The 288,358-nt window shown below is 42.4% G+C and overlaps 8 protein-coding genes across 15 annotated transcripts; 5 read left to right on the forward strand and 3 right to left on the reverse strand.

The window, feature by feature from the left end:
* Positions 1-36,313: 36,313 nt before the first annotated feature.
* On the forward strand, positions 36,314-42,150 carry RGS16 (regulator of G protein signaling 16). 2 transcript variants are annotated; one of them, XM_031002792.3, is made up of 5 exons: positions 36,314-36,548; positions 37,428-37,538; positions 38,290-38,351; positions 38,639-38,805; positions 40,258-42,150. In XM_031002792.3, exons 1-5 carry the CDS (start codon positions 36,505-36,507, stop codon positions 40,477-40,479), a joined length of 606 nt encoding a protein of 201 aa, XP_030858652.1. In that variant the 5' UTR covers positions 36,314-36,504; the 3' UTR covers positions 40,480-42,150. The 2 variants fall into 2 exon arrangements, with proteins under 2 accessions (XP_030858652.1, XP_055234012.1); XM_055378037.2 differs by having other exon boundaries at positions 36,320-36,548; positions 38,287-38,351.
* A 9,309-nt stretch (positions 42,151-51,459) lies between these two features.
* Positions 51,460-67,197, forward strand: RNASEL (ribonuclease L). 4 transcript variants are annotated; one of them, XM_019027577.3, is made up of 8 exons: positions 51,486-51,571; positions 53,127-53,143; positions 53,768-55,411; positions 56,571-56,656; positions 58,475-58,680; positions 59,382-59,514; positions 64,442-64,575; positions 65,253-67,197. In XM_019027577.3, the coding sequence occupies exons 3-8, from the start codon at positions 53,932-53,934 to the stop codon at positions 65,437-65,439; spliced, it is 2,226 nt and encodes a 741-aa protein (XP_018883122.2). In that variant the 5' UTR covers positions 51,486-51,571; positions 53,127-53,143; positions 53,768-53,931; the 3' UTR covers positions 65,440-67,197. The 4 variants fall into 4 exon arrangements, with proteins under 4 accessions (XP_004028062.2, XP_063566394.1, XP_018883122.2 ...); XM_004028013.2 differs by lacking the exon at positions 53,127-53,143 and having other exon boundaries at positions 51,460-51,571; XM_063710322.1 differs by lacking the exons at positions 64,442-64,575; positions 65,253-67,197 and adding an exon at positions 60,732-63,743.
* Positions 67,198-79,838: 12,641 nt separating this feature from the next.
* RGSL1 (regulator of G protein signaling like 1) lies at positions 79,839-197,845 on the reverse strand. Of its 2 annotated transcripts, XM_031015564.3 has the most exons (24): positions 197,797-197,845; positions 193,920-194,002; positions 189,581-189,655; positions 187,819-187,948; positions 175,656-175,760; positions 174,485-174,646; positions 172,500-173,467; positions 158,708-158,770; positions 158,051-158,273; positions 153,990-154,097; positions 124,797-124,902; positions 119,142-119,335; positions 116,557-116,674; positions 116,006-116,126; positions 114,118-114,247; positions 106,477-106,651; positions 92,412-92,550; positions 92,043-92,167; positions 89,657-89,766; positions 87,333-87,419; positions 86,182-86,248; positions 84,650-84,851; positions 83,715-83,860; positions 79,839-80,570 (listed from the first exon to the last, which is right to left on the reverse strand). In XM_031015564.3, coding segments are annotated over exons 1-22 (3,303 nt in total). In that variant the 5' UTR covers positions 197,810-197,845; the 3' UTR covers positions 79,839-80,570; positions 83,715-83,860; positions 84,650-84,850. The 2 variants fall into 2 exon arrangements, with proteins under 2 accessions (XP_030871424.3, XP_055233998.2); XM_055378023.2 differs by lacking the exon at positions 175,656-175,760.
* On the reverse strand, positions 181,186-186,053 carry LOC134758573 (ubiquitin carboxyl-terminal hydrolase MINDY-2-like). The gene is made up of 3 exons (XM_063706676.1): positions 185,985-186,053; positions 183,040-183,594; positions 181,186-181,266 (listed from the first exon to the last, which is right to left on the reverse strand). The coding sequence occupies exons 1-3, from the start codon at positions 186,051-186,053 to the stop codon at positions 181,186-181,188; spliced, it is 705 nt and encodes a 234-aa protein (XP_063562746.1).
* Positions 197,846-205,237: 7,392 nt separating the features above from the next.
* On the reverse strand, positions 205,238-219,755 carry LOC109028698 (transmembrane epididymal protein 1A-like). Its single transcript, XM_063705730.1, has 5 exons — positions 219,592-219,755; positions 218,864-218,965; positions 213,647-213,780; positions 210,673-210,772; positions 205,238-206,009 (listed from the first exon to the last, which is right to left on the reverse strand). The coding sequence occupies exons 1-5, from the start codon at positions 219,753-219,755 to the stop codon at positions 205,238-205,240; spliced, it is 1,272 nt and encodes a 423-aa protein (XP_063561800.1).
* A 25,911-nt stretch (positions 219,756-245,666) lies between these two features.
* On the forward strand, positions 245,667-246,487 carry LOC101130064 (transmembrane epididymal protein 1). Its single transcript, XM_004065360.5, is given in 2 exon segments — positions 245,667-245,796; positions 245,799-246,487. Coding segments are annotated over 2 exon segments (819 nt in total).
* A 16,750-nt stretch (positions 246,488-263,237) lies between these two features.
* LOC115930307 (transmembrane epididymal protein 1-like) lies at positions 263,238-264,263 on the forward strand. Its single transcript, XM_031001184.2, has one exon. It carries the CDS (start codon positions 263,238-263,240, stop codon positions 264,261-264,263), a length of 1,026 nt encoding a protein of 341 aa, XP_030857044.2.
* Positions 264,264-271,547: 7,284 nt separating this feature from the next.
* GLUL (glutamate-ammonia ligase) lies at positions 271,548-280,993 on the forward strand. Of its 3 annotated transcripts, none has more exons than XM_004028010.5 (7): positions 271,548-272,704; positions 275,128-275,306; positions 276,586-276,747; positions 277,488-277,634; positions 278,003-278,130; positions 278,334-278,533; positions 279,160-280,993. In XM_004028010.5, the coding sequence occupies exons 2-7, from the start codon at positions 275,141-275,143 to the stop codon at positions 279,476-279,478; spliced, it is 1,122 nt and encodes a 373-aa protein (XP_004028059.1). In that variant the 5' UTR covers positions 271,548-272,704; positions 275,128-275,140; the 3' UTR covers positions 279,479-280,993. The 3 variants fall into 3 exon arrangements, with proteins under 3 accessions (XP_004028059.1, XP_004028058.1, XP_055233980.1); XM_004028009.4 differs by having other exon boundaries at positions 271,569-272,203; XM_055378005.2 differs by lacking the exon at positions 271,548-272,704 and adding an exon at positions 272,966-273,382.
* Positions 280,994-288,358: the final 7,365 nt, after the last annotated feature.

A 288,358-nucleotide genomic window follows, 5' to 3' on the forward strand; every position in this document is an offset into this window, starting at 1 on the left:
GGATCTTATTTTTCCCTAGAATTAGAAGAAAGCAGCTGCTCTTCTTGCTCTGTAGCCAGAGCCACCAGCCAGCCCGCTGCTAACATTTTTTATTTTCCAGGCTGGAATAGACACCCATCTCCTGGGTCCTCAAGCATCAGGGGGCACATGTCAGGCTCCAAGGACCCACAGAACCCACACTCCCTTGGAGTGAGGTGAGACGTAGGCCCCCTGCCCGTCCTTCCAGGGGGCTGGGGCTCACAGCACACAAATAGTTCTCTCCAAAAATGTTCACAAGTTCTCTCCAGCCCCTGACCTTTTGCTGAGGGATGGATTCTCAGTGCCACTCACTTGTTCTCCACTCCCTCCCTGGAGTGTTGGCTTGGTCTGGAACCCGCTTTGGTATCTGAGATCACTCTCCTAGACATTGACAGAGGCTCTTACACGTGTAAGACACTTAGCACTATGCCTGGCATCTCACTAACATGCAGCACATGTAGAGAAACAAAAGCCAAGTCCCTTCTGGTCCTAGGATCTACAAACAAAGCCATGGAGAGACAGAGAGACAGAAGAGATCACTGAGATAACTTCCTCTGGAGGATGTGCTTCTTAGTTGGGGCCTGTCTTAATCTGTTTGGACTGCTGTAACAAAGTGCCACAGACTGGTGGTTTATAAACAACAGATATTGTTCTTCACAGTTCTGGAGCCTGGAAGTCTGAGATCAGAGTGCCAGCACGGTCGGGCTCTGGGGAGGGCTCTCTTCCAGGTTGTGGACCGTCAACTTCTTGTTATATCCCCACATGGTGGAAGGAACGCTACCCAGCTCTCTGGTTTCTTATAAAAGTCACTAATCCCATTCACAAGGGCTCCACCCTCATGGCCTAATGACCTCCCACAGGCTCCACTTTTTAATACCATCCCATTGGGCTCATGGTTTCAGTATATAAGTGTTGGGGTCTGGGCACAAATATTCAGTCCATTTTAGAGTCTGTCCTGGTCCCCTATCCAGAAAGGGTAGTAAAGCTGGAGGGAAAGGGTGGGGACATGCTATGTGTGCTGCCTCCCATGTTCATGTCTCATTCCACAGCACAGAGGGACATCCCAGTCCACACCCTGGGTCACTGGCTGGATGCTCAGCCATGGAAACAGAAAAGCCACAAGCCTGAGAGCCTTTGACTAGGGTTACGTGAGCACGCTGTTCCTGGTAGTTTGGGCTGTGATGCCAGATTAGGTTTCAATCTCAGCTTTAACTCTTACAAGTTGTGTGATCCTGGGGAATTTACTTCCCTGTGCTTCAGTTTTCCCATCTGTAAAACTAAAATAATAACAGAGTCAACTGCTTGGGGTCATTATGAACATTAAGCTAGGAAGAACGTGGCACCTAGTAGGCACACAGTGTGTGCTAAGTGGCATCATTCTCTCATATTGGAATCACTAGGGAGTCAAGCCAGCACCTTATTCATAGCTCACTTGCTTCTCAGATAAATGCAAAAGAAGAACACTCAAAGCAAATGATATTACAGAATCAACATCACATCCCTTCCCTACTAAACTCTAAAATCCCTGAAGGTAGAGAGAGATTGTAATTCCAGACCCAGACTCCCTGGGTCTCTTTTGTTTACTGCCCTAGTTCCTAAATATTTATTGGAAGAACATTACATCTACAAATGTTTTTTGAGCACCTTTTTCTTTTCTTTTCTTTTCTTTTCTTTTCTTTTTTTTTTTTTTTGAGATGGCGTCTTGCTCTGTCGCCCAGGCTGGAGTGCAGTGGCATGATCTCGGCTCACTGCAAGCTCTGCCTCCGAGGTTCACGCCATTCTCCTGCCTCAGCCTCCCAAGTAGCTGGGACTACAGGTGCCCGCCACCATGCCCGGCTATTTTTTGTATTTTTAGTAGAGACAGGGTTTCACCGTGTTAGCCAGGATGGTCTCGATCTCCTGACCTTGTGATCCACCTGCCTTAGCCTCCCAAAGAGCTGGGATTACAGACATGAACCACCGCGCCCAGCTGAGCACCTCTTATAGATTAGTCACTTGGGTAGATTGGGGATGGAGGCGAGAAATCTAAAACCTGGACTCTCATAGAACTTACTTGATTCTTAGAAAGACTTAATGCTTTATAAGCCTTGGCACTTACCAAATGAGTGGTATAGAAAGTAAATGGCTGCATGATGAGAAGCTGCTATGCTAATAGGAAACACTTAGGGGCCAGGTACTTTACCAGCAATTTAGATGGTTCATCTAGTTGGGTCCCTGCAACAGTTTATTATTACTGTTATTATTATTTTAGAGATGGGTCTTATCTATCACCTAGGCTGGAGTACAGTGGTGCTATCATAGCTCGCTGCAGCCTCAAACTCCTGGACACAACAATCCTTCCACCTCTGCCTCCTAAGTAGCTGGGATTGCAGGTGTGCACCACTATACCCAGCTAATTTAAAAAATTGTTTTGTAGAGACAATGTCTCACTATGTTGCCCAGGCTGGCCTTGAACTGGGCTCAAGCATTCCTTCCACCTCAGACACCTGAGTAGCTGGAATTACAGGGACGAGCCACCAAGCCCAGCCCCTGCAACAATTATATGAAGCAATGTATGAGTTTGCTCGAGCTACGAAAACAAAATATCACACACAGAGTGGCTTAAACAAGAGTTTTATTGTCTCACAGTTCTGGAAGCTAGAAGTGCAAGATTAAGGCGCTGGCAGGGTTGGTTTCTTCTGAGGTCTCTCCTTTTGGCTTGCAGATGGCTGCCTTCTTGCTGCGTCCTCACAATCTTTCTTCTGTACTCTAACCCTTGGTGTCTCTTCCTCTTCTTATAAGAACACCAGTCATATTAAAGCCCCATCCTAATGGCCTCATTTAACTTAATCGCCTCGTACAAGCCCTATCCCCAAATACAGACATATTTTGAGGTACTAGGGTTAGGCTTCATCATAGGAATTTGGGGGACTCAGTTCAGCCTATCACAGATAAACACTATTATTAATCCCCATGTACAGGTGAGGAAACTGAAGCACAGAGAGGTACTTCAGTGATCTACCCAAGGCTGTACAGTGTGTACGTGGCAGAATTGGGATTTAAAGCCCTGGATTTAGAAATCCAGAGCTGGTGCTCTGAACCTCTACTGTGCTGTGGACTAGATGGAAATATGGGGAAGAGATGGGAGTGGGGCAGGTGCATAGGTGCCGGGGGGCAAGGAAATGGGGGTGGCGGGGTGTTGTCAGGGGTGCTGGAGCTAAATTGCTCATAGGATGTCATGGATGAGTCCACACCAATGCTGGTCTGCTACAGATGAAGGTAGGAGGAGAAATGGGAGGGTCAGTTCTCTCTGTCTTTTGCTCGCTCAGAAATCTGAGCTCCTGGAGAAGCTGGAGGCCTGGTGGGAAATGGCTAAAAGACATGCTGCAAAGCCCACTGGAAATTGGACTAGCCAATTATCCGCCCAAGCTGTTTGTTTCCAGGCAGCAGGTACAGGCGCAGCCATGCGAGTTTGTCCCACATCCTCGGAGCATGTCATCCTTCCTGGGGAGGCGGAGTCCTGGTCCTGCCCACAACTCCGAAGACAAGTGTTGCTCCATCCCCTGAATCTGCCGAAAGGAGAACACACCAGTGGGGCACAGGCTGCAGGCATGCCCTTCTCAAGGAGAAAGAAGTAGCCCCCATCTCCTCTCACACTAATACCAGCTCACAGGCACCACGAGTGGCAGGGGGCTCTCCCCAGAGCCATGTGATGAGGGAATAGAGGTGAGATTTGGATGCAGACAGGCCTGAGTTCAAATCCTGATGCTGTTGCTTACTCAGTGTGTGTGAGATGCCGGGGATGGTACTTGGCCACTCATAGCCTCAGTTTTCTTACTAGAAAAAGGGGGATTACAAAACCCACATTTCCAGGCAGGTTGCTGCAAGGATGAGAGATGATGTGCAAAGCATCTGGAGCAGGACCTGGTATTCAGTAGGTGCTCAAAAATTAGAAGCTGTGAGTAATGGAGATATCCTGGCTTATAGACATCTCAGCACTAGGTCTCTAAATCTTTATTTTATTTATTTATTTTTTTATGAGATGGAGTCTCACTCTGTCGCCAGGCTGGAGTGCAGTAGCACGATCTCGGCTCACTGCAACCTCTGCCTCCCAGGTTGAAGCAATTCTCCTGCCTCTGCCCCCCTGAGTAGCTGGGACTACAGGAGCGCACCACCACACCCAGCTGATTTTTGTATTTTTAGTAGAGACAGGGTTTCACCATTTTGGCCAGGATTGTCTCAATCTCTTGACCTCATGATCCGCCTGCCTCTGCCTCCCAAAGTGCTGGGATTACAGGCATGAGCCACCACACCTGGCTAGTCTCTAAATCTTGTCTGGGGGACAGAGCATGTTGTGGAGCAGTTAGCAGCAGAGAGTCAATGGAGTTGGGTTGAATGTAAGTGTACTTGCAGAAAAGGAGGCCCTCTGTCAGCTAGAAACAAAACAAAATGCCTTTCATTCAGAATTGTGCTCTGCCCCAACTAGGGTATTAGCAGCCCTCCTTAGGTGCTCTATGAGCTAAATATAACAGGGATGATGCACTGGTCACATAGGCCTTTCACTGCAACCTCCAAAACGCAAGCAGATTAACTGGATATTTGAGGTGGCAGAGTTAAAAAAAAAAAAACACAAAATCCCTGAGCCAAATCAACTGATCACGTACTTTCGACATGCTCTTATCTCATTTATCCTGAGATGACCAGAATTGTACTTTTGACTTAACTTTGGGGAAACACTGGAAACATAACTGATGTGGATGTTCTCATTCAAGGTATAGAGTTTGTAAGTGGCTCTGGAATAGATTAAAATGGAACTCATCTTGATGACAGAATAGCTGTGTGTAGGTTTGCTGGGGGGTTTTTGTATTTATTTATTTATTTATTTATTTATTTTTGAGACAGAGTCTCGCTCTGTCGCCCAGGCTGGAGTGCAGTGGCACGATCTTGGCTCACTGCAACCTCCGCCTCCCAGGTTCAAGCAATTCTCCTGCCTCAGCCTCCTGAGTAGCTGGGATTACAGGCATGCGCTACCACGTCTCAAACTCCTGAACTTGTGATCCACCTGCCTCGGCCTTCCAAAGTGCTGGGATTACAGGAGTGAGCCAACGTGCCCAGCCGGTTTGCTGGATATTAAGGGAAATGGTTTTAATTGTATGTTCTAAAAATGAAATTGTCAGGATTTTCCAGTAAGTGCTTTATTAGGTCAGTTTTTACCAATAAGCAAGATTGATTGAAACCTGCAACTCCTCAGAGCCTAGATCGGCAGCATCTCCCAGGAAATAGTGAGGAGGGGGTGAGGAGCTGGGAAGGGGTTGTGGGACCGTGTGTATCATAATCACATGCAAATCACAGCAGCCTAGGAGACAGTGGCATGCTGGGTCAGGGCAATCTTCCTCTCCCGCCTCCCTGCAACATGGGGAGAAGGAGAGTTGGCTTCTGGGGGATGAATATAGAGCAAGTGCTCATAAGCAGTCTTGGCCCTCATTTTGGCCATGGCATGGTTGAAATGGGGCAGGCCCAGTGAGGACTGATCCAAGACCAGAGGGAAAATAGGCTTGCATTCCGGACTCAGAGGCTGCAGTTGCTGTGATAAAGTGACTTGCAGAAGAGAAGGGGAGCTATGGGACCCTCGCTCATCCCGCTGGCTAACGGCCCTTTGCAGGTGACTCTGTGGAGAGACTTGTTTCAGCCAAGAGGACACATCCTCATGCAGAGGGGCAGCATCTGGGCCTGCTCTGCAGCCATGGAGACAAACTTGCTCTGTCAAGGGAGCAGCTGCTGGCCACCTGCTCACCAGTCCAGGCTAAGCCCTTTTCTGAGCAGGAGTGTAGGAGCCTGATCCCTAGAATACAGGGCTGGAGGTACAGTAGTGAGCGAGCATGGTGTGTTTTTGCTAGCCTGGGCCATTAGTTTTCCAAGGTGGCCCGGGTGCCCACCCCACCTAAGGTCCCCTACACAGGGAACTCTCAGCATGCTGAGGTTCCATGCATAGGGACCCCTTAGCTGTCCTTGCCTGCTGACCTTTTTGTCTCAGTAACACCTAGACCTGCTCCCACTTCCTTGCACCAGAAGCAGCATCTGTTGCAGAGCTGGACCAGCTAGCAGGAGGCTGGGCAGAGATTAGTAAGGCCAGGCCACTTTGGAGGAATTCTGGGGCTTCAGCCTACTCTCCTTTGTCCTCCACAAGGACACATGCGGCCTACCCTGCGGGCCCGATCAGAGCCAACAGTTGCCACACTGCCTCTCTAATGTTCATTCTCTCCCTTTTTACCCAGACTATAAACTCTCAGAGGGCAAGACTCAAATCTGATACCTCCTGGCCGGGACACTTATAGGATACATGATTAACACCTACATGCTGTGCGATGCATCAAGGTAACACGGGGCTGTCCTTCTGTGCAAAGATGATATCCTGACCCTCTATATGTAGGGCTTCAATATTAGGTCATTTTTCCAGCTATGATCCACACTCTCCCCTTATCTCCCTTAAAATCTTTAGTAAATTCCACCAGAAGAAGGCCAGGCTGAAGGAAGATCTGTGGCCTTGGGAAAGAGTGAGACTCCTGTCCCTGAGCCTGAAGGGACTCCGAAGAGGGGTTTTATAGGCCCTACCACGACGTAAATAGACACAGATCGGTGAACCCTGTAAGCCTGAGGGCAGCGAACAGCTGGTGTGCCAAGGGCATATTTGCCTGGTAATTTTAATTTTTATTTGAATGCCCATCTGCCCCATCGCTGACATCATAGTGCAGCTGCAGGTCTTGTTTTTCCTTCCTGTTTCATGCGCCTGCGGCATGGCCTTGCGCTCAGGGATAATTAAATGGCTCTGTGGGTGGCCTCACCCTGGTTAGTGGATGTATGGGTTGGGTTTGGGGGCAGCCCAGGCCAGAAGGCCAGAAGTCTCCAACAAGGGAGCCTCAGGCTTTGTGTCAGTGTACCATGGGGGAGGGTGGGGCCCGACTAGGGCAGAGCCTGGGAATACCTTATTTGATGGGAGGGAGTAAGTGTCTTGGGAACAGCCTTGTCCTGAAGCCTGGAAAGATTTGCCCCTTCCATAACAAAGCCCTCAGTCCTGGAGGTTAAAGGGTTCTTGTTCTGAACCAGGGCCAGAGTTTTCCTAACCTCTGGGGCTCACCCAGCATAGGCCCAGGCACATGAAAACAGGTATACAAGTGCCCAGAACCTTCAGTAAATAGAAACTCTTGTCTCAAGCTTGTAGTTTCCTCATTACTCTGATTTCCCCCTATATCCCCCATCTCCAAGTTTTTCCTCAACTTCTGTTCTTTAGAGCAGTCCTGGATTCAAATCCTGATTCTGGTTATTTACTAGCTGTATGATTTTGAACAGTCTCATTAACTTCTCTCAGCCTCAGTTTCCTTATCTGTAAAATGGACCCAGCAACTCCACTCCTAAATATGTTAATCTCAGAAACATTTTTTATGTGAACACCAGAAAACATGTACAAGAATGCTCTTAGCAGAACTGTTAGCAATAGCAAAAGACTGGAGACCATACAAAGGGCTCTCACGAGAAGAATGAGAAGGATAAACTGTGGTACATGTGCACAGTGGAATATCATAAAGCTGTGAAATGAATGAACTCTAGGGACACTATAGTAACCATATAGATGAATATTAGCAAAATAATATTGGAAAAAGGCAAGTTATTTTATTACAATTTAAATATAATCAAAATAAACAACATATTTTAAGATTTCCATATACATGGAATAAATCTAAAAGAGAGCAAAGAAATGATTGGGGATGGGGTTGGCTTGGGTAAGAGAAGGTGTAGCAGGATGAGCCGCAGACAAAACTTCTCAGACACTGAGTTAAAGAAGGAAGTGGTTTATTTGGCCGGGGGCATCAGGCAAGACTCCTGTCTCAAGAGCCGAGCTCCCCGAGTGAACAATTCCTGTCCCTTTTAAGGGCTCACAACTCTAAGGGGGTCCACGTGAGAGGGTCATGATCGATTGAGCAAGCAGATGGTACGTGACAGGGGCTGCATGCACCGGTGGTCAGAGTGAAACAGAACAGACCAGGAAGTTTCACAATGTCTTTTCTATACAATATCTGGAATCTATAGATAACATAACCGGTTAGGTCAGGGGTCAATCTTTAACTACCAAGCTTAGGTCAGGCAGGCCCAGGCCTGGTTTCGGGTCTGGTTCCTAGGCTTCGGGCTACCTGCCTTTAGTTTCGCTTTTCTTTTTTTTTTTCTGAGTATAAAACAATATAAAACAATATGAGAAGGTCTGTCTCTTCTCTCATTTCCTCCCTAGTAAATAGAAATTCTTTTCTCAAGCTTGTATAGTTTCCTCGTCGCTCTAACTTCCCCCTACATCCCCCATCTCCAATTTTTTCCTCAACTTCTATTCTTTAGAGCAGTCCTGGATTCAAATCCTGATTCTGGTTATTTACTAGCTGTGTGATTTTGAACAGTCTCATTAACTTCTTTCAGCCTCAGTTTCCTCATCTGTAAAATGGACCCAGCAACTCCACTCCTAAATATGTAAATCTCAGAAACATTTTTTATGTGAACACCAGGAAACATGTACAAGAATGCTCTTAGCAGCACTGTTAGCAATAGCAAAAGACTGGAGACCATACAAAGGGCTCTCATGAGAAGAATGAGAAGGATAAACTGTGGTACAAGTGCACAGTGGAATATCATAAAGCTGTGAAAATGAATGAACTCTAGGGACACTATAGTAACCATATAGATGAATATTAGCAAAATAATATTGGAAAAAGGCAAGTTATTTTATTACAATTTAAAGATAATCAAAATAAGCAATGTATTTTATGGTTTCCATATACATGGAATAAATCTAAAAGAGAGCAAGGAAATGACTGGGGATGGGGTTGGCTTGGGTAAGGGAAGAGAGGGGAACAAGCAGATGAATACATGTAAGTTACCATCAGTGTAATTCCTGGGTTGGGTATAGGTTCAAGGGTATTCACCAAATCAATAAAATAAATGATCGAAAGAGAGAACAAATAAATATTTAAGACCCAAGCATGCACTAATAAGTACAGCATGAAACGAATCAAGGATTATAAAGATTAATTCAATTTTGTGCACTGAAGTCTATTAACAAATATGATTGCAGGGATTGTGAGATCGCATTAAATGAGATAATGTACATCATGACCTACTAATGCACTAGCTGTGATCCAGTAGGTGTTCAAAAAGAAAGTTAATCTCTCTATTCTCCTAGCCAAGCAGGGACCTTATCATGCTTCCCATAATTCAGGATTCTTAGTGCTTTGATCCTTTAGGGCTGAATCCTAAATTGCCCACTAACTTCCTTCCATTTCTTCCCTCCCTTCCTCTACCCTCCTGCTCCACCCCAGAGCAAATAAATCTTCTCTATGTTACAGAGTTGTGGGGACAGGATACATGAGAAGGCTTTGAGACTATTCAGTGCCCCCAGTACACTCTTGTTTTCCTGTGTGCCCTGCATTCCATCAGTGGATGAAAGAAGGCACAACTCTTGAGCCTAGGTAGCTTCCAGTCCTTTGTGAGGCTCACTCACAGGTGGAAAGGACACATGGCCATGCTCTTGATGTTCAGAGGGGAGAGAGACTGTGTGATCTGTAATATTCTAGGAGGATACTGGAGAAGGTGGTCTGAGGTTGCACCTGAAATGACATCCATGGGCTTAATGGAAAGTATCTTGGATTGGAACTCGGAGCTATAAAATCTTGTAAAATCTTGAGATTCTCATTCGCTGGCTGTAGGTGGGCAAGGTAATTAGCCTTACTGAGCCCTGCTTTTCTCATCTGTGTGATGCAACTTGGAATGCTTGGAATGTAAACTAAGCACACACACTCACAACCAACACAATGCTGGGCACAGAATGGACATTCCAAAAACATTTGCTGAATCTGAACCCCATATCCTCTCCAGAACCCTAGTTTCCCTCTGGGAGATTGGCTGGTACACTCACTCCGACTGGAGTGGAAATGGCTTTATCTAGATTTGGCAGGAAAGTGTCACTTTGAGTTTCAATGCTGACAAATTGGTAGGACAGATAGGTGACATTTGTCATGGGGTTGGAAGCAGTTTCCTCATTCCCATCCATGCCTCCTGAGCCCCATATCTGTGGGAGCAGAACACTGGGAAAAGATGTGACAAGTCACACGCACAGGTGCCTCTTTTCTCAACCGTGTGCCACATGGAACCAAGGAAATGGGACAATCAGAGCAGTCCCAGGAGGGAAAAGAGATCACTGAACAGCAATTCTGGAGAGCCCTGATGGTGAGGGAAACTGGGGGAGAGGGCTGATTAGGGGCACTGGTGATTTTATAAACCATAGGCCTTTTAAAGCTTGTTAGGCTTGGCTGGAGAAAGTTACCTCTTTTTATCAAAAATGTGACTTAGCCCAGTCCAGCAGCATGATTCGGTCTGTGAGACAGACAGGAAGCCTGGAGTGAACTCTGCCAATTATTTTCAAAACAGAGATATACTGAACACCCATTATGTGCTGGCCAGGGTGCTAAGCTTTTTATATACTTAAAAAAAAAAAATCTTCACAGTATCTAACCATTGAATGTCTCCAAATATTCATTTTCTAGGTAAGAAACAGACTTGCCACAGTTTCTTAGGTCAGATGGGGTTACCCAGAGATAAACAGTGAAAATGTGGGTGCAGAAACCAGGAGTGGGGGTGGAGGTGACTGATGGTGGTGGGTGTTGCCCGCTGCCACAGACAGGAAGTGAGGGCATCCTGTATCTTAGGTCACCCCTGCCTGTCTAACTCAGAGGCGGGGACGGTGTCTGCGGATTTTGACCAGGGCACAGTTATGAGACTTCAGGGGGGAAGGTGGCTCTGGAGGTCCCCAGCTCAGTTAGAAATATCCCTGCCATTCATTACTGACCTTTCCACAGAGCCAATCCTGCCACACTGTGTGGTAAATGGAGGGTGACTAATGTGTGCCCATCACAACAGCCACATTTGCATTTAGCTGAGACAAAAGCCTCAGTTACACCAAGTTGGGGATAACAGTTGGTGAGATTTTAAGCATCAGTCAGAATTTGGGAGAGAAGGAAGAGTTTAATCACAAGGCCCTTTGGGTGCCCTGCTCACCATGCAAGAGGAGCTGAATTTTGTCCTGGTTGAAAATGCGGCCTGTCTTCTCTCCCCTACCCTCCTTATGTTTGAAACTCTGGGATATTTGCTTGTCTTTGTGTCTTTGTGAGTAGGAAAGATATTTGGGAGCTCTTTTTTGAGATAAGGTATATGAAAGTGTTTTATAAATAGTAAAAGGTTACATAAGAGCCAGGCGATGCTTTTATTACTGCTTCCTATGGAGCCAGCTGCAGGAGAAGGCCTCTGATCTCACTCCCAATAGGAGCCTTTCTCCATTCACTGGAGCCTGACCCAGATTGGACACTCAGGAATATATCTTATGTAAGATTTGGCTAAATTGAACAGAGCCCATCTTTCCAGTCCACGTTTGGGTTGATTTATTTCAATTAAAAGTTTCTATTGAGTGTTCACAATGTACGCAGGCACTGTATATAGCTAAAGATATAAAGGAGAATAATATATACATGATTCCTATCTTCAAGGAATTTACAGTTCAGTGGAGAGATTTTTAAAAAGGTGGAAATTCTTTTGTTAAAGAAAATTTTAGTTAAAACTCCAATACCTAAAATGAAAAGGGAGCTGCTTTGATTAAGGTGGAGGTAGAAGAAAGGAGAGGCAGAGAAGGTAGGGGAGGAGGAGGGAGGCCAGGGTGCTGTCGGCTGGACCTCACCATTGCCCCCAGAGGCCCTTCAAGGGTTTCTCAGAGGCCAGTTCAAGCAGCCACAATTTCCATAAAGCTTCTAGAAGAAAACAGGAGAATATTGTAATGGCTTGAGGAGAGGCAAAAATTTCTTAGGACATAAAAAGCTCTAAGCATAAAGGGAAAAAAACTGATAAATTGGTCGGGTGCAGTGGCTCACGCCTGTAATCCCAGCACTTTGGGAGGCTGAGGCAGGTAGATCACCTGAGGTCAGGAGTTCAAGACTAGCCTGGCCAACATGGTGAAACCCCATCTCTATTAAAAATACAAAAACTAGGCCGGGCGCGGTGGCTCACGCCTGTAATCCCAGCACTTTGGGAGGCCGAGGTGGGCGGATCACGAGGTCAGGAGATCGAGACCACGGTGAAACCCCATCTCTACTAAAAATACAAAAAATTAGCCGGGCGCAGTGGCGGGCGCCTGTAGTCCCAGCTACTCGGGAGGCTGAGGCAGGAGAATGGCGTGAACCCGGGAGGCGGAGCTTGCAGTGAGCCGAGATTGCACCACTGCACTCCAGCCTGGGCGACAGAGCGAGACTCCGTCTCAAAAAAAAAAAAAAAAAATACAAAAACTAGCCGGGTGTGGTGGTGAGCTCTTGTAATCCCAGCTACTTGGGAGGCTGAGGCAGGAGAATTGCTTGAACCTGGGAGGCGGAGGTTGCAGTGAGCCAAGATCGCGCCACTGTACTCCAGCCTGGGTGACAGAGCGAACTCCATCAAAAGCAAAAACAAACAAACAGACAAAAACTGATAAATTATACTACCTCAAAAATGAAAATTTCCACTTATCATGTAATACTGTTAAAATAAATAGGGAAGCCAGATTGGGAGAAGATATTTGCAATATATGTATCTGACAATAGACGTGTGTCAAGAATACGTAAAGAATTCCTACAACTCAATATAAAACAAACAAAATACAATTTTCAAATTAATCAAAAGACTTAAACAGACACTTCACAAAATAATATACATGAACGCCAATAAACCAAGTCAAAACCTGATGAACACCATCACTTGTTAGGAGAATGCAAATCAGATAATTTGCCAAAAGTTTGCTTTGTAAACAGTGGTGCCAGAATTGGAAACAGGCTGTGCCCTTCTCTGTTCCATGGATCTCCAAGTACATTTTCCTATTTTAGTTATACAATGTTTTTCATATCCCTTCTCTGCCTCCAAATTATTTTTATCTACAGTACTAAAGCCATGAGGAGACAGCTAGATTTCCATAGATGTCAATGGTTATGTAATTCTTCACTTACGGCCCTGGAGGCCTCTTTTCTAAGTTCACAAATGACATATTAATATTTCTCTTTGCTAGGGAGTAATCTCCCAGTGAGCTGCAGTTACTGCCCTCTGTAAATATGAAACACACATTACTATTAGTGTATTACCATAATGGTTCTCTCCTGCCCATAAACAGCCGCACATGTGAAATATAAATGACAACCAAAAAGAGTGCTAAGAGGCCCCTGCTCAGAGCTGTAAGAGGGTCTTCCAGGGACTAGGGACCATTAGGAAAAATAATGCCAAAACCCACAGTGAAGTTCCACTATGTATCCACTAGAATATGTAAAATGAAAATCCAGATAACAAAAGGGGGTTGGTAAGGCTACAGCATGACTGCAATTCTTATATAGTGCTGGTGTAAATGTAAAATGGTACAAAGCACTTTAGAAGGCAGCTTGATAGTTTCTTATAAATCTAAATATATACCTTCCGTATGGCCCAGCTACTCCACTCACAGGTCTAAAAACATATGTCCACAAAAAGACATATCTGCAAATGTTCATCACAGCTTTATTCACAATAGGCAAAAACTTGAAACAACCCAAACAAGCAAGACAATGAATAAGAAATTGTGGAATTCTACTCAGCAATGGGAAAAGACGCACTACTGATAAATGCACCAACTCAGATGAATCTCAAAAACATGCAGCGTGCAAGAAGCCAGATGCAGAAAGACTACATTCTGTATCAAAGTCTAGAACAGGCAAACTAATCTATGTTTTAAAAACATCAGGAAAGTAGATGCCTGGTTGGGGACAGGGTGGCAGTGGGAAATTGGAAGAGGGTACAAGGGAACTATCTGGGATGATGGGAATGTTCCATGTATCAATATTGAGGTGGGTTACATGAATGAATGCACTTGTCAGAACTTCCTGAATTAAAACTGTTAAGATCCCAGCATTTTGCTTTCTGTAAATTACATCTCAATATGAAATGTTAGGCAATGACATTCTGGAAAATAAAACTGTAGATGGTAAAAAGATCAGTGATTGCCAGAGGCTTTGGAGGGCGGAATAGGCAGAGCACAGAGGATTTTTAGGGCAGAGAGATGACTCTGTGTGATACTGTGATGTGGATGCATGTCATTATACATTGTCCAAACTTGTAGAACACAGGGCACCAAGAGTGAACTCTAACATAAACTATGGACTCTGGGTGATAAGGATGTGCTAATGCAGCTTCCTCCGCTGTAACAAATGTACCCCTCTGCTGGGGGATACTGATAGTGAGGGAGGCTGTGCATGTATAGAGGCTAGGAATCTATGGGAATCTCTGTACCTTCTCCTCAATTTTGCTGTGAACCTAAAACTGCTCTAAAAAATAAAGCCTAACTTTAAAACATATTAGGCAAATAAATCACTAGTTTCCTATTTCAAGAAGGCAGAGTTGAGTCCTTTCTGTACCCTTCTTTCTTAAAAACAATGGGCAAACAATTAGAATAAGAAACAGCAAAATAAACTTTAGCTCATGAAACTAGAATAACATCTGTAACCCACATGAAGGCAGACAGCAGAGGGAGGAATGACAAATGACTCACCAGAGAGGATGGAAGCCAAACCTGATCCCAGAGGGTGAGCAGGGAAGGGTGGGGTGGGGGTTAACTGACAAGGGGCAAGTTCTTCGCCTCAAGAGTCCCTGAAAGGCTCAGGTACTAGAGGAATCAGCAGGAAGGTGGGCAAGAGGGATGCTGATGGAAGCAGGACTGTTTCAGAGCCTGCTGAGAAGGGTTCACTTTACCCTTCCCTCCACTTCCCTAAGATACCATCTGTATAAACCCACAGATTCCTTCTCCTTTTCCTTTTCTGTAAACCTGAACCCTTCTAAAGTCTTTAGGTCTGGGAAATCCAAAGCCAGGAAGATCTGCAGGCTACTTTTGTTTTTCTACTCTGTACAATACTTGCCTGACAAAATAAGGTGCAGAGTCAGCTATTTGCTTGAATGAAGGGAAATAGGAAATTTTAGGTAGAAAACACACACAGACACAGACAGACACACACATACATTAATATTGCCAAATATCATCTAGCTACTTACACAGAAATATTTTATGGCTTGTTTATTATCCATTTTTTAGTATTATACCTTATGCAGTATTTCCAGCTTAAATAAATCTGGGGGGTAGAGCAGACACAATTATTCCCTACCATAGTGCAGATAAGGGGAATTGAGGCACACAAAGGTTATATGACTTGTCTAAGGTCAAACAACGTGTTGCTGTCTAACCAGAACAACAGTCCTGGACTCTGGGCTCCAAGATCAGTATTTCAGCATTCAATGATGAGTGCTTATTGCTCTTCAAAAATATGGGCAGACAGACAAAAAAAAGGGAGAGAATATACTATATGATTCCATTTATATACAACTCTAAAAAATGCAAACTAATCCATAGTGACAGAAAGCAGATCAGTGGTTGCCTGGGGCTAGGAGGGTGGGGAGGAGGGGAGCAGGGATTACACAGAGGCATGAGAGACTTTTGGGATAGTGGATGTGCCCACTCTTTTGATTGTGATGATTTCACTAGGTGTTTGCCTATGTCAAAACTCGTCAAGTTGTCCACTTCAACCATGTTAACTGTATGTTGATTATCCCTCACTAAAGCTATTTTTAAAAATATGGGCATAAATGAGTCACTTGCTGGGCCTTCCTGCAACAATCATTTCCACCTTTTTAACATTTACAGAACATCCAAATACATGCTAGACATATAGAGGGGATATATGCAGAGGGGTACAATATCCCCCCGCCTTCGTGGGGAAAATGCTTAAAAGAGAGGGTTTCAAACAGGGCAGTAAAGAGAACAAACATTTACCGAACATCAAACATATTATCTTTTTCGATCTTCACTGAACTCTACATGACGGATATTATCATCATATCCATTTTCCTGGTAAGGAAATTCTCAAGCCAGTAATAGCTGGGGTTTGAGGGAGCCAATAACTAACACCTCTGCTTTTCACTCACTTCCTGAGTTCAGAACCCTTTGACACAGGAGTCAGATACCTGATGATGAAAACGTCAGGTTTATTACAGAAAAAGCTGGTTTTGAGGGCTTGGCTAAGAGCCACATGCTGCCAAATGGGTGTGCTAACAGATTCTCCTGAATTGAACTTAATTCTCAAATTGCAGACTTCCTCTCAGGCTCCACTAAACTTACCATAGAGTAGGAATTGCGGGTCTCCTGGGGACAGGCCACTCCTGAAGAGAAATGGGTATGTCTGGTTCCTTTTTCTAAACTCACCAAGCAATGAGTTGCTACTTCTATGGGTAGGGCTTACTAGATTTAGGGGGAAAGTTGGGGAGAGAGGTCACAATTATAACTTTAGGGCAACCCCTTCTCATGAAAACACAGGAATCAAAAAGAAGCGTTGCCCTGAAAGGTTAAGTGGGATTCAGACCCAGATTCATGTTCCAAAGCATTTATTACATCCATGGTTTTCATTCTAAAAATTTTGTGCAAACTAATTTATGTGCACCGAGTCCTAAATTAAATGGACTATAGGACATTGGATTTGAAGGAACACAGTGGTGAACTTTTTGCTAATGGGTAACTTTTTATATTCTTTCATTCATTTAAATAGTTTTTGTGCACCTATCCTGCAATAGGCCCTGAGCCCATCACTAGGCAGGCCAGGATAAATGTCCTGGCCTCTCCCTGTCCTCAGGGAGCTGGAGGACTCATCAGCTATCTCCAAGTTTCAGCTCTGGCCTCAGCTTTCTTTTTCAGCATATCTTCTGTTGACTGATTCCTTTTGTGCCTGCTATAACCAACAAACAGGATTTCTCCTTGAGGCCTCAACACATAACACCCCACTCCCTTTCTCATCCCTTGACTTTACTTATACTGTTTCCTATACCTGGAATCCAATTCAGTTAAGCAAACATTTTTGAGCATGTGCTGTGTTAGAGCTGTGAGAGGTAGAGCTACAAAAAGGAATAATATCTAGCTACAGTATCCTGTAAAGCTTGGCCTTTAAATGTCTAAATCCTATCCATCCTTCAAGGTCCACTTCCTCCATGAAGTCTTCTTAGGTTCCTCAATCAGCTGTAATCACTGGTATTTGCCTCAATTGTAGCTTTGAATGATGCTTTCACCTGCTGACCGACGACTCCTCAGCCACCTGTACCTAAGGGAGCACAATGGGAATACCCCATAGTTCCATGACTCACCTCTATAGCCGCGTCCCTGAAAAATCGAGTCTTTCATTCCCATGCCTAAAATGTTGCTGCCCAGCATACAATGGGCAGGAAAGGACACAATCAATGGATGGCAAAGACCACCACTTACTTGGCCTCTCCCTATACCTTGCTTGGCTACCTCCCCCTGAGTTCACCTTTGCCTCAGTGGCAAAGGAAGACCCTCCTGTTGCCATGGCTATTGGTCCTCTCCCCATACCACTCTCCTGACCTCCCACCACAGCCCCTGCACTTCAAGCTTGAATGCGCCTCAGCTGCAGATGCTCTCACCTCCCCCTCCAGTCCAGGACCTCAGCCTTTCTGGTCCTTCCTTTCATCCCTTCCCACAGTCCTAACCCTTCGCTAGGAAGCCAGAGCTGCTCTGTCCTGGGCCCAGAGCCAGGTTATATTTTGATGCAACCCTAGGGACTCTTTGGGGATTTTTTCTAGGTTTAGACTTGTCGAACATCTTGCCAGACCAGGGAATATAGTCAGATTTCTTTTTCTGCTGCCTATACAGGAGGGAGAAGTGGGGGAGTCCCCTTCTATTATTAGAGAAATTTTGGTTTGCAACAGAAATTCAACTCAAACCAGCATGAATAAAAGGGAGTTTTGGTGAGAAGACTGGAACACCCCATGGAATCTGTGAGCAGAAACAGTGAGCAGAACCCTAAGGAATGCAGAAGCCCTGAATTTCCTCCTCTTTTCAGTTTCTCTCTGTGCGCTACCTTTCTCTTTTCTTGCTGACTGTTGTCTGTTTACCAGTTCACATGGCAAAAAATGGTCAACAGTTCCCACATTTACATCATCAGTCTTAACACAAAGACATGGCCAGGTGTGGTGGCTCACGCCTGTAATCCCAGCACTTTGGGAGGCCGAGGCGGGCGGATCACGAGGTCAGGAGTTCGAGACCAGCCTGGTCAACATGATGAAACCCCGTCTCTACTAAAAATACAAAAAAATTAGCCAGGCATGGTGGCGGACGCCTGTAGTCCCAGCTACTTGGGAGGCTGAGGCAGGAGAATCGCTTGAACCCAGGAGGTGGAGGTTGCAGTGAGCCGAGATCGCACCATTGCACTCCAGCCTGGGGGGCAAGAGCCAGACTCTGTCTCAAAAAAAAAAAAAAAGACACTGAGAGGGAAACCAATCTATCCTTCAGCCTGGGGTCCAAAATTCCCAGGTAAGAGACGGATTGGCCCAGGTTAATTTGAATGTGCTCACTCTGGTCAAGGAGGCAAGATCACATTATCAGAGCACAGCATTTCTGCTGCAACCACGTGGACGCAAGAAGGGAAGGGAAACTTTCTACAGAGGGGTACTGGGGCCAAAATCCAAAAGGTGTCTCCCAGACCCTCTCATGGAGCAAATTTTAACAGCCACCTCTCTAGGAAACTGGTCCCCCTCATTCTACATCTAGCCACCTAGACAATATTGCTGATAATATGCTATTTACAGTTGTATCTTTTGCACCACTCCCCACCCCTCCTTAATCTCCTGGAGGACAGGGGCATGCTTAGGGTTGTTTGTGCCCTCCAGTGCTTATCCAGTGCCTGCACTCAGCAGGTTCATCTCATGTCTGCTGAGAGAACATGATGTTTACATGTACCAAGAATTGTTCTGGGCCCTTGACACATTAACTCATCTAATCCTTGAAATAACCCTATGAGGTAGGAACATGTGAGGAGGGTGAGGAGGGTATGTAACTTGTCCAAAATCACACAGTTAGTCAGTGTCATAGCCAGGATTCAAACCCAGGTGGTCTGGCACTCTGCTCTTAGTTCCTGGCCAGTAGACTTCACCACCTCTCCATCTGTGTTTGGTGAGTTTCTAGCTTAATCCTCAGGTTTTCTCAAGAGAGCCAAATCCGTAGATGCACACAGGCAGCGGTGTTTCTGGATAAGAAGGGAAAGTAGGAGTCAGGAGGTACTTGGCCCTTCAAGATGGAACTGGCTACTCTCTCTTTCATGCCCATACCTTACCTGTGCACAGGTAGCACCTGGAAGTTTTTCCTTCACCAATTTGTTTATGTGTCTGTTTTACATACATGGCCAGTAGTGTTTGTTTTTAAAATTTATTTTATATAGTTTTATTTTAAATAAAAGTGTTGCTGGGCAACTGGTTTTAAGTTGTATATGTAGAAGAAAATAATAAAATTAACTATCTCTTATTCATCTCCCCTCTGCTCCACCTCCCTTTCTCCAGTGAAAACCACTTTCAATGTTAAGGTATTCATCTGGTACTTCCCCTATATTTCTAACTCACAGAGTATGTGGCTGTCTCTTGAGTCATTAATTTCAGACATTAGTTATAGACTTCCTATTATGGTAATGAAGATATTAAAATCATGTACATTTTCCTCTTTTCTGCTAGCTCCCTAGTCCCCCAATTTCTGGTTAACAAAGCTTTTGTTATTGTGATTGTATAAATATTGTTTACTATTAAGCCAAGTAATATATCTTATTTACCTGTACATTCTTGCATATTGTTTTTCTTTTTTCCTGGAGTTAGTAATTGCCTCTAATTTTTATTTGTTTAGTTTTCTATCAGCACCTGACTAAGCCCTCCCATGTGCTCCCACACCTCTGTGAAACATGGCTCAATAACATTTCCACATTGTCAAGTCTATCAGATTTTTTTTTTTTTTTTTTCCTCTGAGACATCTTTCCTGGAGCTCTTTGACGTCTTATTCAGGGTTGGCTTCTCTCATGGCCCGCTGTTGTCCTACCCTTCCTTCCTTTGCCTACTTCCTGAGAACTCCTTTACCTTCCTCTTATCACTCGAGTTCTGTTTTCCACTCCATCCTTTCTTGTTTTATGGACTTACATATTTTCTAGTGTAGCTTTCTGAGGGTACATGGGAGATAATGTTTTTGAGACTTTTCTGACTGAAAATCTTCATTCTCTGCTCACTCTTGAGGTGGGTGACATAGAATTCCAGGTTGAAAATAATTTTCACCAGGCGTGGTGGCATTCACCTGTAATCCCAGCTACTCAGGAGGCTGAGGCAGGAGAACCACTTGAACCTGAGAGGCAAGGGTTGCAGTGAGCTGAGATCGCGCCACTGCACTCCAGCTTGGGTGACAGAGCAAGACTCTGTCTCAAAAAAAAATTATTATATTATTTAAAATACAATTATTATTATTTTCACTTAGAACCTTGGAAGTGTTCAATGTTATTATTGAGAAGACTGATGTTATTTCAATTCCTGTGGTCTGTTCCCCAATCCCCCTCAATCCCCCGGTCTCTAGGTTCTTAGGACCACCTTTGTATCCTAGGGTTCTGAATTTATAATGATGTCTGGGTTTTTGTATTCAATATGAGCCGAGCGCTTGGTAGCCCGGTCAGTGTGGAGACTGACACTTTGGGGATGGTTTGCTTATAGGATTTCTTTGATAATTTCCTCCCCACTGTTTTTTCTGGCATTCCTATTAGTTATAAATGAAACGTCTTGGCTTTATCCTTTAATTTTCTTTCTTTCTTTTTTGTTTTTTTTTTTTGAGACGGAGTTTCACTCGTTACCCAGGCTGGAGTGCAATGGCGTGATCTCGGCTCACTGCAACCTCCACCTCCCAGGTTCAAGTGATACTCCTGCCTCAGCCTCCTGAGTAGCTGGGATTAGAGGCATGCGCCACTGTGCCTGGCTAATTTTATATTTTTTAGTAGAAATGGGGTTTCTCCATGTTGGTCAGGCTGGTCTCGAACTCCTGACCTCAAGTGATCCACCCGCCTCGGCCTCCCAAAGTGCTGGGATTACAGGCGTGAGCCACCGCGCCCAGCTTTATCCTTTAATTTTCTGATTTATTATTTCCAATGTCCCTTTTTTTCTGACTTTCTGAAAGATTTCCTCAACATTGTTTTTGAACACTTCTGTTGATTTTTTTGGTGTCACATTTTTAATTCCCAAGAGGTTATAATTTTTCTCTGTTTCTTAGAAAACAAAATTCTGTTCTTGTTTTATAGTTGCAATATTTTCTCTTATTTCCCTGAAGCTATGAATGATGGGTTTTGTTTTGTTTTAATTTGTTTCCTTTCTATTCTGTTTCCTGAATTGTTTCTGTTTCTCTTGGGTTCCCTTTTATTGTTTACTTTAGTCTCTTTCTTTCAAGTTGAGGGCTTTGCTCTAAGGTCTGGTGATCCTTGATTGTTCACTCATATTTAAAACCAAGGCAATAACAGTGTGACTGAGAGCTCTGTGTGTATGAACAGGACTTTTACAGCAACTCACTGTTTTTTTCCATAGGGAAGCCCAAATGTCAGCATCTGGTCTCTTCTCTGGAGTGGTTTGATCTCTCCATTGGAAAGAGATTCTCCTGGGGCTGGGACATGAAGGAATAAATAGCTTCTGGATTATTAAAGCAGAAGTGGCCTGGGTCTGTTTTCCAGGGCATCCCTGCAGACTCAGCGAGAAGCTAGAGAGGATTGGCTGAGAGGGCAAGGGGTCCATAGACAGCACTGCAAGAGGTTCATACAGACCAAGAGAAATAACCGAGCAGCAGAGAGTCATCAGACTCCAGCAACATGTAGACAGGGATTGGCTATCTCAGCAGAAACCTGAGTGGACACAAGACCAAACACCAGAGGATCACTCACACCCACTATTTGGTACCTTGGCATTGTATAAAGCCTCATAATCTTGGTATCACTCATGGAGAGGTACCTTGGGAAGGTCTGATTTCTTATTTGTTTGTTTTGTTGCCTAACAGTCTGCACAAGGAAAACTCTGAGAAATCAAGTTAAGCTATAGGAAATAGAAAAAATAGTTTGTGGACTGAGATTCATAACTGGTATGCACTATTTGCATATAAACAAATGCCAAGTGTATAAAATAACAATGACATTAAATAAATTCCTAGGCTCCAAATGCAGGAGTTCTGAATAGGCTTCTTAGGCTCCCTGGCTGCCCTCAGCCTCTACATTCTGGGTCTAGGTTGTATCTCTCATTGGAGGAGGCTGAAGAATGCTTCTACCTGCATCTCTGTAGTCATATATCATCTGGGAATCACCAACTCTACAATGGGAAAGCTAAACAAATGCAGCTGAAACTGTTGACATCTCTGGAGAGAATTTCAATCTTTTAGTTTAGGAATCACACATGTGATATACATAGGCATGCACATGTGAACTGGGTTCTTAACTCTAGCCATCACGGGAAAGATGGGGGAATCAAGCTCACTTTCTTCCCAATCCCTGCCCAGCGGTCTCTAGGCAGGGCCCCACTGCCTCTGGAGATGCAACCACAGTTCTAAACAGGAATCCAGGGCAGGAGTCTGACAGTTCCAGAAAGGCAGGGTGAAAAAGAGAGATGAATTCAGAGCAGTGAGGCACACAGGAAGATGCTGAAAGGGACTGGACTCTCTCCTGAGTGCTGGTGAGAAGCAGCCCTCGCTCCCCTCCTCCATCTCCCTGAAAGCCCCAGCGCTGAGACAGTGTGTCACCATTATTTTCAGCAATTCTGCTAAGTTGTGTCTCAGAGAAGGGAAAGAAAAATCTCCAGAGGTTTGCATGTTTGATTCACACCTAACACAGCAGCTGTCTGCTGCCAGGAGAAACACTTCTGTGTAGATTTCCAGCAGCAGCCGGAGGCAATCCTAAACCTTATTGCCAGTTTGCCTGTCGTGGTTTCTCAGGTCTTGGGGAAAAGTGTGAATGATGTAATGCCACTCCCCACTACTTGCTAGAAATGACTCAGGCACTGGCACTTGGGGAAAAATAGAAACCTGACCCAGGGGAGGGCACATAGCAAGAGGGGGCAGCAACCTCTCCAACACAACCAGAGGCGATATGTTTCTCTCTTCATAGGTGCACACAGATTGCAGTTCAATAATACTTTATGCTTATCTCAAAGGGGCTTAAACAGTGCCTCATTAAAATCTCATGGCAGCCTCATGATGTATACTAAAGACTCTGCTCCATATTGCAATGAGAGAAACCTAGTCCTGAAAGGTTGGCTGGGGTAGCCCGCATTTAACCAGTAATAGAAAGGCCCAGAAATCCATATTTGTTTTTACTGCCTCTATCTCTCCTCTTTTTCCTCATTCTTTTTGACCAGATTACCCCTTTTAAAAGACTGATTTATTACTACACCATTAAGTATATGCATGCAACCTGATTAATAAAAGCCAAGAAAAAAAATCATATTCACAATACAAATGTCTTAGGGGATGATCTTTTTTATCAAGCAGTAATTTTTTCACTTTATAAGATGATTCACCTGGGAATCCATTAATGGTGAACTTCCTTGGTATATTTAAATATTGATTTATAGATTGCTGCTTGCCAAGAAAAGTAAGGAAGTGGGGGCAATAAAACTTTAAGCTAAAGTGCCTGATTGTCAATGAGAGCTGAAGAGCAGGTGGAGATTAACAATGGTTTTTGAAATGATGATGTAATCCAATCAGTATAGAATCAATTCACAAACATTCAGCTCACATATGTGTTTGTGTAAAGTGAGCCCTACCTGTAGCAGTGTAAACCCATAGGTGTAGAACCTCAGAAGACCTTTATGGAAGCTATGAGGGCTAAAGGTCAGCGGGGTGGAGGAGTCTGCCTTGACACGGGAGGAACCAAGTGGCCTCACAGAGCTCATCTACCTGGGAGGTTGGGACGGCTGCAGTGGTCAGGGTATCAGGAGGGTCTGTAGGTGGTGGGCAGGGTCAGGGGCTGTAGAGACCGTGGTCATAAATTCAGATGGAGTGTCCCCTCTCCCCACATGTCATGGCTGGGATTTTGGAGCAGGGATCACTTCTGTGCTGATAACTTTTTGCCTTTCCCCTTAGGAGGCAGTGTGTGCTCCCCAGAGCATTACAAACCTGGTTCAAATTTGGGCTCCACCCATTCTTACACCGGAGAACCTGGACAAGATTCCTTACCTCTCTAAGCCTTTAGATTATGCATTTGAAAATGGGGAGAGTAATTAACTACCTTGCAAGGGCTAGCCTCAGAAATGAAGGCTTATTTCTGTGGTAGATTTGCATATAAACAGGCACTTAAAATTAGTAGCTACTATTTTTTATTGGAAGAGAGGCTGAAATGCTATCAAGAGGGGAGAGAAAAGGCTGCACCAGCCAAACTGGGTCGTGTGTGTTTGATGGGATTTCAATAGAGTGGATGAATCGTAAGTCCCCCTCCCCACCAAGCCCTCCCCCTCCGCTGTGCTCAGGTCTGTACGCTCAGCAGCACTGGGAATGGTGCCAGAGGCTGCGCGTTTGCCCAGTACAGCTTGGAATTTTGCATCAGAAGCAGCGGGGTGCCGATTAGGCACACTCTGGAGGTGGTGATGCAATGCATAGAAATGGGGTGGTGGAGAATCCGCTGTGGGGTCAGCGGTGGCTGCCGCATCCGGTTTAGGGGCGGCAGAGCCAGCGGGGTGTCTGGGGAGTTCCAGCGTTGGTTGTGGAGTAGGATGTGGTGTCTAGCTTTCAGCAGTAGCACCTGTTTGGTCCTCATCAAAGCGGTTTAGAGGAGGGACTTTTGGCTGCCGAGCCTCCCTTTGTTCTTGTCTGTATTCTGAGACATCCTGATAATTCTGTGGGTTACCCCAAACTCTTAACGAAGTTTTTTCTCCTTAAGTCAGAGAGAGTCCATTTCTGCCCTTATGAACAGAAACTCCAACCCAAACCATCTTACTGAAAGTAGTTCTTCCTTTTACTCAATTCCTTTATGGGATGAATCTCCACTGACAATTATTTTACCAATTTGAAACTTGTTCATGATCTTTCTTCGCTTCCAGAATGCAAGCTACTTGAGGGACCTCGTCTGCTGTCCTCACCATGCCTTTCCCTGCCAGGCTTCTAGGAGCTGCTTGGCGGCGGGTAGTGGTTAAGCCCACAGAGGCTGGAGCCAGACTGCCTGGCTTTGAATGGTGGCTCTGCAATTGTGAGATTAACAGCCCCTACTTACGGTTGTGGGAATTAAACCAGTTAATACACGTAAAGAGCGCCAGGCACGTAGTGTTTATGAATGAATGCACTTAGCAGAAATTCAGTTGAGAATAACGGTTGTTTTTCAGGATTTTAAGATCTTTGTCCCATCACCTCCACCCCCAGACTCTGGGAGCGATCCTTTCCCAAGGGTCAGGCTGAAAGTTTGCCAGATTGGAATTTCGGGTCTGCTGGGTCACACAGCCAAGGGCCCAGTCTTCAAGGTGATCTCCACTTCGGAGCACTTTATGCCGCCCACGTTTTGTTCTATAACAATCCCAAACTGGCCCTCCGAGCCTGGGAAGTCGAGTTTCTCCGAAACCACTGAGTCCTGGAGAGCCCCGCGGCCTCCCGCCCTTTCTCCGCAGCCTGAGAGGGCCAGTGGGGCCGCCGCTGCTTCCTGGAAGAGCTTCGCCTTCCGGAGCCGCAGGCCGCGGAGCTCACAAGAGCTTCGGAGCAGGGCATCTCGCGCGGACAGGGCTGGCGATGGGCAGCCGACCAAAACGCCGCGTTCCTGGTGACTGCTTTTCCCTGGCAGGCACGCGTTCGCTGCTCTGCGGCCGCGGCTCTTCCGGGGCCGAGGGCCTGCGGCGCGTGAGCCGCCGTCTGTGTCCTGCGCAAGCTGCTGATGGCGCCACAGAGCCCGGGGCGGCGAGCCGCGGATATTTGCTGCTCTATTTTAAGATTCTCTGTCCTGTCTGTTTCCGAGCAGTTGTCACTTGGTCAGAGGAAAGGGAAAGCGGGGGTGGAGACAGTGAGGCCCGAGCCTCGGGCGCTTATTACTTCCAGCTGGGTGGAAATTCCCATCCCTCGGAGAAGACAAGCGTGGCCCCTCTCCTCCCGCTCCTCCCACTCCTCCGCCCCCTCCCCCAAAACTGAGTGAGTCAATTCGTCGCTGGTCAGGGCAAGTCTCGCTCATTTTAACAACAAAAATAAGGATAATGCCGCACTATTTGCACAGCATCTCAGACTTTTCAGAGCACTTAAGCACTTTTCAAACACTTTCCTTTTTTTTTTTTTTGGAGACGGAGCCTCCGCTCTGTCGCCCAGGCTGGAGTGCGGTGGCGCGATCTCGGCTCACTGCAACCTCCGCCTCCCGGGTTCAAGCGATTCTCCTGCCTCAGCTTCCGAGTAGCTGGGATTACAGGCGCACGCCACCACGCCTGGCCATTTTTTTTTTTTTTTTTTGTATTTTAGTAGAGAGGGGGTTTCACCGTGTTGCCCAGGCTGGTGTTGAACTCTGGAGCTCAGGCAGTCCGCTCGCCTCGGCCTCCCAAAGTGCTAAGGTTACAGGCGTGAGCCACCGCGCCCGGCCTCAAAACACTTTTCTCCACTTATTGGCCAAGACACATTATTACTCCCTGTTTGCAAGTGAGAAAACAGAGGCACAGAGAGGTTAGTGTTTGGACATGGTCACACAGCCAGTTAATCATATGACCACAGAGGCTGGATCTCCTGAGTTTTAAACTGAGCTGTCATTCAGTCCATAGCCATTTATTGTCTTTCCTCCCAGCCACGGCGCCTTTCCTGTGCTCATGAGCTTCTGTGTTATGAAGAATGAAGCATCAAAGGGTAGTGTATGGTTAACTCTGGCGTCTTCCCACTCCGGTGGCTTATTAATTTTCAAGGACAGCCTCATAGGAGAGGATATTCAGGCATGCAAGCAGTTATTGAGTGCCTACTGTGTGCAGCTACTGTAGTTTTACACAGCCTATGGGAGAAAGTTTCTTAGCACATAATTACAATGAAATGTGATTAAGTTGTTGATAAATGCACAATATTAGGGAAATAGAGAAAGGGGTAATCCATGTTGTCACGGGGCAGCCTTTAAAGCTTTTCCCCCAACTTTTTATTATACAGATTTTCAGGCATGCAGAATAGTTGAAAGATTGTTATAATGACTACCACTTCGATTCAACCAGTATAGATATGTAGATAGATAGAGAGATAGATATAGATACTGCCCCAGAAGCAAAAGTTTTTCTCTGATCTTCTCTTGCCCCCCTGTCTCAGTCTCATTCTCCCACAAGGCAAGCCATAGGAACTAGGAACTAGAATTCCCCTTCTCCAAGGCAGCCATATAAACCAGAACCCCTTTTTCCCAAAGTCAGCCATGAAACCTAAAATCATTACTCTAATTTTCGCTTCATCTTTCTGTGTAAAAACTGACCATAAAGAAATGATCTGTTCTACGTTGTTCCAGAGAGGGTCCTGCCCCACATCCAGAAGGAAGGTGTGAAAAGAAAATATCTTGGGCCCCTTCAAGCTGGGAACCGCTCAGGGCCTCCCATTCTATTCAGAGTCATCCCTCTGCTCACAGAGATAACAAAGATAGATGCATATTCTGATTGTCTCCTTTGGAAAGACTTATCAGAAACTCAAAAGAATGCAGCCATCTGTCTGTCAGCTACCTGTGACCTGGAAGGTAGGGGGCTTGGTTTGAGTTGTCTCCATCTTTCTGGATAGAGCTAATGTACTTCTTACATATATTGATTGGTGTCTCATGTCTCCCTAAAATGTATAAAACCAAGCTGTGCCCCGGCCACCTTGGGCACATGTCATCAGGACTTCCTGAGGTTGTGTCACAGGCTGGCCCTCAAACTTGGCAAAATAAACTTTCTGGACTGAGAGCTGTCTCAGATTTTCTGGGTTCACAGAGGAATGCATGCTCAGAGAGGCCAAGAAGAATCCAGACAGGCAGGCCTTGCGTGGCTTCCCCACTCAGTCTATTAGCATTAGATCATACCCTTTTTGTTCAATCATATTTCTACATGGCTGTCCATACTTTGTTGTACCCAAGCATAAAAATGGACAATTTCCCCTGTGTCTTTGGGTCTTCATTTTGAAGGCTCATGTGTACTCACATTAAATAAATTTGTGTGACTTTTATCCTATTAATCAATCTGCCTCATGTCGGTGATTTTCAGTGAACCTCCAGGGAACCAAAGGCCTTGTCCTCCATAAGATGAAGAGAGTGGCCCCAGGGTCAAAGGCTGCTGAGAGCCACAGTACCTAGACCCTCTTTAAACTGCACCTAGGCAGCTAAAGTTCCTTTCCTCTGCCCCCTCTAACCCCTCCCAAGATGTGAAGACCAGACTGAACTGTAAGAGAAGGTAAACATTCATTTTGGGAATCCTCTTGGAGCTGGGAATGTGAGTATTTCAGAACTCAGAGCAGGAAAGAACTTTTTGTAACTGTGGGAGCTGGGGATGGAGGAAGTCTGCAGAACGCGTAGCTAACTGCATGGACAGTCAGATGACCCAGTACCAAATCATGGCACGATCCTTCTATCTCTTCCTCCATTAACCTCTCTATGCTTCAGTTTCCCCATCTGTAAAACAATGGTCAGAGGACCTTCTTCAGAGGTTAGTGTGAGGATTAAATGAGACGAGGACTGTAAGAGCCATAAATGTAGAGCACAGTGGAAGTGTGCACACCAGTTGTTAGTGACTGTCATTGTGTTTACTGCAGCCAGGGTGTTTGGGACTCCTGGGGACTTGGATCCAGAAAGTTCCCCTGTGGTCACATTTGGAGCAGCACTACAGCTAGATGGCTGGCGGAGGAGGTGTGGCTCACCCAGGCTCAGTCACACAGCTCACCGCGTGTGCCCCCCTGCTCAAATGTGTGGGGCCTATTAGGGAGAGCTCATTTCTATCTCTGCAAAAACATCATGCACCCCCTGCTGTGCTCTTCTCTCTGTCCACCTGGGCCTGTTTGTAGGACAGCTGCTGTGTCAGGGGCTGAGGGCCTGGGAGCTTGTGAAAGGACCACCTGTTCCCATTGCTTTCTCCGGCCCTCCTCCCCCGCCGCCACTCTGCCGGCCCAGCCTCCCAGCTGCCCACACATCACACCACGTTTCTCCCTCTGCTCAGGTGTTGTGAGCACATTGTGAGAGGCATGATCCCTTCCAACTTGTCGCCACATTACAGCTAGTGTTGGTGCTTTTGTTGAGCCTCCCCTGCTTTCCTATAAAATGGTTTTTCTTCTGTGCCCCTGCACCAGACTGCCCCACCCCCACCCCCTACTCTCCCTGTTGACATGGGGACTCCTGGAAGGTGACTCAAAGGAGGAGGAGGTACCCCACAGAAAGTAGGTCCTTAACTCCCAAGAGATGACAAAGCCCCTCCCATGCCTCTGACCTGACATCTCTGCATGTGTGTGTGGTATTCACATGTTGGGGCTTGCTGTTCCTGGGGTCCTTATGTCTCATCTGTGGCCTAGGTAAGCACCTAGAAATTTCTGACTAGAACAAGGAGGAGAAATGGCCTGAAGTAGCAGCCAAGATCCAGGGGGAGAGATGCTCAGAGGCTAGGGAACATGGGGACAAGGCATTGAATAGCCCTGGGGTTGGACCTTGTGGATAGAACTGGGTTTCCAGCCTGGCACTCCCATTTACTAGGTGTGTCACTGTGGGGAGATTACTTACGCACCGATGTCTGTTTCCCCTTCTGTACAGGTGGCATCTGTAAGGCCCTGAGTCCAGTGTTGGATCATGGAGGGCCCTAAAAACAGTAGTTTCCTTTTCTCTAAGACAGGGCCTGGAGGAAGACCAGACATCAACCTCCCAAGCTGGCTGAAATCGTCCTACTGTCTGACACAGAGCCGGGTTCTCCCTAGTACATGCTGCTCTGGAATACCTAGGAGAGGAAGAGGAAGGAGGCAAGGTAAGCTGGGGGCTTTTCACACTAAAGGCCTACAGAGGGGTAGGTGGAGTCAGCATAGGTGCCATGTGTGTTTGGTGTCTTGCTTCCGACTCTAGCTGGGCTCTGGAGCCACTGATGTCTGCTTGACCCTTCCCTGATTTTGCTCCAGTTTGCTCTGCACTGGGAGACTGCAAGCCACAGGGGGAGGGGAGTGTAAGAGGGCTGCAGAGTAATAAGTTTCACTGCATAATTCAGCCCTCCTGGGACCCATTTCCAGAAAGTTGACTGGCTGAAGTTTAGCTGAGAATGCCTGCAATCTGGAGGATCTGGGGCAGGCAGGGTTGACAGTTAATCTCCAAGGATATTCACCATGTTTGGAGTGGGATTCATTCACTCATTATTTAATGAGTGTCTCTATTGTGTTAGACACTGCACTAGGCACCGAGATTTGGGCTCCAGACCTCCCTGAGGCCATTTTAGACCTGTCCAAGTAAGCATCCACATCTCAAAGGCAGCTTTGGAATGGAGGAGAGAACACTGAATGTCTCTGGAAACACAGGTAGTCTGATATGTTGAGTTTTCCAAGAAATGAGTGTGGTTGGCCACTCATAGAGGTTCTCCTCTGCGAAGGTCTTTCAGTTCCCTGCTCCTACACACACACACACACACACACACACACACACACACACACACAATATTTGAGAGTAAAACAATGTTTTCTCCTCACCTATTCTATATCCCCGTTCTCTTGACACAACAGTTAGGCCAAAGAGCAGAATGCTTTCCTCTTGCCCACAATGTTACACATCAGCACTGGCTGTTGCCTTGGTTAGAGAATATGGTGTGGGGAGCAATGGTCAGAATCCCTCCTCTACTCCCAGATTAGGGGTGGCACCTGTTAGATTTCTTCTGGTGCTTATTTCCTTCTAGAGATAGAGGCACCATCTGGGGTGCTGTGCCTGTCTGACTTTCCAGTTCTGAAATAAAAATGTGCTCCATCCTCAGTCTGCAAAGGACTAGGGGACAGGAAATATAAACATCACCTTTCAGTCATTTGCAAATCCCAGGCCTCATGTTTCCACCCTCTAATCTTTCATTCTGACTGGCTTCTCAGGGTCTTGGAAAATCATTAGAGTAAAATGCAGATTCTAATAAGCCTTATTTCTAAGTCTTAGTGAATGGAAATTAGATACTCTCAGAAAAATGACTTTTGTGACAAAGGTGAAGAAGGCAAGGAGGAGGTATGGTGGGAAAGAGGAAGACATTTAGAAACTCAGGCTTCTTAGGTAACTCTCTTACTTCGGAAATGGAAGTGTTAAGGTGAGATGGGCCCATTTATTACTGATGACTTACTTGGTACTTTAGGGAATGCAGCAAGGTGATGGCAGGGGTGGGCAGGGGTTTGCAGAGTGGAGACAGCATGGGCTGGTGAGCACAGGGAGAGGTGGAAGAAGCTGGGCGCTGGCAGGCAGGGAGAGGTCGGGAGCCTGGAGGGAGGTAGACTATCGGGTTATAGGGTGGGGTGAAGTGGACCTTACAGTCAGGCAGATAAGCTCACAGGTTTCAGACCACAAAACACTAAGATCTGGGCCTGGGAAGGGCCAAGCCGGCATGTGAGAACCAAGAAAGCATAAACCTCAGAGGGCCAGGCGCCATCCCCCAGCTCTCAGGTTCCCAGGAGGATGGGGAGGAACAAAGGTCTTGGGTTCTGACACATCCCAAAGACTTTGGGAGCTGCCCCTGGTCTCCCTCCCAGGTGGGAACCAGGCTTTTCCATGAGCAAAGGAAGATGGGACAGCATGGGCTGGAAAGTGTGGCAGGGGAACACAGAGCTGAATTCTGAGTTTTCCTGAAAAAGAGATATAAAAACCCACATGCTAACAGAGGGACTTGAGCAGAGAAAGGGACTCTCCACAGCCATACTCGGAAACTGTATACGCAAGGGACTGGGAAGTGAAGCAGCAGAAAAATCCAGAGCCTGTGACGACATCACAGCTAAGGGCAAAGACAGGAAGTGGAAAATGTGAATGGGGAGGGAGGAATGGAGTGAGCAAGAAAGAGAGGATACAAGGAAACAAAACTGCAGAAGACAGAAGGATGGCCTGGAACATTGTGCCGTGATTCCCCAAGGATGTGCTTCATTCTTCTCATAGCAAGCCATTTCTGAGTTCTAGAAAATACCACACGGCAAGCCGACGTAGTGTTTGCTTAGGAACCCAGGTCCTGGAGTTGGACTATCTGAAATCAAAACCCAACTCGACCACTTAATAGCTTTGTGGCCATAGGCAAGTTACTTAACCAATCTCTGTTTACTCAACGTAAACAGAGTTTACTCAAATGTAAAATGGGGAAAATATATTACTCATCTTATGAGTGTAATTGTGAGCATTGAAAGAGATACTTCAAGTCAAAGCATACAGAACAGAGCCTGGCACATAGTAAGTGTTCGATAAATGTTAGCTTTTATTATTTGTGTTGAAACAGAAGCCATCTACCCAGCCAACATTTATGGAACATATGCAGAACTGAGCATGGTGATAGGGGCTGAAGATAAAAAAAGATGACCAAGGCAATAGTCCCTGCCCTCCAGGAGTGCACAGAGGAAACAGACTGTACATTGATTCTATCAGTACAGGGCAACAGGGATGGCTCAAAGGAGGCCTGGCCAACTCTGCTTGCAGATGGGGGGAGGGAGGAGGAATTAGGGATGGTATGAGAGAATAGAAGGCAGTTGAGCTAGGTCTCAAAAATAGGTAGAAAAGTCAAGAAAAGTCAATACCAATGTATGGTTCTAGGACTTAGACTAGTGGTCACCTCTGTTTAGGGGAGAAATTTGCTGGAGCAGGCATGAGGAGTGATGGAAGCCACAGCTTGATTACATATTGGTTACATGGGTGTATACATTTGTCAAAACTCATTGAATTGTACTCTTAAGATTTGTGCATTTTACTATATGTAAATTGTATCTCAATATATAAGTAAAATCAGTTTATTGAAAAATATTTTTTTAACTGAGTAGTACAGGAAGGGGAAGGACCTTCAGGCCAAGAGAATTTTATGCTCAAGGGTTTGTGGGTATAAGGCAGCATGATGCCCAGGATAATGTGCCAACTGCTGAGTTTGGCTGGAATTTAGGGTGTATAAAGGATGTGAGACCAAGTGGTTAGAGCCTTAGATGCCTTACAGAGGAGTCTAGACATCATCCTCCAAGTCTAGGTTTGGGAGAAGTGGGGAGGGAGGGAAAAGAAGAAACCAGAGAGGACTAATATAGCAGCAAAGCAAGCTGCATGCAATACCCTAAACAGTAATCATTAATCATAGTAAAAGTCATTTCCTACAACCAGGCTGAATTTGGTCAACTTCTCCTACCCAGGAGGAGAGGGTGCCCAAAATTTTTGTCATGAACCAGCTGGGAAATGTCCCCAGTGATTGCCTATTTCACTTCTGCTGGAGATGATCACTGCCTCCTCATTCAGCTGCTTCAGGATACGCTCTTAAATCTAAAAGTGGCATCCAATTGTGTCCCACAACCCTAAGTGCTTCTGCAGCATTTAATAAATTCCTTAGTCTTTCTGCACCTTTGCTGCACCTGCAAATGATAAGAGCTTTTCCTGTTTCTTTCACTTTCATGCCTCCTCCTACTTCTTCTGCTTCTCACTGGCTACCATTGCTCCATCACTTCTTTTTCAATACTGTCAACCGTTTCCAATCAGCCTCTTCCCTTGACATCTGTTTCTGTGACAAACAATAGTTTCCTTTCACTTTCCCTGCTCCCCACCATGCAGTTCTATTTCCTTAGCTAAATTATAAGGTCCTTGAATTCAGGGAAGAGCCTTAAAAGCTATTGTTTTCCCACCAACTTGGGAATATAGTAAATTCATAAGAAATATGTATTTGTAGATTGATGATTGAATTTGGAGGACCTAAATCACTTCTGCCTCCATGCAAAGGGTAGTGCTGGGGGCTGGGAGCTGAAGGAGATGAAAGGCAATATGGCTGGGATGCTGTGGGACATTTAATCTTGACTACGGCTTTGCCCAGACTGCTGACCCCAGATGACCCAGGGTGCAGAGCGTGCCCCCATGCTGCCATCCATTAAAGAGGTCACATCTGCTCTGGGAGTGCTGGGCAAAAATGAGGTCAGGTTTTGTCCAAGCCAGTGCAATTCATAAGCGAGCTCAACTTGCTGGATTTACAGCAACTGTCGAGTCATCCTGCATTACCGAAACTGCAGATATGAACCGACCTGCTGGGAAGAGAATTTGGGATAAATTGTGAACTTCAAAAAGTTTCTGCCTGGAAACTGAAGAGGTAACCATGGCAACAAAGAGGCAGGTTGAACTCGGAGAGGGCCGTTCATCTAGAGTAGGGAGCTTTGTGCTCTCAGATTTGCTGGTCTGTGCACTGTGCATCAATGCCTTTGTTTTTTTTGCAATGGCGTGATCTCGGCTTACTGCAACCTCTACCTCCTGGGTTCAAGAGATTCTCCTGCCTCAGCCTCCCAAGTAGCTGGGATTACAGGCACCCACCACCATGCCTGGGTATGTTTTTGTATTTTTAGTAGCGACTGGGTTTCGCCATGTTGGCCAGGCTGGTCTCGAACTCCTGACCTCAGGTGATCTGCCCGCCTCAGCCTCCCAAAGTTCTGGGATTACAGGCGTGAGCCACTGCTCCTGGCACCGTTTATTTTGCTTTCTTTATCAGAGCAGGAGAAAGTACTAGTTCAGGAATTGGGAGATAGGGTCCAATTTCCAGCTATTTCCTGTTCCAGTACACTTAACTAAGAGTGCCTCAGGTATACTTAACTAAGAGTGCCTCAGTATACACTGCCTATACTGTATTCCAAGAGGCACAAAAAACTCACTATTTTTCCTTATTGCTAGCAATCCTAGTATCCCTATTAAGTAAAACTGAAAGCTATTATAACATTTATTGAGTGCTGACTACATGTTGAGCACTGTCATATAAGCACCTTATATGTTGTCACGGATGCTGTGCGGTGCCACCCAGATCCTGTCTTGGGGACTGTGATCATCATTTCCCAGGGTGTTAGTCTCTCTCCGGGAATTGCTCTTGACAAAGGGCACTGCCTTAAGATTAGGCTGTCTTCTTGGGCAGCTGTATGCAATGAATGGTCTTTATGGGGTTACCAGGGCCTTGTCCTCTTGCTTCAGTGGACAGTTCCAAAGGGCCAGCTGAGCTTCCGGGCATTCCTTGGAACCAGCTGGGGTCTCTGTTGAAATGGCATGGCCTTCAACTCCTCCCTCTGCCCAGACCTGCTTCCTTTACTCCCTCTTAATTCTGATAACTCTCCCCAGTAAACCTCCTGCATGCAAGTGTCTACCTGAGTCTAGTTCCTAGGAACTCAGACTAAGAATTAATTTATTTAGTTCTCACAACCACCTTATGAAATCAGTTGTTCTCTTCGTAGAGACAAGGAAATGGAGGCATAGAAAGGTTAAGCAGTTTGCCTAGTCTCCCATCAGTAGCCAGTTAACAGTGAACGTGGCCTTCCTGCAGCTGGGTCTTCAGCAGGTCACCTGGCAGAGCCATGACTTGAAACCTGAAAATCTAACTCCAGACCCTGTACTTTTAACCTCACATACGGCCTCTTAATAGCAATCCCAATGCCTTTATGGGAAGATGAGGCAAGAGGCAGGGCATTTATTACCTTTACGTCAGAGATGGAGACAATAAGGTATTAACTGCTTAAACCCAGGATCGTCCACAGGTATAGCCGTGACCGGGTACTAACCTTTGTGTGTGTGTGTGTGTGTGTGTAGGGTGTGTGTGTGTGTGTGCAATGGAAAAAGAATGGTAAATTCACATTTGAATTTTGGAGCCAACATCTACTAGCTGCACATCTTTGAGCAAGTTATTTAATAACTAAGACTTTGAGCAAGTCTTACTTATGTGCCTAGCACATAGTAGGTGTTCAATAAACTACTCATCCCTATTCCACTTGTCTGTCATCTCCAACTGTGATCTTGGGCAAGTTTATTTAGCTTTCTGATTCTCGGTTTCTTCATCTATAAAATGGAGATGATGATGAAGAAGAGCTTACTTAGCCCCGTGTCCATCAGGGTAAGAGCCTCGTAAAGGGTACTTATCAGTATAATCAGATGCTGTTTTGCCCAGGTTTGCACCCTGTGCGCCTGTCCTTCAGGACCCAGCAGGCTCAGACTTGCCTGCGATCAAAGAAAGCCCTGTGTGCCTCCCAGACCCACCACCCCCGTGCAAACTCTCTCAACACGACACCGCTGCGTGACTTTCCTGCTGTTACTAGAGGTCGGCAGGTACTTTTCCCTAGGAAACTGGGTGTGCACGTCTCATCCCCGTGCCAATTCTCTTGCCGCTTTTCCTTCCACACGCGGCGTCCTCTGGGCGGAGGGTGCAGCTCCGCGTGCTCCAGCTGCGGCGAAAGTTGCACCCGGCCCAGTCTGGCTGCGGGCCCCGCCTCCGCCTTCTCAGCGCCCAGCCCCACCCTCCGATTGGTCAGCAGTGCCCAGCCCCGCCCCGCTCCTCCGAGGGGATTAAAGCAGCGGCGGCTCAGTCTGGGCGCTTGCAGCCTGCTAAACCCAACCGCAGTTGACTAGCACCTGCTACCGCGCCTTTGCTTCCTGGCGCTCGCGGAGCCTCCTGGAGCCTGCCACCATCCTGCCCACTACGTGCTGCCCTGCGCCTGCAGCCATGTGCCGCACCCTGGCCGCCTTCCCCACCACCTGCCTGGAGAGGTAAGAGGAGGTTGTCCAACTGCTTGGGGGAAGTCCCACCAACTCTTAGGGAGTGGAGCGGCAGGCCTGGGGACCTGGGTGGGCGCGGGGATGGGGCGCTAGAGGCTTGAGTAGAGAGGTAGAGGCGCACTTCATGCCACGTGCTCAGATTCCAGGAGCAGGGAGAAAGCAAGGGGAAGGGAAGCAAGGGCCCGCGGCTTGCTGCCATCACCATCCTCTGACAAACTGCAGTCGTGCTCAGGTGACCTGCTGACGACCCGGCTGCGGGAAGGCCACGTTGACATTTCCAGGCAGCACTGAGCCTGCCCATTTCTTAAGCATTTGTTTTTCATTCCTCAGACCAGAGCTAGGGGCATTGCCTCCTCTGCCCCTGGAAGACAGGGAGATCTTTTTTTTTTTTTTTGTGGGGTGTGTGGGGGTGGGGGCTCCCACTGTTGAGGGTGTGTCCGTATTCCAGAGAGCTACTCAACAGCTTCCAATCGTTACTGGCTGGGAAGGAAAAAGTAAAGATGAAGGCAGGAATCAGTTTCCCACACAGTTCAGAAATACTTCTGAAAAGAATGCTGAGTTCTTTTCTGAATCAACAGGCACGAAGAGAGATCAATGTGACTTTAGGGAAAAGCCCATATATGCAGCGTGTGTATTACCCAGAAAGTGTAAGACCTACCACAGCATAGCTCAAACATTGCTTTTGTTGCTTTGGGGTTGATGATGCTGATAAGAGAAGCACTCTTGGCCTGGGGACAGCCAAGAGTTTCCAGGAACTCTTGAGGCTAAAGTTTGGGTGGCGCCACCCAGAGCTCTTCTGGGACCCATAAACCTCTCCACACTGGCTGAGCAAATGAGAGAATGCTTTCATGTTCCTGATTTGTTTTTCAGAGCCAAAGAGTTCAAGACACGTCTGGGGATCTTTCTTCACAAATCAGAGCTGGGCTGCGATACTGGGAGTACTGGCAAGTTCGAGTGGGGCAGTAAACACAGCAAAGAGAAGTAAGTGTTGCTGACCAGCTCAGGGCTCCGAGAGGGAAGGGAGTGGGAAGGGAGTCATGAGGAGGGAAATACAAGGAGAAGCCAGGACACGCTAAGTGGACCTTGGCAACACCTCCCTAGAGATTTTAGTGGGACTTGTTGCTGGTCTGTTACGACTGCTTGGCTCATGGGTGAGTGGGTAGGTGGCTCCAGGGCTCCAAGTCCGTCCACGGATGAGGGCACACAGGGCATGAATGCCTAGTTCCCAGACTCTCCCACCTCGGGATTCATTGCACATGCATCCAGGGCTAGGACAGAATCCAAGACCACTTGAAGTTTTCTAGCATGCACCTTTGCCTAGAAACTCTTTCATATTGGCTATCAACTGTACCAAACTCTGGAATTATGTGTAGATGTAATCTGTATTTATGAGGACCTTATTTCCTTGGGAAGGTGTACAAAACAAATCTTTGAGAGTCAGGGGAATTGAAATAATTTTTGGACAGAGACGAGACAGGCTTAGAGATATTGACTGAGGACTAAAGAGTCCCTGGCTTTGATTTCTGGTTGCTGAATTGTGCTCTAGAAAGCGCTACTGCTTACCCTAAGTCCAACTAAGAGTTTGAGGTGTCAGCTTCAGCAATCACCAAGCAAGCCTTTCTATGAATTTTATGCAGTTTTCCATCAGAGTTCTGGCTAGAATTTGTACTATGCTTTGGTTTGTTGATTTTTTTTTCTTAACTCTTTTTTTTTTCTTTTTGTCTTTTAGTAGAAACTTCTCAGAAGATGTGCTGGGGTGGAGAGAGTCGTTCGACCTGCTGCTGAGCAGTAAAAGTGAGTAGGAGCCTTTTGTGTCTGTCTCTGGGTGGCACGTGTGTACTCATGTGCTTTGGAGCCAGCCCCAGGACTGCTGAGAGCCTGGGCAGAATAATAGTAGTAGTAATAATAATAATAATGATCCCCTAGTGTGCCAGCCGCTATTCAACATATAAAGGCAGGTCATTGTTCAAGAAAATTATGTTCTAAAAATAGAGCCATTAAGTGCAATTGCTTTCCTTTCTTCTTGTATTCCCTGCTGTCCCTCCGGCTGACCTATTTCCTCTTCTTTCCCGCAACCCCAGATGGAGTGGCTGCCTTCCACGCTTTCCTGAAGACAGAGTTCAGTGAGGAGAACCTGGAGTTCTGGCTGGCCTGTGAGGAGTTCAAGAAGATCCGATCAGCTACCAAGCTGGCCTCCAGGGCACACCAGATCTTTGAGGAGTTCATTTGCAGTGAGGCACCTAAAGAGGTTAGAGCCCCCATATGCCCAGTGAATCCTCACGACCCTGCCTGCTCCTTCCCCTCTGAGAATCAGGGCTAGTGGGGAGGAAGGGCTAGGTGTAGAGGTAGAAGGGCCTTACTTGGCACAGGGGTGAGTGGGCTTCTGTGACCAGAGACTAGGAAAGCCAGGCCCAGTGCCACACCTGGGTGCTTAACCCTAAGACTCATGATGGGGCAGGATGTGTTGGCAGGTTTCTTGGCTTCTGTCCATACCCACCTTTATAAACCCATCCGTTTTTAGAGGCTCAAAACACTTACCAACTGGGGAGACAAGGTCAGCACAGGGACCTTATGTAACCTGGCTCAGTCCCCAGGCTGACCTGCCTGAGGCCTGCTGGTCTGTGGTCTGTGATTTTTTTGTCTACCTTCTCTCCTGGCCGCTAAACGCATGGCAGCTACATTTGCTAAAGAACACAGCGCCACCTGGTGGAGAGATAAGAGTAATGCCTTACTTTTGTACCTTATTTTTGTTTTCTGACCGCTGATTGATTCCACATAATTCTGTAAAGGTGTATTGAGCCCCAATTATATTCAAGACACTGTTACAGTCACTGCGTATGTCACAGTGAACCACACAAAGTCCCTTACCTAATGAAACTTATAATTTGAATGGGGGAAGATGCCAATAACCAACTAGACAAATATATGCCAGGTGATGAGCTATGCACTCATAAAAATACGGCAGGAAATGAGAGACAGGGAGTACCAGAGGTAGGGCCTGGGAAGACGTAAGGTTTTCCATTCTGTAAAGGGAAGTGAGGACATATGAACAGAGATAAGAAAGAATTCAGGGAGGGAAGAACATTCCAACACAGGAAGCAGCAAATGCAATGGCCAGAGCCTGCCTGTCACAGTCACGGATGAGCAAGTGGACCTGTGTAGAGCAGGGCAAGAGCAGGAGATGAGGTCAGGCATGAGGAGGATGGCCAGGTGTGGGCTTGGGGAGCCTTGTGGGCCCAGCAAGCCCTTTGGCTCTTCCTCTGAAAGACATGAGGAGACAACAGAGGTGCTACCAAACTGAGTTGGGTTTTTAAAGGCTCACTGTAGCGACTGGGTAGAGAACAAACCACAGGGGTGGGGGGTAAGGTAGCAGAGAGACCAGGTAGGAGGCCTTGGTGCAAATCCCAGGAGAGCTGATAGCGACTTGAAGCAGGGTTGCTGTAGAAGAAAGGGTGAAAGGGGATTGCGTTTGTATACATTCTTGAAAGATCCTCATGTTAATTCTGAGAGATTGGAGGACAGACACTGGATCAGATGTGGGTACAAGCCCAGAGCTGAAAAGCTAGTGATCAACTCAGGGGCCCCTACTTCCTGATGCAGCATCTGGTGCTCTTTCCAATGCCCAGCCTGCCGTTGGCCCTCCCTCAGCCATGCCCACCCTCTTCCTCAACTCACCCTGTGTGTGTCCTCCTTCCCGCAGGTCAACATTGACCATGAGACCCGCGAGCTGACGAGGATGAACCTGCAGACCGCCACAGCCACATGCTTTGATGCGGCTCAGGGGAAGACACGTACCCTGATGGAGAAGGACTCCTACCCACGCTTCCTGAAGTCGCCCGCTTACCGGGACCTGGCTGCCCAAGCCTCAGCCGCCTCTGCCACTCTGTCCAGCTGCAGCCTGGCCGAGCCCTCACACACCTGATTCTCCACGGCAGTGAGGAAGCCAGCCGGGAAGAGAGGTTGAGTCACCCATCCCCGAGGTGGCTGCCCCTGTGTGGGAGGCAGGTTCTGCAAAGCAAGTGCAAGAGGACAAAAAAAAAAAAAAAAAAAAAAAAAAAAAGCGCTCCAGCAGCCTGTTTGGGAAGCAGCAGTCTCTCCTTCAGATACTGTGGGACTCATGCTGGAGAGGAGCCGCCCACTTCCAGGACCTGTGAATAAGGGCTAATGATGAGGGTTGGTGGGGCTCTCTGTGGGGCAAAAAGGTGGTATGGGGGTTAGCACTGGCTCTCGTTCTCACCGGAGAAGGAAGTGTTCTAGTGTGGTTTAGGAAACATGTGGATAAAGGGAACCATGAAAATGAGAGGAGGAAAGACATCCAGATCAGCTGTTTTGCCTGTTGCTCAGTTGACTCTGATCGCATCCTGTTTTCCTAATTCCCAGACTGTTCTGGGCACGGAAGGGACCCTGGATGTGGAGTCTTCCCCTTTGGCCCTCCTCACTGGCCTCTGGGCTAGCCCAGAGTCCCTTAGCTTGTACCTCGTAACACTCCTGTGTGTCTGTCCAGCCTTGCAGTCATGTCAAGGCCAGCAAGCTGATGTGACTCTTGCCCCATGCGAGATATTTATACCTCAAACACCGGCCTGTGAGCCCTTTCCAAGTCAGTGGAGAGCCCTGAAAGGAGGCTCACTTGAATCCAGCTCAGTGCTCTGGGTGGCCCCCTGCAGGTGGCCCCTGACCCTGTGTTGCAGCAGTGTCCACCTGTGAGCAGGCCCGCCCTGGGGCCTCTTCCTGGATGTGCCCTCTCTGAGTTCCGTGCTGTCTCTTGGAGGCAGGGCCCAGGAGAACAAAGTGTGGAGGCCTCGGGGAGTGGCTTTTCTAGCTCTCATGCCCCGCAGTGTGGAACGAGGCAGAAAAGGATCCTAGGAAATAAGTCTCTTGGCGGTCCCTGAGAGTCCTGCTGAAATCCAGCCAGTGTTTTTTGTGGTATGAGAACAGGCAAAAAGAGATGCCCCGAGATAGAAGGGGAGCCTTGTGTTTCTTTCCTGCAGACGTGAGATGAACACTGGAGTGGGCAGAGGTGGCCCAGGACCATGGCACCCTTAGTGTGCAGAAGCTGGGGGCAGAGGCTGCTTCGAAGGGCAGGACTGGGGATAATCAGAACCTGCCTGTCACCTCAGGGCATCACCGAACAAACATTTCCTGATGGGAACTCCTGCGGCAGAGCCCAGGCTGGGGAAGTGAACTACCCAGGGCAGCCCCTTTGTGGCCCAGGATAATCAACACTGTTCTCTCTGTACCACGAGCTCCTCCAGGAGATTATTTAAGTGTATTGTATCATTGGTTTTCTGTGATTGTCATAACATTGTTTTTGTTATTGTTGGTGCTGTTGTTATTTATTATTGTAATTTCAGTTTGCCTCTACTGGAGAGTCTCAGCAGGGGTTTCAGCCTGACTGTCTCCCTTTCTCTACCAGACTGTACCTCTGAATGTGCTGGGAACCTCTTGGAGCCTGTCAGGAACTCCTCACTGTTTAAATATTTATTTATTGTGACAAATGGAGCTGGTTTCCTAGATATGAATGATGTTTGCAATCCCCATTTTCCTGTTTCAGCATGTTATATTCTTATAAAATAAAAGCAAAAGTCAAATATGACATCCTGTCTTCAAGTGCTGTGTGGGTCAGGGGAAAAGGGGAAGTGTTGTGGAGGGCTCTGGGGAGGAGCTGGCTTTTGGGAATTCCACAGGACAGGCGAGTAAGCTTCCATGGCACAGGCAGAAGTACAGGGAGAGCTCGATGTTCACCTGGTACATGCCAGAGTCAAGAGAAGTGATAGGTTCTAACGAGGCTGCTATGATCAGTGACTTTTTAAGCTCGTGACAGCCCCACTTGTATTGGGCTGTTGTGTGGATTGGACTGGGCTCAGCCCACTGTCATTTCAGAGCCCATATCTTTTGCCCACCTGGCTGGGACTCGGCATGAGCCATTCCCAATTCTGCCTGTAACAGTGCAGGGGTCAGTACCCCTTGGTCAAGAAGCAAGACATCATCAGTTAGGTGGTGACTTTTGTAGGATTTTTACTTTTAAAAGTAATTTGTAATTAAATTCAATTACAAATCTTTTGTAATTTATATTCAAGAAATTATTATTCTTTTTATAATTTCATAGAAGTATCTGAGATGAGGTATATGAAGCCACTCTGTACATGAGGCTGCTCCATTCCGTGGGCCAAGGGAATAAGGGTTGAGCTGTGCTTGAAAGAATTTGGGGGTACGGAGACAGGCGCGGTGGCTCATGCCTGTGAGCACTGAGGGAGGGAGGCTGAGGAGGGTGGATCACTTAAGCCCAGGAGCTCAAGACCAGCCTGGGCAACATGGCAAAACCCAGTTTCTACAAAAAGTCAAACATTAGCAGAGTGTGGTGGCACATGCCTGTAGTCCCAGCTACTTGGGAGACTGAGGTGGGAGGATGGCTTATGCTGGGGAGGTCAAGGCTGCCATGAGCTGAGATCACTCTACCGCACTCCAGCCTGGGGGACACAGTGAGACCCTGGGGGTAGGTTTGCAAGGATCAAAATCTGTTCTTCCTCTGCTAATTGCCTGCTTGTTCTCCTTTTTCATCCTACTGAATCCCTCTCATTTTTTTCTGATTACCACTACTTAAAAAAATGTTTTCTTCTCTGTTGAATGATCTGTTTATACACAGATCTGGACCTTAAATGAACCTTTATTTCTTCCCTATTGATAGTCTGAGTAAAGTGATCAGACTTCAGGAACATGGGGTAGAAAGCCCCATGAAATCACATCTTAAGCACAGATCTAAGGAGGGATTCTGTGGGTGACACCAGGGAGGATCCTGAAATTAACGGCCTGGGAAGGAAGACAGGGACCAACACCGTGGCAGGCCCTGAGCTCTGTTAGTCCTTACAACAGCTCTGTGGAGTGGGTCTGAACACTTTACCATCCAGAGAAGGAAACAAGCTCTGAGAGGGAGGGACATGCTTGGGGCAGCCAGCCAGTGAGTGGCAGAGTGGGGATCTGAACTCAGTTATGCCATGGGGTAGTCCAGTCTGTGAAAGATGGGTGGAGGAATGTGACTGATAAGGGAAGGAAGAGCAGAGGACCCAGGAAGACAGGGAGGTACTAACACTCGCCCTTTCCTACTGCTCTCCTTCCATCTTTATGCCTTTAACATGCATGTATTGAGTGCATCGAAATCCCTCAGACCCAAATGCGTTGGGTCCAGCTTCTGCACAGGCTCACCAAGGCTTCCTTAGAGGACTCTCTCATCCTCTCCAATCAGATACCACAATTTCCCGGCGGGTCTCCCTACCCCAGCCTCTCCCTGTGCTGGTTCATTTTCCACACTGTGCCAGTCTTCAGCTCTAAAGCACAGATCTGAGCACTTTGTGGCTGCGTTAAAACCCCTCAGCGGTTCACTTTTGACTCTAAAATAAAGTCCAGCTTTAATGCTGACACACAAGGGGGTCTCTGACCTGACCCAAGTCCCTCTCCAGATGTATCTCCTGCCTGGACAGCCTTCATTCTCAGACTTTTCCCTTCTCTCTCTTTCTTTTTTTTTTTTGTGGCTACACATGCTGTTCTCTCTGCCTAGAACACCTCTTTCTCCTCTTTTTTAGAAAAAATTGGGGGTTGAGGTGCGAGGAGGAGAATGCCAACTTTCAAAATCCAGCAAAAACATCACCTCCTCAGTGAAGCCTTCCCAGATGTCCCCGTACAGAGTTAATTGCTCTCAACTTGCATGATTCTAAGACAGTGTTCTTACTTTGATTGTAGCACATATGGTATTCCTCCATAACTTCTTTCTTCATGGCTTTTGCTCTCCTATTAAACTGAGCTCTTCAAAGTCAGGGTCATATTATTCACCTTGGTGAGATGGGGCAGAACAGACTACAGCAAAGCAGTTCTCCAGTCCCAGCTGTGGAGCCGGAATGTTGGGTTGGAATCCTGGCCATTCACCTTGGAAAGCTGCTTAAGCCTCAGCTGTAAAATGAGGTTAATAAGAGTAAGCGCACAGGGAACACTGAATGAAATAAAAGTGTGCGGCACAATGTTAATGCCTCATGACTATTGGCTATTATTATCTGATTCTCAGTACTTAGCACAGTGACTTGTATACAGTAGGCATTAGTCAAGTCAAAAAGTCTTTTGACTTCTTGAATAAAATGGCAGGATCAGAATTTCAACTCAGGATTCTAAATCTACTTTTTTTTTTAGCTGCTTCAATACCATATTTTGTCTGATGTTTACAGCATTCCAGAATTTCAGATAAAGAAATGGAAGGCTGGAGGCATTAAGTAAGCCAGGTATTAGAGGGACCATGGGATTCCTGGAAACCAGGTCAGCCAACGCTGTTTTCAAATATGTGCCCTGTGACTGTGCAAGGCTGCTTGTCTCTCACCCTCTACTGCCTCACTGTGGCCATGCCAGGCAATGCAAGCTTTTAAAGTTTGGCTTCTTCCTTTGGAATTATACATCCAATGGCTTTAATTTGTTTCACTGTAGTTTTATTTATTAATGTATTTTAATAAACATGTGAAATTTTAATAGAAATGAGAATTATTAATATCACTACTGAGACAGCACAGCAGGTATAGGAGTTAAACCAAGATTCTTTAGTTTATAGGGATGAAATTACTTTTAAAAATGGAAGCTGTAAGGTAGAGAGAAAAAAGGTGTCAGGGGGCCGGGCGCAGTGGCTCAGGCCTGTAATCCCAGCACTTTGGGATGCTGAGGTGGGCAGATCACCTGAGGTCAGGAGTTCAAGACCAGCCTGGCTAACATGGTGAAACCCCGTTTCTACTAAAAATACAAAAAATTAGCCGGGCATGGTGGCACGCACCTGTAATTCCAGCTACTCAGGAGGCTGAGGCAGGAGAATCGCTTGAACTCAGGAGGCGGAGGTTGCAGTGAGCCGAGATCGCGCCATTGCACTCCAGCTTGGGCAACAAGAGCAAAACTTCCAATTAAAAAAAAAAAAGTGTCAGGGCCTATTGCCTTGCTGACTGCAAAGTAATTTACTGTCACGAATCTTTTAAATTGGTCCAGTTATTCAAATTGCTTTAAGGAAGAAAAGAAAGATTTGAAATTTACATAACTGAGGTGTGCTCCTAAGGGTAAGAGATATACGGCGGTTAGGTGCCGGATAATGGAGTTGGAGTCCCCATCATTTAGAAAAGATGTTTCTTGATTTACAGTGTTGGTGATTTTCAAGCTTTGATCTGTAACCTGGAGAATGATTTAATTTAATCTTTGAGAAAAGCAACAATGTGTGGATTAATCTTATGATTGTAATGGGATGCCACTTAAGGGACAGTTCCGTGCTGGGGAGGAGAATTGCCTTAGCTCAGTTAATCTCACAGTTCCAAGGGGCAGCCTCACAGGCAGCGTGGTATAACCTAATCATGGAGTCAGCAGGCTCGGAAGTTAGGCAACTGAATTAAGTTCCACATCTGCTATTTATCAGCTGAGTAAACTGCAGCACCTTACTCAGTTTCTCAGAGCCTCACTTTTTCCTGTAAAATGTGAATAACAATAATATTGTCTTCATAGGACTTTTGTGATGACAATGAGAACATTTAGGAAAAATATTTATCATAGCACTTAAAAGTAAGTGTTCAAAAATGGTAGCTGCTTGTATGTGGCAGGCAATGTTCTAAGTCCTTCGCATATGTTAATTTCTGTAATCCTTATGATACTCCTATGAGTTAGCTACTATTATTATCATCCTCATTATATAGACACAGAAATCAAGGCCTAGAAAGTTTAAGTAAATTGCCCAAATTCAAAGAGCTAGCAAGTAGCTATATCAGTTAGCCATTGCTACATAACATCAAACCATTCCAAACCATTCTCATATTACTGATGTGAGAACATCAGTGTAATCTTTCTTTCTTTCTCTTTCTTTCTTTTTCTTTCTTTCTTTCTTTCTTTCTTTCTTTCTTCTTTCTTTTTTCTTTTCTTTCTTTTCCTTTCTTTCTTTCTTTCTTTTCTTTCTTTCTTCTTTTCTTTTCTTTCTTTTCTTTTCTCTCTTTCTTTCTTCTTTTTCTTTTTGAGACAGGGTCTCATTCTGTCACCCAGGCTGGAGTGCAGTGATCAATTCGACCCCATTGTCTTCTCACCAAGATCCAAGAAGGGATTTTGGCAAGTAAAATGCAATTTATTCCTAAGCTTAGAGAAAATCTCTGCAGTCCCAGAGATCTTTCTTGTCAAAGGAAGGAAAGGTTAAGAACATTGCTTAATTCTAACATCTTGACTGTGGGAAGGAGGGAGCCAGAGGGAAGGAGGAAGCTATCCTTACATTTCACCTTGGCCTTGGTTTCTCTCTCCATGTTCCCAGCCTGGAATTCGCATCCACTGCTGGGAGGTGTCTCTTCTGCTCTTGGTGATTCTGTCTTCAGAGTCTGGACCTCTGAACCAGCAGCGACTGGGGTCTCTTTGTGGACAGACTGATCTCTCCTTCTGCCAGGACTGTTGTCAGACTCCACCTGTCTCTTGGGGCACCCCCCTCCCTGATACTCCTGGCTCCCATGGAACAAAACAACTCTGCAGAATGCCAACAATAATTGATGATGTTGTCCTATGACTACAGTGGAACAAGACAGAAATAAGGCCACTTCTTAATGAGGACTGAACACGAGGCGAAGAAAAGATGCCATACCACCATAAAAGTAACCAACACCCCCTCTCCTGGGTAACATGAGCCACCTGTTTCTTGAGCAGTGACAGTGCTAGCTACACTTTGTTCCTCCTGATTCCTAGATGATCATAATGAAGGCACCAAAGTGCCTCTGCTTCCTGACACCACCCAATTGAGAACAAACCTCTATTTCCTTAAACCCTTCCCCAAATCACCTGACAAAAAGCTCAAACCCTAAAATAAGTATCCTGATTCTCTTTTAGAAGATATCCTGGGGCTGGGTGGAATGGCTCACATCTATAATCTCAGTGCTTTGGGAGCACAAAGCTGGAGGATTGCTTGAAGCCAGGAGTTCAAAATCAGCCTGGGCAACACAGTGAGAACCCATCTCTACAAAAAATTTAAAAAGTAGCCGGGCATGGTGGTGCATGCCTCACAATGGGTCCTAGTTATTTGGGAGGCTGAGGCAGGAGGTTCACTTGAGCCCAGGAAGTTGAGGTTGCAATGAGCTATATGATCTATATGATTGTGCCACTGCACTCCAGCCTGGGTGGCACAGCAAGATCATGTCTCTTAAAAAAAAAAAAAAAAAAGTAGGGTGCAGTGGCTCATGCCCATAATCCCAGCACTTTGGGAGGCTGAGGTGGGCGAATCGCAAGGTCAGGAGTTCGAGACCAGCCTGGCCAACATGATGAAACCCTGTCTCTACTAAAAATACAGAAAAATTAGCTAGGCGTGGTGGCAGGCACCTGTAATCCTAGCTATTCGGGAGGCTGAGGCAGGAGAATCGCTTGAACCCAGGAGGCAGCAGTTGCAGTGAACCGAGATCACACCACTGCACTCCAGCCCAGGTGACAGTCCAAGACTCCATCTCAAAAAAAAAAAAAAAAAAAATACTCTCTAGTTCCTGGGATGAGTCCTCCCTCGCTGTAGTTGGTAATACACTTGCCTTGGTTTCACTGCAGGTATGATTCTGCTCACTAGACTTTAACATATGTCATTATGACCAGAAAGGTCAGCATTCTCCAAGAGTTTTTTACCAAATCATCTGTTCAGGACAAACTAACATCCACCGTTAGCTCTGTGCTACCACCCTGGTCTGGGCCACCGTTGACTCTCAGCTGGATTATTGCAATAGCCTTCTAACGGATTTTCCAACTTCTTCCTTTGTTTTCAATCCCCAGATTCTTCTCAGCACAGGACTGACAATGATCCTCTAAAAAAAAAAGCAATGGAGATCATGTTACTCCTCTGCTCCAATACTCCAATGGCTACCATGTTGTTTAGTGTGGAAGCCAAAAGCCTTACAACGGGCCCTAAGGTCGCGCCTGACCTGAACCTCTGCTTATCAACTCCCCTCCCTCACTCTGCTCCAGCCTCACTGGCCTCCTTGCTGCTGCTTGTTCCCACCAGGCATGCTCCCACCTCAGGACCTGTGTGCTTGCTATTTCCTCTGTCTGCTGTGTTCTTGGTGCAGACATCTGCATAGCCTGTTGCTGCATCTTCCGCAAGTCTTTGCTCAAACGTCACCTTCTGAACAAGACCCTTCCCGACTACTTTGTTTAAAATCACCATCCCCATCCTGGCACTTTTAACCCTCCTTATTCTATCTTATTATTTTCTGTAGATGTATAGATTTGTCGCCTACAATACACTACATGATTTACTTATTTTGTTCATTATCTTGCTTCAGTAAGAATGGGGGCAGGGGCTGGGCATGGTGGGTCACACCTGTAATCCCAGAACTTTGGGAGGCCGAGGTGGGTGGATCACTTGAGGTCAGGAGTTCGAGACCAGCCTGGCCAACATGGTGAAACCCTGTTTCTACTAAAAATACAAAAATTAGCCAGGCATGGTGGCTCATACTTGTAATTCCAGCTACTTGGGAGGCTGGGGCACGAGAATCACTTGAACTTGGGAGGTGGAGGTTGTGGTGAGCCGAGATCACACCACTGCACTCCAGCCTGGGTGACAGAGCAAGACTCCATCTCAAAAAACTCACACCTGTAATCCCAGCACTTTGGGAGGCTGAGGCGGGTGGATAACGAGGTCGGGAGTTCAAGACCAGCCTGACCAACGTGGCGAAACCCCATCTCTACTAAAAATACAAAAATTAGCTGGATGTGGTGGTGTGTGCCTGTAATCCCAGCTCCTCAGGAGGCTAAGGCAAGAGAATCACTTGAACCCAGGAGACAGAGGTTTCAGTGAGCCAAGATCGCACCACTGCACTCCAGCCTGGGTGACAGAGTGAGACTCCATCTCGAAAAGAAAAAAAAAAAGAAAAGAATGGGGACAAGCTGTTTCTCTGTGATGTTCAGTGATATAGATCAAATCCTTAGAGCAAGTTACTTAACCACTTTATGCTTCAGTTTTCTTATCTGCAAAACGGAGACAAAAATAGTACCTACATCATAAGGATAAGATTAAATAATTTAATACACATATAAAGTGTTCAGAACAGTTCCTGGACCATATTAAAGAGCTATGTAAATGTTTGTCATTATTAACAGAATCATCCACATTTTCATCACTCTTACTAATATCATTAGTTCTGGTAGCAAGGCAGCATAGGTCAAGATATAGAGGTAGAAGCATATGACATAATGTGATGAGGAACTGGAGGCTAGCACTGATGATGCCCATGAGGAGTAGGGACAGGCAGGGACTGTATTATAACCTGAAATCATGATATGTTGGGTTTTTCAACTGTTTATGATCTATTTCTGCCTATTAAGATGCAAGCTCCAAGAAGAACTCCGTGAGGAACTGGTATGGTAAATCACTCTATGCCAGACATGCAGAATAGTCACTGGTAACATAGTCAGTGCTCAATAAGTTTTTTTTTTTTTTTGAGACGGAGTCTTGCTCTGTCATCCAGGCTGGAGTGTAGTGGTACTATGTTGGCTCACTTCAACCTCCACCTCCTGGGTTCGAGCAATTCTCCTGCCTCAGCCTCCCGAGTAGCTGGGATTACTGCACGACACCACACCTGGCTACTTTTTGTATTTTTAGTAGAGACGCGGTTTCACCATGTTGGCCAGGCTGGTCTTGAACTCCTGAACTCAGGTGATCTGCCTGCCTTGGCCTCCCAAAGTGCTGGGATTACAGGTGTGAGCCACCGCACCTGTCCAACAAGTATTAATTAAATGAATAATGGGTTAAGGATTTTTGAACTTTGTCCTGAAAATGATGGTGGGTCAATGATGCAGGGTGGAACAATGGATGAAGGGCTAGGAAGCAAGTCATCAGTTTCTTGCTATAAATGATGACAAGGACTTGACTGGTCATCCCTTTGCAGATGAAAGCAAGAGACTTGGTGTTGGGATGAGGATGAGGGGTGGCCCCCGGGTGATGGTGCCATCTGTGGAGATGGAATAAATGGGAGGAGGGGCAGATTTAGGAAAAGATGAGTATTTCCATTTGACACATATTCAAGATTTGTAGCTCTAAAGCTCAGCAGAGAGGCTGGGGTTAGAGAGCGAGGCCTGGGAATCCCTGGTGTATAAGGGGTGGTAGAGGCCCCGGGTCTGGATGGTGTGACACAGGTGGTCGTCAAGTGACCATGCACTACTTGTTGTTCACAAGTCCCAGGGCTTTGTCTCCCCAGCAAGACTGGGTATTCTTTGGGGATGGAAATACTTTCCACTACAGCACTAAGTACACAGTACACAGCTCATTGCTAGGAAGATAGTCAAGAACAGAACTTGTAGAGCAGAAAGGAACCTTCAAAACCAAGTTATAGGAGAGAACTGAGGCCCTACATGGTTAAATCGCATGCCTGAGGTCACTCAGCTAAGCAGCCACAGAGCTGGCTGTAGGATCAGGTCTCCAGACTGCCAGTCCGGTACCCTTCTGAGAAGGTCGCACTGCCTCAGAGCTGTGAGTTGAGTGAGCTGAGACAGGTGACAGGGCTTGGGCTTTGGGCTTACTTGGCTTCTATGAGCCTGCGTTTCATAATCAACAAGATTGTCATGGGTTAACTGGGACCATGCTGCATGTAAAGCATTGTGTCTGGAACACAATAGGTGCTCAATATGTGTTTACTTTCCATTCCTTTCTTCCAAGAAGACCAGAATTCGCAATGACAAAGAAAGGATGCAAGAGTGATGGATGCAGTTGGCTGCTGCCACCTGAAAGGCTGCAAGACTGAGAGGTGAGTGACATGACCCCGGGCATCACATTCCTCATCAGCAGACAGAAAGTGGCCATTGCTTTCCTCCAGAAGGTGTGCAAGTAGAAGCTTTGCTCCTGGTGCCAGAGTGAGCCTGTGGCTGCTTTCCCTCCCACACTCCTCACTCCTTTCTTGGCTCCGCCCTGCTGGCTCAGTGACGCAGCAGGAGGAAACTGCTCGGGCTGCAAGCAGTCTTCCAGGCTTAGCGGCTGCCAAAGGAATAATTGAGACGTCTGAGTTGAGCAGGTAAGGCAGGCAGAAGGAGGAAAGCTAGAAAACCTCGATAAGTCGATCCTGAAGAATTCTTGGGCTTTGGAGACTGGAGAGGCCAGGGGCTGGAGGACTTGGGAAGTGGGAGGGGAGCTCCCAGCCCTCGGCTGCCCGGAAGGATCTTCCTCCAGTGCCCTTCCAGAGTTCTGTCAGAGTCCGCACGTCATTTATCCATGTCCTCAGTTTCTCAGGCATCTCTTTGCGACTTACTCAGGTCGCACAGAGAAAGTGAAATTGAAAGCAGGATTGTCTGTTGGAGTACTTCCGCAGGCTCGTCTCTTCTCGACTCTGATGCGTCACTCAGGGCTTCCTTGATATTTCCTCTCCTTCCCGGCTCCTTTGTTTATACCAGCCCACCTCACATCTGATTGTAATGGGGACGGTCTACACAAACACTTTGGTTCAAAGATTTCATTGCCTGGTGATCGTGTATGTGTTGCACAATTAATTAAACTTCTAAGAGGCTAATCAATTAACCTCTGAGGCTTTGAAACTGTCAGAGTGGTGAGATTGCTGAAAAAGGGTTGCTTCGTGAATTCTATAGCAGATGCAGTTATTTAAATATTCAGGTAACAGTTTCGGGCTGTCTGATGATTGAACTGGATCTGTAATTCTCAGATCTGATTGACAGTTGGACGAAATTGATAGCTGCCAGTTGCCTATTCGTGTAGTAGCTATATGCACATGTGTAGGGAGAATAGAATTCACTAAGCAATTTATTTTTTCATAAAGGGATATAATTAGCTCTAACATTCATTGAGTGGCTAATATTTGCAACACTCCATACTTTAATGTACTTTACACACATGACTGTATTTATTTTTGTCTCCATTTCAGGAAATAGAAAATTGAGATTCAACAATCCAAGGTTACAGGAAGTAATAGTAAAAAATTACACAGCCACAAGCTCAAACTTAGATCTCCCTAAGGTCAGAGTACAAGCTCTTTTCACTACTGCAGATACTCCTTGACTTATGATGGGGTTACATACAGATAAACCCATCCTAAATTGAAAATATTGTAAGTCAAAAGCACATTTAATACACCTAATCTACTGAACGTCAGAGCTTATCCTAGCTTACCTTAAATGTGCTCAGAACACTTACATTAGGCTACAGTTGGGCAAAATCATCTAGCTCAAAGCTTATTTTATAATAAAGTGTTAAATGTCTCATGTATTTATCGAATGCTGTGCTGAAATAAAAAACAGAATGGTTGTATGTGTACTTGAAGTGTGGTTTCTACTGAATGTTTATTGCTTTTCCACCACTGCAAAGTCAAAAAATCATAAATCAAAGTCAGAAAACATAAGTCAGATATTGTCTGTACTTTAAATAGGGGCACAGGGTTGTACAAAGAGGACATGCACAGAGTCAGCAAACACAGTGATCAACCTTCCTGGTGACATAAGAAATGCAAACGGAAAAAAAGCCAAGAAATATGTTTTTCTTATTGAATGAGGGTTCTTCTTTTTTTATTGATAAATAATTGATGTGCATATTTTCATGGTCTTTTTTTTTTTTTTTTTTAGGAAGCCACCTATCTCCGGTAAGAATATATTTATATGACATTGAAAGCAATTTGTTAATATAGGTTAAGAATCCTAAATACAATCATATCTTTTGAATAGTCATTAAATTCTTTGAAGTCTATCTTATGAAATCTATCATAAGATCTATCAAAAGAAAATAAACTAAAATAAGCTGAATTTGCTGCAACATCATTTAGAATTTTTAAATTTTTAATTTTAAAAAACCCTTTAAAACTTATTTTTGAAAACCACTCAGTAATAGAGAAATGAAACAACTGTATGATTTCATATTACATAGTCATGAAAAATGTTTTACAAGACTTTGCAATAACATAGGAAATGACTTATAGTACGGTATTAAATGAAAGGAAGTAGGATACAGTTACTTACAGAGTATAATTCCAAATGTCTTAAAAAATATATAGAAATACACTAAAATATTAACATTGGCTGTTTCTGGGCATTGGGACTAGAGAAATAATTTTCTTATTTTGAATTTACATATATTTATATTCTGTAATTTAAAAGTTTTATAATAAATAAATATATATATTTAGAAAAAATGCTAATATAATTAATTTCTCTGATTCAAGTGTTTTCTCCCTATTGTAAAATTACAAAGCACCTCTCTTCGTTGCCAGGTGGAATGTCAGAAGACTGAGAACATTGTTCCTTCTTCATACTGCTGCTCTGTTGCCAGAGAATCCCAATTTACACTCAAAGCTTCTTTGATTAAGTGCTAGGAGATAAGTTTGCATTTTCTCAAGGAAAAGGCAAAAAGTGGTAGCAGGTGGCATTTACCGTCATGGAGACCAGGGATCATAACAACCCCCAGGAGGGACCCACGTCCTCCAGCGGTAGAAGGGCTGCAGTGGAAGACAATCACTTGCTGATTAAAGCTGTTCAAAACGGAGATGTTGACCTGGTCCAGCAATTGCTGGAAGGTGGAGCCAATGTTAATTTCCAGGAAGAGGAAGGGGGCTGGACACCTCTGCATAACGCAGTACAAATGAGCAGGGAGGACATTGTGGAACTTCTGCTTCGTCATGGTGCTGACCCTGTTCTGAGGAAGAAGAATGGGGCCACGCCCTTTATCCTCGCAGCGATTGCGGGGAGCGTGAAGCTGCTGAAACTTTTCCTTTCTAAAGGAGCAGATGTCAATGAGTGTGATTTTTATGGCTTCACAGCCTTCATGGAAGCCGCTGTGTATGGTAAGGTCAAAGCCCTAAAATTCCTTTATAAGAGAGGAGCAAATGTGAATTTGAGGCGAAAGACAAAAGAGGATCAAGAGCGGCTGAGGAAAGGAGGGGCCACAGCTCTCATGGACGCTGCTGAAAAAGGACACGTAGAGGTCTTGAAGATTCTCCTTGATGAGATGGGGGCAGATGTAAACGCCTGCGACAATATGGGCAGAAATGCCTTGATCCATGCTCTCCTGAGCTCTCACGATAGGGATGTGGAGGCTATTACGCATCTGCTGCTGGACCATGGGGCTGATGTCAATGTGAGGGGAGAAAGAGGGAAGACTCCCCTGATCCTGGCAGTGGAGAAGAAGCACTTGGGTTTGGTGCGGAGGCTTCTGGAGCAAGAGCACATAGAGATTAATGACACAGACAGTGATGGCAAAACAGCACTGCTGCTTGCTGTTGAACTCAAACTGAAGAAAATCGCCGAGTTGCTGTGCAAACGTGGAGCCAGTACAGATTGTGGGGATCTTGTTATGACAGCGAGGCGGAATTATGACCATTCCCTTGTGAAGTTTCTTCTCTCTCATGGAGCCAAAGAAGATTTTCACCCTCCTGCTGAAGACTGGAAGCCTCAGAGCTCACACTGGGGGGCAGCCCTGAAGGATCTCCACAGAATATACCGCCCTATGATTGGCAAACTCAAGTTCTTTATTGATGAAAAATACAAAATTGCTGATACTTCAGAAGGAGGCATCTACCTGGGGTTCTATGAGAAGCAAGAAGTAGCTGTGAAGACGTTCTGTGAGGGCAGCCCACGTGCACAGCGGGAAGTCTCTTGTCTGCAAAGCAGCCGAGAGAACAGTCACTTGGTGACATTCTATGGGAGTGAGAGCCACAGGGGCCACTTGTTTGTGTGTGTCACCCTCTGTGAGCAGACTCTGGAAGCGTGTTTGGATGTGCACAGAGGGGAAGATGTGGAAAATGAGGAAGATGAGTTTGCCCGAAATGTCCTGTCATCTATATTTAAGGCTGTTCAAGAACTACACTTGTCCTGTGGATACACCCACCAGGATCTGCAACCACAAAACATCTTAATAGGTGAGTCCCCAATCCCCAGTTCTCTCTTAGAAATTGTGGGATCTTTGTTTATGAAAGGAAAAGTTTTTCATTGCAGAGAGGAAAGGCCTAGAGTAAATGTGGATGATTCAATTTGAGGATCATTATTACGACAAATTCATAATTACAGTGCAGTGTCTCCTGCTACCAATTATAACTGGGTTCTGTTAGTCTACATGAAGGTTGTTAGATGCCAACAGAATACCAGGCTAGCCTTAGATTGCCACTGGCAAAATAAACAGATGAAGGCATGTCATGGATCAAAGTAGCTCCAGAAATTTGAGAATCCTAGAGGTGAGTTCCTTCAGACAAGATGGCAGTAACCAGGAAACTTACTGACAAAATTGAGGTCAAAGTTGAGGATGTCAGGACAAGATGTGACGTAGTGAAGACACAGACTCCAAGGCAGAACAAGTCAGAATCCACTGGTCCAAGCCAAACAAAGGGAAGGAAAATAGCATTTTCTTTTAAATGTTAAAAGAAAAGCAGGGCTGACCGTAAAGTCCCAGGAAGCAATATGGTGCGGGGGAGCAAGCCAGGGCTTCAGCGATGATTAGGGTGGCTTGAAGCCTAGTCTCACTAGTTTGTAGTTTTGTAACCTCAGACAAGTCACTTGATACTGTGAGCCTCAGTTCCTCACTTGAGGCTGATAATGCCTCCTTCGTAAGTTTGTTATGAGGTCTAAGTGCAATGATGAAATAGTAAGTCATTTGGTACATCATAGGTGCTCAGGAAAGGCTGTTCTTGCCTAAAGGGTCTAAGCAGAGTACATACCTTATCCATAGACATGCACTGAGATTTAAGCTCAGTGTAAGGGAACAGCTCCTTTACAAATTTGTGCTTTCGGCCCCTGGAATTGCATGAACGAGGAGCTGGTTAAATTTGTCCTCATCCCTTCCTACCCCCTGGCCTGGAAAAAATAAAATGTAAGTGCTGCTCTTGGCAGATACCTAACAGATCAAATGAAACAGTGCACATGGCAGTGTTTTGAGGGGTGAATGGCAATACAGATATAAGGTTTATTATTGCCGTCCACAGAGATGATGATTTTTATAGCATGTTACATATTTATATAAATCAATTGAGTCTCACTTTATGGAGAATGAGTATTTTCAATGTGCCTCTGCAAACTTTTCCTTAGATTCTAAGAAAGCTGCTCACCTGGCAGATTTTGATAAGAGCATCAAGTGGGCTGGAGATCCACAGGAAGTCAAGAGAGATCTAGAGGTAAATTCTACAATCCAGTTTACCTTTCTTCTTTCTGCTTCCTTATTCTTTCATGTAGTAGTCAGGGTTCTCTAGAGGGACAGAACTAGTAGGACATATGTATATATGAAAGGGAGTTTATTAAGGAGAATTGACTCACACGGTCACAACATAAAGTCCCATAATAAGCCATCTACAAGTTGAGGAACAAGGAAGCCAGTGATGGGTCAGTCTGAGTACCAAAACCTCAAAAGTAGGGAAGCCGACAGTGCAGCCTTCAGTCTGTGGCCAAAGGCCTGAAAGCCCCTGGCAAACCACTGGTGTAAGTCCAAAACTCCATAAGCTGAAGAACTTGGATACTGATGTTTGAGGGCAGGAAGCATCCAGCACAGGAGAAAGATGAAGGCCAGAAGTCTTAGCAAGTCGTCTGCTCTTTCATTTTCTGCCTGCTTTATTTTAGCCATGCTGGCAGCTGATTAGATGGTGCCCACCGAGACTGAATGTGGGTCTGCCTCTCCCAGTCCACTGACTCAAACGTTGCTCTCCTTCGGCAACACCCTCACAGACACACCCAGGCACAATACTTTGCATCCTTCAACTCAAGTTGACACTCAATATTAACCGTCACAGTTCATTACCTTATTTCCTATGGGCAATTGGAGGGCATTCTGTTTTAACCAGGAAAAAAAGAATGTTCAAGGCTTTCCCCATCTTGCTCACTGTCCTGACTCCCCTGTAGGCCGTGGCATTTCCTTGGGCTTCTCCTGCAGCAGAGCTTTCAAGATGACAATGGGAAGGTGCAACAGCTTGGGTCGGTGTGGAGTTGGCTGTCACTGTGGACCCTTACTGTATCTCTTTGAATCTGTCTTCCTCCACTACCTTAATAAGTAAATAAACTGAGCATGCCACATCTTCTCTCCAGGAGAGAATTTCAAATATCTCCAATATTCATTGAGGAGTTATTTTTCTACCTAAGAACAGAGTAAGTGAGGTTTTTTTCACCACAAACTCAAACTCGTGGGCTACACTCTGCAGAAGGCTGGATACTAAGGTTCTCTGAAAACTCCTGGGAGGAGTGAGGTCAATTCCCAGCTTGAAAGAACCTAAGCTTGGCCAAAAAGATGAAGACTCTGAAATAGCTGTTGCTCCTGAGGGGACATGGAGATTGGCCGCTGTAGACCAAAGCCCCCAGGCTGATTCTGACCCTGTCAGGGTAGGTCTTTCCTGGAGAGTTTTACAGGGTGCTGCACTTTCAACCTAATGGGCGAGACTCTCCACCCATATGTCTGGCCTGCTGGTTTGGTGGCATCAGATTTCAGCTCCTTCCTTGACTGGTGGCTAGTGCAGAGAGTTCCTTAGGCAACCTTCTTCTTGGCCTTTCCTCCTGGCCACGGCCTAATCCCTGGGGTCATCACTTTGCCTCTCCTGGCCTGGACTGACTTTTTTATTTGCTGCGTGATATAGCCTCAGACCCAAAGTCCCAGTTCCCAGCCAGGCTGTCAGTTCTCCCTGTGTTTAAAGCATTCTCCCTTTCCTCAATTTATCTATATTCTGTCCATACATTTGAGGCCCAGCTCAAATCTCTCTTCCTCCAAGCAGTCTGCCCTAACAACTGTGACTTATATGTATCTTTTGCTCTTCATAAAACTAAGTGGTATGGGCGATATACTGCCTTGAAGAGGTCTGTATGCACACATCTGTGTCTTCCCTCCCTAACAAGCCTACAGATTCCTTGAGATTCCTCCCATCATCTTGTTTGCTAATAGCGTGCACCACTGCTTCCAGGGTTACCCAAATAATTAGTAAGCATCTTTGGCTTGATTTATGGCTTTTGTGCAGGACCTTGGACGGCTGGTCCTCTATGTGGTAAAGAAGGGAAGCATCTCATTTGAGGAGCTGAAGGCTCAAAGTGATGAAGAGGTGGTTCAACTTTCTCCAGATGAGGAAACTAAGGACCTCACTCATCGTCTCTTCCATCCTGGGGAACATGTGAGGGACTGTCTGAGTGACCTGCTGGGTCATCCCTTCTTTTGGACTTGGGAGAGGTAAGTAAAACTTTGTGCAGATGCCACAGGCCTCCAGGATGGAGAGGGTAAGGTGGTGCAGACAGAAGTCTGGGCTGCAAATCAGGAGACCCAGGCTTTTTTCTTAGCTTGGGATTTACTGGCTGTGTGTCCTTGGAGAGATGACTTAACCTCTCTGGAGTCTGCTTTTCATTTCTGAAGAATAAGGAGGGGAAAAAAAGAGATGCTTGCCTCTCCTATCATGCAGAATTTTTGAAGACACAGTTGTATTACTTTTATTAAAAACCAAAATCTAGCCAGGCGCGGTGGCTCACGCCTGTAATCCCAGCACTTTGGGAGGCCGAGGCGGGTGGATCATGAGGTCAGGAGTTCCAGACCAGCCTGGTCAGCATGGTGAAACCCCGTCTCTACTAAAAATACAAAAGTTAGCCGAGCGTGGTGGCAGGTGCCTGTAATGCCAGCTACTTGGGAAGCTGAGGCAGGAGAATTGCTTGAACCCGGGAGGTGGAGGTTGCAGTGAGCCAAGATTGCGCTACTGCACTCCAGCTTGGGGGACAGAGTGAGACTCCATCTCAAAAAAAAAAAAAAAAAAAAAAAAAAAAGAAAGAAAGAAAAACCAAGAAAGCACAAAAAACACCAAAATCTAATGGTTTTCTTTTTCTGGAAAAGGAAAGGGAGGGATGGGATGATCACGATCATTTAGATCATTTAGTCATCTTCAGCCGCTATAGGACGCTTCGGAATGTGGGAAATGAATCCGACATCAAAACACGAAAATCTGAAAGTGACATCCTCAGACTACTGCAACCTGGGCCTTCTGAACATTCCAAAAGTTTTGACAAGTGGACGACTAAGGTATGAACAATTCCTATAGTGCAGGGGTTAGTCCAGGAATAAGAATTTGTGTAATGTTTTATGTTAGTTTTTCTATCTTATTTTACACCAGTGGCAAACCAGAGGCTCAAAGAGGTGATTTTGCCTCCTGCATTCCCGTCCCTATCCCCCTAGGCTCCCCGCCGGGGTGTCTACTTCTACTTTCAGAAGCTGGCCCTCCCTCTCTCCCGTTCAGACCCATGCCCCTCTGATAGACTGTTATTCAGGCTCCCCCTGGATGGCCTTATCCCAGCCCACGAGCCTTTCCCTTACTTAGCTGATAATCCTCTTGCCATTATGGCACGAGCAGCTGACTAAATAGAGCTTAATCCAAGGGAAGTGCTTCACCGTGAGGTGTTTCAGTCCAGGTACAGCCTGGCTGCCTCCACTGCCTGTAAACAGCCCAGCTCTCAGGATCCACACACAGACCTACATTCTGCCTGAGGAAACAGACTCTGAAGGAAAGATGATCTTTCAAATTGCTCTCTTTAAGAAAAGTTCCACCTAACTTGCATTAATTATAGTGGAACTCTACAAAATTAGTCATCATCTCAATCTAGTCAGTACTGTCAGAACTTTCATTATTAATTAACAAACATCTATACAATACCAATTATGTGCTAGGCCCATGCAAGGCCTTGAGCATACAAAGCAGAATACAATGTGTCCCTGTGGGGCTGAGAAGCCCACGGAAATGATGCTGTGGGATGTGTGCTGGGCATCCCAGGGACATGTGCAAAGCACTGTGGGAGAACCCATAATCTTCAGGTCTTGGAAACCAACAGCTTCCTATCCTAGACCTGACCTGGGACTCTGCTTCTCCTAATTCTTGTTTTGCATTCCTTCCCTCACTGGTCTCTAGACTGCACATCACACTCATAATTACTGGCTTACGGTCCATTTTCCTTGCTAGACTGTAAGTTCCATGAAGGCAGAGACTACCCATTGTCTTGTCAGTTATTGTATCCCTGGCATGGAGTAGATGTGCCATGACTCTTTGCTAAAAGAATGTCTATCAAACTTTGGCTAAAATTTTAACTTGTAGAAACAAAGAAATTTGAAAGCAACTATGATAGTGATAGCTAATGATTATGTAGTATCATTATGATTATGTGGCAGCCGTAGTTCTTGAGACTTTACATGAGTTACCACATTTAATCTTTAGCACAACTTCTGAGACAATCATCTATATTTTGCAGATGAGCAAGCTGAGGCACAGACAAATAATTTTTCCAACTACACAGAACCAGTAAGGGGTGCACCAGGATTTGAAGCTGGGAAGGATGGCTGCAGAGGCCATGTGCTTAAGCCACACCACTACACGAAGCTATGATGGCATCAAGTCTACCAACTCATTTACTCACTGAGGAAATTGAGGCTCAGAGACCACACTCAAATTACTCATGCCTGGACAGTCAGAGATTGGCAGACCTGGAAAGAGGAACTTGTTCTTTTATTTCCCAATTTATTGGTTCTTTTCACTAAATTCCATGGGCTTATATTGAATTTTGATAGTCTTCAGGTTTTAACTTCAAGTTTTACCTTTTAATTCCCATTTTACACTTTGTTTTTCTGTTGACTTGCCCATTTTCATGGTCACACAATTAATTTTGTCAGCATAGGTCTGGAGCCCAAGTTTTCCAGCTTGTATGACTGTATTGGTTCTTGACTTGCCCCATCCTGCCACACATACGTGCTTGGCGTTTCTCACGGGTGTTCTGCACAGAGTGCACCTGGCCAGTCTCAGCAGCATCCTCACTAGTATTGCTCTTTCATCAGTTACTCTTCCTAAGTGACCCACTGGATTCTTGACTGTTGCATCTTGATCTCGTAGCCCAAACTCTTTCTAAATATGAGAGCCATCTATGGCTCTGTATCTATGAGGGTGACAAGCACAGAGAAAGAGGATGACATTACTGTGATATGAAAGGAGTTGCCCTGGGACACCTGCAGGCAAGGAGAAACAAGTAACCTTGTTTAAAATATAAATTTTAGGGGGTACTAGTATAGTTTTGTTACATGGATATATTGTGTAGTGGTAAAGTTGGGCTTTTAGTGTAACCATTACCTGAATAACGCACATTGTACCCATTAAGTAATTTCTCATCCCTCTCACTCCAACCCTCCCACCTTTCCAAGTCTCCAATTCTATTATTCCACTGTCTACATCCATGTGTACACATTATTGAGCTCCCACTTATGAGAGAACATGTGATATTTGACTTCCTGTTTGTAAGTCATTTCACTTAAAATAATGGCCTCCAGCTCCGTCCATGTGGCCACAAAAGACATGATTTCATTCTTCTTTTTTATGGCTGAAATGGCCCAGACACATTTTCTTTATCCAATCATCTGTTGATGGACACTTAGGTGGATTCCATATCTTTGCTATTATGAATAGTGCTGTAGTAAACATATGAGTGCAGGTATCTTTTTGATATAAGATTTCTTGGGCCGAGTGCAGTGGCTCACACCTGTAATCCCAGCACTTTGGGAGGCCGAGATGGGTGGATCATTTGAGGTCAGGAGTTTGAGACCAGCCTGGCCAACATGGCAAAACCCAGTCTCTACTAAATTACAAAACTTAGCCAAGCATTGTGGCACACGTCTGTAATCCCAGCTACTTGGGCGGCTGAGGCATGAGAATTGCTTCAGCCTGTGAAGCAGAGGTTACAGTGAGCTGAGATGGTGCCACTGCACTCCAGCCTGGGCGATAGAGTGAGACTCTGTCTCAAAAAAAAAAAAAAAAAAAAAAAAAAAGATTATTTTGGCAGATACTCAGTACATTCTCTTTTCTCTGCATCCTCATCAACATCTGTTACTTTTTGACTTTTTAATAGTAGCCCCTAGTATAAGATGATATCTCATTGGTTTTAATTTGCGTTTCTCTGATGATTGGTGATGTTAAGCATTTTTTCATATGCTTTTTGGCAATTTGTACGTCTTCTTTTGAGAAATGTCTGTTCTTGTCATTTGCCCACTTTTTAATGGGGTTATTATTTTTTATTGTTAAGTTGTTTGAGTTCCTCGTAAATTCTGGATATCAGTCCTCTGTTGGATGCATAGTTTGCAAATATTTTTTTTCCCATGCTGCAGGTTGTTTGTTCACTCTGTTTATTTCTTTTGCTGTGCAGAAGTTTTTAGTTTAATTAAACCCCATCTGTTTCTTTATTTTCATTGCTTGTGCTTTTGGGGTCTTAGTCATGAATTCTTTGCCTAGACCAATGTCCAGAAGAGTTTTTCCTAGGTTTTCTTTTAGTATTTTTATAGTTTCAGGTCTTACATTTAAGTCTTTAATCCATCTTGAGTTGATTTTTGTATACACTGAGAGAGAGAGGTCTAGTTTTAATCTTCTACATATGGCAGTCTAATTTTCCCAGCACCACTTGCTGAATAGGGTGTCTTTTTCCCAGTGTATGTTTTTGCCGACTTTGTCAAAGATCAGTTGGTTGTAGATATGTGGCTTTATTTGTGGCTTCTCTATTCTGTTCCATTGATCTATGTGTCTATTTTTATACCAGTACTGTGCTGTTTTGGTTATCTTAGCCTTGCACAATAATTGGAGGTATATCATAATGTGATGCCTCCAACTTTGTTTTTTTTTTCCTTAAGATGCCTGTGGCTATTTGGGCTCTTTTTTGGTTTCATGTGAATTTTAGGATTTTTTCTCTAATTCTGTGAAAAATGATGTTGGTATTTTGATAGGGATTGTGTTGAATCTGTAGATTGCTTTGGGCGGGGTGATCACTTTAACAATATTAGTTATTCCTTTTGGAAATATACCTAAAAAAACAAAAACAAACAAACAAACAAAACCGTTCACTTTGGCCATGGTTGCCAGGCCCAGTTTCAGTCTGAATAGCCCTTTTAAAGAAAGAAATGTAATCAAGTACGAATTTGAAAGGGTGGCCACAGGATAAAAATATTGTATAGTATAATGAACGAGTTTCCTAGTATAGTAGTCAAAGATTTTTTAACCATATTTTAATATATTTAATTTCTTATGAAAACAATTTACTTGGAAAATACAGACACACATTTGAACATACTTATAATCTCACATCCAGACACAATTATGTATATAGTTTTAATTTTAAAAATTTTTTAATTTTTTTGCCAGGCGTGGTGGCCCACACCTGTAATCCCAGCACTTTGGGGGCCAAGGTGGGTGAATCACAAGGTCAGGAGTTTGAGACCAGCCTGGCCAACATGGTGAAACCCTGTCTCTACTAAAAATACAAAAAAAAAAAATTAGCTGGGCATAGTGGCAGGTGCCTGTAATCCCAGCTACTCGGGAGGCTGAGGCAGGAGAATTGCTTGAACCCGGGAGGCAGAGGTTGCAGTGAGCCAAGATTGCGCCACTGCACTCCAGCCCTGGCGACAGAGTGAGACTCCGTCTCGAAAAAAAAAAAAAAATTTATTTTTTTGAGATGGAGTCTTGCTCTGTTACTGAGACCGGAGTGCAGTGGTGCGATCTCAGCTCACTGCAACCTCCACCTCCCAGGTTCAAGTGACTCTCCTGCCTCAGTCTCCCAAGTAGCTGGGATTACAGTCAGCGCCACCACGTCCGGCTAATTTTTTAGCAGAAATTTTTAGTAGAAATGAGATTTCACTATGTTGGCCAGGCTGGTCTCAAACTCCTGACCTCAGGTGATCTGCCCATTTCGGCCTCTGAAAGTGCTGGGACTACAGATGTGAGCCACCGCACCCAGCCCAGACACAATTATAGTTAGCATTTTGGTATACAGCATTTACTTCCATTTTTAAATTATTTTGCTTTATTAATTAGTTGGTAATTATAGAATATATGAATATATTCAAATTTATATTTTGCCTTTTGGTATGATTATTTCATCAGGATTTATTTTGTGTTGCTACCACATTTTTGTGTTATTTTTTATTTCTTTAGATTAATGAATGTGTTATGAAAAAAATGAATAAGTTTTATGAAAAAAGAGGCAATTTCTACCAGAACACTGTGGGTGACCTGCTAAAGTTCATCCGGAATTTGGGGGAACACATCGATGAAGAAAAGCATAAAAAGTAAGTATTGTTTTCATTCCTACAAATTATATGTGAAATGAGAACAATTTAAAAAATCCAATTCTAAGTTCATATCTACGATGGAAAAAAGAAAATTTATCTTGATGAAAGAAAAGTAATTCCTTCCCTCTGTGTGTAAAAGGGCTATCACTGTGGCCTTACAATTAATGAGGGACATGTCCAGCAGGCTTTCGTCTTCCTTGTCATTTTTTTGTTGGATAAACGGTAAAACAAATTGAACAGGAGCTAGTGACTCCCTTCTGTGAAGTAACACAGGAGACTGGACAGCTAGATAAAGTGAAGGTAGAGTTATATACGTCTAAAAATAGCCCACATTAGTTAGATCAGCTTTTGCTGACAAAAATGTTAGTTGCAAACTCACAAAAAAGCCTTGCAGTTCAGGGCTCTTCTGGATTTTGGAATTGTAGGTAGAGGATTGTGGCATTGCACTATTTCCATTTTATGAAAGAACAATCTAAAGTTCAGAAAGATTGTGGCCAAAGGTTGCACAATTAGTTGAAGAGTCAAGGGAGGATTCTTGCTCTGTCAGATTCCAAAGTCCTTATTTATTCTGCAATAGAAATCGAGTGAGCAAAGAGATCTTCAGGGCCATATGCTGTGAAGTGGGGAAGAATAATTTGGGGCAAGCATGCTGAACAATTTGTGTTTTATTTCAGGATGAAATTAAAAATTGGAGACCCTTCCCGGTATTTTCAGAAGACATTTCCAGATCTGGTGATCTATGTCTATACAAAACTACAGAACACAGAATATAGAAAGCATTTCCCCCAAACCCACAGTCCAAACAAGCCTCAGTGTGATGGAGCTGGTGGGGCCTGTGGGTTGGCCAGCCCTGGGTGCTGATGGACTGATTTGCTGGAGTTCAGGGAACTACTTATTAGCTGTAGAGTCCTTGGCAAATCACAACATTCTGGGCCTTTTAACTCACCAGGTTACTTGTGAGGGATGAGTTGCATAGCTGATATGTCAATCCCTGGCATCATGTATTCCATATGTCTATAACAAAAGCAATACATACCCAGACTACACTAGTCCATAAGCTTTACCCACTAACTGGGAGGACATTCTGCTAAGATTCCTTTTGTCAATTGCACCAAAAGAATGAGTGCCTTGACCCCTAATGCTGCATATGTTACAATTCTCTCACTTAATTTTCCCAATGATCTTGCAAAACAGGGATTATCATCCCCATTTAAGAACTGAGGAACCTGAGACTCAGAGAGTGTAAGCTACTGGCCCAAGATTATTCAATTTATACCTAGCACTTTATAAATTTATGTGGTGTTATTGGTACCTCTCATTTGGGCACCTTGAAACTTAACTATCCTTCCAGGGCTCTTCCAGATGAGGCCCAAAACATATATGGGGGCTCCAGGAATCTCATTCATTCATTCAGTATTTATTGAGCATCTAGTATAAGTCTGGGCACTGGGTGCATGAATTCCACTCCTTCCAGAACCAACTGCATTGGTTTTCCATGACCTTAAGGCAGTAGTTCTCAACTGGGGGGCAATTTTGCACTGAAGAGAGCATTTGGCAGAGTCTGAAGAAGTTTTTGGTGTCACAGCTTTGTGGGGAGCATGCTATGGCATTTAGTGGGTAAAGACAAGGGATGCTGCCAAACCTACCTTGCACAGGACAGCCCCTGCAACAAAGAATTATCCAGACAAAAATATCAATGGTGCTGAGGTTGAGAAAACCTGCCTTAAGGGGCTGGGATGCTTTTGAACTAGCTTAGGGCCCAGGACTGTGGAGTGTGTGGACCACCCCACAGAGGAGGAACTCAGATTTATTTACTCTTGCTGGATCTGTAGTGATGGAGTTTCTTCTGGTGTCAGCCCCACAGGAGGCTCCCAGGCCTCCCTCACTTCCCATACCCAGTCTGGGAGCTCTTTCTGGCTCCCAAGCACCCAGAGCTGTCCTCCGCCTTTTAGTTTTGGTTCCTCCACTGGAATGTAGGCTCCTCATGGGTGATGGCTATCTTTTCTTGACTTTGTATCTTCACTGCCAAGCAAAAAGTCTGCCAAGTGGCAATGTTCAATAAATATTCATTGAATAATGAATGAACCATCTTCGTACATGAATAATAATACTGTCTTACATTTTTCTGGTGCTTTATAATGTATACATTACATCTGCGTATTTTATTTTATTTAATTTTCAAAACAATCCTTTAAGGTCAACATTGTTATCCTTATTTTGCTGATGGGGAAACTAAGGTTAGAAACATTTTGATTTCCTCTAGGACGTATAGCTAGGAAGTGTTACTATCTTGATTTGAACAAATTTTCTGGTGCTAAGTCTGATGTTCTTTCCATGAATCATTGTGGTGGTTGAGATGGAGCTTTGTAATGGGAATAAAACAGTACCTGAGGTTCTTTCTGAAAAGGAGGTATCTAGCAATGGATAAATAGATATCACTGAATGAAATTAAATGTTGATTAGGAACAAATTTAAGGCTTAAAAAATACTTTATGAGCAGCAAGATTGCTTTAACTTTTAAAATGAAGCTTTGGTTGTCTGATTTGTAATGAGCACCTGGATATGTCAATTAAAATGCCCATTTGTGAAGCTTACTCAATAAAACTTTAAATTGTCTTATTTAGTCTGATTTTCTTTAAGTGACATTTCCACTTTAGGGAGTGGGTGATATCTACAATAGAAAATATTCACTAAGTAATTCCTGGGTAAGTTTTAAGAAAGGTCATCCTGCTGTCTGAAAATGGGAAAAGGAGCTATTTTTGACTTCCTAGTAATTCTGGAACAAAGTGGGCCTAGCATGTAGTGAGAGAAGGGAGGAAATGATCATTTTTCCCTCTGCTTGAATTCTCTGAGAGTTTCTGTTGACATTCTGCAAACATTTCTCGTTCTGTTGTCATCGTCACAAACATTTCATTGAGCATGTGGTTCATATCAGGTCCTGTGTTAGGCAGGCTGATTCTGTACTCTTGCTCAGGGGTAAAAGCTCTATCCCCGTGTGCTTTACTCAGCAGTTGGTGGCATTTACCTGTCTCTCCAATAAGCCTGGGAGGGCAGAGGTCATATCCCATTTCCTCACATGGTGCCTGGTGTGTTATAAGTGTGTAGTGTGTTTAAGTTATAAGATACTCCTTGAATTCACTGGTTGAGAAGAACCTTTAACATTTGATTTTTGGTGGGTCTTTGCTGGAGCTGCAGCCTGGGAGAGAGGTAAGTCTTGGAGCCGACCCCTGGGGCAGCTCTTCCGTTCTCTACCCCATCAGCTTTAGGACACAGTGGGCTTTCAAGATGATTTGGGTAAAGAACAGCACAACCTTCCTCTGGAGGAGACCCTGGGAAATTCAGCTTTCCTTTTTCCTTTCTGTGGAGATTTTCTCTCAGGCTTGCCTAAGTGCCTAGTACAGTGCCTGGCATATACTATGCACCCAGTTTTACTTGTTGCTGTTCTTAATTACTGCTATATAGTGAATTGTGTCCCTCCCAAGTTCATACATTGAAGCCCTAACCCCCCAATGTGTTAGTATTTGAAGATGGGGGTCTTTGAGAGGTAATTAGTGTTGGATGAGGTCATGAGGATAGGGCCCTCATGTTGGGATTAATGACCTCATAAGAAGACAGAAAGAGCTCTCCTTTCTCACTGCCTTATGAACACACAGAAAGAAAGTGTCCATCTGCAAGCCACAATGAGAGTCTTCACCAGGACCCCAAGGGACAAAAGTGACTAAGACAATCACCATAGGCTTGCAGCAAATGTTTATTCTCCTCCGGTTTTCTCCTATCACATGAACAGATTTTTTTTTTTTTTTTGAGATGGAGTCTCACTCTGTCGCCCAGGCTGGAGTGCAGTGGTGCAATCTCAGCTTACTGCAAGCTCCACCTCCCAGGTTCACACCGTTCTCCTGCCTCAGCCTCCCCAGCAGCTGGGACTATGGGCACCTGCCACCAAACCTGGCTAATTTTTTTGTATTTTTAGTAGAGACGGGGTTTTACCATGTTAGCCAGGATGGTCTCGATCTCCTGACCTCGTGATCCACCTGCCTTGGCCTCCCAAAGTGCTGGGATTACAGGCATGAGCCACAGCACCCGGCCATATTTTTTTTTTTAAAGGAATGTTTTTTCATCACCTCCACAGTGTTTTTCATTTGTGTAAACTTTTCATTGCTTTATGGCCTATTTGCTTAGACTAAGACCAAAAGATGGGCCAGGCATGGTGGCTTACATCTGTAGTCCCTGCATTTTGGGAGGCTGAGGTAGGCAGACCACTTGAGATCAGGAGTTCAAGAAAAGCCTGGGCAACAAGGTGAAACCCTGTCTCTACAAAAAATGCAAAAAAAAAAAAAAAAAAAAAAAAATTAGCCAGACCTGGCGGCATGTGCCTGTGGTCCCAGCTACTCGGGAGGCTGAGATGAGAGGATAGCTTGAGCCTGGGAGGCAGAGGTTGCAGTGCGCAGAGATCAGGCCATTGCACTCCAGCCAGGGCAACAGAGCCAGACTCTGTCTCAAAAACAAACAAACAAACAAAAGAGCCTGCCAAGACCAGCTCGGTCGGGGAGACCCTAACCCCATGGCGCTAGAGGAATTAAAGACACACACACAGAAATATAGAGGTGTGGAGTGGGAAATCAGGGGTCTCATAGCCTGCAGAGCTGAGAGCCCTGAACAGAGATTTACCCATGTATTTATGAACACAAGCCAGTGATAAGCATTGTTTCTATAGATTATGGATTAACTAAAAGTATTCCTTATGGGAAATAAAGGGATGGGCTGAAATAAAGGGATGGGCTCTGGCTAGTTATCTGCAGCAGGAGCATGTCCTTAAGGCACAGATCGCTCATGATATTGTTTGTGATTTAAGAATGCCTTTAAGTGGTTTTCCACCCTGGGTGGGCCAGGTATTCCTTGCCCTCATTCCGGTAAACCCAAAACCTTCCAGTGCGGGCATCATGGCCACCATGAACATGTCACAGTGCTGCAGAGATTTTGTTTATGGCCAATTTTGGGGCCAGTTTATGGCCAGATTTTGGGTGGCCTGTTCCCAACAAGACCCAAAGATGGTACTAACAAGAGGAGAGAAGTGGGCGGGGAAAAAGCAAAGGAATTGGATTTTTTGAGGCTCTAGAACACCATCAACAGGATTCTATGTTGATAATATTTATATTTAATATTATTTATTAATAATATTTATTCAAAAATAATAACATAACATTACTATGTTAGCCACTAATATTGGCCTATAAAAATTTAACCCATGAATCTTGAAGTGATTTGATGTCCAAAGCAGGAGTGAACCCAAAGCAATGAGAGACAGAAACACAGAGAATTTCACTTTCTGCCCACTGAACATTCTCTCTTCTTGAGAATCAAGTCTTTTAAAAAATACATTTTGTGAAACAATAATCAGCGAAGACTTTGTTTAGCTCTTTTAACAGGGACTAAATGACTGTGACTCAGACAAGGTAGAAGATTATGTGTCTTTCATGTTAATGTCTCAGCTGTTCAGCAGACCAGGAAGTAGGAAGTTACGCTCCATAAGTCAGTGAACAAATAAGATCAAAATCCCTGTCCTCATGAGGTGGGAGCAGGGTGGGGAAGAAAACCAACATCCATAAGGACAGAGTATACTAGAGGGTAATAGTAAGCCGGAAGAAAGTTAAGCAAGGTAAGAGTTGGTAGTTAGGGAAAGTAGATTAAATTTAAAGACGGGGGTCAGGTGGACCGCATCAAGAGGGAGCCTACCAAGTGAAACTGCAAGGAAGCAAAAGAGCAAGCCGTGGAGGTATTTGAGGGAAAGCAAACAGAGGGGACAGATAGTCAGTTCAGAGGCCCTGGGGCCTGTTCATACCTGAGCTGTTTGAGGAGCACAAAAGCATGGTTGCCATACAGAGTGAGCAAAGACCAGCAAGAATAAGGGAAGACAGAGGGGTCAGGGAACCAGGGAGGGAGGGCCCCAAAGCACATGGAAGGATTTGGGTTTTTACTGAGATGGGAAGCCCTTGGTGGACTGTGGGCAGAGGAGTGGCATGATGTAGCTTAACACTTAAAAGAATCACTCTGGGTCCTCTGTGAACAGAAAGCAGAGGGCAAGAATAAAAACAGGAAGATCAGTTAGGAGACTATTAAATAGTTTGTGCAAAGACTTTAGTAGCCGATGCTGGGTGACAGCAGTGAGGTTGACTTCAAGTGGGCAGGCAGACTGGGGATGTATTTTGAAGGTAGAGCCAACAGGATTTACTGACAGAGTGAGATATGGTGTGAGAGAGACGAGTCCAGGACAATTGTCAGCATTTTGGCCTTGAGTGACTGGAGGAGTAGGGCTGCTATTAAACGGAGGTGGAAAGGCTTCCAGAGGAGCAGGTTTAGAGGGAAGACCAAGAGTTTCATTTGGGACATGCCAAAAGTGATATTTCTAATAGACGTTTAAGTGGAGATGTCATATAGGGTTAGATGTGTGGATCAGGAGTTCAGGGAGATTGGCTGGGGAGAAATTCGTGAGTCATCTAATGATAGTATTAACGGCCTTGCAATGAGAAATGATTATTGAGAGAATGAGTGTAGGAAGAAAATAACAGGGAGAAAGAGGAAGAGAGGTCAAATAGTTACTTCCATCACTTCTGCCTACATTCCTTTGGGCGGAATTCAGCTACATGTCTTTATCCAGCTGCAAGGGAGGTTGGGGAATGAAGTTTCTGCTTGGGTAACCAGGGGCGCAGCTAAAATGTAGGGGGTTCTATTACTAAAAATATGAAGAGGAGAAGGGAAATAAGAAGAGGAACAGTTAGCAGTGGCTTCCAACTTGGTGTTTTTATGATGCATCTAATGAAAAAAGAGAACAGAAGGCAGAGAAAAAAGTGACAAGAATAGGAAGAACAAGAAGATGGGATTGGGGAGAGAAAGTTGAGGGAAAGGAGGGAGGGGGGAAATATGAAGGCGGGAATGCAGAGGAGTTTGAGTATATGAGGAAAAGAGAAGAGGTGAAGTAGGATAGAAAGAGGAGAAAAAAGGTTAGGGAGGCGTAGAGGAGGGAGGAAAAAGGGGATGGAGAAGTGTGACAAAAAAATAAAAAGACAAGAGATTAAAGTGGAAGCAAAGAGAAGGGGTAGCAAATACATTCTAGAAAGGGGGCAACATAGTGAAACCCCACCTAAAAAAAATAGCTGTGGTGGTGTGAGCCTGAGACTACAGTGAGCCATGATCATGCCATTGAACTCTGGCCTGGGCAACAGAGTGGGACCCTGTCTCAACAAACAAACAAACAAGCAAACAAATAAAAATCGAAAGGAGAAATTTGCCTTACAGGCATCTGCCAGTTACCCACATCTGAGTGGAAATTGAGGCTTATGTTTTACCAGTTTTTATACTTGAATTAATCTCACTGATATGCAGTAAGTACTGGCTGTGTGCTGGGCCCTGAACACATAGAGATGAGGGAGCTTTTTTTCACTTCCCATAAAGAACAGAACAGCAAAATAGCACCTGTAGGATGTTACTTTTTAAGAAATTTTGGGTAAATGATGTGGGTTGAAAAAGACCAGAAGCAAAAAAAGTTGAACTTTAAGACATAAGCCAATTTAAAAATGAGTAATCAAATGTATTATAAGTTTAATAGTTGTGTCCTGTGAGAAACCCAATTATGTTATAATTCATATTATTTGATAAATAATACAATGAAAGTATCATAAATAAAGACTCACACTCTTTTTACTGTAACAAGCTATTTTAATTTTTTGTATTTTATCTTGAACTCATTTACATGCATATGAGAGTTTCGCATAATTGACACCCTAGTGTATTAGTTCATTCTGATGCTGCATTTTTACTTAGATAAAATTACTTATATTACAAATATAGCATCATATTGATTTATAGTAATTATTTAAATGAATATCTAATACTCTATCAGGTTAAAGTATCCAAGATTGTTTACACATTTTCCTTTGGCTGATTTATAGTTTGCTTCAATTTTTAATATGACTAATACTCCAAAGATCTATGTCACACATATAATTTATTCCTTAAAAAATATATATATAGTTATTTTCTTCCTTCTGAATATTACTGTAAAAATGTATACATAATTATTACTTGAAATATGTGAAATACCTGGGTGGGTATGTTTAATTTTAGTTCATTGTGGGAAAGTTAATTTTAGAAAAGAAGAAAGAATAAAATAAATAGCACTTTGTAATCCTGACACAGAGTAATCAGTGTTAAACTTCTGATATAGATATATATTTTTTTGAGACGGAGTTTCACTCTGTCGCCCAGGCTGGAGTGAGTGCAGTGGCGCAAACTCGGCTCACTGCAACTTCCACCTCCCGGGTTCAAGCAATTCTCCTGCCTCAGTCTCCCAACTTCTGGTATTTTTAATATGCATATACATTATATTATTATGTTCATAACAATATAGATTCATGTATCTGCATACTATTAGTCATAACTTGAGTCATAGCATAATGCAGCTTTTGTATCTGCATTGACTTCCATTCTGGATATTTTCTCATATTATTAAATACTTCTCTGCAACATGCACCATGATTTATCTAACTGCATCCCTCTTACTGGACAGTTAGCATTTTTATTTACTGCAATTAACAACAGTAAAATTAATTTGAGATCAGCCTTTGCACACATCTCTGATTAATTCCTTAGAGTTAAATATCTAGAACTTGAATAACTGGTTTAAAAGTTTTCATATTTTTATGAGTTTGAAATATATTAGCATATTGTATTCTAGAAGGGCTGCATCAACTTACAATTTTCTTTTGTCTATATGAGAATGTCTGTTTTCCCTCACACTTAACAAGAGGCAGTCTCTTTATTTAAAAAACAAATGAACAAAAAATAGCTCTATCAGTTTCATAGGTAAGAAATTAACTCTTCTGCTTTATTTTGGATTTTTTTGACTACTTCTGAAGCCAAATATTTACACCCTCTATTGGTAGATAATGATTTGTGTGACTGCCCATGTTCTTTCTCCATTACAAAAAATTTGAAGTGTTCATTTTTTGTCATTTTTAAAGAGCTCTTTATATATCGAAATTATTCACTTTGTCCAGTATCTTCTATGTAGTCCTCTTTTTAAATTGTACTTTTAATTTTGTTTATGAGAAACTTTGAAGAATAGAAACTTTAGATTATTAAGTAGTACAATACATTAGTATTTTTCTTTCAGCTTTTTGCCTTTGTGTTATGCTTAGAAAGTCATTCCCTTTCCAAGATTATTTGCCTTCACTTTGAATTTTTTAAATTGTTCTGCCTTTTCAATTTAACTGAAATGCTTTTGGCATGTGGCCTTGCATCATTTTAAATTGTATGTATGGGTGGAGGGTGGCCAAGAATTTCTATGAAAATTTATTAATATTAGCTATGAAAAAGTGATTTGATATTAAAAAATGGGTTTTTATTCAACTGTTAGCAAATTAAGCTGTTATCCAAAGGAAGGCTTATCTGTAATGCTGATTTTAGTCTTAAGAATCTATAAGTCTCAATTTTACTATGTTAAATGGAAAGACATCCTATGTTCATGGATTGAAAGACTTAGTACTGTTAAGATGACAATACACTCTAAGTTGAACTCCAGAGTCAATGCAATCTTTATCAAATCCAGCTGACATTTGTTTATTTACCTATTCACTTATTTAGCAGAAATTAAGCTGATCCTAAAATATGGAAATACAACAGCCCCAACTTAGCCAGAACAATCTGGAAAAAGAAAAAAACAGAACAAATTGGAGGACTCTCACTTCCTGATGTCAAAACCTATTACAAAGCCACAATAATTAAATAGTGTGGTACTGGCATAGGAACAGACATGTAGATTAATGAAATAAAACTGAGAGTTCAGATATAAACCTTTACATTGGTCATAAGCTGATTCTTTGCCAGGAGTATGGAAGACAATTTTATGGGGGAAAGAATAGTCTTTTCCACACATGGAGGTGGGATAACTGGATATACACATGCAAAAGAATGAAATCAATACCCCTCCTCACACCATACACAAAAATTAACTCAAAATGAATAATACACTTAAATATAGGAGCTAAAACTATAAAACCTTCAGAAGAAAACATAGGAGTAAATTTTTGTGGTTTTTGGTTAAGCAATGGTTTTTTAGATATAAGACCAAATGTACAACTTACAAAAGAAAAAACAAGAAAATTGCCTATATCAAGGCTTGAAAGTTTATGCTGCAAATAACGCTAAGAAAGTGTAAAAACAACCTACAGAATGGGAGAAAATATTTGCAAATCACATATCTGATAAGAAACTTGTATCTAGAATATATAAAAAGCATTTACAACTTAAAAATGAAAAACTAAAAATAATCCAACTTAGAAATGGGCAAGGGATTTGAACAGACATTTGTCTAAAGAAGATGCACAAACAACCAGTATGCATACATAAAGACGTTCAACATCATTAGCCATTAAGGAAATGCAAATGAAAACTACAATGAGGTTTCACATCGCACTCACTAGGATGGTTAAAATAAAAAAGACAGACAATGACAAGTTTTGGTAAGGTTGTGGAGAAATTGAAACACTTATACATTCCTGGTGGAAATGTGAAACTGTGCTTTGGAAATCATTCTGGTAGTTTCTCAAAGTGTTAAACAGACTTACCATATGACTCATCAGTTCTACCCCTAGATAGACACACAAACTAAATAAAAACATAAATCCTCACAAAAACTTATTCATGAATGTTTACAGCAGCACTATTCATAGTAGGCAAAAAGTGAAAAACAACTCAAATGTTCATAAACTGATAAATGGATGAATAAAGTGTGGTATATCCATATAAGGGAATATTATTCAGTGATAAGAAGGAATGAGTATTTGTTATGACTTAGATGAATCTTGAAAACATTGTGTTAAGTAAAAGAAGCCAGTTAACAAAAGACTAAATGTTGTGTGATTCCATTTATGTGAAATGTCTAGAAAAGGCAAACCTATAGAGACAGAAAGTAGTTTAGTGGTAGCACAGAGCTGGGGAGCATAGTGAGGAGAAATGGGGAGTGATGGCCAGTGGGTATGGGGTTTCATTTGGGGGCAACAAAAATGTTTTAGGATTAGATTGTATTGACTGTAAAAACCTGTGAATACAGTTAAAAACTATAGCGTATACAACATAAAGGAGTGAATTGTATGGTGAATTGTATCGTACTTCAAAAAAGTTGTTAAATTTTTTAAAAATATATTTTTTAATTTTAGAGACAAGATCTCCCTCTGTTGCCCAGGCTGGAGTGCAGTGGTGGGATCAAAGCTCATTGGAGCCTCAAAGTCCTGGGCTGAAGTGATCCTCCCACCTCAGCCTCTTGAGTAGCTATGACTACAGGTGTGTGCCCCGACACCCAGCTAAAAAATCTTTTAAAAGATGCAAATAATGTGAAATTGCTGACATATTTTAGATCATGGAGTACCTACCTGCTACAACATTCTTTCTTTTTCTTTTTTTAAATAAAGGTTGGGGAAAGATGATGTCATAGAAAAACCTTTAAATTTGACAGTCATGCTATAATAATCCAAGTAAAATGCCACAGAGATTGGGCTAAATTGAGAGACTATGTAGTCTCAATTTACAAACATATTTCTTTGGGAGAAAGATATCACTATGTTTATTTTTAAGAAGTTGGTAAAGCACATTTGCTGTCACGTTCCTGGAGATAATCCCAGAGTCACTGCAGACTAAAGAGATTGAGGCAAACTGGCACTGTTCTTGAAGCCACAGAAATGTTGAGTTATCATCAGGAAGACAACTAAAGAAAAGTCTAAAGCTGTCTATGTCACTAATTCCTAGCATAAACACACACAAATCATTAAGAATGGCAGGGCCAGGAGCAGAACAACAAATGCCACATGGATAACACTTTTTTAAATAAGACCTACAGAACTGTAGCCAGTCCAGAGAAGGCTGACTGAACTGACCAAAGACAAAGTCCTCTGTGCCCATTCTGATTGCCTGTCTCTCGTTTTTCAGCAATAAAGCATATGTGATACAAATCAGTAGTTCTGAATTCTGCCTGCAAGTTAGAATCACTTGGGCTCGAGCCTAGACCAATTAAATCAGAACGTTGCGTGGGGCTTAGGCTCCAGCATTAAAAAATCTCGCAGGAACTTCCAGTTTCTCATCTGGTCTGTTAGGAGCTTAGAAGTCATCACTCCGTCTTAACAACAAGTAAATAGTGAAGTTACTGACAGATTTGAAAACAGTTACATACACTGTAGGATAAGAAGACACACAAACGTGTTGCTGTTTGCACAGTAGATTATTTCTGCCAAATTTGTGGTCTTATATATGAATGCATGCAGAATGGATTTATGAATACCCAAAGCAACATAGAAGCATGGCATAGAAGATGAGAAAATTTAATAGGAAGTACTCATGTCCATTTATATCAAATCATAGAAGAATTTCAAAATAAGTAGCGCCATATAGAAAATGAATGTGAACACATTCTCCAAGGAGAGACATACCCTAAAAGAAAAAAAAAACAGCTATTCAAGATGCAAGACTTCAAAATATGATCATAAAAGTCGGTCCACTCTTACGGACTACTTCCGAGCAATTGCCCATAATATGTAATATACCTTTATATATGTTGAATTTTTTTAGTTTTTTTGTTTTGTTTTGTTCCCCTACTATTTTAAATTGTCGCCATTTTTTTGACAATTTGTTATGTATTCCATCTTTGCATCATTTCCAGTACTGGGGGTATAAATTGTGTAAAGACTTTTAGAGAGTTCTAATTTGTTTTATGCATTTTTTGCAAATTTGACTCCTTTGTTGACTTTGTCCATGTATGTAAAAACATTGAAACTTTCTCAGTAAATGAAGAGATGGTCCTTTTTGTACATCTGCTTTTATGACAGATAACATTTCTCAAGATCTCAGCTCTTTGGGCAACTGCGTATGTGGTAGTAGTGGCCTAGTGTGGTTTTTGATTGATCTTGTCAAAATACTTAGGTTGTGTGTCATAATATTTCAGATGACTGCAGTTATAAAGCTGGGTGCACACAATTACCAAGCATAGTGATATGCATTATATATGTTGTTTTTGACTTGCTTCCTTATGACTATGGTTTGTCTGCTCATACTGTTATGTTTGTGTGGCTGTCATTAGCATAGCTGAATATTTACACTTACCAAAATGTTATCATTGTCTATTTTATCATGTCAAGTGGCTTATGAAGAGTTCTGCTGTGTTTTCATGTCTTCCAAATACATCCCCTTTTAAAATGTAAATAAATATTTTTAAAGAATTTTTAAAATTATTTTTTCCAGAATTGTGTTTTCAGGATTTTGATCTTTCAGGCTTGTGATTTGTTGAATTTTAGACTTTAGGGATTGTGAAATCTTTCAGGATTTCAGCCTTCAAGATTATAGCGTTTGGGATTGTGTCTTTCACGATTATGGCCCAACCCCCTGGCAAAGAGGTCTGATTTCCCAATTCTGTCCTTGGGTGCAGCTACCAGGCGCCCTATCCTCAGAGCCCAGGGTTGGTCCTGGAGCCCCTGTGTAACTAGCTCTGGGTACTGCATTTTCCCTCACAACCTCCCTGGAGCCCCTGTGTAACTAGCTCTGGGTACTGCACTTTCCCTCACAACCTCCCTGCACTCTCCCCTGCCTTTGTAAGTTGTCCCTTTACCAAACCACCTCAGATTACCCTAATTAGAGAGTGCCATCTCTCTTCTGCTGGGACCTTTCCTATGTTCTCCTGGGGCCTCTATCCTTCCTCACTATCCATGGCACCACACCGGTCCCTGGTCCCTAGTTCGCAGCATATGAATGGGTTTAATTTCCAAATTTCTTTGACAGATGGTAGCTGGAAGCAGAATCATCACATCTCACAGAAACAATACCATCATTGGCACTGAATTTGTCAGATGAGGCCATCAGTGCCCATTTAGACCAAGTATAATTGATGTTTTACAACCAGCCATCCTCTCCCCTCCTGAAGGTGCCCAGAGAACTTGTGGTTCCCCTTCCTTCCCCGCTTTCTGTAGCCCTCTGGATTCTTCTTGCTCCTCCCTTCACCTGCAGGGACTCAGCACTCATAGCTCACTTTCACCCTCAGAAAGTCCAGGATGGGGCCTCGGGAGGCAGGACTGGAGAAGAGTAATTCCCCCACCAAAGCAGATGCTCCTCTCATCCCTGCTGGGACCCTGCCCCAACCCCAGTCCCAGCCCCAGTGTTGTGTATTCAAATTCCCAGGCCCATCCCATTTTGGTTGGAGGCAGGGAACAGGGGGTGTTGCTAGATCAAACATAGGCTGTTCAGTTAAATTTGAATTTTAAGTAAGCAACAGATAACTATTTTAGTATCAGTTAAATATGTCCCATGCAATATTTGGGCATACTTAAGCTAAAAAAGTACTCATTGCTTATCTGAAATTCATATTTAACCCGGTGCCTGTATTTTTATCTGCTAAGTCTGGCAGTCCTACATCTCTTCAATCTTTTTTTTTTGTTCCACTGTTCCCATTTCCACCTACCCAAACCCATATTTCGGCACAAATACAATTCTTGAAAAAAAATGACTCGTGTAGACTCTCTGATTTTCCTCTGACATTTAAGCAAATTGTTGAGTCTTTGTGTACAGAATCTCCACGGGACACCAGGAAGTGTCACATATTTTGAAGCCACTGACAAGATGTGTAGTGCTGGCATCTTCCTGCCTGCATTACTTTGCCTATAGAATGAGGCTTACAATTCCTAGCCCTGCTGTCACATAGTAAGTGTGCAATAAAGGCTCACTAATATTTTAAAAGTACGTATCTGTCAGGAACTCAGGGTGTGCATGTAGAGGGCATGGAAAGAAGTCTCATTACTCCCTATTAATAATAAACATATAACACACAGATATCTTCCAAAGGACTATGTATGTGTTAGGAATTAAACAGATCTTGTGGGGTTTTGTTGTTTTTTGTTTTGTTTTGTTTTGAGACAGGGTCTCACTCTGTCGCCCAGGCTGGAGGGCAGTGGTGCGATCTTGGTTCATGGCAGCTTCGACCTCCCAGGCTCAGGTGATTCTCCCACCTCAGCCTCCCATGTAGCTGGGACTTGTGATGCCCTTTTCATTCTGCCCCCAAGGACCATGTAACTTTTTGGAGAAAATACATTCAGAGTTTTCCCAGGAATAAATTATTCACTATACCACTCCTGACCAACCACTTCCTTCATGTCCTGGGAAGTTTAGGGAAAAGATAGAAGGAGGGAAAGCAACTAAAGTCCCCCACCCTCCATCTGTTCCTGGCCTAATGCTGTGCTCTTGGGCTACATTATATGCAGTCAGTCCTCAAACAACCCTATGAGGTAGACATCATCAGCTGCATTTCACATATAGTGTTGGGAGTCAGCGAGGGTAAGTAATTTGCTGATGATCACAAAGTTGCTAGGAGCAGAGATGGGATTTAAACAAGACTGTCTCATGGAAAACCACGAGCTCTGACGGAGGGTGCAGGGCCTTCTGGTCTGGACTCTGTTTGCTGGGGGAGGGCCCACGTGTTAAAGTCACTGGGTGGGACTAGCTGGCTTGTGATCTTCATCTGGGAAAAGAAGTATTGTATCCACGAATCATTTGGATTGGAAATGACCTTGGGAGCCCTCTTGGGAGCAACTTATCATTTTTCCTGTGCTCTTTTACTTATGAAGAGGATGGCAGGCCCACAGATTGTGAATGTGGACATCCTTTATTCTGGCTAATGATCTGCAGCCCTGGAGGTGTATGGGTGAGGGCTGGCACCCTGAGGTCCTGCACATACGGGCCACCTCCTCCTCCGGATGACACTTGGATCAGTTGGAGGCTCTCAAAATGAGGGATAGATGTATTTTCATACTTCTGTATAAAGAGGGGAGACTTCATGTCACTCTCTGACATGTATCAGAAAAGGCTTCTATATAGATGACAGCAGGTCTCAGTCACTCTTGCTGTTTCTGCTTTCCTCTGCCTCTTTCCATCACCCTTTAGTCTGAATGGGCTGTATGAGATTCCTAAAAAACAAAGAGTTCTTAAAGCATCAAGATTTATTGGAATACAGAAAAATTCATGAAGACAATAGCATTTGCTATTTCTTCTTTATGGTGGTCGTCACAACTGTAATTGATAGTTGAACTGATTTTCTGTTAATAGCACAGTCTGACTATAAAGTCAGTGAAAGCATGAACTTCACATTCTGTTTTCTCCACTGCATTTCCAGCACCCAGCACAATTCATTTAGTCATGCATTCAATATGTATTTATGAGGCAACTATTATCTGCATGTCACTGTGCTAGGTAAGGTGAAAAATAGTTCTTGGTCTATTCTAGGTACAAATAAAAATAGGACTTGGTCTCTGCCCTACAAAAGCATGTAGTCTAGTAGGTGAGACACATACATGAATAAGTATCTCAAGGAGAGGAAAAAATCTGTCTCAGAAACTAAGAGGAGAGAGTAAGAGGAGAAAGGAGAATCAGGAGGTATCACAGTGTGATGTCTGTGTGATGGAGAAGAAAGGGAAGGGCCCTTTAGACAATCACCAAGTTGCTGGAGAATGGCGTGTATGAGATAGAGAGAGGAAAAAGATAAACCTGGAAACCTGGACTGAGGCCATATTAGCAATGGCCTTGTATGTCCCACAAAGGAGTGAGACTTTTCCAACCAGGTGAAGGAGGGGAATAAAAGCTTTCACGCTGAGGAAATGAGCAGGTCAGATTTGTTCTCAGTGTGTGGGATGAAGCAGAGTGTGTTGGGTGTGTGTGGAGAGGGGAATGTGGTGACTTCACAGGGCCAGTGATGGGGACAAGGGCCCGACAAAAGCAGTGCCAGTGGGATAGAGAGGAAGGTCTGGATAGCAGCGACATGTCCAAGGCAGAGTGGCAGAACTTCCCTTTCCTGCATGTAAAATATGGGAGGGGAGGCAGAGGAATGAGTTGAGGATGATTCTGGGTTTTCTAGCTTGGAAGATGGGGTTGATTGGAGAAAAGAAATAAAGGGGCCAAAACTGATTTGGGATACATTAAATTTGTGCTGTGGATCCTGTTAGAATGGATTAAATTTGCAGTGGATCCTATTAGAGGAGAAGCTAGGGGCTAGGGATCTCAAGCAAATGGGAGAGTGCGTTGTAAGAAGGTAAGTTCAACAGGAGAGCCACAGGGGGCACTGATATTTAAGGAAGAAGCAGAAGAAATGTGAAGAAGAATCAGAAAGAATAGTCAGAGCTATGACAAGAGAAAGAAAAAAATGGTGTTCCCAAGTCTCTAGGAGGCAGTAATTGCATCAGAGGCCCAGATTGTGCGTTCATACATTCTTTTCTAAGGAAGGTGGTCTAGAACTGTGGTAGGTAGAATTTCTGGTGACCACCCTAGGATATCCATGCTCTAATCTCTAGAATCTGTGAATGTGTGACCTTACATAGCAAAAGGAATTTGGTGGGTGGAATTAAGGCTAAGGACCTTAAAACAGAGACATTATCCTGGATTGTCTGGGTGGGCCCTTAAAAGGGAGTTGGGAGGCAGAAGAGGGAACCAGAGAGATGTGATGATAGAAGAAGAGGCAGGAGAAATTCAAAGAACGGGCAGGACTTGACCCACCATTGCTGGATTTAAAGACAGAGGAAGAAGGCCATGAGCCAAGGAATGCAGGTGGCTTCTCAGAAACTGGGAACAGCTCTCAGCTGACAGCCAGGAAGGAAGTGAGACCTCCATCCTGTACCTACAAGGACTGAATTCTGCCAATAACCTGAATGAACCAGGAAACAGATCCTCCCCAACAGCCTCCAGAGGGGAACACAGCCTTCCTGACACCCTGATGTTAGCTTGAGTCTCAGGTCAGATTTCTGACCTACAGACTTGTAAAATAATAATTTGTGTTGTTTTAAGCCACTAAGTTTCTGGTAACTTGTTATGGTAGCAAAGGGAAACTAACACAGGAAGTGAAGTAGGCCAGGTTCCTTACCTGGTCCCTCTTTCTTGGCCTTTTCCTTACAGTGGCCCCTGGATCTAGTGTTGGAATGCCTTTTCCTCCTCTCCCATATTTTTTGTTCAAACTAGACCCAAGACCCAAATCTAATTTCAAGAGCAAAGAAAAATATTAAAGCAAGGAATGCAATTTGTTGGGCTGTGGGTCAGTCTTGTCCCTAACTAAGTTTTGTTTTAACTGTAATGTTACAGACATTTTTAATTTCTCACTTTTTTCCTTCCTTTCTTCCTTCCTTCCTTGCTTCCTTCCTTCCTTCCTTCCTTCCTTCCTTCCTTCCTTCTTTTTTTTCTTAAGTAGAAGCTCTGGCAACACCAGGTTGGCTGGCTTGAGCGGACTGTCTCTGACCCCTTTGGGACATGTTCTCCAGTTCACCACAGTCTCTACCACTCCCTCTTATCTCTCATGGACTGCTTTACTCATTTATACACCCTGCCTGTATTCTACAGGTGACTGACTTAATGACACTAGACTAACTGGCATTAGAACATGTTAGATCTGGGATCTTTGAAGGGAGCATGTAAGAAACCGAAAGAAGCAATCAACAAAACTTAACAAAAGAGAAGATTTTTTTTTCCAACTCAGGGAAGACCTAATAAGTATCATTAATCCTTTTAAATAACATGTTTGTGTGTTTGCATACCTACACATGAGTATAACCATGGTGAATGTGGAGAGAAAGATAATTAAGAAATAGGAAGATGGGGCAGAGATCTAAGTTCAAACAGATCAGGAAAAGTACCTTTCTTTTCCTTAAGTGTGGCCCATCTATTGCCAACAAGCAGGTTCAGCCATGTCCCACTCCAATGTGAGTGTATTTCAGTATGTGACCACGAATTAGTATTTTGCTAGATCCTTGTCAGTCACCTTGTTGCTGGCCTAACATCCTCTCTAGTTTCATGCCTGGGGCTTGCGACTTGTTCCTTTTTGATGAAACGCTTCCCTGTTACCTCAATTCCACTAACTGAGCTCTTCTTTATTCCTTACCTGGGGTCTTGCCTTAGTTTTTTGCCTGATTTTTAGGAACTGGGATTCTGTTTCATGCCCACTCTTCCTTCTATTAATTGCAGTCCTGTTCTAAAGCTCTAGCCCTGATAGGGAAGGGAAGACTCATGCCCTTTTGTCTAGGCCTTCCTGTCTTGCTGGGCCTTCTCCCAGGGGCCCAAGGGGCTCTCCACACCTGGCCTTTTTTCAGCCTCCTCTAGAGTCATGTCTGCCCACAGTCTTCCTGGATCTCCTGCAATCACAGCCCCACCAGGTGACCTCAGAGTCTCAGGTGTTCACGAGTTCTGCTCCAACATCACCTTTTTCATCCTTGTGAAAAGTCTGGGAAATAAAAAACATCAGCACAGCAGGAAGCTTTGTCCAGAAATTTGAAAGGATTCTCCAAAAAGCTTTCCAGTCCTTTTCTATTCTGTAACCCACAGAGATGACAAGCCAACCTGTCCTCAGTTACCTCAGGTGGAGGGCTTGTTCAGGAAATTCTGACTCATTTTACTTCTGATTTTTTTTTCTCAAAGGAGAGAAAATAGGCCTATTCATTTAAAATTATGACAATAGTTTAGGGCTTTAGGTCAAAAACCTTAAAGTTTTTTTATCCACTAGTTGGCAAATGAACAGAACTCTCGGGAAGAACTATTCCTTTTGTGCATGAAAAGTTACATAAAAGGTTGGCATAGAACAAGAACAGGACAAAAAATCAGAAATGGTGTGTTCTAGTCCAGATGCTCCCATTTACTGCCCAGTAATCTTGGGAAAGTCACTTACCTTCTCTGTGAGTCAGATTCTTTAACTGTTTAAAAATCAATGATTTCTGACAAGGTTGCCCACGGGGTTGTTGTGAGGACTTACTGAGACAACGGGTGTGAGTCATTGTCTAAATGAGAGATCCTACCATTAAAAGACACCATCTGTCCCTGCTGATAATTATAGCACCTTGCTCCTGATTGCCTTCAGTGATCTTTACATCCATTTGTCATGGGATTCTTTAACAACCTGAGCCAGGATTTGCACACAGTCATGAAGATGTGGAGCAAGACCTAGAGCCCAGGTCTCCTGATCCAACTCACTGTGGTGGAAAGAAGCGCTTCCTCTCATGCTCTGCCCAAGTCTTACCCATTGCAGTCTGGTCCTGCCATATCTGGGGTGTCAACCCATTGCCCTTCTTGATCGTTTCTGGGGAAGATGGTACCAGGACCTTTCATTTTTGACCAGAAAAGTTTCTGTCAGTGTTAGGAGGCCTCTAAGAGATGATTTGCCTCTGCTGGGGGTCTGGCTTGATTACTTCTTCTCTTTTTTGGTGTAGGATAATTTTTGTCTGAAGGGAGAGAAAACAGCCAGTTATCACAATTATGATGCAGTAATTGAAGTTGCATTCTCTGTTGGTTTGCCGCTGTCATTTCCTTTACGAATGGCAATAGCCAAAACTGAAACCTTCAGGCTTCAGAATAGGGCTTCTCACATTCTTAGTCTCACCTTCTTCCCCAAGGCCTTATAAACTCTGAAGCCATGCATTGCTTTTCCAGTGTAAAGAGCTTCAAAGTATCTGGTTTGTCTTCTGGGCACTGGGACGGGCAAATAATTCCTGGGCAGCTTCAAGTCCCTATTGGAAGGACAAGTCTGGAAACAGGCCTGAGAAGTGACATGGCTGGCAAGGACACCAGGCCTGTCATTCAGAGGCTGCTGTCTACCACCTTGGCCTTCAAATAACTCTTTGGCACTCCTCAGCTATGGTTTTCATGACCCCTGGGGATTCTTCCAGAGCCCTAACTTAGCATCAGTTTCACTTGGAAGCTTGTGCAGAAGTGAGTTAGGCTGAAGCAGATTTCAACAGACTCAAGTCCCTTCTGTTCTTATTGCCAATATCCTGCCAAGCATTAGAACAGATCTTCTTTCTTTCCCACCTTATGCACCCTGCCCTAAGCAGCCTGGAATATTTAGGAAGCTGGCAATAAAAGATCATCTGAATAAAGAGAATGTAGGATACATATACACAATGTAATACTAAACAGTCATAAAAAGATAAAATCATGTCTTTTGCAGCAACATGGATGGAACTGGAGACCATTATCTTAAGTGAAATAACTCAGAAATGGAAAGTCAAGTATTGCATGTTCTCAGTTACAAGTGAGAGCTAAATAATATGTACACCTGGATATTGACCGCGAAATAACAGACACTGGAGACTTGGAAGAGTGCGAGAGTGGGAGGTGGGTAAGGGTGAGAAATTGCCTAATGGGCACAGTGTATACTATTTGGATGATGACTACACTAAAACCCTAGACTTCACTACCTCCCAATATATCCATGTAACAAAACTGCACTTGTACTCCTTAAATCTATAAAAATGAAAAATAAAAATCAAAGATCACCTGGGACACTTCCACAGCAGTAGTGTTCTACTGAAAAGTGAGTCAGAGACTCCAACTTCTTAAAAGTGCCTGTCCTAGTTGGAGGTGAGAAAGGACCCCCACAGAGAAACACCTCCTTAACTTCCCACCAGAGGCAGCAAGCTCAGTTTCTAGGTTCTGCATGCCGAGGAGAGGCAGGGTATGAGGCTAGTCTCTGGAAAGTTTATACCATCTCCCATTGCATGCTTGGACATAGCAGCTCTGAACTGAAGAAGAGGATTTCCAGCTCATGCCTACCACTGGACGGGATGCAGCTGCATGGCAGATACCACGAGTCTTGGCTGAGTAAGGTTGCTTGATGAAGCTGAAGAGAAATACAGAGAAAAACTGCATCAGGACTCATGACACAGACGCAGTCACTGAAAGGCCTCCAGCCTGGAGGACCATGCTGGGTGGGCTTCCACGGACACCTCCAAGGTAGGGGTTTGATAGCGAAGGTAAAGCAGGCCTGTTCCAGGGATATTCAGGAGACCTGGTTTCTATGCTGCAATTTGTGTGTTTGTGTGTGTCCCGGGAAACCTTTCATCTGGACACGAAGGCCATAATGTCAATCACGTAGACCCAGGGAAGTAAAATAGGAGATCAGGACAGATGAACACTAGAATCACAAGACTTTAGGGCTGTTTGGAGCCTATGGATCACAGGCAATGTTCCATAGTGGCCTCCTCCATGAAGCAATGAGGAAACACGTACAAATGGGCGGTCAGGTATGCTGGCATTTCATGCCTGTGAGAAGCAGAAAAGCAGTATTTCCAACTTCTTCCCCTAATAGAAGCTGGCAGTTGGGATAGAAAGGGAAGGTTTGTTAGGAGAGACTATGTGGAAACAAAGGCAGGGTTAGTGTGTGGGAGTGGGGTTGACTCCTTGAGACTGAAGATGGGGAAGAAAAAGAATATAATATGGCCTCAGTATGCGAGGTTAGAACTGCAGGTTTTGTGACAGGGAAGAGACTCATAGCAGGAGCCTCCAGGAAGCAGGAGGTATGAAATGGTGTGTTCAAACCAGCAGTTGGTCTCAGTGTGAGGGGGAAGTAACAGTTAGGACATTGTTATAGTCTCTTAAAAAACATCATACGTCATGCCTGGAAATGAGAAGAGGAGTCAGCAGAGATATAGAGAAGCTTAAGGTACCTGCCTTCCCGGGGTTACAAAAACCAAGAAGACAGGATTATTTAGATGAGAGTCGCTCACAGAGCCATGGAAGGAGGTCAGGAGACTACATTTTCACCTCCTCTCTGCCACTCACAAGCTATGTGATCTTCAGCAAGTTACTTCACATTTTGGGGGTCTCAGTCTCCTTATTGTCAATAAGGGGATTGGCCAAACTGGTTTTAAAGTCCCCCTCTGATTGAGTAGCAAACTATCAGTGGGGATCCAATTCCAACTCACAATTTTGAGCTGAACTTATTGCTTCCCGTTGAGGCTGCAACCACTCAATACCTCTGAGCAAGGTGAACCTTAAGATGGCATTGTCTCCTGGGGAAGGACAAAAACAAGCATTAAAAACACCTGCAACAACTCCTACTGAAATAAATCTCTCTAAGTAAGCAATAAAGCTCTTGTTTAACACACTTAGATTACAAAATGTTAATGATAAAACATTATCTAAATCTAAACCTTTGCATGTGAGATGCTATGGTTTGAATGTTGCCTCCAAAACTCATGTTGAAATTTAATTGCCACAGAGATGGTATTAAGAGGCAAGACCTTTAAAAGGTGATGAGACTGGCCAGGCACAGTGGCTCATGCCTGTAATCCCAGCAGTTTGGGAGGCTGAGGCGAGTGGATCACCTGAGGTCAGGAGTTTGAGACCAGCCTGACCAACGTGGCAAAACCTCATCTCTATTAAAAATATAAAATTAGCTGGGCATGGTGGTGTTCACCTGTAATTCCAGCTACTTGAGAGGCTGAGGCAGGAGAATCACTTGAACCCAGGAGGCGGAGGGTGTGGTGAGCCAAGATCATGCCATTGCACTCCATTGCCAGCCTGGGCAGCAAGAGCAAAACTCCATCTTGAAAAAAAGAAAGGTGATGAAGCCATGAGGGGTCTGCCCTCATGAATGGATTATTGCCATTATCATGGGAGTGGGTTTGTTATAAAGGTGAGTTCAGCTGTCTCTTATTCTCTCTCACACTCTCTTGCCCTTCTGCCTTCCACCATAGGGTGATGCAGCGTAAAGCCCTTTGCCAGATGTTAGTGTCATGCTCTTGGACTTCCCAGTCCCCTGAATCATGAGCCAAATACATTCCTTTCTTTATGAATTACCCAATATGAGGTATTTTGTTTTAGTAACACAAAATGGGCTGAGACATGAGATCAGGGATGTGAGGCTGAGAGAGGGGAGCACCATGCTCAAGGTCTCACAGCTTGTATATTATGACTCTCTGATGCTGTTCCCAGATTCACAGACCTGTTTTCTTTGGTTTTCAGAACTTTCCCCTGAAAGACACCCAGCCTTGTCCTCACCAGCCACTGCCCTGTTCACCAACCTCTTCCTTGTTAAAATTCCCTTTTGCACAGGGTGCGTTGGCTTACACCTGTAATCCCAGCACTTTGGGACGCTGAGGCGGGCGGATCACAAGGTCAGGTATCAAGACCATTCTGGCTAACATGGTGAAACCCCTGTCTCTACTAAAAATACAAAAAATTAGCTGGGCACAGTGGCAGGTGCCTGTAGTCCCAGCTACCCGGGAGGCTGAGGCAGGAGAATGGCGTTAACCCAGGAGGTGGAGCTTGCAGTGAGCCGAGATTGCGCCCCTGCACTCCAGCCTGGGCCACAGAGCGAGACTCCCTCTCAAAAAAAAAAAATTACCTTTTGCTCAAGTACCAATCACAGCTGTATGACAGAGATACATTCTGAGAAATGTGTCATTACGTGATTTTGTGGTTGTGTGAATATCATAGAATGTACTTACACAAACCAAATGGCAGAGCCCACTACACACTCAGGCTTTATGGAAGAACCTATTGCTGCTAGGCTACAAACCTATACAGCATGCTACTGTACTGAATGCTGTTGCAATTGTGACACCATGGTATCTGTGCGTCTAAACATATCTAAACATAGAAAAAGCGCAGTAAAAATACAGTGTTATAATTTTATGAGACTACCATTGTATATATGGTTTATTATTGACTGAAACATCATTATGTGGTGCATGGCTGTGCGTGTGTGTAGATATATATATGTATGCATATTTACTTATTTTTTATGAATTTGTACATAAGTAAATATGTGTATGCTTTTATATATCTGTTTTACATATATATGTCTGCTTTCATAAAAATTATATATGCATAAAACACATTTATCACATTAAAACTATATATATGCAGTTTTTAATGTTGTCATCGCTATAAAATAAATGCTTTCTTAATGGGAGGGTTTAATGGAGATAGAGCAGGGGGCTTCTTAAGCAGCAGAAAAGCAGATCATCCTCTCCATGTACCCTCAACATAGACTGTAACCAGCATGCACAGAGGCGTCCTGGAGTTATTGCTAGGGAGAGGTACCCTCTGCTAGCACTGCTAGTGACAGGTAATTCATGCTTTACCCTGAGTGCTCTGTCTCCCTGAGGGCCAACTAAATGAGCTGTCCCGGCTCCAGCAAACACCCTCAAGGAAGTCTTGAATTTGGCCCCTTGGGCCCTTGCTTTCTCTTCGCAAGTCTTGGTTGCTGGAGAATGGGGCTGTGAGTCGTGGTGGAACTTACCTCCACTCGAGAAAGGATACTTGTCCGTAGATTTAGGAGGGCTTTTTCTGTCCTTGAACTTCTTCCCCCTATACTGTAAGTAAGAGTGGGTCGCCTTCCAGAAACAAAACCTGTGGGAAGAATGGCTTCTGGTCATAGGAGGGAACCCCCAGTGGAGGGGGCTGGAGCACCGAGCACAGGGGAAACAGGGCCGGGCCAGTCCTCAGAGAATGTGGGTGTCCAACAGAGAAGAGGAAAGCATCCTGGCCTCGGGGTTCTACCTGCCAGTGGCCTTTGTTCTGAGGCCTCCACTTTGTCCAGAACTGGCTCCAGCGTGGGCCTGGCATGGGCAGTTTGTTGGGGCTTCTTTCTGGAACCATCAGTGAATGGAGCCTGTAAAGGGCCTGCTATCCTGAGGCCTGGGGTGAGGTTAACCCCTCGGGTGCACCCCAGCATCAGACTCTGACATCCCTATCTAACTCCACCTGGTATGGCCAGAGTGTCCGAAGGGCTTTTGCTCAGGTCCTAATCCTAGTTTCCACCCTGCCACTTACTGAAAGCCTTGACCACCTCACTCTATTCCCAGCGGGCCCTTCCCTGGAATAGACCTGGTTTCTCATGTGAACTCAGATTTATGTACTCTTTATGACCTTTATGTTCTCTAGAAGCCTGTGCAATACTCCTCATCATCTCTTCCTTCCTGACCCCAAGCCCCTTGTTATCCCTACCTTCAACCAGTCCTTGGATTGGATCCCTTGGAGGTCAATCTTGGCTAAGACTGAATTTATTGTCTATGGCACTTTGGATCTGGTGGTTTTGCCTGCTGCCCTCCTCCCCTCTCCTTGAGGGACAGTCTGTTCTATCTCAATAGGCTTTTCCCATTTCACTTGCTGAACTGGGTCTCCTTCCCCAGTGGACCTCCCAGTATGCCGCACATGCATTATTTATGGTGATGAGAGACCAAGAGACCTGGTTTCTAATGCTGGTTTTACCACTTACCAAGTGATTCTAGGCAAGTCCCTCAACAACTCTGAACCTCAGTCTCCTCATCTGTAAAACAGGGATAATAATACTCCTCCCCACCCACTGCGTAGGGTTGTGGAGAGGTTCGTTTAAGATAATATATGTAAACACAGTTTGCATAACATAAATTTCTTTGTAAGTATGTAGGAAAGTAAGTAAAGAAACTGCAGGAGGAACAGGAATCCAAAGCCTCCCTAAAGCATGTCTCATTTTTCTAAGCACATGGGAGACAGCTAAACACTGGCTCATTCAAGAGAAGCATATATTTCCCAGAGGTTCCCAATCCCTCCAAAAGTCTCTGGGTGAATATCTATTTAGTCCCTGCTAGGAGACCTAGAGTTAAGTTCTAGACAACATTTGATGTTCAAAAGGTTAAATTGCTTGTCTTGAACTTAGATTTTTGTACTTCTCTTGGTTCTGTATTAAATAGTTTATTATCTCAAGGATTTTAAAATAAAGGTGAGAGATTGGTAAGCAATTTCACACTTCTATTTTAATAAAGTAACTTTTTTTTTTTTGGTGGAAGATGGGAACTTCTAAGAGTCCAAGTCACATGATAATCTAAGTGTCCTGATTAGCTTTGTCTGGGAACATTTCAGCCAGGTGTCCTCCGGTCACTACCACCCAAGGCACTGCCATTCACCATGTGGAAGATATGAGCTGGAATTCTGGCAGACCACAGGAATAAATAACCAGCTGGGAAGGCTCAGGCCAAATCTCCACAGGACAGGTTAGAAACAAGTGGGCCACAGATTGCGTTTGGCCACAAAATATCTGCATATATTTTGCTTGTTTCATTTTTGGTTTTTGGCCTTCACAGGTTCTTCACCATGTTTTAGTTTTGTTAGTTGCCGTATTTGCCACTTTAACCTTGGGAGAGATGAAATACACATTTCAACGTCTAGCTCCTCTTGATAATTGGAGTATCTAGCAACTGTGCCCCCTCAGTGGTAATTATGGGGATTTGGGCATAACAGAGCAAAACACTTCTGGCTTACTTTCTTCATGTAGCTTCTTAAGCACAAGCAGTTGTGTTAGTCTTGACAGAATTTCTCCCCAAGGGGCTGTGGTTCACTCTTACCTTCTTGTGAGAAACCCAGGCCTAAGAAAACCTCACATTCTTGCTCCAAGCAAGCATAGAAAGAGGAGGGGTGGGAAACCGGGCGTTTGGCTCTCAGTCTTACTCTGCCTTCCATCTGTGGATTCAGTGTTTGGTGTTCTGTGTGAGGGATGGAGTGAGGTGAATAGGATAAGAAAACACCACCTTAGTTCCCCCTAGAAACTGGAAACTACGAAACAGAGTGCTAGAGGAAGGCAGAAAACTCTCTCCAAACTAAGTGTGTTTTCCTGACCTAACAGTCACTGAATAAGGAGAAACAGTTACCTTTTCCAGAAGTACATAATGACGGGGAAGACAGACATGATAGCCCCATGGAAGACGCTCCGATCTAGGTAGCCCTCTGTGATGGCAGCAAGGATGGCATCCTTCTGGAACTCAGGGACATTCACCTACCCACAGAGTGGGAGCCTGTCACTGGCGGAGGCTCCATGGGAAGGCAGAAAACCTCTCCTGGCCCCCAGAACCCCATGACCACCCCCTCTCCAAAAAGCATATGGTTTTCATGGAGTTGCTAGGTAAAGGATATGTAGTTAGCCAGGACTTATGAGGTGCCTGACAATTAGCTTTCTAATTGTCCTTGTGGGGGAAATGCTTCTTGGTGAAAGGCCAGAGTGGAGTGGGAATCTTTCTTACCCTCAGCTTTGGAGGGATGTCAGAATTCAGGAAGAGTTTTTGGATAATGTTCATTTTGGACCGCATTAGGATCACATCATTCTCATTGTATGCCCGGTTGACCTGCAGCATGTGGGCTGAACTGACCAGATCATTAAATCTAAAAAAGAAATGTGAAGTAGGAAATCAGGAGAAGAAGATGAAAACAGTGACTAACAAGGCACCCAGCCTAGACTCATTTCTGGCCCAAAAAAGGCAAGGTCAGTTCTAGGCCAGGTTGTGACTTTATTCATTCAGTCATAATTCATCCACTGGCAAATACTGAGCACTTATCACAGGTCAGATAACATGTTAAGTGCCCCTTCAAGTGAATTTCTTCACCACAAATCCCCTTGTTTATCCCACCTTCCCTTCTTTACCCATTCTGGCCCTGCAGCATTGCATCTCTAATGACTTCAAGGCCTAAGGACTATCTTGCTCTTCCCTCTCCTGTGCTGACCTGAGGCAAGCCCTGAGATGCAGGCAGGTCCCACTCCTGTAGAGCACTTTAGGCAATGAGAGGAGGTTTGGACTTAATTCCAGTGGTAATGGGAAGCCAGTAGAACATTTTTTTTTTTTTTGAGACGGAGTCTCGCTCTGTATCCTAGGCTGGAGTGCGGTGGTGCTATCTCGGCTCACTGCAAACTTGGCCTCCCGGGTTCATGCCATTCTCCTGCCTCAGCCTCCTGAGTAGCTGGGACTACAGGCGTCTGCCACCACACCTGGCTAATTTTTTGTATTTTTAGTAGAGACGGGATTTCACCATGTTACCCAGGATGGTCTCGATCTCTTGACCTCGTATCCACCCACCTCGGCCTCCCCAAGTGCTGGGACTACAGGCATGAGCCACCGCGCCCTGCTGCCAGTGGAACATTTTAGGCAGGAGAATAATCTAGTCTGGTTTATGTTTTTAATAGGCTACGCTGGTTGCTATACAGAGAATAATTTGTAGAGGTCAAGCAAGGAAGAAGACGCAATGTGGTGGGAATCGGAGCAGCAGCAGGTGAGGCTATTCACTCTGACTAGTATCTCCCTTTGCTCCTCCATTACCTTCCCCTACATCCTTTATTATCTGACTAACCTCTACTCTTCCTTCAAAATTTAGCTTAGATTACCCGAGAATTTTGGGTCTCCCAAGAAACCATACCTGAGGACTTACAGTTGTCTAAATACACTTCCTATGCCTGATTCTCCCATAGCACCTATCATCCTGAGACACTTCCTAACTTTTGTTTGTGTCTTTTCTGCCATCCTCATTAGTTTGTGGGATCTTAGAAATAGAGAGCACGTCATAGTTGTTTTTTGTATATCCAATGTCAAACCCAGTGTTCAGTAAAGAGTGAGAAATCAACAAGCATCTGTGGAAATGAGCTAAATCCATCACTGGGGTGAGTAGAAGATCTCTTAACCAAACTCTTGTAACTGATGCATGAATTATCAGGTGTCTACATTTTTGAAAAACACACTGACTGATGCCCATGACATGCTGACTGCATAGATTAATGGGACACCTTTAGTACATTCTCATCTTTCTCAAACTAGTAGAAGTGAATGTGTACCAGGAGGTGTGTTGCTTCCCAAGTATCTTTCCCTATTGTAAAGATAATTAGTAACTATAATTGCTATAATTAGTAACTTGTGAAAACTGATAAAATATGAACATTAAAGAAAAGTTATTATTTCTATGAAAACAAGTTAGAATGTTTTGGAAATTCTAATGAAGGCAAGTAGCTTTTTAAAAAAGTGTTGTTGGCTGGGTGCAGTGGCTCACACCTGTAATTCCAGGACTTTGAGAGGCTGAGGCAGGCGATCATGATGTCAGGAGATTGAGACCATCCTGGCCAACATGGTGAAACCACATCCCTACTAAAAATACAAAAATTAGCTGGGCGTGGTGGCATGTGCCTGCAGTCCCAGCTACTTGGGAGGCTGAGGCAAGAGAATCACTTGAACTCAGGAGGTGGAGGTTTAAGTGAGCCAAGATGGTGCCACACTCCAGCCTGGCGACAGAGTGAGACTCCGTCTCATGAAAACAAAAACAAAATACTGTTGAGTTGTTGTGGCCAGGCAGTTTAAAACATAAAAAAAAAAATGTATAAAAAGCCAGAAGGATTAAATTGCTTCACAGTAATCTTTAAATTCTGTTCCACTTTAAAGAAATAAAAATTCAAATCAGTAGACAGACACTTTAGGTTCCAAAATGTTAGCATAGAAGCAAGTTGGCTTCATTCTCCCATATGGAAACTCAAAACAAACAAATAGTACTGAGATTATTACCAGCACTATCTCAGAACTCAAATATAATGAGACAGAGGAGAAAAAAGTAAAAAGAATGAAAAGTAATCAAGACACCTACAAGATACAGAAAATTACTTCAAAAGAGCAAATCTAAAAATTATTGGTGTTCAAGAGGGAGTTGAGCAAGAGCAAGGAAAAGAAAACTTATTCAAAACAATAACAGAAAACATTCTAAAACTTGACAAAGACATACATGTTTAGGTACAGGAAGGCCAGAGAACATTAAATAAATTCGACCCAAATAAGACTACCCGAAGTATTATAGTAATCAACTCTTAAAGGTCGAGGACAGAGAGAGAATCCTAAAAGCAGAAAAAGAAGAAAATAACATATAAAGAAGCTCCAATTCACCTGGCAACAGACTTCTCAATGGAAACCATAAAGTCCAGGAAAATTTGAGAAAGCATTTTCAAAGTGCAAAAAAAAAAAAAAAACAAAAAAAAAACCCCACCATCCAAGAGTACTGTATCTAGCAAAGCTATCCTTCAACTATGAAGGAGAGAGAGCCTTTCCTAGACAAACAAAAGCTGAGAGAATTCATGACCAACAGACATGTCTTACAAGAAATGCTAAAGAGAGTTCTTTATTCTGAAAGAAAATGACACTAACATGCAAGAAGGAAGCCTTTGAAGGTATAAAACTCATTGGTAAAAGTGAGTGCACAGACCAATCCAGAATACTCTAATATAGTAATTGTGGTGTGCAATTCACTCATAACTCTAGTATGAAGCCTAAAAGACAAATTTGTCAGAAGGAACAATAGCTAAAGCAATCTGATAAGAGATAAGCAATATAAAATATGCAAATTGAGAAAAAATGTCCAAATATTAAGAGGATGGAGTTAAAGTGTAGAGATTCATTTTAGTTTTTTCTTTGTTTCTATTCTTTTCTTTGTGATGTAAGATAAGCTGCCATCTCTTTAAAATAATTTGTTATATCCACAAAATATTTTGGTAAGCCTCATAGTAAACACAATGCAGAAACCTATAATAGTTACACTAAAAATAAAAAGCAATGAATTAAAATACAGTACCAGAGAAAATTACTTAATCACAAAGGAATACAGTAAGAAAGGAAGAGAGGAGTTCAAAAACAACCAGAAAACAAGCAACAAAATAGCATTAGTAAGTTCTTACTTATTAATAAGAATGTTGACTGCAAATAGACTCAATTCTCTAATTAAAAGACATATAGTGGCTGAATGGATAAAGAAACAAGACCCAACTACATGCTACCTACAAGAAACCCACTTCAGCTATAAAAACACACATAGACTAAAAGTGAAGGGATAGAAAAAGATATTCTATGTGAGTAGAAACCAAAAAAAGAGCTGGGATAGCTATAGTTATATCAGATAAAATAGGCTACCAGTTGAAGACTCTAAAAAGAGACATAGTCATTATATAATGACAAAGGGGTCAATTCAGTAAGAGGATATAACAATTATAAATATCGATGCATCCAACATGAGAGCACCCAAGTATATAAAGCAAATATTAAAAGATCTAAAGGGAGAAAAAGGTTGCAATACAATAAAAGCAGGAAATTTCAATACCCCACTCTTAGTAATGGACCGATCATCCAGATAGAAAATCAACAACAACAAAAAATTGCAGTTAAACTACACACCACACCAAATAGGCCTAACTGACATTTACAGAACATTTCACCCAACTGCTACAGAATATACAATCTTTTCATCAGCACATGGAACATTCTTCAAAATAGACCACAAAACAAGTCTCAACAAATTTCCAAAAGTAGAAATAAAATCAAGAATCCTATCTGACCATGATGGAAAAAAACTAGAAATCAATACCAAGCAGAGCCTTGGAAACAGTTTCCTACAGTATATGGAAATTAAACAACATGCTCCTGAATGACCAATGGGTCAGTGAAGAAATAAAGGAGAAAATTTAAAAATTCCTTGAAACAAATGAAGATGGAAATACAACATTCCAAAATCTATGGGCTACAACAAAAGCAGTACTAAGAGGAAAGTTTAGAAAATAAATACTTACATCAAAAAAGTAGAAAGACTTCAAATAAACAACCTAATGTTGCCCTCAAGGAACTAAAAAACAAGAACAAACCAAACCCAAATTAGTAGAAAGAATAAAATATTAATAATACCAGAGCAGAAATAAATGAAATTAAGACTAAAAAATACAGAAGATTAATGAAACAAAAAGTTAGTTTTCTAAAAATATAAACAAAATCATTAAGCCTTTAGCTAGACTGATAAAGGCAGAGAGAAGACCCAAATAAATAAAATCAGAAACAAAAAAGAGACATAGTCATCAGAGATTATGACGTACAACTATACACCAACAAATTGGAAATCCTAGAAGAAATGAATAAATTCTTGGACACATAAAACCTACCAGGTTGAATCATGAGGACATAGAAAACTCAAATGAACAGATAACGAGTAACAAGATTGAAGCCATAATAAGTTTCCTGTCAAAGAAAATGCCAGGACCTGATGGCATTAATTCTACCAAAAATTTAAATAAAAACTAACATTACTTCTGCTAAAACTCTTAAAAAATTCAAAAGGGAGAATACTAAAAACTCATTCTACAAGGCCAACATTGACCCAATACCAAAACCAGAGAAGGATGCAGCAAAAAAAGAAAACTACAGGCCAATATCACTGATGAACACAGATGCAAAAAGCCTCAACAAAATACCAGCAAACCAAATTCAACAACACATTGAAAAGATCATTCACCGTGATCTAATGGGATTCATCCCAGGAATACAAGGATGATTCAACATACGCAAATCAATAAACATGATATATCACATTAACAGAATCAAGAATAAGAGTCATATGATCATTTCAATAGATGATGAAGCATTCAATAAAATTCAACATCTCTTTATGGTAAAAACCATCATCAAATTGGGTATGGAAGAAATATACCTCAAAATAATAAATGCAAATATATGATAAACCCACAGCTAACATCATATAGAATGGGGAAAAATTGAAAGTTTTTCCTCTAAGATCTGGAAGAAGTCAAGGATGCCCACTCTCACTACTCTTATTCAATATAGTAGTGGAAGTTCTAGCCAGAACAATTAGGCAAGAGAAAGAAATAAAGGGCATTCAAACTGGAAAGGAAGAAGTCAAATTAGCCTTGTTCACAGCTGACATAATCTTATCTTTAGAAAAACCTAAAGACTTCACCAACAGCCTATTAGAACTCAGACATTCAGTAAAGTTGCAGAATAAAAAATCAACATGTGAAAATCAGAAGCATTTATAAACACCAACAATGAACAATCTGAAAAAGAAATCAAGAAAGCAATCTCACTGACAATAGCTACAAAAAGCATAAAATACCTAGGAATTAACTTAAACACAGAACTGAAAAATATATACAAGGAAAATACTGATGAAAAAATTGAAGAAGACACACACAATTGAAGTATATTCCATGCTCATGGATTGGAAAACATAATGTTATTAAAATGTCTACACTAACCAAAGAAATTTATAGATTGAGTGCAATCCCTATCAAAATACCAATGGCATTCTTCACAGAAATAGAAAAAAAATCCTAAAATTTACGTGGAACCACAAAAGACCCTGAATAGTCAAAGCAATCCTGACCAAAAAGAACAAAGCTGGAGGCATCACTCTAGCTGACTTCAAAATATACTACAAAGCTATAGTAACTAAATCAGCATGGTGCTGGCATAAAAATAGACACATAGACCTGTGGAACAGAACAGACAATTCAGATATAAATCCATGCCTTTGCAGCCAACACACTTTTGACACAGGTGCCAAGAATGCACAATGGGGGAAAGGACCGTCTCTTCAATAAATGGTGATAGGAAAACTGAATGTCCATATGCAGCAGAATGAAACCAGACACCTATCTCTCACCACATACAAAAATCAAATAAAAATGTACTAAAGGCTTAAATCTAAAACTCTGAAGCTACTGGAAGAAAACATTGGGGAAACATGGCAGGACATTGGTTTGGGCAAAGGTTTTTGTGTAAGAAGCATAGGGAGCCAAAGCAGAAACACACAAATGGATCACATCAAGCTAAAAAGCTTCTGCACAGCAAAGGGAACAATCAACAAAGTAAAGAGACAACCCTCAGAATGGGAGAGAATATTTGCAAACTATCCATCTGACAAGAGATTAATAACCAGAATATATAAGGAGCTCAAACATCTCCATAACAAAAAACCCAAATAATCTGATTTTTTAAAATGCAAAAGATCTGAATAGACATTTCTCAAAGGAAGATATACAAATGCCCAAAAGGTATATGAAAAACTGCTAAGATCACAAATCATGAGAGAAATGCAAGTCAAAACCACAACGAGATATCATCTTACCCTAGTTAAAGTGGCTATTATCAAAAAGACAGGGAATAACAGATGCTGGTGAGCATGTGTAAAAAGGGGAAACCTTGTACCTGGTTGGTGGCAACGTAAATTAGTATAGCCACTGTGGAAAACAGTATGGAGCTTCCTCAAAAAGCTAAAAGTAGAACTACCATGTCATCCAGCAATCCTAATACTGGGTATATATCCAAAGGAAAGAAAATGAGTATGTTGAAGAGATATTTGCACTCCCATGTTTATTGTAGCGCTATTCACAATAGCTGGAATATGGAATCAACCTAAGTGCCCATCAGTGGATGAATGGTTAAAGAAATGTGGTGTAGGGGAGGAGAGCCAAGATGGCCGAATAGGAACAGCTCCGGTCTACAGCTCCCAGCGTGAGCGACGCAGAAGACGGGTGATTTCTGCATTTCCATCTGAGGTACTGGGTTCATCTCACTAGGGAGTGCCAGACAGTGGGCGCAGCCCAGTGGGTGCGCGCACCGTGCGTGAGCCGAAGCAGGGCGAGGCATTGCCTCACCTGGGAAGCGCAAGGGGTCAGGGAGTTCCCTTTCTGAGTCAAAGAAAGGGGTGACGGACGCACCTGGAAAATCGGGTCACTCCCACCCGAATATTGCGCTTTTCAGACCGGCTTAAAAAATGGCGCACCACGAGACTATATCCCACACCTGACTCGGAGGGTCCTACGCCCACGGAATCTCGCTGATTGCTAGCACAGCAGTCTGAGATCAAACTGCAAGGCGGCAGCGAGGCTGGGGGAGGGGCGCCCGCCATTGCCCAGGCTTGATTAGGTAAACAAAGCAGCCGGGAAGCTCGAACTGGGTGAAGCCCACCACAGCTCAAGGAGGCTTGCCTGCCTCTGTAGGCTCCACCTCTGGGGGCAGGGCACAGACAAACAAAAAGACAGCAGTAACCTCTGCAGACTTAAATGTCCCTGTCTGACAGCTTTGAAGAGAGCAGTGGTTCTCCCAGCACGCAGCTGGAGATCTGAGAACGGGCAGACTGCCTCCTCAAGTGGGTCCCTGACCCCTGACCCCCGAGCAGCCTAACTGGGAGGCACCCCCCAGCAGGGGCACACTGACACCTCACACGGCAGGGTATTCCAACAGACCTGCAGCTGAGGGTCCTGTCTGTTAGAAGGAAAACTAACAAACAGAAAGGACATCCACACTGAAAACCCATCTGTACATCACCATCATCAAAGACCAAAAGTAGATAAAACCACAAAGATGGGGAAAAAACAGAACAGAAAAACCGGAAACTCTAAAACGCAGAGCACCTCTCCTCCTCCAAAGGAACGCAGTCCCTCACCAGCAACGGAACAAAGCTGGATGGAGAATGAGTTTGACGAGCTGAGAGAAGAAGGCTTCAGACGATCAAATTACTCTGAGCTACGGGAGGACATTCAAACCAAAGGCAAAGAAGTTGAAAACTTTGAAAAAAATTTAGAAGAATGTATAACTAGAATAACCAATACAGAGAAGTGCTTAAAGGAGCTGATGGAGCTGAAAACCAAGGCTCGAGAACTATGTGAAGAATGCAGAAGCCTCAGGAGCCGATGCGATCAACTGGAAGAAAGGGTATCAGCAATGGAAGATGAAATGAATGAAATGAAGCGAGAAGGGAAGTCTAGAGAAAAAAGAATAAAAAGAAATGAGCAAAGCCTCCAAGAAATATGGGACTATGTGAAAAGACCAAATCTACGTCTGATTGGTGTACCTGAAAGTGATGCGGAGAATGGAACCAAGTTGGAAAACACTCTGCAGGATATTATCCAGGAGAACTTCCCCAATCTAGCAAGGCAGGCCAACATTCAGATTCAGGAAATGCAGAGAACGCCACAAAGATACTCCTCGAGAAGAGCAACTCCAAGACACATAATTGTCAGATTCACCAAAGTTGAAATGAAGGAAAAAATGTTAAGGGCAGCCAGAGAGAAAGGTCGGGTTACCCTCAAAGGGAAGCCCATCAGACTAACAGCGGATTTCTCGGCAGAAACCCTACAAGCCAGAAGAGAGTGGGGGCCAATATTCAACATTCTTAAAGAAAAGAATTTTCAACCCAGAATTTCATATCCAGCCAAACTAAGCTTCATAAGTGAAGGAGGAATAAAATACTTTACAGACAAGCAAATGCTGAGAGATTTTGTCACCACCAGGCCTGCCCTAAAAGAGCTCCTGAAGGAAGCGCTAAACATGGAAAGGAACAACCGGTACCAGCCGCTGCAAAATCATGCCAAAATGTAAAGACCATTGAGACTAGGAAGAAACTGCATCAACTAATGAGCAAAATCACCAGCTAACATCATAATGACAGGATCAAATTCACACATAACAATATTAACTTTAAATGTAAATGGACTAAATTCTCCAATTAAAAGACACAGACTGGCAAGTTGGATAAAGAGTCAAGACCCATCAGTATGCTGTATTCAGGAAACCCATCTCACGTGCAGAGACACACATAGGCTCAAAATAAAAGAATGGAGGAAGATCTACCAAGCAAATGGAAAACAAAAAAAGGCAGGGGTTGCAATCCTAGTCTCTGACAAAACAGACTTTAAACCAACAAAGATCAAAAGAGACAAAGAAGGCCATTACATAATGGTAAAAGGATCAATTCAACAAGAGGAGCTAACTATCCTAAATATATATGCACCCAATACAGGAGCATCCAGATTCATAAAGCAAGTCCTGAGTGACCTACAAAGAGACTTAGACTCCCACACATTAATAATGGGAGACTTTAACACCCCACTGTCAACATTAGACAGATCAACGAGACAGAAAGTCAACAAGGATACCCAGGAATTGAACTCAGCTCTGCACCAAGTGGACCTAATAGACATCTACAGAACTCTCCACCCCAAATCAACAGAATATACATTTTTTTCAGCACCACACCACACCTATTCCAAAATTGACCACATAGTTGGAAATAAAGCTCTCCTCAGCAAATGTAAAAGAACAGAAATTATAACAAACTATCTCTCAGACCACAGTGCAATCAAACTAGAACTCAGGATTAAAAATCTCACTCAAAGCCGCTCAACTACATGGAAACTGAACAACCTGCTCCTGAATGACTACTGGGTACATAACGAAATGAAGGCAGAAATAAAGATGTTCTTTGAAACCAACGAGAACAAAGACACAACATACCAGAATCTCTGGGATGCATTCAAAGCAGTGTGTAGAGGGAAATTTATAGCACTAAATGCCCACAAGAGAAAGCAGGAAAGATCCAAAATTGACACCCTAACATCACAATTAAAAGAACTAGAAAAGCAAGAGCAAACACATTCAAAAGCTAGCAGAAGGCAAGAAATAACTAAAATCAGAGCAGAACTGAAGGAAATAGAGACACAAAAAACCCTTCAAAAAATCAATGAATCCAGGAGCTGGTTTTTTGAAAGGATCAACAAAATTGATAGACCGCTAGCAAGACTAATAAAGAAAAAAAGAGAGAAGAATCAAATAGACACAATAAAAAATGATAATGGGGATATCACCACCGATCCCACAGAAATACAAACTACCATCAGAGAATACTACAAACACCTCTACGCAAATAAACTAGAAAATCTAGAAGAAATGGATACATTCCTTGACACATACACTCTCCCAAGACTAAACCAGGAAGAAGTTGAATCTCTGAATAGACCAATAACAGGAGCTGAAATTGTGGCAATAATCAATAGTTTACCAACCAAAAAGAGTCCAGGACCAGATGGATTCACAGCCGAATTCTACCAGAGGTACAAGGAGGAACTGGTACCATTCCTTCTGAAACTATTCCAATCAATAGAAGAAGAGGGAATCCTCCCTAACTCATTTTATGAGGCCAGCATCATTCTGATACCAAAGCCGGGCAGAGACACAACCAAAAAAGAGAATTTTAGACCAATATCCTTGATGAACATTGATGCAAAAATCCTCAATAAAATACTGGCAAACCGAATCCAGCAGCACATCAAAAAGCTTATCCACCATGATCAAGTGGGCTTCATCCCCGGGATGCAAGGCTGGTTCAATATACGCAAATCAATAAATGTAATCCAGCATATAAACAGAGCCAAAGACAAAAACCACATGATTATCTCAATAGATGCAGAAAAAGCCTTTGACAAAATTCAACAACCCTTCATGCTAAAAACTCTCAATAAATTAGGTATTGATGGGACGTATTTCAAAATAATAAGAGCTATCTATGACAAACCCACAGCAAATATCATACTGAATGGGCAAAAATTGGAAGCATTCCCTTTGAAAACTGGCACAAGACAGGGATGCCCTCTCTCACCGCTCCTATTCAACATAGTGTTGGAAGTTCTGGCCAGGGCAATCAGGCAGGAGAAGGAAATAAAGGGTATTCAATTAGGAAAAGAGGAAGTCAAATTGTCCCTGTTTGCAGACGACATGATTGTTTATCTAGAAAACCCCATTGTCTCAGCCCAAAATCTCCTTAAGCTGATAAGCAACTTCAGCAAAGTCTCAGGATACAAAATCAATGTACAAAAATCACAAGCATTCTTATACACCAACAACAGACAAACAGAGAGCCAAATCATGAGTGAACTCCCATTCACAATTGCTTCAAAGAGAATAAAATACCTAGGAATCCAACTTACAAGGGATGTGAAGGACCTCTTCAAGGAGAACTACAAACCACTGCTCAAGGAAATAAAAGAGGATACAAACAAATGGAAGAACATTCCATGCTCATGGGTAGGAAGAATCAACATCGTGAAAATGGCCATACTGCCCAAGGTAATTTACAGATTCAATGCCATCCCCATCAAGCTACCAATGACTTTCTTCACAGAATTGGAAAAAACTACTTTAAAGTTCATATGGAACCAAAAAAGAGCCCGCATTGCCAAGTCAATCCTAAGCCAAAAGAACAAAGCTGGAGGCATCACACTACCTGACTTCAAACTATACTACAAGGCTACAGTAACAAAAACAGCATGGTACTGGTACCAAAACAGAGATATAGATCAATGGAACAGAACAGAGCCCTCAGAAATAACGCCGCATACCTACAACTATCTGATCTTTGACAAACCTGAGAAAAACAAGCAATGGGGAAAGGATTCCCTATTTAATAAATGGTGCTGGGAAAACTGGCTAGCCATATGTAGAAAGCTGAAACTGGATCCCTTCCTTACACCTTATACAAAAATCAATTCAAGATGGATTAAAGATTTAAACCTTAGACCTAAAACCATAAAAACCCTAGAAGAAAACCTAGGCATTACCATTCAGGACATAGGCGTGGGCAAGGACTTCATGTCCAAAACACCAAAAGCAATGGCAACAAAAGCCAAAATTGACGAATGGGATCTAATTAAACTAAAGAGCTTCTGCACAGCAAAAGAAACTACCATCAGAGTGAACAGGCAACCTACAACATGGGAGAAAATTTTCGCAACCTACTCATCTGACAAAGGGCTAATATCCAGAATCTACAATGAACTCAAACAAATTTACAAGAAAAAAACAAACAACCCCATCAAAAAGTGGGCAAAGGACATGAACAGACACTTCTCAAAAGAAGACATTTATGCAGCCAAAAAACACATGAAAAAATGCTCATCATCACTGGCCATCAGAGAAATGCAAATCAAAACCACTATGAGATATCATCTCACACCAGTTAGAATGGCAATCATTAAAAAGTCAGGAAACAACAGGTGCTGGAGAGGATGTGGAGAAATAGGAACACTTTTACACTGTTGGTGGGACTGTAAACTAGTTCAACCATTGTGGAAGTCAGTGTGGCGATTCCTCAGGGATCTAGAACTAGAAATACCATTTGACCCAGCCATCCCATTACTGGGTATATACCCAAAGGACTATAAATCATGCTGCTATAAAGACACATGCACACGTATGTTTATTGCGGCATTATTCACAATAGCAAAGACTTGGAACCAACCCAAATGTCCAACAATGATAGACTGGATTAAGAAAATGTGGCACATATACACCATGGAATACTATGCAGCCATAAAAAATGATGAGTTCATGTCCTTTGTAGGGACATGGATGAAATTGGAAACCATCATTCTCAGTAAACTATCGCAAGAACAAACAACCAAACACCGCATATTCTCACTCATAGGTGGGAATTGAACAATGAGATCACATGGACACAGGAAGGGGAATATCACACTCTGGGGACTGTTGTGGGGTGGGGGGAGGGGGGAGGGATAGCATTGGGAGATATACCACCAGCATGGCACATGTATACATATGTAACTAACCTGCACAATGTGCACATGTACCCTAAAACTTAAAGTATAATAAAAAAAAAAAAAAAAAAAAAAAAGAAATGTGGTGTATACAGATACACAATAAAATAGTATTAAGCCACAGAAAAGAATGAAATCCTGTCATTTACAGCAACATGGGTGGAGCTGTAGGTGATTATGTTAAGTGAAATAAGTCAAACACAGAAGGACAAATATCACATGTTTTCACTCATATGTGGGAGCTAAAAAAGTGGATCTCAGGTAGTTACCAGAAGCTGGGAAGGGTAGGGGGTGGGGTGATGAAGACAGTTTGATCAAGAGGTACAAATACACAGTTAGATAGAAGAAGTAAGACCTAGTGTTCAATGGCTCAGTAGGGTGTCTACAGTTAATAATCATCTATCGTACATTTCAGAATATCTAGAAGAGAGTAATTTGAATCTGTCTAGCATAAAGAAGAAATAAGGAAGATGATGGATATCCCAATTACTCTGATTGATCTTTACACCTTATATGAGTATATGAAAATATCACATACATCTCCAAAATATGTAAATCTATTATGTATCAATTAAAAAATTAATAGACAGCTTTTGGGGTATAGTCTATACAAGAAAAATTTACAGACCTCCCATTGTGGATTGACTTTGGCTTTACATAAAAAATTTGACAGGTGAAACAAAATTGACAGGTGAATTAATATACACTAATATGTCTTAACTTAAAAATATCTGTTTAATGTCATACAGACACACACACACAATTTGTATTATTATAATTCCTGGCTTTGACTAAACAATATTGGTCTCATGGTGTTATATAATAGGACTTTTTCAAATTTGTAAATAATGGAGAAAAACATGCTCCCTTTTCTGGGACTAAGTAACTGCATTTTAACAGTGGAATTGCTGGAATACTGAAGAGCTTTTAGCACCCAAAGAAAAGAAAGATGGAAATCAATTGAGTGGCAGCATTCAGTAAGATTTTCAGAAGGAGAGACTCTTACTGGACAGGTCTGAAATCACTGTGTCTCTAACAGATCAAGCCAGTTTCTGCTGGGCAGTCCTAAGGATGAAAAGTCATTTTCAGGGCAGAAGAAGGAGAAATGGAAAACTCACTTCTCCATTTCAGAAAAGAAATATAGATCATTGATCGCAAAGTTGACAGTGATAATCCTGTGGCCAAATATACGACGCTTTACAAGTGTTATTTCTCCATTGTCTTGGTCTGCACTCCGGATATTTGTGGAGGGTGGAGCTGAACGTCCCGATGTGTTGTGTGCTGTGGTGAAATCTGAGAGAGAAAGAAGAAGGAATTACAATCTTGTTTGATCAAGTCACTCTTACCCTCAACCTGGGCATAACAAAAAGAAGAAAGGAGACTGTGGATCCATCCTTTTGGCCTATTGAAATAGTCACTTACTGCCATTGGGCTCAACCTTTTACTTGGACTTGAAAAAGTCATCTACTCAGATAGTATGACAACACACATAAAACACAAGTCAACTGAGCACTGAAGGTGCTTATCTAATAGAAATAGAATCACACCACAGTTACGCTAATCCCTAAGGTTTCTGCAGAGACTGAAAATGAAACACAAGATGTGACCTTCCAAATGGAGTGTGTAGCACTGATGATGCTTACTCAAGTTTAATCAGGAAGTAATTTAGGAGCAAATAAGGAAAGAAAGCAGCACAAAAAAAAGTCAAAATATCAAGAGTAAAGAAGTTTACTAAGGAAACCGAGGGTAGAAAGCTAGAGTACAGAAGAGACTAACGAGTAAAGGAGAGCACAAGAGCCACTAGAAGATTTGGATTGTGTGTCAGAAAAATAGAATGCTTCCTTTAGAAAGTTTCTTGACTAGATTATATGCAAAGACATCTATTCATAGGGATTCAGGTCTGAGAAAAGAACAGGTTTGGGCTGGATCTGACAAATGGACCCTAGTTAGTTATCTGGCTGGGTTTCAGAAAAATGTCTAATCTGGCTCTAGAATTTACCATTCTGCCTGCAAATCCTTTATTCTGGAGTGCTGTTCAGGATTTATTGAAGTGGGTGTGGTGCTCCCTATGGTGTAGGTGGGGTTCCTTTTGGTTTAGTGTTGTATATAGAATGGGAGGGTAACTACAAGAGTCCATAAATACCTAGCACTTGTTATGTCTCAGACACTGTGCTTGACCCTAGGGTTACCATACTGAATAAGACATAAGATCCCTTTCCTACTATCTTTCAATCTTTCTCTCTTAGACTTGAGTTTGAAGGGAAAAAAAGTCTAGATAACAGTGGAAATTGATATGATGGTTAGGGATTCTAGGAAAAGAGGGTGATAAATTCACCAAATAAACCTGGAAGCCATGGGATGCTTGTAAACTGGCTCTGGTGGTAGAGGGGGAGACCTAATTTGTATTATTCACTGATTTAGATAGTAAATATTCTCACTGTAATAGATTTTTAGCTACTGACATTTGTTGAGTAGCTCACAAAATTTCAGGATATTTAACAGCTGGCTCTTACCAATCAGTATGAGCAGCTCCAGCTCACTATTACCTGGGAATCATATTTGACTTCTTCCTCTTTCCACATCCAATTAGTCACCAAATGCTGTTGATTCTACTTTCTAAATATATTTCAAATGTATCTACTATTGGTCTTTCTTGCAGTGACATTTGTTTAAAGCATCATCATCTTTTATTTGTTCCAAAAGCCGCTTAAGTGTTCTCAGGGTCAGGACTAGGTCCCCGACCTGCTAAGGTGAGGGAGGTGCCTAGGACACAGTTTAAGGAAGCATTCACTATCAACGTGTTACAAGTACGGGGTTGGCATCTGCATGAGCCTGACAGTCAGTGCCTCCTTAATTTTTGTGTGTTATATGCCTCCCTTGCCTTACCCTAGTTCCAGCCCTGACTGTGCTTCCTACACTTAATTTTGCTTTTGTGTAGTATATTCCCTACATTACAGTCAGGATGATCATTCTAACTTGGCTACAGTTACTAATCTGCTGAAATTTTTTTTTTTTTTGAGAGGGAGTCTCACTCTGTTGTCCAGGCTGGAGTGCAGTGGCGCGATCTCAGCTCATTGCAAGCTCCGCTTCCTGGGTTCAAGCAATTCTCCTTTCTCAGCCTCCTGAGTAGCTGGGATTACAGGCGTGTGCCACCACACCTGGCTAATTTTTGTATTGTTAGTAGAGACGGAGTGTCACCATATTGGTCAGGCTGGTCTCGAACTCCTGACCTCTGGTGATACACCCACCTTGGCCTCCAAAGTACTGGGATTACAGGCTTGAGCCACCAGCCCCAGCCTGCTGAAACTTTTTTATCAGAACGTCCACTTTTGTCCAAGATAGAGTACCAAGAACTGGATTTATCCTCCCTTCCGAAACAATTTTTAAAAATCAGACAAAATATATTGAAACAGTTTTTAAGACACTGACTGTCAGAGAATTAAGGACAGTGATCACTGAGACTTGGGAAAAATGAGTGAGCCCTACTCTTGCCCCACTTTACCACCTTGAGATAGGATCCATTCCACAGTCAGGGAGGGAAAACCCAGGTCAAGTTCAGTGGACTCTCTGAATTAAGGAGATGGACCTGAGAGTCCAGTGAGACCAATGTGGCTAGAGTTTACAAGACAGAGTTCAAAGAGGAGAGGGAGAACCTGGAAATCTGCAGAGGTTCCCTCAAGTACTCAGCAGAGTGCTGACCAGCTCAAGATATGAGCGAAGTACCCAAAGCTTGAGGGCAGGGGATCTGAAAGCATTAAAGAACGGTCCTTGGTGCTCACACAGAAGCAGAAATAGTGCCTGTTTCCACCGAGAGACTAGAAAAACTCATAATTTATGAGGAATCTAGTAGAATACCAAGGAAGGTTTTACCTCAGTAGTGGAGAATAGCCATACAAATAACATGGCTCTGAATTCACTTAACCAATCATAAAAGGAAGATCCAAAAGAATAAAACTATTTTCGAGTAACTTAACTGTATCCCAGAACAAAGTTCAGGCATATTTTATAGGAAGACAAAAATATCCAACACCTAAAAAGATAAAATTTACAACGTCTGGAAACCTATTTTAAGGTTCTTATACTATGGGTTGAATATACTTTATCTGAAATACTTGGGACCAGAAGTGTTTCAGATTTTGGATTTTTGGAATATCTGCATATACACAATGAGACATTTTGGGGATGGGCCCCAAATCTAAACACGAAATTTATTTATGTTTGTATACTCCTTATACATATAGACTTAAGGTAATTTTATTTTTTTCCTTGGGGACACTGAATAAATTTTGTATTGTGCCCCTCCCCGCATTTTGACTGCAACCTGTTATGTGAGGTTAGGTGTGAAATTTTCTATTTGTGGTGTCATATCAGTACTCAGAAAGTTTTGGATTTTGGAGGATTTCAGATTTTGGATCTTCAAAAGACACTACTTAAAAAATCAAAAAGCAAGCCATCAACTGAGAGATATATTTTCAAAATATGTCCATCAAAAATATATCCAGATTATATAAAGAATTCTTATAACCCAATAAAGGCCAAGACAACAAAGTTTTTTAAAAATGGGCAAGAGATACGGACAGACACTTCACTAAAAAACGCACTGTATGTATGGCAAATTATATGGTTTGGCTGTGTCTTCACCCAAATCTCATCTTGAATTCCCACGTGTTGTGGGAGGAACCTGGTGGGAGATAATTGAATCATGGGGGCAGGTCTTCCCCGTGCTGTTCTCATGATAGTGAATAAGCCTCACGAGATCTGATGGTTTTAAAAAGGGGAGTTTCCCTACACAAGCTCCTCTCTGCCTGCCGCCATCCACGTAAGATGTGGCTTGCTCCTCCTAGCCTTCTGCCATGATTGTGAGGCCTCCCCAGCCACATGGGACTGTGAGTCCATTAAAACCTCCTTTTCTTCCCTGTCTTGGGTATGTCTTTATTAGCAGTGTGAAAATGGACTAATATGTCAAGCAAGCACATGAACACATACTCGACATCATCAACATCATTAGTCATCAGACAAAATAAAAATTAAACTAAAACAAGATACTATTACATACCCTCTAGAATGGCTAAAATTAAAAAGACAGATAATACCAAAGGTTGGTGAGGATGGGGAACGGTTGAAACTTTCGTACATCAGTGGTGAAAATGCAAAAATGGTACAATCACTTTGGAAAACAGCTTGGCAATTCCTTATAAAGTTTAACATACACTTACCACATAACCCAGCATTTCTACTTTCAGATATTTACCCAAAAGAAATAACATATGTCCATGCAAATACTTCTGCTTGAATATTCATAGCAGGGTAATTCATAACAGCCCCAAAGTGAAATCAACCCAATATGTAACAATTGGTGAATGAATAAACAAATTGTGCTATGGTATAATGGAATACTACCCAGCAATAAAAAGGAATGAGTTACTGATATATGCAATAGCATAGACGAATCTCAAAAGCATCATGCTATGTAAAAGAAACTGGTCACAAAAGACTATTGCATGCATGCATTAAGACTACTGCTTGATTCCATTTATATTAAATTCTTTAAAAGATAAAACTGTAGTAATAGAAAGCAGGTCAGTTGTTGGCAGACCAGAGAGTAGTAGTGGAGGGGGGAGGGTGTTGATTAAAAATACACATAAAGGAATTTCTTGTGATGAAGCAAGTATTCTATATCATGATGGCAGAGATACTTACATTCATCAAATTGCACAATTAAAATTAGTGAATTTTACTGTATAAAATTGTAGCTTAAAAAGTGATTCTAAAAAGTAATTTAAAAATAAACGGGAAGAAAAGAAAACAAAGCAGCAAGAATGCATAACTCTTGAGGATTTTTGTTCAAAAGGGAAACAGACAAATGTGGCAGATAATTTGAGGGGAATGTAGAATCAGGGAGAAATTATTATTAATTTTTGGTTGAGAGGCACTATGCCATATTTGGTGCCAATTGAGTAATCCAGCAGAGAAAATAAAAATGATGCAGGAGAATAAGCAAAAATGGACGAATGCCCTTGAGTAGATGAGGGCCTGGATGCTTCCTTAGCATCCTTAGAAAAGGACAGGCAGCCTACTCAGTGACCAGAGCCTGTGAATACAGAGGAGGCTGACCAAGTGATTCAGAGGAGGGAAGCTGTAAAACTCCTCTTTTGATTGCTTCTGTTTTCTCAGATACCAAACACACACACACTCTGGCTTAAGAAAATCAGTAAGATTAATGGAGTGGAAGTTCCAATGGGAATCAAAGTTTGTTTGAGGCAGGAAACTATAGAAAGAGTATGAAAACACATGTACATTTTAAAAGGCAATAGTAAAATCAATGCTTGTGTTCAAGATAGGGGTTGCATCTGTGATGGGTAAAGGGGGAGTTCTATTGAAGAGGGGCACCAGGTGTCATCTGAGTTATGCCATTTTCTATTTCTTGGCTTGGATGATGGGTATTCAGCTGGTCATATAGTATGCTATATTTCAAATAAAAGAACTTAGACCAGTGGCAGGCTGAGTGTCACAGGCTCTTCCCTGCATCTAAGGGAAATTGGAAGTCAGGTAGACCTCCTATTAAATCGGATAAGTATAGTTCTTGGGTTCTCACATAATGTTGGGGAAGTGGAAAGTCAAAGAATGATGAAACAGGACTTCCTACCATTCTGGGGCATGAGGGCTTGAGCTGGTTTTATTTAAAAGAAGAAACAAAAGAACTAGAACTTTTTTTTTTTTTTTTTTTTTGAGATGGAGTCTCGCTCTGTCACCCAGACTGGAGTGCAGTGGTGCAATCTCGGATCACTGCAACCTCTGCCTCCTGGGTTCAAGTGATTCTTCTGCCTCAGCCTCCCGAGTAGCTGGGATTACAGGTGCACACCACCACACTCAGCTAATTTTTGTATTTTAGTAGAGATGAAGTTTCACCATGTTGGTTAGGCTGGTCTCGAATTCCTGACCTCAAGTGATCCACCGGCCTCGGCCTACCAAAGTACTGAGATTACAGGCGTAAGCCACCATGCCCAGCCTGCTAGAACTATTATTGAAGCCAAAATATTTTATTGTGAAACAGTTCATAAAAGATAATACAAACTTTTTTCAAATTAAAATAAATGATATTAAAATACCAATAGAAAAATAGACAAAGGGCATAAACATTCAAGAAAGAATACAAATGGCCAATAAATAAAGATGCTCAACTCCTAAAGAAATATAAATAAGAATAGACTATCTGGCACATTATTTTTCATTTACCAGGTTGGCAGTTTTTAAAATGTACAACACACTGTGTTGATGAGAATGCGAGGAACCAGACACTAGTTTATATGGTTGGCAAGAGTTTAAATTAGTGCAATGAATGTTTTTGGAGGGCCAAAATTTAACTGTTTTTAACCATTTACCCATCATTCCCATTTTAAGGAACTTGTTTCATAGAAACACACAATTGCAAAATATGTATCTTTTGCAGCATTGTTTAAGTGAAAGTTGGAACAACCCAAATGTCATCAAGAGAGTCATGATTTGTCACCGCCTATCCTTCCAGTCTCATCTCAAGCATTTGCCCCATCTCATTAATCTCTAGTCCAACTGGCCTGATGGCAGTTTTTGAATTGCACAGCCCTCTTTCTTATTTTATGATTCTGTGCATACCTAGAAATCACTCTCCTCCCATCCCACCTACCTAACTTGGTCATTTCTGAAAACTCAACTTTATGTCATTTTCTAGGAGACATTTTCTTTGGCCCTCCTGCCTTGACTAATAGGATCTCCCTGCAATTATCATTGGGATCACTCATCACAATTATATAATAATAGCAGTAACACTAGCTAACCCTCTTATAGCATGTGCTATTGCCAAGCATAGTTCTAATAACCCTGTGAAATAGAAACAATTCTCATTCCCATTCTATAGATGAGAAAATGGAGATACAAAGTAATTTTCCCAAGGTCCTTCAACTAGGAAGTGACAGATTCAAATCTAGGCACTCCGGCTCCAACATCTGTGGCTTGTATTTTCTGTTTGAAATCTGTAGGTGCCACAGGGCAGATCCTCTGCTGCAGGCTCACTACTGTTCACTACTGTATCTCCATCACCTGGCAAACTGCTTGCCACATAGTAGATTCTCAAAACGTGTGTTAAATGAATGAATGAATGAGTGAAGCTGTTGAATTAATCCATATAATGGACATTTTATGGCAGTCAAAAACAAGGCAGATATATGTGTACTGACATAAAATGATGTCCAAGATACATTGTTGAACAAAAAAAAAAGAAGCAAGTTACAAATCAAATATGTGGCATCAATTTTGTGGGAAAAGTAAATAGTAAGATACATATACAGAAAAATAATTAGGAGGTAGGTTTATAAGCATTAACAATGTTATCTCTTGAGGGACTTTCACTTCTATACTATATATTTCTGTAATTTTTATTACCTGTTTATTAACAGCATGTATTAATTTATAAGCAGAAAAATTTTGAAAATAATTTTTAAAGAGCAAATTCAAAAACATAAGGAAATTATTTTGTAAAACGTGAGATTTTGCAGTACCTTAGGTTAATTATTCCCTACCCTTGCTGGCTCCTTAAGCAGAGGCCTCTGGTCTTGCATCCTCTCTAGGAAGGCCTGGGCCTGGCTTTGCACACAGGACCTGGGTTTTTTTGCTAGACTCCAGGCTGCCACAGGCATGACACAAAGCAATAAACTTCTTATGTGGGCTGACCCTCATGGCTAAAATATCAACAGGGAGTGGGGGTAAATACAGAAATGACTTACTTTCCTTGCTATTTTGCATTTCCTGGTGAAGATAGTCTTCAAATTCCTGGCGCTTACTAGGATTCAACATAAATCTGCGGTACTTGCAAAAACTCCTGATAAAGCTGATCATTCTCATCCAGCCTTTCTTCTGGGGAAAGAAAGAGGAGTATAACATGTTCATTAGTATGGTTGCTGTTCACCGAGAGTCTACTGTGTCCCAAAACTTGGTATTCATTACATTTAGTCCTCACAACACCTCCATAAAGGAATAATTTTTAGCTCCAATTTAAAGGTGAGGAAACTCAGGTTAGAGAGCTTGTACAATCTGCCCGAAATTAAGCAGCTGGTCAGTGAAAGATTCCAGCTTCAACAGACTGGAGCCATTTGCCCATGCTCCTTCTACCAAAGCCTTTCAACAGTGAAGATGTGAGATGCCGTGATTGGGAGAGGGAGCATGAGAGCTAAAAACTGGAAGAAAAGAGGACAGAAATAAAGAACCAAAGGCTCAGGCAAATTTGGAAACATTGAAGGAATAAGGAAATGAGCAAAACCATTTCTAAGCACTTAAAAAAGGAAATATAATTATTCGCACCCACTCATACACCTACACACACACACACATACACACACGAATTTCATAAGTTTCTTCATCTGTTTTTTAATAGGTACCCAGGAACCACTATACATTTTATTTGTCCTTCAAGAAATTGATACTTAGAGCCAGAAAGACTCTTGTTGATTAACTAGTTCAGTTGTCTCAGTCTACAGAGAGGGAAACAACATAAGCATGGCTTTAGACAGAAAGCAGTGAAGTACAAAAAGCACTGAATTTAGGATAAAAAAGTTTGAGTCTGGAGCTTAGCTTCTCAGAACCTAATTGTGTAATTTGGATCAAGTTACTTAACCTATGTCTCAATGTCTCCATGTGTAAGACAGAAACAATAGCCTTCAGGGTTGCAGTGAGACTTAGTGGTTATATATGTAAACCTCAGTGCAATGCTTGGCAAACAGTAGGCATTAAGTACATGTTGATTTCCTTTTATCTTATTTTCTAGGAACAACTGGAAGCTCTGAAATTAAACCAAGTGCACTGGTTCTGGGTACAGTATTCTTTTTAGTAGTCTATATGACCATTCGTGGTGCCCTGACATGGAGTTTATTCATATATGGAGGAAATACAGAGGAGAAAAGGAAGAGTAACACATTTTCATCCCTGAATATTGGATCAATGGACTTAGGTATTATTTTCTGAGATATCTTAGAATGATCTCTGGAGTCAGATCAAGCTGGGCTAAAATTTTTCTGATACTGACCAACTCTAAAACAAGTGAATCTCTAAGGGGGCATGTATTTTTTTGTTGTTGTTCTCAAACCATAGAGACTTTCCTGAGTAACATTCCTGTCTCCTCTTTCTTCCTTTTCTCTGTTCTCCCATAGAAGAAAGAATGAGCTAGATAGTTTGAAAGAAGGAAATGGTGTTCTCAGCACTTTGCATTCTCTCTCTGGTTTGTTTGTCTGCAAGACACTTGTTACAAGCTCACCTTTTGTTATACAGTAAGAGGCTCACCCTGGTAAGTGGAGGTCTAAGTTGTTCCGTTAGACCAGTGACTGGGTTTGTAAGTTTAATTTGGGTGCAGAGGACCAGTAAAACCACTTTGCTTCATTGCCAATCCATGTCCTCTACACTAACTTTCAAGTAGAAGAACTCCATATGTCCAACCCCTGTACCTATTACTCAGTTGATTCTAATCACAGGTAGAGAAGAGAGGGACTTGCTTAAATTCCTAGTATAGTAATTTATCTGAGTCTCAGATTCCTCCTTTGCAAAATGGGGATTTAAAAACCTACCCCCAAGACGATGGTTTTCTTGTCTCTAATGTCTTGTTTCACTTTCTTCTTCACTAACCTGGGATTCCTGTAGGTAAGTTGACACTATCTTTGAGGGCTTCCTAGACGAAATTTGTACTTCACTTTGCACTTCCACCTCCTGACGGCGAGGTGGGAACAGGTCTTGATAATCTTTAAACCTGTCAGAAGGACATCAGGAATATCAAACAGGGCAAAAACCTGGCACATAAAAGATGACAATCCAGGCAAACCTACCTCAGCTTCTGGAGGAAGTCTCAGTGGTAATTGGGGAATAGTAAAATACTAAAAAATTCTCTTCTTACTCTATCAGACCTTTGTTAATGTCAGCCTAACCTTCCTGATCAACACTGTATTGTTTCTTGTTAATGCAAACAAACAGAAATGTGCGTGTGTGTGTGTGTGTGTGTGTGTATGTGTGTGTGTCAGATAGATAGGTAGGAAAGTTCAAGATAAGTTTGAATTTTTATTTTGTAGAGAGGCTCTGGCAATGAGCTATGAAAACGGATTAGGAAACACTTGATGCATATGGCTTTCAGAAGCCAAGGAGCAACTCCAGGAAGAATCCTTTCCTTAATTGAGTATACTCACCACTTTTCTTCTATAGATTTCATAACATGTCCCTGGAGCGTTAACAGTGTGCTTGTGGTGACATGACGCATGGAAGCGATTTCTTTGATAATAGGGGCATCACACTGCAGCATTTCTTCTAGAAAATGCAAGAGAGAAAAGAAGCTGTAATCCTCATCTACCATTTCTGAGATAGCTGGTGGTTTGTTTTTTTTTTTATCTTAGAGTCTCACAGCCCCCATTTTCAATCTGGCTAGACTCTGATCCCGCCATAGTTTGTTTGAAAATCTCCAAAGCATATTTGAAACGCTATGTACAAATGCATTTGTAAACTAAATACTTTCCTCATTTAGTTTCATTCAAATTTGCAGGATGAGTGCTTAAGGGGAAATAAATTTTTAAAGGACTTATTTCTGCAGCTGGTTTGAAAAACTTGGATTTAGAGAGAGAGCAGAAGGGTAAAGGATTATAGTTAAATTGCTGGGCAGACGGGGAATCCAAGATTCCAGATAAGTATTGTGAGGGCAATTTGTTTCTCCAGTTGTTCAGAAACTGCTGTGTTCATTAATGATACTTGAAAATAATCAAAGATAGGATCTGGACACTCTTCCTCTTCTAGCTCATTCAAAATATTGTACAGATCTCAACATCCTGAGATGCAACAAATAAATATTGCTTACAAATAAAGATTCGTTAATTTGACCTATTTTTCTATATTTTCTATATTCATAAAAATTTATTTTCTTATCTTGGTTTACTACAAGCAAAAACCAAACACACAAAAATACCATCTGTGACAAAACAGGAGGCTCTATCTTCATTACTTTGCATTATTTGCAACTTCTGCTTTTGGCCAAGATTTTATTTACCATATTTACCCTCCCACCTTAGGAAACAAAATAAGACACAACTTACGAAACAAAGATTTTCAGGCATACAGTTCTCCTTTCCAGTACAACTCTCTTCACAATTCATGGGTGGTGAATATTCCACCTTTGCAGGCAGCTAACTCTTGGTTTTTGTATCTAACTTCAGGCTAGTTGGTTTAATGGTCAAATGACTTGAATTTGAATTCAAGTTCTACCAAGTGTACAAGCTAGTTAACGTCTCTGTGTTTCCTTTTCATCATTAGTAAAGTGGAGCTGCCTATCCCTATATTACAGGGATTAAATAAAATTCTATTTTTAGAATTAAATAAAATTAAATGAGAGGATACATGTGAAAGTATCTTAGACTTGGCTCCTTTCACTAGTGATATAGTTTGGCTCTGTGTCCCCACCTAAATCTCACCTTGAATTGTAATAATCCCCATGTGTCAAGGGCAGGACCAGGTGGAGATAATTGAATCACGGGAGTGGTTTACCCCATGCTGTTCTTGTGCTAGTGGGAGAGTTCTCATGAGATCTGATGGTTTTACAAGGGCTTCCCCCTTCGCTGGGCACTCATTATCTCTCTTGCCACCCTGTAGACAGGTGCCTTCCACCATGACTGAAAGTTTCCTGAGGCCTCCCCAGTCATGTGGAACTGTGCGTCAATTAAACCTCTTTTCTTCATAAATTACCCAGTCTCAGGTATTTCTTTACAGCAGTGTGAGAATGGACTAATACAGTAAATTGGTACTGGGAGTTGGGCTGTACCCTGTAAAGCCACAAGGGTGGAGCTGACCAAGGCTGTGGGAGCCCACCTGTTGTATCAGTGTGACCTAGATGTAAGACATGAAGTCAAAGGAAATCATTTTGGAACTTTAAGGTTTAATGACTGCCCTACTGGATTCTGGACTTGCATGGGAATTGAGCTCCTTTCTTCGGGCCAATTTCTCCCTTTTGGAATGGGTGTATTAACCCAATGCCTGTATCTCTATTGTATCTAGGAAGTAACTAACTTGCTTTCGATTTTACAGGCTCACAGGCGGAAGGGACTTGCCTTATCTCAGATGAGACTTTGGACTTGGACTTAATGCTGGAATGAGTTAAGACTTTGGGGGAATGTTGGAAGGGCATGATTGTGTTTTGAAATGTGAGAACATGAGATTTGGGAGGGGCCGGAGTGGAATGATGTGGTTTGGCTCTGTGTCCCCACCCAAATCTCACCTTGAATTGTAATAATCCCCATGCGTCACGGGCAGGACCAGGTGGAGATAATTGAATCATGGGGGTGGTTTCCCCCATGCTGTTCTCATGATAGTGAGTGAATTCTCATGAGATCTGATGATTTTACAAGGGGCTTCCCCCTTCATTTGGCACTCATTCTCTCTCTTGCTGCTCCATGAAGAGGTGCCTTCTGCCATGATTATAAGTTTCCTGAGGCCTCCCCAGCCATGTGGAACTGTGAATCAATCAATCCTCTTTTCTTTATAAATTACCCAGTCTCAGGCATTTCTTCACAGCAGTGTGAGAACGGACTAATACAACTCGTATTAAGACTTTGAATTTATTATTACTGTTCTCTGCTTTTGCCTACCCTCTTAATCTGTCTCAATATTGCCCCATGTGGCTGCTGCTCTGTACCGCTCTCTCTGGGGGCTCACATGACGTAGGCTATTTCCCAGGCTATTCTCCTAAGACACTAAAGAGAGAGAGAAAACAGGATCAGAAGAGGATGCATACCAGGAGAGAGTTGGCCTTGGAAGAAAGTCTTGATTACATTTTCTATGAGAGACTTGCAAATCTTTTCATTGGTCTCTATACTGATCTTCTGTACAGCTGTGAGAAATTGCAATGGGCTTTTAGCCTTCCGTTCTTTGAGGAACTCCCTGAAGAACTCCAAGTGCTGTGTATTTAAGAGGACTTCTGTCAAGTTTCTGGAAAACAAGAAAGCATCTTTGGTAGAGAGAAAGGAATGATGATTCTGGATTCTGTTTCAATTAGGAAATGGGGAAGTGCATTGACCAGGCTATAAGGCCTTTAGCCATATGTGAAAAGCATTGTGGATGGATTGGCTAAATCTGTCTATTTCTTTGGTGATTAACTTGAACTTTTATGTACCATTTCTAAGCTTGGTCCAATATCTTCCTTCCTAATGGAAGATGAAGGAAGGAAGATATTTTAATGAGGACAATTTTTTCAAGGGAATTCTCTTTTTACATTATGGGTTCAAAACGACTCATAATTAGCAGTCATTTCTGTGAGGTGGAGCATGATTAGCAGTTTTTGATTAATGTTTCTAAATTTCCTTTGCTGATTTCTTCTTTCACTGCTCCTTGAATAAAGGTGCCCCTAATGTTTTATCTTTAATCCTCTATTCTTTTGCCTTATGGTTTTTCCTGGGTAATCTGTGCCTCCTCTGTGATTTCAATTTTTATTGATATGAGGAAGTGATTTTAAATTTTATTGATATAGCAAAACTATATCTCCAGTTCCCATGAGCTCCACTTCTACATTTCAACTGCCCACGTCAAACCTCATCTTTATGTTATAGTTATTATTTAAACCTCTTTACAAATACCCACATCTTGACCAACTTCTTCTTCCTTTAAACACCTATTTCATTAAGTATAATGTTAGCCATAGATTTTTAATAGATGCCCTTTATCAGAATGAGATAGTTCCCTTCTATTCTAATTTTATTGAGAGTTTTAAAAATCACACATGTGTCTTAGATTTTGTAAAAGCCTTTTTTTCTACATCAATTGAGATAATCATGTGAATTTCTCCCCCCTTATTTTATTAGCATGGTATATTAACTGGTTTTTGCATTCCTTGTATTCCTAGGATAAATTCCACTTTGTAACCCAGGCTGAAGTGCAGTGACACGAACACAGCTCACTGAAGCCTTGACCTCCCAGGCTCAAGTGATCTCCCCGCTTAGCCCCCAAGTAGCTGTAACTACAGGCGTGCACCACCACGCCCTGCTAATAATGTTTGTGTTTTTTTTTTTTTTTAGAGATGGAGTTTCATCATGTTGCCCAGACTTGTGTTAAACTCCTGAGCTCAAGCAATCTGCCTACCTCAGCTTCCCATAGTGCCGAGATTGTAGGCATGAGCCACCATGCCTGGCCACTGATATTTTTTATATATTGCTGGATTTGATTTGCTAATATTGTATTGAAGGTTTTCATATCTAGAAACTAGAGGGAGTATTGGTCTATGGTTTTCTTTTCTTATGATGTCTTCAGTCTGGCTTTGGGATCAGGAAAATACTGGCCTCATAGAATAAGTTGGCAAGTGTTACTTCTTTCTCTGTTTCCTCAAAGAGTTCATGGAATATTGACATTATTTATCCTTTAAATATTTCATAGAATTCTCCAGTGAAGCTGTCTGTGCCTGAGTGTTTCTATGTGAGAAAATTTTAACTACTAATTCAATTTTTTTCTTATTATAGATTTATTCACATTTTCTACTTTTCCTTGAAACATAGCTAGCTTACTTCAATAATTTGGGTATTTCTAGAAATTTATGTATTGCATCTAAGTTGCCTAGTTTGTTTCTTGCATTTCCTTACAGTCTTATTAATTTCTGCAGGGCAGTGATTATATGCCCTCTTTAAATCCAGATTTTGATTATCTGTGTCATCTTTTTTCCTGTGGTCAATATATCTTACAGTTTAACAATTTTATTAATCTCTACAAAAAACTATCTTATTTACCTGGATTTTCTTTGTTTTTCTCTTTATGTATCTACACACTAATAGTTATTATTTATTTTCTTTGAGTTTAGTTTAAATATATAATCTCACTACCTTTGGTATCATTGTTTCTGATGTGAAATAAACTTTAATCTTGCTGTAGTTCCCTTGAATATATGTTCTTTTTCTCCTGCAGCACTCAAGATTTTTCTGTCTTTATATTTCAACAGTTTGATTGTGATGTGTCTATGTGTGGATCTCTATGATTCTTTTGTCAACTTAAATCTGTTATTGATTGCCTCTAGTAAATTTTTCATTTCAGTTATGTACTTTTCAACTCCAGATTTTTTCATTATATTTTATAATTTCTATCTCATTATTGATATTCTATATTTGGTTAATCATTATCATCATACCTTCCTTTAATTCTTTAGACATGATTTTCTTTAGTTTGTTGAACCTATTGCTTGGAAGTCTTTAGTCTAACATCTGAATCCTAGAGAGTTTCTGTTGACTGCCTTTATTCTCCCTGTGGATGGACCATACTTTCCTGGGATTTTTGTTTGTGTGTGTGTCTTATAATTTTTTGTTTAAAGTTGAATTTGGGATAATATATTATCGCAACCCTGGAGTCTGAATTTACACCCCATCCCTCATCCACCAAAGGTTGCTGCTGTTGATGGTTTTGTTTGCTTTTTATGTTTTGTTTTTTGTTAAATGACTTATCGGGCTAGTTCTGTAGAGTATATCTCCCCTAAAGTGTGTGGCTACTAAAGTGTCTGCTCAGTTTTTTCTCTTTTTAATTCTTATTTTTCTTTTTTATACTAGTTTTCAGGGCCTCATGATCACCCAGTGATAAATAGATAACTGGGTTCCTCTTTGGTCTCTCTTGAGCATCTGCACAGCATTTGCACAGTCCCTTGGGAATATCTTGCTCCCAGATTTCCCTTTTTTACTTTTAAATGTTTTACTGCTTGCCCAACTAGTATCACTGCCTTAAGTGGCTGTGATAGTGGCCTCCCAATTTTTTGGCCACAAGGCTTACTATTGGTTTTGACGGTGCTCCTGGTCATTGGCTTTTTTGTGGAGCTTCAAACCATATCAGTGCCCTCTGTTGGCAGCAAGATGGCTGGTACTCATGGCTGTCAAGCTTGGTGATGTGAGTGATTAGAAGTTACAATGCCACAGATTACACTATTCTTACTGAGGTTTGGTAGTTTTCTTGGATAAGCAATTTTTTATTTGTTAAATGCCTTCAGTTAATTTACAGAGTTCTGAAATTCTTTTTGACAGGTTTTCCCAGTTTTACTTTTATGGAGAGACTACTTAGAATGTTCTTGCTCTACCATTCCAGAAGTCTGATTTTCTCCCTTCATTGCTTTGTACATCTGTATTTTCCCTTCCACTTCCACTTCCACTGTTTACCTCAGATCTTTATCATTTGCCTGAACAACTGCAAAGACCTTCCAACTATATTATCTCTGCCTTCAACCTCTGGATGTCTGACTCCTTATACTCTCATTTCTGTCAGACTAATATTTTAAAAATCCATATAGTAGATATTTCTGCCACCTGCTGCTCCAACAAACCCCAAAGAATCCCCTTATTGCCATTTAATCAATGCAAATTCCTTAATAATCTACCCAATACCTTTTTCTAATTATTTGGTCTCAATCTGGCTTTTTATGTTTTATGTCCCTTCACTGCATGCACTCTATACTTCAACATCACTGGACTATTTTTAAGTCTTTGAATATTATGTTTATATTCATGAGTTTATAGCTTTGTGTTGTATCTTTACCTTTGAGTAGGGTTTATCCCTATCTACAAAATACTCTAATTTCTTTGTAATTGAATTTGCATATGCTATTCTGAGCATCTTCTGATATTCTAATTTTCCTGATCCTCACTCAAAATTTCTCTCTCCTTTCACTCCCATAGTAATTAGCTAATATGTTATGATAACATTTTAAGGTCAGCCTTGCATTGTTTTTAGTTACATAATTAGATTAAGGGCAAGGACTATGTCTTAGTTTTTATATCATTAGCACTCACAGAGTGTCTAGAATACAGTATATAATCAATAGCCGTTTACTTATTGAATAAGGGATAGGGAAAAGGTTTAAGAGAATTGCAGCTGTGGTATCCCTGAGCTATTCTGCTTGGTCTTAACTGAAGTCATGAAACTAGACGATATGACCCTGATATGTCTTCTAGGGCTTAATGATCTTACAGATATGTGATTTAAGACTTCTGTGGTATTCATGCTTAAGTAAATTGGAAAATAAGTATTTCTATAGGCATAATGGAGACCAGTGACTAGGACAAATTAGAAAAGCAAAAGTGACAAATGATTGAACCTCAGAGAATAATTTCAGTTGCTGAAAGGGAGGAAGATCTATCTAGAGTGGTTAGAAGAGACAAAAGACTTATCACCCTCAATGAATGTCATCAATAAACGAAAACATTCTTGGCTGGGTACAAATGCCTGTAATCTCAGCACTTTGGAAGGTTAAGGTGGGAGGATCACTTGAGCCCAGGAGTTTGAGACCAACCTGGGCAACAGGGCAAGACCCAGTCTCTAGAAAAAAAAAAAAAAGAAAAAAAGCCAGGCATGGTGGCATGTGCCTGTAGTCCCAGCTACTCGGGAGGCTGAAGCACGTGGATCACTTGAGCCTAGGGAGGTCGAGGCTGCAGTGAGCTGTGATTGAGCCACTGCACTCCAGCTGGGACACAAAAAGTGAGACTCTGTCTCAAGAAAAAAAATTTAATTAAAAAAAAGAAAATGTTTTGTGGGAGTTTTTTCTACTCAAAATATTCTGCCAGAGATTTTGACTGGCAAATGTATATGTTCTACTATATCCTCAACATCTAGAAGAGGACCTTTTACATAGCTAGCCATTATAGATAGATAATAGATAGTAACTGAGTAAAAATGAATACATGAGTAAGTGAATGCCATGGCCTACAAGAAAATTATAGTCAAGTCAAGAAGTTGGAAAACATACCTAAAAAGTAAAGACCAGTAAAAAGTAGTACATATAAATGCTTGATATTGTACTTTAGACCTTTAGGGTTTCAGAAGAGAAGGAAGTTACAGCAAACATAATATATGGAGAAATTTTTATGTATAGGTGGCACTTATGCTAAGGTACATGGAAAGAAAGGTGGGTGGGCACTCGTGAAAGAAAAGGCCACAGAGTATTTGCCTAGCTGTGGGACCTTACCAGAGTTTGATTCTCAGATTGATTATAAGTGGAGAGAGACAAGAAGTAAGGAACCAGTTAGGAGGCTACTACAGCAGTACATAATCCAGAAAACACAAACAGGCAAAGAAACATGTACAAAGATGTTTATTGTGATACTATTTATAGCAATTAAAAAATTAAAGACAACGTAAATGTCTATATAAGTTATACTACACTCATGGAAGGAGGTAGATCTGCACATACTGACATGAGATGTCTATGATAGTTTAAGTTTGAAAAGTTATTGTATAATATATACATATATTGCATAGTGCTAATTTTAGAAAATAAATGATTTAAAATACTAAGAGTGTCTGTACCTGTATGTATTGTATATGGAAAAGGGTCTGAAAACCTACACATAGAAAGATAAGTTTACCATTAGACATGTTGAGATTTTTCAAAAGCATGTACCTGAGGATGTTGCTGTAAACCGATTCTATATCTCACCTGGGTCTCATTGATGGCTTCCTTACAAGAGTTCTTTTGAGCAAGGACATTTTCCTATTTGAGCATGAAACTGTCTTTGTTTCCTTGATAATTTCCATTTTAAAATCTAAAAAAAAAAAATCACTAAGTTGGAGAACACTATATTATAAGCAATGAAAAGGGAAAAAGTAGCAAGGATATTTTTCAGACATAAAGTTCATGTGAAAAAATCCCTGTCCCCACAACTGCTGCCATCTCAGGTTAAGTTCATCTAGTGTTAAGAACAGACTTAGGGATGACTGATACTCCTGACATGAACATCAGTCCAGGTTATGTTATATAAGTATGTTGGCCTTTAGGTCTAGCGCCCACCTTCCTCAGAGAGATTGCCTCTCTCCTCGTTACATTAGTTAATGTCAAATGTCAGGCCTCCTCCAACCAGCTGCTTTTACTAGACCATATTCCACATGACATTCCATCTTCCTTGACACTGCTATTGTCCTATCCTAAATCTTTCCACTTGTCCCCTGGAATCCCTGCTTTGTAATAAGCATACTTTCACAGATGCTTGACTTCTTCTTTTAAGAGTTCCCTCCATCTTCTTGTTTTAATAAAAACCATTTTCTTTCCCACGGACACTGCTTCCCCTGTAAGCTTCTCAAATGATATTCTAGCACACCATGCAAGTTCAGAATTGGTGTCTGGTTCCCTATTGCCATTTAGAAACCATTATTCTCCCAAATATATCAAAACATCATTATTGCCTGGGCACAGTGGCTCATGCCTATAATCCCAGCACTTTGGGAAGCCAAAGTGGGAGGATCACTTGAGGCTGGGAGATTAAAATCAGTCTAGACAACACAGTGAGACTCCATCTCTACAAGAAAATTTAAAAATTAACTGGGTGTGGTATTATGCACCTGTGGTCCTAGCTACTTGGAAGGCTGAGGCAAGAAGATCAGTTGAGCCCAGGAGTTTGAGGCTACAGTGAGCTATGATGACACCACTGCACTCCAGCCTGGTCAACAGAGTAAGACTCTGTTTATAAAAATAATTTTAAGTAATAAAAACAAAACTTTATTATTGAAGAACAATAGATTTCATGGATCTCAGTATTATAAGAGCCCTTTGAGGTTAATATTGCAGAAGAAAACATAGACTATGAACTCATCAAGGGCAGAGATGGTGTATTACTCATCTGACTTACAGAAATTAGAACATGACCTAGTTATATAGTCATTGTTTTAAAATGGTTTTTAAGTAGAATGTACCCACACAGGAAATTTGTGTGTAGTTTGGCAATACTTTCAGAAAGCATACAGAAAGTATTAAAAGCAATAGAAATATGTGTTGGATCTAAATAAATGCAACTAAGTGAAAAAAGAAAATCTAGACTGTGGAAGACCAGATATAAAATAAACAAATAAATAAACAAAACAAAATTAAACAAAAACCCTCCCAATACAAAACACCTAGAAATACTGCATAAAAATAATACACTTTGAAAGTGAAAGTAAATTTATAAAAAATTAAGACAAAATCAATATATAGAGGTTAGAAACAATGAGGATACTAAAAACCAGGAATGTCAGTTTATAACAATACTTTAGCCACCCTAAAGGCATTTGCAGTGTTAAAGTCACAATGGGACACAAGACAAAGCTATAGGTCTTTAGAAAATGGGCAAAACATTGGACATTGCTTTTATTCTTAAGACATTTGACAATTATGTAAACAAATTGCTACTGGGGAATTTAGCAGAGCTTTTGGCAGATTCTCAGGGCAGAAGGGGGCAAAAGGAGAAGAGGCCCTGATAAACACCTCAAACTTTCAGTTGGAACTCCAAAGACTAAAGAAAACAATAAATAGTTCATCATGAAATGAATGAGAACTAGCTTTGAAATAACTTAATCCCTGAGTAAATTAAGGTTATCTGGATGCTACTAGTTTAGTGTATGTCAGAAGTAAAAATCTTCTCTGGAGGAAAATAACTTCATCCGGAGGTTCAAATTGGCTCTACAAATTTTCACCAATGATGTTCATAAATCAAGCAGAAATAACAAGATATTTTAAAAGACTTCACCAAAAACCAAGGGGGGGACAATGGCACTTGAAATAAGCACAGAAAATTCAAATATGAACTTTAAAGTGACTATTATTAATATAGTTCAAGTAATTATAAGACAAAGGAAAATATCAAAATAGACAATATTATAAGAAAATGTAAATTCTAGAAATAAAAAGTTTAATGATTATAAGTAAGAAAAGTAACAACTAGTAGATGAGTCGAATGACAGATTATACACAACTAAAGAGAAAATTGTTGAACTAGGAGTTAGATGCAAAGGACATATCCAGACTGAAACACACAGAGGGGGAAAAATGAAAAATACAGAAAAAAGTATATGAAATATACTTAAAATGTCAAAAATATGTATAATAAAATTATCAGAATAGATAGAATGGAGCAGGAAAAATACTTAAGGAGATAATAACTGAAAATTCCCTAAAACTGACAAAAGATATCTAGTCCGGAAATTCTGAAGCTACAAGTAGCATAAAACCTGAGGCATATTATAGTAAAGTTACACAAAAGCAAAGACAAAGATAAAATGTGAGAGTAAAAAAAATCAAGGGAAAAAAAGAACTATTTTCTTCTACTAAGCAATGTCAATGAAAACTGACAGGTGACTCCTCAAATTGAACTAAGGAAGCCAACAGACAACGGGATAACATTTTCAAAGTGTTAATAGAAAACAACTCCAAGAAGAATTCTCCATCCAGAAACTATATTCTTCAGAAATAAAAGCAAAATAAAGACATTTTTCAGATGAACACTAAAGGAAATATCAAAGGGCATTCTTTAGACATAAAAAAATTTCCAGATGGCAGCTTGGCAGAACAAAAATCAATGAAAAAGAAACAGTTAAATATGTGAGTTAACCTAAATAAATATTGACTCATAAAACAATAATACATATGCAGTAGGAATACTGGTTTACATCAAACTTTAATATGTCAGGGATGCATTTGGAAATCTATATGGTAGTCACTAAAATAAGAAGAAAACACATGACCAGAGAAAAAATATAGAAATTATTTACCTACCCTCCCATTTTAATCTAAAAGAAAACTAAAAGGAAAGAAAAAGAAATATAGAACAGAAGGGACAAATAAAAAGTAGTAACATAGCGTACCAAAATGGCAGCATGGAAGGATGCTGGCTTCACTCCCCACCCACCACACCCCAGAAAAACAAAAACAAATGTACAATGCTGAGATTTTTGCCAGAAATATCCTGGAACTCAAATATAATATGAGACAGTTCCCAGGGATGCAGAGAAGTGAAAAAACTCTGAGCAGATGGTAAGAGAATTGGATTTCCACATCTGAGATACCCCTCCCCGCATTATGCCCAGCAACAGTGCATGGAAAGTTTTCCCCCAACTTGCTGTTTCTACAATGCAAAAAGTGAGATTGAGGTTTAAAGGCAGCTTCTCCACCATCTTGGGTTTTCTGGCAGGGGAAGCATCTTCATGGGAAGAATTCAGAGTGCCTGAAGGGAAATTTGTTCCTGAGGACAGGCAAAGTGGGTAAGTGGGACCACCATCCCCAGTTCTGGAAACTCTGCTCTATAGATCAGCCAAAGGAGACGTCAAATCAGAGTGATTGTTCAGCAACATCACACTGTAGGAGGTTTGTCCCACAGGTCCCACAGGCACAAACCCCTAGCTAGCCTTCCCACACTGCCAGGATATTCCCTTTGGGATCCCCTCCATTTGGGAAAAGCAGTGCTCCAATCCTTTACTACAACTGAGGCAATTCTGAGGTTTAGGTACCTCCTAGAGCTGAAAAGGAGGCTGTGACCTAGTAGACCAGCTTGGGCAACATGGTGAGACATCATCTCTATTAAAAAAAAAAATTAGCTGGGTATAGTGGTGCTTGCCTGTAGTCCCAGCTACTTGGGAGGCAGAGGCAGGAGGATCACTTGAGCCCAGGAAGTTGAGGCTGCAGTGAGCCATGTTTGTACCACTGCACTCCAGTCTGGGTGACAGAGCAAAACTCTGTCTCAAAACAAACAAACAACAAAAAAAACCTCTAAGCAAATATATTCAATATAAAACAAAACAAGCCAGACAGAGAAGACTGGAATAAATAACTCTTTAATGCAAAGACACATATGTAGACCCACAAGAAACAAGAGCAAACAGAGAACCACAATCTTCCCAAATGGATTAAAACAAGGAACCTGAAAATAACACTAAGGAGATGGTGATATGTGAGCTCTCTGACCAAGAATTCAAAATAGTAGTTTTAAGAAAACTCAGTGATCTCCAAGATAACACAGAAAAACAATTCGGAAAGCCATTGAAGAAATTGAACAAACAAGTTGAAATAATGAAAGAAATTAAACAGAAATCTTGGAACTTAGAAATACATTTGCTGAACTTAAAAATTCATTAGAGGCTCTCAACAGCAAAATGGATCAAGGAGAGGAAAGTACCAGTGAGCTTGAAGACAGTCTATTTTAAAATACACAGAGGAGAAAAAAGAAGAAAAAATATAAAAATCAACAGAGGTTGCCTACAAGATATAGAAAGTTATCTCAAAAGAGAAAATCAAATTACTGGTGTTTGAGAGGAAGTCGAGCAAGAGCAAGGGATAGAAGATTTATTAAAAAAAACAATAATAATTGAAAACTTTCCAAAACTTGAGAAAGAGATAAGTATCCAGGTATAGGAAGGTCAGAGAACACCAAACAGATTTGACCCAAATAAGACTACCCCAAGGACTATAATAATCAAACACCCAAAAGTCAAGGACAGAGAGAAAAATACAAAAAAACAGAAATAGAAAAGAGGCTAATAGCATATAAAGGACCTCCAGTTCATCTAGTAACAGACTTCTCAATAGAAATCATACAGACCAGCAGGGAGTTGAGCAACATTTTCAAAGTGCTGAAAGAAAAACACTGCCATGCAAGAATATTGTATCCAGAAAAGTTATCTTTCAAATATAAAGGAGAGGTAAAGTCTTCCCTAGAGAAACAAAAGCTGAGAGAATTCACCAACACTAGACTCATTTTACAAGAAGCACTAAAGGGAATTCTTTGATCTGAAAGAAAAAAACACTAACATGAAAAAATATAACTTAAGCAAACAAATGAAAAAACATTTGAAGGTATGAAACCCACTGATAAAATTAAGTACACAGACAAACCCAGAATACTCTAATACTATAATTATGGTGTTCAACCCACTCATAACTTAGTATGAAGCCTAAAAGACAAAGCTATCAAAAATGATAACAGCTACAGAAACTGTTAAAACATTAGTAATACGTAAATTAAGATAACTGAAGTCAAACTGTGGGGGGGTGGAGTTAAAGTGTAAAAATTTTTTAAAAATATTTTCCTTGTTTTTATTCTTTATGATCTAAGATAGATTAACTTCTTTATAAAATAACATATCTATAAGATGTTTTTTGTAAGGCTTATGGTAACCACAATGCAAAAATCTATAATACATTCACTAAAAATGAAATGCAACAAATTAAAACATACTACAAGAGAAAATCACTTCACCACAAAGAAAGACAGTAGGAAAAAAGAAAGGAGTTATAAAACAACCAGATAATAAGCAACAAAATGGCAGTAGTAAGTCCTTACTTATCGATAACACTGAATGTAAATGAGCTCAATCCTGCAATTAAAAGGTGTAGGGTGGCTAAATGGATAAAGAAGACCCAACTATATGCTACCTGCAAGAAATTCACTTCACCCATACAGATGATATGGACAGGAGATAGAGACGGGAAATACTGGGTAGAAGAGGGCAGTTCCCTGGCAAAGGGCCCGCTCCCAAGCCTGGAAACCCACGACCCTAAATGGGAACAGGCATTTCTGCTTTTGGGCCTGAATGTTGCCTTCTGGCCTGCCACCTCTCTCTTTCCTGTGGGTAAAGGAATATCGGCTGTTTCCCTTCACGGAGGTCTACCCGTCACACAGGACCGGAGTAAAGCCCTGGGGCAACAAAGGCATCATTTGTTGCTGGAAGACCCCAAGACTGAACTCCATCAGCCAAGATACCTGGACTTTGCTGTGCTATCTCTTCTTTCACGGTTTGAAATGGCTCCTATCTCTTCTTTTATAATGTTAAGGATTTTGCTACAGACTGTGGCAATGACATTAAATAGAATGAGCATTTGGCCCAGCCATCAGAGGTGCAATTCAGAACGATGTGGTTTCCCTTTGGTGCGACCCTGAATCCCACCCCATGGCCACAGGGGCTCCTCTCCTTATCCCCTCCCCTTCTGGCTAGGGCACCTGGGCGAGTCTGCAGCACGTACGAGCTGCACCCAATGGCCACGGTGCGGGTGGGAAAAAACCACGGCTGCCGCTGGCACCCTGCGTAGCCAGCTGGCCAGTGCCTCCTGTTTGCCGTGCCGGCGGAGCCATTCCCCCCATGGCTGAAGGATCCTCACTGGTCTAAACTGGCGGAAAGATACAATAATTAAAGGAACCCATTTGCTCAAAGCAAGAAGTTCTTCCCCCTCGCCCTCCCCCCCGCCCTTTTTTTTTTTTTTTTTTTTTTTTACTTTAAACTGTTTTCTTTTCTTTCCTTCCCCCATGCACTCTGCTTATGATAGGGAGGAGCAACCCCTGCTTGCTAGTAACTGCAAATTCGCCAGGGCCCATTTGAGACTTAATCTAAACAGATCCGTGCAGCCTCTGAAATACTTTTTTTGTCCCAAACTGGATTCCAGGCTCCAGGTTGCAGCCCTAGAAAGGAAATCCAGATCTGAAGGATTCGAAGCCAGGCAACAGGCACAATGTAAATGCGCAGGACCAATTCCTGTCGACTAAACCGCTGCTTCATGAAAGGAGGCCATGCTCCATGGCATAGATAAGGCCCACGGAACGCAAAGTTGCCAACAGTAGCGGGATGGAGGCATAGGTGAGTGCGAACAATTCCTATTTTCTAGGCCCTCCCTGCTTCACAGGTGTGGGCTGCAGTGACACCCGTGGGTGGCACCTGCCATGGTTGCTGGGACTCGGGGATGAAAAGATGGAAGAGAAAGGAGGACTGCCTGTTTTCTCTCTCCCTCACACCCTGAGTTTTCACTGAAAGAAGGAAGGGAAATGAGGGACACTTCTACTTTCCTGTCTTTCAAAATGGGCAACCAGCTCTCTTCACCACCCCCAGCTTATACTCCTCTGGAGTGTATCCTGAACCCTTGGGACTGCTTTGACCTCAGAATCTCGAAAAAAAATGCCTCCTATCCCTCTGCACAAAGTTTTCACCAAATTATGAAGGATTGGCTTGGCCTCAGGAAGGAACCATTCATTTCAATACCATCTGGCAGCTGGATCTTTTCTGTAGAAAAGGTCCTATCCAGCTTCAGTCTCATGCTTGCCCTCTCCTAGAAGTCCCCCTGTAGACAAGCCCCAGTCTCACTCTTGCCCTCCAACAGATGCCTGGTAAATTTGGTTTTAGTAAGGTCCAGGTCCCCTTCTCTCTACAGGACTTGAAGCAAATTAAGGGGTATCTTAGCAGGTTTCCAGATGACCCCAACAGATATATAGAGGTTTTCCAGAATTTAACTCAAGTATTTGCACTCTCCTGGAGAGACGTGATGTTACTTTTGAATGGGACCCTGAGGAACGCTGAGAAGCAGTCCACTCTGCAAGCGGCAGAGACATTTGGGGATGAGCTTTGTATCACATATAGCATCAGGGAAGGGGGCAAACTTTATCCAACTGGAAGAGAAGCAGTACCAATGAATGACCCTAAATGGGATCCCAGTGACAAGATGGGAGACTGGAAGAGGGGACACTTTCAGGTATGCATAATGGAAGGCTTATGTAGGATGAGGACCAAGCCTCTCAATTACAGCAAGCTATCCATGATAGACCAGGGATTTAATGAAAATCTCACTGCAGGCTGGGCACGGTAGCTCATGCCTATAATCCCAGCACTTTGAGAGGCCAAGGTTGGTGGATCACCTTAGGTCAGGAGTTCAAGACAAGCCTGGACTCCTGGACTCTCCCTCTCCCTCTCCCTCTCCCCACGGTCTCCCTCTCCTTCTCTTTCCACGGTCTCCCTCTGATGCCGAGCCGAAGCTGGACGGTACTGCTGCCATCTCAGCTCACTGCAACCTCCCTGCCTGATTCTCCTGCCTCAGCCTGCCTAGTGCCTGCGATTGCAGGCGCGCGCCGCCACGCCTGACTGGTTTTCGTATTTTTTTGGTGGAGATGGGGTTTCGCTGTGTTGGCCGGGCTGGTCTCCAGCTCCTAACCGCGAGTGATCTGCCAGCCTCGGCCTCCTGAGGTGCCGGGATTGCAGACGGAGTCGCGTTCACTCAGTGCTCAATGGTGCCCAGGCTGGAGTGCAGTGGTGTGATCTCGGCTTGCTACAACCTCCACCTCCCAGCCGCCTGCCTTGGCCTCCCAAAGTGCCGAGATTGCAGCCTCTGCCCGGCCGCCACCCCGTCTGGGAAGTGAGGAGCGTCTCCGCCTGGCCGCCCATCGTCTGGGATGTGAGGAGCCCCTCTGCCTGGCTGCCCAGTCTGGAAAGTGAGGAGCGTCTCTGCCCGGCCGCCATCCCATCTAGGAAGTGAGGAGCGCCTCTTCCTGGCCGCCATCACATCTGGGAAGTGAGGAGTGTCTCTGCCCGGCCGCCCATCGTCTGAGATGTGGGGAGCACCTTTGCCCTGCCGCCCCATCCGGGATGTGAGGAGCGTCTCTGCCCGGCCACCCTGTCTGAGAAGTGAGGAGCCCCTCCGCCCGGCAGCCGCCCCGTCTGAGAAGTGAGGAGCCCCTCCGCCCAGCAGCCACCCCGTCTGGGAAGTGAGGAGCGACTCCGCCCGGCAGCCACCTCATCCGGGAGGGAGGGGGGGGTCAGCCCCCCGCCCGGCCAGCCGCCCCGTCCGGGAGGGAGGTGGGGGGGTCAGCCCCCCGCCCGGCCAGCCGCCCCGTCTGGGAGGGAGGTGGGGTGATCAGCCCCCCGCCCGGCCAGCCTCCCTGTCCGGGAGGTGAGGGGCGCCTCTGCCCGGCCGCCCCTACTGGGAAGTGAGGAGCCCTTCTGCCCCGCCAGCTGCTCCGTCCGGGAGGGAGGTGGGGGGGTCAGCCCCCTGCCCGGCCAGCCGCCCCGTCCGGGAGGTGAGGGGCGCCTCTGTCGGGCCGCCCCTACTGGGAAGTGAGGAGCCCCTCTGCCCGGCCAGCCGCTCCGTCCGGGAGGGAGGTGGGGTCAGCCCCCCGCCCGGCCAGCCACCCCGTCCGGGAAGGAGGTGGGGGGGGTTAGCCCCCCGCCTGGCCAGCCGCCCCGTCCGGGAGGTGAGGGGCGCCTCTGCCCGGCCGCCGCTACTGGGAAGTGAGGAGCCCCTCTGCCCGGCCAGCCGCTCCGTCCGGAAGGGAGGTGGGGGGGTCAGCCCCCCGCCCGGCCAGCCGCCCCGTCCGGGAGGGAGGTGGGGGGGGTTAGCCCCCCGCCTGGCCAGCCGCCCCGTCCAGGAGGTGAGGGGCGCCTCTGCCCGGCCACCGCTACTGGGAAGTGAGGAGCCTCTCTGCCCGGCCAGCCGCTCCGTCCGGAAGGGAGGTGGGGGGGTCAACCCCCCGCCCGGCCAGCCGCCCCGCCCGGGAGGTGAGGGGCGCCTCTGCCCGGCCAGCCGCCCCGTCCGGGAGGGAGGTGGGGGGGTCAGTCCACCGCCCAGCCAGCCGCCCCGTCCGGGAGGGAGGTGGGGGGGTCAGCCCCCCGCCTGGCCAGCCGCCCCATCCGGGAGGTGAGGGGCGCCTCTGCCCGGCGGCCCCTACTGGGAAGTGAGGAGCCCCTCTCCCCGGCCACCACCCCGTCTGGGAGGTGTACCCAACAGCTATTTGAGAACGGGCCATGATGACAATGGCGGTTTTGTGGAATAGAAAGGGGGGAAAGGTGGGGAAAAGATTGAGAAATCGGATGGTTGCCGTGTCTGTGTAGAAAGAGGTAGACATGGGAGACTTTTCATTTTGTTCTGTACTAAGAAAAATTCTTCTGCCTTGGGATCCTGTTGATCTGTGACCTTACGCCCAACCCTGTGCTCTCTGAAACATGTGCTGTATCCACTCAGGGTTGAATGGATTAAGGGCGGTGCAAGATGTGCTTTGTTAAACAGATGCTTGAAGGCAACATGCTCGTTAAGAGTCATCACCACTCCCTAATCTCAAGTACCCAGGGACACAAACACGGTGGAAGGCCGCAGGGCCCTCTGCCTAGGAAAACCAGAGACCTTTGTTCACTTGTTTATCTGCTGACCTTCCCTCCACTATTGTCCTATGACCCTGCCAAATCCCCCTCTGTGAGAAACACCCAGGAATGATCAATAAAAAAAATAAATAAATAAATAAAAAAAGACAAGCCTGGCTAACATGGTGAAACCCCATCTCTACAAAAATACAAAAATTAGCCAGGCATGATGGCAGGTGCCTGTAATCCCAGTTACTCAGGAGGCTGAGGCAGGAGACTCGCTTGAACCCAGGAGATGGAGGTTGCAGTGAGCCAAGATGAGACCATTGCACTCTCATCTGAGCAACAGAGCGAGACTGCCTCAAAAAAGAAAAAAAGAGAGAGAGAGAGAAAAGAAAACCTCATTGCCTTGTTGGAGAGGCTAAGAGGAGCCTTGATAAAGTACACCTCTCTATCTCCTGATTCTGTCAAGTGACAGCTAACCCCAAAGTATAAATTTATTATTCAGGCAGCCCCTGATATAAGGAAGAAGTTGCAGAAATAGGCCCTGGGACCAGATAGTACTTTGGAGAACCTCCTGAAAGTGGCTGCCTTGGTCTTTTACAATAGAGATAGGGAGACACAAGAAAGAGGCAGAAGCTTAAGAGTCACCAGGCAAGTCCACAAACCCCAGAATTCCCAGAATGCACCTGTTAACTGCTACCGATGTGGCAAAAACAGTTATCTCTCTTCTAAAGTTTAACTGCTCCCATACAAGGTTTAATTTCTTTCACTAGGGCAAAACAGCTTGGGGTGCAAGTTGTTAGTATATTTCACTTCTTATTTCTGTAATATTTAGCACTAGATTCTTTCCTTGTATAATACACATGTTTAACCCATGCATACTTAACCGTATAAAACTTTTTTTTTCTCTCTCACTTAGGCCATCAAACTCCAAACGGTCAGGCAACCAGAGCCTCTGAAGATGGCTTCATTTTGCCAGAGACCCTTAGGTAGATCGGGGAGGAATCTGACTTCTGTTTTCCCCAAAACAATGCCCCCTGTCAGCAGGAAGTAGCTCAGGTTGGTCATCGTCCATATTCTAATGGCAGTTAGATGTGCCTCTTCAGAGGGGGAAAATGATATCAACAGGAGACAGAGAAATACTGGGTAGACGAGGGCAGTTCCCTGGCAAAGGCCCCACCCCTAGGCCTGGAAACCCACAACCCTAAATGGGAATAGGCATTCCTGTTTTCATGCCCAAATGTTGCCCTTTGGCCTGCCATGCCCCACCCCGTCCTGTGCCCATATAAACCCCAAACCCCAGGCTCCATGGACAGACAAACAAAAGAGCAGAGGAGCAGAAGAGTGGCATGGCAGAGAAGGAGAGGAGAGAAGGAGCATCAGAACATTGAGAGGCGTTCAGCTGGGGACAGTCAGAAAGAAGATCAGCCATGGGGTAGCCAAACTCCAGGGGAAGATCATCTCCCCACTCCATCCCTTTTTCAGCTCCGCATCCATTCTGCTGAGAGCCACCTCCATCATCCAATAAAATCTCTGCATTCACCATCCTTCAAATCTGTATGTGACCTGATTCTTGCTGGACACCAGACAAGAACCCAGGTACAAAGAGGGCACTGAGCTGGTTAACACTTATGCTGTCTGTGGATGGTAGAGCTAAAACAGCACTGTGGCACACACACTGGGGCTTTGAGAATCGCAGGCACCCACCTGTAGAAGCTACCGTGGGGCCGGAGCCCAAAAGCACTTGCCCTGGCTCCTGCACCTGCCTGTCTGTGTGCCCTTCCTCCCGTAAGGGGTTTGAGCATGGAGCAGCCAAACAGATGAGCCACACCCCTGTTGCACCTTCTGCAGAGGGGGGGTCAGGGAACTCTCCCATTTCACATATACAGACTGAAAGTGGGGGGATGGAAAAAGATATTCCATACAAGCAGAAATAAAGAGGCAAGAATAGCTATACTTACATCAGATAAAATAGACAACATATCAAAGATGGTAAAAAGAGACAGTCACTATATACTAATAAAGAGGTCAACTTAGCAAGAGGATAAAACAATTATAAATATTTATGTGCCTAACACCAGAGCATCAAAGTACTTAAAACAAACATTAATAGATATAAAAGGAGAGAAAGACCTCAATACAGTAATAGCAGTGTTAGAACTGATAAGCAAATCCAGTAAGGTTTCAGGATACAAAATCAATATACAAAAATTGGTAGCATTTATATACACCAACAGTGAACAATCTGGAAAATAAAAAGGAATCCCATTTATAATAGCTACAAAAATATAAAGTATATAGGAATCAATTTAACCAAAGAAGTGAAAGATCTATACAAGAAAAATTACAAAACGCTGATGAAAGAAACAAAAAAGATATACACAAATGAAAGGTTACTCCATGCTCATGACTGGAAGAATTAATACTGTTGAAATGACAATACTATCCAGAGTAATTTATAGATTCATCCTATCGAAACACCAATGACATTCTTCAGAGAAATTTTTTAAATCCTGCAATTTATATGAAATCACAAAAGACCCCCAAATAGCCAAAGCAATCCTAAGCAAAAAGGACAAAACTAAAAGCATCATACTACCTGGTTTCAAAATTTACTACAAAGCTACAGTAACCAAATCAGCACCATGGAAACAGATACATAGACCAATGGGACGGAACACAGAGCCCAAATATAAATCCATGCCTTTACAGCCAATTCATCTTCAACAAATGTGCAAAGAAGATACAATGGGGAAATAACAGTCTCTTCAATAAATGGTGCTAAGAAAGCTGGATAACTGGACAGGCGCGGTGGCTCACACCTGTAAACCTGTAATCCCAGCTCTTAGGGAAGCCGAGACGGGCAGATCACCTGAGGTTGGGAGTTTGAGACCAGCCTGACCAACATAGAGAAACCCCATCTCTACTAAAAATACAAAATTAGCTGGGCATGGTGGCACATGCTTGTAATCCCAGCTACTTGGGAGGCTGAGGCAGGAGAATCTCTTGAACCCGGGAGGCAGACATTACAGTGAGCTGAGATCACGCCATTGCACTCCAGCCTGGGCAACAAGAGCAAATCTCTATCTCAAAAAAATAAAGAAAGAAAGCTGGATAACTGTATGGAGAAGAATGAAACTAGACCTCTATCTCTCATCATATACAAAAATCAAATAAAAATGTATTAAAGACAAAAATCTAAGACCTGAAACTATAAAACTATTAGATGAAAACATTGGGGAAATGCTCCAGGACATTGGTCTGGGTAAAGACTTTTTGTGTAAGACTTCAAAAGAAAAAAAAGCACCAGCAACCAAAATAAAAATATACAAATAGGATTACATCCTAATATTTATTCACAGTAACAAAAACAATTATCAAAATAAACAGGCAACCCATAGACTGGGAGAAAATATTTTCAGACTATCCACCTGAAAAGGGATTCATAACCAGAATATATAAGAAGCTCAAACAACTCAATAGCAAACCAAATAATCCAATTTAAAAATGGGCAAAAGATCTGAATAGACATTTCTCAAAAGAAAACATACAACGAGTCAACAGGTATATGAAAAAATGCTCAACATCACTAATCATCAGAGAAATGCAAATCAAAATTATGACAGCCGGGCGCAGTGGCTCACACCTGTAATCCCAGCACTTTGGGAGGCAGAGGCAAGTGGATCACCTGAGGTCAGGAGTTCAAGACCAGCCTGACCAACATGGCGAAACCTCATCTCTACTAAAAATACAAAATTAGCTGGGTGTGGTGGCAGGCACCTATAATCCCAGCTACTTAGGAGGCTGAGGCAGGAGAATCACTTGAACCCGGGAGGCGGAGGTTGCAGTGGGCCGAAATCACCCCATTGCTCTCCAGCCTGGGCAACAAGAGTGAAACTCCATCTCAAAAAAAAAAAAAAAAAAAAAACCACCACCACCAACAACGACCACCACCACCACCACCAAAACTACAATGAGATATGATCTCGTCCTAGTTAAAATGGCTTTTTATCAAAAAGACAGAATAACCAATGCTGATGAGGTTGTACAAAAAGGAAAATACCTGCATATTGTCAGTAGGAATGTAAATTAGTACAGCCAGTATGAAAAATAGTATGGAGGTTTCTCAGAAAATTAAAAATAGAACTACCATGTAACACAGCAATTCTATTACTGGGTATATAGTTTAAAGAAAGAAAATCAACATATCAAAAAAACATCTGGGCCGGGCATGGTGGCTCACACTATCAGCACGTTGAGAGGCTGAAGTGGGTGGATTGTGTGAGCCCGGGAGTTCGAGATCAGCCTGGGCAACATGCCAAAACTCCATCTCTAAAACAATAAAATAATTAGCTGGGTGTGGTGGCATGTGCCTGTGGTCCCAACTACTCGAGGAGGCTGAGGTGGAAGGATTGCTTGAGTCCAAGAGGTCAAGGCTGCAGTGAGCCATGATTGCACCACTGCATTCCAGCCTGAGTGACAGAGACAGACCCTGTCCCAAAAAAGAAAAAAAAAATCTGCACTTCCATGTTCATTGTAGTACTATTCACAATAGCCAAGATATGAGATCAACCTAAGTAATCATCAAAAGATGAATGGATAAAGAAAACATGGTACATATACACAATGAAATATTATCCAGCCACAAAAAAGAATGAAATCCTGTCTTTTGCAGCAACATGAATGAAACTGGAGGTCATTATGTTATGTGAAATAAGCCAAGCACAGAAAGACAAATATCACATGTTCTTACTCATATGTGGGAGCTTAAAAAGGGATTTCATGAAGACAAGGAGTATGATTGGTGGTTACGAAAGGCTGCAAAGGTTAGGGGGAAGGAGGAAAGAAAGAAATGGATTAATGAGTATAAATACATGGTTTGATAGAAGAAATAAGACCTAGCGTTAGAAAGATGAGCAGGGTGAGGCCAGGCGCAGTGGCTCATACCTGTAATCCCAGCACTTTGGGAGGCCGAGGCAGTCAGATCACCTGAGGTCGGGAGTTCGAGACCAGCCTGACCAACATGGAGAAACCCCGTCTCTACAAAAATACAAAATTAGCCAGGCATGGTGGCGCATGCCTGTAATCTCAGCTACTTGGGAGGCTGAGGCAGGAGAATTGCTTGAACCCAGGAGGTGGAGTTTGCGGTGAGCCAAAATCATGCCATTGCACTCCAGCCTGGGCAATAAAAGTGAAACTCTGTCACAAAAAAAAAAAAAAAAAAGAAAGGTGAGCAGGGTGAATATAGCAATATAGCTTACAACAATCTATTGTCTATTTCAAGCTAGCTAGAAGAGAAGAATGTTAATGGTTCCAGTGCAAGGAAAAACAAATATTTAGGGTGATGGATATCCCAAGTATACTAATTTTATCTTTACAAATTATGTGAATGTGTTTAATTGTCACATGTACCCTGAAACTATGTATGTCTATTACAGCAGCAGTTAAAAAAAAAACTTAAAATGGTAAGGTAGCATTTTAAACCCAATGTATAAGTAATCATATCAAATGTAAGTGGACTAAACATGCTTACTAAAAGGCAATTGTCAGACTGGATTTAAATGGAAACAAAAATACAAGAAATAAGATTAGGCTTAAAAGGGGCTTAGCTTAAATATAAGAACAAAGGGATATTAAAGAATCAAAAGATGGGCTAAAAGGTAATGACTATCAAGATGGAGACAAAGACTATAAAGCAGGAAGTGTTATTACAGAAAAAGAATTATTCTAGTAGGAATCTATAATTCCAAATTTGCTTGCATCTAACAATGTAGACTCAAATAAAGCAAAAATTGGAAGTACTAAAAAGATAAATGAAAAAATCCAGAGTGGGAGATTAGTAATGTCTCTTCTAACTGATAGCAATGAAAACCAAAACTATCGTAAAAATGCAGAAAATGTGAATGTGCTTAGCCAAATACACCTAACTAACATATACAGAATACTGCACTCAACATTACATGTCTTATAGACATTTAAATATAATGAGAGTATCACAAACAACTTCATGTCAATATATTTGAAATGTCAAATGAAATTGCCAAATTCCTAAAATATACAACATACTAAAATGGCATAAAAAGAAATAGAAAATCTAAGCAGTCCTATATATTTTGAAGAGGTTAAATCTGTGATTAAATTGAGATTGAGACTGAGGCAAGGGTGTCTCAATGTAATGCCACATCTATCTAGGTAATGGAAGACCTAATAAAAGCAATAAGGTAATAAAGGAAAATCAAATATATAAATATCTTAAAAAATGAAACTCTTTATTCACAGAGGACATAATTGTGTGTATCAAAGGAATTTGCCGATGAACTTGTAGAATTAGCTAATTCAGTAAAGTTTTGAAATACTGGTTTATTACATAAAAATCAATTATATTTCTATATACCAGACAAAGTTAAAAATAAAACTTTAAAAATTTACAAGTACATCAGAAAACATTTATAAGTGCATCAGAAAACATCAAAGGTCTAGAAATAAATATAATGGAGATATATAATAATATTAAGTGGAAAACTATAAAAATTATTAGTTTTAAATACAAATTAATGAATACATGAATAAATGGAGGAATATGCCAAATCCATGGATTAAAAGATATAGTAGGAAATGATGTCACAGAAAATGGCAAAGGAGGGAGCTCTCAGACTTCATCCCTCCACAGAAGCAACTAAGGATATGACAAAAATGGTGAGAATCAGAGCTTTGGAGAATTCTTGAATCTAGTTAAGAATTTATGACAACCAGGGAAAGTCTTGGTGAAGAAAGATGAGGATGCATTGTGGTAAAGAAAGTGTGGCATTTTAAATTGTCCACATACCCCCCACCACCAATCTCCACATCAGTGGTGGCCATGATGAGAGCAGCCCATATTGTAATGCAGGTTGCTAGTGCCAGAAGGCGAAATATGAACCTTATTTTCAAAAAATTGTGGTTGTTTGTTTTGACCTAAAGTTATCTGGCTCCCTGAACAACTAAAACAAGGACTAGCCTTTATTTCGCCATACTTGGAGTGTTTCCAAGGCTGGGGAGGCTTCCCAAGTGAAATTACTAAAAGAATTTAAGGACACAAGTATTGACCACCACAGCTTGGGCCTAGGGACAACAGTTGGGATAGCATTTGACAGACCAAAAAGCTGGGAAGAGATGAAGTTGGGGAAGGATACATATGGGGTAATAAGGGTTTTCAAAGCTTGTATGTATACCAGAGAATCAGGAAGTCCATATACATACCTATAACTGGATGTATGCTCAGAAAAGGCATTAGAAGACCCAAAACTTTCACCTCTGGCTAAAATTTAGTTTCCAGGCAAGCGAGGAGTGAAGGCTAAAGAAGAGTTATATAAGTGGTCTAGCTAGCTAAGTGTTGAAAGAGCATCCCAACACAGAGCCAATCTACAAAGACTGGTAATTTATTTTTTTCTTCTTTTGTTTTCTTTTTTGGCTCCAACAATTTAAGGAAACTGTCAAAACACTATATGACCACAGGCTAACAGAACTAAGACTTCAGTGGCCACATATGACGAAGAATACAGACTTTACAAAAATAGTTGAGAAAAGTCACTAAATAAACAAACAACACCAACCCCAAAGGCAGAACAACAAATCCTGGGGAGTTTCTAATTTCCTTGGGAGAATCTAATTTCCATAGTTGCTACATTATAATATTAAAAAGTCCAGTCTTCTACAAAAAAACTATGAGGTATGCAAAAAAAAAAAAAAAAAAGTATGGCCCATTCACAGGAAAAAAGAACCAATGGAAATTGTCCATGAGAAGTCCAGCCATTGTACTTACTAGTCTTTAAATCAATTGTCTCAGATATGCTCAAAGAACTAAAGGAAACCATGAGCAAAGAAAGTTACAAAAACCCGGGAGAATTATGTCTAATCAAAAGAGAGTACCAATAAAGAGAAACTGGCCGGGCATGGTGACTCACACCTGTAATCCCAGCACTTTGGGAGGCTGTAGGTGAGCGGATCACCTGAGGTCAGGAGTTCGAGACCAGTCTGGCCAACATGGTGAAACCCCGTCTCTACTAAAAATACAAAAATTAGCTGCACATGGTGGTGTGTACCTGTAGTCCCAGCTACTCAGGAGGCTGAGGCAGGGGAATCACTTGAACCCGGGAGGCAGAGGTTGCAGTGAGCCAAGATTCCACCACTGCATTCCAGCCTGGGTAACAGAGTGAGACTCTGTCTCAAAAAAAAAGAGAAATTACAAAAGGGACCAAATAAAAATCTGGGGGCTGAAAAGCATGATAACTTTGTTTTTTAAAAAACTTTTAATTTTTGTGGGTACTTAGGTGTGTATATTTATGGGATACATAAGATGTTTTGATACAGGCATGCAATATATAATTATTACATCATGAAAGATGGAGTATCCATCCACTCAAGCATTTATCCTTTGTGTTACAAACAATCCAATTATGTTCTTTTAGTTATTTAAAAATGTATGATTAAATTATTATTGATAATAGCCACTCTGTTGTGCTATCAAATACTAGGCTTTATTCATTCAAATTACTTTTTTGTACCTATTAACTATCCTTAACTCCCCCTCACCACCCTGCACAACCCACCCTCCCCCCACCCCACAATTACCCTTCCTAGCCGCTGGTAACTATCCTTCTACTATCTCCATGGGTTCAATTGTTTTGATTTTTAGATCCCACAAATATGTGAGAACACATGATGTTTGTCTTTCTGTGCCTGGCTTATTTCATTTAACATAATGACCTCCAGTTCCATCCATGTTGTTGCACATGATTGAATCTCATTCTTTTTATGGCTGAATAGTATTCCATTGTGTATAGGAGCACATTTTCTTTATCAACTCATCTGGATCCATTTATTTATCCATGTCCATCTTGATGCTGTTCATGATAGCCAAGATTTAGAAGCAAATCTTGCATCAAGATGGACGTGCAGGTTGCTTCCAAATCTTGGCTATCATGAACAGTGCCGCAACAAACATGGGAGTGCAGATAACTCTTCGATAATTGATTTCCTTTCTTTTGGGTATACCTAGCAGTGGGGTTGCTGGATCATATGATAGCTCTATTTTTAGTTTTTTGAGGAATCTCCAAATTGTTCTCCATAGTGGTTGTACTAATTTACATTCCCACCAACAGTGTGCAAGGGTTTCCTTTTCTCCACATCCTTGCCAGCATTTGTTATTGCCTGTCTTTTTGTTATAAGCCATTTTAACTGGGGTGAGATGACATCACATTGTAGTTTCAATCTGCATTTCTCTGATCAGTGAGGTTGGGCACCTTGAAAAGTACATTAATTTTGAGCTAAAGGAAAATAAAAACATTACATGCCAAAACCTATGGGATGCAGTGAAAACACTGCTCAAAAAGAAACCTACAAATGCGTATATTAAAACATTAATTTCCTTTAGCTCGAAACATTAATTTTCAGCTAAAGGAAAATAAAAACATCACATGCCAAAACCTATGGGATGCAGTGAAAACACTGCTCAAAAAGAAACTTATAAATGCAGATATTAAAAAAGAAGATACCAAGTAAATAATCTATCCTTCCAGATTCAGGAACTAGATAAAGAAGAGCATGCTAAATCTGTTTTTGTTGTTGTTTTTTAGAGATGGGGTCTTACTCTGTTGCCTAGGCTGGAGTACTGTGGCATGATCATAGGTCACTGCAGCCTCAGCTTCCTAGGCTCAAGCAATCCCCCCACCCCAGCCTCACAAGTAGCTGGGACTACAGGCATGTGCCACTATGCCTGGTTAATTTTTTAATTTTTTGTAGAGACAAGGTCTAATTATGTGCTCAGACTGGTCTCAAACTCCTAGGTTCAAGGTATCCTTCTGCCTCGGCCTCCAAAGTGCTGGGATTACAGGTATGAGCCACTGCACCCGGCCAAGCTAAATCTAAAACCAGTAGAAGAAAGGAATAATAAAGACTAGAGTGGAAGTAGACAAAATAGGGAGTAGAAGCATCTACTTTCTGAGAGCAATAGAGACCATCAACAAAAACAACAGCTTTTTCTTTTGAAAAGATAACAAAATTGGCAAACATTTAGCTAGACTTATCAAGAAAAAAAGGGAAAAGAATTAAATTATTAACATCAGAAATAAAAGTGAAGACATTACTACCAAACTTACAGAAATAAAAAGGATTACAAGAGAACTACTATAAACAATTTCATGGCAACAAATTAGGTAATCTAGATAAACAGAGTTCAAAAAATGCACAAACTTCTAAAACTGACTCAAGAAAAAATAACGGTTTGAATGGGAGATTGAACCAATAATCAAGAACCACCCAACAAAGAAAAGCTCAGGACCTGATGACTTCACTGGTAAATTCTACATAACATTTCAAGAATTAACATCAATTCTTCTTAAACTCTGCCAAAATATTGAAGAGGAGGAGATGCTTCCTAACTCATTCTGAGGTCAGCATGATCCTAATAGTAAATCAGACAAAGACAACCCACGAAAGCTATGGACCAACATTCCTTATGGATATAGATGCAAAAATCCTCAATACAACGTGAACATATCAAATCCAGTAGAATATTAAGGAGGTTACACATCAAGGCGGGGCGTAGTGGCTCACGTCTGTAATCCCAGCTCTCTTGGAGGCAGAGGCAGGAGGATCACTTGAGGTCAGGAGTTCAAGACCATCCTAGACAACATGGTGAAACCCCGTCTCTAATAAAAATTCAAAAATTAGCCAGGCGTAATGGTACACACCTGTAATCCCAGCTACTTGGGAAGCTGAGGCAGGAGAATTGCTTGAACCTGGGAGATGGAGGTTGCAGTGAGCCGAGATGCACCACTGCACTCCAGCCTGGGTGACAGAACAAGACTCTGTCTAAAAGAAAAGAAAAAAAAGAAAGAAAGAGAGAAAGAGAGAAAGGAGGGAAGAAAATCATCTCAATTGACAGAGAAAAAGCATTTGACAAAATCCAACATTCTTTCATCATAAAAATCATCCAACAAACTAGAAATAGAAGAGAACATCCTCAACATGATAAAGGGCAAAGTCACAGGAAACATTATAGTCAAATGGTGAAAGACTGAAAGCTTTGCCCCTCAGCTCAGGAAGAAGACAAGCATGCCTTCTTTCATTGTTTTTATTTAGCATTGTACTGGAAGTTCTAGCCAGAGCACTTATGCAAGAAAAGAAAATAAAAATGTCCACATTGGGAAGGAACAAGAAAAGCTATTTTATTCAGAGGTGACACGTGACACGATCTAATGTACAGAAAATTCTAAAGAATCCACAAAATACTATTAAACCTAGTAAACAAATTCAGCAAAGTTTTAGGATACGAATTCAATATGCAATAATCAGTTGTATTTCTATACACTCACAAAGAACAATCTGAAATGAAATAAAAATAGTTCCACTTACAATAGCTTCAGAAAGAATTAAATACTTATACACGTAATTATGAAAATGTAAAACTTGTAAACTAAAAATTACAAAGTATTGCTGAAAGAAATTAAAGAAGACTTAAAGAAAAATATATCCTGTGTTCATAAATTGGAAGATTGAATATGGCAATGCTACCCAAAATGATCTACAGATTCAGTACAATCTCAATTCAAACCCCAATGATTATTTTTTGAAAAAATGGAAAAGTTGGTCCAAAAACTCACATAGAATTGCAAGCTATCCCAAATAGCAAAAACCACCTTGAAAAAATAAAATTGAAGGACTCACATCTCCTGATTTTAAAACTTACTATAAAACACAGTTATCAAAATAGTGTGGCACTAGCATAAAAATAAACTTAGAGATCAATGGAATTGAATTTTGATTCCAAAAATAAAAACATACATGTACAGTCAATTTATTTTTGACTAGCATGTCTACACCATTCAATGGGGGGAAAGAAGAGTCTCTTCAACAAATGGTGCTGGATCAATTGGCTATTCATACACAAAAGAATGAAGTTAAACTCTTTCCTCACACCACACAAAAAAATTAACTCAAAATGAATAACAAACTTAAGTGTAGATGCTAATACTTTAAAGCTCTTGGATAAAACAAAGAGGTAAATCTTCAAGACCACAGATTTGGCAAAAATTTTTAAATATGACACTAAAAGCACAAGCAAAAAATGAAAGAAAACAAATTGGAGTTCACCAAAATTGAAAACTTTTGTGCATCAAAGAACACTGTCAAGATAGTGAAAATACAGCCCACAGAATGGAAGTAAATATTTGCAAGTCATGTATCTGGTAAGAATCTAGTATCTAACTTTTCAGACAAGCAAGTGCTAAGAGAATTTGTTGCCACCAGACCTGCCTTACAAGAGGTCCTTAAGGGAGTGCTAAATATGGAAATGAAAGACTGTTATTGACTACCACAAAAGCACACTTAAGTACATAGACCATTGACACTATAAGGCAACTACAAAATCAAGTCTGCATAATAACCAGCTAATGAGGACAGAATCAAATCCACACCTATCAATATTAACCTTGAATGTAAATGGGCTAAATGTCCCAATTAAAAGGCACAGAGTGGCAGGCTGGATAAACAAGCAAGACCCAACTGTTTACTATCTTCAAGAGAATCATATCACATGCAATGACGCCCACAGGCTCAAAGTAAAGAGATGCAGAAAAATCTACCAGGCAAATGGAAAACAAACAAAAAAGGCAGAGGTTGCTATTCTAATTTCAAACAAAACAGTCTTTAAATCAACAATAACCAAAAAAGACAAATAAAGGCATCACATAATGGTAAAGGTTCAATTAAACAAGACTTAACTATCCTAAATATATATGTATGCACCCAATACAGGAGCTCCCAGGATCATAAAACAAGTTCTTAGAGACCTGCGAAGAGACTTAGACAATCACACAATAACAGTGGGAGACTTCAACACCCCACTGATGGTATTAGAACTTTGAGGCAGAAAACTAACAAAGGTATTCCAGACCTGAACACAACACTTGACCCAAATGGACCTAACCGGCATCTACAGAAATCTTCACCCCAAAACAACAGAACATACATTCTTCTTATCTGCACATGGCGCATACTCTAAAATTGGCCACATAAGAGCCAGGTGCCGGGGCTCGCGCCTGTAATCCCAGCACTTTGGGAGGTTGAAGCAGGAAGATCACCTGAGGTCAGGAGTTCGAGACCAGCCTGGCCAACATGGTGAAACCCCATCTCTACTAAAAATACAAAAATTAGCCAAGTGTGGTGGCGGGTGCCTGTAATCCCTGTTCTTCAGGAGGCTGAGGCAGGAGAATCGCTTGAACCCAGGAGGTGGAGGTTGCAGTGAGCCAAGATGGTGCCATTGCACTCTGGGCTGGGCAACAAGAGCAAGACTCTGTCTCAAAAAAAAAAACAAAAAAAAAAGGAAAAAAAAGTTGGTCACATAATCAGCCATAGAACAACTCAGCAAATTAAAAACAAAAAACAAAAAACTGAATTTAAACCAACCACACTGCTGGCCCATGGCACAATAAAAATAGAAATCACTAAGAAAATCACTAAAAAGATCACTCAAAACCATACAATTACTTGGAAACTAAACAATCTACTCCTGAATGACTTCTGAGTAAACAATAAAATTGAGGCAGAAATCAAGAAATTCTTTGAAACCCAGGAGAACAAAGATACAACATATCAGAATCTCTGGGACACACACATTCTTTAGCTCGAACCACTAATAAGATCTGATTGCAGTGACACTCCAATAGCAATGAGTTAATCTAGTTTCTTGATTTTGGCTTTTAAGCATCATTTTCTAAGAAAAGGAATGAGGCTCTTCAAATAAACGACTGATTCTAGAGCTAGACAGGGAAAGTAGAAGATGCACCTGGGAGGCATATACAAAAAAGCAAGAGCATGCTCAAGAGACATTCCAAAACGAGACATAAGCCAGCTTGAAATGGGTGCCACTTACCAAACTGGGGAATATTTGAGCACCAAAATAATCACAGTAATGAATTATAACCCATTGAATAAAAAAAAAGAGTTCATATAAATTAATGAATTAAGAGTGTAAGAATGAGATATTTACATAATTTTAAAGTACACCCCCCACAATACTTACTAATCATGAAAGGAAAAATAATAAATTTATAACAAAGAATCCTGGCAGGTACCACATTAACCAAATGATCAAAGGGAAGATCAGTGCCTATAATCTCAGTGCTCTGGGAGGTCAAGGCAAGATCTCTTGAGGCCAGGAGTTCAAAAACAGCCTGGAGAACATAGTGAGACCCCATTTCTACAAAAAGAGGGGTGGGAACATCATCAGTAATGGAACAAAGCAAAATCGTGCACCACTTGCTGCAATGAAAAGAACTGCAATGATATTTCTGAATAACCTGAATGCATAACCTGAACCTAATCATGAGAAAACATCAAACAAAAATGAAGGGACCTCTGTAAAAATAGACTTGGAATCTTCAAAAGTGTCAAGGATATAAAAGTCAAAGAAAATCTGAGTAAGATGACATTCAATAAATATTGAATTTGGTCTGAAAATTAAGTGGTAGTAATGTATCAGTGTTAATTTCCTGATTCTGATCATTGTATTGTGGCTTTGTGGGAGAATGTCCTTGTTTGTTGAAATTATACACTGAATTATTTGAGGATGGTGGGGCATTAGGTTGACAGCTACTGTCAAGTGGTTCAATAAAGGATTTTTTTCCTATACTTTTTTTCTATGAGTTAGTTGTTATTTTCAAGAGAAAATAGCAGTTTTTATTTTCAGATATATATCTGTCTCCTGAAAAAAATATATCTCTCCTGACAGATATATATATATATATATTTATATCAGGAGATATAAAATTATATATATATATAATATATATCTCCTGAAAAAGATACACAGACACACACACACATGCACACACACACACATACACACAGTCTATTATCTATCTATCTCTTTTTCATTCCTATCATAAAGAAGGACAAGAAGCAGTTCACATTGATGCAGGATGGACAGCATATATATTTACTGTCTTGCCATTATTATATTAACTTTTCTATCCTCTGACATAATGTAATTCAATGGGCCCCAAATCATCTACTCTGCAGAATATTACATTAGTCCACATTATCAATAGTATCATATACATTGTATCACATGTATCATATACATTGGGCAAGATAAACAATAAAGGCTAAGCATTTTGGGGGCCTTAGTAAGACACATATGCTCCAGAGGTGAATAAATCCTACCAAGACTGAAGGGTCCACTATATCAGTAAAGGTTCTAGAATCCAGTGTGATCTGGTGCATATTTGGACATCCTCTCCAAAATAAAGGACATAGGTTGCATCTTGCATCTTTCACTACTAAGAAGGAAGCATAAAATCTGGTAGACTTCTTTATGTTTTAGAAACAGCATCATTTCACACTTGAAAATACTTTTCTGAAATATAAGGCTGCCAGATGTTATGGGGACCCAGAGTAGGAAAGTATTTTTGCTGCAAGTTAAGGTTCTGGTATAAATAGCCCTAACACTTAGGCCATACAACACAACAGATCCCATGGTTTTAGGAGTATCAGTAGTGGGAAAAGACAATGGAGTTTATGACAGACCTGAAAAGGATAATCTTGAAATAGATCCATAAATTTCTGGAGTAAGGCCATGTTATCTGCAGCAAAAAACTACACTGTTCACAAAATACTTCAATGTGCTATTGAGCTATGGTAAAGTAAGAGAGCCTGTCCATGTGATATCAAGTGAGCATACAGACAGACCTACCCATCTGATATGGTTTGGATCTGTGTCCCCGCCCAAATCTCATGCTGAAATGTAATCTCCAATGTTGGAGGTGGGGCCTGGTGGGAGGTTATTAGCTCATGGGGTGGTTTCTTATGAATGGATTATCACCATCCTCTTGGTACTGTCCTCACCATCATGAGTGAGTTCTCATGATATCTTATTGGTTAAGTGTGTAGCACCTCCCCGTTTCTTCCTTTGGCTCCAACCACGTGAAGTTCTGGCTCCCCCTTCACGTTCTGTCATGACTGTAAATTTTCTGAGGCCTCCCCAGAAGCCAAGCAGATGCCAGCATTATGCTTCCTGTATAGCCTGTGGAACCATGAGCCAAATTAAATATCTTTTCTTTATAAATTACCCAACCTCAGGTATTTCTTTATAGCAGTGTGAGAATAGATTACTATACCATCATAAACTGGGTTACTCAAGATCACCCAGTCATAGGTGGCTCAACAGTAATTCATCATAAAATGTAAATGGTACATGTGGAATCAGGCATGAGGCAGGTCAGAAGGTACAAGAAACTACCTAAGCAGGTGACCCAGACACCCATGTCATTACCACTGTGGCACTGCCACTTCACTGTCGTTACATCTATGGCTGGTCACATTGATGACCAGCTGACAGAAGAGGAAAAAAGCTGAACCTGTTTCATGAATGGACCATCTCAATATCTTGGTGAAAATAAACAGCTGAAGCCCTCTCTCAGTGGTGATCCTGAAAGATGATGGGGAGAGAAAAATCCCCTGCAACGCCATAAGCAGAACTTTGGCAGCGAACCTGTGCATTCGTTTGTGTGGAAAGAGAAGTAGCCCAGGATAAGAATATATACATACTCATGGGCAGTGATGAATGGCTTGGCTGGTAAGCCAGGGGCTTAGAAGGAGAAAGATTAGAATACTGGGGACAAAATGGTCTGAGAATATACACATGCGGATGGATCTGTGAGAAAAAACATGACATGTGGAGATCTTTGTATTGTATCTTAAAGCCCTCCAAAAAACAACTACCATGAAAGAGGCACTAAACAACCAAGCAGACAGAATGACACTTTGCCAGTTGATGCCAGCAAGTCTCTGTCATAAGCCACTCTAGTGCTGGCACAGTGAGCTCATGGACAGAGTTCTAGGTGGCAGGGATGGAGGCTATGTACAGAACAACAGCATGTGCCCCATGTTTGAGTGCCAAACACTCAAGTTGCTGGCAACAGAAACAAATGCAGAGTCCCCAGTACCCAGTATAGTAACATCCCTAATAAAAGCCAGCCACTTAGTGACAAACTGATTACACTGAACACCTTCTATTCTGGAAAGAGCAGCAATTCATTTTGACTGGAACTGATATGTATCTTAGCTGCAAGGTCTCAGACAGCATCACCACCTCGGGGCTTATAAGTGATTGATCCCTCAATGGGATCTCACATAACATTGCCTCTGACCGAGGGATACACTTTATAGCAAAGAAGGTGTGGCAATGGCCACTGGGTCCCACGAAGATGAGATCTACTAGTTCTATTTCCTTTGAGAGCTGCTGGCTTGATGAAGTGATGGAGCCACTTTTTGAAGGCACAGCTGTGAAAGCAGCTTGAAGCTACCAGAATGCTGGGGGAGAATGACGATACCTCAGGAAAATGAGGCATCATCTTCCAGGATAATTCAAAGACCATTATAAGGTGTGTCTTCAGTAGTAGAATAAATGGGCCCAGGTACCAATGAATGAAAGAAGTGTTCCATTTACCATCAGTATCAGAGACTTACTTAGGGAAATTTGTCATCTTTATACCTTTAGGTTCTGTAGGTCTAGACCAGTGCTGTCCAATAAAAATATAATGTGAGCCACGTATATAATTTAAATTTTTCTAGTAGTCACATTGAAAAAGCTAAAAAGAAAAGGGTGAAATTAATTTTAACAATGTGTTTTATTTACCCACACGTACCAGTCACATTTCAAGTGCTCAATGGCCACATGGGGCTAGTGGCTCCTGTAATGGACAGTGCCAGTCTAGAGATCTTAGTTCCTGGAGGCAGAATGCTTCTACTAGAGAAAATAGTAGGTGTTCAATCGCATTAAGCTCCTTATGCCAAGAAGTCAGCAGGCAAGCAAAGGAGTCACTGTACTGATAGGGTAATTGATCCTAATCATTAAGATCATGTTACATAGCAGATACTGGACAATTCACTTGCCACTCTTGGTATTCCCTGGCCCAATTTGTATGATAGCTTGACAAGTGAAGCAGCCACAGCCTGAGAAGTCGTGATGACCGGGGGCTCAGGTATCCCAGAGATGAGAGTCTAGTAAGATCCCAAGACCAGCAGAGGTGCTAGCTGAGCATGAGAGGAATCTAGGATGGGGAGCAGGAGAGGAAGAAGAGGAATATTAGCAATGGTCTTCAGATAAGGTAGAGTAATGTGAGCCTGCCTTTCTCAAATACGTTTCCCAGGACAAGAAACTATCAGATTCCTGGAGGAGCTACTCCAAGATGAGGTGAAATTTCTATACAAAGCAAATGGACAGTAGTGGGTGGTACTGGGTACCACCCAGAACCTCCCTTCAGGGCCAAAGCGCTCATTCCCCGAGATGCCTGAGTGTTGGCTGCTGATGGCCCAGAGAGGAGGCCCCTTCTGGAAGTTGCTTCAGCCAAAGGAAACTGCCTGGCTATAAACCCTAGGTTATGTCCTTCCCAGGGGCATTCACATCTCCCGTGGATCAATGTGGAAGAACTAAAGCCCAAATTACATTTCTTACCTCACTGAGGGACAACTCTGAAGGGCCACCCTGGCATCAGAGTTTCTTATGGCATCTGCTGAGGCCTGTTGTGATTGCTTCACAGTTGAGCATCTGCCTCTCCCCAATCCTGCCTTCCTCGCTCTCTTAGAGGTATTATTCCCAAGAGCACTCCTTAACAAACATCCCTTCACAAATCTCAGCCTCCAAGTAACTTGACAGAAGGAGAATTCACATTAATTAAAACCCCAGAGTGATAACTAGATAAGAAAGTAGAAATGAACAATCTTAACCATCATCACTTCATTCATTTATGATTACATCTTATTTTCATGATGCCCTTCTGTGGTTTCGTAGGAGAAAAAAGACATAGTCATTACCCCCTAACCACCTCTCCATTTCCAACAGAGCATGGTTCCTCTTTTGGCTTATGTTCCTTAAGGAACACAAGATTACAGATTTTCTCTTAGATTTGAAAAAACCTAGTTGCCTCATCTATCCCTGATTTTAAACACTTGCCTATTTTAGGTGCTTTCTCACAGTATATTTTGTAGTCATCACTGATCTTCTGTATGGCCATCTTTGGGTTCTTGTAGCAAAGCTCCTCAAAGGACATTTTAGTTATGTCTGTGAAGTAAGGAAAAACAGAGATAGAGTTTAGTTGTCCAAAGTCTGGATTCAAAGATTCATATACTTTTGTTGAAGGTATTGTCTTTAAAATGCTGGGCGTGGTGGCTCACGTTTGTAATCCCAGCACTTTGGGAGGCTGAGATGGGCGGATCACGAGGTCAGGAGATCAAGACCATCCTGACTAACATGGTGAAACCCTGTCTCTACTAAAAATACAAAAAAATTAGCCGGGTATGGTGGCGGGCGCCTGTGGTCCCCGCTACTTGGGAGGCTGAGAAAGGAGAATGGTGTGAACCTGGGAGGCGGAGCTTGTAGTGAGCCGAGATTGGGCCACTGCACTCCATCCAGCCTGGGCCACAGAGGGAGAATCCATCTCAAAAAAAAAAAAAAAAAAAAAAGGTTATTTAAAGAGGCCAATAGTGTTCTAATGGGATGTTTACAGAAATAATACAAGTTCCCTAAGCTAAATTATAGTCGAGGAAATAAGCCTCTTCTCCCCTCCAGAATTAGAAGATCCTCTCCTTCTTAGGGAAAACTGACCCATGGAGATTATTTGCCTGAGGGATGCTAGGGTAACCAAGATATGACTTGAAAGAGCTACTATTTTTTAATTCATATATGAGAAGTAACTCATACAAATGAATGGCGACTCCTTCAAAGCATCCATCTGTTGACGGATTGAGTAGCAAATGTATTTGTTCTTTTGCAGAGACGGGTTTTCGGCATGTTGCCCAGGCTGGTCTTGAACTCCTAGGTTCTAGCGATACTCCCGCCTTGGCCTCCTGAAGTGCGGGCATGAGATCACAACTACAAATGCATTTCAAACATTCTACTATTGCTTCAAAAAAAATTGAAGCCCCTAAGAATAACAAATGGCAAAGAACATGCTATGCTATGTTTTCCCTTTCTCAGCTCTGACTTTGGGAATTACTTTCAGAATTAACTTACATATCTGAATATTATCAATAGTTGCAAATCATTGTCCTTTGAAGTGGATTTTTTTTCTAGAAAGAGCCATATATCATCTTAAGTTATGCATGATTAATTGAGAGGGAATACCTTTTTGTATCCAAAATGTGGTGAGACAATGAGGCTGAGATAGCAAGAGACGTTTGCTAGATGACGAGTTAGTGGGTGCAGTGCACCAGCATGGCACATGTATACATATGTAACTAACCTGCACAATGTGCACATGTACCCTAAAACTTAAAGTATAATAAAAAAACAAACAAACAAAAAAAAAGAATGATCTGGGTAACAGAAGCAGAATAGTAGCATCTTACTTGCTACCGAGGAGAAGCATTCATTTGGGTTGTGAGTTCTGGGATTTAGAGTATATCTAAATGCACAGAGTTCTCCTGGAACTCTCTAGGCAGTTCAGTACTTTCTGAAGCTATACTATTTGAGTCTATAAAGAGTACTGGGGTGTGGACCCGTGAATGTGAGTCATCATCATCATCATCATCACCATGATGTGTAATCAAGGAGAATCTTGACCGTAAGTGTTAAGAGCAGTGGGTTATTTCTGCAGTGGATCCAGGTTTCTAGTCCTGTATCAATTCCTTCCTTGCTGAGCAACCTTGGGCAAGTCTTTTCACCATTCTGGAAGTCATGTTTCCCTGTATAAAAGATGACAGTGGTCGGGTGTGGTGGCTCACACCTGTAATCCCAGCACTTTGGGAGGCTGAGACAGGCGGATCACTTGAGGTCAGGAGCTCGAGACCAGCCTGGCCAACATAGTGAAACCCTGTCTCTAATAAAATACAAAATTAGCAGGGCATGGTGGCGGGTGCCTGTAATCCCAGCTACTCTGGAGGCTGAGGCAGGAGAATCGCATGAACCTGGGAGGTGGAGGTTGCAGTGAGGCAAGATAGCGCCACTGCACTCCAGCCTGGGAGACAAAGGGAGACTCCATCTCAAATAATAATAATAATAATAATAATAATAATAATAATAATTTTTTAATTGTACCATACATAGGCTAGGCATGGTCACTCACACCTTTAATCCCAGCATTTTGGGAAGCCAAGACAGGAGGATGGCTTCAGCCCGGGAGTTCAAGCCTAGCCTGGGCAACATGGCAAGACCCATCTCTACAAAAAATAAAAAATTAGCTGGGTGTGGTGGTGCATGCCTGTAGTCCCACCAACTCACTTCGCTTGAGTCTGGGAAGTCATGGCTGCAGTGAGCTGTGATTGTTCCACCACACTCCATCTCAAAAAAAAAAAAAAAAAAAAGATAATGTTCTAGCTCTGGTACTCTGTGAGTTTAGGGTACAGCTTGAGACACCAACCTACCTGAGATTCAAGGCTCTGATTTGGCCAAATGCAAAGAAGGCCCTTTATTAGGCCAGACTTGTGCTCCAAAAAAGCAGTGATAGAGGAAGTAATGATATGTGCTTTGGAGAGGGACAAGGAGCTTCCATGGAGAGTGGTTCCCATTCTTACTGGCTATCCCTTGTGTCCCATAGCCACCAAAGTAACGCCTATTGCCCAACATATGTGTGGTGAAACTTACCAGCCATCTTTTCTTCTACTTTGGTCTTGATTCCTGGGAAAGAATCTAAGATCCTCAGGATTTAGAGAGAGAGTGGAATCTCTATGGTTAAAAAAGAGGGCCTGTTCATGCTAGATTTAAATAACTTATGCCCAAGCATGGCTCTGACAGGCAGGCATCCAGGGCATCTTGGTTTGTATATAGAGTGCATATTAAAGTTTTAAAAAAGAGCCGGATGTTACATTCTTTTGGTAATCTAACAAGTACCATTTACTTAGCACCTGCTTACTATGTAAATACATTACCTCTAATCCTGAACAAATTAGGGGCCATTATCTCCACTACATAGATGAAGAAATTAGGTTCAGAGAGATGGAGTAACTTGCCCAAGCTCACAGAGCATATGAATGGTACAACTGAATTTTCAAAGCTTTTGCTTACTCTTTATCCATGTTTTTCAAAGTGTAGGTCATGACTCACTAGTATGCCAAAAAATAAATGGTGACATTGTTAGCTTTTACATGACATGAAACATAATAGAATAAAGAATGTTGGAGTACAGCATCTTATGTAATAAGGGCAAGTATTGCTTTGGAAATTTTTTTTCATATATATGTGCACACATATACACAGGTATATATTTAAGGAATTATGAAGTCAAATGTATTTATTGTGGATCAAAGTTTGAGAAATATGCAGTATTCCAATGGCCTCAACATAAATAATTAAAGCAGTATGCTCAATTTGAATAATAATGACTAACATTTACAGTATTGAACTCTTAAGTGATTGTCAAACATTGTACTAATAGCTTTCATAGATGAACTCAGGTCACCTGCACAAGTTTGTTATTATTCCCATTTTACAGATGAGAAAATTGGGGCTCAAAGAGAAGTTAAATACATTGCTCAAGCATACAAGTGAATAAGAGAGCACGGGTGTAACCCCAGACTTCTGGGACAGCAAAGCCTTTTGCTCCTAACGATGTCTCTCCACTGCCTGGGTGGGCTGGTGTGTTATGTTAGGGAAGCGGGTGACTGTAAAATATGTTCACAGAAATGCGCTTGGACCCTATTCTGGAGGAAATGTGGTGAGGTGGAACATGCTTATCAGATGCATGAAATGAAGTATTCAGCATCAACTGTGATGATGCTTTGGTGGGCCAGAGTCTAGCTACACTTGAGCACTCTGGCTCCCTCAGATCCAGCAGGGAGCTCTACGGTCAGTCTGTCTGGATTCAAATCCTGACTGCAACTTAGTCTGACCCTGGGGAGGTCACATCCTCTCTGTGCCTCAGTTACTTAGTACTTACCTCATAGGCTGTTTTGATGACCAAATTAGGTAATCCCTGCATTGCATAGTGCTGACGCTTAGTAAATAATTAGTAAATGTTAAATATTATTTTCCAGTTGCCCATATGTAAAGGTCAAAAAAATTACAGTGACTGCTCTGACCTGTTAGAAACACTGGAGATGTCAGCTCTACCTGGAGAGAGCCTCCTTGCTTCAGGTCCTCAGTAGCTATCTTTCGCCACTGCATATAGTCCATTTCCTTCATGTCAGCCAAAGCCTGGCTTAACTCTAGAGACTGCTGAATCCTCTTATAAAGAAGAATGTTCTCTTCTTTGCCTATAAATTCTCTTTTATGCTGTCTGGAGCTGATGAACCTGTTCTGTGTCTAAGAGAAGAGGGTGAGGGGAAGATGGCATTTGTTACAGGAACTAGACCAGAAGCAATAATTTTGTAATAACTCAGTGCTCCATGCCTCCCTGTTACATGGTCTTACGCAGGTTGTTTTCAATTGTTAAGAACCATTGCTCCTTTACATGCCAACCCCCACCCTTTTCTAATCAAACTCATTTTCTATAAGGAAGAAATTTTCTGTGGTTGTGACTTTTTCAAAGTCATCTTATGCACTGAGTCCTTTCCCTTGAGAGGTTTAGCTTTAGAACAACAGGGACCATGCCAATCTTTGGTTGACTCTAGGAAAAATAACAATTTCATTTACTTTAACACATAACCCTTTTAAAACAGTAATTACTCTTTCTTCTTCCCTCATCCTCATGATTCCTTCCTAACCCAAAGTCCTTCCTAACCCAAAGTCCTTCCTACCGTAAAAAGGAGAAACCAGTAGTCCTCTTCATCTAGAAACTCATCATACCAGGGACTGAGCATCTGAAAACCAAACACAGCATATGCATTATGAGGTGGATGGTCAGCTTGCTGCATCTTTCCTGCATATGTTCACCTGGGAGCAGAGTAGGCTGAAGATTCTGGGTTCTGTAATTTGGAGATCTAATGGAACAGCAAACATTAGCTATGACCAACCAGGAGGCATTCTTTTATCTCTGAATAGAGCAGCTAACACAGCCTCTCTCTAAGTCTCAGAGGAGAGTACTAAATATTTACTTAAGAAGAGAGATGACAAATAATTTACAGAACCATTACTTAACATCTGCATATTATTTCATTCTGTTCCAAAGTAATATCTCATTTTTTCTCAAAATGGCCCTGAAAACCAAGCATCTTTCTTTGGTGTGTCTACTCATATCTCCCACTTGAAGACCTTACCCTTTTGTGAAGAGCATTTTATTACATTAAAACAAACAAACACACAACAATAAAACCTATGAGTTAGTGCTTAGCTAGATATATTAACCCATACTCTCAGTTTCATTCATTCATTCATTTGACAAATGCTTTATGAATGCCTCCTATGTGTCAGGCACTTTACAAATTGCTGGGAATATAGAGATCAACATGCTGCAAGTGTCGCTACAAGGAGCTCAGCTTCCAGTGTGAACAGCAGCATAACACATGCTCTAACAGAGGTATTAACAAAGCTTCTGATTTAGTCAGGGAAATCCAGGAAGAATTCATAAAGGTAAGGAGGTTTAATCTAACTGTGCACCTTGCAGGATAAGTAGGAGCTCACCACAGGGAAGTTGAGTAAAGATCATGCCAGGCAGTAGAAAGAGCTTAAGCAAAGGCATCGGGATAGGAAAGACTATGTTTGGGAATCATGAGTACTCCAGTGTGGGCTGAAATGTAGCATTCATGTGAAGAGCCCAGGGATGGGGAAGTGGCAAGAGAGGAAGCAGGGATGCGTTGGAATTACATATGAGGGACTTGAATGCCTTGCTGAGTAATCTGGGGATTATTTTGTAGGCAATGAATTGTTGATAGTAAGTTTTAAGAATGTAAGATTATCTCCACCAGCTGCCTCAATCATGCAGTGAAAAGGTGAGTTTAGGGATATAAATTTTAGTAGCTTTAACAAATCTCCTTGGCTCCTGGGAAACTTGAGTGAAGAGTATTCCTGAGACAATTCAGTTCAGTGATTGAATCCGAGCAATATGTAATGTAATATAATGTTACTCATTAATAAACTGTAAATATATATTAAATATGAATAATAAAAAAGCATGTGTGAAATGAGCACCCTATTAACATCCCTTTCGGTTTAAAAGGTTTATGACTAGGCCGGGCATGGTGGCTCACGCCTGTAATCCTAGCACTTTGGAAGGCCGAGGCAGGCGGATCACCTGAGGCTGGGAGTTCAAGACCAGCCTGACCAACATGGAGAAACCCCGTCTCTACTAAAGATACAAAATTAGCTCGTCATGGTGGCACATGCCTGTAATCCCAGCTACTTAGGAGGCTGAGGCAGGAGAATTGCTTGAACCCAGGAGGCGGAGGTTGCAGTGAGCTAAGATCACACTATTGCACTCCAGCCTGGGCGACAAGAATGAAACGCCGTCTCAAAAAGTAAATAAATAAGTAAAAAAGACTTATGACTAAGGCCGGGTACAGTGGCTCATGCCCCACGCCTATAATCCTAGCACTTTTGGAGACTGACGTGGGCAGATCACTTGAGACAAGGAGTTTGAGACCAGCCTGGGCAACATGGTGAAACCCCAGCTCTACCAAAAAATAAAAAATAAAAAAATAACTGGGCATGGTGGCGTGCACCTATGGGAGGCGCATGCCACCCACAGGGAGTACCACAAATTAGCTACTGGGGAGTTCAGATGGAAGAATCACCTGAACCTAGAAGGTGGAGGTTGCAGTGAACCAAGATCATGCTACTGCATTTCAGCCTGGGCAACAGAGGGAGACTTTGTCTTAAAAAAAAAAAAAAAAATTATGACTCTACCTAATAATTAATAGATAAATAAATTTATTTCTTAAGAAACAATGCTTAATAGAGCATTTTCAATTAAAAGAAACAACTAGATATATATTAAAATAATAGTCATAAATAATAAATATGATAAAACAGCATCTAAAAACCCTATAATAGTTTTAATAGTTTTTTGTTAGAATGTATTAGGATTTTCTTTAGAATTGAGCTTGTCCATCACTTGACAAACCCTCCCGGCCCCTTCTCAGAGCAGTGTGTGATGCAATAGATCAAGGTTCTGCAAACATTTTCTATAAAGTGCCAGATGGTAAATATTTTATGATATATGGGCTATATAGTCCATTGCAAGTACTCAACTATGTAGTTGTAGGACATGGTAGTATGTAAACAAACGGGCACAGTTTTGTTGCAATAAAACTTTATTTATGGACACTAAAATTTGAATTTCATGTATTATCCATGTGCCCTAATATGTTCTTCTTTTGATTTTTTTCCCTACTATAAAGAAATGTTAAACCATCCCTAGCTTGCTGGCCATGCAAATACATGTGGGAAGCCGAATTTGGCTCCCAGACTGTAGTTTGCTAACCTTGCAATAGACTGAGCAGGAATCTGGACACTGGCTCTGCACTTGTCAGTAAATAGCAGTGAGACCTGAGAATTTGGCCCATCAGCTGTACAATGAGGGAAGGGATGACAGAATCTCTAATGACCTATTCTAAGGTTATATGTGTCTGATAAAAGGTCAGAAGAGGATGAACATGTATTTACCTACTCACTACCAGGCGCTGCATATAGAGTGTCTTTGAGGCAGCCATTATGATCCCCAAAGTACTGATGAGAAAACCAAGGATCAAGATGAGTGATGTCAGCAAGATGGCTGACTAGAAGCCCCTAGCACTTGCCCCTGCCTCCATAAACACAGCTGAAACAATACATGAATAACTACATTCTAATAAAAGTTAAAATAACAAAAGGAAAGTGTACATTGAAGGAGTAACAGAAACCCTGATGAACACAGAAACTCAGGATAGCCACAGAGAGAATGAAAGGAAACACTGGGCCTCCACCACCCACTCCCCGAGCCTGGATCAGCTGGGGACCAGGAGGAACTTCTTCCTATTGTGAAAAGCTAGGCTAGAAGATCTCAGCAGCCCTCATTAACACATTAGACACCTACAGTCCTCACCACTGGGGTCCCCTGCAGTCCTCACAGTCACTAAGCCCAGCTGAGGGAGCTGCCTAACGGCCACACAGCTATGCTCCCACCAGAGAAGGAGTTGACACTGTGCCCTGCCTCCTGTGGCCTGCAAGACAACCGTGCTATACCATCTTGGAAATGGTATTACTGCTGGAATGTGTCTTGCTCCAGGGGCAAGCAGCCACAGCTTCCCTTCATCCCTGAGGGTAAACTGCTGCCAAACCACCCCCACCTGATGGCCTGACATCCCCAAGCCAAGTTGCAGGCAGCTGTCACACTCTTCCCCTTGGGGCCAACCACAAGTGGAACTGCTCTGCCCACTTCTACCTAACCCCTTCAGGCTGAACATTAAGCTCTACACTCCCTCCTGGGGAAATGGCACTTTGGTAGAATTGCTTCATCTACCACACTCAGCTGCAGCTGCACCCTGCCCCTAGGGGCCTGAACTGAAATGGCACACTGCCTCCTGAGGAAACAGTGCCTTGTTGGAGCTGCCCCATATTTCTCTCCTAGTCACTGCTGAGCCCCGAACCTGTGAACTGAAGCCAAAGCTTCACACACCTTCCTGGGAAATTGATGCATTGGTGGAACTGCTCCATCTATCCCTCCAGTTGCTGCTGTACCCTGGCCCCTGGGAAAACAGAACCTTGGCTGTTCAGAGCAGTCACATATTCTCATGCTTGATTTAAAGCAGTGTCCTGCCTCCCAGAAGAGCGGTCATGTACACCAATACCTAAGCTGAGTGGCATCTTACGTCCCAGGGAAATAGTGCCTGGGCTACCTGGAATAGCCACACCCCTGGGCCTAAGCTGAAGTGGCACTGAGCAGCTGTGCATTCCAGGACTAAGATGACATAGTACCCCAGGTCCCAGGGAAACAGAACAGTGGCTGAGCTGAGGCACCCCACACTACAGGCCAAAAGAATTATAGTACCCTGCTTCCCTGTAGCTGAACTAGCCCTCTAGAGTCCTAGCTGCTAAGACATCCCTTTCCCTGTATCCCAAGTATTCTAGGATACTTGGTGCCACTGCACCTGGCTTCACAGTCTGGGATACTTCTGAGCCCCACCGTCCCAGGGTCTAGAGTCACCACTACACGGTGCCTCATCCCTAGGGACCTGAGTTGCCACTGAGCCCTATTGGCTCAGGTTCCCAAACCCACTCTGTGGGCCCGAACCTCCAGAGTACCCCTTCTTCCCCAAAGCTGGACCAGAGCTGTGCTCTGTCCCTCAGGGTAGAATTACAGGTACAACGGAACCCCGGGGCTTGAGCTCCTAGGGGGTGCTGCAGAGTCACATATCCTGGCTCTGTGGGCAACCTACATCCAACCATTCCACATAAAGTGAACCTGCACCCCAAGACCCAAGTGCTACTAATCTGTACAATAAACTCCTGTGACACAAATTTACCTACATAACAAACCTGCATATGTACCCCCGAACATAAAATGAAAGTTAAAAAAAGAAAATAAGCAAAATAATAGAAATATATGTCTATAAATATTACATATACACATTATGTCTCATCTGAAATATAATACAAGTATATTTTATGTGTATGTCATAGATGTACATTATATGCACATACGTATTCATATACATTATGAGAATTTTACATTTATTTTATATATACACATATATTATGTATGTATTTTAAAAATTATTTTTAAGTCCTTTATTAAGGTATGACTGACATACAAAAACCTGTAGAAATTTAATGTATACAACTTGATGTCTTTGAAGATAAGTATACACCCATTAAACTGTCATCACAATCAATGCCACAAACCTATCCTCCAAAAGTTTCCTCCTGTTCCCTTTGGTTTTGTTTGCTTTTTTTTTTCTTTTGTGGTAAAAACACTTAACACAAGACCTATTCTCTCAGTGAATTTTAAGTATACAATATAGAATTGTTAAATGATATTTCACATGTTGTACGGTAAATTTATCTCTCGTGACTGAAACATGGTACACTTTGATCAACACCTCCCTGAAGCTGCTGGCAACTGCCATTCTATTTTCTGCTTCTATGAGTTTATCTGATTTAGATTCAATACATAAGTGAGATTATGCAGTATTTGTCTTTCTGTGTCTCACTTATTTTAATTAGCATGATGTCCTCCAGGTCTCATCTATGTTGTTGCAAATGGCAGGACTTCCTTCTTTTTAAAGACTGAATAATACTGCATCATATACACCACATTTTCTTTATCCATTCATCTTTTGATGCACATTTCAGTTGTTTTCATATCTTGACTATTGTGAATAATTCTGCAATGAACATGATAGTGCAGATATCTCTTCAAGATCCAGATTTTAATTCCTTTGAATATATCCCCAGAAGTGGGATTGCTGGATCAAAAGGTGATTCTACTTTTCATTTTTTGAGAAACCTGCATACTGTTTTCCATACTGGTCACACCAATTTACACTCCCACAAACAGGAATGTAAATTTGGGCATCCAGTGTGAAAAATAGTATGCAGGTTTAGTGTCAGTGTATAGAATCACAACTGTTTTTGAATATTGATTTTATCCTGCAACTTTACTGAATTCGCTTATTAGTTTTAACAGTTTTTGTGGTAATTTTAGGGTTATCTACATATAAGATCATGTCATCTGCAAACAGAGGCATGATAGTTTTACTTTTTCTATATAGTTTCACTTCTTCCTTTTCTATTTGGATGCCTTTTTTTATTTTTTATTTTTCTTGTCTACTTTCTCTGGCTAGGACTTCCAGTATTTTGTTGACGAGGAGGGGCAAGAATGAGGATCCTTAGCTTGTTCTGGATGTTAGAGGAAATGATTTCAGCTTCTTGCCATTGAGTATGATGTTGCAGCAAGCTTTTCATAAATGGCCTTTATTGTGTGGGAGTACCTTCCTTCTATATGTAATTTTTGAGAGTTTTTGTCATGAAAATATTTTGAACTTTGTCAAGTAATTTTTCTGCATCTATTGAGCTGATCATGTGATTTTTACCTCTAATTCTGTTAATGTGTTGCATCCCAGTGATTGATTTGCATAGGTCAAGCCGTCCTTATAACCCAGGGATAAATCCTACCTGGTAATTGTGTATAATTCTTTTAATAGGCTGTTGTATTTGGTTTGCTAGTATTTTTTTCTTTTCTTTTTAAAGACAATATCTTGCCTGTCACCAGGCTGGCATGCAGTGTCACGAACATGGCTCACTGCAGCTTCGAATTCTTCCAGAAATCCTCCCTTCTCAGCATCCCAAGTAGCTAGGACCACAGGCACACACCACCATGCCCAGATAATATTTTTATCTTTTATAAAGACAGAGTTTTGTCATGTTGCCTAGGCTGGTCTCGAACTCCTGGGCTCAAGCAATCCTCCCACTTCAGCCTCACAAAGTGCTGGGGTTACAGGCATGAACCACTGTACCTGGCCATGCTCGTATTTTCTTGTGAATATTTGCATCTGTTTTCCTCAGGGATATTGACCCGTGGTTTACTTTTCTTCTTGTGTCTTTGTCTGGCTTTGGTGTCAGAATTCTAGCCTCATAAATTACTTTGAAAGTTTTCTCTCTCCTTATACTTTCGGGAAGAGTTTAAGAAGGATTGGTATTAATTATTAAAATATTTGATGGAATTCACCAGTGACGCCATCTTGTCCCTGGTTTTTCTCTTTTGGGAAGTTTATTATCACTTCTTCAGTCTCTTTTACTGTTATTGGTCTGTTCAGGCTTTCAATTTCTTCTCGACTTAGTCATGGTAAGTTGTATGTTTCTAGAAATTTATTTCTTGTAGGTTGTCCAATTTGTTGGTGTATAATTATTAATAATAGTCTCATTATCCTTTTTATTTCTGTGAGAATAAATTGTAACATCTTTTCTTTCATTTATAATTTTATTTATTTGAAACTTCTCTCTCTTTTTTTAAGCCTAGCTAAGGATTTGTTGGTTTCATTTATTGCTTAAGAAAACAAACTTAGTTTTAAGTTTTTAAAAATTGATTTTCTATTCTCCATTTCATTTATTTCTTCTCTAATCTTCATCCTCTTCTTCCTTCTGATAAGTTTAGGTTTAGTTCTTCTTTTTCTGGTTCTGTGAGGTGTAAAGTTAGGTGGTTTATTTGAGATTTTTCTTTGTTAATGTAGGCATTTATTGCTATAAACATCCATCTTAGTACTGCTTTTGCTGCATCCCATAACTTTTGGTATGTTGTTTTTATTTTCATTTGTCTCAAGTATTTTCAAATGCCCTTTTTGATTTTTTTTGAGCTACTAGTTGTTTAAAATTGTGTTGTTTAATTCTGTGTATTTATAAATTTTCCCATTTTCTATTCTTGATTTCTAGTTTTACTCCATTGCACTTAATAAAAAAAACACTTGTGGCCAAGCATGGTGGCTCACGCCTGTAATCCCAGCACTTTGGGAGGCTGAGGAAGGTGGATCGCCTGAGGTTGGGAGTTTGAGACCAGCTTGGCCAATGTGGTGAAACCCCGTCTCTAAGAAAAATGCAAAAATTAGGTGGGCATGGTGGCGGGCGCCTGTAATTCCAGCTACTCAGGAGGCTAAGGTAGGGGAATCGCTTGAACTCAGGAGACAGAAGTTGCAGTGAGCCAAGATTGCACCACTGCACTCCAGCCTAGGTGACAGAGCATGACTCTGTCTCAAAAAAAAAAAAAAACTTGTAATGTTATTTCATTTTATTATTTTAGAGACAGGGTTTCATTCTTTCACCCAGGCTGGAGTGAAGTGGTGTGATCACAGGTCACTGTAACCTTGAACTCCTGGGCTTAAGTGATCCTCCTACCTCAGCCTCCCAAGCAGTTAGGACTACAAACATGTGCCACCACGTCTGGCTATGGAATATTTTTAATCTTAAATTTGTTAAGACCTTTTTGTGACTTAGCACATGATCTATTCTGGAGAATATTCATGTGCACCTGGGATGAATAATTATTCTGTTGCTGTTGAGTAGAAAGTTCTGTATATGACTGTTAGGTCCAGTTGGTTTATGAGGTTGTTCAGTTCTGCTCTTTCTTTGTTCATTTTCTGTCTGTATGATGTATCCATTATGAAGAGTGGGGTATTGAAGTCTTCTATTAAAGCAACACAATAATAATAGAAGATTAAGTTCTTCCTTCAGATCTGTCAATGTTTGCTTTATATATTTAGGTGATGATGTTGGGTGCATATGTATTTATAATTGTTACAGCTTCCTATTAAATTGACCCTTTTATCATTATATAATAACTTCCATTGGCTTTTGTGACAGCTTTTGACTTAAATTCTGTCTTATCTGATTTAGTATAGCCAAATATGCTTTTTTGGGTTACCACTTGCATAAAATATCTTTCTTCAACCTTTCACTTTCAGCCTATCTGTGTTCTTAAATCTATCATGAGTCTTTTGTATCTTTGGGTCTTTTGTTTTTATACATTCATCTACTCAATGTCTTTTGATTGCAGAGTTAAGATGATTTACATTTAAAGTAATTATCGTTAGGTAAAGACTTACTGTTGCCATTTTGTTAATTGTTTTCTGTTTTGTAGTTCTCTTCTTCCCTCTCTTTCTCTATTGCTGTCCTTCCTTTGTGATTTGATTTTTTTTTTGTAGTGATATACTTTATTTTCTTTTTATCTTTTAGGTGTCTACTATACATTTTTTGTGGTTACCATGAACCTTGCATTAAACATTTTATAGTCATAAATCTGTTTTAAGCTGATAACAACTTAACTTAAATTGCTTTAAGCTGATAACTTCAATTGCATACAAAATTCTACACTTTTCTTCCTACTTGCCATAGTTTACATATTTGATGTCAGCTTTTATTTTTTCTATATTGTGTTTTCATTAACTAATTTCTGTGGTTATAATTATTCTTACGACTTTGTCTTAATTTACACACTAGTGTTCAAAGTGATTTATATACCTTTATCACAATATTACAGTATTATGTGTTTGTCCTTATATTTACCTTTAGCAGTGAGATTTATACTTTCATATGCCTTTGTATTGTTGTTTAGCATCTTTTCATTTCACCTTATTCTTGAAGTTCCTTTAGCACTTTTTGTAAGGCAGGTCTAGTGGTGACAAACTCATATTTTGTTTGGGAAAGATTTTTTTTAAACACTTCTTCACTCTCAAAGGATAATTTTTCTAGGTAAAGAATTCTTAATTGCCAGTTTTCCTTTTCTTTCTTTCAGCATTTTGAATATATCATCCCACTCTCTCCTGGACTACAAGGTTTCTGTTGAGAAATCTGCTGATAGTCTTTTTGAGGCTCCCTTTTATATTACAGGTCACTTTTCCCATTCTTCTTTCAAAATTCTTTGTCTTTGACTTTTAATAATTTATTTATCATATGTCTGAGTATGAAACTCTTTAGGTTCAGCCTATTTGGAGATCTTTGAGTTTCAGAAATCTAGGTATCCATTTCCCTCCCTAGATTTGTGAAGTTTCTAGCCATTATTTCTTTAAATAAGCTTTCTATCCCTTTTTCTCTTGCTTCTCCTTCTGAGACTTCTATGTGTATATTGGTTCACTTGATGGTGTCCCACAAGTCCTTTAGGCTTTCTTTGCTCTTTTTCATTCTTTTTATTTCTGAAATGATCTGTCTTTGAGTTCATTTCTTTCTTCTGCTTAAAACATAAATCTGTTTTAAGCTGATAACAACTTCAATTACTTTAAGCCTTTGAAGCCTAATCAAGCCTGCTGTTGAAGCTCTTTATTGAATTTTTCAGTTTAGTCATTATATTTGTCAGCTCCAGGATTTCTATTTGGCTCTTTCATTGTTTTTTATTTTTTATTAAACTTCTAATTTTATTGATGCATTTTTTTCTGATTTTGTCCATGTTTATCTGTGTTTTCTTATCACTCATTGAGCTTCTCTAAGATAATTATTTTGGCTGGGCATGGTGGCCCACCCCTGTAATCTCAGCACTTTGGGAGGCCAAGGTGGGAGAATAGCTTAGGGCCAGGAGTAGGGGGCTACAGTGAGCTATGATCATGCCACTCCATTCCAGCCTGGGTGACAGAGTGAGACCCTGTCTCTCAAAAAAAGGATTATTGTGTTAAACAGTTTAGAAATTCTTTACAAAAAGTACAAGAAAATTTTTTTTCAGATGTTATTTTGAATTATTTGGTCAAGCAGTTTATGGATCTCCATTTCTTTAGGGTCAGATAGTGAAATGTTATTAATTTCCTTTGGTGATATTACATGTACCTGATTTTTCATGACCCTTGTATCCTTGCATTGGTGTGTGTACACTTGACGGAGCAGTCACCTCTTCTGGTCTTCACAGACTGGTTTTGCCACACACAAAAAGGCCTTTGCAATTAGCCAGTCAGAGATTCTGGGCTGGTTAGCTGGCAATGGTTATAGGCAGGCCTACTGTTGGGTTCCATGAGTAAGGTCTTTATGTCTATGGGTGGGTGAAGCTGGAGCTGTACCTGTGGGCAGATGGAGTTAGAGCCTGGTTCAAAGGCAGTTGGGGCTGTCTCAAGGTCTGCAGGTGGTTTGGGTTATAGCTGAGTCCACAGGTGGTCAGGGATAAAACTGAGGCTGCTAGCAGTCTGGAAAAGCCATTGAATGTGGCTGTCTCTAGGTCCATGCGTGGACAGGGCTGCCTCAGAGTCTGTCATCAGGACTGGGGTCAACAAGCCTGTTATCAGGGTGTGGTTCCTGCTGGATCTCAGGGCAGACGATATTTCCTCTGTGACTGCAGTTGAGCAATGTGGAGCTGGGTCACAGGGCTGCTTCCATGTCTAATGAGACCCAAAGGCATTGGGCCGTTAACAGGGTGTTAAGCAGGCATAGTTTCTGCTAAGACCATGGGAGGGTGGGTCTGGTGGCAAAATTATGGACAAATGATGCTGGACTGAGTCCACAGGAGATGAGGCTGATTCTGGATCTGCAGCCAGGATCCTGATTGACAGGCCTGCTACTAGAAGCATGAGACTGCATTTCCAAAGCAGCTTTCCTTGGTCTTGAACTCCACTGGGGTGGTGCAACCTCCGACTTGGGTCCCAAAGCTCATCAAAAGGCACTTTTGTCTGTGGATAGTTGGCAAGTCCATGTTTCTATGGGTGAACAAAAGCTGGGGACCTCCTATTTCACCATATTGCTGATGTCACTCTGAGTATGTATGTATTTAGTGATATGTGCTACGGACAAAAATAAAATGGGGATCTGGTTGAAATTTTATATCAAATGGCCAAGGAAGTCCTCACTGAAAAGGTGACTCTTTAATGGAGACCTGAGGGAGTGAGAGACTAAGCCATGCAGTTATCTGTATGTTACAGAGCACAGCCAAGCTGGCAGTGTGCCTGGCACAGTTGATGATGAGCATGGGGTGGGGGTGGAATAGTAGATGAAGCCAGAGAGGAGAGGTGGCATGCAGATCATGTAGGGCCTTGCTAGATTTATTAGGGACTTTGGATTTTACTGAAAGTAAAAATCTTCATTGAGACAGCCATCTGTTTTCAAGGTCCTCACTCATTTCCTTTTATTTATTTTCAGTTAAATTACACTATGTTTTGACAGAATCACTGTGGTTGGCATGTAAATGAGTTGATGAGGGGCAAGGGTAGACACCGAGGCATCAGTTAGAAGACAATAGCAATATTACAGGTAAGAGGACAGGGCTTGGGTGACAGTGATTGTAACAACGGTGGAAAGGAGTGGTCACTTCTGGATTTCTTAAGTTAATGCCAACAGGGTTTGCCAATAGACTAGACATGGGTGTAAGACAAAGAGGTGAGTCAGAAATGATATAAAAATGTTTAGTCTGAGTAACTGTGATAGGATAGTCTTCTCCACATACAAATATCTTCAGTATCTTTGCACCAAGCCCCAGGCAGAAGTATTTGCTCTGAGAATCTGCTGATCCAGAAAGCACAGTCCCAGTCTGAATCTCTGTCGTAAAATGCCTCCACAAAATGCAGAAAGACCACTGTGCTTTAATTAATCAAAAATTGAGCAAAGGAGCACTTTGGCTGTGGATCCACTAGACTGATCTATTCTGAAATTACCTCACTGTACAACCCTGGATAATTATGATATACTGGAAATCATGCCAGACTTAGAGCCAAAAACTCCAGGATTCTGATCCTGGATCATCTACTAGCTAGCTGCATGGCTTTGGGCTAATTCACTTACTCTCTGTGTGACTCACTTCCCTTATCTGTACAAGAGAAGCAACAAGACTATTCTGTCTGTCTCTTGGGAGTGCTAAGAAGCGTAAAGGACACAATGTGTGTGAATGTGCTTTACAAGGTAAATACGTTATAATGCACTAAATAATTTGATGTTTTTTATCTATTTGCTCCTCCAGATCTACTTTCTACTCTCCTTCACCCTGTTTGTGCCTTGGAAGATTAACCTGTATGTGCCACATCAATCTGTTCTCTTGTCCTCTGTTTGGGTGTCCTGGCAGGAGATGGGAAATCAGGAGCAGAGTGAGCTTGGGGTATCTATTTCTCCAATCCCTCCAACCTAGATCACTGTGAACTAGTTATATCCCTCAACTGATGATTACAGCTTCTGCCAAGTAAGTGTCCCACTCCATACAGCTCTTTCTCTCCTGGTTCTAGTAATTGCTTCCTGTCCTCAGTTCTTCATACCTAGGAATGACAAAGGTGCCCTGCCCTTACTGACTTTATGGTATGACACTATCCCTGTGGTTGCCCCACTGCATCACCCATTCCTTTGTGAGTAGTCCCTCTTATTTGTCTCTCATCTGTTACCCAACTTAACTTTGCCGTTTGCTTTCTGCTAAGAACTTGATGATACAATAGCTATATGATGGGCATCACTTCCTGTGAGTCTTCAGAGTATTCTCTTGCTTTTATCTAATGTTTTGAGATAAAAATAAACTCATCCTAATTGAACATTTCCTTGATGGCTAGTCTAGTAAAGGGAGACCTTGATTTTCAATACATAATGTTTATAACAGAAATCTAAAACTCTCCTCATAGGATACTCTCAGGTTCATGGTTTGGGGAGGCTTCACATAACAAGAAAGTGAAGAAGGAATGGACATCAACCACTCCCCACTTCCACTGTACTTTAGAATTTTTGGCTGATTTGGGGGACGTTGCAAAATTTGTGCCTTGAGACAGCGGTCCCCAACCTTTTTTGGCACAGGGACCAGTTTTGTGGCAGAGAGTTTTTTCCATGAACTTGGGGCTGGGGGGATGATTTCAGAATGAAACTGTTCCACCTCAGATAATCAGGCATTAGATTCTCATAAGAAGTGTGCAACCCAGATCCCTCATATTCACAGTTCACAATACTGTTTGCATTCTAATGCTGCCACTGATCTGACAGAAGACAGAGCTCAGGCAGTAATGCTTGCTTACCCGCTGTTCACCTTCTGCTGTGCGTCCCAGTTCCTAACAGGCCATGGACTGATACAGATTTGCGGCCCAGGGGCTGGGGACCCCTGCCTTAACAGATCAACCAACTCTTCAATATGTAAAGGTTTGTGTGGGTAATTATATAGTCACTTAGCTAGTATAGGTGACCAGATGGGATTTTTAGTCAGTTTTGACCTAATTTGCCAGATATAACTTATTTCTGTGAGGCATGGCCTACCTTGCAAATCTCCTTCTGGGCTTTGGGAATCCAGGGGATAACATCCCCAGAGGGCAATAGTTCCTTCAGGCCCTGAATGGTTTGGGATTTGAGTGGTAAGCATGGACCAATCTGCTCATTCAGGTAGAGCTCGCAGATTCTGTCACCCAGCAAGTGACGGAAGATTGCATTCCCATTCTTTTTGTTATTCAGAAGGACACTGAGGAAATGCTGCAGGTCCTGCCAGAGGTCAAGAAGTTGGATCTCCACTTTCAAATTCAGCTTCTTCAGGTGGTCCCGGAAAGGGTTTCCTGCACAGGCATCAGCACACAAGGCCAAGTGGATGTATCCTAAGGAGAAGCTTTGCTTGATGGCCTTCTGAATTGTCATCTTGGAGGAGTGATTGACAATGGGGATGACAGTCCTCAGGTGGGTAGAGACCTTTGTCTCAAAGAGGGCTTCCATGTGGAGGTGGCTCTTGGCTTTATTCTTCATGCTGGATATTTTTGCATAATGCATATCCTTTTCCAGGGAACTGATTCTTGTTTCCTTTGAAGAAGCCATTTTCAGGGAAGGCATTTGTATAACCACCTTCTCTTGAGGACATGTCTCCTGTAGGGGCATACCAATAGCATCTGGCTTGAGATCCATTTCCAGAGACCAAGAGTCAGGATCTACCAATTGCCACATCTTCCTCTTGGCTTTCCTGCTTGAGTACCGTTTCTGAAAGTGGTGGCACTTCTTGATGCTCATGTTCAGAGGGAGCCCTCCTACGTGGGTGTAGCAAACGCTGTATAAGCGAGTCTCGTACTCTTGCATCAGACCATGGCACGCTTCCTCCTTGGCCATGGTCATCTTGGTGTGGGTGTAAAAGTTGGGAAGCCAATAGCTCTGGAGTTTGAACAGAGCCACTTTCTGCATGTGGCTCAGGATCTCCCTCCTAGTGGTTGATTGGTTGGGATGCCAGATGGAGAGTTTCAGGAGGGACTCTGGAAATAATACAGAGAAATCATGGGTGAAAATGATGTGATGATGGCAGTGATGATGGTGTTGGAGAGGTTTTTAATTTTTTTCAAATGTCTTTGTGTATAGCATTTTATTAGTTCCTCACATAATCCTGGAGTATGAATAGTTTAAATGTAGAGTTGAAACATTTTTATGGTTTTCTCAGCACACAGGGATCCCTTTATCTTATTCTCCATAGAAATAAGCCATGCTATGGGATTCCTCTAGCTACTTTTTAGATTATTAAGTGTTATTTTAAAGAAAAGCAGAAGCACAAGAAAAACGATTAAGAACAAGAGACATCTACATCTGAACAGGATTTTTGATGAAGAGGTTTGGACTGGATAAGTAGAACTAGCCCTGATTTTAATGTCATCAATTCTCAATTACCTATGTGAGTAGAGAGGAGTATGACTAACCCCAAACAGCACATCTTTTGGAGCACATTTGTATTTGAGTTAGGAATGCCTCATCATCTAATCAATGAACAAACAAATACAAATAAATCTTACATTCTAGAGAAGAAGTTGGCAAATTTTTATGTAAAGGGCCAGATGGTAAATATTTTGGCTTTGTAAATCACATAAAATTAGCCCTATGAAAATGTAAAAACGGTCTTAGCTCACAGGCCACATACAGTGCATTTGGCTGGTTGGCTGCAGTTTGTTCTAGAGAATCCCAATTAAAAAAATAAAATTACAAAAGTACATAGACTTAAATGTTACAGGTGCTTTTCAAGTATCCTGCCCCAATTCCTCCCCCCTCCTTCCAGCCAGCCTTCACTGGCAGGTAGTATCTTAGAGAGAGGCAAGTGCCAGCTTAAGGACAACTGTGTCTTTCAATACTTTCCTGGTTAAGGGTTGGGGTTGCCACTAGCCTCTCTGATACATAGAAGATGGAAAGAAGGTGGGGTTTCCTGCAAAGAAGGAGACTGAGGATTATCAGACACTGGATTTACTTTTTTGTTGCATCCCCCCAAAAAGATGCTTTATAATTCTTACTGATGTTCATGTTACAGAGGGTTACCACCCTGGAGCCCTCCTGCAGATGAGTGGCCCTCAGCATGAGGAGGAGGGACAGGTAGTAGTCTCTCACTTCCAGGTCCATCTCATCTATGCTCAGGATGTTCTCAGCAAGGATCCAGAAATCCACCAATTCTTCACCTATGGGTGAGACAGAAGAGGCACAGAGCTATACCCTAGTTTTGCCCCTTTGGTGGTTGCATCTGGGTGAATCAACTGACATCCCCCACCAGCCTGTTCCACTGCATCAATCATCATTCCTGGTGATTGGTTCAAGGTATCATCTCTAGAAAAGTTCTACTGTGGGGGAGAATTGGAGGCATGGGGAGAAGAGGCTTAATGCATGGGAATCCTTTGACTTTTTGTTGCTGGTGTTAGAAAAACCATCACTGGAGGGAAAACTGCAAGACTCTGGGGGAGGATTATGAAGTAATTAAATTTTGTCCAAAACAAAATGAAGATTGGGGAAAAAAACCACATTTCCTAGATCATGGACTGAGAATGGCCTGCAGAAGGACACTGGAGCCAAAAGATGCCAAAGACTACATTCCCTTTTGTTAAAACTTGGCCAGGCCTGAACTCTGAGTGGCAAAGTGAAAGATGTAGTCCATCTAGTTCTTCCCTACCTGCTCCTTGGAGATCCAGGATTTCACCCTTAAAATTAGGGCTAAGGCCTGGATGAAACTTAATGTTGTTGAGCTGGAGTGTCAGCCAGGGCCAGCTACCAGCCTCCCAGAACCCAGTAACTACTGGACCCAATAGAACAGAAGTCAGTCTTCCCATCACTCCCACTACAGGGATTTGTTTACGTGTTCCTTGTCCATCTCCCACCAAAATGGCAGCTTTGTGAAGCAGGGACTTATGGCTCTTGTTCACCTTTGTAACCCAACGTACCAGCCCAGTGGCTGCCACATAGCGGTGCTTAATGATACTGTTAAATGAATGAATGAATAAATGAGTAAAAGGGACTCTGACTACCTTTCCCTTAACCTACACTATGGACCGCAGTTTTCAAAGATTTTTATCCAAACTGCATTATTAAACATTTTTATATTCAACACAGACACACATAACTGTTAACTGGGGCTTAGGGCAATCTGAAAACCATTAGGAACTTGCAAAAGCCCCAGGAACAACCCCAAGAACCCACCTGCACTGCCTGTGAGGTAGGAATAGAAGCGCCACATCCCTCTGACCCCGCCAATGCATTTCTGGAGTAGCCACTGGTCTGCCTTTTTCCATCTCATCATCTTGGCTGCCAGGAAAATTCCACCGTAAGAGAGGGAGAATGAACTCTTCCCCTGGCCCCTCTCCCAGCCTTGCACACTGCCAGACCCCCATTTGTTTAGTGTGGTGAGGAAAAATTGTGACCAGTTAGATGAGCAGGGTCCAGATTATGTGGTGCTTTTGAAGCTAGGCACTATCTGGTGACATGTGTTAAGGTTCATGGGAGGGACCCACAAGCATGCACACAATTCACATAAACACCCTCCAACCAAAGCCCCTTCCCTTCTACAGTCTCAATCTGACAGGGACTTTGCCCTTAGTGTGCATTTTAATCCATCTTTACCTACATATATATTGAAGGGGGTTAGTTGAATATAGCAGGTGATTTCTTACAACATTTTACTCTGTGAATACTCCTGAATCTTACATTTGCCTGGGGTGAAACATATTTAGTTTCCTTTCCCTAGTGAGCCAAAAGTTACTAATTCAGCTTTAGATGAAAATTTTATTCATTCATTCTTTCAGTACATGTTTATTAAATGCCTACCAAGTATCAGGTACCAATATAGGTGCTTGAAATACATCAGCAAACAAAACAAAAAATCCCTGCCTCCAAGGAGTCTATATTCTTGTGAAGGAGACAGGCACACAATTAGCATAATAAATAAGTACATTATCTAGTGAGGTTGAAGGTTATAATCAGAATAGAAAAAATGTGGAGCGGGATAAAAGTAATTGGTAGTGGTTCAATGAGGAGACAAGATTTGTACAAAGAGTTGAGGAGGTGAGAGAGGAAGCCATGTGAGTATCTATGGAAAGAGCATTCCGGGTAGAGGAAAAAGCCAGTGCAAAGCCTTTAAGTGGAAATGTGTCCAGCATGTTTGAGGAACTACAAGGAGGCCAATGTGACTGGAATGGAATGAGTCAGGGGAGGGAAGTAGGAAGAGATGAGAAAAGAGAGGAAATGGGGCCAGTTCTCTAGGATCCTGAAGGTCACTGTAGGGTTTTTGAATTTCTCACTGACACAGGAGTCATTGGTAGTATTGGGGGTGTTGAGAAGCAGTGCGGACAGTGAGAAAAGGAGTAATATGATCTGAAATACATTTTTTTCCAATATTTTTATTGTGAGAGAGTACATATAACGTTTACCATCTTAACTATTTTTAAATGTACGGTTTAGTGGCGTTAAATGTATTAATAATTTTGTACAACCATCATGACCATCCACCTCCAAAATTCTTTTCATCTTGCAAAACTGAAACTCTTTACTCATTAAACAGTCACTCCCTATTTCACCCCTCCTCCCAGCTCCTGACAACCACCATTCTACTTCTTTCTCTATGACTTTGACTATCCTAAGTACCTCATATAAGTGAAATCATATAGTATTTGTCTTTCTGTGACTGGCTTACTTCAATTAGCATGTCTTCAGGATTTATTCATGTTGTAGTCTGTCATAATTTCCTTTTTATGGCTGAATAATATTCCATTGCATATATATATATATATATATTTAAAATCTCACATTTTGCTTATCCATTCATCCATTGATGGTTTCCTGGACTGTTTCCACACTTAACTATTGCGAATAATGCTCCTATGGACATGGATGTACAAATATCTCTCCAGACCCTGCTTTCAATTCTTTTGAGTATATACTCAGAAGTTAAATTGCTGGACCATATAGTAATTCTATTTTTAATTTTTGAGAAACCTCCATGCTATTTTCCACAGTTTGTACCATTTTACAGTCCCACCAACAAATGCAAAAGAGTTCCAATTTCTCCACATCCTCACCAATGCTTGTTATCTTATTTTTTTTGGTACACAATGGGTATGCGATGGTATCTCATTATAGTTTTGATTTGTGTTTCCCTAATGATTAGTCCCGTAGAGCATCTTTTCATGTGCTATTGGCTATCTGCATATCTTCTTTGGAGGAATGTTTTGTTTAATTAAGTCTTTTCCCTATTTTTGAATCATGTTGCTCTTTGTTGTTGTTGAGTTTTAGGTGTTCTCCATATATTCTGGATATCAATCCTTTCTCAGATATATGATTTTGAAGTATTTTCTTCCATTCTTTAGGCTGCCTTTTAACTTTTGGTAGTATCTTTGGATGCACAAATTTTTTGATTTTTTATGAAGCCCAATTCTTTGTTGTTGCTTCTTCCTTTCCTGTCATATCCAAGACATCACTGCCAAATCCAATGTTGTGAAGATTTTGTCCTCCGTATGTTTTTTCATGAGTTTTATAGTTTTACGCCTTAAATTTAGGTCTTCAATCCATTTTGAGTTAATTTTCATATAGGGTGTTATGTAAGGGTCCAATTTCATTATTTCACATGTGGACATCCAATTTACCCAGGACCGTTTGTTGAAAAGATGGTCCTTTCCCCATTGAATGGTCTTGGCACCCTTGTCAAAAATCATTTTACCATATATGTGAGGGTTTATTTCTGGGCCTTTTATTCTACTCCATCTTTCCATATGTCTGCATTTATGCCACCACACTGTTTTTTATTTATTTATTTTTATTTTATTTTATTTTTTTATTATACTTTAAGTTTTAGGGTACATGTGCACAATGTGCAGGTTTGTTACATATGTATACATGTGCCATATTGGTATGCTGCACCCATTAACTCATCATTTAACATTAGGTATATCTCCTAATGCTATCCCTCCCCCCTCACCCCACAACAGGCCCTGGTGTGTGATGTTCCCCTTCCTGTGTCCATGTGTTCTCATTGTTCAGTTCCCACCTATGAGTGAGAACATGCAGTGTTTGGTTTTTTGTCCTTGCGATAGTTTGCTGAGAATGATGGTTTCCAGCTTCATCCATGTCCCTACAAAGGACATGAACTCATCATTTTTTATGGCTGCATAGTATTCCATGGTGTATATGTGCCACATTTTCTTAATCCAGTCTATCATTGTTGGACATTTGGGTTGGTTCCAAGTCTTTGCTATTGTGAATAGTGCCGCAATAAACATACGTGTGCATGTGTCTTTATAGTAGAATGATTTATAATCCTTTGGGTATGTACCCAGTAATGGGATGGTTGGGTTAAATGGTATTTCTAGTTCTAGATCCCTGAGGAATCGCCACACTGACTTCCACAATGGTTGAACTAGTTTACAGTCCCACCAACAGTGTAAAAGTGTTCCTATTTCTCCACATCCTCTCCAGCACCTGTTGTTTCCTGACTTTTTAATGATTGCGATTCTAACTAGTGTAAGATGGTATCTCATTGTGGTTTTGATTTGCATTTCTCTGATGGTCAGTGATGATGAGCATTTTTTCATGTGTCTTTTGGCTGCATAAATGTCTTCTTTTGAGAAGTGTCTGTTCATAGCCTTTGCCCACTTGTTGATGGGGCTGTTTGTTTTTGTCTTGTAAATTTGTTTGAGTTCTTGTAGATTCTGGATATTAGCCCTTTGTCAGATGAGTAGATTGCAAAAATTTTCTCCCATTCTGTAGGTTGCCTGTTCACTGTGATGGTAGTTTCTTTTGCTGTGCAGAAGCTCTTTAGTTTAATTATATCCCATTTGTCAATTTTGGCTTTTATTGCCATTGCTTTTGGTGTTTTAGACATGAAGTCCTTGCCCATGCCTATGTTCTGAATGGTATTGCCTAGGTTTTCTTCTAGGATTTTTATGGTTTTAGGTCTAACATTTAAGTCTTTAATCCATCTTGAATTAATTTTTGTATAAGGTGTAAGAAAGGGATCCAGTTTCAGCTTTCTACATATAGCTATCCAGTTTTCCCAGCACCATTTATTAAATAGGGAATCCCTTCCCCATTTCTTGTTTTTGTCAGGTTTGTCAAAGATCAGATAGTTGTAGATATGTGGCATTGTTTCTGAGGGCTCTGTTCTGTTCCATTGGTCTATATCTCTGTTTTGGTACCAGTACCATGCTGTTTTGATTACTGTAGCCTTGTGGTATAATTTGAAGTCAGATAACATGATGCCTCCAGCTTTGTTCTTTTGGCTTAGGATTGACTTGGTGATGCAGGCTCTTTTTGGTTCCATATGAACTTTAAAGTAGTTTTTTTCCAATTCTGTGAAGAAAGTCATTGGTAGCTTGATGGGGATGGCATTGAATCTATAAATTACCTTGGGCAGTATGGCCATTTTCACGATATTGATTCTTCCTATCCATGAGCATGGAATGTTCTTCCATTTGTTTGTGTCTTCTTTTATTTCATTGAGCAGTGGTTTGTAGTTCTCCTTGAAGAAGTCCTTCACATCCATTGTAAGTTGGATTCCTAGGTATTTTATTCTCTTTGAAGCAATTGTGAATGGGAGTTAACTCATGATTTGGCTCTCTGTTTGTCTGTTATTGGTGTATAAGAATGCTTGCACCACACTGTTTTGATTGCTGTAAACTTGTAGTAAGTTTTGAAATCAGGTGAGTCCTGCAGCTTTTTTGAAATTTTTTCAAAATTGTTATGGCTGTTTGGAGTTCCTTGGAAATTTTAGGATTGACGTTTCTATTTCTGCAAAAGATGTCATTGAGATTTTGATGGAGATTGCGTGAATCTGTAGATTGTTTTGGGTTGTACTGGCATGTTAACAACATTAAGTTTTCCAATCCATAAATACACATCAGAGGCATTTGTTTATGTCTTCTTTAATTTCTTTCAGCAATGTTTTGTAGTTTTTATTGTGCAAGTCTTTCACCTCCTTAAGTGAATTCCTAAGTATTTTATTCTTTTTAATGCTATTGTTTAATGAAATTGTTCACATAATTTTCCTTTCAGATTGTTCATTGTAAGCATATGGAAGTGCAACTGATTTTTTTTGTTTTGTTTTGTTTTTGACTTTGTATCCAGGTACTTTGCTGGATTCATTTCTTAGTTCTAACAGTTTTTTTATGTGTGGAATCTTTGGATTTTTCTACAAAATACTACATTATCTGCAAATGAAGATCATTTGACCTCTTTCTTTCCAATTAAGATGTCTCTTATTTTTCCTTCTTCTTTTGGCTGAATTGCTCTGGTGAGAGTTTCCAGTATGGTGTGAAATAGAATTAGTGAAATCAGGCATTTCCTATTCCTGATCTTAGAGGAAAAGCTTTCAGTTTTTTGTCATTGAGTATGATGTCCACTGTGGGTTTTTCATATGTAGCTTTTATTATGTTTAGATAGTTTCTTCTTAATCCTAGTTCGTTGGACATTTTTTTTTCATGAAAGGGTGTTGTATTTTGTCAAATGCTTTTTCTGCATCTATTGAGATGATTATGTAGTTTTCTTCTTTCATTCTGTTAATGTGGTATACTACATTCATTCATTTTCGTATATTGAGGCATCCTTGCATTCCAGGAAAAATATCCCTTTTGGTCATGGTGTTTAATCCTTTTAATATACTGTTGAATGTGGTTTGCTAGTATTTCATTGCAGACTTTTGCATCAATGTTCATCAGGAATATTGGCATATACTTTTCTTTTCTTATAGTGCCTTGTTTGGCTTTAGCATCAGGGTAATGCTGGCCTCAAAGAAGGAGTGAGAATGTGATCCTGCCTCTTCAATCTTTTGGAACAGTTTAAGAAGAATTAGTATTAATTCTTCTTTAAATGTTTGGGGTATAAGTCACCAGTAAAACCATCAGGTCCAGGACTTTTCTTTGTCAGGAGATTGTAGATTACTGTTTTAATCTCTTTGCTAGTTATAGGTCTACTCAGATTTTTATTATTATTATATTTTAAGTTCTAGGGTACATGTGCACAAAGTGCAGGTTTGTTACACATGTATACATGTGCCATGTTGGTGTGCTGCACCCATTAACTCGTCATTTACATTAGGTATATCTCCTAATGCTATCTCTGCCCCTCACCCCACCCCATGATAGGCCCCGGTGTGTGATGTTCCCCTTCCTGTGTCCAAGTGTTCTCATTGTTCAATTCCCACCTATGAGTGAGAACATGCGGTGTTTGGTTTTTTGTCCTTGCGATAGTTTGCTGAGAATGATGGTTTCCAGCTTCATCCATGTCCCTACAAAGACATGAACTCATCCTTTTTTATGGCTGCATAGTATTCCATTCTACTCAGATTTTCTATATCTTTTGATTTAGCATTAGTAGATTTTGTGTTTCTAGGAATCCCTCTATCTCATCTAGGCTACCAAATCTGTTGGTGTACAATTGTTCAGAGTACTCTTCTATAATCCTTTTTATTTCTGTAGAATTGATAGTAATGTCCCCACCTTCACTTTATTATTATTATTATTATTATTATTATTATTATTATTATTATAAGATAGGGTCTTGGTCTGTTACCTAGGCTGGAGTGCAGTGGCATATCAAATGCCTCATTACAGCCTCAAACTCCTGGGCTCAAGCAATCCTCGTTCCTCAGCTAGTACTATAGGTGCATGACACCTGTCTGGATTTTTTATTTTTATTTTTTGTGAATATTGGGTCTCATTATGTTGCCCAGGCTTATCTTGAACTTGTGGCCTCAAGCAATCCTCTCATCCTGGCTTTGTAGAGTTCCGGGATCACAGGCATTAACCATCATGCCAAGACTCATTTTGAATTTAGTGATTTATAGTCTTTTTTAGTAATTATTAAGTCTTCTCTTTTCCTTTTCTTTTTTTTTTTTTTCTTCTGAGCAGAGTCTTGCTCTGTCACCTAGGCTAGAGTGCAATGGCATGATCATGGCTCACTGCAACCTCTGCCTCCCGGGTTCAAGTGATTCTCCTGCCTCAGCCTCCCAAGTAGCTGGGATTACAGGATCCCGCCAACATGCCTATAAAATTTTTGTATTTTTAGTAGAGACAGGTTTTCACCATGTTGGCCAGGCTGATCTTGAGCTCCTGACCTGAGGTGATCCACCCCCTAAGGCCTCCCAAAGTGCTGGGATTACAGGCGTGAGCCACGACCCCCAGCCAGTCTTCTGTTTTCTTTTTTTTTTTTTTTTTGAAAAGTTTGTTTGTTTTAATACAATTGAACATTTCATCTTTCCCCCCACAGCAATCAAAGCAAACATTTTATCATTATTATTCTTGGTATATCAAAGTAAATTCCAGGAATGTAAGAAAGTCTGACTTGGAAATATTACATAGAAAAAGGCTGAATTAACACATTACATTTTTTAATTTTTTCCTTGTAAGTATACATTGACATCTACTTATCTGATAGCAGCACTGCTGGTTTTGAGTGAGTTTTGTTTTGTTTTGTTTCCTTCCAGAGGGAATGCAGTATGGCAGTATTTTCTTTGGAACAAATTAAGAAGATAGTAGCAAATAACAGAAGAAATACTCCTACACATATATTTTCCATGGGCAATAAATAGATAAGGCACCTGAGCGGTCTCCTCCCCCTCCTCCTCCTTGCACAGGGGAACAGCCCCGGGCAACACCGCCGCGCCCTCATCCTCCTCAGGGACCCTGTTCTCCGCTCCCTCCTCACTATTGAACTCACAGCTACTGGGAAAAGAATGCAGGTTAGAGAACGACTCCAGAGAGTCCAGGCTCGGAGATTCCCCAGGAGGGCTCGGGTCGCTGCAACTGCTGCTGAGGCCGCCGGCGCTGCTGGGCTCTTCGGAGCCGGCGGCGGTCAGCTCAGCTTGGCAGGTGCCGGCGAGATCCGGGCGGGCTCCCGCGTCTCCAGCGGTACCCAACTCATGACCCACTCCGGCCACGGCTGTCTCCGGGGAGGCGGTCACCTTGTACTGCCCTCTCAGAGGCGCCTCGGCGGCAGCAGGACTCTTCAAACCACTGTCCTTCAAGTCCAAACCCGCGGAGGAGCTGCAGGATCCGGGAACCTCAGGAGAGCCCGCGGGAGAAGCCGAGTCCGGGAGGCTCCTCCTGGCGGCCGCCGCCCCCAGCCCAGTCTTCTGTTTTCTTAATCCACTTAACTAAAGGTTTATTTTGCTGACTTTTTCAAAGGACCAATTTTTGATCTCACTGATTTTCTCTATTTCATTGTTATTTGCTGTAATCTTTATTATTTCTTTTCTTCTGCTAGCTCTGGGTTTAATTTTCTGTTCTTTTTCTAGAGCCTTAAGTTGTAAAGTTGTGTTATTTGAGATTTTTCTTTTTAAAATGTAAACATAGCTATAAATTTTCCCATTAGCACTGCTTTTATTTTATCCCATAAGTTTTGTTGTTTTCATTTCCATTTATTTCTAAGTATTTTCTAATTTCCCTTGTAATTTTTTCTTTGATACATTGTTTAATACTGTGTTAATTTCCACAATTTTGTGAATTTTCTACTTTAACTTCTGTTATTTATTTCTAATTTCATCCTTTTGTGGTCAGAGAAGATACTTTGTATGTTGTCTTTTAAAATCTGTTGAGAATTTCTGTCCTAATATATAATCTATCCTGGAAAATGTTCCATGTGCACTTGAGAAGAATGTGTATGCTGTTGTTGTTGAGTAGAGTGTCCTGTATATGTCTTTCAGATCTAGCTAGTTTAATGTATTGTTGAAGTCTCTATTTCCTAACCTATCTTCTGTCTTACTATTCTATTCATTATTAAGAGTGGGTATTGAAGTCTCCAATGATTATTTTAGGATTGTCTATTTTCTTTTTCAGTTCTGTCCATTTTTGCTTCATATATTTTGAGGGTCTGTCATTAGGTGTGTAGATGTTTATAGTTGTTACATCTTGATATGGTGAAACTTGCATTAACAAGTAATGTCCTTCTTTGTCTCTTGTAAACTTTTTTAAAACTTAAAGTCTATTTTGGAAGGGGAGGGAAGACAGTGCAGGATAAAAATAAATAAACTAAATAAAGTGTATTTTGTCTGATATCATTATAGGCACCTCTGCTTTCTTTTGGTTACTATTTACATGGAATATTTTTTCCATCCATTCATTTTCAATCTATGTCTTTGACTCTAAAGTGAGTCTCTTACAGACAGCATGTAACTGGATCTTGCTTTAAAATTTATTCTGCCAATCTCTGTCTTTTTATTGGAAAGTTTAATCCATTTACAGTTAAAGTTAATTTCCTTTTTTTTTTTTTTTTTTTTTTGAGACGGAGTCTTGCTCTGTCGCCCAGGCTGGAGTGTAGTGGCGTGATCTCCACTCACTGCAAGCTCCGCCTCCCAGGTTCATGCCATTCTCCTGCTTCAACTTCCCAAGTAGGTGGGACTACAGGCACCTGTCACCATTCCCGGCTATTTTTTTTTGTATTTTTAATAGAGACGGGGTTTCACCATGTTAGCCAGGATGGTCTTGATCTCCTGACCTCATGATCCGCCCGCCTCAGCCTTCCAAAGTGCTGGGATTACAGGCATGAGGCACCACGCCCAGCCTAAAGTAATTTACTATCAAGAAGAAACATGTCATTCTGTTATTTGCTTTCTATACACCTTATAGCTCTTTTGTTCTGCGTTACCAGGATTATTGTCTTCTTTCGTGTTTAATTGATTTTTTGGTGAAACATTTAAATTCCTTTGTCATTTCCTTTTGTGTAAATTCTGTAGCTATCTTCGTTGCAGTTATCATGAAGATTACATTTAACATTGTAAGTTTATAACACTCTGAGTTGATTTATATCAGCTTAATTTCAGTCACAGACAAAAACTTTGCTTCTTTGACAGCTCTAACTCCACCTCTTTTGGTTGTTGATGTCACAAAATTACATTGTGTTCCCCAAAATATAAACTAATAATTAATTAATGTGCATTAATATCTTAAATTATGTGGAAAACAAAATTTAATGTGGAGTTACCAACCAAAGTTACAATAATACTATCTTTTAGACGAGTAGTTATTCTTTTAAAACATATATTAATCTCTTAAATCTTGAAAAAACAAAAAAGGGCAGTTATAAATCATTACAATGATGATAGCTTTTAAATATTATTTTATTATGATTTTATGATGTTAGTATTATATTTATTTTTATTGAGATCTTTACTACATATGGCTTCAAGTTACTGTCTAGTATTCTTTCATTTCACCCTGCAGGACTCTCTTGAGCATTTCTTGCGGGAAAGCTCCCTCAGCTTTTGTTTATCTGGGAATATCTTAATTTCATCCTTGCTTTAGAAGGACAGTTTTGTTGAATATAGGATTCTTGGTTATTTTTTTTTCTTTTAGAACTTTGAATATATCAACCTACTGCCTGCTGGACTCCACAGTTTCTGATGAGAAATCTGCTTATAATCTTATGAATATCCTTTGTAAAGTGATGAATAATTTCTCTCTCTTACTGTTTTCAACATTCTCTCTCTGTCTTTGGCATTCAAGAGTATAATATGTCTTGGTGTGGATCTCTTTGAGTTCATCTTACTTGGAGTTCATCGGGCTCTTTGAGGTCTATATTCATGTCTTCCATCAAGTTTGAGAGGTTTTTAGCCATTATATATTCAAATATTCTCTTTGCACCTTTCTTTCTCTACTCTTTTTCTAGACTTCCATAATGTGTGTGTGTGTTGGCCTGCCTGATGGTGCCCCACAAGTCCCATCAAGGGTCTCTGTTCAGTTTTCTTTAAACTTTTTTCTTTCTGTCCCTCAGATTTAATAGTTTCTACTGTCCTATCTTCAGGTTTAGTGATTCTTTCTTTTGCCTGCTCTAATCTGCCTTTAAATCTTTCTAGTAGAATTTTCATTTTAGTTGTGCTTTTCAGCTACAGAATTACTTTTTTTTAAGTTTTTCTCTGTATTAATATTTCCATTTTGTTCATTTATCACTTTCTTGACTTTCTCTACATCTTCCTTTAGTTCTTTGACCATACTTAAGGCAGTTGTTTTAAAGTCTTTATCTAATAGATCTGCCATCAGAGCTCTCTCAAGGACAGCTTCTTTAGGTTTATCTTTATTTTCTTTAAATTGACCATACTTTCCTCTTTGTGTGCCTTCTGATTTTTTTTTTGTTAAAAACTGAATATTTGAACCTAATGATGTGTTAACTCTGGAAATCAGATTCCCACCTTTTCACAGAGTTTGCTGGGGGGGGGGGGGTTTGTTGTTAATTTTGTTAGTTGTTGTTATTATTATTATTATTATTGTAGGATATCTCTGTGCCAAGAATTGGCCTGAGGCGTAAATTTGTCTCCCTATATCTTTTCTGAGCCTGCAACTTTCTTTAAGCATATGCAGTTACTTTCTAATTTTCTCCATATATGCAGTTGTTTTTGAATGCCCTAATCCTTAAGATCTGCCTCCCAAAAGGAAAAAAAAAAAGAGAAAAATGAAGAAGGGGGAAGATGTCAGCTCTGTAAATCCCCTAAAAATCACTTCAGCTAGAGGGAGAGGGGCTTACAACAAAGGGAAAGTACAACAATGAGTGCCCACGTCTTTGCCTGTGCTTCTGTGATCAGAAGTAGCAATCGAAGCACAGATCCTTAATATTTGGAAGACAAGATTCTTTTTGCCCACCCTGGCTCCTGTAAGCTGCCCCAGGAACATGTGCACAACTGTGTGCCATGGGGCTGGGGTTGAGGGTAAGTAGCTGCCACTGTGCAAAGAGCTGAAATTGAATGAGATCAACTACAATTTACTGTCTAAAGTTTCCCCCCAAAAGTTGCAAGTTTCAATAGACTCTAGAGTTTCAAAATATTTACACCATACAGATTCTGCCAGTACAATTGTTGTCTAGATGAGGAAACAGATTCCTAGTGCTTCCTATTTCATCATCTTCCTGGGAGTCCCTCCAGCACCACCACCAATTACTTTTTAAGAGGCTCACTCTGGCTTCTATGAGCAAGAGAGCAAGAGTAAAAGCAAGGAGACAAATTAAGAGATGATTTCATTAACTAGGTAAGAAATTCTGGAGGCTTAAACCAGTTGGTAGTAATGAAGGTGGTGAAATCTGTTGGTTCTAAATTAGGCAATTTTACTATGTTCTGCGGCCACCATTAATTTTCTCATTTCTGGCTACAGTGAGATAAACAGCCCAGTCCATCAGATTCCTGCATATTTCTCTTGATACCAATATTTCAGGCTAAGAGTTTACCTATTGCCAAAACATGGGCTGGGATATGCACATATCTATAAATTCAGCCAGTATTTGTACCTTACTATAGTACTGACAGGCATAAGATCATTATGAAGTGTGACTTCCTATATTTCTACATACACACACACACACACACACACACACACACACGCACACCAATGCTTACCTCCTTCTGGGGACTTAATGAAACTGATGAACTCCTGACAGAGAATGTAATGGAAACACAAGTTTGTTTTACAGAAGAAAGGTAATCGGTATTTTTCCAACCAGGTCAATAACCCTTTGTATTTGGCAATCTAGAGGCAAAGCAAAATAGAAACAAAAATGCTAAGTGAAACCGAACTGCTAAAAAAATACAACTTAGTAAGTGGCAACTAATCACCTCACACTTGCAGTGTCTGGCCAGAAGGATAGGTGTGTTGATTAAAAATAATTTCTATAAACCTGGAACCTGGACTTAAGAAAAAGAAGTATCAAAGAGGAGCAGAGACTTGCAAAGAAGTAAATGGATCAGTAGAAAATAAAAAGCTTGATCTTTCATGAAAAAATTCTTTCTTATCCCTGAGTGAAGTTGTTAAAGAAAAAATCTAAGTCTTGCTTGACAGAAGAAAAGCAGAAAAGATTTGGGTCTGTGGTGTCAGATCATAACTCTATTCAACTTGCTTCTTTGTAAACACACTCATAATTTCTAACAAGCTCCTAACCCCTATCAACTGCACTATATGTACAAAAACAAAGATTCACGCATAGCATCATTTAGAATACAGGATATATTCTGAAGGATCAAGCCACAGAGAAAGGAGGTAATTTTTTTCAGCTTTCAGGGTTATCCTTGGGAAATCAAACATAAGCTTCAGAATAGAATGTCTCTTCTCAACTCTCCAGAACTCAGGGAAAGCAAAACCTTGTTGTTATCAGGGTTTAGAGTGGTCTGTCTGATTCTACATGCCCTCTGTCTGATTCTACATGCCCCCTTGTAGGGGATGTGGAAGCCATTGGTAAGTCTAAGGTCTACATAGTGGAAAAGGAAAACAGGAGTGGGGACAAGGGGAAAAATAAGAAAAAAGAAAAAGGGCATAAAGAAAAAAATTGGGAGAAAAACATGCCTCTGGAGAATAGTGGAGTAGTCATTAGAAATTGCAGAGAAGCATCTTATCTTGATGTATATCTGATAATGCATACTGACAATAATTATGTGGCCCATGAGCTGCCACTTCCCATCCCACACCCATCGCAGACATTGCCAGTCAATTCCCAGACTCTTTCTTGCTTAGAAGTGCCCTTAAAGTTCTTCTCAGGACAGTTTCCCAAGTGTCTAACCTATCACGGTAGATGTGAGAATCCCATTTGCTAACTATGGACTAGAACATAATGGAAATAATTCACCAGCAATTGCTTGGATAAGAGGTAAAAAATGTAAAAAGGAGAAATGTAGGCCTGGATTGATGCTGTCTGTTCTACTCACCCGCTTTACAGTTTCTCCTATAGTTACCCTCTGGACCTCCTCTTTTTCTCCCTCTCCCAATTCACATTTCAAGTAGTTCCCTCAGGCCAGGCATGGTGGCTCAGGCCTGTAATCCCAGCAATTTGGGAGGCTGAGGCGGGTGAATTGCTAGAGCTCAGTAGCTCAAGACCAGCCTGGGCAACATGGTGAAACTCCGTCTCTACCAAAAATACAAAAAATTAGCCAGGCATAGTGGCATGTGCCTGTGTGGTCCCAGCTATTTGGGAGGCTTAGGTGGGAGGATTGCTTGAGCCAGGGAGGCAAAGGTTGCAGTGAGCCAAGATCGCACCACTGCACTGCAGCCTGGGTGACAGAATGAGACCCCATCTCCAAAACAAAAACAAAAACAAATTAACAACAAAAAACAATTATAGTTCCCTCATTCTCCACCCTAAACTCTCTACCTCTGAAGAATTTTACTCACCAAGTTACAAGGTATTTCTGGCCACAAGCTCCACTGTGAATTTTCAACAGTATAAAATGGTGTCTGACCAAAAACCTGCAAAACAAAGCTAGGAAACAGTCAAGGGAGTAGAGCTTCTCTTCATGTATATGACACAGTCCATCTACAGCCACAGAGGAAGGGAGGTTCCATGGCTCTTTTATTTCAAGGGACACTAATTCTTAAATTTATTCTACTACGTCAACTTGCCCTGCACACATGCAAACAAGCTCTAAACAGACTGAATTGCAAGATTCACTCATCTTTTGGCTCCACCATGCCCCAACCTGGGAGCTATCTTTCCTGTGGAGCCTGAGCCGACCTGAGAGCTATTTGCTTGTGTGCAAAGGCCAAGGCCCATGATATTAGAACGTATTTACTTTGTGTATTCAGTATTCACTTTTCTTCCTGGACTTAGCAAATGTCTAAAACGTTTTCCCAGTGAAAAATAGCTTTGGGTTTACCTAAACTGGAGAAGACAGAGAGGACTAAAGATGTGGAGACTGGGGATACAAATTACACAGGGAGGCATTGAGAGTGTCCAAAATTGATAATGTAATTCTAGGATACCATCCCCTTTTGTCATGGAAAAGAGACTGTCACCTAGGCAACCACCTTTGAAATGGATGGGAAAGGACTTCTATGTTTACAGGTATGTAAACTTAAGCAGTCTCATCATGGGCAACAAAATGTCTTCAAAGTGTCCCAGAAGTATTTGCAGAAAACTAGACGGGCTGAAGTTCCAATTACTGGCTGAACTCTCAGCACATCATGTCAGTCTGACCACCTCCCCTAGATGAACAGCCTCACACTTTTGTTAGTCTATAGCCCTCTTCCCTCAATCCCATTTGTCCCTTGTCACTGGCTGTGAGGTGCTGAAGGAAGGTGATGTTGCTGTCTGCATGTTACAATTATAAGTCTGTAAAGGAGACTCAGGGATCTCTCTCTGCTCTGCACTCAGTGTGTAACACAACACACACTGAGTGGTGTGTTAAGCTACCTTTAAGGAGTGGCAGTAGGACTGTGAAGTTGTGAGATTATGTGGGAGTGGGGTTTGGAAGCAGTTTCACTACACGACATTTATACCATAGAGGGCACACGCTAATGTGGAAAACACATCAGGCCTGGAGCCAGCAGACCTGGTCAGCTCCTAGAACCACCCTAGATTCACTGTGTGATCTTAGGCATATCATTTAAATTTTGTTTGTTTGTTTGTTTTTGAGATGGAGTCTGGCTCTGTCACCTGGGCTGGAGTGCAGTGGTACGATCTCGGCTCACTGCAACCTCTGCCTCCTGTGTTCAAGTGATTCTCCTACCTCAGCCTCCCTAGTAGCCGGGATTACAGGCATGCACCACCATACCTAGCTAATTTTTATATTTTCAGTAGAGAAGGGGTTTCATCATGCTAGCCAGGCTGGTCTTGAACTCTTGACCTCAAGTGATCTGCCTGCCTCGCCCTCCCAAAGTGCTGGGATTACAGCAAATCATTTAACTTCTGAGATCCGTTGGTAAAAAGGGAAAATACTTCCTACTTCACATGGTGACTATGGGAATTAAGTGGTAGAAATTTGTAAACTTAAGGAGTATTCAACATGAACTACTACTGCTGTCTTTCTTTATAGGCCACAGCTGCCTAAGTGGCCAGGACTTTCTTATACTCTTGGCTGGAACTCCCCTCCCCACATCACTCTCTGTTTCTAGAACATTATTGTGAATTGTTTTAATTGTGTTGGTGAATTGACTGATTAACGGGTCTTAAGATTACTTCTTGGCCGGGCGTGGAGGCTTACGCCTGTAATCCCAGCACTTTGGGAGGCCGAGGCAGGTGGATCATCTGAGGTCTGGAGTTTGAGATCAGCCTGACCAACATGGAGAAACTCCGTCTCTACTAAAAATACGAAAGATTAGCCGGGCGTGGTGGTGCACGCCTGTAGTCCCAGCTACTTGGGAGGCTGAGGCGGGAGAATCACTTGAACCCAGAAGGTGGAGGTTGCAGTGAGCTGAGATTGTGCCACTGAACTCCAGCCTAGGCAACAAGAGAAAAATCTGTCTCAAAAAAAAAAAAAAAAAAAAAGATTACTTCTGAAAACTTCATTAAGACAGTGGCAGAGACAATAGTAAGAGTGAGAAACACATAAAAGACCCACTATCCGAGAGGCCTTTTCCTTATCCTCATTTTAATCCTGTTGCCTGACACCACCATCCATCCAAGCACCCAAGCCTGTTACCCTTGCTTCCTTTCTTCCTGTTACCACCTTGCCCAACATTTAAACAGTGACATGGTCCTATATTTTGTTTTGTTAACAGTCTCCTCTACTTATCCCATCCTCCTCTCCCCTTTCCCTTTAGACCCTCATTACTTCCCACCTAGATGATTGAAACAACCTCCTAACCACTTTCCCTTCCTCCATTAAGGTCTCCTGCCCACCCATTGGCCAGACCTCTGCAGAGTAGTTTTCTCAGATGAAAGCCTGAACATGTTACTCCTTTACTTCAAATCCTTCGATGGCTCTCTAACACCTTAGGGTAATGTCCAAACTCCTAGGCATAGTTTGCCTGATCTCCAGGGCTTGGCGCAGCCTGCCTGTGCAGCTTATCTCTTGTGGCGTCTCACACTTACAACCGTTCTTCAGCCTTCCTGAGTTACTTACAATTTGCCCGAAAGTGTCAAAGGATTGTATTCTTTGGTGCCTTTACTTTCTCTGTTCTGTCTAAAATGCTTTTGCTTTTCTTGCTACTCACTCCCTAGTCTTTTCCTCCTATTTTTATTGTTTTTTTTTTTTTTTTTTTTTTTTGAGGTGGAGTCTCGCTCTGTCACTTAGGCTGGAGTGCAGTGGTGCAATCTCGGCTCACTGCAACCTCCGCCTCCTGGGCTCAAGTGATTCTCGCGCCTCAGCCTCCCGAGTAGCTGGGACTACAGGCTCCCGCCACCACACCCGGCTAATTTTTGTATTTTTAGTAGAGACAGGATTTCACCATGTTGGCCAGGCTGGTCTCAAACTCCCAAATTCAGGTGATCCCCCCACGTTGGCCTCCCAAATTGCTGGGGTTACAGGAATGAGGCACCGTGCCCCGCCTCCTCCTATTTCTTTATGCATCCTTTCCTCCTCACCTTCTGCTTCCAGTTACCTGTCAAGTACTTCCTTGTCTTTTAATCTTTGTCTTGTGTCAGCTTTTCCTGACTTTTCCAGGTAGGGATGATCTCTCTGTCTCGTGAGTACTGTACTCCCACTGCCTCCTAAAAACTTCTGTCATGTCACCCAGACCTTCAATAAATATCTCTCACACTAGACTGGGAATTCCATGAGGACAGGGATGCAGGGATGGTGTCATTAATATGTGCATCCCCAATACTAAGCCCAGCCCAGGGGCTGGCACAAAGTAACCACCCAATAACCATGTGTGGGATATAGAGGGTGCTTTTCCCACTTGACTGAAATTTCGCCTTTTAGTATATACCATCTTATGGGAAAGGGTGCATCAAGATGAGCCACAATTCATAAGGCACCAGTGTTAAAATGTCACCAAGGATTTAAACCAAAAAAGATTCAGGATAAGTCCAGGTTTGAGTTTAAGAATACTTTGATGTTTGAGGTTTGTTTTAGTTGCATAGATTAAGGAAATAGATAGGTTTGTTCCAGTCAACAACAATTTCTATGCACTAAACACCTGGTAAAGGGAGTAGAGCAGAATAATTAATCCTCAGTCCTTGTCCTGCAGAAATTCACTGTCTCATAATCTACTGGGGGCCACACACACACACACCACACACACATACAACTCAAGAGAGTTGCAAAGTGCCAAGGGGCTCAGAAGCAGAGAAGATCCCATCAGGAGGTTCCAATGCTGAGGACCTAGGAATTCCTTAAGGAGAATGGAATTTAAGCAGAGATTTGAAGAGTATTTAAGATTTTCATAGGTGGAACTATGGGAAAGGTATTCCTGGCAGAAAACAAACACAGCCCAAGGAGAGGTTCAGAGGTGGGGGAATGCCAGGGGTACCCAGTGAGGGTAAATCTCTGTCAACAGAGCACTGGGAATCAGCAGAGGGTATGATGAGAAGTAACTTTGGACAGGTAAAGGCAAGTAAGGAGGCTGGGGATTTAGGATCTGATGACATCAACAATGGGAAGCTTTTGGAGATTTTAAAGGTGGTTCTGGTTCATGTTTATTTGCTCAAATTAAAAGAGTTTTTTTATTTAAGAAGACATTGAGTAAAACCCCAAATAACAACAAACAAACAAAAAAAGTCACTCAGCTCTGTGAGATTCACTATTCAGCTGCTAATGAAATATTTGTATTTAAATCTGAGAATGCTTACCGGGAGGGAAAGAAATGTGTTGAAAAAATCGGCAAAGATTCCATCCTCTAGCAGAATTATAAGATTTGTAGAACCAATTATCTCTATATGGAGAGAGAGAAATAAAAAAAACAAAACATGAACCAGAATTGCATTCAGGTTCAGAAAATGAAGCAATCGAATGGATCATTTCACATTGCCAAATCTCAGCATGATGACAGCCTTTAGGGTCATGCAATTCAATTTGCATGTCCTTCTCCAGGACTCTCTTTTTCAATATCGTTCTGCTTAAACACTCCCAGCTGTAGGGAGCTCACTGACTCAGGTATGCCCATTCCGTTTATGAAGAAGGCGAAGTGGTAGATTCTTTTTTCCTACTGTGACTGTCTTCCTTTACCTTCTGTATGTAAAAATCATGCCCTCTGAAGCTTGACAGAATTCACTTAAGTCCCCTTAAAAGGGACAGTGTTTCCAGTATTTATAAAGACATCACAGATGTCTGCTTACCTCCAACCCCACTGGCTAGTCACCAGGCAATTCTTCAACCCATTCCTCACATGGCATTCTCTCCATCTGGTTCTCTCATTGGCTGGAGTGGTACTCACAACTGAAACACTTCAAATGCTTCCCAGAGCAGAACATAAGAGAACCCTTGCCTAGGTTGCATCTGATGCTAGTGTAATGGGGCCTGAAATGGGGTTAGCTTTGGGGGCTCTCATATTACACTATTAACTCCATTATGCTTTTACTTATGAGGTCACATTTCAGAAACCAAGGGCAGGAATGTACATTTATTCCAGTCAAATTTCAACTTGGTAGGTTTGGTCTAACATTACTGCCTGACAAGAGCTTTCTTGAATATTAATTTGATCATGCAACATACTTATTAATTCTCTCAGGTGTGATCATTGTGCTGCCTAAGTTAATTCAAGAAGATGAATATTGAATGCCATAAAGCCAAACACGGAGACCCCAGGTGAATGAAGCAACTAACTCCTCTAGTAAATAAGAGTTTCCTCTAATTTACTGTCTATGCTCCTTAGAGCACAATGTTCAGCTAGTGAATAATAAACTAATTGTTTTACCAATGGCCCACCATCACTCAGTCATACCCAAAGTTCATAATGAAAGACTGAAAAATGGGTCCGAATACTATGCCCTAAGCTCATCTCTCAACCTAAGCATCGGATGAGGGCAGTAAGTGCCATGCACAGTCACAAACATGTAGTTATGATATAAGAAAACTAAACAATCATTTTTCCTGATGACACTGGTGGTTGTTGGCTTCTTATATTAGAAATAGAATTAGAAACTCCTGGCCAGGCATGGTGGCTCATGCCTATAATCCCAACACTTTGGGAGGCTGAGGCTGGTGGATTGCTTGAGGCCAGGAGCTCAAGACCAGGCTGACCAACATGATGAAACCCTGTCTCTACTAAAAATACAAAAATTAGCCAGGCATAGTGGCAGGAGCCTGTAATCCCAACTACTTGGGAGGCTGAGGCAGGAGAATCGCTTGAAGCCAGGAGGTGGAGGTTGCAGTGAGCCGAGATCGCACCACTGCACTCCAGCCTGAGTGACAGAGTGAGACTCTGTCTCAAAAAAAAAAAAAAAAAAGGAAACCCAGATAAACACTATTGTGAGTGACAGAGCTGGTATCAGCACTTGCCCTCTGTTCACATACATCTTTTTTCTTGCTGTCAAGTGTTATGTGTGTTTTATCTGTACCCCTCCCAAGCCCTCTGCTCTTCTTTTTATAAGCAGTCCTTGATTTATTTAATCTATTCCATATGGGTGATTCCAAAATCTGTGTTTTCAGTCCAGGCTTCTCTCCTTGACTCTGGTTTTAAATATACATGAGCTATGGGCCAGCTCTACATGCATATCCATCAGGCACTTTCATCTCAACATGCTCAATGTGTCCAGGCCTCCCAAACTGCTCCTTTTCCTACATTCCCAGTCCCAGTTACTGGAATCATCATTCAATAAATTATCTAATCCTGAAAACTGAGGCTCTTCTCTCTGTCTCTGTCCCTGTCTCTCACTCTCACTCTCACTCTCAATCTCAATCTCTCTCACTCTTGCTCTTACTCTCTTGTTCTCTCTCTCTCCCCTCCATGCCCCCACATGCAATGGGGGACCATGCTATATGGTTTCTCTTTGTACCTGTCTCTGGAATCTGTCTTCTCCTTTCCATCCATAAAGTTACTCTTCCATTGCAGGCCTCTATCCTCTCTCACCTAGACTTCTGCATCAGCTTCTTAAATGGTCTCCCTAGCTCCCACCTCTTGCCCTTCCAACCACCCTCCATGTACTGCCACCATAATCTGTTGATATTATTATTGTTAAAGTCTTTCAAAATCTCCTCGATGTCCTAGAAGGTAAAGTCTAAACTCTCTAGTATAGTATCTGAGGCTTTACCCCATCTGGCTTTTGAGTTTCCTCCCAGCCTCATTTTCCTGCCTCTCTGCGCACTCTGCCTCCTGTTTGCAAGCTAAGCCAAGGCATTGCTGTTTCCTGCATGTGCTAGGTACTCTCACTTGAAACCTCCATGTCTTTGTTCCCATATTCCCGTTGCTTAAAATGTTTTCTCAAGCACAGTCAGCTCACAAATTAATAGTCATCCATTAAGAACTGGTTTACATATAATCTTGGTGAACCAAGAAAGGTAGAATCTACCGCAATGGTAGAATTCATCACTATCTCCCTATACCATCATGTATATCCTCCATTATTACAATTAACAAGTCTTACTATTTTTATCCATTGATATATCTGTCTTCCTCATAAGACTGAGCGTGTGAGGGAGGGACTTTGTTTTTTCACCTTTCTTCCTCTAGGCTCTAAAAGTGTTTGCACAATGTCTAAGTTCTGTAAATGTGGAATAAATGGTTCTTTCAAAAGATAATCTTCAATCTTTTTTTTTTTTTTTTGCCAAAGTCTCACTCCGTCACCCAGGCTGGAATACAGTGGCATGATCTCAACTCACTGCAACCTCTGCCTCCCAGATTCAAGTGATTCTTGTGTCTCAACCTCTCAAGTAGCTGGGATTACAGTGCATGCCACCACACCTGGCTAATTTCTGTATTTTCAGTAGAGATGGGGTTTTACCATGTTGGCCAGGCTGGTCTTGAACTCCTGACCTCAGGTAATCCACCTGCCTCAGCCTCCTAAAGTGCTGGGATTACAAGGGTGAGCCAACGCTCCCAGCCGATGATTTTCAATCTTTTGGACTTTTGTTTGTTTATCATTCATAGAGTCTAACATGGATTTGTTGAATGAGTACATTACTGAGCCCATCTGAATACAGAAAAGTGGGGTTTGGCAGAAATTCCCTAGTGATTGTTTTTCATAGCTACACACACTGCTGGTGGCAAGGGGCTTGACTATGCTAGGGCTTGCCATTGCCAAAACAGTCTTAAGGAGATATAGAGACAAGGCTCTGTACATCCTTCCCTTCCTCATCCTCTCATTTCTCCATTCTTGTTTTTCCTTCTTACCTGTTCTGCCCTCAAACTTCCTAATAATTTGAGAAGGCTTTTAGCACCCATTCCACGCCATAATAATATTGACTTGGCAACAAATGAAATCACTGCATAATCTCAAACCCCATACCAGTCTTCTCTCTGGAGGAGAGGTGGCCCAATCCACATTTTACTTCCTCCCTCTTGCCTTAGTTGTCTTGTGAATAAGGCCCTGTACTATCCTCAAAGATCTGGTGGCAGAAGGTAGGAGGAAGGGGAAGAAGGAGAAAGAGAAGGAAAACAAAGGCATGAATAACACAAAAGTCACCCATGGTGCCCCTGAATGGCTCAGATCTATTAACAATTGGGAAGATGAATGGTTTTCCTTATTTGAGAGACTCAAGGCCTTGGAGACATCCCTGGCAGAGACTCACCAGCACTGCTCATGTTGCCATGCTCTTCCTGACACAGTAATTTGTTAGGGGCAGAATTACCCCCCAGTCAAAGAACTTTATCCATTGTGAACACGCAATGACACCTTTTCTAAGGGGTTCCAGATTCTATCTGGCAGTGACCTACTTACCTCTGGTGTAGGCCTTAATCTGAAGATAAGTCTTTATCGCACCTAATCTGCTGAATCCCCTTGGACATACAAGACTCCTCCTATACTTAAGCCTTTAGTTCATACTATTTTATTTGACAAGTTCTTTATAATTGTGCCCAAGATCTCTTGTCTGCTCCAACCTCTCCCATGCTAGGGTGACTTTTGCATTGCTAAACTCAGCTCCTAAGGGTCTTGTAAACGGTTACATTTGACGTAATTTTAATAAGCAGTATCTCCTGGATATTCTGCCCATTTAAAACATCAACCTCCATTGCTTCAGCCCAGGAGTTCAAGGCTGCTGTGAGCTGTGATCACACCACTGAACTTCAGCTTGGGCAACAGAGTGAAACCTCATCTTTAAAAAATTAAAATTAAAACATCAGCTTCCAAGAGGCTTGAATTCCCTTTCTCTGAAGGCTCTTCAGGCACTTGGTTTTCTCATTAAACAACTCTTCATTTCTCCTGTTCTTCCCTAATAGGAAGTAAATATGAAGATGAGAGACCAAAAGCCCTATAACCCTTCAAAATTTAGCCAAGAATTACTGAGAATAGAATTCTTCAGTGTCACACCCAGAGAGGGCTTTTAAGTCTTGGGATTGTAGGGAAGCTTATATAATGTCCAAAAGGCTTTCCTATGGGGGGTGGAGGGAAAACTGAAAACTGGAAGGATTATTGTTAATAATGAATCATCAATACAATATCACTTACATTTGAAAAAGTGCTGTACTTTCTTTAGAATATATAAAGACCAAATACTGCATTTTAAACTGATTTTAGTGAGAAGAGATTCTTGCTTTACATCTTGATGTTCTATGTATTGCAAGATGAGTTTGTAGCTTACCATACATCTTCAATCTGTTATCAATTACCTTATTCACCTTATTAATTAGTCAGTTTAACATGCACACATCTTAAGAGAGTTCAGTGTGAAGCACTGCATGATTCTACAATATCGTATTATTCCTTGAATTATCATCTCTTTTACAAAATAAATAGAGTCGTGATCTCCTCCTAAAATAATGGCATATACAGTAGTAATATATGCTCACATTCCTTAAGATGGAATGCTTTCAGACTGTTTTCAATCAAGCTGTGTGCACCTACCCTTGAGTCCTAATTGCTGCCCCACCGTCTTTCCCACAGCTCAAAAAGGCTGACTACTGGAGCCATTAACAACCAAATGGGGTCTCTCTAAAAATGGTAAAGATGAAAAGCCAGTATCACTGGCTAAATCTTGAAATGCATAATGGTTAGATCCCTGACCCTTTCATGACCTTCTAGTTCCCAAAAGAAAAGGGCACCAGATGTCTCCCAAATGTGTGGTAATAAGAATTACCTTATTGACAGGGTTGTTGTTAAAAACCTAAATTGCCAGGACCGTCCTCTGGCAATTCTGATTTAGAAGGGGTGGGGCTCAGGAGTCTGTATATTTTCCAAGTGCCCCCAGATAATTATTATCATCAGGCAAATATAGAAAATATTGCGGCCAGATGCAGTGGCTCACATCTGTAATCCCAGCACTTTGGGAGGCCAAGGTGGGTGGATCACTTGAGGACAGGAGTTTGAGACCAGACTGGCCAACATGGGGAAACCCCTTCTCTACTAAAAATACAAAAAAATTAGCCAGATGTGGTGTTGCGCACCTGTAATCCCAGCTACTCAGAAGTCTGAGGCACAAGAATTGCTTGAATCTGGGAGGCAGATTTTGCAGTGAGCTGAGATCATGCCATTTCACCCCAGCCCAGGCAACAGAATGAGACTCTGTCTCAAAAACAAACAAACAAACAAAAAAATTGATTTCTAAATGACATAGAGCTGCATTCACATCTCAGATCTGACATTTACTAGATCTGATCCGGTTTGCAAAACTCTGGGCATCTCCTTTTCCCAAGTGCACAGTTACCCTGGAAATGACAGCAGGTCTCTTTGGCAAAGACTAAGAAGAATATTCACTGTAAACATTTGCAAAATATTGCAAGATTCTTCCTAACTGATAAAATGCTTTTTTTTTTTTTTAATTTCAGAGCTTCTAGGTCTGACTCAGGGCTGAAAATTGGATGAGGGGCCTGATTCTCTACCACGATGGCTCATTTTAGGCTCCTGTTCATTCACTCAACAAATATTTATTGGGCAGGTCTATGTGACACAAACTGTTCTAGGTGTTTGGGATGCATCACTGAATAAACAGTCTAAAATCCTTGCCATCACAGAGCTTATACTTTCCAGTAGAATCTTATTGAATGAATACACATTTTTTAAGGATCCCATGATCAATAACCACTACAAAGAATCTGTGGGTTAGATCATTCAGATATCCACACTGGCTCAACTGCCTATTATGATAACTACACTTATTTTGTTTTTGATGGTTAACACGACCTCCAGTAGAAATAAGAACCAATTTCAACTACAACACATCTTTTTCAGCATTTGTGGTTGTCCCCATTGTGCCACTACTGCTAGCACCACCGCTATTGAGTGTTTGTTGTCATAGGCACTGCCATGCATAACCTCTCATTGCTCCTGAGCTTCTGAGTCTTCCTTCAAGATGAAAAGTTTTGGGCTGGTCACAGTAACTCACGCCTGTAATCCCAGCATTTTGGGAGGCTGTGGCAGGTGGATCACTTGAGTCCAGGAGTTTGAGACCAGCCTGGGCAACATAGTAAGACCCCACCTCTATTAAAAAATGATTTTTAAAATTAAATGTATATATATTCTATATTTAATTATAATCATATATTTAATTTTAAAGATTAAATGTATATATCATATATTTAATTTTAAAGGTTAAATGTATATATCATATATTTAATTTTAAAGATTAAATGTATATATCATATATTTAACTTAAAAATTAAATGTATATATTTAAATTTTAAAAGTGAATGTATATATCATATATTTAATTTTAAAATTAAATATGCATTATATATAATTAAATATAAATTTATAAATATAAATATATATACATAAAAGTTCTGGGTGGAGGATCTGATTGCTGAGTCTAGGACAGGATATCCATGTCCTTACTGCCAGGGCCAGGAGAGAGACTGTCTGGTCCCCTCTGGCATCCATAGTGGGAGACAGTCCCTCCAAGACTCACACAATAAATTTTCACTCTAAATAAAAAAGAAAGTCAGAGAGTGAGTGACCAAAAGGTTTTTGAGATACACACACATATCTCTATGTTAACTGGATTCTGTGCTTAGTCATATGCATCTAAGTTTAACAGGAAGAAGAACTACATGATGTTTACTGGGTGCTTGGACAATACTTGCTTATATACTTTTCCTGCTCTTCTCTCTATCCCTCTGTCACTTCGTTTAAATGGGTCATTCAATACCAAATCGAGAGCAAGTGCCCTTTCCAGGCTCATGTAAATATGGTGCCCTCTGGTGCACGGTGTTGAACATTACACTTTTCTTTTCAAAACTCCACTCTGTAATTTGAAGGTTTTGTTTCTGTTTTTCCCCAAACATAACCTTCAGTTCGTTTTACTTTCCAAAGTAATTAGGATCGCTGTCAGAGTGCTCACACCTGCTGTGACATGAGAAGCACAGAAAGGCCCTTATCATCCAAATAGTAGGTCTGCCTATTCCACCATCGTATCTGGCCTTAACTATAATTCTTTGTGGCTTTGTAGGCGCCTGCTAATATTATTTTACCTGGAAGATACATGTTGTGAGATATAATATTTGGAGGCAATCATTTACTACAAGAGATGAATTTATTAGTGTCAGGCTTCTGAGCCCAAGCTAAGCCATCATATCCCCTGTGACCTGCACGTACACATCCAGATGGCCGGTTCCTGCCTTAACTGATGACTTTCCACCACAAAAGAAGTGAAAATGGCCTGTTCCTGCCTTAACTGATGACATTACCTTGTGAAATTCCTTTTTCTGGCTCATCCTGGCTCAAAACTCCCCCACTGAGCACCTTGTGACCCCCACCCCTGCCCGCCAGAGAACACCCCCCTTTGACTGTAATTTTCCTTTACCTTCCCAAATCTTATAAAACGGCCCCACCCCTATCTCCCTTCACTGACTCTCTTTTCAGACTCAGCCCGCCTGCACCCAGGTGAAATAAACAGCCTTGTTTCTCACACAAAGCCTGTTTAGTGGTCTCTTCACATGGACGCGAGTGAAAATTAGTATTTAACAAGACTTCAAAAGTACTCAAAATGGAATGGTTCTAAGGGTTAACACGTGGTTTTGGTATTTCTTTAACTTTCATCTTTGTGGAGAAATAATATCTTGAAATACTAATACTTGGGTTTTGGTTCCCAACCCTTGCAGATGACTTTTCCTCTATTAGTCAAAGATCTTGCGTCAAGATGAGGTCAGATTATAATAGCAAAAAACAAAAAGTCAATTTTAGGTTAAAAAAATCTAAAATATGCTCTTAATATCAAAAAGGGGAGGTGTCACCAGGGGTGGTGGCTCACAGCACTTTGGGAGGCCAAGGCTGGAAGATCACTTGAGCCCAGGAGTTTGAGACCAGCTTGGGCAACATGACAAGACCCAGTCTTTACAAAAATCAAACAGAAAAAAAATTAGCTGGGTGTGGTGGTGCCACCTGTAATCCCAGCTCTGGAGGGTGGGTTGTGGGGGAGCTGAGGCGGGAGAACTGCTTGAGCCAGGGAGGTCGAGGCTACAGTGAGCTGAGATGGTGCCACTGCATTTCAGCGTGGGTAATAGAGCAAAACCCTGTCTCAAAAAAAGAAAAAAAAAAATCAGGAGGAGGCCTGAGTGAAGTAGAAAACAACTTTACCATATCAATGGGAAAGCATGTACAGGGGAGCAGATTCCCTGCCCCCTCAACTTCAAGGGTACTAGAGGAGGTTCAACAAAGCTAGAGGAAGGAGGAGCTGCAAGGCTTGGCCAAGGCAAATATATCCAAGGTTGTTGGGGAGAAACAAGGGGCTGGAAGCCAGAGGTGACAACCAGGAAAAGGGCAGAACCTACAGGGGGTGCTGCAGAGCTCCACTGGTCCCCAGGACCAGAGAGAAGCACGGAATCTGAACTGCACCTGAGGCATATTTTACTTCCATGCGAGGGACCCCTGTTCATCTCTAGTGGGGAGCAGCGTTGTTGCCTGATCGTTCCAACAATGCAGGTGTCAGCTTTCTGTGGAAGCTGCCTGCTGGTCACATGCCAAACATCCAACACGCGCATGCCATCCCACATTCTGAGACGTGGCTGAGCCCCCACCTCTCAATGACATTGGGAAGCACCCTCCACCCCCACAATAACTCAGTATGCCCACCAACCCCCAAAACTAGGGGGTGAAGGTCCCTGATGACAACCAAACAACTCATTCCTGCTGCACCTTCACTTTTGACTGAGAAAATTAAAAAGGAAGAGTAGGGCCAGAACCAAAGGATGCATTTGCTTTAGGAACTAGAAAAAAAAAGGAAACAAGAAAGATGATAACCCTCAAGAGTCCCTGATCCCGCCCTCCTCTATCCTAACTGGATGCTTTAGTCTTGTCAGGAGTGAGGAAAGCTTGACAGATTCTTCATGTCCTGGAGAAAGCAGGGGAGGGGCCAGGCGCGGTGGCTCATGCCTGTAATCCCAGCACTTTGGGAGGCCAAGGCGGGCGGATGATGAGGTCAGGAGTTCAAGACCAGCCTGGCCAACATTGTGAAACCCCATCTCTACTAAAAATATAAAAATTGGCCGGGCGTGGTGGCATGTACCTGTAATCCCAGCTACTTGGGAGACTGAGGCAGGAGAATCGCCTGAACCCAGGAGGCAGAGGTTGCAGTGAGCCGAGACCGCGCCAGTGCACTCCAGCCTGGAGACAGAGCGAGACTCTGTCTTGAAAAAAAAAAAGCAGGGGAGCAGCAGAACGGGAGGCATGAAGGCACTCTTTGCAAGTCCCCAGTAATTTGACTCTACTTGGCGTTCTACCCTCCTTGACACCCAGCTATAGCATTATGTGACATAGCTAAATATCTAGCTACCTTAAGCCACTTTCTTAACCCTTTTGAGTTTTAGATTACTTACCTCTAAACCTCCCTGATAAGACATTTGTGAGGATTAAAAAGAAAAATACGGAGCATAAACAAGCCATTGAACTTTATTATACATGAGAACCACAAAGGAGTGGTTCCAGATGAGTTTATTACTTGGAAATCAAAAAGATATGCACAGAGCAATGGGCTGAAAGGCCTGGAAGAAGAATTTTCTAGACTCTACACTTGGGGAGACGGGGCTGAAGAAAGTCTGGAAGCAGACAAGCCTCTGAGCTCTCACTACATGCAGGGTGTTGCTTTGTTCTATTAAACCCTGCAGAGGGCTGGACATGGTGGCTCACATCTGTAATCCCAGCATTTTGGGAGGCAGAGGCAGGCAGATCACTTGAGCCCAGGAGTTCGAGACCATCCAGGGCAACATAGGGAAAACTCATCTCTACAAAAATAAAAAATTAGCTGGGCATGGCATGACGGCTTGCACCTGCAGACCCAAGTTTGGGAGGCTGAGGTAGGATGATTGCTTGAGCCCAGGAGATTGAGGCTGCAGTGAGTGGTGATTGCACCACTGCACTCCAACTGGGCAATTGAGTGAGACCCTGTCTAAAACAAACAAACAAACAAAAAATCCTGCAGAAGAAGTTACCTTCAAGGGTCCCATGTTTCATTTGATAAATCACAAAGTAATCAAAGGAAAGATCTCAAGAACATTCTAGGAGATCTGAAGAGTCAAAAACAGTCTCTTCAATATGAGCATTGAAGAGGTCCAGAACAAGAAAGAATGAGGAGGTGGTTATTGTAATGGGTAGATTATCATGTACTAAATATGACTAGCGGTAGGAATTCTATGTGCTGGGTGAAGGATATTTACAAAAAGGCCCAAAGGCAGGATATCATGAATTTATTTTAATGTCCTCATGGAAGGAGAATGAGGGATGCAGAGACATGCAGGGCACACAGATTACTGTTGCTGGAATTGAGGAGAGAGGGAAAGGGAGGGAAATACTCGGGGAGCTAAGAGTGAGGGCCATAGTTGCATGCCTTGTTTCATTCTCCTGTCCTCTGCACACTGCTCAGGAAATGAGACTGAGAGAAACCAGAAGGGGAAGGAGGGTATGCCTGTCCCAGAGAAGTCTGATGCCTCAGCATGAGACACCTCTGAAAGAAGGATGCAGGATTATCCTCTCCGGCAGCTCCACCTCCCACAACTTCTCAACCAGATGTCCTGGAGTATGCAGGCAATAGAGAACCAATTGTGGCACATACAGGTTCAGGCCTTAACAAAAATGTAGCAATATCACCAAAAGGAGAAGCCATAGATACAGATCATCAAAATGGCACTGAAGATCACATGCCAACAGAAGAAGGTGGTGACAAACATAATGTCATTTCTGTCATCATCCATCCATTGATAGCCAGAGATTGGTTTGAACAGCATAAAGCCTATGTGCATCAGCCAAGAGCCTGTGATCATATACAAAAAGGCCTTCATGAAACAGATCAGTGGCATGCTGGGAGCCCACAGTTCTGCGGTCACCACCAGAGTCAGCAGGAACATGGCCTGGGTGAGCAGCACGTGAGACTGAAGCTCCATTCCTTCTGTGTCCTGCAGGTGAGACACCATCAGGGGCAGAAATATGAACATGCCCAGAGCCTGGGCACCTTGCTCCAGAGCAGCACATCTCTTGGGCAGCAGGTTCTGGCTCACCATGTCTACGCACCCACTCAGCAAGAAAGTCATATAGAGAGTGAGATGCTGCCACTGTTTGCGGAACATAAAGTTTCTCTGATGATACATCTTGCTGATAAGTACAAACTGTCTAGGAATGCTGTGCAACTCTTGGGCTACTAAAATGCAGGCAGTCAATATCTTCAGCAACCCAATGTAGTATATTTGCCATAGCCTCGCCCATCTTCCTTTGCTCCAGGGATGGCGTGGTGGATACTGGACAGGGGCATTGCATATCAAGGCTCTGGAGACAAGTTGTGCATGATAAAGTCCATAGAAGAAGAAAGACAGCCCTGGGTACAGATGACCCTCAAAGCCTCCCGTTGAACTGAAAGTAGGTCTGATCAAAGGCAGAAGCAAAAGACTCAAGAATGGCCACGCACTCGGGGCCACCTCAGGCTCTAGAGTGTGGATGGGGCCTCCCAAGGCTTACTTATATTCTCTATCCAGCCCACTGAATCCACATACAGAAAGGAAATGGTTTTGGAGGAGGCCCAAACCTATGGTTGGGTGGGTGTCATGGTTTCCGTCTGGTCTTCTGCTCTGGTTCATTGATAATCAGCTAACTGTTGACAAACAGTGAAATATGCATATTCTCCAGCATAATCCTTTGGCATCTGCCATTCTCAAAGACTATGTTAGAGGGTCCCCCTCTTGCCTCGCCTCCCACTAACCCTTGACTCCATCACTACCTTCCTTATCTCACTCCTGTACTAGTCTGTTCAGGCTGCTATAACAAAATACCATAAACCTGTGGCTTATAAACACCAGAAATTTGGCTAGACACAGTGACTCATGCCTGTAATTCCAGCATTTTGGGAGGCTGAGGTGGGAGGACTGCTTGAGCCCACGAGTTCAAGACCAGTCTGGGCAACATGGTGAGACCTCATCTCTACCAATAAAAAAAAACAAAAAAAATTCTTTTAAAATTAGCTGGGTGCAGTGGTGTGCATCTGTAGCCTCAGCTGTTCTGGAGGCTGAGGCAGGAAGATCCCTTTCGCCCAGGAGATCAAGGCTGCAGAGAGCCATGATCGCCTAATCTTGCGGCCTTCCATTAGTCTTACAAAGGTAGTTTCAGGCTGGGCACGGTGGCTCATGCCTGTAATCCCAACACTTTGGGAGGCCGTGGTGGGTGGATCACTTAAGGTCCAGACTCCAAGACCAGCCTGGCCAACATGGTGAAACCCTGTCTCTACTAAAAATACAAAAATTAGCTGAGTATGGTGGTGTATGCCTGTAATCCCAGCTACTCAGGAGGCTGAGGCAGGAGAATCACCTGAACCCAGGAGGCGGAGGTTGCAGTGAGCAGAGATTGCATCACTGCAGTACAGCCTGGGCTACAGAGTGAGACTCTGTCTCAAAAAACAAAACAAAACAAACAAAAAAAAAAGAAAAACAAAGGTAGTTTCAGTCTCCAAACAAGGAGGGAGTCAGTTTTAGGGAGGGACTGTTATCTTTCTTGGTTCAAAGTTAAACTATAAACTAAATTCCTCCCACGGTTAGCTTGGCCTATGCCCAGAAATGAGCAAGGACAGTCAGCCTGTGAGTCTAGACCAAGATGGAGTCAGTTAGGTTAGATTTCTCTCACTGTTATAATTTTTTCAAAGGCAGTTTCGCTGTGATTTGAATACCTACTCCAAGATCCAAGACTCATGTTGGAATGCAATATTGCCACAGTGACAGTATTAAAAGGTGGGACCTTTAAGGGGTACTTAGGTAATGAGGGCTCTGCTCTCAAGAATGGATTAATTACATTATCACAGGAGTGGATACTTAGTGAGTCCCTCATAAACAGAATGAGTTCTGCCCAATTTCCTTTCTCTGCCCAATTTCCTCTCTCTGTCCAATTTCCTCTCTCTCTCTCTCATGCACTCACTCACCATGTGATGCCTTCTGCGATGCCACTCACTCACCAGATACTGGTGCCATGCTCTTGGACTTCCCAGCCTCTAGAGCTGTGAGTCAAATAAGCTTTTGTTCTTTATAAATTAACCAGTCTGTGATACTCTATTATAGCAACAGAAAACAGAATAAATAAGTAAATAAATAAGTAAATACTTTAAGTTTACAACAAGTAAACTTTCCAGGCAGTTCTTTCCACTCCATCCCCACCCACTGCCCTTGTTCAAGTATCACCAACTCTGAGTTATTGAAACATGTCTAATCAGGTTCCAATACTCATCTGTTCCTTTCCAAATAACAGATAGATGAGCTTTGAGAATTGAGAGCTAAGGATGATATTGACTAATTTAAGTTATCCAGTGGAATCTCACGGCCTTGTAGATAAAATCCATGCCTTTAGAATAAGCTTCAAGGATCCTTATGCTTTGGCCTGGTCTCATTTCCAGTCCCTTCCCACATGTGCCATTGCCCCAGGCTTATCAGAAGCTTCTAGTTCAACTGGGAATCCTCTTTCTGTCCCCTATACCATATCTATCTGGAGAACTCCTCTTCTTCCTTTTTCCTTCAAGGTTCAGCTTAAGCACTGCCTCCTCTCAGCTGGGAAGAATACTTCTCTATGCAACTTGTACATATCTGTATCATTGCGCTGGTTACACCATTTCATAACTGTTTATTTACAGAGATGTCTGTAAAGTTAGAGATTATGTCTTGTCATCTTTGCCTCTGTAGTATCTAGCCCCATGCCTGGAGGTGCTGAACAAATGTTTGATGGATGAATAAGTGAGTAAACTATCAAATGATCATGTAGTCTCTACCGTAAAAGGCTTTATAATCTAGTTATGAAGACAGAACAGACACATACAAATGATGCCAGGTCACTGTTTGCTAAGTGCAAAGTGCCAAATGAGTGGAAAAAATGACCAGAGCTATGCAATTAAAGAAGAGAGCTCATTCCAACTGCAGAATCAGGGCATATGTGATCATTCTTAGTTAACAAGATGGAGAGACTATGATATGAGAGTTCAAACCTTGACTCCTTTGTCTTTGGGCACAGAGATGCAGAATGAAAAGATGTGGAACACTTGGTGTAATTATAACTTCTCAGCCAGAGACACAGACCCTTTTGCATAAACCAGTGTTTTCTAACACTTTTTTTCATATCTGTGTCCCTAAGAAGCCTTTTTCAACATGTTTCTACTCACCACCTTCTCCCTATGAAGACTTAACGTCACTCTGTGTGTCCAAAGGTAGCAGGAGCGGGGAGTTGTTGCTTTTGAGCCAGATGTACCACTGACACCTAGGATGGGGAAGGAGCAAGTGGCCAAACTTACCAATTCATGTTCCACAACCTTCACACATGGCCTCTACTTGAGACAACTCTCCAGGTATGCCTGTGGATACTTCGTTGCTCTCTGGCTTACCCCTCAGGGATAGTCTCTAGGGGGCATAAGTCCCAACAGTAAAGTGGGGGCATTGCTACACATCAAAGTCATCTTGGGGAGCTTTTTAAAAACACAGATTACCAAGTTTCATCCTGACCCTAATGGGCTGGAGCCCAGGAATCTGCATTATAAATCACACCCCTCTCCCACCACTAGTGATTCCAGTACAGACCGTCCTTCACCGGTGCTTGGAAACCACCAACTTGGCCATTAAGCCACACCTGGACACCATCTCCCCACCCTCACTGATGCACAGATTCACTCAGGAGTGTGTGGCAACATCTTTATAACAGCAGAAGTCAGCAAAGTTTACCAGGAGAGGCTGGCACTCAGCTGGGGACAGGGAGGGCAAGGGAGGGAGGAGGCCAAGAGAGGGAGGCATAGGAGAAGGAGAAAAAGAGAGATAGAGAAGGCTGAGAGAGAACACGGAGAAGTCAGAAAGAACGCAAAGAGGTTGAAAGCAGTCCAGATTCTGAGAAGGCAGAAGCGAGGAAGGGGGTTCAAGGAAGCCCGAAAGCTGCACTTTCTCTCTCAAGGGTGTGGGTGAAGTTAGAATTCCTCCTGGTCCAGGCCCCTGGAGACATTATGGGTTAGTAATTAAGAAAATGAGGAACCTGACTGTGTTTGAGACCTGGTTTGGCCATTTTCTAGGTGGATGTTTTAAAACAAGTTATTAGGCCAGGCGCAGTGGCTCACACCTGTAATCCCAGCACTTTGGGAGGCCGAGGTGGGCGGAACACTTAAGGTCAGGAGTTTGAGACCAGCCTGGCCAACATGGTGAAACTCCATCTCTACTGAAAATACAAAAATTAGCCGGCTGTGGTGGTATGCACTTGTAATCTCAGCTACTCAGGAGGCTGAGGCAGGAGAATCACTTGAACCCAGGAGGTGGAGGTTGCAGTGAGCCGAGATCGCACCACTGCACTCCAGCCTGGGCGACTAAGCAAGATTCCATCTCAAAACAACAACAATAACAAGTTGTTTATCTTCTCTAAGACTCAATCTCCTCATACGTAAATGAGGAATTATGGGGATTCCACGAAACATTGTATTTTAAAGCAAGTTGTAAATATAAATACCTAGCCAGGCTTGGTGGTGTGTGCCTGTAGTCCCAGCTACTCAAGAGGCTGAGGTGGAAGGATTATTTGAGTTCAAGACTGCAGTGAACTATGATTATGTAACTGCACTCCAGCCTGGGTGACAGAGCAAGACCCTATCTCAAAAACAAAACAAAACAAAACACCAAAACCTAAATAAATAAATCCTTTTATATTAAATATATGTATTGTATTATATTACATTATATGCTAAATATATTAAATGTATAAGTATATATAAAATAAATATATTAAATAAATAAATACTTTGTTAGTCTTAGGACTGGATGAGACCAGTAAAGCTAATTTCTTCCAAATTGCTCTTTTTCTTTTACAGATGAAGAAGCTGAAGCCCACAGAAAAGTGACTTACTGGATGTCACATGGTTAGTGGGTTAGTTGGTAATAAAATATACTCTGAGATGCTCAGTCACAAGGCAACTGTCAACAAGAAACACAAGAACACCCCACCCAGCTCAGCACAAGGCACAAATGTTAAGTGGGCCAAGGCTGTCACTGCAGTCTTTTGAGAGCCCTTCTTCCCAGGGAGTCCGCAACCTCACGGGAGAGCCGAGCACTCAGGCAGGTCTATGAGCTGGATCTTGATTTTCGGTTCCACACTGTCTAACCTCTCAGTGATATTGTCAGGAGTAGAGACCAGAACTGGGGGACAAGGAGAGTCAGCACCAAAGAACAGCAACCATCTCTGCAGAAGTGTCTTACACTAAGAGATACCCAGTGCCATCCACATGCCTACCATTCAAATGCTCGCTTGTATAAATCCTGAGGTCTAGAACACAATTGATAAAAGCTCTAAGCAAATCTCCAGTTATTTTGAAGGCAGAAGGGAAGAGGCTGGTCAATATGGAGTCCAGAAACACAGATATTTAAAAGTAAGAATTTATCTGACTTTATCCAGTATTGCCCAAAGAGAAAGATGTTATTTGGGAGAGAAAAAGTAATTATTACGGAAGTGAAATCATTTTGGAGAAGGAAAAATTTGTCTAGCTTTTCCTTTACCTGCTGTATTTTTCCTATGCATGTACCCAGTTATCTATATGCTGAGTCAATGTTCACCAGGAGGTACTAATTAAGTTGTCCCTAGGAACCCTAATCCCAGGGCATGAGAAGAGGAAAGTGTGGATGGTATGTGTGCATGTGTGGGTGGTGTGAATGGGGGATGGGGGGTCTGCTAAGCAGGCAGGAGTATTTCAGTCATGGAAAGATAGCTCCTTTAATGTTAATGAATAAATAGGCCTTCTGGTTTATATATTAGTGTCAGTCAGTCCTTCAGAATCCTAATCAAATGATAAACTTGAGTTTCTGGATCTGTAAAGCTGAGATTTTGGTCCTGCTGAGAATTTATCCTGCCTTCTGTGATCCCCACATCCCCACCCCTCTTTCTGCCATTTCAGCTACAACAGTATCTAATACTGTTCAGATCACATACTTGCAAAACATGTGGAAACCTGTGAGGCAGTCTGGCAGATGCAGCTGCAGGCAGAATTGGAACCTCTGGCTTAAGTGTGGTCATGTTTTTCCATATTACCTTAATGAGCAGGGAGATTGGGTCTACATGCCGAAGAAATTTGATCCTATGGGACAACAAACTTGCTCAGCTCATCCTTATTGTTTTGTTTTATTTTTTTACTTGGAAGTCCAAAATCATGCTGAACACATTCTGCTGGATTCTCCCCAGGTGACAAATACTCGTGACACTGAAGCACAATTAAGAAATGCTTCGGCTGGGCGCGGTGGCTCACGCCTGTAATCCCAGTACCCTGAGAGGCTCAGGTGGGTGGATCACCTGAGGTCAGGAGTTCAAGACCAGCCTGGCCAACATGGCGAAACCCCGTCTCTACTAAAAATACAAAAGTTAGCTGGGCATGGTGGCGCACACCTGTAATCCCAGCTACTCGAGAGGCTGAGGCAGGAGAATTGCTCCAAACCAGGAGGCAGAGGTTGCAGTGAGCCAAGATCGCACCACTATACTCCAGCCTGGGTGACTCCGTCTCAAAAAAAAAAAAAAAGAAAAGAAAAGAAAAAGAAATGCTTCAAGGTGCTTCTGACCTAATAATTGTGACCTCTTCTCTGAGGAGCTTTTAAATTTCCTGTCTCTTCTGCTGCCTGCTACTCCTCAGAGACTCTGTAACCAAAGTCTTCAATCTGTGAGCCATGAAGCCTTTTTACCAGCCATGCCCTTTGGAATTCAGTCTTATCAAGTTCTTTGATCATGCTTGTGTGAGGCAATCATGGTATAATCTCCTGTAAAGTGAAAAAGTTTGACTCTTTTCTTCATATTTTAAATTACTACCAGGTTATTAAAGATAAAATGGGTCTGGTGCAGTGGCTCATGCCTGTAATCCCAGCACTTTGGGAGTGTGAAGTGGGAGGATTGCTTGAAGCCAGTAGTTTGAGATCAGCCTGGACAAAAAAGCAAAACCCCATCTCTACAAAAAAACAAATTAAAAATTAGCCAGGCATGGTTACAGTAGCCTGTGTCCTGGGAGGCTGAGGTAGGAGGATCCCTTAAGTCTAGGAGTTCAAGGCTGCAGTCAGCCATGATCCTGCCACTGCACTCCAGCCTGGGTGACACCGAAACCCAGTCTCAATAAATGAATAAATAATAACAATAAAGATAAAATAATTTGAAAGAAAAGAAATTACACATTTGTGTATAAAAGGAACACCCCAGAAACCTTAACCTCTCCACTGCAATTCGATGAATATTTCTTAACCAACTATAATCTGCCAGATCCTGTGCTAAAAGCTGGCATTACAAAGATACGTAAAATATGTTACCTAGCCTTAAGGAATACAAAAACAGTACGTTTTGAATTCTTTAAGGCTAGGTAACATATTTTACGTATCTTTGTAATAGCAGCTTTCAAGGCTACCAGTATCACCTGGGAATTTATTAGAAATGTAGAATACCAGGCCCCTCCCAGACCTACAGAATCTGAATTTGCATTTTACCAAATCCCTAGTTGATTTGTAGGCATATAAAGTTTGAAAAGGACTGATTAGCAGAAAAGACTAAACTAAAATCATCTTCAAATTTTATAATGGTGGTTATTTTTTAAAAGTGCAATGGGAACATAGAGGATGATGTGGTTAATTTTGGTGGTGGAAAGTTAGGGAAATCCTTATGGAACAGTAGATATTTGCATTGAAATTTAAGTGGAACAGGCCAAGAACTTGGGGGTGGGGAGCGGGTGAGTGTAGGAGCATTCTGGTTGGGAGGTGGGAGGTAGGCCCCCTGAAAAGCCAGCCTAGGACAGAGGGAGTAAGATCTCACCCAGGGATGGATGGTCGCACCCAGCCTGTCAGTGCCACGCTCCCCTTAGCACTGATACAGACGAGGCTGTGGAGTCGCTCATGATCCTTGTCACCAGACCTCCATGCTAGGAGCTGATCAGTGTGTGGACAGGGAGAGGGCTCTTTCCAGCTCCACGCCCTCAGTGACCCCTCAGGCATAAGGGGCTGATGTTTGCACTCAGCAAAGGATGCCGAATCTCAGATCTCGTGCCAGGCCACCTGGCCCCGGGCAGTAGCTCTGCAGAGCGACCTTGGTAAGAAGTAGATGCACGGATTCCCACGGATTCCCGGCAGCCCAAACAGACTCTGGGGAGAGGGCTTCCCTTTCATTCGGATTGTGAGGAACGTTGACTCTGGAGAAATTAGAGAAGTTATGAAAAATAATGAAAAGGGTTTGGGTTAGGAGTCCCAGCCTGGCATCTTGCTGTGTCTTTAAGGAAGTCTTTGGGCCTCCACTATAAAATGAGGACGGACCAAATGATTCCCAAGTCCTTTCTAGCCCTGATAGCCTGTGATTCTGGCAGCTTCCAGTTTAAGAAAGGTCTGCCATTTTCCCCTTTTTCACACTACTTTGATTCTCTTGGAATTCACGTCTCCGTAGCAAAATAAAACATTCTTGGGGACACAATCAAAAAAATTAGCTGGGCGTGGTGGCGGGCGCCTGCAGTCCCAGCTACTCGGGACGCTGAGGCAGGAGAACAGCGTGAACTCGGGAGGCGGAGCTTGCAGTGAGCTGAGATAGCGCCACTGCAGTCCGGCCTGGGTGAAAGAGCGAGACTCCGTCTCAAAAAAAAAAAGGCACCGTCTGGTCTGGGTTGGATTGTCCATCAGGGTTATATTTAGGGAAAATATATATGTAGTGATTAATGATGAAATAAATATTAAACATCAACTATGCATTTTGCTTGTCGGCTGAGTGGGATATCAAAGCAGCAGCTTAGGTTCTGGCCAAAAATAATCTCACATGTATTTGGAGAAATAGGACACATATTAGCGTAGGAACCAAGGTATATGTTCCTTGCGGCCCTCTGAAGGTTCGCTGAAAAACCACTGACAAGATGCAGATTAATAGAAGGGCATACCAATTTATTCACCGTGTATACATGGTGAGAATCACAGAGCAACTGTCCACCTCCCAGCGGGGTTCAGAAGCCTACATGCCATCCTGGCAAAACAGGTTATGGTAGCAGAGAGAAGAGCGATCTGTTGAGGGGATTACTAAGGTGAATGAATGGATCAGTGAACAAAGATTAACTTGTTCATTATCTTGTGAAAAAGCCTGTTCAGGTGTGGTTACATTCTTGGTCTTACAGGGAGCGGAAGGAGAAACAATTGTTTCTCTTGGGATCTCAGGCAGATAAAGGTTTTGGGAAAGACAGCGGGGTGGGGAGGAGAACAGAGAGACCTTGAGGCTTCTTCAGTTCACCATGTCAAAGTGCCATATTGTAGGATATCAGCTTCCCAGCCCCAACATTAGTAAAGAAGAAAGCAGTATATAATTCCATAATAAAATATTATATTAATGATAATTGTTAACATTTCACAGTGCTGAACACTTTATAGGGATTACTTGATTTACTCCCTACAGATATATGAGGTAAATCACTTAGGATGTTTTTGGCTATAAATAATAGAGGACCCTAAGCAGTAAAACATTTATTTTCTCACGTAGCAACAACTCTAGAGGTAGTACAGAGCCTGAGCTGCTAAATTCAGTGGCTGAACAAAGTCATCAGGGATTCAGGTTACTTCGAGGCTTTCTCTCTGTCATTCTCATTGACCTTATCTTCAGATTAGCAACCACTGTGGTTTCAAGATGGCTGCAACACTTCCGGTTACCTCATCCTCACAGACCTCCGGGGCAGAAAAGAGAGCTTTATTCTATAAATATATATCTGTATCTTATACTAGATAGTATATTTCTTTATATTCTTCACATTTATGACAAGGGAGGACTTTATCCAGAGACCCTGCAGCAGAATCCTTCTCACATCTCCGTAACTAGACCTGGATTTCCCACCCACACCTCAATGTATCACCATGAGAGGAAAGGGGAGTCCCCATGATTGACTGGGCTCCATCTGCTTCAGTCTCTGCAGCGACGCAGGCATCCAGGCCACCTCCTCTGATGCACAGGAGAGGAAGGAGAATAGATACCAAAAAAAAAAAAAAAGCCAGGCACCGTGTAATCCCTGCATTTTGGGATCCCAAGACAAGACGATAGCTTGAGGCCAGGGGTTTCAGACAAGCCTGGGCAGCAGAATGAGACCCCATCTCTAAAAAAATTTTTTTAAAAATAGCGAACCATGGTGGCACACACTTGTAATTCCAGCTACTTGGGAGGCTGAGGTGGGAGGATCGCTTGAGCCTAGGAGTTCAAGGCTGCAGTGAGCCAAGATTGTTCTACTGCACTCTAGTATGGGTAACCCTGTCTCAAAACAAAACAAAACAAAAAAAACAAAAAACCAAAATGGGGGTTCTATAAGAAGAAAGAAGAGGCACGTGGCTATTAAGAAGGCAAATAATTATTTTCATTTTACAGTTCAAGAAACTGAGGTTTTGAGAATTTAAGTAACTTGTTCAGGGTCATACAACTTGTAAGCAGTAGAGTTGGGATTCAAAACAAGCCCATACCCTGGAATATTCCAGATCAGGTCCAACATCACCTCATCCTAAAGCTCTTCTGACCCGCACCTCCAAGCCATTCTTCATTCCAGGGTCACAAGGCTCGCCTGCCCCCTTGAGCACTCATGCACATCTACTGTGTGCCCCTCCAGGGCAGGGACTGGGTCTCATTCATTGTTCTCTTTCTCTTTGCCCCTATGTCCCCAACATCATATTTATTTGCTTTTTAAATAAGTCTCCATTTACCCTCCTCATTGGATTTTCCTTCTCAGGATAGAGTATGTCTCCTTTCTTTTGCCTCTTCCTCACCCTGGCCGCTGCCTAAAACTTAGCCTTAACACCTGGGAAAGATTCAGAATAAAGAAGGGCTCAGACTTTGGACCCTGACAGGCCAAAGTTTCCATTCTAGCCCTGCCACTGACTAGCCATATGGCTTCAGGCAAATGTCTTAATTTATCTAAACTGTAATCTTCTTATCCACAAAATGAAGATATTTACCGCACAGGGTTATGGGTGAGAATTGAATGAGATAATGTGAGTTTAGCATAGCCCTGAATAAATAAGAGTTATTACAGTGTCTTTAATTAACTAAAGTAATAAAAATGAAAACTAATGTTAGCATAGTATGTTGCAGTTTGCAAGGTGCTTGCACGTACACTATCTAGTCTGATCCTTATAAAAGCCATGTTAGATGAAGGATGCTCTCTACCTGTGACTGCTGGGGCAACTGAGCCTGAGTGGGTTTCAGAGCCTTGCTCCTTTCAGACTGTTCTGTCACTTCCTGGGGTGCTACTCTCCTACCATGTTTGTGTGTCGCTGACCCTCCTTGTTGGGATTGCCTCTGTTATGGGTTCAATTGTGTTCCTCCCAAAATCCATATGTTGAACCCTCTAGTACCTCAGAATATAACCCTATTTGGAAAAAGTATCGTTGAGATGTAATTATCTAAGTTAAGATGAAGGCGTACTGAAGTAGGTTGGCCCCAAATCCAATGCGACTGGTATCTTTATAAAAAGGGAAAATTAGAATGTAGACATAACACAGGTGGATTGCTATAGCTATAACACAGGTTATAGCTATAACACAGGTTATATGGAATGAAGGCAGAGATATGGATAATGCTTATAAGCCAAGGAATGTCAAAGATTGCCCACAAAGCACTAGAAGTGGAGGAAGAGGCCTGGAACAGATTCTCCCTCACAGCCTTCAGAAGGAACCAATTCCGCTGCCACCTTGACCTCAGAATCCTAGCTTCTAGAACATGAGACGATAACTTTCTGCTGTTTAAGCCACTCCATTTGAAGTGCTTTGTGACAGCAGCCCTGGCAAGCTAATATAGTCTCCTTAGGCAGGGGGCTTTATATGCAGTTCTGAACCCACTTCAGTCAGGATTGCTTTTTCCTTTGGGAGCCTCATCTGCTTGTGCTGGACACCACTGGATTTTACTAATCCAGTACCAGATTTTACATTAATATCTTAGTTTGGCATGTATGCACTCCCTGTACATGGAGTGTGAATTTGGAGACGTTTCAGATTCTCATGGGAGCTTTGTTTTATTTTCCACCTGGAGCTCTTAGCAGAGAGTAGTTTCTTTTCTATTTCTTGAGCTGGTCGGAGAAGTTCATCCAGCCTCCCTTATGAAGAATGGGCCCCATTTCCAAACTTCCTAATACAGCTGTTATGTAGGAATCTGAGCTTTATTTCCTTAAGATCATATCTCCTGTCCCCATTTTTGCATGGAAACCCCAGCTATTAGGACTTATATCTGGGGCCAGTCTCACCCTGCCAGCCACAGGATCAACTCATGAACTTGTCTTCTAGCTATGAGTCACATATTATAGTTCATCACCTGGGGATTTTGGTTTTCTTCTTTAGATCTTGACTAAAAACAATTCTTTTTTTTAAGGCTGTATCTTATTTATTTTATCCAGCAAGTCTTTTCCTGCAGGGGTAGGAGGTGGGGAATTAAATCAGCCAGCCGTGTTGCTGAAAATGGAAGTCCTTGGAGTAGGTATTAGAGAAAAGTCTGTTTTCTAGAGAAAGTAAGGGCATTTGAGTTGGAGCAGTTCTCACATCCAGGTGGGTGCTTTGTTTCTTCTTGGGGCATGGTTCAGCCAAGCCATTGTAAGCATGTGGTGGGGAGGGGGTGTTCTACAATATGGAAAGAGCTGCTCCTGGAGGCTAAGGTTCCTCCCACAGGAGGGTCCTTAGTGTGACTTTCTCTCCTCCTCTCCATTCTCATCAGGAACCTTTAATACTCAGGAAAAATCAGAGAACATTGCTGGACTGGAATGGAGTCCTGGGCCACCTGAAAAGGATTTCCATTTCTCCTGTCCTTGGAAGGGGAGACATAAGAGAGCCAAGTACAGGAAATCCAAACTACTTAAGTCACGGTTAGAGCACGACAAATCACCCATTAAACCCTTTTCAGTGTAAGGTTTAGCCCGCTAAACCCTTTTCAGATCATAAGTAAGAGTACCTGCCCACTCTCATTAGCATTATTTCCACCATGGACTCACACTCATAAAAGACAGCCCAGTTTCTCAGGTGAAGGAAACATATGAGGAACTGCTACTTTAAGGCCTCTGAGAACATGAAGTCCCTCCTAGGTGGTCTTACCAGTCCCCCTGCATCAACAAGATTTGGTACTGTGGTGCTTTAGCCAAGTATTAATAGTTACCCAGCCCAAGATGTTCCAGAACAGCCTTGTGCCACACTACACTGAAAATCAGGCCTGGGCCCTGAATATGCCACTGCGAGAGGAAACTTGCTTGAGTTTCCCATCAAGAGAAGTGAGAACTTCCATATTACCCAGAGCAACAATTTGTAGTTATTGGGGTCAGTCTGAAAGTTGACTCAGGTGCATCAAAATAACTCTCATCATTTGAATGGTCATAAGAATCAACTGCTTGGCTATGGGAACATCAGGCAAGAGAGGACATAGCTGTTTTTCCTGATTTTCTGCCTATGCAGATGTAAAAATTATACATAAACATTTTCACACTCTCTCAGCAGAAGTAATGTCACTCACTTTTTTTTTTTTTTTTTTTTTTGAGGTGGAGTCTCACTCTGTCACCAAGGCTGGAATGCAGTGGCACAATCTTGGCTCACTGTAACCTCTGCCTCTCGAGTTCAAGTGATTCTCATGCCTCAGCCTCCTGAGTAACTGGGATTACAGGTGTGTGCCACCATGCCTGGCTAATTTTTTGTATTTTTGGTGGAGATGGGGTTTCACCATGTTGGCCAAGCTCAGTCACCCAAAGTGCTGAGATTACAGGCGTGAGCCATGGTGTCTGGCCATGTCACTCATTTCTGAAGTGAAAAAACTGGCTTTAGCCCCCAAGACTGTCAGGAAATGGACCCTTCATCATCCACCTCGATTTCCCCTTTTCTCTAAGAACCCCACGGCTAATACAGTCTCAAAATCTGTTGAATAGCCAACCATTCTCAGAAAAGGGAGAGGCATGAATAGTGTTCTTGATATTGCTATGGTAACAAGCCCCCACCCTTCTTACCCTCCACCTCTCACCCTCATCTACCATGGGGAACTGACTTCATAGCTCCCTAGTGCTGTAGCCCACTGAAATAAAGGGGCTGCCACAGCTTGGTTCCTGCTCAAGCCAGCAGGGGCTTTTTTAGGAGGACAGCTCTCTGAGCGACCACATTCACCCTGAGCCACCTCCAACACCAGTGCTCCTTGCATGGGCCTCAGAGCCTTCTGTCCCACTGGATCCCATCAGCTCTTGCTGTTTCCTCTGAGGTCTTGCTCAGAATGAGTGATTGCATCTACTGCCAGCCAAACCCACAGTCTTGTGCCCTTCCCAGTCTCTGGGATTTCTTGCAGGGTGGACTGTTGCTTGCTTTTTAATCTCCTAAAACCCAAAAGGTCCATCCTGACCCTTCTTCAATAGTTTGAGTACTGTACCACCAGAAGGGGCTTGCATTTTAGGGAAAAAACAAAAAACAAAACAAAACAAAAAAACTGTCTTCTCTCCTGGGTGACTAGAAGGATCCAGACTTCAGGAACACAAAGGCCTATTTGCCACCCTTTTGGTAGACCCAGGACAAGAACTTTCATCCCTTCTTTCTTTTTCTTTTTCAGTTTTCCAGTTTTTCTAAATTAATTTTTTGGCCAGGCACAGTAGCTCATGCCTGTAATCCCAGCACTTTGGGGGGTCAAGGCAGGCGGATCACCTGAGGTCAGGAGTTCAAGACCAGCCTGGCCAACATGGTAAAAACCTATCTCTACTAAAAATACAAAAATTAGCCAGGCATGGTGGCGGGCACCTGTAATCCCAGCTACGCAGGAGGCTGAGGCAGGAGAATCGCTTGAACCCGGGAGGCGGAAGTTGCAGTGAGGCAAGATAGTGGCACTGCACTCCAGCCTAGGTGACTGAGGGAGACTCTGTCTCAAAAAAGAAAAAAATAATAATTTTTAAAAAGTATCATACATAGGCCAGGTGTGATTGCTCACACCTTTACTCCCAGCACTTTGGGAAGCCAAGACAGGAGGATGGCTTCAGCCCAGGAGTTCAAGGCTAGCCTGGGCAACATGACAAGACCCCATCTCTACAAAAAATAAAAAATTAGCTGGGTGTGGTGGTGCAAGCCTGTAGTCCCACCAACTTAGGTGGGAGCATCACTTGAGTCTGGGAAGTCACAGCTGCAGTGAGCTGTGATTGTTCCACTGCACTCTAGCCTGGCCGATAGCACAAGACCCTGTCTCAAAAAAAATTTCATATATAATATACTGTGCCACTTATACTTTGATGGCATAATAGCCATTTCTGCTCAATATTTATTTATTTTTGAAATATCTTGTTGATTTAAAGTTGTGTTTTTGTTGATTTACTTTATTATACCAGAAAATGAGGTATGATGACTTTGAGATTTGAAGCTTTTGCTAGTCCTCTGAGCTTAGTATTCGTTATGCACACAAATCACTTTTTAGTGACAATGAAACTTCAATTTACCTGCCATCAAATTGTTTAGGAAACCGGAATGAAAATAGTTTTTGGTTTTTTAGTCTTAAAACCATTTTAGACATTAATATTGTTAAAGTGTGTTGAGCCATCTCTGCCATCTTTGATAAAGTATTTTGAATGTACTTAACTTTTAATTGTTTATGGCTCACTTACTTGTCCTGTCCAACATCATACAGGAGCACCATGAGCGGTGGGAGAAAGATGCAGGGTGAGTGCTGTGATTATTTACACTTAGCCCCAAACTGTTAAGATCTTTTAGGATTTTGTTCTGCTTGTCAGAATTTATTCTCTTGTCAGACTGCTGTCTCGTTCTTTCCACTGTCAATGCCAATTTTCTTCTTCAATTAGTATGTTTCTTATAATCTCCTATTATGTAGGGAATGAATCAGTTAGGCAAACTGGTTAACATTGTGTCTAAAGAAAGTAAATTGGCTCTGAGTAAAGTGGCTCTTTGCATAATTTTCACTACCCGAGACTTCAGAACATTGATTCTAGCTGAAGTTTTTAAGGGTAATCTTTTGTTCTTTTTTTTTTTTTTTTTTTTTTTTTTTTGAGACAGAGTCTTGCTCTGTCGCCTAGGCTGGAATGCAGTGGTGTGATCTTGGCAAACTGCAAACTCTGCCTCCCAGGTTCAGCGATTCTCCTGCCTCAGCCTCCCCAGTAGCTGCGATTACAGGTGCACACCACCACACCCAGCTAATTTAGTAGAGATGGAGTTTCACCATGTTGGCCAGGCTGGTCTCCATTCCTGACCTCAGGTGGTCCGCCCCCCTCGGCCTCCCAAAGTGCTGGGATTACAGGCATGAACCACTGTGCCTGGCCTGTCCTTTTTTGAACATTCTCTATATTTTGAATACTTGAAGTTTCTTATATATGATTTTTTAAAAGATAGTGGAGTGCAACTGAATGTGGATTCTCAATGATTCCACGATAACACCTAATTCCATGCACAAAAGTGTCAATCTGGGCACCCTTTCACATTTCCTTCTTGTGTGACATCGAATATTGCCCTGTCCTCTCCTCTCTAAGCATTAAAGCTGGCAGCACATTGTAATGAAAAAATTGGCTTTCAAAGTTGGGCCATCCAGTTGAATTCCTAATTTTTCTCGCTACATAAACTTGGAAAGTCACATAGCTACTCTGAACCTCAGAAATCATCATCTATTTTAAAAGACTGATAATTGTACTTAGTCACTAGGGGGCTGTCAAAACTGAGAATAATAATGCTAGTAAGAGTATTTTCTAAAAATATTATCATTATCCAAGGAAACATTTTCACATGTCCATGTTTTATCTATTTTATTCTTTCTTTTTTATCTATTTATCTATTTTATTCTTTAAGCTTTTAGTGCTACTTTGCCAAGGCTTATTGTGAGTTACTCTGTGACAGATGCTAAGTTAGGTTTTATATGTTTTTTATCATTCAATCTCACAAAAAATCCTAATTTATGTTAATAATAATGCCAATTAGTATCTTCATTTTGAGAATGAGGAAACCGAAGCTTAGAAAGCCTAGGTAATTAACCCAAAGTTCATGCAGTTAATACACGTTACAGTCAGGGTTTAAGTTCAGGCAGACCAATTCCAGACCCCAGGCCCAAGTCTCCACATAATGACAGAATTCAGATATCTTGGCTGGGGGTGTTGGGGCTGGGGATCAGGGAAATAGAAGAGGTGATTTAGGGGATGAAATTTGCAAAGGCCCCTCCGATCACACCCCAGAGGCAGTCCTGGCTGCTGGTTCCCATAGTTAACCTTCAGAGTTCCACTTTGAAGGAATTCAAACTCCCTTCTAGAAGGAGGTGTCAGACTTTCTTCCCTCATATGGCACAGTGGGCTTCTATGCCTGCCCATATGTAGCTGACACTGCAGCTTCTCCATGGCAGAATGAAACAAGCAAGGCCATAGCACTCAGGGAAATATATCTGATGTCTAGATAATCCCAGCCAGGGCCTAAGACCTCTTCACAGCCCAGCTACTAACCAGCCTTCAGATTTTTTATTTGCAATAAGAATTTGTAGCTTTAGATATTTCATTCCAAGTCAAACAGGTTTATTTGAAAAGAAAAGTAAAAAACAGTTAATAATCCAATAGAAAGCTGTAGTGTTGAGCTACTGATAGAGCCAAAACTCACCAGTTTACAAATATTGTCTTTGCCTACTTGTTCCCTCTGCCCATGCAGCTGCCCAGCCTCTCAGTATCAAAGCCCCAAGATCAAAGTAGGCTTTATTCCTGGAATGCAAGATTGGTTAAACACACAAATCAATAAATGTGATTCACCACATAACGAGAATTAAAAACAAAATCCATATGATCATCTCAATAGATGCACAAAAAGCTTTCAATAAAATCCAACATTACTTCATGATTAAAAACCCTTAACAAAGTAGTCATTGAAGGAACATATCTCAAAATAATAAGAGCTGTCTATGACAAACCCACAGCCAACATTGTACTGAATGGGCAAAAGCTGGAAACATTCCCTTTGAGAAGAGGAACAAGACAACGATGCCCACTCTCATTGCTCCTATTCAACATAGTAATGGAAGTCCTAGCCATAGCAATCAGGCAAGAGACAGAAATAAAAGACATTCAAATAGGTAAAGAAGAAGTCAAATTATGTCTCTTCACTGATGATATGAATCTATACCTAGAAAACACTAAAGGCTTTGCCAAAAGGCTCCTAGAACTAATCAAGTTAGTAAAGTTTCAAGGTATAAAATTAGTGTAAAAAATCAGTAGCATTTCTACTTACCAATAATAATCAAGCTGATAGTCAAATCAAGAAAACAATTCCATTTACAATATCTACATACACAAAAAATACCTAGGAATACATCTAACCAAGGAGGTGAAAGATCTCTACAAGAACTACAAAACACTGCTGAAAGAAATCATAGATGACACAAACAAATGGAAAAACATTCCATGCTCATGAATTGGAATAATCAATATTATTAAGATGGTCATAGCAATCTACAGATTCCAATGCTATTTCTATAAAACTACCAATGTCATTTTCCACAGAATTAGAAAAAAATTCAGCCAGGCACAATGGCTCATGCCTGTAATCCCAGCACTTTCAGAGGCTGAGGCAAGAGGGTTGCTTGAGCCCAGGAGTTCAAGACCAGTGTGGGCAATGTAGTGAGACTTCATCTCTATTAAAAAAAAATTTTTTTTTTTTTTGAGACAAAGTTTCACTCTTGTCCAGGCTGGAGTGCAATGGCGTGATCTCGGCTCACTGCAACCTCTGCCTCCTGGGTTCAAGCAATTCTACTGCCTCAGCCTCCTGAATAGCTGGGATTACAGGCACCCGCCACCACGCCCAACTAATTTTTTGTATTTTTAGTAGAGGCGGGGGTTCATCATGTTTGTCAGGCTGGTCTTGAACTCCTGACCTCAGATGATCCACCTGCCTCAGCCTCTCAAAGTGCTGGGATTACAGGCTTACAGGCGTGAGCCACCACGCCCGGCTATTAAAATTTTTAAAAATGAAAAAGGTATTCTAAAATCATATGTAACAAAAAAGAACTCAAATAGCCGAAGCAAAATGAACAAAGCTGGAGGTATCACATTACCTGACTTAAAGTTATACTATAAGGCTACAGTAACCAAAACTGACACATAGACCAATGGAACAGAATAGAGAACCGAGGAATAAAGCCACACAGCTGCAATCATCTGACCTTTAACAAAGTTGGCAAAAATAAGCAATGGGAAAAAGGACTTCTTATTTAATAAATGGTGCTGGGATAGCTGGCTAGCCATATGCAGATGAATGAGACTGGACCCCTACCTTTCACCATATACAAAAATTAACTCAAGATGGATTAAAGATTTAGATGTAAGACCTCGAACTATAAAAGTCCCAGAAAAAAACCTAGGAAATACAATTCTGGATATTGGCCTTGGCAAAGAATTCCTGACTCAGTCCTCAAAAGCAATGGCAACAAAATCAAAAATTGATAAATGAGACCTAATTAAAGAGCTCCGCACAGCAGAATAAACTATCAACACAGTAAACAGGCAACCTAAAAGATGGGAGAAAATATTTATAAACTATGCATCCAACAAAGGTCTAATATCCAGAATCTATGAGGAAGTTGAACAATTCAACAAGCAGGCTGGGCATGGTGGCTTACGCCTGTAATCCCAGCATTTTGGGAGATCGAGGTGGGCGGATCACTTGGGGTCAGGAGTTCGAGAACAGCCTGGCCAACATGGTGAAACCTTGTCTCTACTAAACATACAAAAATATTAGCTGGGCGTGGTGGTTCACTCCTGTAATCCCAGCTACTCAGGAAGCTGAGGCAGGAGAATTGCTTGAACCTGGGAGGCGGAGATTGTGGTGAGCTGAGATTGCACCACTGCACTCCAGCCTGGGTGACAGAGTGAGACCTCTGTCTCAAAAAGAAAAAAAAAATTTGACAAGCAAAAATATAACCCTATTAAAATGTGGACAAAGGACACGAACAGACACTTCCCAAAACAAGACATACATGAGCCAAGAAACGTTTAAAAGAATGCTCAATGTCACTAATCATCAGAGAAATGCAAATCAAAATCACAATGAGATACCATCTCACACCAGTCAGAATGGCTATTGCTGAAAACTAAAAAAATAACAGAAGCTGCTGATGCTGCAGAGAAAAGGGAACACTTATACACTGTCAGGAATGTAAATGAGTTCAGCCACTGTGGAAAGCAGTTTAGAAATTTCTCAAAGAACTTAAAACAGAGCTACCATTTGACCCAGCAATCCCATTACTAGGTATATACCCAAAAGAAAATAAATCATTTTGCCAAAAAGACACATGCACTTGTATGTTCATCACAGCACTATGCGCAATAGCAGAAACGGAATGAACTTAGGTGCCCATCAGTGTGGGCTGGAAAAAGAAAATGTGGTACATATACATCATGGAATACTACACAGCCATAAAAAAGAATGAAATTATGTCCTTTGTAGCAACATGGGTTCATCTGGAAGCCATTATCCTAAGCTAATTCATGTAGTCAGAGAAAACTAAATACCATATATTCTCACTTATAAGTAGGAGCTAAACACAGGGAATTCATGGACATAAAGATCGAAACAATAGACAGTGGGGACTACTAGAAGGGGGAGGAAGATAGGGAGACAAAGACTGAAAAACTACCTATTGGGTACTATGCCCATTCCCATTTAGGGTGACAGGATCATTCGTACCCTAAACCTCAGTGTCACACAATATACCCATGTAACAAACCTGCACATGTACCCTGGAATCTAAAAGTTCAAACAGAATCCCCAAGATCAAAAAGAATATTGAGTCATAGTCTGAAGAATTTCAAAATGATGGCATCCTCCTGTTAGAGCTTTCCTGATAACCTGGACCATATGAACAAAATAGGATTGTCAAAGAGTAGATTATCATCTGCAGCTGAGTGGACTTCACCAGGCGGAATTGTCAAGTTTAGGCCAGAAAAACATCAGTGCTTCTCCTGCAGTTGTCCACTTGCTCCGTCATTTACCAACTGGCCAGAACAGGATGATATTTTTAAAAATTAGCATTGACAAGAAACATTCTTCTTATGCAACAAACACTGTAGATAGTTAATCCTCATAATCAGCATCATTCTTAGTTGACATGTAAAGTAATCGAGGCTCAAGAACTTGTCAAAGACCATGCAGCCAGGAGATGGAATTGGGATTCAAAGCCAGGTCCAGCTGGGGCCAAAGCCTGGTTTGCTTGTGGCTGTGCCATACTCACTGCCTCTCGGACCCATCCTCACCACTCTATCCTCTGGGTAAATGGACTTCACCAACATGCCTGGCCAATCTCAATACCATATGTGACAAGATGAATTACTGTGCCTCTAAGGTACTCAATTAGGTCTGAGTTTTCACTGTTTTATCACCTGGATCCATGGAAATGGGAGAGGGGCCATTAAGGTATACATGCCCCTGTCTGAGAAACCAGAGCTTGCTGCTGACAGCCAGATGAAAGGACGGTGCCTGGCTTTCTGCACAGTATGTTGTAAAGCCAGCATCCAATGCATTCATTCAGGAGGACCCATTCTCCCCAGCCCACCCTTAAATGCTTAAAGCAAGTTTCTATTTCCTATGACTCTTTATCCCCAGGATTTTACTCCCAAGATTGCCCTAACTCAGAGAAGAAACTGAAGGTTGGAGTTAGCTTAGCATAAAAACATGCACTTCTCATTAGATTGTCCAGAGTGTGAGTTGTAACCTGCCCCATTTCAACACTTGGAACAGAAGCACAGCACAGAAAAATAGAACTACGGCTACATTCCCATTATGTCCCTGACTGCTCGAGACCTCTGGCTTGTTTGTTATTGATCAGATGCAACATAAACGCCACAATCAGGCCTTCAAGATCTGTCAGCTGTCTCTCCAGGTCCCTCTATTCAAGCCTTCTGGTCCTCCCACCCCTTCACCTCCCCTTATACCAACCCCCCCTTCCCCCTGCAACTTTGGCAGGCAAGTTGCTCCTCCCCAAACCCCTCTCCCTCCCATATTTGTGCCTTGGCTTATGCTTAAAACACCCTTTCACCTCTATGTTCCTCCTCTAACAGCATAATTTCTTTTAAAACTCAAATGAAAAGATGCTCCTATCCCTGCAGTCCTTTTTACTAACACTTATTCAGTAGGCCCCCAGTTGCTGGGCACCTCCTATGGGTCATGGAGTTCCTTTTTGGACAACATTTATTGAGCCTTTTTTATGTCCTAGGCATCAACTGCCTTGCATACCACCTTATTTCTCTGCTCCTCTTTACAGGAAATCTCAGATATGCCATTTATAGTCATTTCTCAATTCCTGTCTTCCCCTGCTGTTTGAACCAACTTCAAACAGAGTCTTGACCCCACCTCTCCACTGAAATTGTTCAAAGTTGGTAATGATTTCTACACTACTAAACCCAGTGGTCAATTTTTAATCCTATTCTTCATTAACCTCTCAACAATATTTGATACAAGCATCTGACAACATGTTATTTTAATGAAGAAGTGTTATTTAAGAGAAGTAAGATAATGTTCCAGAAAATATTTTTCTTCATATTTCACCTTATGAACTAAAGGCAGAATAAGTACATTTTTATATATACACAAAATCACTATAATTATATCAGCTATAATTGGAGTCTGATACAAGTGTGGTGATTCAAACAACTGATATTGCTGCTAGCAATGTATTTTTCCCCCAATGTTGAATAACTTTTGATAGAATTCTGAACAAAACAAAGTACATTTCTTTATTTAAATGATTTAAGTGTATATTAAAGCTGTGCTAAGAATACTTTGTAGAGTGGAGACAGGGTATAGGCTCAGAAATTATAGGTGTTTTGCCTGTAAACCCAGCATGTTGGCAAGCCAAGGAGGGTGGATCACTTGAGGTCAGGTATTCAACACCCACCTGGCCAATATGGTGAAACCCAGTTTCTACCAAAAATTACACAAATTAGCCAGGCACGATGGTATGCACCTGTAGTACCAGCTACTAGGAAGGCTGAGGTGGGAGGATCGCTTGAATCTGGGAGGCGGAGGTTGCAGTGAACTGAGATTGCAACACTGCTCTCCAGCCTGGGCAACAGAGTGAGACCCTGTCTCAAAAAACAGAACGTTAAAAGAAATGGTAGAGTTTTTGTTTTCCCCACTTAAGTAAATGCTTACCAGAACATTCAAAACTTGTGTGGCTCATGAGATAATTCATTTTGCTTGATACTCTCTCATACATTGTGGAATATCTAATGTACCTGGCCCTGGCCCATGAAATGATGGTGGCACTGTCAGTCATTGTGAAAATCAAAAATGCCCTTTAAAATTTCCACAGTGCTCCTTAGGAAGGTGATACTTTGTTGAGAGACAATCTCCCACGGATCTGTCTCATTTCTGCATGGCTCATGAGCGGGGCCACTGACTGGCTTTATTCTGGACTGTCTTTTCAAGGATAACTGTACAGTAAAAAGCTTTGGGATATGGAAAGAGTGGATCCATTGGAGCAAAAGGTAGGTATGTTTCTTGCTCATTAGAAAAGGTTCAGGCCTCCTAAGCCTGGGTTCCTTTCCTCTAATGCAACTTACTGCATGTGCAGGCATCTTCTGCACTCTTCATGCGGCTTGAGGAATTGAGACCCTGGGATCCGGGGTAGCAAACTGCAGATACTCTAGCTCCTGCTATTGCTGCAGTAAAGCCCTCTGTCTGTGAGCTGAGAGTCTTGTATCTTCTGCAGCATCCATGAACCTGTGGCAGGCTAACTTGTTAGCCTGTAAATTGGAGAAAAATCTCACTTTCTTCATAGTTCCTCATACCTACTCCACTGAAAATCACCAGAACTATATGCTAACTCCCAAATCTATCTATACTCTCTTCCTGACCTTTCCTTGAACTCCAGACTTTTATAACCAGCAACGGCCATCAATACTTAAACATCATTCAGGCATCTCAAATTTTTTATTTTTATTTTTTTTTATCACTCCTACTATTCTGAACAACTCAAACTTTAAATGCCCCCAAGTAAACTCCTAGTCTTTTCCCAAAATTCTTTTCTTCCCAAGGGTGTGCTTTTTATTAAAGTTGTCACTGTTCTCTACCAGCTCCTGAATTGCAGGTATGGGGTCTTGTCTTTGTGGCTCAGACAGCTCCTAATGGTATGGTAGATGACACAAGCTGTGGCTAACGAAATGAGCTCAACCCATCCCAGTGCAGGCTGAAAGCAGTTTATCTTTCTTACTGCAGCCCCCTATAAGCCTGCCTTGTGGAACTAATTTTCTTTGCTCTTGGGGAAAAACCTCAGTCACTCAGATAACAAAGGTCCAGTCCAGTATAGTCATCAAATAATTCATCCCAATTCAAGGTAATATCTAAACTATAAACATCTTTCCAACTTAAAACTCCCCTCCCCCTTGCTGGGCTGCTTAAGCTGAGGAGCCTGCAGAGGTTGGAGGTGGCTGTGGCAGGGCCTTGGTCAGCTTCTCTCTTCCTGGCTTCACCTCCTACCCACTCTGTAACTACCCTCTGTTATCCTGCTCCCCCAGGGCCCAGGGAGGAGAGACTGGGGAAAGAGCACTGTCTTCTTTGGCTGATGCATTTGCTCATGTCCTCTAAGTCATCTCTCTCCAGAGGTGTCTCTGTGGCTGCTGCAGAGATGCTGAGATCAAGCACTGAGGCATCATTGATGTCTCTAATACCCCTCTTCCAGACAGTGAAATAGAAGGAGGAGCCTTCTATTCCTCCTCTAACTCCAAAGGTCTCTTTTATCCCTCCAGGGTGTGTTCTGGGGGAAGAACCCATGAAGAAGATCCCAATGCTGCTGGCTTCCCTGGGGTTCATATGTACACCCTACAGACAACTGCCACTGCCCTTCTCCCATCAGTGGGTGTGTGCCGAACTCCCACTCTGAGCCCCTCCTCCCTCTGACCAGGCAGGCCCAGCCCCACATGAGGGTCAGACACAGCCTCTTGGTCCCTCAGACCCCCAAAGAACACACGCCTGCTCTCCACATGGCATCCTTGAAGCCTTTCTCACATGGTTGAAGGGCAGGGGTGGGTATCCCTCATCTTTCCCACTATCAGGGGAAGGGTGGGCTGCAGAGAGTGCACAGGACACTGACAGTTCTCTGCAGAGAAATCTCCCTTGTCAACCTCTTGCCAACCTCTATTCCTTACATGGGCTAAAGCTGGGGATGACCAAAGACTGATGGCGGCGCTGTATTTCAAACTCCTGCATAGGCGCTCCAGCACCATGCCTTGGAATGACTGTGGGACTTCCCACCAACACTTTTATTACTAGCTTCTGCTGAAACTCAGAGACAAGAGGATTGGCTACTGTGAAGATCTTCTTTCAAATGTTGGTTGAAATGAATTCCGAAAATGGAAAATGACAAGATACGGCTCCAAAGGAGGTCTACTGCTCCCGAGCCATGCCCAGAAGACCAGTGCTGCCAAGAACAGAGCATCTGATGAATTCTTAAGCACCTTGCTGGGAACATCTTCAGACTGGGGAGGCAGGGAAAGAAATGTCTTTGAAAAAAGAGTTCTTTGGGGATGTGAATGTGGCAGGACACTGGGAATAAAAGATCACACCACTGGGGAAGTTATAACAAGGAGGGGAACAGTGGGAGCATTCAGTCTGGAGGTTCCAAGCCAGAACTCATTCTCCCCAGGATGCTGAGGTCCTTTTATGACAGAAGGGAACTGCCCCTGCTGGGGGCTGCCTTTGGCAATCCCAAACCTCATTATTTAAATATCAGTACTTCTCAACTTCTATCTGAAAGTGTATTATTTAAAAATGAATAAACAAATATTAGTGTTGATCTCCACTCTCCTTTTTGCCCCAAAACCCCATATCCCAGTAGAAAGTCTTGGAGATCTGCTTCTTACCAGCTTAAGGACTAGAATAAAGAAGGAGAAACAGAAATAGATGTGAGAGACACTAACCACCATTATTTGAGCATATACAATGATCTACCTCCCTAGCCTATTACAATACAAATCATTTGACCTTTACAATTCTGAGGAGTGGATGGAACTAGCTTTATTTAACTTACAGGGAAAACGAGGCTCAAACTGATTGAGAGATTTTCCCATGAAAACACAGATGGAAGAAACAGGCTAGGTATAACTTGCTTCTCCCAGAACATTCCCTGGACTTTCCTGCCAGTGCTCACATTGTGTGTTCCACCTAAAGGGCCACTGTTTTTTTTTTTTTGACATAGGGTCTCGCTCCATTGCTCAGGCTGGTGTTCAGTGATGTGATCACGGCTCAACCTCAACCTCCTGGGCTCAAATGATCCTCCCACTTCAGCCTTCCAGGTAGCTGGGACTACAGGCATGCATCACCACGCTCACCTGGCTAACTTTTTATTTATTTTTTGTAGAGTAGGGTCTCACTATGTTGTCCAGTTGGTCTCAAACTCCTGGGTTCAAGTGATCCTCCTGCCCCAGCCTCCCAAAATGTTGAGATTACAGGTGTCAGCCACTGCACCCAACCCCCTTATTCTTAAAAGGGCAACTCTCATCTAACTCTTGCATCTGGCCATCTCAGATGACTCCAAGGTGGAAGCAAGTGCATCTTCCTCTATCAGATGGGACTTTTACCTCTTTTATGACATGTCACCGTCTTCTCCTAATGTGGCCACCTATGTACATCTTATTTCCTCTCCTAGAATGTGAAATCCTTAAGAACAGTAACAGTGTCTCATTCAACTAGGTATGACCCAAAAATTTTCATAGGAGCATTAGAGAAGTTTCTTGCTCACAGTAGGTGTTTGACACATATTGGTTGCATGAGAAACACAGAGGCATTGCAAAAGATGAAATCTCAGGTATGCTGGTACCACAGCCCCTTGTTTGCAGCTGAGATGAACTAGATCTGAGGGTTCGCTGTCATCAAAAGCAAACGCTGGCCAGTTGCCAGAGGGCATCTACCCCATCCTGGCTTCTGCTTCAAAGTTTCTCCTAAGTCCCAGCCGCAGCTCTCTTGATCTTTCCCTGTTTGCTCATTAAAGTTAATTTGGGACATGAAAAGATCCAGAACCAAATATTTCATTAAGGCCAGGTCTTAATGCAGCAACTGCAGACAAAACAGGTAAAAATAGGACAGAGGTTCTGAGTATGAGGCCAGCAAATGTGGCACCTGTTTAAACCTCAGGCCCTCTGTTCATGGGCTGATATCTTCAGTCAGCTTGGGGGATGTAAGAATATCAGGGGAAGCCAATTATTGTCTCTTTATAGAGATATTTTAAGTATTCAAGGAGCTCCTCAGTTCTCCTTCTTGGGGTATTAAAGAAATAACTGGCCAGGCGCAGTGGCTCACACCTGTAATTCCAGCACTTTGGGAGGCTGAGGTGGGCTGATCACTTCAGGTCAGGAGTTCGAGACCCGCCTGGACAACATGGTGAAACCCCGTCTCTAGTAAAAATACAAAAATTAGCCAGGCGTGGTGACTCACCCTTGTAATCTCAGCTACTCGGGAGGCTGAGGCAGGAGAATCACTTGAACCCAGGAGGCAGAGGTTGAAGTGAGCTGAGATTGTGCCACTGAACTCCAGCCTGGGTGACACAGTGAGAATCTGTCTCAAAAAAAAAAAAAAAAAGAAAAGAAAGAAAGAAATGACAATTTTTGTAAAAAGTCTCATCTAGAGTCCTGGAAAAGGACTAAGATACCAATTATTAATAATTATTAATATCAGCTACCATTTTCTGAGTTACTACAAAGATTGTGCTGAGTATTTTTATATAAATTATGTCTTCTAATCCATACAGTAACAGTAACCCTCTGAAGTGAGGGAAGTTAAGCTATTGGCCTGAGCTCTTATAACTACTGAATGGCAGAAAACATGACAAAGGTGAGGCTCCAACCATGGCAGGAGTAGTCCTAGAGTCCGTACCACTAAATGCCTCACTGTGTTGCTTGTTAGGGTATCTCAAAATGTCCTTGACTTTTTTTTTTTTCTTTTGAGACAGTCTTACTCTGTCACCCAGGCTGGAGTGCAGTGGTGCGGGCTCCGCTCACTGCAAGCTCTGCCTCCTAGGTTCACGCCATTCTCCTGCCTCAGCCTCCCGAGTAGCTGGGACTACAGGCTAATTTTTTGTATCCTTAGTAGAGACGGGGTTTCACTGTGTTAGCCAGGATGGTCTCGATCTCCTGACCTCGTGATCAGCCCATCTTGGCCTCCCAAAGTGCTGGGATTGCACCTTGTCCTTCTTAACAGGAAGAAAAGACACTAGCCAATAACTGGTGCATTAGATGGTGCTGCTCTGAGTGAGGTACCAGTGAGGTGAGGCCTTGATGTTAATTAAATCTCATATATAAAATTCATTTATTTGAGGAACAAAAAAGTAGGGGCTTCACACAAACTATTGGTGCTATGAAAAACCAAGGACATCTTTGCCTGTGACATGCCTCTATGGCATGTCAAGATTCTTAAGATCCAATGGTATTGTTTGTAAAGTTTGACACAGCTGGAGCTGGAGGAGTGAGGAAAGCTGGAGAACACAGAGACATGGTAAATTGTCCCCAAACTCAGACTTCTCTAATCTTCCATTCTAACATACTTATCTTTGTTTTAGGGGAAATTTTAATTCTAGTAAGTGTAAGTTACTCATTCCTATGGAATTCTTTTTAAACGAAGAACTGGGGTCCAAAATATATTAGTAAGTCTAAATACATGAATAATCACAATAAATTTAAGTATCTTAAATTCCTTTGTCAAAGTAACACAGATTTTCTGAATACTCTAAGCTATAGTGTTAAACTATATAATATTTAAAAGACATATTCTTAAACTAAGGGGGTACAAGAAAGGCTGAAAAATAGGCATTAAAGTATACTAGATAAATAATAAAAGAAAGCATATGCTATAACGCTAATATCTGACAAAAGAAAATGAAATGAGAAGCATTAACAATTAAGAGGGACAAAGATATTTTTCTTTCAATTGTATTCAATTCACCAAGAAGATATAAGTTATGAATCTTAATGCATTGACAATGTGGCATTATATTTTTGTATATATAAATATGTGCATTAAATAAATGCTGACGGAAATAAAGAGAAATAATACAGAGCCATGGTCAAAGAACATAATACATTCATTTCAGAAATAATCATATATACAAAATTAATAAAAATTATTTTGAATTAATTTTGAAGATTTGAATTAATTATTTTGAAAATTTGAATACTGCACAAGGAATATTTATTAAGAAAAAAATACATCCCCTTGCTCCCCCCAACCCGGTTCAAAACAGAAATAACATCAACATAAAAAGAATGGTAAAAAGGAAACAAAACAATTTATTTGGAAATTAAGACATTCTTCTAGGTAACTTTTGTGTTAAAGAGAAAATAAAAATAAAAATGCAAAAACTAGTAAGAAGTGAATGGTAACTCCATGTATCAGAGACTCTAGACTGCAGCCAGAGTAGAATCAGAAGAAAAAGGAAGTCTCCTCCAAACCCTCCAGGGATTATGATTAAGGGGTGGCTGAGCTAGTTGCCCCTTATAGGTTCATCCCACATTGCCAATTCCCCTGAGCCTTCAGACTTCTTAAACTAGAGTGGCACTATCCAATACAGTAGCCGCTAGCCCCAAGTGCTAAATTTAAATTAACTAAAGTAACAATAAAATTTAAAATTCAGTGTTTTAGTTGTTCTGGCTACATTTTAAGTACTCAATAGCCACAGGCGGCTGGAAGTTATTGTGCTGGACAGCACAAGCTACAGAACATTCCATCGTAGAAATAGAAAGTTCTGTTTGGCAGTGCTTCTCTAATGTTTGCCAGGGACATTCCAAAATGTCAATTCCACTGACTGTAGGCCACCACTGAGTCCAGGTTTCAACTGGCCAACCTAGCAGACTGTATGTACTACTTCTATTTGCTCAAGCCAACATATTAAATTCAGAATCTCAGGGAAGTAAACTCATATCAAGGAATGTGGTTAAGTCAGCTCTTCAATTTTACTTTAGATGGTCAAATAGCTTTAGGATTCATTCATAGCCATGCTCCCCAAACTCTGGCCAAAACTGATTGGTAAAGTCTCATAATTATTGTAGTGTATCAGTTTCCTCTCCCATCTCAGACCAGGTCTTGTACATCCTTACCTTGGACCTACTCTTGTTATGGTCCTGGAGGTACTTAGAGAAGTGGGAGTGAACCCTACAGAGGTCAGCATCCCACAGGGATGGCATTCTCCCAGGTGCAGTGATTGAAAGGTGTTTACACAGAGAAAGGTGCCCATACAGAGAAAGGTGCCCTCTCTGGTGGGAAGAGGGGTTTCCTCAATCAAAAAAGGAGGTCATATGGAATTGGGGATTTCAAAGTTTTCAGCCTGCCCAGGCGCAGTGGCTCACACCTATAATCCTAGCATTTTGGGAGGCTGAGGCAGGCAGATTGCTTGAGGTCAGGAGTTCAAGACCAGCCTGGCCAACATGGTGAAACCCCGTCTCTACTAAACATACAAAAATTAGCTAGGCATGGTTGTGTGGGCCTGTAGTCCCAGCTACTCGGGAGGCTGAGGTGGGAGGATCACTTGAGCCTGGGAGGTGGAGATTGCAGTGAACTGAGATTGTGCCACTGCACTCCAGCCTGGGTGACAGTGAGACCCCGTCTCAAAAAAACAAAACAAAACAAAACAAAACAAAAAAACCAAAGTTTTCAGCCTCACCTTTTCTCCCTCTCATATTTCAGGATCTCACTCCTTCTCCCACCAATGCCCTTAACTTAGTCTTAGAGACTGGCAGGGGCAAGCATTTAATTGGTTCTGCCACTGTACAAGCCATACAATACAGCATTTGATGTCATCTTTGCCATATCTGCCATGAAACTATAAGAAATGAGGGATTCCTTTAAAGATGGCATAAAAGTGCTTTCATTTCCCACCCATCTTCTGAATTGAGTATTTAAGGCCTTCAATTTTTCTTTTCACTCTGTACACTCTCTTGGGCAGCACTGTCCAATACAACCTTCTGCAGGGATAAAAGTGTTCTCTACCTATGCTGCCCTATAATATAGCATTCACTAGCCATATGCAGTTTTTGAGCACTTGAAATGTGGCTAGTGTGACTGAAGAACTGAATTTTAAATTTCATTTAATTTTAATTAATCTTAATTTTAATGTAAATAGCCACATGTGGTTAGTGGCTACCAGACTGGACAGCGCAGCTCTAGGGCACCAAAAGAAGTTAGCTGACCCAAAATTTTTATAATCATTATTGTCATCATCTTACCAATTTGCCAAAGCCATTTCCTCTCCCAACCCCTTGTCCTCCACTTGCACTTCAGTCCATGCAATAATGGTGTAATTGCGATGCCACCATAACTTGGAAATGAAATGTCTCCTTTTCCCTGGCAAGGAGGTTATCCATGCATTTCTCAAGTGTGAGAGCAACCTAGTCCCAGAATTCTATCTTCAGGGCCACTCTTGATATCTGTTACTCTATCAATCATTGATCTAGAATTGCACACTCAAACGGGGTAAAACTGTTAAGTGTTAACTAAAGGGGCCATTTAAAACACTGTTGGCAGGAAAGCTAACATACCCAAGGGTTAGCGACAGTAAAGAGCCACTAACCACACCTAGGCACAGGGAAACAGCTGACCAGACCTGAAGGGTAGGTCTAGCTGTAGGAGCTGGCCTCCTGCTGGAGCTGGGGCCCTCTGTAGGTGATGCAAACAATCTCTGCACTCAGCAGAGAGGCTACCTGGGAATGGATACATCAGACCCACTCTCCTCCTGCTCACCAACATCCTTCCTCCTTCCTGTGCCTTCCTTTAACAAACCCAACCAGAAGCCAGAATGTGAAGAAGGTTGTTATTGCCATCCATAAAGTACAGCCTCCAGAGGCATAGAGGGTGGGTAAGGGTGGAGGGTGGTTCTAGAGTAGCAAACAAAACATTTTTCTGTTTGTGCTACTACAGTAGCTCACCCATGTTTGAACTATTAAGAAAAAAGTCTGGACAGATGAGGCCTGGACTCTGACCTTGTGCTGATTCCCCATAGAAATGCCACCTGTGAGTTCCTGATGAAGGCAGCTGGTCTTCCCTCTCCTGGAGCTATTCCCTAATGAAATCAAATGAGTTACAAACATTAACGATGACAAACACAGTGAGGAAAACTTAAGCAGCCAAAGTGGGACAAATTAAAAAGGTGATTTTGAAAGAATCTTATAGTAAAAACATAGTAACGGGCAGTTTTCTATGACATGTCTAGAGATGATTCCTTGTATCTACCCCACAAACAAATCTTGTTATTGAAATCCTCTAAAATGCATTCTACACATTACTCAGCATGATACTCTGTAATTCTAAATAATTCTTTAATACAGGTTTGTATATGTAGTGTGTGAGTATGTGTACTACGCTTTTAGCAATATTGTAAGCTCTGTGAGGACAAGATTACGTCACAATTAGTAAATTCATATTTACTGGATTCCTGAGGACCTTCTTGCTCACTGGAGCATTTCATGATGCTATACACAGTGGTAAAGGCTGTGCCTGGGGCCCCTTGGGACTGTGGGATGGTGCATTGGGGAGACAGGCGTGGGGGGAGACTCACCATGGAGTAGACAGGCCACAAAGGACCTCCTCGGCTCTTTTGGTCAGTCTGAGTTTCCCCCACAAAACAGCTTTCCCAGTACTCTGTGTCTAGATTCTGGAGCTGTCTTGCAGTTCTGCTAATCATTCACCACCTTTGGCTTCTTTCTCAGCTACTGTGGGCAGTGTGTCTGGTTTGGGATGGGTGATTCCTATCTTCAAAGTCCTGGGATCAGGATGTTCATGTTTTAAATGAACAACATGTAGCTTTGATGCCTGGCCAAGGAGGGGGACGGGACACCACAGATAGAAGGTTATTTTGGGGCTATTTATTCTGCATCCGTATGATTTTCAGCCTCAAACATCTGGTGTTCTAGTGCACACTTCTGCCCTCCTGCTCTGACTGTCGACATCCCTGTTCCACTTGTTAGGAGTTAAATAGGGTAGCCAGAAGATGAATGGTATTTGTTTGTCCCCCACATCCACTGCGTCCCTAGACCCACTGCCTCAAAGGCAGTAGAAGTAATATTACTAGTGAACAAATTCAGCCCACCTGCATGCCTGCAGTCCATTCCAGGTAGAACTAGGTTACTCAGAAGCAGGCACTGGTTCTTTGCTGATGGTAAACACTTATAGGAGCATTGGAGTTCACTGCACCAGGAGCGACTTTTCCTCAGGGCAGTTCAGTGATTTCCCAGAGCAAAGGCAAGAACCAAAGGGAATCCCAACCATTTCTCCTCCCTGGTCCGCTCCATCACAAAGTCACACCCACAGCTTCCCTTGTACCTCCTCTCCCTAAGCATGCAGCTCTTTGAAGTTTTCTGAATGTTTTGACCACTAGCTAAAAGAAGACAATTGTGGGGTAATAAATACTCCCTTTCTATGCAACAACCCTGTTCTCTCTCTCAATTTAGAAAACACATGTCGAAGTCATTCCTTCCTCTAATGGAAATAAAGGCTTTGCTAATTAAGAGAAAACTGGGACCAAAACCCTGATCTCCTAATTTCCAGTCAATCTTTTTTTTCCATTTCATCACCCTGTCTTCCTAAAGCTGGGTTTCTACAACAAAATGTCAACAGTGGTTATCATCAGGTTATGGGATTGCAAGTGTTTCTTTTTCTCTCAGTTTTGGCTTCTGTATTTTTCCAGATTTTTCTATAAGGGTTATGTATTAGCTTTGCATTAGCTTGGATGAACTAGCTGCACTAACAAACAAATGCAATAATTTCCATTCCTTAATTTTAAAAAAGTTAATTTCTTTTTATATTCATGCATAGTCCAAGCTGAGTGTTCATGGTCTGCGTATAAGCCTCCTACAATGAGTAATCCAGGAAATCTGTCCCTTATATCTTGGAGCTCCTCCATCCTCAACAAAATATGACTTTTAACTAGGCTGGGATATTCTGTATTAAGCCGGAAGAAAGAAAAGTAGCATAGAAAAGTATGTGAGGGAGGATTTTATGGATAAGAACAGAAAGTAATATATATCACTTCCTTCACACTTCATTGGCTAGGACTCAGTTACAAGCCTGCATCTAACTGCAAGGAAGGATGGCAAACAAAAGAAGAAAAAAAAACAAATTCTATGAATTGCTAGCCAGTATATGCCACACTTGTATATATATAAAAAAAAGTTGAAGTTAAAATGGAATAAGGAAGTCAAGTCCCTCTGGAAAGCAATCTTATGCTCTCTTTCCTGCAGTATTTTCACATGCAAATCTCCATTCTCCCACTGGCAAAAAGTGGCCTCCACCCACCAGGGTATAGAGAGATTGGATTTTCCTGATACAATCATGTGTCACTTAATGACGGGGATATGTGCTGAGAAATGTGTCATTAGGTGACTTCATTATTGTGCAAACATCTTAGAGAGTACTTACATAAGCCTAGATGGTATAGCCTCCTACACACCTAGGCTAAAAGGAATAGCCTATTGCTCCTAATCTACAAACCTGTACAGCATGTTACTGTGCTGAATACTGTGAGCAATTGTAACACATGCTAAGTATTTATGTATTTAAACATACCTAAACATAGAAAATATACAGTAAAAATATGGTATAAAAGATTAAGAAAAATAGTGTACTTGCATAAGGCACTTACCATGAATGGAGCTTGCAGGACTGGAAGTTGTTCTGGGTGAGTCAGTGAGTGGTGAGTGAATGTGAAGGCCTAGGACATTACTGTATGCTTTTATAGGACTGGCAGTGCAGTAGGTTTTTTTATGCCAGCATTACTGTTACAGGACCAACAGGTTCATTTGCCCACTGTGCAGCAACAGATCAATATGCCAAGACAGCAGGGTTTGCAGCAGAGAAAGAGTTTAAGGATTGCAAGGCAGCTGAGTGAGGAGATAGGAGAAACCCTCAAATCTATCTCCCTGAGGAATTTTGGGCTGAAGTTTTAAGGGGATCATGGAGGGCAAGAGGCTGGAAAATTGAGGTAACTGATTGGTTGGGGTAAAGGTGATGAAACCATCAGGATGTAGAGACTGAATTCTTTAGTGAGTCGGTTCTTTGTGGGGTCTTTCAGACTAGCTGACATCAGTAGTTTCACTGATATATAGGACCTGAAAGAATATCTCAAATGAAAAACGTAATGTTTCACAATGCTCAAGTTGTTGCCTATAGAGCAGTTAAGGAGAACTACAATCTAGGCTCTGCATGATTCTGGGGCAATAGACAGCAAAAAACTATGAGGAAGCAGGTCAGAGAGCAAGCTCACTTAATGATTAATGCTGAATGTGCTGCAAGCTTGGTTTATTTTTATTTCTCCCCCTTCCTTCTTCCCTGATTAAATTTATAAAATTTATATGGATGGTTTCATCACCACAAACACGTGAGTAATGTGTTAAGCTATGATGTTGGATAGCTATGATGTCACTACATGACAGAAATTTTTCAGCTCCATTATAATCTTATGGGACCATGGTTGAATATGTGGTCCATCATTAGGCAGCACATAATTTTATTAAGTAAGTGTGAGAAATATTTGGATGAGATGGGATTAAGTGGGGACATACTTGGATGGGAGAGAGAGCTCAGAGGCAGCGCTGTGACCTAGGTGTAAACTCTCCTTGTCCCCACTGGGGGTGTCAGCACACAGATGCTGTCTCTTTGCCCTACAGCATTGCTTGTATCATGAGGACAGATGATACAAGATGTGGAGGATCAAAGTTAGCATGGTTCATGTTCTATGATGAACTTCCTCTCCCCTAAGCACACTTATCACCCTCAGAGAAATTCCTATTCCATGTACCCTCTGTAATAAACCCAGAAATATTTGTGTGCCTAGGGATGCCTCACATTCCCTGTACCTTGTTCTCCACACCCTCTAAATGAAGACTTTCATATATTTTGGAAATTTGCCTCTTACCAAATATATGGCATCTTAGTCCATTTCTTGTTGCTTGTAACAGAATACCTGAAACTGAAAAAGAATTTATTTCTTATAGTTATGGAGACTGGAAAGTCCAACAACAAGGGTCTACATTTGGTGAGTGTCTTCTTGTTGGTGAGGACTCCCTGAAGAGTCCTGAGACAGCACAGGGCATCAAATAATGAGGGAGCTGTGTGTGATAGCTCAGGTCACACGTCCTCTTCTTTTTTTTTTTTTTTTTTTGAGACAGAGTCTCACTCTGTCACCCAGGCTGGAGTGCAGTGGCACAATCGCGGCTCACTGCAACGTCTGCCTCCCAGGTTCAAGTGATTCTCCTGCCTCAGCCTCCCGAGTAGCTGGGACTACAGGCGTGTCCCACCATGCCCGGCTAATTTTTTGTGTTTTTAGTAGAGGCAGGCTTCACTATGTTGGCCAGGCTGGTCTCGAACTCTGGACCTCAAGTGATCACCCGCCTCAGCCTCCCAAAGTGCTGGGATTACAGGTATAAGCCACCACACCTGACCACCCACTATGTTTCTTATAGGGGTTATGGTTTCAGGTCTTACATTTCAGTTTTTAATCCATTTTGAGTTAATTTTTGTATATGGTATAAGATGAGGGTCCAATTTCATTTTTTTTACATGTGAACTTCCAGTTTTCCCTAAGACATTTATTGAAAAGACTATCCTTTCCCCATTGAGTATTCTTAGTTCTCTTGTTGAAGATCAGTTGAACATATATGCATAGGTTTAATTTCTGGGCTCTCTATTCTGTTCCATTGGTCTATGTGTCTGTTTCTATGTCAGACATAAAATGTTTTGATTACTATAGTGTTGGAATATAATTTGAAATCAGAAGTGTGATGCCTCCAACTGTGTTCTTCTTTCTCAAGATTGATTTGTCTATTTGGGATATTTTGTATTTCCATTTGAATTTTAGAATTACTTATTCTACTTCTGTGAAAAATGCCATTGGAATTTTGAGAGAGATTGTATAGAATCTATAGATTGGTTTGAGTGGTATGGACATATTAAACATTTTAATTCTTCCAATCCATGAGTATGGGATATTTTTCCATTTATTTGTGTCTTCTTCTATTTCTTTCTTCAATGTTTTATAATTTTCAGCATACAGATCTTTCGCCTTCTTGGTTAAATGTAGTCCCAACTCAAAACAACAAAACAAATAACCCAGTTTAAAAATGAGTAAAGAACCTGCATTTCTGGACATTTTTCCAAAGAAGACATATAAATGGCCAGTGGGTATGTTAAAATGTGCTCAACATCACCAATCACAGAAAAATGCAAACAAAAATCACAAGGAGATATCACTTCACATCTTGGAAGAGCTATAATAAAAAAGACACAAGATAACGAGTATTTCTGAAGATGTGGAGAGAAGGTAACCATTGTACAATATGGTGGAAATGTAAATTGGTTCAGCCATTATGAAAAACAGTATGGAAGTTTCTCAAAAAATTAAAAAAGGACTATCATATGATCCAGCAATCCCACTCCTTGGTATATATCCAAATTAAATGAAATCAGTATCTAAAAGAGATATCTGCACTCTTATGTTACAATAATCAAGATATAGAAACAACCTAAGTTGGGGCCAGGTATGGTGGCTCATGCCTATAATCACAGTACTTTGGGAGGCTGAGGCGGGTGGATCACTTGAGCCCAGATGGATCCACCAACAGATGGATAAGTAAAGAAACATGTATATAATGGTATATTATTCAGCCTTAAAAAAGAAGGAGGTCCTGCTGTTTGCAACAATATGGATGAACCTCAGCTGAGCGTGGTGGCTCATGGCTGTAATCCCAGCACTTTGAGAGGCCAAGGTGGGTGGATCGCCTGAGGTCAGGAGTTCGAGACCGGCCTGACCAATATGGTGAAACCCCATCTCTACTAAAAATACAGAAAATTTAAGCGGTGTGGTGGCATGCACCTGTAGTCCCAACTATTTGGGAGGCTGAGTCCGGAGAATTGCTTGAACCCGGCAGGCAGAGGTTGCAGTGAGCTGAGATCGTGCCACTGCACTCCAGCCTGGGCAACAGAGAGAGACTCAGTCTCAAAACAAAAAACAAACAAACAAACAAAAAACGTAGTACACTTTAAATACAGTAGTCCTCCCTTACCTGCAGTTTCATGTTCTTAGGTTTCAGTTACTCACAGTTAACTGCAGTCTGAAAATATTATAGTATTTTGAGAGAGAGAGAAATTATATTCACACTTTTATTTCAGCATCATTTTATAATTGTTCTACTTTATTTTGAGTTATTATTGCTAATCTCTTGCTGTGCCTAATTTGTAAACTAAACTTTATTATAGGTATGTATACATGTATGGGGAAACCAGTATATGTAGGGTTCAGTACTAACCTATCCCAGGTTTCAGGCATCCACTGGGAGTCTTAGAAAGTATCACCTATGGATAAGGAGGGGCTATATAGACATTAATTTTTATAAAAAAAAATAAATGGGGGCTGCTTTGCCTATGGAGTAGCCATTCTTTTATTCCTTTGCTTTCTTAATAAATGTGCTTTCATTTTAAAAAATAAAAAATAATGAATAAATAAATAAATGGGGCCAGGTACGGTGGCTCACGCCTGTAATCCCAGCACTTTGGGAGGCTGAGGTGGGTGGATCACTTGAGCCCAGGAGTTTGAGACCCAGCCTGGACAACGTAGTGAGACCTTATCTCTACAAAAAATAGCTGGATGTGGTGGCTCATGTCTGTTGTCCCACCTACTCAGCAGCTGAGGCAGGAGGATTGATTGAGCTCAGGAGGTTGAGGCTGCAGTGAGCCGTCATCAAGCCACTGCACTGCAACCTGGACAACAAAGCGAGACACTGTCTAAAAATAAAAATAAAAATAAAAATAGAAATAAAAATAAATAAATGAAGACTCTTGCCTTGGATGCAACCCCTCGTGTGCAGCTGGCTGCTACCTAGTGCCTAGAACTCTTTCTGCCTATATGTGTTAGACACATAGTAAATGATAATTAAAGAGAGAATAAAGTTGAGGACCTAATTCACATTAAAATATAAGCAGCTTGTTGGATCTACTTATCTCAACATATCTGCATTTTAATAAAAAATTATACCTTAACATTCCAAAATTGATCTCAAAAGGTGACATTTTACATTCATCTACTGTTCTGTGGAAAGATAATTTGGGGCAATTAAGCTGCTTTCTTTGTGATCCCCAAAAACTGTTACAGAAGAATGAAGAGGACAAGAGCTCAGTATCTACATATATGAGCACACATCCAAACGTTTATAAACTTTTATGTCTAGGAAGAATGTATTTGCTCTTAGTATATGACCCAACATATGAGTAAGGAGTCTTTTTTTTTTTTTTGAGACAGTCTCCCTCTGTCACCCAGGCTGGAGTGTAGTGACATGATCCTGGCCCACTGCAACATCCGCCTCCCAGGTTCAAGTAATTCTCCTGCCTCAGCCTTCCAAGTGGCTGGGATTACAGGCACTCTTTACCATGCCCAGCTAGTTTTTGTATTTTTAGTGGAGATGGGATTTCACCATGTTGGCCAGGCTGATCTCGAACTCCTGACCTCGAGATCTGCCTTGGCCTCCCAAAGTGCTGGGATTACAGGCTTGAGCCACCATGCCTGTCCGAGTAAGGAGTCTTAAAGGATGCATTAAGGTTTGTGAGCAACCCAGGTCTTCTCTGGATAATCTCCGTGCTCAGGCACCTCTCTTTTTCTACTCCGAGCATTGAACAGGGGCAGAAGGAAGCAAGCCATGAGAGAGAGGGACAATTGTGACCAGAAGGTCCTCAAGGGTCCAAAAGCAGAGCTCCTGAGAGCACAAATTCCCACAGGTGCATACTAAAAAATATTTATGTTTCTGCTTTGGCAGAACTCAATCAGTTCCCAGTGTACTGGAAAGAAATGGAACAATGAGACCCACCTCACTAAAAACCTAGGCTCCTGTCCAGAACTTTCCAGTCTGTGAGAGAGCAGTGGGCAGAAGGAGATGATAAAAGTAGGTAGAACTTAGCTCTGTATATATAGACCCAAAACTCGAGAGGCCTGTGAGGGAGAGGAGAGCAGAGAGGTCCTGAGTATTGTTCTTCACGCTTCAGTCAGACAGGCCTCTATTCCATGGGAAAGTTCATTGGCCATTTTTACCTGGGGCTATTTCTTTTCTGTTATGGGCTATATCAGGCCACAGTGGTCTCCAAGGGCATGATACTCAAAGGTTGTCTCCTGTATCCTCTGTGCTCTCCCAGGAATAAGCAAAGATGTGCCAGGCTGTGGAAAATAGCCTATGGAGGATTACTAAAGGTAGTGACTGGCTCCCTCTTAACATTTTATGTGGTCTCTGTCTTGATGGCGGGATGGTGCTAATGAGCAAGCAAGTGCCACCAAGGTTCATGTACCCCAAAGAGTGGCAGCACCTCACCATGTTCATCCTCCTCACTCTTAATGGCTGTGTGGACTTTATGAGCAAGAACGTGCTGCCTCAGAGGTGTGTGGGCCTAGAAAAAGGTACCCTGGTCCTGATCATCTACGAGCTCCTGCTGCTGATGGTGTCACATGTTAAAGATTCAGAAGGGGTGGAGCTGCACGTTCATTCTCTGCTCATCTTGGTGGTGTTCCTGCTGTTGCTGGTGTTGACTGCAGAACTGTGGGCTCCCAACATGTGTCATCTCCAGCTGATGGAGACCTTTCTGATCCTGATGATGGGCTCCTGGCTGATGCAGGCAGGCTTTATTCTATACAGACCTGTCTCTGGCTACCCATGGCAGGACGATGACATCAGTGACATCATGTTTGTCACCACCTTCTTCTGCTGGCATGTGATGATCAATGCCTCATTCCTGTTGGGAATCTATGGCTTCTCTTCCTTTTGGCATCATTGTTTAAGACCCAGCTTGAAGCTGACTGGGCCCAAAGAAGCTCCATATTATGCAAGCACTCCAGGACCCCTCTATAAGTTGCTACAGGAAGTGGAGCAGTCAGAGAAAGAGGACCAGGTTCTCTTTTTTTCTAAGAGCTCCCCCTGAGACAGGGCCTACAGTGGCTGGCACATCGTCCACCTCATCTTCCTCCTGTGGGCTCCTTAGCCACGAACATGGCACCCTCTTTGGTCCCCAGTGAAGGGAATGGCCCTGAAGGACAGTAATTGGCCTCGACTGTTGTCCCTGTAGCTGGGCCTCAGATTGCTGAGTAGATAGGGAGAGAGAAACCTGAAGAGGGGGCACAGATGGGGTTATGTGGATGGGGCAAAGTGGGAGAGGAGGAAGAGTCCCAAAGGGGTAGGAATGTGGCCAAGAAATATCCATAGCGGGAAGAAAACAATCAAAGGGAGGCCTCTGAAAGGAGGAGGGTGGAGCCCATCAGTGATGCCCTCACCAGCTGCCTGGCCTGGTTTTTACCTAAGGAATAAAGACTTCTCACAAATCAAGATTGGAGTGATGGGTATTTCTGTTGGCTAGCTAAGGTGAAACAGCGTAAACAGATGGAGTACCATTCACTTAACCCACCTGATTGAAATAAGAATCTCTTATGTATTTTTAACTTAGGTGGATTAGCATAGTTTCAAATTCTGCACATAAAGTGAGAATTAAAACTGTTTACATCATAGTTTTTCAAGTCTCCATAAACCAAACTTTCACTAAATGCCACCTCATCTCTTACTCCTGACCTCTAATCCAGCCAAAGCAAAGTGTTTTTCTACTTGTTTAACCACCACTAGCCCCAGCAGCAGTTTACTAGAGCCTAATTTACTATATCCTACACCTGAGCCTTTCGAAATAACGCTCTCTACAAAACCCATTGGCAGTCACATTTTTACTACACAATGTCATTCTACACTCAGCCATAAATTTCCTGCACCACTTCCACCAAAAAGTCCTCCTCCAGAAAAATTCTCATAGACTCCTTGGGTATGGAGATCTTCAGCAACTCGTGTAAATCTGCGTTGCTATTTGCCGGTGCTGCTGATACACTCTCCTTTGTTCTGTATCTCATATTGCTCCTCTCCAGGAAGTTTTGCCCCACCAACTACAAGGCAGGCTCCTGAACAGCAGGGAATTTATCATGTCCTAGTTACCCATTTCTGCTGCATGTTCCAGAAGAATATAACATTGTCCTCCACACAATTCATGCTTAATGAAGTCTCTCATTTGCTTCAAGCGCCTCCCTTTCCTGTCTCTTCTAAATGTAGTGTCTGCTATGTGAACTCTCGGAGAGGCAGCCACAGGCTAAGATTGCATCACACAGCAGCCGGTCTGTGTATAAAATAAACTCCACTGACCTTTTTAGGAGATTAGTTTACTCTGTGTATCATCCTTTACTAGACCTCTATGAGGTATGCCCTGTTGGCTTCCCAGATGTCTCCATTTTACATATTAAAAAACTGAAGACTTCCACAGGTGTCTGTGCCCAAAGACTCATGGCTGGTCTGAGACAGGACAGGAGCATACACTCTGAAAGTCAAGCCCCTGCTTCTGTTGTCTGGGCTCGAATGACTTCTCTGCAGAGAAAGGTGGAGGAGTGTGACTGACGTGGAAAACAAGATGAGTAGAAAGCAGGCGGCAAAAAGCCCCGGTGTGCATGAGTAGAACACTGCAATGATCCTCAGGCCTCCTAAAAAGTATGTGCACGTCATACTTTCTGTCTCTATCCTAGGCTGCCCTGGGTGTGCAGAGGATGCTGGGCTTCCATACCCCTGGCAGGGCTGATGTTTTGGGTACAGGTCAGACTGGAGCCTGACACAAGATGCTTCTAATCCTTCTTGTTTCTTGGGTTATGTCTAATTACTGGGCTCTTTTTCATTATTTATCATCTGGGCTCTCATTTTTTATTGCTTTTTTTTTTTTTGAGACAGAGTCTTGCTCTGTCACCCAGGCTGGAGTACAGTGGTGTGATCTCGGCTCACTGCAACCTCCGCCTCCCAGGTTCAAGCGATTCTCCTGCCTCAGCCTCCCAAGTAGCTGGGACTACAGACATGTGCCACCATGCCCAGCTAATTTTTGTATTTTTAGTAGAGACGGGGTTTCACCATGTTGGCCAGGCTGGTCTTGAACTCCTGACCTCAGGTGATCCACCCGCCTTGGCCTCCCAAAGTGCTGGGATTACAGGCATGAGCCACCGCGCCCAGCCTTATTGCCATTCTTGAATACAGTCATGGTAAATAATGAAGAAACCCAGAAAACACTTCCTTATTGATCTTATCAAGTCATTCATATCCTAGTTCTAAACTGCTAAGCAAATCTCTGATAATTAGTGAATTTCTCCCAACATAATATCTCATAAAATATGTCTTGCAACTAATATACCTGCATTTGTAGAAACATATTTAAATTGAGTGTACTCCCCTCCAAAAACATTCCCAATATAAGTTTAACAAAATTCAGCAAACCCATTGTAAAATATATCTGAGAAAGAAACACTGAGACAGCTCAGGCCTTTTTTTTCCCAGAAGAAAAAAATGAGGGAGAAAATTGCTTTGCCAGCTTTCATAGTCCATTATGAAATTAATTCAAGAATTAAAACAGTGTGGTATAGAAGCAAGCAAGTAACATAGGTCCATAAATCAACATGGTATAGCTTAATAGAGGCTCCAGAAACAAAAATATGGAATGCGAGAATTAAATACATATTATGAATGGTTTCTTCAATTAATGTGAGGAATAATTGGCTTTTTATTTGTAAAAACAACAACTTTGTTTCAAGGTATAGGCAGGGTTTATTCCTCGTAGATGCTCTGATATAAAATATGCTGCGCATCTCCCTCCTAGCTTCCACTGACTGCAGGTAATCTTTGGCATTCCTTGGCTTATACCTGCATCACTCCCATATATGCCTCCATCTTCACATTGTCTTCTCCTGTGTGTATCTCTGTGCCTTTAATCTCCTTCTGCTTTTCTCTTATAAGGACACCTGCCATTGGCTTTAGGGCCCACCCCAAATCCAAGGTGAGCTCATCTTGAGGTCCTTAACTTAATTATATCTGCAAATACTCTTTTCCAAATAAGATCACATTCACAGGTTCTAGGGGTTAGGACTTGGACCTATTTTTCTGGGTGCCACCATTCAATTCACTATCCTTTCATGTATAAAGAAGTCTCATGTCCCATGTCCTACTTCCGTTTGGGGCCTAGAGGCAGTTAACAGCTCCAACTATTACTCAAGTATCCCTTATGGTTTCCTTATACTCTGTCCACATCTGTAAAAGAAGTACCTTTATTTATGTATTTTTTAATTTATTTTTGAGACAGAGTCTCTTTCTGTCACCCAGGCTGGAGTGCAATGGTGCAATCTCAGCTTGTTGCAACTTCTACCTCCCGAGTTCAAGCAATTCTCCTGCCTCAGTCTCCTGAGTAGCTGGGATTACAGGCGCCCGCCACCACACCCAGCTAGTTTTTTTTGTATTTTTAATTGAGATGGGGTTTCACCATGTTGGCCAGGCTGGTCTCGAACTCCTGACCTCAGGTGATTCACCCGCCTTGGCCTCCCAAAGTGCTGGGATTACAGGTGTGAGCCACCGCGCCCAGCCCAGAAGTACCTTTATTAAACCCTCTTTGAACTATCCCAATTTGGGTTTCCATCTATTTCTAATTGAAACCCTACCTGAAACACCAGTAGAGGAATTACACCGCAGGCTGAAAGCTTAGAAAGAGTTCACCCTCAGATGTTGGGAAGAGTGAAAAAAGAAAACTTTCACTGCTGAATTTCACAAAAGTGAAGATCCGATGAAGGACACTTATTTGTAAACATATGGTTAATGAATGGAGGAGATTTTTCACCTCCAATCAAAACGACCAAGGGATTAATTAATATATTTAGGAATCCTAAAGAGCTACTGATTTCAAGGAACTATGCAAGGATTGGCAATAAAATAATGAGAAAAATGCAAATAACAATATACATAATTATATTGTAACTATGGTAATGGATAAAAAGGATAATTAGATGGTTTGGTAAGCAGAATTCTAAGATGGTCCCCAAGATTCCTGCTTTTGGTATACATATTCAGGTTAATCCCCTTCCCTTGAGTGTTGCTGGGACCAGTTCATATAAGGAAGTATCAAATCTAAGCTTAGTTACTAATCAGTTGACTTTGAATTAATCAGGAGGAAGATTGTCGTGGATGAGTCTGACCCATCCTTAATATATTTAGGATTCCTAAATATATTAATGAGCGCATTAAAAGAAGGTGAATCATCAAGGATTCACTCCTGCTGGCATGGAAGAAAACTCACAGCCATGTCGTGATTTGCCTATGAAAGCCATGTGCCAAGAACTGAGAGCAACCTTTAGCGCAGAAGACTCAGTTCACTACTGTTGGATTCCTGACCCAAGCAAACTTTGAAATGGTAAGTTTTCATTGTGTATGCTCCTAAATTTGTGTTAATTTGTTTCAAAGCAATAGGAAACTAGTAAAGGTGGTGTTAAATTTTAGTAAAGGTTTATCCAGCACTGTGAGCAGTAGAAAACACTGTATCATACTGAGATTTGTGGCACTATAACTGAGAGATTATATCCAAAATGAAGTAGGTGTACAAAGAAGAGCTAGTACTATTCTTACTGAAACTCTTCCAAAAAATCTAGGAGGAGGGATCCCTTCCTAAGTCATTCTACAAATCCAGTATTACCCTAATACCAAAATCAGGCAAGGATACAACAAAAACAAAAAGAAAATTACAGGCTAATATCCCTGATGAACACAAATGCAAAAATCCTCAACAAAATACTAGCAAACCAGATACAACAGCACATCAAAAAGTTAATCCACTATGATAAACTGGGCTTTATTCCAGGGATGCAAGTATGGTTTAACATACACGAATCAATAAATGTGATCCACCACGTAAACAGAACTAAGAACAAAAACCATATGATTATCTCAATAGATACAGAAAAAACATTTGATAAAATCCAACATCGACTCATGATTTAAAAAAAAAAAAACCCCAAAAAATGGCTGGGCACAGTGGCTCATGCCTGTAATCCCAGCACTTTGGGAGGCTGAGGTGGGCAGATCACCCGAGGTTGGGAGTTCAAGACCACCCTGGCCAACATGGTGAAACCCTATCTCTACTATAAAAATTAGCCAGGTGTGGGATTACATGCCTGTAATCCCAGCTGCTCAGTAGGCTGAGGCATGAGAATTGCTTGAACCTGGGAGGTGGAGGTTGCAGTGAGCCAAGATCGCATCATTGCACTCCAGCCTCATGACTCCAACAGAGTGAGACTCTGACTCAAAACAAAAACAAACAAACAAACAAAATCTAAACGTGGACAGAACATATGTAAAAATAGTAAGAGCCATTTATGACAAACCCACAGCTAACATCATAACAAATGGAGAGAAGCTAAAAGCATTTCCCCCTAAGAAGACAAGGATGTCCACTCTCACTACTACTATTCAACAAATACTGGAAGTCCTAGCTATTGGGCAGGAGAAAGAAATAAAAGGCATCCAAATTGGAAAAGAGAAAGTCCAGTTATCTCTGTTTGCCGACTACATGATTGTAGACCTTGAAAACTCTAAAGACTCCTAGACCTGATTAATAACCTCAGTAGTGTCAGGATACAAAATCAATGTACAAAAATCAGTAGCATTTCTATACCTTAAAAATGTTCAAGCTGAAAAACAAATTAAGAATTCAATTCCAGCTGGGCGCGGTGGCTCATGCCTGTAATCCCAGCACTTTTGGAGGCCAAGGCGGATAGATCACTTGATGTCAGGAGTTTGGAACCAGCCTGGCCAACATGGTGAAACCCTGTCTCTACTAAAAATATAAAACAATTAGCTGGGCATGGTGGTGGGTGCCTGTAATCCCAGCTCCTTTGGAGGCTGAGGCAGGAGAACTGCTTGAACCCGGGAGGTGGAGGTTTCAGTGAGCCGAGATCATGCCACTGCACTCCAGCCTGGGTGACAGAGCAAGATTCCATCTAAAAAAAATAAAAAGAAGAATTCAATGTCGTTTACTATAGCCACACAAAAAAATAAAAACTAGAAATACATTTGACCAAAGAGGTGAAAGATCTCTACAAAGAAAAATACAAAACACTGACAAAATAAACTGTAGAAGACACAAATGAATGGAGAAACATCCCAACATCCCATACTCATATACTGGAAGAATCAATATGGTTAAAATGACCATATTACCCAAATCAATCTACAGATTCAATGCAATTCTTATCAAATTACCAACATTATTTTTCACAGAATTAGAAAAGCAATCCTAAAGTTCATATGGCTCTAAAGAAAAGCCTAAATAGCCAAAACACTCCTAAGCAAAAAGAACAAAGCCAGAGGCATTACATTGCCAGAATTCAAATTATACTACAAAGCTAAAGTAACTAAAACAGCAAGGTATTGGTACAAAAATAGACGCATAGATCATGGTACAAAAATAAAGCCACATAGCAACAACCAATTGATCTTTGATAAAGTGGAGAAAAATAAAGAACGGGGGAAAGAGACCCTAAATGGTGCTGGGTAAACTGGCTAGCTATATGCAGAAGAATGAAACTGGACCCTTATCTCTCACTACATACAAAAATTAAAAGGAAATGGATTAAATACTTAAATGTAACACCTGAAACTATAAAAAAAAAACCTAGAAGGACACCTAAAAAAAAAATACTCTTCTGGATATCAGCCTAGCCAAAAAATTTATGATAAAGACTCCAAAAGCATTTATGCAACAAAAATAAAAATAGACAATGGGACTAAACTGAGATGTTTTTGCACAGCAAAAGAAATCATCAACAAGATAAACAGACAACCTACATAACGGGAGAAAATATTTACAAATTTTGCCTCCAACAAAGGATTAATATCCGGAATCTATAAGAAACTCAATTCAAGAAGAAAAAAATGAACAATTCCATTAAAAACTAGGCCAAGGACATGAACAGACATTTCTCAAAAGAAGAAATACAAGTGACCAACAAACACCTGAAAAAATGATCAACATCAATAATCATCAGAGAAATGCAAATTAAAACCTAACCGAGATACCAACTCTCAGCAGTCAGAATGGCTTTCATTAAAACGTCAAAAAAACAAAACAAAACAAAACAAAAACCCCAGATGTTTCCTTTTCTTTTCTTTTATTTGTGTTTTTATTATTATTATTTTTGAGACAGGGTCTCACCCTGTCACCCAGGCTGGAGTGCAGTGATATGAATACAGCTCACTGTAGCCTAGAACTCCTGGGCTTAAGTGATCTTCCTTGCCTCAGTCTTCCTAGTAGCTGGGACCACAGGTGAGCATCAACACGCAAGGGTATTTTTTATTTTTTATTTTTTGTAGAGGTGAGGTCTTGCCTTGTTACCCACAGCCAGTCTTGAATCCTACGCTTAAGCTATCCTTTCACCTTGGCCTTCCAAAATGCTGGGATTACAAGTGTGAGTTACCTCGCCCGTCCAAAAAATAGCAGATATTGGTGAGGATGCGGAGAAAAGGGAACACTTGTACACTGCTGGTGGGAATGTAAATTAGTTTGACTTCTATGGAAAACACTATGGACATATTTCAAAGAACTGAAAACAGAACTACCATTCAACCCAGCAATCCCACTATGGGCTATCTACCCAAGGAAAAGAACGCATTATATAAAAAGACACCTGCACTCATGTGTTTATTGCAGCACTGTTTACAAAAAGCAAAGTAATGGATCCAACCTAAATGTCTACCAACAGTTTATTGGAAAATGTGGTATATATACACCATGGGATACTATGCAGCCATAAAAAAGAACAAAATCAAGTCCTTTCCAGCAACACAGTTGGAGTTAGAGGCCATTATCCTAAGTGAACTGACACAGAAGCAGAAGATAAAATATTGCATGTTCTCAATTACAGGTGGGAGCTTTCTCCATCTTTATGTCCATGAGTACCATTGTTATTAAACAAATGATACTCATGGACATCAAGATAGAGAAAATAGACTCTGGGGACTCCAAGAGATGGGGGGTAGGGAGATAGGGTTTAAAAATTACCTACTGGGTACGATGTCCAATATTAGGTGACGGGTACACTAGAAGCTCAACCCCCACCATGACGCATGTAATACCCATGTCCGATGTAACAAACAAATACCCCCGAATCTAAAATTTAAAAAAAATAATAAAATGAAGCAGATACTGTTGAGAAGAAGCAGCTTCGCAGCCATTTACTTCTTGTGCTCTGGGTCTATAGTCATAAGGAAGCCTTTGTGAACTTAGGTTCCTGGGCCCCAGAAAGCAGGTGACTTAGACAGGGCACATAAATATCGTAGAACTGAGATAGTGAAGGCAGAGGAGAGGACTGGGTGGGAATAATTAGCTTAACCCTTCAGGTAGTTGGTCATAATTGATGGCCAGGAGTTGCATTTATATGAGCTTCCTGTGGTCCTCTTAGAGAAATGGTAGACAGCATGTATTAACTAACCGATTTAAACAGATAAACCCTTCAATCCTATTGGCTTAACACAATAGAAGGTTATTAATCCCTATACATAAAGTTGAATGCCAGCATTCCTAGTTGGCAGAGAGCCTTCCACATAGTCTTTCAGAAGCCAGGGTCCACCCATCCTGTGTCTTTGCCCTTCTGCAGAGCCCCCCAGTTCTCTATGTTCAGCCAACAGATATGAAAAAAGAAATGGGGATCAGGAGGGAGGCTTCCATGGGCCATGCCTTGAAGTGGAATACAGCACTTCTACACACATTCCACTGGCTCAAGCTCAGTCTCTGAGAGGCTGGGAAATGTAGTTCCTGCCTGGGCAGCCCCCTTCCACCACTCTACCTGTGGAAGGGAGTGAGACTTTTTGGTGGTCACATAGCTGTATTTTCCACATGAAACTTGAAGTTTAGAGAGATTCCCAAACTGCAGAATGAAGAATCCTGAAAAAAAGGAAGCAAAGGTTAACTCCTAACTAGGGGATGCATATTCTAGTTTGGAAGAAAAATGATCTTGGAAAAACAGATTCAGGGAGCTTGAGTTCTGTCCTCAGCCATGGGTTATGAGTCCATAGCATGGTCATAAGAGAAGACACAGTAATAACAGAGGTAGGGGCCAGGTGCAGTGGCTCACACCTATAAACCCAGCAATTTGGGAGGCCAATGGGGTGTGAATCACTTGAGGTCAGGAGTTCAAGACTAGCCTGGCCAACATGGTGAAACCCTGTCTCTACTAAAAACACAAAAATTAGCTGGCGTGGTAACACATACCTGTAGTCCCAGCTACTTGGGAAGCTGAGGCAGGAGAATTGCTTGAATCCAGGAAGCGTAGGTAGCAGTAAGCCGAGATTGCACCATTGCACTTGTAATGCCCAGGCATTACAGCCTGGGCAACAGAGTGAGACTCCGTCTCAAACCAAAAAAAAAAAAGGAATAACAGAGGTAGGGTGAGTATGTGCTTCTACCTTGCCAAAAGTTTCCATAAGAAAAAGAAGTTTGCAGCTATTGAAATGCAATTGTTGAAAAGCACCTGAAACCAATTATACAAATGGTGAAAACGAAGTCGTGGTTATGCAATGGAGGTATAAAGCTCACATTATACACAATTTTGAAGAGAAAAATTATGAGCTAGTGTGCCAGGTGAAATCAAGGATATATGACTCTTTTTTTTTTTTTTATTTTTTACAGAGTCTCACTCTGTCACCCAGGCTGGAGTGCAATGGCACGATTTCAGCTCACTGCAATCTCCACCTCCCAGGTTCAAGCAATTCTCCTGCCTCGGCCTCCCAAGTAGCTGGGATTACAGGCACCCACCACCACGCCCAGCTAATGTTTTGTATTTTTAGTAGAGACCGGGTTTTGCCATGTTGGCCAGGCTGGTCTCGAACTCTTGACCTCAGGTGATCCACCCGCCTCGGCCTCCCAAAGTGCTGGGATTACAGGTGTGAGCCACCGTGCCCAGCCAAAGGATATATGACTCTTGAACTAAAAAATTAGAATGTTGCTTTCCATTTCTTTTATTTTTTTCTCTTTGTCTTTTCTTTTTCTTTTCTGATTTAATTTTTTTGCTGTGCCTCCACCTGAGTGCCTGGGCCAGTGGTGCAGGCGCAGGCAGCAGGAAGTTTTCCAGCTCTTATAAGCCTTGTTTTGGTAAGTCAGTGACAAATCCCAAGGCTTAGTAACCCTTACTTGAAATAAGATGAAAGTTTGAAACATGAGCAGATGAGCTATCTCTGACCTTGTTCTGATTTCCCTGGACCCACTCTCTGTATGACCCTCTCAAGCCTCCAGCCTTCTGACCTTGTCTTCCTAAGGTGTACTTGGCCTTGCCGATGATGCCCCTCCTAAACAGAGTTAAATTAAAATATCCCTTAGAAAAACATCATAGTCTGTGGGAAAAATCCCACAGTCATTAAGAAGTTTATAGTGTAGTGCTCTAGATGCCATTTCTGATCAAACTTCTACCTCTTCAATGAACTGCTTCTTTTACTGAAACTTTAAAATGGATATTTCCCTCAACAGGTCATTCGATCCCATCCAATATCTGTGTAATCCATCACGGTAGCCATTAATCACATGGGGCTATTGAGAACTTGGAATAATATTGAAAATAATAATAATATTAAGATAATAATAATAATAATATTGAGAACTTGTCTAAATTGAGATGGGCTGTAAGTGTGAAGTACACACTGGAGTTTGAAGATTCTGTATGAAATAAGAAATATAAAATACTTCATTCAGTCTGGGCATGGTGGCTTATGCTTGTAATCCCAGCACTTTGGGAGGCCAAGGTGGGCAGATCACTGGAGGCCAGGAGTTTGAGACCAGCCTGGGTAACATAAGGAGACCCTGTCTCTGCACAAAATTTTAAAAATTGGCTGGTGTGGTGGTGTGTAACTGTAGTCCTAGCTACACAAGAGGCTGAGGCCAGAGAATAGCTTCAGCGCAGGAGTTTGAGGCTTCAGTGAGCTGTGTTTGCACCCCTGCACTCCAGCTTGGGTGACAGAGTGAGACCCTGTCTCTTAAAAACAAAACAAAATAAAACAACTTGTGGCTCATGCCTGTAATCCCAGTGCTTTGGGAGGCCAAGGTGGGTGGATCGCTGGAGGCCAGGAGTTTGAGACCAGCCTGGCCACCATGGTGAAACCCCATCTCTACTAAAAATACAAAAATTATCTAGGCGTGGTGGCACATACCTAATCCCAGGAGCTGGGAGGCTGACGCACAAGAATTGCTTGAACCTGGGAGATGGAGGTTGCAGTGAGCTGAGATTGTGCCATTGTACTCCAGCCTGGGTGGCAGAACAAGACTCTGTCTCAAAAAAAAAAAAAAAAAAAAAAAAAGTAACTCATAACTTTTATATTAATTACATTTTGAAATAGTATTTTTGATATATTGGGTCAAATCTCATGAAAATCAATTTCACCTTTTTTATACTTATTGAATGTGGGGGTTGGAAAATTCAAATTTACATGTGACGTTTGATTTCTATGAAACAGAAGTAGTCTAAAAAGTAGTCTAAATAGTTCCCTAATGTGTGTGTGTATGTGTGTGCATGTGTGTGTAGAGGTGTTGTGCCTTCAACTAAACAGTAAGCTCTTAGATGGAAATAATTTGTCTTTATACTCCTTTATAAGTCCTGCAGACTCAGAAGGGTCCACAGCAGTTAGGAAATCCAATGTTTACTGGGTTCCTGAGGACGTTCTTGAGTACTCTGGCATTTCATGATGCCAGACAAAGGGCAGTGGTTGTATCTGGGGTCCCTCAGGAATGTGGGGCGGCAGGTGGGGAGGCAGGTCTGGGGGGAGTCTCGCCGTGGAGCAATTGGGCAAGGAGGGACCTCCTGGATGCCCATGGTCAAGCAACTTTTGGAAACTCAGTCTCCCATTGTTTAGGAAAAACTTTTAAACTGTGTTTTTCCTCTGCTCTCACACCACAGAATTCAACACAGAAAACTTCTGTAAGCAAATTTGGGGGGTTTTCCTTCACACACACCAACTGGCAGACAACAGCAGGGTGTTGGTAATTAAATTCCAACACTATTTACCTGGAGATAGCATCAGATCCCACAGGGTGAGGGCTCAATCCCCAAAACTGCCCCCGCTCCCAACAGCAGTGGCAAGTATGGGCTTTCAGAACTTCTGACGACCAACTTTAAGTTGGGGTTCCCATAACCCTCTCTTTGGATTTGATTAATTTGCAAGAGCAGCTCACAGAACTCAAAGAAACACATTTGCCAAGTTACTATAAAGGATATTGCAAAGAATACAGATGAAGAGATGTGTAGCGTGAGGTATGGGGGAAGGGGCACAGAGCTTCCATGCCCTCCATAGGTGTGCCACTCTCTAGGAACTTCCACCTGTTCAGCTACCTGGAAGCTCTCTCAACATTTCTTTGGTCTTTGCGCTTTTCTTTTTTTCTTTTTTTTTTTTTTTTGAGACGGAGTCTCACTCTGTCGCCCGGGCCGGAGTGCAGTGGCGTGATCTCAGCTCATTGGAACCTACAGTTCCAGGTTCAAGCAATTCTCCTGCCTTAGCCTCCCGAGTAGCTGGGATTACAGGCATGCACCACCTCGCCCAGCTAATTTTTGTATTTTTAGTAGAGATGGGGTTTTACCATATGTCCAGGCTGGACTCGAACTCTTGACCTCAAGTGATCCACCCGCCTTGGCCTCCCAAAGTGCTGGTATTACAGACGTGAGCCACCACTTCCAGCCCTTTGGGCCTTTTAAGGAGACTTCATTGATTGTCCATGAATGATGCATGGACAAATATGTCAAAATGTGATTGGACAAAAAGGGTATGATGGAAACCCAGGAAGGCCTGTCTGTTCAGATTCTTCTTGGTCTCTCCATGCAGCATTCCTTCCTCCAGAGTATGGGGCACGACTCTCTCTGGAATGAAGGTCTTATGACCTGCAATCAGATTAGGGTCCTGCCTTGGGCAAGTGAAAGGAGGGGAGGAGAAGGTCAGAGAGAGAGATTCTGTTTCCTGAGGTCTGCTTTTGAAGCCTAAAGTGCTCCCAACATTATGACAAAAGACTGTATCAGGGTTAAGGGAGATATGAGCTAGGAGCCATGGACAAAAACCAACATGTATATAATCATAATATCACACCCATGAAACAGCTTTCCAGGTACTTCGTGTCCACAGACTCTGGAGCTGTCTGGCAGTTCTGCTAATCATTCACCACCTTTGGCTCCTTGCTCAGCTGCTTGTGGGCAGCGTCTGGTTTGGAATGGGCGATTCCTATCTTCAAAGTCCTGGAATCAGGATGTTCATGTTTTAATGAACTGTGTGCAGCCTTGATGTCTGGCCAAGGCAGAGGACTGAACATCCCAGACAGGACCGTAAGTGGGGGTGTATGTCCTGCATTCATGCCACATTCAACCTCCCATTGCTGTTGAGTCAGTGCTGCTGTTCTCCCTCCTCTTCTGACCACTGGTGCCCAGCTCTCAGCTGCCAGGAGCAGCTATGGAAATGAGTGTGAAAGCCAGAATAAGCTCTGCTACTTCCACCTTGTGTGGACCACAAACCTGAGATTCAAGAAGCAATATTAAGAGTAACCATTGTGATAGATGCCATATACTGCACCCCCCACCACATCACCAAAAAAGAATGACCAAATGCATTTATTCTTGAGGCCTGAACAACACGGCTCCTGGAGGAGCAACAGACTGCCTGCTTCTCCCAGGACAAATCCAAGAACCAAGGAGAGTCCCTGAGGTTCTCTTCTGTGTGATTCATTCAGAAGTATTGCTCTCAGATTTTCTCTTTGAATCTCCTTCCTCTGAGCATTCAGGTCTACTGTGCTTCCATGTATTTTGATAGTTCATCAAAAGGGAGAAGGAGACAGGAGACAAACATGCTCACCTTTGTGTCACAACATCTATGCCTTTTTATTTTCACTGTAGGAAAAATTAAGTCCAACACTCACTTTTTGTAGATAAGGGTATGACATTCAGGAAATCAAGAGAAAACTAGAACTAGAACCCAGATTCTGACTTCACATCAATGTATTTTCCACTTCCTCATGCTGCCTTCTGAAGACTGTCTCTACACCTCACTGGTGACAATGATCACCTCCAGGTTGTGGGATTACAGATTTTTTTTTTTGAGATGGAGTTTCACTTTTGTTGCCCAGCCTGGAGTACAATGGCGCGATCTCAACTCACTGCAACTTCCATCTCCCGGGTTCAAGCAATTCTCTTGCCTCAGCCTCCCAAGTAGCTGGGATTACAGGCATGTGCCACCATGCCCGGTTAATTTTGTATTTTTAGTAGACACGAAGTTTCATCATGTTGGTCAGGCTGGTCTTGAACTGCTGACCTCAAGTGATCCACCCACCTCGGCCTCCCAAAGTGCTGGGATTACAGGTGTGAGCCACCACACCTGGCCTTACAGATGATTTTTAATGTTCTTTTTGCTTATATAATTTATGTTGTACTGAAGGGATGTGGAAAGAAACAAAATGGAAAGAAAGAAAGAAAGAGAGAGAGAAAGAAGGAAGAAGGAAGGAAGGGAGGGAGGGAGGGAGGCAGAAAGAAAGAAAGATAAGAAAGAAAGAAAGAAAGAAAGAAAGAAAGAAAGAAAGAAAGGAAGGAAAAGAAAAGAGAAAGAAGAAAGAAGGAAGGGAGAGAAAGAGAGATAGAGAAAGAAAGAGAAAGAAAGAAAGAAAAGAAAGAAAGAAAGAAAAGAAAGAAAGGAAAGAAAGAAAGAAAAAGAAAGAGGCAGCAGGCAGACAGGAAGGCAGGCAGGCAGGCAGGAAGGGAGGGAGGGAGGGAGGGAGGGAGGGAGGGAGGGAGGGAGGGAGGGAGGGAGGGAAAAAAGGCTGGCACAGTGGCTCACACCTGCAATCCCAGCAGTTTGGGAGGCAAGGCAGGAGGATCACTTGAGCCCAGGAGTTTAAGACCAACCTGGGCAACAAAGTAAGAATCTGTCCTTAAAAAGAAAAAAAAAAAAAAACCTGATTCTTCTACAATGACTCTATATTAATTCTATAACACCCAAAAATTAAAATTAAATTAGCAAAGTAAATTCCTTCAGAAAGCAGAATTAAGTTTTGTTTTTATAGCCTACCTTCACATTCGACCCCCAGCCACACCAGATCTCACAACTGCAAGAAGAAGTATGAATTATTGCCACGCTCAACTGCAGAGAGAGATATCTAATTTTTCTGGCATAAAGTAGGCTTGAGAAAGTGTAAGTTAGGCATTTGGATGGGAGAGTGGGCTCAGAGGCAGCACTGTGCCCTGTGTGTAAACTCTCCTCCTCCCCACTGGGGGCGCCATCAGCACACAGGTGTTGCCTCTGCTTTACAGCATTGCTTGTAGTGTGAGCACGGATGATTACGCAGAGGACTGAGTCAGCAAGGTTCATCATCTGCGATGAACTTCCACTCGCCTCAGCACACCTATTGCCCTCAGAGAAACTCCTGCTGCAGGGACCCTCTGCAATAAACTCTGAACCACTTGTGTGCCTGGGGATGCTTCACATTCCCTGTACCTTGTTCTCCACCATTCCCCTTTCTCAGGCTCGGAGGGCTGTTACCCAATACCTAGAACTCTGTCCTCCTAGATGCATTAGACACTCATCAAGTAATCACTGAGAAAGGAAGTTGGTGGCTGTTTCACATTAAAATATCAGTGGCCAATACCAGCTCACTAGGGTGATTCCTCTCAGTGGTATCTCCATTTTCAGGACTCATCTTACTTCCTTGTATCAGTTAGGGATGGCTGATGGAAGCAGAGTGATGGGATATGGATGCCTGATAGAAACTAGACCTTACACATGGGATCTGGTGACAACATCTACGGAAAGCTGTTTTCTCTCTGCTGTGTGGGGGACCTGAAGTCATTTCAGGTTGAGGTGGTAGCAGTCAGCAAGAACCATATTATATGAACGAGGGAAGACCAAAGACAAACCAAAACCAGAACCTACCAGGACAAACTGGAGCCCATGTCCTCCTCTCCCTATCTCATACCTCAATGGCAGGCAACCTGCAGAAGTAGCTCGGGGCAGCTCTAGGCCTGGCTGCTGCTCATCTGGGAGGTGAGCCCGCAGAACAGTGACACAATGCATGAGCTACAGCAGTATCCAGCACCCTATGCCTTTGGAGTATTCTTAGGCTGCTGCTTCACTTCCGCCTTCAGATTCTCATGTAAATTCCACCTGTAGCCAAACCTAATTTGGAACCACATTGGGAAGGAAATTCCGGGTTCAAGCTCAAGTTATGCTGACACTACTACAAAATCACCACAGCCCCTAAAATCAATACCCAGGGGTGGCTTTTCAGATTCATCTCCTGGCCAGTAGAAATTTTGAAGTGGTGGTGGTTGGGGGAATGTGAGCAGGTAATGGGGGGATGCTGAAGGGGGCTTTCTTGGAGGTCTTCAAGATGTGTCTATCACAGATAAGTAGAAAAGCCAGATGGGTGGTATACTATATATCCAAATGTTCAAAAGTATGTATCCATTAAGAAAATGTTTGACTTTACAATTGGACCAAAATGATGTCTAAGAAGGACTGAAGCATACTCAAGAGTTTATGAGTGTCCATGTCATGCTAGATACCGTCATGGCAACCCACTCCATTTTCCTCTCCTTTTGTCCTCCGAGCTCTGGGCAGGACAAGAGGAAGGAAGCCATGGGACATAGGGATGAGTGTAACCAGAAGCACCACAAGGGCTGTAAGAGGGTCCTCTGAAAGCCCATTCACCAACTACTTTGGCAGAAGCCAGTGCATTCCCAATGTACCGGAATGGAATGGAATGATAGGCCATATTCCACTGAATGTGTAGGCTTGTCTTGAGAAACATTTCCTCTTTGTGGGGGAGCAGTGGGTGCGGTGAGATGATAAAATGTAGGTGGAAGGCAGTTCTTTCCAAAGCCCAGAACTTGAAGTGGCTGCATAAAGTGAGGCTGTGCCTGAGTATCGCACTTCTCTCCTTCAGTGGACAGATTGATGGTTCCATGGGAACCTTTATTGGTCATGTGTATCCAGGGCTGTTTCTGTTCTTATATGGACTATATCAGGCAGTAGTAATGTCCAAAGCTATAATATTCAGTGACTCTCTCCTGTATCCTTTGTCCCCTCCCAGGAATAAGGGAAGATGTGCCAGGCTGTGGAAAATAGCCTATGGAGGTTTGTTGAAGATGGCGACCGGCTCCCTGTTGACAGTTTATGAGGTCAGCTGCATTAAAGGAGGGTTGATATTGATGAACAGGGAGCTGCCATCAAGGTTCATGTACCCCAAAGAGTGGCAGCACCTCACCATGTTCATCCTCCTCACTCTTAATGGCTGTGTGGACTTCATGAGCAAGAACGTGCTGCCTCAGAGGTGTGTGGGCCTAGAAAAAGGTACCCTGGTCCTGAGCATCTACGAGCTCCTGCTGCTGATGGTGTCACGTGTTAAAGATTCAGAAGGGGTGGAACTGCACATTCATTCTCTGCTCATCTTGGTGGTGTTCCTGCTGTTGCTGGTGTTGACTGCAGAGCTGTGGGCTCCCAACATGTGTCATCTCCAGCTGATGGAGACCTTTCTGATCCTGATGATGGGCTCCTGGCTGATGCAGGCAGGCTTTATTCTATACAGACCTGTCTCTGGCTACCCATGGCAGGACGATGACATCAGTGACATCATGTTTGTCACCACCTTCTTCTGCTGGCATGTGATGATCAATGCCTCATTCCTGTTGGGAATCTATGGCTTCTCTTCCTTTTGGTATCATTGTTTCAGACCCAGCTTGAAGCTGACTGGGCCCAAAGAAGCTCCATATTATGCAAGCACTCCAGGACCCCTCTACAAGTTGCTACAGGAAATGGGGCAGTCAGAGAAAGAGGACCAGGCTCTCCTCCTTCCAAAGAGCTCCCCCTGAGACAGGGCCTACAGTGGCTGGCACATCGTCCACCTCATCTTCCTCCTGTGGGCTCCTCAGCCACGAGCATGGTACCCTCCTTGGTAAAGGTAATGGCCTTGAAGGCTAGCAGTTGGTCCCGTCTGCTGGTTCATTTTCTTTTCTTTTCTTTTCTTTTTTTTTTTTTTTTTTTGAGACAGAGTCTCGCTCTGTTGCCCAGGCTGGAGTGCAATGGCACAATTTTAGCTCAGTGCAACCTCCGCCTCCCGAGTTCAAGCGATTCTCCTGCCTCAGCCTCCTGAGTAGCTGCAATTACAGGAGCCTGCCACCATGCCCATGCTGGTGCATTTTCTGTCCCTGAGCCTCTAATTACTGAGAAGATAAGGGTAGAGGGATTGAGAAAGAGACGCTGATGGGATTTGCGGGAGGGAGGGAAAAGGACCAGGAGAACACTTTTTCTTAGTGTGCAAGAAAAGCCACTGGGGGAAGAGAATGCAACAAAAGGAAGAGCTGTGAAGGGAGGAGAACAGAGTCTAGCAGTTATGCTGTCACTAGCGTCATCAGGCACAAGGGATTGCCTTTTACCTGAGGGAATAAAGACTTCTCACAACTCAAAACTGGACCCATTCAGATCCCATCTTGATAAAGAAAAGTGGGTACTTTACGTGCTCACCAAAGTGGTGCCACCATGTGGAAATAGCGTGATAGAATTTATAATTAATTCATACAGGCTGAAATTATGCTCGCTTTGCCTCCTTCTCTCTCCGCAGCTTTCAAGAATTGGCTTCATTTCAAACTTTACATATAAAGTGAGACTTTTTAAATACTTAATAACATTTCAAATCCATAATTTAAATTTGTATAGAATTCAACTGCTATAGCATTTCTATAGAATTCAAATGCTTGGTACTTCCCTGACTTCTCATTTTATTACTCTTATTCTAGCCCAAACTTTCCTTTTCACCATGACCACCCTTGCACATGCAATTTAGCAGATACCATTCTTGGGTCTTTGCAAATTTCTTTTCCTTGCAAATCACAGCCAGTCATCCTATAGTCACATATTTACCATGTTATTCGATTCCCAGAATAAACCTACATCCACCCCCGCCGCCCCACCGCACCAAGTATCCCCAAGGTGGCCTTCTCCAGAACTCTTATTGATTCCCTTGTTTTGGAACTCTTGGGCACTTACCTTAAATCTGCTTTGTTAGTTTGCTCATACAGGTGACACACTTTCTTTTATACTGCTGCTGAAATCATTTTCTTTCAGGTTTTTCCTCACCCACTAAAGCACAGGCTCCTAAAGGGAAAAGACTTTGCCTTATCCAAGTTACCAAATTTCCTATGTATACTCCAGCTATGGATCATGGTTATGTTTAATAAGGGCTTCTTTGCTTCCAGAGTCTTCCCTAATCCTGTTTCTTCTAAATGCATTGCTGGACAGGTTGGAGGTTTTGTGAATCTCTCTGGGTGACAACAACAGTCCTGAACACTGAGTCACTGCCTTAGTAATGCGCCCACTCTCTTCCTTGTTTTGGGGTATAATAACGTCCAGTAACTTGTTTCTGAAGTTGACTCTGTTATTGTTTTTAATCCTCACAAATGTTTCTATAAGGAGTCTCTAGAAAACTGAGACTCCAGCAGGTTGACTTGCCCAAGTCTCACAGTTGGTATGAGGCAACACAGGAATTTAAGTGCAGGTGTGTCTGACGCAAGTGTGACTGTGTCCTCTGGGCCACAATGACTTTGCTAATGGCAATGGAGAAACAAGTTATCTCAAAATGAAAAAAATGAAATTGTGAAAGAAAGAAGAAAGACGGCTGGGCACTCTGGCTCACGCCTATAATCCCAGCACTTTGCGAGGCCAAGGCGGGCAGATCCCTTGAGGTCAGGAATTCGAGACCAGCTTGGTCAACATGGTGAAACCCTGTCTCTACTAAATATACAAAAATTAGCTAGGCGTGGTGGCCCGCACCTATAATCCCAGATACTCGGGAGGCTAAGGCAGGAGAATCACTTGAACCTGGGAGGCGGAGGTTGCAGTGAGCTGAGATTGCACTACTGCACCCTAGCCTGGGTGACAGAGTGAGACTATGTCTTAAAAAAAAAAAAGAAAAAAGAAAGGAAGGAAGGAAAGAAAGAAAGAAAGAAAAGAAAACAAGCCAGAAAGCCCAGGTAAAGCAAACAGCACAGTGTAAACACCCTAGACCTCCCTTAGGAGTGTGTTTATGCAACACTTTCTGTCCCCTACCCTGACCCCCATCTCCCCCTGGGGGTGAGAATCTGGCAGACTCTCAACTTCTGGCTGGGTCTTACATTTCTGGGCTCAGATCCAAAGCAAGGGCTGGGGATAAGACTTGTTTGTGACCAAGGCTTCTAAAGTTTGCCATTTCCCCTTTACTCTTGGTTCCTAGCCTTTTTTCAATTACTTTTCTTTGGGAGCCTTCCTTTTCTCTTTACCTCTCTTACACATTAATGGGAGGTGATGAAAAAGCACAAACACTTAGCTGCCTGTTTCCCGTAATGAGGCCTAATTCTATAACAATAAGCCTCTGGTAATCAAGTGATACCCCCCAACATAATAGCTTTCAAATATTCAGTGTAGGCAATAAGCCTGCATGTTATTAACTTACTAGATTTAAGATGTAACAGAAAGGTCCTCCCACTAAAGGCTACTCAAGAAAAAACTCAAAACACTCAAGCTTTGGGGGAGTTTGTCATTCTCACAAAATTCCACCAGAGGGCACTAGGTTCACACCACCCCGGCCAAGCTTCTGATTCTCCAACCCCAGTAAACAAGTCTCCAGAGAACGGGTTTAAAAGAAGTGGAAGAGGAGAACGGACAGGAAAAATCCAGAACCAGACTAAGAATTGCCCAAGCATCCAGAAAACATACCCTAGGGCTGTTTGTTTACTGTTAAAATTTGGCGAGTCAATGTGAAATAAACAGGGATCCAAATTAACTAATGAGGTGGGAGGGGAGGAAGGGCTGTGGACCCCATTGAGGATTTCTTTGGGAATGGTACCAACTAAATCACATACTCTGACCTAAATAATTTTTTGATCAGAATGCTAAATTCTCTTAAATTTTTTAATTAGCTTCAATAATGTTCCAATCAATCTACAGAACAACGATCTGTACAGTGTAAATTGAGAATAAAGGATAAAATGTATCTAAAAAAACCCCAGATTCACAAAACAATGAAACTGGAGGCAGATTATCAGATGTGAAAAATGATCTCCAAAGAGTCCTTCAAAGAGAATCTTTCCTACGGTGTTGTTTTTTTCTGCTAATCTAGTTATTCACAAAGAAAATATATATTGAGTGTCTGCTATACAGAAGTCACTGGGTAAGCATACCCAGGATTGAGAGGTAAATGGTTGCTCCCTGTCCTCTGCACCTCCCTCAGTGAGGACTGTAGGAATTTCAGTATTTTAGAGATGGTGGCCCCAGAACAGATCACCCACAGACCAAAGAGACTAAAGGAAAGGGAACAGAAAAAGAACAGCACCTTGAAAGCTCATTAGGCTCTAAATTACTAACCTAACGTGACTTCATCAAGTTACTATGAGTTATCTAAGCCTCAGTTCCTCATCTTTAAGATAGAATGATGTGAAGATCTAATTCTAGAATTGTATGGCTTTAATTTTCTCAATAGGACATTTTCCCCAGGTTGTTAACTAAGATGAACTTGATTCTTCCCAACTTTCCACGTAGTTTCCTGCTAGAGACATGATTCAGGGTAGAGCTCAAACAGACCCAAACCTTCCATCATAACATGCAGTTGGGGAAATGAAGTGTTCCTTGTATTTGACTGATTTCAGCACGCATCCTACAAAACTCAAATCAGGCTACAGATATGGCTGAGATGTGAATTTCCAATTTCCTGTCTTGAACTGAAGAATATCAAACAATCAAAAACTGTAAAGAACAATTCATCCATTCTTAGTGCTAGTTACTGAACTGAAGTATAATGTAAATGTAGTCTTTCCTTCTCTAATTGTATAAAGTGAAATTTGAAAGCTTGGCCAACTACAGCTTTTCCCTAAATTATGGTTTAAGAATAATGCTATCAACTTCCAGAGCTATTTCTTTTCTTCTTCATTTTTATTATTATTATTTTGATTTTGTTTAAGATTCTACTATGGTCCATTCTTTTGGAAAGAACTGATGTTGGTTTATTACATAATAATAATTTTTAAAAGAATATTTTACAATTCTGGGTTGGGTTTCCAGGGTGTTCCCCAACCCTGAGTCTCAATTGTATCTCTTTAACATGATTTAAAGGTCTCACTGAATGCCTATTGAAATCATTCATACACAGGGAAAACTCCATTTCCTAAACAGAAAAGGTTTGGTCAATGTGAGCCCTACCCTAAATTTTGTGTCTAATGTGTATACTGCAACCACACAGGCCCTGTGAAGGCACTCCAGATCCCCAGGTAAAGGACGTCATACTTGCAGAGTGAGAATGGATCCTTTAAAAGACAGAGAAAGGGCCGGGCACAGTGGCTCACGCCTGTAATCGCAGCACTTTGGGAGGCCGAGGCAGGCGGATCACAAGGTCAGGAGTTCAAGACAAGTCTGGCCAATATGGTGAAACCTTGTCTCTACTAAAAATACCAAAAAATTAGCTGGGTGTGGTGGCACACGCCTGTAATCCCAGCTCCTCGGGAGGCTGAGGCAGGAGAATTGCTTGAACCCGGGGGCAGAGGTTACAGTGAGTGGAGGTTGCAGTGAGCCGAGATCGCGCCACTGCATCCAGCCTGAGCAACAGAGTAAGACTCCGTCTCAAAAAAAAAAAAAAAAAAAAAAAAGAGAAAAGTTGTTTCCTAATAGAGATAAGATTTGGGAGTGGAGCAAAATCCCAATACAAAGCTTTTATTTCAGGCAGCAGAATGACATTGAAGAAATACTTTTAATCTCAGGCTATTTCTGCAGATTTGGAACAAAATCTTTCCCTGTAATTGCTCTCCCACTCCACCCACCCCATGGACATGGCAATTCTACTCTAAGAGAGAAAAATATGACTTCAAAGCACATGCAATGGAACCCCTTGTCAGCACTGATATGGTGTGTACCAAGAAACAGAAAAGTTCATGGGTTCAAGCATTCTAATGCTCTTTTTATGGTGGGGGTGAAGAATGGGGGCGGGTGGCAATTTAGAGAAGAAGGGGAAGGAGAAGAAAGGGCAGCAGACACAGCAAAGTCAAACTGGATGAAACAGGCTGTTTTACTTTTAACTTCTCTAAAAGTACAGTCTGGGTTTCTGCGGGTGAACCAGTTAAGGGTTTTCTTCTGCTTTTACTTCTCGCCTATGCTCAAGCCTCCCTGGTCAGTTCTTGGACTCATCTGCGCCCTAATTTCATCATTTTAAGTAAATGTGGGGCTGGCCAAGGAGGACAAGGCCTCTTGTTCACTCCTGAAAGAGTCAGTGGTCATGTATTATGTTCCTAACCCTTATAAAGCGTGCCCCTGGTCACACGAATGGATCAAAGCAAATCCATTTCCATTCTCGGAAAAGCAGCTCAAAGCACATGTTCTCTTGATGGTGCCGCTGTCACTTCTGTGTGGTTAACAAATATCATTTATTGAACACTCACCGTGGACACTACTGGGGGATATGACAATGAATAAACTGCTCAATGAGGTCAAGACATCTAGGAAGGGAAGCAGGCACTCAAATGGCAGAAATACCATAAGCCTGCAGAACCGCACTCGCGCCTTACCATTCCGTTCTCTGTTATGTTTGTCATCCCCACCTCAGGGGCTGGTGGTGTGTGCAGCAGAGGCTCTGGCTTATGGTTCGGTAGTTTGGTATCTGGAAATGATTAATAACATCTTTTAAAATAAAAACATCACTTTTCTCCTCCTTTGCTCCCCTTCCTCGACCATTTAAACTCAAACCTTTACAGAAAGAAATGAAGACAGCTCACTGTGTTACCAAGGTTAAGTCCAGTTTGATACAATGAATGGTAAAGCATTACACTGAGTCAGAAAAGTTGTATTCAAAAGTCGCTATGGGGAAAGAAAGAATCCAATCACCTCAGATTATAGAACTTGGGCTATGATAATTATAATTGCTGTTTTCTAAACATTTACGATGCACCAGGGACTACTCAATCTCTTCTGCATGTGCTATCACAATTAATCCTTTTATGAGGTAAAAATGATTATCCCTCTTTTATTATAGACAAAGAAACAGGCTTCATGTGGCTAAGTGATTTGGCCAACACAAAGCTGGTATGAAGGGAAAGCCCAGATTTGAACCTAGGTTTACCTGACCTGCAGCCGTGCCTTTAGCCACCACAATGTAATGCTTCAAGGGGCAGCACTGAAATTTAACAAGGAATTTGTAAGGCACCTTACACAATCCAAAATGTCACCAGTCTGAAACATTCCAGAAACCCCCGTTTGAGATGAATGCTGCATCTGTCATGTAAAAGCACTACAGTGTTATACACTCTTAAAGGAAAGAGATGTTGACCGAAGAAGCCAAGTTATGTGTGTGTGGTCGCAGGCAACATTTCTTTTCCACATTTGCGGTACAAAACATAACCAGAACAAACTTCTTCCCTTCCTCTTCCAAAGGCACTGGAAGCATAAATTCTTGCTCTTTAAACTGAAAGAAGCAATAAAATCTGGACACCATCAGGTAGATTTCAGGCACTAAAAATAGAATGATCGAGTAATTGTACGGATAGCAGTATCTACCTACCTACCTATCTACCTATGTTGTGTCTCTAGGTACATTTCAATATTGTGTTCACATACACATTTTCCCAACCATCACGGCAAGCTGAGAGGAGAGGTATGTATTCCCATTTTCCAGATTAACAAGAAGCCGCACTTGATAAAGCAAAATCAGGGAGAATTCGTTTAAGGAATTTCTTGACAATCCCTGGACTTCAAACGGGGCAAGTGAACACCTCGATTTCCTTTCAGCTGCTCCGGGGGCAGTTTGCACACAGAATTTCAAATCTAGTGGGCGGCTCCACAGGTCATTTTCGATGACCACTTTATTTTGCAGATGAGGAAACCTGGGCCCTGAAAGACCTGCCTAGGGTCTGGCCAGCGGTATGCCACAGGTCTCCAGACTTAGTTTCTACCGCCCTCCAGAATCCTCTCTGTAAAATTAGAGAAACAGCACGTTGATTTCAAATGTGAAATGGCAGAGTTCTGTTTATTTCCCCAGACCCAAGAGAGCCGGAGCGGGCGGCTCTCCCAGGCCTTGGGAACCCCGGCCTGTCCCCAGGCCCGAGCGGCACCCGCCCTAGCCCAGGCCCGCCCAAGGTTCCCTTGGGTCCCGCGCCCCGCGCTCCCTCTCAAGCTAACCCCTGCCCGCAGGAAGCGGGGCTCGGAGGCTCCCTCGCAACAAAAGGCTAAATTCGGTTTCCCTGGTTCCGCATTTCCCCAGGGAGCTCTCCTCGTAAAACTATTCCCCGTGAAGGCGGCAGGGCAGAGGTCCAGGGCGGGCTTTGCTGGGAGCCTCGGGACCCCGGGTTGGGGGCCGTGGGGCGGCACCTGGCGAGCTGGCGGGCGGGCGGCGAGCCGAGGCTTCCCGGCCTGGCAGCAACTCGCCCCTCTGCCCTCAGCCCTCCAGGCTGCGCTCCCTTCCCCCACGCCGCCCTGCCCCTCCCCCACGACCCTTTCTCTTTCTTTCTTTCTTTCCCAGTTCGCCTGCCCCCACCCCAGCGGCGCCCGCCGGGCTCCTCGCCCAATGGCCGCGGGGCCCGGGACCGCATCAGCTGATCGGCCCGGGCTCCTGGCCGCTAGGAGCCAATCAGGGCACCGGGGGCGGCCCCGGGCCGCGGATAAAGGGTGCGGGGCTGCTGGCGGCCCTGCAGAGTCGAGAGTGGGAGAAGAGCGGAGCGTGTGAGCAGTACTGCGGCCTCCTCTCCTCTCCTAACCTCGCTCTCGCGGCCTACCTTTACCCGCCCGCCTGCTCGGCGCCCAGGTAAGTCCCCGGACGGCCCGGTGTCACTCAAGCGATGCGCGCCGCCCCTGCTACCCCGCGAGGCGCGCCGCCCAGCCTCTTTTTTCGGCTGCCTGCCCCTCCAGTCCCAGCCCTACGCTGCGGCCTCTCCGGCCCATGCCTGAGATCCGGCATGAGTGCTCCTCCCGCCTGCTTCCGCCGCCGGTGGCTTGGACCCGTCGGGGCTGGCGCTGATGGGGCGCGCCCCTGGCCAGGCTCTGGGAAGGGCGGGGTGAGTTGTTTTGATCTTCTTTTCACTACTTGCGGCCGAAGCGCCGCCCCTGGAGGCCGTTGGGCCGGCCCGCGCCCTGGGGCTCGCAGTGGTGTTTGTGCTGTGGATGGAGTGGCGGTGCGGTCCCCTGTGGAGCGCAAACAAGGCGCTTGGTTGGCGCGGGCGCCTGGCTGCCTTCCTCGTGGTGGGCGTTCGGAGCAATCGTCCTGGTTCTGGCGATGGTTGAGACGCCTCGATTGCGGCGTGTAACGGTGAGCGTTGTTTGGGCGGCCGGCTCCCGCCTCGGGGTCCCGGGGGCCTTCCAATGTGACCGAACAATGGAGAGCCCGGGCCTCGGCGCAGTCAGTGGAGAAGCCGGGCCGGGCGGAGGCAGCAGCAGCGCGCAGTCCCTCCAGCCTGCGCCCCCACCCTCCCCCGGACCCCCCAACCCCTCGGCGGCAGGGTATGGCCACCTCCGTGAGGCCCTGAGATTCGGACGGGGGCCCGAGGGGCGGGGCGCCCACTTTAGGGACATTTCAGTGGGAAGGGGCTGCTCTCAAAGTGGATAATTATAACTCCCTCGGGGGCGGGAAGCGGGGATCCTCCCCCAGCCGCAAGTCCACGAAGAAAGCAACGAATGAAAATGATGAAGACAACGAGAAGTCAGACTCCTCCGGGTCGCGCTCCAGCTGCTTCGGCTTCGTCGCCTACTCTGTGAACTCCGGGGAGAGATCTCGAGTCAAGATTAAGACCTTAACCCACCAACCTGCCTGTTCGGACACCCCCCGGGCCGGCCGCTGTCTGTCCCCTTCTCCATTGCCCTCTCCCAGAAAGCTCCGGTGCTTGGACCAGCTAGAGTCTGAGAAAGAGGAGAGGCGCGAACGCCACTCCAAAAAGAGAAGGGTTAAAGAGGGCAACCTTAACGATACGCTTGACTTTCTGTGGCTGGGGTGAGTGAGGGGGTAGGGAGGACGACCCCGGAGTTGGTGGGAGCTGCAGAAACGGCTGAAAACTTCAGAATCCATTTCCCCCACGTAAACTTGGCACCGCGGCAGCAGCAGTTGATAGAGTGGCACTAGGCTGCTGGCATGCAACTCGGCTCACGGAAAAGAGCAAGAGATCCGAAACTGAGGCTTAGGACAAAGTGTGCATGATATTGGTGGTGTAACATGTTGGAGAGGACAGCCGAGAAATTGGGTTGTAGGTTGTTTTTTTTTTTTCCGACAGAGTCTCGATCTGTTGCCCAGGTTGGAGTGCAGTGGTACAGTCTGCCGGCTCACTGCAACCTCTGCCTCTGGGGTTCAGGCGATTCTCCTGTGTCAGCCTCCCGAGTAGCTGGGATTACAGGCGTGCACAACCACGCCCGGCTAATCTTTGTATTTTTAGTAGAGACGGGGGTTTCATCGTGTTGGCCAGGCTGGTCTCGAACTTCGTACCTCAGGTGATCTGCCCGCTTCGGTGGGTTGTAACTTTTAGCGGGAGCTAAAGGGTTCTGGGATGGAGGTGGGAAGTAGGATTTGGCCGGCTGAGTCTTCTAGAGGCAATATTGGGGTGTTGGTCTTCCCCAAGAGGAAGGGTGGTGAGGCTGTCAGAGGGAGAAGCAGTTATGTTTTCAGCTGGGCAAACATGGACGGTTGCCCGTAGAAACTTTGCCACTGTACTTCAGAACGTTGCCCTAGTCGTTGGAGGAGAACAATGTGTTCCCTTTCTAGCCACCCTGGTCCACGGAGGGAGGAGGGAGAGAGAGAATGTTTCCTCTTCGGCTGTTGTGGCTTCAGAGTTTCTCTTCTTTTGGAGGTTTTGTGGTAGTGGCTGGCAGTTATTAGTATGCCTCATGGCTTTTAAATTTCCAGATCTTTTTGATTTAGAAGTGGAAATTTCCTAATTACTTGAAGTCTTGTAGAATTCCATAATGTTGTGATTCTTGCCCACTATCTTAAGTGAGACTTTGCATGAGACCTATGGAAATTATGGCAGCATGCCCCTTAGAATCTGGCTTGAATCAGCTTTTGTGTAGGAAACTGCTAGCCTTTTAAAAAAATATATTGTAACCTTGTTTCATCCTCAAATCTAAATGTGTAGTGAGTTTTCTTTTGGTGGGGAGGGGTGGTGGGTTTGAGTTAAGACCACAGCTAGGATGAAAGGCAAAGAGAAAAACAAACTGTGGAAGCCAAGCCTGTTCTGTGGCTGGATTTTACTTGTATTGGAAGAAGTTCTATGTTTTGTAAATTTGTGTATTGGTTTTGATTTGTTTTCTCTGATAGTTTAGTATTTGGATAGTTTAGTGTTACCTCAGCTACACTGAAGGAATAGACCTTAGTCCTCACAAGTATGAGTTCTAGCTTGGAAGCCTGGGTTCTGCAGTAGCTGTGGAACTTAAGCCTCTGAGCCCAGGGATGCAGAGGCATTGAGTTACTACCAAGGGCCTGATCTTTTCTTTAGCAGGCATCTGTGTTAATTGTTTCGAAAGGTGGTGATCAGTTTTACAGCCTATTATAAAGGAGATTTTTGCCTACTATAAAACTAATCCCCCTGAAAGAGTGAGTAAACATAACTTTTTGTGTATTGACTTCCACAAGGGAAGGAGTTGGCACTTACACTCTGACTTTTGATTCAGTCGTCCTTCTTGAGCCATTTTTGCAGGGGATCAGTTTGGAGTGGGCGTTAACAATGTTATTTTTTTTTTCCTCTCCAGAACACCTTCCACCATGACCACCTCAGCAAGTTCCCACTTAAATAAAGGCATCAAGCAGGTGTACATGTCCCTGCCTCAGGGTGAGAAAGTCCAGGCCATGTATATCTGGATCGATGGTACTGGAGAAGGACTGCGCTGCAAGACCCGGACCCTGGACAGTGAGCCCAAGTGTGTGGAAGGTGAGACAGCAATGTGGAGTGGAGCACATGCTGGGTGGAATCTGCAGAGGGATGGGCAGCAGCCTTTGACTCAGCGTCTGGATTAGGCCTCTTTCTTCTGTTTGTAAAGGTTTTCTAAGGCAGGGCTTTTCAGACTTCATTCAGTCAACATTAAGCTCCTACACTGCCTCAAAGCAGAATGACAATGGAACCCTTTATTTCAATGGAATTGTGCATGTAGGCCAGTGTATTGAAGAAAAACTAAGTCTGGTTTATGGAGAGTTGGCATGGGGCTTAGAGATTGCCGACCTGGACATCCCCACTTAGCTGGCTCTAAGGCACCCTCAGAAAACCACTGCTCTAACCTGAGAATGCCATCTAGTTTACAAACTCTTAGAAAACTGTGTTTAATACTCATATCACTGGCTTCTAGATGTGAAGCAAATGCTCTACAATGGTTTTTAAATAGGACTAATTTTTAGTTGATGCCACTTTTGGAAATTCTTAAACTAATTGCGTATCCCTCTAGGAGCTACAGTTAGATTATAGTTGTGACCTTCATTTCTCAGTCTAGAACAAGCCATAGTCTTCCCTCTTCTGGAAAGGGGCCAGAGGAAAGTATCATATCCTGCCTAGTTTAGGGTAGCTTACTTTTCCTTTTTGAGTAAGTGAATGATCATAATACAAAGCCTATATTGTGTACTTGCTATGTGGCAGATGATAGTGCACAGACACTGAAGATACAAAGTGAGAGTCTCGTCTCTGCCTTCAGAGAACTCAGTCAGCTAGAGAGACCAAGCAGCCTTCAAAACAGTGGGAAAGGTGGATAGGTGATAAGGGAGCATCCTAGAGTAAGTCATCCTGCTAGTCGTCTGTTCCCTCATCTATAAAATAAGGACATAACTTGCCAGAATACACTGGGGGCATAAGAAGGATGCAACACAGTACCTAATGGAAGAATCAGAATCCTTCACTATCTCAATATTTTAAGTGACTGATAGGATGGTAGTGATAACAGAATGCTTCAGCTTGTCTCCTGGAAGACATTTGGGAAGGGAGTATCTGATATATTTCTTTTAAGGAATTGGTACAATGGTCTTACTTGGAACTCAGATAGGAAGGGCTATAAGATCAGGTACAGGTGCCAGGGTATACATATTAATGATGGCATTTATACCTTAATGAATTCCTGGAAAAGAGATCTTTAGAGATGGGAAGGTGAGTGAAGGGCTGGCTGTATTTGCATTGCTTGGAAAGCTCCTGTATGTTTTAAATGTAATTTTCCCTTTTTTTGCCCCAGAGTTGCCTGAGTGGAATTTCGATGGCTCTAGTACTTTACAGTCTGAGGGTTCCAACAGTGACATGTATCTCGTGCCTGCTGCCATGTTTCGGGACCCCTTCCGTAAGGACCCTAACAAGCTGGTGTTATGTGAAGTTTTCAAGTACAATCGAAGGCCTGCAGGTGTGTATAGCACAGCTATGGATGCCCCTCCTCAATCTGTGAATGCTGTGAAGGGTAGGGAGAAGACATTCTGAAATCAGCATTGGGAAGACTAGGCAATTTCAAGAATCTTAACTATTTTAAGAATCTGAGTGATTCTTTTCCCTGAACTTCTGCTTTAAGGAAGAGATAATATGGCCCATCTTTCTATGGTCTTCTCTGTTGGTTGCATAAAATACCATTGGATTTGTCCAGATCTGTTTGCCGGTCTTGGAGTCCCCAGTAACAGCCTTCCTGCCTGGAATGTAGGCCAGGACAAATGTAAACCAATGGACAAATGTTTCTCAAAAATTATAGAATGGCTTCAAGTGCCTGAGAAATGAAGAATAAATCTGACAACCAGAAGCAGCTGTCTTGTGAATAGAGGGTTAAGTGCCTGGCATTTGGTGCTTGGGAGGTGGCCAGAATGCAGATAAGGTGAAAGTTGCCCTGTTCTAAATCCACTGCCGTGTGACTTGGTTGTAACTGAGTTTAGTTAAAACTGAAGTCTTTCAGAGTCTTCCTACAGATGTACAATTAACAGCTTCTCTCATTTTTCTGACTCAGTGACTTAGTGATCCCAAGAAGGCCTATACTGGGTCAGTTCATACCATAGTGCACACCTCACTTGTATAGAATCCAAGGACTATTCTCCCATCAGCATCAGTATTCAGCATCTATGTCTTTAGATCCCTGATGGCATATTATTGACTTTTTTCTAGAGACCAATTTGAGGCACACCTGTAAACGGATAATGGACATGGTGAGCAACCAGCACCCCTGGTTTGGCATGGAGCAGGAGTATACCCTCATGGGGACAGATGGGCACCCCTTTGGTTGGCCTTCCAACGGCTTCCCAGGGCCCCAGGGTAAGTCTCCTTGGGTTAGAGGTGAAATTCCCAGAAGTGTCTAACTGTGCAGGAATGCCCCTTCCCAGGGATGGGGATGACTTTCAGAATCAAGAAGCAAAATAATACAGTAAAGGCGAAACAGCCCTCACATCACCAAAGTCCAAAAATGGATATGAATATATAAAGTAAGGTGTTAGGGGGAACCTTTGGCCCCACTGAAGCTGTGGTGAAGAGGAACTCCCCTATTGTCCCTCCCCTGCCCCACACCTGCAGATGAAGGCAAGGATAGTGATTCAAGAGGGCAAGGCTTAAGGGCCTTCTGATCTCTGACTTTGGGATTCTCTGGATTTCTTGACTCTTAGCGTTTTGTCTTGATGCTTCTGTAGGTCCATATTACTGTGGTGTGGGAGCAGACAGAGCCTATGGCAGGGACATCGTGGAGGCCCATTACCGGGCCTGCTTGTATGCTGGAGTCAAGATTGCGGGGACTAATGCCGAGGTCATGCCTGCCCAGGTAAGTATAGCTCCAATCCATCAATGAAGAAGGGTAGGTAGGTGCACGTAGGACTTTTGCTAGTAAGGGCTGCTGATACACCACTCACTAAGCCAAAACCTAAGAACGGGTTGGAGTACAGGTGAGAAGAGAACAGGTTTAGGAACTTCTGAGTTGGAGTGAGCAGTTAGCTTTGTTTTAATGGCCAAGCTTCTCGTTTCTAGTGGGAATTTCAGATTGGACCTTGTGAAGGAATCAGCATGGGAGATCATCTCTGGGTGGCCCGTTTCATCTTGCATCGTGTGTGTGAAGACTTTGGAGTGATAGCAACCTTTGATCCTAAGCCCATTCCTGGGAACTGGAATGGTGCAGGCTGCCATACCAACTTCAGCACCAAGGCCATGCGGGAGGAGAATGGTCTGAAGTGAGTACCTTCTGCTGGGGCCATCTTTAATCTCCTGTGGCAGAAAACTTGGGAGGAGACTTAGCAATCTCTCAGCAAAGTCTCCTTTGCAGGATGACTTGCAAATATTTGCCAAAGATGAGTAAACTTGATTTCTCAGTCTGGATGTACTTTAGGTGTTGACACTTGCCTTCACATTCTCTCATTTTGTTCCTATTTGAAAAATACCAAATAATACTTCTGATTCACAGTGATAAATATTTGTTATAATTTATATAATATATATTAGTCATATATCATTATATAAATATATATCGATATATTGTGACATGTCATGGTGACAGGGAAAAGTTGACAAATTCATGCATTTGAAAATCTTTTAGAACTAAATTAGTAACAATACAGGCATGTGGATAAGCTTAATGCTTATGAGGGGGAGAAAGTTTCCAATGATTAGTCTTTTCAACAAATAGTAACTTTCTACTGCTTGTCGGGCACTGTTCTGACCACTGAGACACACAGGTAAGAAGACGCAGCCACTGCCCTCATGAAATATTTGTTCTACTGGTATCATATTTTGGTGCACTTCATTCTTGGCTCCATACCTGGAGACAAGGTTGGACTGCCATCTTTTCTGTTTCCTCTAGGTACATCGAGGAGGCCATTGAGAAACTAAGCAAGCGGCACCAGTACCACATCCGTGCCTATGATCCCAAGGGAGGCCTGGACAATGCCCGACGTCTAACTGGATTCCATGAAACCTCCAACATCAACGACTTTTCTGCTGGTGTAGCCAATCGTAGCGCCAGCATACGCATTCCCCGGACTGTTGGCCAGGAGAAGAAGGGTTACTTTGAAGATCGTCGCCCCTCTGCCAACTGCGACCCCTTTTCGGTGACAGAAGCCCTCATCCGCACGTGTCTTCTCAATGAAACCGGCGATGAGCCCTTCCAGTACAAAAATTAAGTGGACTAGACCTCCAGCTGTTGAGTCCCTCCTAGTTCTTCATCCCACTCCAACTCTTCCCCCTCTCCCCGTTGTCCCGATTGTAACTCAAAGGGTGGAATATCAAGGTCGTTTTTTTCATTCCATGTGCCCAGTTAATCTTGCTTTCTTTGTTTGGCTGGGATAGAGGGGTCAAGTTATTAATTTCTTCACACCTACCCTCCTTTTTTTCCCTATCACTGAAGCTTTTTAGTGCATTAGTGGGGAGGAGGGTGGGGAGACATAACCACTGCTTCCATTTAATGGGGTGCACCTGTCCAATAGGCGTAACTATCCGGACAGAGCACGTTTGCAGAAGGGGGACTCTTCTTCCAGGTAGCTGAAAGGGGAAGACCTGACTTACTCTGGTTAGGTTAGGACTTGCCCTCATGGTGGAAACTTTTCTTAAAAAGTTATAACCAACTTTTCTATTAAAAGTGGGAATTAGGGGAGAAGGTAGGGGTTGGGAATCAGAGAGAATGGCTTTGGTCTCTTGCTTGTGGGACTAGCCTGGCTTGGGACTAAATGCCCTGCTCTGAACACAAAGCTGAGTATAAACTGATGGATACCCCTACCTTGAAAGAAGAAAAGGTTCTTACTGCTTGGTCCTTGATTTATCACACAAAGCAGAATAGTATTTTTATATTTAAATGTAAAGACAAAAAACTATATGTATGGTTTTGTGGATTATGTGTGTTTTGCTAAAGGAAAAAACCATCCAGGTCACGGGGCACCAAATTTGAGACAAATAGTCGGATTAGAAATAAAGCATCTCATTTTGAGTAGGGAGCGAGGGAAGTGGTTCTTAGAAAGATGGTGATCTGGGATTAGGCCCTCATGACCCTTTTGGGTTTCTGCCCTGCCCACCCTCTGGAGAAGGTGGGCACTGGATTAGTTAACAGACGACACGTTACTAGCAGTCACTTGATCTCCGTGGCTTTGGTTTAAAAGACACACTTGTCCACATGGGTTTAGAGATAAGAGTTGGCTGGTCAACTTGAGCATGTTACTGACAGAGAGGGTATTGGGGTTATTTTCTGGTAGGAATAGCATGTCACTAAAGCAGGCCTTTTGATATTAAATTTTTTAAAAAGCAAAATTATAGAAGTTTAGATTTTAATCAAATTTGTAGGGTTTCTAGGTAATTTTTACAGAATTGCTTGTTTGCTTCAACTGTCTCCTACCTCTGCTCTTGGAGGAGATGGGGACAGGGCTGGAGTCAAAACACTTGTAATTTTGTATCCTGATGTCTTTGTTAAGACTGCTGAGGAATTATTTTTTTTCTTTTATAGTAAGAAATAAACCCCACCTTTATTCCTTCATTTCATCTACCATTTTCTGGTTCTTGTGTTGGCTGTGGCAGGCCAGCTGTGGTTTTCTTTTGCCATGACAACTTCTAATTGCCGTGTACAGTATGTTCAAAGTCAAATAACTCCTCATTGTAAACAAACTGTGTAACTGCCCAAAGCAGCACTTATAAATCAGCCTAACATAAGATCTCTCTGATGTGTTTGTGATTCTTTCAAATCCCTATGTGCCATTATATTCCTTTATTTCCTAAAACAGACAAAATAAGCTCAAGTTTATGTACTCTGAGTTTTTAAAACACTGGAGTGATGTTGCTGAGCAGCCCTTTCCTGTAGCTCCCTAAGTTGGGTATTTGGGACTTCAGGGATTAAGTTTTCCACCTGGACTTAGTAACACACAATCTTGGCATTTCCTAGCCTAGAGGTTTGTAGCAGGGTACAAGCCCCACTCCTCCCCCTTCCTGTGCTCCCCTGAGTTTGGTTTTGGCTTACCATAACATTGTTTTGACCATTCCTGGCCTAATACAATAGCCTAACATAATGTATGATTAACTGGCTTTACGATTTCTATTCTCTGCTCTCAGTGATTCATTTAAATAACAAATATAAGCTACCCTGCTACCCTGGTTGAAGCCTTCCAAGGCTGGCTATGCCCTAGGCATGGGCTCGTCCTTGGGTGTATCTTGCCTTGCAGGAAGACCAGTGGACCGACTGTGATTCTCAAAAGCTCTGTGTTGTCACCTGTGCCCTTGCCCCTTGCTCTTATCTTGGTCCGTGTATCTGGGAGTTCTTCCACCTTATCCTGGCCAATTCATACCTTCGTTCATTCCTCATGAGGTTGGGTAAAAGCTCCCTCCGGCTCCCATGATGCTGTGCATATACCTAGCAAAAAGCAATTATTGGACACATTGGAGTGCATTATTATTAATAGCATTAATACTACTACTAATGTGGGCAATAGTGATTGTTTTTAAAAGGCAGTATACTCTTAATGCGAGGTAGCTGGGGCCTGTGATAGTTTTTAGAGATAACACAAGTTCTTCAGGCAACTGTATTTTACACTAGTCAAGTAATCCTAGATATCCGTGGTTTTTCTTAAGAAAGTTGGCTCGTAATATGATTTAATATTCAAAGTAGAGTCATCTACCTATTAGCTTGCTGGTGTGGTCCTAGTTTATGCCTGTTGTTTCAGCATGATTGTTGAGTACCCTCTTTCATCCTTAGCATTTTCTTGATTTTGTTGTTAAATGATGTATACCCTTATTTCCATTGAATCTCTACTTCCACCTCCCCAACTGAAGTTGTCTTCCCTTTGCTTGGCCACCCTTACAGCCTCTTGGATGGTGTATCCTACACAGTGTAAGCACTAAACTGAAGAGGCAGTGACCTGAGCACTTTGGTTTTTGTTCATTGTAATCAATTCCATGACAAAAGGATTGCATGAGAAGGAATTTTAAATTCATAGGATCAGAATTTAGGTGAAAACAACCAGCATATTTGTTTCTTCACCCTCTCACCTAGAATTAGCTTTGACCTACAGGTCACAGTGCAATCCCCTTGTATTTCTAAGGTGTTTTTTATAGTTCGTTTGCAGACAGTGGGTTATGTGATAACTTTTATCAGTGATAGATTAAACAGAATAATGACCAAGCTTTCAACCTTAAGGAGTCAGGCCAGTATTTACAAAAGGAGGTCTCCATGAACTCCTTAAATATGAGTTCCCCTAATATCATCTTGCCAGGTACTAAATAACAACTGACAGCACAAGCTATAGGGAATTTGAAAGAATTCCATGGATGGGTGCTGCCTAGGGCCTTTTGTTGTTTTTGAGACGGGGTCTCACTCTCACCCAGGCTGGAGTATAGTGTGGTGCAATCTTGGCTCACTGCAACTTCTGCCTCCCAGATTCAAGCGATTCTCCTGCCTCAGCCTCCCAAGTAGCTGGGACTACAGGTGTGCACCACCATGCTCAGCTAATTTTTGTATTTTTAGTACAGATGGGGTTTCACCATGTTGGCCAGGCTGGTCTTGAACTCCTGATCTCCCAAAGTGAGGTCTTGAACTGGTCTTGAACTCCTCCACCTCCCAAAGTGCTGGGATTACAGGCGTGAGCCACTGCGCCCAGCCTAGGGCCATTTAAAAAGCCAGATCTGTGCTGCTGTGTAGAAGGGTAGACAAGTGGATGAGAAGTTCCTGAACTATTCTTGGCCCTTTTACCACTAAGTGAAAGTAACTTGCTGCCCCAAAGAAAGATGTCTTATCATTCGATAGGACTTTCTAATTGAACTTCATGAAAGCAAGAGATCCTGTTTTTCTTGCTCACCACTGTATCTTGAGACCTGTTGTAGTGCCTGCAATACTTATTTAATAAGTTATTTTTAAGTATCAGTTTTGTGAGCTTTAACTCTATGAGGTCTTTGTTGTTTGACTGTATTTTAACTCTGGCCATGACAGCAAGACAAAGTTCCATTTTTATTGAGCTTAAAAAGAATCAAGGCCAGGTGAAGTGGCTTATGCCTGTGATGCCAACACTTTGTGAGGCTGCAGCAGGAGGATCTCTTGAGCCCAGGAGTTTGAGACCGTTCTAGGCAATGTAGTGAGGTCCAGACTCCACAAAATAATTTTTTTTTTAAATTGCGCGCCTGTAGTCTCAGCTATCAGGAGGCTGAGATGAGAGGATGACTTGAGCCCAGGAAATTGAAGCTGCAGTGAATTGTGATTGCACCACTGCACTCCAGCCTGGGTGACAGATCAAGACCTTGCCTAAACAAAACAAAACAAACAAAACCCCAAAAAACAAATTGAAAATGTTGATTCTTTTTACTACAAACATTATGGCAGGACTAAAAACTTCGTGGGAGTGTACTGTGGAAAATAGTGTACTTAATTAATTCTCGTTGTAATCAGGCTACCAAGAGCCTTGTGTTGCTTTGAGAGTTATAACTGCCAGGCACAGTGGCTCATGCCTGTAATCCCAGCACCTTGAGAGGCCGAGGCAGGTGGATCACCTGAGATCGGGAGTTCGAGACCAACTGGGCCAATATGGTGAAACAAGCTGTGTCTCTACTAAATACAAAAAATTAACCGGGCGTGGTGGCACATGCCTGTAATCCCAGCTGCTTGCGAGACTGAGGCAGGAGAATTGCTTGAACCTGGAAGGCGGAGGTTGCAGTGAGCTGAGATTGCAACATTGTACTCCAGCCTGGGCAACAAGAGGGAAACTCCATCTCAAAAAAAAAAAAAGTTATAACTGAGGCTGGGAGTGGTGGCTCATACCTGTAATCCCAGCACTTTGAAAAGCCAAGGCAGGTAGACCACTTGAGCTCAGAAGTTCGAGACTAGCCTGGACAACATGACAGAACCCCATCTCTACAAAAAATATGAAAAGTTAGCTGGGCGTGGTGGCATGCACCTGTAGTCCTAGCTACCTGGGAGGCTGAGGTGGGAAGATTACTTGAAGCTGCAGTGAGCCATGGTTGTGCCACTGCACTCCAGCCTGGGCAACAAAGTGAGACCCTGTCTCAAAAAACAAAAAAAATTATAACTGATATAAACTGGCAGTTTAGGCTGGGTGTGGTGGCTCAAGCCTGTAATCCTAGCACTTTGGGAGGCCAAGGCAGGTGGATCACCTGAGTTCAGGAGTTCGAGACCAGCGTGGCCAACATGGTGAAACATTGTCTCTATTAAAAATACCAAAATTAGCAAGATGTGGTGGTGGCTGCCTATAATCCCAGCTACTCAGGAGGCTGAGGCAGGAGGATCGCTGGAGCCAGGGAGGCAGAGGTTACAGTAAGCAAAGATCACTCCACTTCACTCCAGCCTGGGCAAAAGAGTGAGACATATCAAAAAATAAACAAATAAATAAATAAATAAATAAATAAAGTGGCAGTTCATCATTTAACTCCAAAGACTTTGCGTACATTTCTACTGTAAACAATCTGAGCTGATTAGAACCCTGCCATTTTATAGCCTTTAGCTCAATCTCTGACCGTTCATTTAAAAAAGTTCTACTTCAGGCCGGGCATGGTGGCTCAAGCCTGTAATCCCATCACTGTGGGAGGCCAAAGTGGGCAGATCACTTAAGGTCAGGAGTTTGAGACCAGCCTGGCCACCATGGTGAAACCCTGTCTCTACTAAAAATACAAAAATTAGCTGGGCTTGGTGGTGGGCACCTGTAATCCCACCCTGCCGAGTGGCAGGCTGAGGCAGGAGAATCGCTTGAGCCCAAGAGCCAGAGGTTGCAGTGAGCCAAGCTTGCACCATTGCACTCCAGCCTAGGCAACAGAGTGTGATTCCATCTCAAGAAAAAAAAAAATTCTATTTCATTTTACAATATGCAGATATATGTCCATACACATGCACAATATAAATGTATACCATATTTGTGAGAATATGCATATATGTACACATTAGATACACAATACAAGCACAATACATATGCCTTTTGCCCAAGATACAGCGTTTTGTAAAGGAGACAGGAATTTAGTAATATATGTTCCAGAAACAGTACACAAGAGAATTCGCTGAGATGAGAAAGTTGTCACTAGGAATGGGGAGTGGTAAGATGTAGAAGGTATAATTGTTCTTAAAGTTCTACTGCCAACTCTTTCCAATTAATTACCCACTCTGCCATGCTTTATGGACAGGAGGTTGTCGGACACTGTCAATTAATAAATATTTGAGCATGATACACTGCTTGGAGCTCCTCTAATATAGGAGAGTGATATCCTAGTCCATGTTACAGAGGGAGTGTCCACACAGTTCCTATTGTCATTTGATGAGTTACTTTTCAGGGACCTTGTACCTGAGCAAGTTGTCCTCTTTTTGATGGATTTCAGATTGAGTTACCTGCATTGTCTTCAGATTGCAGCATGTTTCCTCCACTGTACGGCGTAGTCAGCAGATCTATTAGTTAAACTCCAGCGGGCCCTCAGTCACTAAATCTATCCTCTGTGTTGAAGCCTTTCTGCATTTGCCTTTCAATAAAGGTTTAGAATAACTCCTTCTCTGTGACTCTGTTTTACTCCTCTATTGACAGTAAATTGAATCGGCATTTAAGATATGAAAAAATTAATAATCAAATGAAATGGGGGTCAAATAGGCACTATTTTGGTGTGTTGGGGAAAGCATATGAATGAGGGGTGGTCAAGTGAATGGTCAAGTCTCCTTTATGACCCTCCTTTTATAGCTAAAGGTTGTCACTGGCAGCACCAAAAGGAAGGGGACTCCTGGGCCCATTGCTATGTATCCCAGTTTATTCTCAAATGATTTTGTGAGCTGTTTTGGTAACTGTTTAAATAAGGCTACAGAATGAAATGTAGTATCACATTGTGGGAGGAGAGGGAAAAGGATTCCTTTTTTCATTTTTTGGAAGAAGTGAACACTTGCCTGGACTCTGGGAAGGAACCTGTGATCTAATTAGCTAAATTTAGAGAGACAGTACAGTAAGAGAATGCACTTTTCCAGAGCTTCCTTTGCAAGAGAGGATCCATCTCTTCAAACAATCTACCACCAGGCTCATTCCTAGGTGGGCCTAAGATCCAGAAACTACCAATCTATTAACATTTTTATATAAATACTGCTATGGCATAGCACTTAGCCAAGGAAGCCTTCAATAAATGTTTGTTGTTTACATTACCAGAGAAAGGTCACTACTATGTCACTGGCTAAAGAAAGTAGATAGAAGGCTGGGGTGTGAGGCCTATTAATCATAGTATTAATCATAGGTATTAAAGGTTTGTGTATGAGCTGCCTCACTCCTGCAGTAAATTCCAAATTACTTAGTTCAGAAATATCCTCCTCTTCCTGATGCCAAATGCAGGGCCTTTGGGGTGGTCATCTGAAATGCTATGTCCTGGAAGCTGCTGAGTTTCCAGGTTCTTCCCTTCTCTTGGAAGAGGATGGTTGGGAATATACTTAGATTATCTGTGTCATTAAGTGATTCACTCCTCCAGGAATTGACACCATTCTTTACAAAATCAGCCTGAGATAAGCTATGACATCCCCAAAATTCCTTCCAAATTTGGAATTTTATGCTGTGAACCATCACACCCAATATTGAAGTTAAGCAGTTTTTGGTTAAATGTGCTACCTTAGAGGGTAAAAGAGCTCCTCCAACTTATGATCGGTTATTTGTCATCAAGGTTCACAGCTGAATTCAGTGTTGGAGAAGTTGGAAAAAGATGAACAAGCTGTTTTGTTTTGTTTTGAGACAGAGTATTGCTCTGTCACCCAGGCTGCAGTGCAGTGTCCTGATCTCGGCTCACTGTAATCTCTGCCTCCTGGGTTCAAGGGATTCTCCTGCCTTAGCTTTCCAAGTAGCTGGGATTACAGGTATGCACCATCACACTCAGCTAATTTTTGCATTTTTAGTAGAGATGGGATTTTACCATGTTGGCCTGGCTGGTCTTGATCTCCTGACCTCAGGTGATCTGCCCACCTCAGCCTCCCAAAATGCTGGGATTACAGGTGTGAGCCAACATGCCTGGCCATATTTTAACACAGCATTTTGGTGTCATGGAGGGGTAGGGAGGGGCATATGAGGCAGCATTTTATACTAGTAGTGATAGGAATATTTAATCATAAAATGATTTAGCAAACATTTATTTCAGGTTAGGAAGAACCATTTCTCTCTGTTCCAGGGCTCTGGCTTCTGTGCTTTAGGAGTCCTAAAGCTATATAACCATCATCCTCAGGTAACTCAGCCCAGCACTTTCTATCCCTGAGGGTTTATATATCATTTAAAAGCATCGGCTGGGTGTGGTGGCTCACACCTGTAATCCCAGCATTTTGGGAGGCCGAGGCAGGCAGATCACCTGAGGTCGGGAGTTCGAGACCAGCCTAGCCAACATGGAGAAACCCTGTGTCTACTAAAACTACAAAGTTAGCCAGGTGTGGTGGCGCATACCTGTAATCCCAGCTACTCAGGAGGCTGAGGCAGGAGAATCGCTTGAACCTGGGAGGTGAGGTTGCAGTGACCCAAGATCGCGCCATTGCACTCCAGCCTGGGCAACAAGAGTGAAATTCCACCTCAAAAATAAATAAATAAATAAATAAATCATAAATAAATAAATAAATAAATAAAAGCATCACGAGTGTACTATCTGTTGCTGCATAACAAATTACCCCAAAATGTAGCAGCTTAAAATAAGAAATATTTATTATCTTATACAATTTTGAAGGATCAGGAATCTGGGAGTGACTTAGCCGAGTGCTTTTGCGTTGAGGTTTCTTAGCAGGTTGCAGCCAGACTGTGAGGGCTGCAGTCTCTGAAGATCTGACTGAGTTCAGTCCCTTGCCATGTGGGCCTCTTCATAGTGCTGCCTATGCCATGTCTTTTTCCAGAGTGAGTGATCCAAAGAAGAAAATGAGAGAGAGAAGCCTCAGTTCCTTTATAAGCTAATCTTGGAAGGGACATCCCATTACTTTTACCATACTTCATTTGCTAAAAGTGAATCACTAAATTTCATCCACATTCAAGGGGAAGGGAAAGCTCCATTTCTTGAAGGAAGAGGTATCGAAGAATTTGTGGAACTATCTTTAAATTACCACAATG

The sequence above is a fragment of the Gorilla gorilla genome, chromosome 1, assembly GCF_029281585.2.
Source record: "Gorilla gorilla gorilla isolate KB3781 chromosome 1, NHGRI_mGorGor1-v2.1_pri, whole genome shotgun sequence".
Classification (NCBI taxonomy): domain Eukaryota; kingdom Metazoa; phylum Chordata; class Mammalia; order Primates; family Hominidae; genus Gorilla; species Gorilla gorilla.

What these genes read in the sequence shown, in the direction of transcription:
- RGS16 (XM_055378037.2), top strand. Translation starts at nt 36,505, where the DNA reads ATGTGCCGCACCCTGGCCGCCTTCCCCACCACCTGCCTGGAGAG. An exon ending in CCTGCTGCTGAGCAGTAAAA is followed by an intron (nt 38,352 to 38,638) that starts GTGAGTAGGAGC and finishes CCGCAACCCCAG; the next exon opens with ATGGAGTGGCTGCCTTCCAC. An exon ending in GCAGTGAGGCACCTAAAGAG is followed by an intron (nt 38,806 to 40,257) that starts GTTAGAGCCCCC and finishes TCCTTCCCGCAG; the next exon opens with GTCAACATTGACCATGAGAC.
- RNASEL (XM_004028013.2), top strand. Translation starts at nt 53,932, where the DNA reads ATGGAGACCAGGGATCATAACAACCCCCAGGAGGGACCCACGTCCTCC. An exon ending in TTCTTTTGGACTTGGGAGAG is followed by an intron (nt 58,681 to 59,381) that starts GTAAGTAAAACT and finishes AGTCATCTTCAG; the next exon opens with CCGCTATAGGACGCTTCGGA. An exon ending in TTGACAAGTGGACGACTAAG is followed by an intron (nt 59,515 to 64,441) that starts GTATGAACAATT and finishes TTATTTCTTTAG; the next exon opens with ATTAATGAATGTGTTATGAA.
- LOC134758573 (XM_063706676.1), bottom strand. Translation starts at nt 186,053, where the DNA reads ATGGCTAAAAACCTCTCAAACTTGATGGAAGACATGAATATAGACCTC. An exon ending in AAGAGCCCGATGAACTCCAA is followed by an intron (nt 183,595 to 185,984) that starts GTAAGATGAACT and finishes ATAAACCTTTAG; the next exon opens with TTAAGTGGATTAAGAAAACA. An exon ending in AGGGGGAGGAGACCGCTCAG is followed by an intron (nt 181,267 to 183,039) that starts GTGCCTTATCTA and finishes CTGTTCCAAAAG; the next exon opens with ATTGAAGAGGCAGGATCACA.
- RGSL1 (XM_031015564.3), bottom strand. An exon ending in CCAAGGCCAACTCTCTCCTG is followed by an intron (nt 116,675 to 119,141) that starts GTATGCATCCTC and finishes TGCATTTTCTAG; the next exon opens with AAGAAATGCTGCAGTGTGAT. An exon ending in TTCTTTTCTGAAATGGAGAA is followed by an intron (nt 92,551 to 106,476) that starts GTGAGTTTTCCA and finishes TTTCTTTTTTAG; the next exon opens with ATTTAATGATCTGGTCAGTT.
- LOC109028698 (XM_063705730.1), bottom strand. Translation starts at nt 219,755, where the DNA reads ATGCAAGGAGCACTGGTGTTGGAGGTGGCTCAGGGTGAATGTGGTCGC. An exon ending in ACTACAAATTGTTGCTCTGG is followed by an intron (nt 213,781 to 218,863) that starts GTAATATGGAAG and finishes TAATTTCTCCAG; the next exon opens with AGTCAACGTTCCTCACAATC. An exon ending in CCTGAGTGCTCGGCTCTCCC is followed by an intron (nt 206,010 to 210,672) that starts GTGAGGTTGCGG and finishes GCCTTTGATCAG; the next exon opens with ACCTACTTTCAGTTCAACGG.
- LOC115930307 (XM_031001184.2), top strand. Translation starts at nt 263,238, where the DNA reads ATGATAAAATGTAGGTGGAAGGCAGTTCTTTCCAAAGCCCAGAACTTG.
- GLUL (XM_004028010.5), top strand. Translation starts at nt 275,141, where the DNA reads ATGACCACCTCAGCAAGTTCCCACTTAAATAAAGGCATCAAGCAGGTG. An exon ending in GTACAATCGAAGGCCTGCAG is followed by an intron (nt 276,748 to 277,487) that starts GTGTGTATAGCA and finishes ACTTTTTTCTAG; the next exon opens with AGACCAATTTGAGGCACACC. An exon ending in CCGAGGTCATGCCTGCCCAG is followed by an intron (nt 278,131 to 278,333) that starts GTAAGTATAGCT and finishes TCTCGTTTCTAG; the next exon opens with TGGGAATTTCAGATTGGACC.